The 241149-nt window shown below is 40.8% G+C and overlaps 2 protein-coding genes and 1 long non-coding RNA gene across 21 annotated transcripts; 1 reads left to right on the top strand and 2 right to left on the bottom strand.

Annotated features, from left to right (window-relative positions):
* Positions 1 to 1530: 1530 nt before the first annotated feature.
* On the bottom strand, positions 1531 to 104859 carry CCDC148 (coiled-coil domain containing 148; the record flags this gene model as incomplete). Of its 6 annotated transcripts, none has more annotated exons than XM_083579049.1 (16): positions 1531 to 2661; positions 3840 to 3980; positions 11130 to 11247; positions 20187 to 20305; positions 25208 to 25348; positions 42523 to 42729; positions 46727 to 46865; positions 61515 to 61696; positions 61792 to 61887; positions 62261 to 62415; positions 63479 to 63552; positions 65278 to 65381; positions 71565 to 71686; positions 73004 to 73066; positions 99660 to 99709; positions 103459 to 103514. In XM_083579049.1, 16 exons carry the CDS (start codon positions 103503 to 103505, stop codon positions 2509 to 2511), a joined length of 1911 nt encoding a protein of 636 aa, XP_083435175.1. In that variant the 3' UTR covers positions 1531 to 2508. The 6 variants fall into 6 exon arrangements, with proteins under 6 accessions (XP_083435175.1, XP_083435178.1, XP_083435176.1 ...); XM_083579052.1 differs by lacking the exon at positions 103459 to 103514 and adding an exon at positions 100511 to 101263; XM_083579050.1 differs by lacking the exons at positions 99660 to 99709; positions 103459 to 103514 and adding an exon at positions 104748 to 104859.
* On the top strand, positions 104167 to 197549 carry PKP4 (plakophilin 4). 14 transcript variants are annotated; one of them, XM_083578622.1, is made up of 22 exons: positions 104167 to 104476; positions 128736 to 128866; positions 144565 to 144677; positions 157835 to 157869; positions 161243 to 161368; positions 161478 to 161668; positions 163130 to 163448; positions 168286 to 168477; positions 170189 to 170408; positions 170666 to 170798; positions 171693 to 171906; positions 180305 to 180488; positions 184003 to 184120; positions 184639 to 184830; positions 184969 to 185142; positions 187262 to 187412; positions 190462 to 190657; positions 192221 to 192305; positions 192436 to 192553; positions 193433 to 193531; positions 194275 to 194348; positions 196639 to 197549. In XM_083578622.1, exons 2-22 carry the CDS (start codon positions 128741 to 128743, stop codon positions 196885 to 196887), a joined length of 3309 nt encoding a protein of 1102 aa, XP_083434748.1. In that variant the 5' UTR covers positions 104167 to 104476; positions 128736 to 128740; the 3' UTR covers positions 196888 to 197549. The 14 variants fall into 14 exon arrangements, with proteins under 14 accessions (XP_083434748.1, XP_083434758.1, XP_083434754.1 ...); XM_083578632.1 differs by having other exon boundaries at positions 193433 to 193564; XM_083578628.1 differs by having other exon boundaries at positions 162890 to 163448.
* LOC310746167 lies at positions 136838 to 151405 on the bottom strand. The gene is made up of 5 exons (XR_014540501.1): positions 148705 to 151405; positions 148222 to 148301; positions 143700 to 143804; positions 138320 to 138450; positions 136838 to 137010 (listed from the first exon to the last, which is right to left on the bottom strand). It is a non-coding gene; the product is annotated as an uncharacterized lncRNA (long non-coding RNA).
* Positions 197550 to 241149: the final 43600 nt, after the last annotated feature.

Genomic DNA, 241149 nt, shown 5'->3' with positions numbered 1-241149 from the left:
AAATTATATGCAAATTATGTTAATTGCATGCAGCTCAACCATGCAAATCAGCTCCAGGCCTCCAGATTATGACATATTCAATGTTGTTACCTTCCACCGTCCTAGAAAATCTCTGTGGAAAGGCAGAATCCTTATATACCAAGTGGTTGCCACATTCATTGAAGGGAGAAAAGGAATTCAACAAGATGGGAACAAACCAGAAGGAAAATAGCTGAGGAAGCTATTTTAATTGGACCCAGCAAGCTACCTCTTCCAAACCCCTTTCCTGAGCTCCAGGGACTGTTCTTCTGTCCTACTCAGAATTACAGCAACAGATTCCTGAATGATGGTGACTGGGAACATTCTGTCTGTGTTTATTCACTGCTTCCGGGCATTATCATTGCTATGAGTCACTACCGTTGCCCAGGCCTAACCTAACACAGCAGTTGCTTTAAAATTCACATTCCACCTCAGATAGGATTAACTAGAATAATAGTTAGTAGACCAAATATTTGGGGCTCCTGAAATAGGAAGAGGGCTGTTTACTTCCTCAGAGTTTGCACTGCATGTACTTCAACAGAAATCGACACAAGCAAAACTGGGTATATCACAAGCTCAGCAGTCACCCCTGCTCTGAAATATTCTCTCATCGGATTCATGCACATTTTCCATTTTACATGGACACAAAGCACTGAGAAAGCTTAAGAAGGTTCATGAAATTATACCCAGGACCATAAGAGCTGTGTGTTTATATATAAGAGAGAGAGAGAGAGAGAGAGAGAGAGAGAGAGAGAGAGAGAGAGAGAGAGAGAGAAAGAGAGAGAGTGTAAAATGGGGGTATTTTTCTCTGCAGGCTGGATAACTCTAACAGAGAAGCTTCCTCCTCACGGTAGAGTTCTTCCCAAAATTCCCCGTAGGGCTTTTCTATACAGTGGAGAACTAGCAAGTCAGAAAATGACTGTGAACAACTGAGTTAAATGACATGATGTTGACCAGGACTTGGCTGTCAGCACAAACCAGGACAAATCGTGTTCAGTCATCAAGTCTGTTTAACTATGATTAAGCCCTGCTGGGACCTGCAGGGCTGTGCCTCTCGGCTACAATTGAATCCTCTGAGAAAATGGTAGGGCTGGGACTGACATTTGAAATGTGCCTGCACTGAGCTCTACAATTTATTTTCCCAGTCCCTTAAGTGAGGCTGCAAAATCTAGAAACACTGCATCAAAAAGATAGCTGTCACACAGAGTCTTATAAAATACATTGTTGCATGGCATTTGTGTGAGTGTATACATACACACACAAACACACAACTTGCCAAGACGGAACCTGCATCCAGTTCTTAATCCCAGAAATAAATTGTCTGAACTGTGGCTAATTGGCAGGCTACAGATTTTATGCACCTTGTTTACATATCTTTCATATGCATGCTGCATAAGGTCTGGGAATGCTTTTAGTGTTATAAAATGAAATGAATTATCAAGTTCACTTTCATCTAGCAGAACAAACAGGGTTCTTTGCTGTGCCATAATAAAGACCCCCATAGCTGAAATGTTCTTTCTAATTTTGTAATTTATTCTCAAGGGCTAATTTGCAAAATGAAATTGTTTGGATGATTGGTTTGCAGTAAACATGATGAATCAAATTGTCTGCCACAAGTGGAGTATAAGCTTATATTTCCATTTATAATAATAATCAAGCAAGAATAGTGGATATTAATAAAACTAGAATATTCTCTTTTTGAAAAAATACAAAATCAAGTTATGCAACATGCAATGGAAGTGATGTGGGATACTACTGAGCGGGTGCTGCAAACCATTTTAGATTTTATGTGCAAGGTTTAATAAGCAAGCAAACCCAATCTGGAGGAAATATGCCCCACTAAAGACCTAACTACATTTTGCTTTCCCTGTATTGCGGAATGTTCTACATGCAAGACGAAAAAGGACATGGCATTTGCATCTCCATAGATTCCTCTTGGCTGGAAAGTTACTTCAAGGATAAAGGAGACATATGGGGGAGAAGTCAAAGGCTGCATACAGATGTATAACCCAGACTTTTCTGGTTCAAGTCCAACTCTCTACTCCAGGAGTAGCCAATGTGCTACTCTCCAGATATTGTTGGACTTTCGCTTCCATTGTCCTTGACTGACATATGGTCCATTACCAGGCTCTACGTTGGCTACCCCAATGCAAATAATTCGATGCATTCCTATGTGGATGTGTGTCTCCAGCAGTTTTGCTTTTCAGATTTTCATCTAAAAGAATGATTTCACCTGAAATAATTAGACTTGAAGCTTCAGTAAACTGTGTTGCCAAGAATGTGCTGTTAACAGAGCAGTGCTCAAGATTGTGGGGGAGTGTTAAAACGGTCTAATGAGGACTTCTTGGCAATACATTTTCACCAACATGACTCAGCCACCATAACAGAACCCTTCACAACTTAGTATCCAACTTATTTCCTGAATTAAAATAGTTTATTCAAGGATTCTTAATAGACTATTCCAAAAGATTCTGAATCTTTGATTAGTGCCTAGTTGTACATTTTAAAGACTACGGACTCCATGTCTTTCCTTGGAAGTCTGGGCGGAGGGATTTTAGGCAAAAGCTCCTGAGCGTAAAGTGTTTTATGTAGTCCAGCTTCTCGGAGAGCTAGCTCCACACGAACCCGGGTGTCGGAAATGATCTGTTAAAAAAAAGGAAAAAAAGAGGACGTTTATATATATATGAATCTGTAGGTATAGATTTTGAGCGAGTCATCTTGAAAGGAGCAGAATTGATTGCAATGCCATTTATTAAAAAGGCAACATATAACATACTAGCCTATCTGGTATTAGCCAGATGTGTATGGATAGTTTTGGATTACAGAAACATATACAGTAGAATCTCCACCTGACACATATGCCTAGATACTTCTGGGGAGTAGGACATGCACCTATTAAACAGCTATTGAACACAGAGGTACAGAATACAGTGCATGGTAACATGCATGCAACTGTAGGTGCGAATTCAGGGCACTTAAATCCCAAATCTGCCTTCCAATATCTTAGTACAATATTGTAATGTGCTTGTATAGACAAATGGCCACTGCAGACTAAAAATATTGGCTGCTGCAGACTAAAAATATTGCAGCAGGCAGGCAACAATGGTGGTCAGAAGGAACTGATAACAGGGCAAAAAGTCAGCAAGAGCCGCAGTAGAGAAAGGTAGTACATAAAGAAGTGCCTCCTTGATTTGAATTCAGGTGTTCAGACATCCTTAAACAAACACAAGACTCCAAGCACAGCATAAATGCAGCTCTAGGTAAAAGTAAAGGGACCCATGACCATTAGGTCCAGTCGTGGCCGACTCTGGGGTTGCGGTGCTCATCTCGCTTTATTGGCCGAGGGAGCTGGCGTACAGCTTCCGGGTCATGTGGCCAGCATGACTAAGCCGCTTCTGGCGAACCAGAGTAGCGCACGGAAACGCTGTTTACCTTCCCGCTGGAGCGGTACCTATTTATCTACTTGCACTTTGACGTGCTTTCGAATTGCTAGGTTGGCAGGAGCAGGGACCGAGCAACGGGAGCTCACCCTGTCACGGGGATTCGAACCATTGACCTTCTGATCGGCAAGTCACAGCGCCACCTGCATCCCTAAATGCAACTCTAGGGCTGAGCAAAACTGGCCTCATGCAAAAGGATTGACACTCTACCCTGTAACCCAATGAAGACTCCTAAAAATGGGGGGAAGTTCTTTACGTTTCAGATACCTATATCTCCCACCTCCAGTGGTTTCCCACACAAAGCATAATTACTCCCTGCATTTAACCTTTTTGCTGTTGGTGTGGATGCGCGCACACACATCAGGCAGGATGGGTAACTACCTGGTCGTTAGTGAATGTATGCAACTCAAACAGAGGCTTTAGCAGAACAAATTCTTCTTCTGTTCCAATGCCCATCCGAGCTTTAGATGCCACTGTGTCGGCCATCATTCTTGCAGGGTCAAACTCTGCAACAACAGCAACCTAAGACAGATGTGGAAATTGTCAGCAGTGCAAATATTTTGTGTGACCCAACCTTAAGATCACACCTTCCTGTTTCCATGCAGGAGGTCCAGCAGACAAAGGACGCACCATCTGATCTTTTTCGTCATTCTTTCCACCTAGTTAGGAAGGTCTGAGAGAAAACATGTTAAGGCAGAAAAGGAGGAAGACAGTATGTTTGAAGAATGAGAGTTATGGAATTGATAAGGAAGTTCTTTCTTCTAGAAATGCCATTGCTTGTCAGAATAAATCAACCAATGATTCCATACCTACAATGTTCAAGTGTCCCCAAAGCCACATCCAGTTGGTCCAGAAGAATACCATACTTGAGGGTACTGAAAGCTGCTAAGAGGTCCAGAAAAACAAACAGGAATAAACTCTTCCGGTTCAACTACCTAGTGTAGATAGTCTTCCTGAGTCAACAAGGCTATCTCAGTCCTGAATATGTGCTGGAAACCAAACTGAAATGCATATAAGTAATAAGTATTATCCAGAAGCCTTTGCAGCTGAGGAACCACCACACTCATAAGCACCTTATCCTAAAAAAAAAGACTAGCTGGAAATTATCCAGCACAGTGAGATATAAAGGAATTTAACAAGGGCTTTTATATAGAGGTCTCATCATGACTAGCATCAAACCCACTGAAACTTCATTCTCTTTCAAGGAAGCATTTACCACATATTGTACCTATTAGCCAGGCCTCCTCTGGCTACACCTTTAGGCGCCTGGAGGGGGAAGAATGAAGCACACAAGTGATTGGCTTCACTCCTCCACATCCTCGCACCACACAAATTGCAAATTATAATAAAAAGCAGCTGCCAAAAAAACTATCATCATTGTAGCATCTGTGGGATAACGAGTCTCATATAACCAACATGCTTAAGTGTAATCAATGCATGAAAGGGTTAAGACCATAGAGTAAGCTGTCCTGCCAGGCTTAGCATGGGTTACTCCCCCTCACCTTGGGAGGAACGTATTGTTGTATCTTAGTCTACCTGATGAACTCAGTTGGCGAAGAGGCTACATTGGTCGGTGCAGCTTAGTCACATGGCTCTCACAAGTCATTCTTGTGCTCCTATACCAATAATTTAGGAACCTTCACCACTTTGGAACTAAACAAAGTTTTATTGTGACTTTACTGACTGATGTATGGAAAAGCACATGAACCTGACCTTTGGAGACTTTGCAAATAAATGATTTTTTAACTTACTAAACATGTGGTATTTTCCTACACTGGGGGAAGAGGGAAGTTTTGGGACTCACAAGGGCATATTTTTAAAGGTCTAACAGCCTGTATTTTCACGCTTTACTTTGCTACATATTTTGTGATTTTAAATCTCTGTTGCGGTTCTCTCACCAAAGAGTACTTGCCCCAAGCTTGGATCTTGATATCCAAGGAATTCTCTTTTTATACCTATTTTTTCCTTGAACCAACAGCATCACGGTTGGAATGGATGGAAGCAATATTATATACAAAGTACTATTTTGACCATGAGATAGGGGGACATGGATTGTACCACTTGGTGATATACAATTTTTATGACTTTCTATTGGGGAGGGGTGGGGTTATGATGCTCCCCTCCACAGATTTAAATAACAGAAGAAGGTCACAAGGCTGAGTGTGCTACCTTTGTCACTGCTGAACCCAGTGGCCACAACCTTTCATAATCCATGCACTCAAGAGTGTGTTAGAAGGGGCTCTATGTGCATATTGATGTACTTGCATAGCTTTCCTCCATGTGAGGTGGGATCCTGGACCACTCCTCATGTGTAAGAGAACTATGAACACACATTGGCCAGACACATCAGTGGTTAGAGACCAGAGGCGGATTTAGGGCAGCATGACTAGTTCAGTTACACTGGGCATGGAGCCTCAAGAGTGCCATAACTATTAATTAGAATGGAGCTTGAGAGGCATGGAGCACCAAATTTTGACATCGCACAGGGCACAGCTGAAATGCCCAATGCCCACCAACTGCAGGGCAAGGCTAGTCCACACAGTCCCATGAGCCCATCAAGCCTTATTTCAGTGCACTGAAATAATCTTCTGAACCTTCTCTGTAGTAATGGCCCTTTGGCCATTTCTGGAAAAAGAAGTCTTTGAACTAATTGAACTAATGAAATAATGTAACATAAAGGAAGCCTCATATATCAAACACAAAGAAAAGAAATCCAAAACTACCTAGGCAAGCTTTTAAAAGCCAGCTCTTGCAGATTCAGGCACATAGCCGGGAGTCATCCATCAAAAATGGCGTCCAGCTGCAATTTTTGGAAGTTGATTAAAATTAACTGCACCCACTGGAAAACCCAATCCTTATTTTGGGTCAACCCACATAGCCATTTCAACTGTGGGGTCTACCAAGAACTGATACTAGCTGTTCTTTCTGTGTCCTTGGCATTCCAAAGTAAACATGATGATATAGCAAAACGTAGCTTCCTTTACCTCAGATGGTTCCTCTATTCAGATATTTCAGTTATTCATACAAGACTAAGGGTGAACAGGGACCAGCTTTCTGTAAAAGCCCTTTCATCGAATAAAAGTGAGCAGGAAAGCAGACCGATGGCAGCTGGTAACTTCCCTTTTATGTATGGTTTTATTTGATGAGTCACTTTAGAGGTTCATAGGATTGAGCATTCACCACAGGAAGGCTGGGGGAAAAGCTAACAAGCAGACTGGCTTAACTCTTTAGCTAAGGCAGCCTTTACCAATCTGCTGTCCTCCTTATGTTTTGAGCTACAACTCCTGTCAGCCCCAGCCAGCGTGGTGGCATTGGGTGGGGCTGATGGGAGTTGTAGTTCATAGCATCTGGCGGACACCAAGTTGGCAAAGGCCAAGCTAAGGTTTTTGCCCATTTCATATCCCTTCCTTCCACATTTGTGTTTTTCGATGGTCCTTGGATGCAAAACTAAAGAAATTCTGAATATTAAATGGCAGATAAGCACCTGAAAAAAAAGTACCAGAAGGCTTGCATGATTCTCGCTCAGTGCTGCCATATAAACTCACTTCTCTGCAACAAATGATTGTTTGTTTGTTAGTTTAAAAACGACTTGTTCCCTTCGCATTGTATCCCAAACACTCCTGCAATAATGCCACATCTGAAAGGAGCTACACTGAATATAGAGCAATTTAAAAGATGAGTTGTGTATCTTTTATATGCCTCTGGAACCTGAAAAATAACCTTTTACAAAATCACACCACTTGAGAGGGGTCTTTTATAGGTGCTGTGTGGAGACTACCATCATATAATTTCAACATGCAAACCGACCCTGGATTTGCCAGCCTCAAAACACTGGCTCTGCCTCTCTCCTCATGATGCACTATGTGCCAAGTTGCTGAGACAGTTTTTTAGGCTGCAGAATGTGTTGTCATTCAGTATATGTAGACATAGGCTAATGGTGTTTTGGGGGGAGGGGGACCCAGCAAGAGCCCTGAGTATAAATCAATCTGAAGTAGAGCACAGTTGCTGACATATCTAATCAAGTGACTAATGCAAGAAAAAATACTGAGGAGCAAGTCAGGGAGCAGTTTGGATGTGGCTTTCCCCCCCAGAAACAGATCCTGTTTGTATCAGTTTGAAGTCACAGATAAGAGGATGGCATCATGGGGACCAAACCATAGATCAATACTGTAAAGCCTGCCAATTGCAAGGGGACAAGAGCAGCAAAGGCACAATTCAGTTATGACAAAAACCGCAAGTCAGTTAACTGGTGAGAATAATAACTGCAGGTTTAAAATGTGGGTTCTTATTGAAGTAGTGTCTTGTGAAAGGATGCTTAGCAGGAAAGGAATTCATTTAAAATTGTCTGTGGTGGTTGTTTCTTTTTATCTAAGCCATGCAGTCAAGCTTGAAGCAATTTGTTATGCTTTTGTGAGATAAACTGTAGTTATGTTTGTTAGTTGCCATTTAAAATATCACCTGCAATAAGATACTGCAAATTACCATATTTTTCCGTATATAAGACACCCCCATGTATAAGATTCCCCCTATTTGGGGGGGACTCCAAATTAATAAAACATTCGATGTATAAGAAGAGCCCCAATTTTAAACCTTTTTTGGGGGGGTAAAAAACAACAACCCTAGTCTTATACACAGAAAAATACGGTAATTTTAAAAACAAGGGAATGAACACACAGACAAATGGTTCTGTTGGACCGCTAGCTTATTAACCAGTGCAACCGATCTAGCAGTGGCATAGGAAGACCCTCCCCCTGCCCCTCTGATCTGGCCCTAGAACCCAAGATTCTTCCTAGTACTGCTGCACCTGCAACAGCCATAGTTGCTGCTGTGCCTGCACATATTCCCTGCCCAAGCATAGTTCAGATGTGCCATGCAAAATTTTAATAACATGGTCAGAATGGAGGCTAAGCAGTTATCTATTTGGAGGACAGGACTGCTATCAGTTCTACCCATGGGATCCCACAGGGCCTTAGCCAGGACACTCTTTGCCTCTCAGCAAAAAAATGGCACTCATAAACTACAGGTAGATCAGTATTTAGATAATCAACCACATCCTGCAACTTAAAAAGGCAAACCTCATGGGGGGTGGGGGATCAAAGCCACGCCAATGCTTTTGGCAAATTAACATTTTGACGCAATTTGAGCACTTGGTTAGTTTCCCCCTATGAGTGGGCTAGGGCCTGATGAATAAACACCTTCCAAAACTAAGAAATAGTGTAATATTATAAAAGTGAAAAGCAATTTCAAGCCAAAGCCCATTGATTTCCCACCCTGCCCCACACAAGACATATTGCAGACCTGGGACAATGTGGTGACTCCAGCTGAAAATAGAAATTGAGTCATGATCTGAAAGGAGTAACACCAAGAAACACAATTACACTCCAGCAGATTCATAAAAAGGCTGGAAAAAAACCAAACAAGCTCTACTTTAACTTCTTGTTTGAAAAAAAGATCAGGAAAATACTCCTAACAAATGCAAAAAGAATGCAGTCATCTTAGGTCAGAAAAGAAGAAACTAGGCACTGCATGCAGTTATATACTCATGTGGCTGGAATGAATCTTAAATTCTCCATCCAGCTTTTGAAATATTACAGGGATTTGCCTTTTGTCTGGCTTATTTACAAAAACATTTGTGGTCAAAACAGCATTCAATGAGCCTAGCCCATTCAGCTCAAAGTAATTTAAGCGACCGACACTTTCCCAGGTATAAGTACCCGTGAGTTCACATATAGAAGTGGGATTTATAATAGCTTTGGTACTGATTTCTGCTTGTTGAGTTCAGCCTCCATAACTATCTGGCCCACAGTCATATAAACAGGTATGCTGGACAAAGCCCTTTCCAGGCTCTCTGCATTCCCAGCCGTATGTTATGTTCAACACAGAAATTGTAGCACGTTTTCCTGCATCTTCTCGCTTGGTTCACACAGTCACAAGTGAAGTGGCAGGCAACTTCTGTCTATTCCTAAGCAGTCTCTGACCAATCAGCAACATTATTTTGGCTTCATTTCAATGCACACCTCCTTGAGATTACGTTCCATTGACCACAATGGAACTTACTTCTAAGTAAACATTCATAGTATTGTGCTCTTGGGCATTTAATTCTGACACAGTTCAAGTAACTGGGTTTACTGGAAAAATGAAGGAACATGTTGCAGAGAAGTTAAGCATTCTCCTTTTTCAGAAACTATAAATGCTGCCAACCCAAAATATTAAATTCAAGAACTAACCAAAACTATTAATTGTGTGTTTTAATGCCATTCGCATATCCACACATCATTCAAGCAGTCTGTAGTGACTACAACAAGCTTTCAAACTGTTGGGGTGGAGACTCATTCTGGTTTGCAAACGCTCTAGATTGAAAACCATACCCAAGGAAATCCTGGGGAACATGTCTGAATCATGCTGGTGACAGCTGAGAGCTCGTACCGCAATTTAGTATAAAGGATGTATAAAATCCATGATGTCAGACTTCCATTTTAGGTGAGAAGAGGGGAAGATGCGGAAGTTAATAGGAAATCACAAAATTATTTCCCACCCATGCAAATGGTTCCCTTAAAAATGCATAATGCAAGAATATAGGAAGCTGACCCCTTTCATTGGATCAATCTGTGCTGCTGAAAGTTTATGCACATTTTAAAGTTACCTATCAGCCTTCATTCCTTTTTCCCACTTTCAATGCTGTAAGACTTGGTCCATTAGATGAGATGGATGGATGGATGATCAGGTAGGCACCTGCTATGCTCTCAGACACGACGTCTCCCCGCTATGTGCCCATATGCCCAACCCCAATTCAATTTCAGACTCAGGTGGGGGGAAATGATTAAAGCCCTCTACTCACCCATTCAAGGCTCCCAATCCATTTAAGGGCCCCTTCACTGGCAATTTGTGTAAAAATTCCTGGCACTTAAAGGCATAGATACAGAGATAATCTGGATTGGTTGAAGGTAGAAGAACATGGTACAAAACATTCCCTATCCATTTTATTAAGGTACCGTATTTTTTTGTGTATAACGGCCCCGTGTATAAGACGCCCCCTATTTTTGGGGACTCAACATTTAGAAAATGGGGGGAGATTGCCCCTGTGTATAAGACTACCCCCCTTTTTTAACATTATTTTTAGTAAAAAAAAACCCTAGTCTTATACATGGAAAAGTACGGTGCTTTCCACTTTATGAGTAGATACTTATCTACTGCTGCTCTTTCTCATATTAACAAAATGAAACTGAAAATGTGGGGTGATCATAGTGTGTGGAAATTATCTTCTAGAAAAGCCTATTAGACCCATACACATGGCGGAGGGGGGCACACTATCGGTGGAATTCACCTAGCAAACCTCATCAACAGGCTGCCTGAATGACCTGTGGGAACCCCCAGAACAGTACATGGGGTGAGGGGAAGGGTATCACTCTATCTGGCAAGCTGTTCTGCTTGCACAGATACAGTGTCTGTAATGGCGCGGTGCTGAATTCTACCCCAAGACTATTTTTAGATTTCACTGTTGACAGCGTCTGCTGCATGCATTAATCTAGCAATGATCATGCACAGATACAAACCAAACAGCAAGTGATGAAACAAAGCTAAAAAGATTGAGAAGCCCTTTTTTCATGTCTTGAGGGACTGCTCTCTCAAATTGCACATAAAAAGACTCAGGTTATACAATTAAAAAGATACCTGTTGCCTGAGAGCATCAAGACGTCTCTTCCTTTCTTCTTCCTCATGGGCTTCTTTGAGTATTGCTTCTCTTTTCTCCATCAAGCGCTTTTCCAAAAGCTTTTGTCTAAACTGAACTCTTTGAACAGGAAAACATGAAGTCAATGATCTGTCTTCTAATACTATTTAATAGTTTTATGTAGGGATGGGGGGGAGAAATTCAATTCAGTTCACATTTAAAGGAGAACATATCAAATCTGCACTTTTCAAAAAAATATGAGAACCAAAATATGAGACAGACATCCTTCAAAATTAATTTACTTGAATTTTGCGACGTAGTTCTCCAACTAAATCATGTTCACAAGGGGCAATTGCTTGCAAAAAATTGTACATTAGTCAAAACTGAACACAAAAATATGTGTATTAGGAGAATTTCTATGCTGATTAATTTCTATGACAATTTTAAAAAATTGCCCCAGAAATGGAGAGAAATGAATTTAAGATTTAATAAATGAGAAATTGGAAGAACCAAGGTTGACGGATCCTTCCAGATCCCTAATTAGGAACAATTAAGATCTTATTCAGAAGCAACAATCGAATCAATACTTTTCTTAGATTTGGATGTGTGGAGTGAATGTTCTAAATTTGGTAAAAGGTTCAAAATCACATATGGATGCTGACAATCCCAGATACATTGTGTGAATGTCAAAATAAATAGCTGATTATCCTATTTGGGCAGCTTTCAATAATCACAGATACAGTTCTTAGTTTTTGGAGTGTTTAGTATTCATTGACCTTGCATCACTGTACTAAATTCACTAAATATTTGCAGAAGAGCTGAAAGAATGACGGCTGCATCGTCTCAATATTTTTCACATTCTTAATAGCCATTCTTATTGTTTTCTGTTCTAATCTACTTGGTTAGCAATGTCCTGTTTGGAAATAAATCTTGAGACTGATGGAAGTAATGTCTGAAGGATTTTTTTTTTTAAGATTAACTCTTGACATCTGTAGATCATTACAAAAGCAAGAAACTGACTGTGTACAAATGATTGCTTTTCAGATACATGGCAATATTTGGACACCTATCATAGACTGAGGGCTGGCTCATAGCAATAATGTGGGCCAAGTTGTAATGTGATGAAATGGGAGAGCATCTCTGGGCCACCAGATGTACAGGATTGTGTGACAAAAGTTACCAGAAGTTCATGGTTGCGTAATGGTCCTAAACAAATGCCCTCCACACCAGGGAAGCTGCTTTTTGCATTTAAAAGGAAGCTGTCATTGGTGCTTCATAGCTTTGGGAAGGTGTGTTTTGTTAAAACCATAGCAGGGAAAGAGTAAGTATTCATACAATTAACATCACATCTACTTTGGCTCTGGCTCACTCCAACAGCATCTATATTTAAGGGGGTGGGGGCTGACCAGTGAGCAGCAAAGCCTGGTGTTAATGTAATGAAGTTACCAGAAAACAGGAGGGAAATTAGATGAATATATGAAAATTCTTCTAGGGAGACAAGGCACAAGGGCAATCTGAGGACTGCAAACATGTCAGTTGTGTAGGTGTGCCTTATACACCTGGAGGAACATCATAATGGCATTGCTTAACACACTTTTTCATATGGTCTACAGAGGTTTTCTTATACCTTGAAATAATGTTGTTCCTTCTGCTTCAAAGAAATCTCCTAGTGTGAGAGTGAAGCATAATCAGACCTTTCCTTCCCCCCATGCCAGTTTTAACTAAGTATTGTGGTTAAGTAACATTTAAAAAAAAACAACCAAGTTGAATAATGAGCTTAGTTTACTGGTTTCAGTAATGCCACCTTTTGAAGCACTGTGAATACACATTCATTTAATTTCCGATAAGCATAATTTCATTAAAATGGCTTACAGAATGTGTCTCATACATATTTAACAGGAAATTTTGGGACCATGTTTATTGTAAGAGCTTTAAAAGATCATTATGGACACGTTTATAATATGTACAATATTTCACCAAGAAAGCTCTTCCCTATTTTGACTCAAATAAATATTCATAGAGGTACAGCAAAAGGGAAACTATGATATCAGTCAAAGAGAAAATGAGAGGTTCAAGAAAGCTTTTCCATTGCCATCGCTGATCATTCTGCTTCTGTGGGATGTTCGAGAATTTGGATCAAATGATTAAGACTCCAGTTTTGCATACCTACCTTAATGTATCTCAATCAATTACCGCTGGTTGGGTAACCTTTTCTGTTGAGGGCTGTATTTCTTCAACAGAAATACAGAAATGCATGCTAGTAATAGGTAGTGCTGAAACCAGCAGTGGGCTGGGGCAGAGCCAAAAAGTGGGCAAAGGCAAGAAGAGTCTGCCATCACTGAGCAGAGACTATGTGGAAGCAGTAGAGTCTAGTCCATTAGGGCAAGCTAAACACCTCTCTATCAACCTCAGGCTTGATTCCTCCAAACCCACCCTCTTGCTTTTTAACAGCCCTTGTAGAAATCAGCAGGGAGGAGGTTAGGGACAAAAGTTAGCCCTACCTGCCAATGACTCTAGCTCCACCTACCGTTGACCTCCTTGCCTTTCACTCCACCAGTCCCAATGGGCACCAGCCAGCATTGTGGGGGAAGGAAGATCAGAGACTCTTACTAGCAAGAGACAGAAGGAATGGCGAGGTCAGCAGCTGCTGGAGTTTGCACCACATATATGTGCAGCTGCCAAACTGGGTAAGAATGCCCAGCATGAGCAATGATGTCAGTTTCCACTGCTGCCTCATATCTACTACATATATGAAATCCATTCCACCACTGCTCAATAGCAGTGGTGACTTCTACCTGCCCCTTGCATACCACCTTACCAGCTGCTGCTAAGTTCAGCCTCTGCTCCTACCTATTACGATTCATTGTTTTCGAAACTAGATTTTGAAAAATAACCTATTAGATACGTCTGCAATCTCCCCAAAGCAATACATGGGATTACTTAGAACTGTAGTCAATAGTGCCTATTTATGGTTTTATAGCTTCTAACACTTTCCTATACTCTTCAATTTGTTAAGAATGTTTGGCAAGTGCATACATCAAAAGGCTGGCGCTTGATGTGATACTATAAGCTGCAGCAATGAAAGAGACTTTGATTTTCTTTGCCCGGAGAGCACTCCCCAGACACAAGGAACAGGGCATTTAGCCCTATTCAGCTTCCTAGAGCAACATCAGACGCTTAGCATCTACAACCTTGCTTGGCTAACAATTAACCCATACTCCAAGCTACTTCATACTCCAAATCAATTAAGCCTTTACTCTACAGGAACGATTCTGTGTCAGAGTCATTATAAACAGACCCAGTACATTATTCACACATGTGCATACACTGCATACTACATTACCATTTACCAGCACAGAAATGTTATACCACTATCCCAGATATCATGGCCACCCTACTTACAGAATCAACAGTAACCACTTCCTCTGTGCCGTCAGGTAACATTATGAATGCAAGGATAGGTTGACACAAGCCCATTTTGCGTGGAGGCTACTCTAATTTGTGAACAAACCACATAACTGGATTCAACAACGGATGAGATTAGAAAACCTACTAATGCAACAACCACTTACCATTAGGGTTTTTTTAATGCAGTTTTATTCTGTATATTCGGGTCCTTTACAGTTTGATCATCTATTTGCCATTGGCTCATTACTTTTTTATTAGGTAAAAGTTATCTAGGCCATAGCAACATACTTTATTCAATTTTATAACACTTCTTAGAACTAATACACACACACACACACACACATCCCATAAAAGCAGCAAGGGGGGGGGCTCAAATTATGATTGGAAGAGCAGAGCTGTGGGAGGTCTTTAACTGCTTCTCATATGTATTTCTTCATCTAAATCATACATACCCACAGATGTTGTCCATCCTTCTCAGGGAAATAATTCCCTTGCAGAACTAATAGTAGCTTCTCCACCCCACCCTACCACTGCTTAAGTAAAAACAAAATCACTGGGAAATCTGACTACTGATCTTCCCAACAACATATCTTGCATGATAGGCTGTTGCCATGCATGGCATAATAAATATTTTAAAATATTATGGATTGAATTTTTAACATAATTGATTTGGTAAATTAAAGATTACAGAACCATTTGTGCTCCTGTCGTAGAGAAAAAGAAGATCACAACTGAGATATATCCAAAGCACTGATTCAAACCTTGTAACTTGATTTGTGAATTTATCATTTCTCACCAACACAAACGCTCAGACTCAGTGAGATCAGGCAGCTACTTGTTCCCTGTCTGATTTACAGCCAGCCAGCCAACTAGGGTTGCATAACAATGGAATAATCACTTTAAATCATTGTGCTTTCTACTGGTCCTGAGTCACAGTAACTTCTTGCGCACCTTAGACACAACTGAACATTTAGCTATGGAAAATAAAAGTTACATCTCACTTTCTTATACCTGGCTATTAAATGCTAGCCCAAAAAGGGTATTCTTACAGGTATTTGAGGTAAGACTTTGGGGGGCCCCTTAGGGGAGAAATTATTCTCACAATTGTGGGCAGCCCTTGAGATGACTACTCAAATTGGTGCATGCTTAATACAGCTCAAGCACTCATGGGCAACTTCAAAGTCCATGATGGAACAAAGAAAAGAAAGAAACTTTAGGCTACATCACACTCACACTGGTCTAGGTTTTATGGGTCAAAACTGGCACCTGGAATTGTGTCTAGAAGACAGCATGGAACCACTGAGGCACTAGTGAGATGTTCTCTTTGCATATTATCCAGCTGAGGAAACATTTCACAATGGAAGTGTCAGGGCAAATGTAATGGGTTTATCTAACTCACCACTGCCAATACTAAGTGGAAGAGGTTCTCCAAGGTTTCAGGCAGGAGTCGTCGTCCCCCCCCCCATCTCAAGATCAACCAGGGATTGATCCTGTGATCTTCTGCATGCAAAACACAGTCTCTATGGCAAAGCTATGGCCCTTTCTCAAAGTCCATGGTGCACACACAGAGGGCTTGAAGAGAGCAAGGGTCCTGACTCACTTTTTGTGCAGGGTATCAAGAAGGTAACAAACAATGAGAGCTTCCTCACTGCTTAGGAGGGGAAATGGCAAGGGAAGTTTAACCCGCCCCAAAACTGCTGTGGGAATTAAGAGTGGAATTCAATGCTGTGCTGTTATATATGCTCTTATTTACTGAAGAAGATATATGACTATATGACTAATGGATGCTTGGCCCAGACTGAATAGAATGGGTGAGAGCCAGTTCTCAAAATATGGAAATTTGCTACAATCACACAAACTTACTGATCAAGAAACACTTTAAGGCTGAAAACATGAAAAACTAGCCGTGGTTGAACACCATCTGTTATTATTATTTCTACCCACCACCACTGATTTACTTTTATTTTGCTGTACAGCCAGAAAAAAAGGCTTCCAATAAAGCTTATAGCTGACGTTGATAAGACAGTCCCTGTCCTCAGGGTTATAATCTAAAAAGGAAAGGAAAAAGGACTGGAAGGTGGGAGGGAGGGAAGTAAAAAAAACCCCAAACATAGGCACAATTTGTTATGTTACAGAGTTCCTGTAACAACCAGCTGGAATGGAAAGAATTCAAGAAGAGTAGTAGTCCCAAGTTGATGGTCTTTCAGGAGAGCTAATGGAGAGGACCTATAGTCCCATTTCTTTCCTTTTTCTGAAGCCAGATGGAGTGATTGTTACAAGAGCAAACAACCAGCAGCACCCTCCGTCCTGTCAGGGTGTAACTTCAGTCACTTATCTGCATCTGGTTTCCCACCATGGCCAGAAGCTGCAAGCTAGACCCGTATGAAATAAGGAAGCAGAAGTAGCTGTCACTAGTACATTGATTCCTCCAAAAGAGAAACCTCTGCACAATATTGCCTATTCTGGCAGCTTCAGGGAGAAGGCAAGACTGGACTTGCAGCACTCCATAAGAGCAGTCTTATTAATGCTTGCCAGGTCTTGCAGCTGAGTTGCCAACACTTCATCAGCAGGCCATCGTTGTTCCTATGAATCTAAAGGTGAAGATCATTCCTCAAGGCAACCGGTGCAGTCTCGGTTTCACTGTCAGATCAAAATTCAGATAGGAAAGCCTCTAGAAAACTGATCTGGAGAGTATGAAGCTAGAAGTCCCACTCAATAGCCTTCTCTAAAAATGAAAGGCTTGAAACAGGAAATCATATTAAATATGTATGGTATAGTGTATATGGAGAGAGTTAGTGTGATGGCATGGGTCCCACAATTAACAACATAACCCTGTCCTGGACCCTTCCCACCCAGTGCTAATAAGCTGGGATAACAAGGACCCAGCTGTTCCAAATGGTATCCTGCCAGACCTGAAGAACAAGGGATTCTCTTTATCCAATGGATTCCTCGTTACTTATTTGCATCATTAATGTTATTAACTGCAGACAGGATTTAGTCTTAAGCAACATTAATGTAACTTTGTGATATTAACAATCTTATGAGTGAGTTCAATGGGATTTACTCCCAGATAAGTATGCATAGGATGACAGCCTAGATCTTAGCCCAGAGATAATGCTGACATAGCCTTGCTTTGGCTTATGGGTAGACAGAGAGCAAATCCTTTTAACTGAATCTCACATTCCATTTCCTAACTTATGCGATGGAGTTCCAAAATGGGGAGTTGGCTCTTGGCTTATACTTTCATACATGTACTTTTAAAATGAAATTTGCAGGGTGGGGTGGGAGAGGAGCTTGTTTTCAATACGGCCTGTGTTTCTTTTACAATTCCCAAATAATTAGCTTCTCAAAACTCTGTAGAAAATCTCCTACCAAGGATCTCATTATATCTTCAAGGCTAGGTTTCATTTTGAAGCTGTGTGGATACTGCACATTCCCCCAGAAACCTGACAAAAGCATAGTTCTGGGTTAAATTCACAGAATTTGTTAATTCAGGGTGCCCATGAAGAGCTTATATGGGGATTGTAGGTACCAAGTGCAGAATTCACATCCATCTCTCATCTGACACTTTAAACATGAATATGAACCAAATCCTCAGATCATGGCAATGTGTGCTTTCCATGTCAGGAGGGAAATGCTTTGACAAGTGAATACTTTAAGCAGAACTGATGCCTCAGAGTAAAGGTTATATAATGAATGGAGCTCAAAGGCAGATCAATGAAGATAAGTTGCCCTGAAGATTCAACATACTTCAAATTTGGAGCTGGGAAGAACTGCAGGTGAATTCTGCAGGTGAATTGCTGAGGGGAAAGTGAATCAAATCTGTCACACTTTAAAAAAAAGAAAAGAGAGAGAGAGAAAACAAATGAAAGGAATGAAAAAGACTCAAAGAGAGAGAGGGGGGTAGAGTCTTCAAGAAAAAATAGTTTTAAATAGGTATGAAAGGGGCAAATTGGCATTACAATAATGTACAGAACAGGCCCTTCCCAACATCATTTATATTGTGAAATCCTGATTATTTGTGCTCATTTTGAGGCGGTCATGCTGCTTCATATCCTGCAACTTCCTTTTGAAATCTCAAAGGGCAGCTAGAAGCTGATGGTGTGGAGGCAGCCAGGGGGAGCTGGATGTTGCAACACTCAGGTGTGGTGGACACCAATGAAAATTAATGTAGACTGGCTGCCCTGGGTGTGTGAGGAAAGGGAAGCAGCAAACCTAAGAGTGCCTCCTTATGCATATCTACTCAGAAGTAGATACGAGTTCAGTCACCACATAGGTGGGTAGAGGATTGCAGGCTTCAACACCATTCACAACCCCTAAATGCCTCCTTGTTGTAACCTGCTTAAATTACAGCAATTTAACACATTTATATTAATCAATGACATTAATTCTCAGACACTGATCACAGCCTGAAGCCTTTGAACTCTGGATCATTAGGCAAGTATTTCACTCAATTGAAGGGATTACTGAAGACATCTTTTCCCATTCAACATCTAAGTATGAACTGCTGTCATCGCTGTGGTTCTTAGTTTTTATTTTATTTTATGATCACTACAGAAAACATTTAGGCAGCGTGCCTGACCCTTTATTGGCCTTGGGCAAAACCTGCAGATAAAAGTCTCTCAGTCCCCAAATGGATTGACAGCCGCAATGAAGGGAAAAAAACCACAAGGCATAGTCTAAAGAAAGGGCAAATTATTTCTATAACAAGCAGCTCAGCAACATGCAACAGAGGAAAGAGGTGGGTTACTATCCAGCATTGCCTTCCAAATAGAGACATTTAATGTTCCTTGCTTGCTGTAAGAATTGTAATAATAAAAAAGAGTTTCAGAAAAGGAGCTAGGCCGCCTTATCAGAGCCACAGGGAAGCTGCAGGGTATCCCTTCCTTTGAATGGAAGCTGACAGAATTTGAAAGCTGATCTCTGCATAGCCTACAATCATGTGCATGCTGTGAGCCAAAAGCTATAGGATAGTTATTGCAGAGGGAAAAAAGGTCTCCTGATTCTGAAGAGAGCTACAGCCAGTTTTCATACTTAGAAAAGGCACTAGAACAGAGGTGTGGAACCTGTGGCCACTCCAGATGTCATTGGAACCTGAGAGTCCCCTAACTAGCACATGCAGTGCTTAGAGATCATGAGAGCTGTACTCCAATGATCTCTGGAAAGCGACAGGTTCCCCACCTCTGGGGCAGATGAAGCAATGGTCTAATGCATTCACAGGAGGGCAGGAAAAACAAATCAAAATTTAATCATTGCATGGAAAATATGCATGATGGTTGTTTACTTCACAGGAAACCTGTGAAGGAATGACTGACTTGTCCCAGGTTCATAGCAACAGAAGAAGGGAAAAGTACAAAAGCGAAGAACTACTAACATCACTGCCCTGAGCCCCACTGAATTCAGGAGAGCTTACCCCCAGGTAAATGTATATTGGGCTGAAAACTAAAAGTGTTTATATTGGGGAGCCATGCTAAATAAAAATAATAAACAGTTTTAAAAGAAAAAAAATCAGTAAATAAAACTAAAAAGTACTGCTTTGAGGTTGTTGTTTTATAAATTTTATGAAATAAACAAAATAAAACAAGATTTTTAAAAATTGCTCTCCAACCATGAGTCAATAATATGCATGAGGATTCTGTTTATAACTTTACCTTTTCTTATCTTTAATGACTTGTTGAGCCAATAATTTCTTGAATTCTGCCAAACGCAGAAGATCTTTTGCTTCCAGTTCCTTCCACCTGCGCTGCTTTTCAGCCCAATACCTTTTCACCTAAGGTTTGAAAGAACACAAAAGGAAATTTGAAAAGGAGGCGGCTTCTATCACTGTGAAAAGGCAATTTTGGTTTCAATAATAACAGTTTTATTTGCCCATAGCAAGATAGCAATTTAAGTGTCCATTCCACATTCTCAAACAGAAGAGGGGGGGAAACTGGCTTGAGGAATTGCTAGGTATAGCATTTTGCTCTTCCATCCTTTTTAGGGGCAGGCATTACAGACGGCTTTATCCCTGCAAACATCAAGAAGGAAGCAGGTTATCTTTGATCTAAGAGTTTCATTCCACACATCCAGAAAAGAGCAATATTTAAATAGCAGTAAAACACCCGGAGGTATACATGCTAGATATGAGCATGTGAATGAAAGAGACAAGAAAAGGCAACAAATGCAATGATGGTCCATTGGATTTTTTTTTGCTTTTCTCTTAAGCACACACACACCAGAATAACTGGAAGCACATGTCAAAGGAAGCAGAATAAGAAAAACTGGCAGCATTTGAACTATCCGATCAAAACTAGCACCAATGAAAGCAACAGCCAGTACTATAATATGAGAAGATATATTGAAAACAACTCTACCATATTTCATAGCTGGTAATTTGGCTGTGATGTTTATAGAATGACATTCAACAACTATGGATGTTTGCTCTGAGCAAAGGCTAATTAATAGGACAAGTGCCGCCTCTGCTGTGAAAAAAAAATCAGTCTACACAGAGCTAAACCAAAGCTTAATTAAATTGAAAGAACTGATTTTTCTCTTGAATAAACTCAAAGGGGAGGGGGTGCCCAATTTCCCCTGCTCTTTAAAACTCTTTATTTCTTTGAAGCAAAAAATAGCAATCGCCCCAACTTTATTTCTCCATCTCCGGACTGTCATGGTCTCAATTAAAATACAATTATTAAACAACAATGTGGTGCATTTTCCACATATTTAAATGAAAGCAATACCAAAGTACAGGCCAAATTATAGGATATTAGGTGTTCCTGGGTCAGTGACTAGAAATGGGCATATATTCCTTTGGATTTTAGAGGAGGAATTGGCTTCTCTGAGAAGGCAAGAGGTGGAAAGTATGGGATTCCTGGAAGCAATACTTCTTTTAGTGTACAATGTCCACTTGAATGCCCCACCACATCTGTTCACTAATTCACACGTTTTTCGGTGGGTTGGGAGAAAATGAGGATAGATGAATTTTCTGATTGTAGAATATGAATTGTAAAGGCTGTTCCCAACTGAAGTTCAATGAGCAATTTCAACTGATGTCAAGAGAGTACTGCATCTGTGTGACTCAAGCCTTGGGCAAGTGATAACAGCAGAGCTCAGTGCCTCCTCCAACTGATTTTAGTTTTGTGAAGCCAAGAGGTGCTCAACGCTTGTCGGACAGCTGGTCTACATGACCAAAATATACCGATGTGGTACAGTTTTCCTGGTCATTGTTAAGAGGAGAACTAGTCCTCTACTGATCCAGACCAGACTCTCTGCACATGGAAAATGGCCCAAAACCCTAAAATGTACTTTATATAATTGACTCTTTATTTCGATTCTTTGTATATTGTATTGTTGTTTTATTGCTATGGCTGATGCAAATAAAGATTCATTCATTCATGGAAAATGGGAATGACAAGGTGAATTGTCAGAAAAATGGGGTCTTCTCAAGTAATTGTTACCAGGAAGAAACTGCAACTTTGTCAGAATCCTGGGCACTCACATAAGGTAAAGGTAAAGGACCCCTTTATATACATGCATGCGTTTAATATTCTTAAGAGAAGCAAAACTGTGATTAACTCAAAAAGCATATGATTTACAATATTTACCCTGTAAAAGGAACAGAAGATGCATCATTCACTTAAAATTAAGATGGCAAATATACATCAATAATTTACAGCCAACAAAATTAATAGCTTCATTAAAGAACACACACACACACACACACACACACACACACACACAAATGAATCCAAATGAATGTGTTAAATGTCTAGGGTGAATTTTAAGTACATAAATAATTCCTTGGTTTTCCCTAGTGTTTTACGAGATCCTAAACAACATGAACATTTCTATCACGTCCATTTTACTGTGAGCCCAGTGGTTGGAGGACTAAACTATATATTCTGAGGGTTTTCAAAGTCACTCTGACTTACACTAGATGGCAGTCTCCACTCTAACTGGGTATCTACTAAATCTACTGGGCTGATTAAATAAAAGTAGGATAAAATGCTTGCCTCAGCATTTCCTTGATGTAGAAGTCAGAGTGCCATCTTACACCATTTTTATGGGTTGATAGGTCCTGTGGCAAGCCTCTGGTGCTAACTTACATTTCAGAGCTGCACATCTCACTAGATTTAATACTTATCCAGCACCCCATGAGTTTTGTGGCCACTTTCAAATGAAAGCAGGAGACAGTCAACCTCCTTGCAACCTTTGATCTCCACAAAACTGATGAATCTACAACCTTGTTTAGGAGCTCTGCTTAACACCTTCAGAGTCATGGAGCATCTAAATTACATCTTCATGCCTCTTTAAATCCTTCTAAGACAGCTATCTTCAGTGGATGAATTCCAGTGAAGCCACTGGAACTACCCAGAACTAGTGGCTTGACAAGCAAATTCAGAGACTTTTTTGTACAATTACAGCTCACATAAGAAAACCTAGCTTGGAGCATTGTTTTAGCTTGCCAAAGCGTTTACTGTTATGTGCAATTGCTTCCAAAGCTATCACTTTACATGCACTTATTTCAATAGATCAAGTCAAATCTATCAGGAAAGCATTTCCTGAAATGCTGATAGTTTCAGCGGATTAGCATTTACCAAACAGGGTTGAAATCTAATATAGATTAATTTTAAGTATCGTTTTATTTAAGCTATTTTATAGGCATATTAGGATGATAGCAGCAACTTGGTATCTCTGATTACTACCACAGTTCTGCTAAATATCACTGGACATGTTTATGCCTTATAATAAAATCTGTCCTATTGTATTAATTGCCTTGTTTTATGCTGTATTGTCCAATACATAAATCACACTCTCTCATAAAATGTTGGTAGGGTCAACAGTCTTTTTGGAATAAACCTGAATAATAATAATAATAAAACTCTGGTCAGCATTATATATATTACTACTCCAAACTGTAGCAGCACACCAGCTGTATGGAGCAACATACCCTAATGGTTTTTACTAGATTTTTACGCATTTTTATTGAGCCTACTTAGTTTCCCAAAATGATACATTCTAGACATAATCCGAAAGCATTTTGTGGTAACCTAATATGGTTTGCTGACTTATGGAGTTGTTGCTGTTGACATCCGTTTGTCTCGAAAGACAATGGAGTGTGCTTCCAGAGATGAAGTCAAACCGCTGGAGAATCACAGCACCTGCTGTGGCTGTTGAGACCAGTAACTCATAACTGCTGCCTCTTGTGTTATTTTTCCTTGTGTTAACAGCACTGAAGTGACCTCTATGGGGCACAAGCTGGGGCATTGTGTTTGGAGGTCCTGGGCTGCCCAGACGACAAGATCCCCCCCCTCTTCATTGCTGATGTGGTCCAAAGGAAAGCATAACAATAGATCTGGCGATCTGGCACCAGCTTGGCTGCAGGAATTGCGGAATCTCGTAAAACACTAGTAATAGTAGTAATGGTTGCAGTAGCAGCAGGGTGCGGGTGGGGGGAAGAAATAAAGCAAAACAAGGATATCCCAGAATACACACACAGAAGTGCTTGTCCAATGCCTTTGGATCCTAACCAGGGCGAAATCATATTTCAAGTTCTGTTTGCTAATATACTCTGCCTCTAAAACAGTGGATTTAGAAATGTAAATAAAATAACAGGAGACAGCCCTTGCTAGTCTTCCTCTTGTCACATATTTCAAAATGCCTAAAACAAATGAGCTTTACTGAATGGGGGCAACACTTTCCTGTGAAATAATTAGATTTGCCTTGCTTTTCCTCGATAGCCGAATACATTTGTACAGGAACAAATCATTTGCATGCAGCAAAATGCAGGAGTGATAACATCCATGCAGACCTCGGGAGTAGTGATAAAGGTGCTTCTTGTCTGGATGCAGTTACTCTTTTTATTTGTATAAAACACCCAAATAGTACAAGATTGAGCTCTATGTTTTGCCTACTTATGTTGCTTATGAGGGACTAGGAAAGAAATACATTAAGCTGTACGGTTAAAACCTGGAAAGCCAAGCTAAAGGGCTGCTATTACAAAGTTGTCCCTTTTTAAAAGGTTGCTCCCCCCCCATAATGAACAGGATACTGCTTTGTGAAAATAACTTTTTCTTAGTAGCTACAATGCTGGAAATGGAATCCAGATAAGAAACAGAACATATACTTCCTATGGCACTCCCCCCCTTTTTTTCTCCTTCCCCAGTGTTCAGCAAAATGAATGCTAATTCAGATATATAGAGTAATATCCACTTTTCTTCTCTCCCTTACTACAGGCAATGGGCATCAGGCCCGCTGTTCACTGAAGCTGTCTCTGTGATGCTCCAATTGCAGTGTGCAGACATTACATTGTGATGCTTATTTGGTGCATTGCAGCATACCTTGCTGCAGCACTGGGAACCACAGTGGTCTTTGCCACATTAGCTCCTGACAGCAAAACCTGCCAGACATTATTTCCTCTCTGTGACAGTGTAGGAGACACATGCATATGCCTGGAACTGTGCTATTAATAAGAATGCCAATTAAACAAACTTGGTATGATCACAGTAAAAATGGCATGGAGTTTTCAAGCTACAACAAGCCCTGGCAGATCTCCACTAAGCACTCATTAATCTCTGTAATAATGTTAGGGACTGTTTACAAGGGTATAAAGTATCAAGATCAATTAATGCTTTAAATGTATTTAACCGTTTAACACATGCCACATACACACACCACACACTTTGCATACTTTTTCTTTGTCCTCTGCTCTCTGAAGCATTTCTTTCTCCTTGTGAAACTTCTCTTTTTCATCTTCTTCTTTTTTTCTCCTGGCAGCGATAGCAGCTTCCAGTCGGGAAGCCTCTTCCTGCTGTACACGCCACTGGAGGACCTAAACAAAGATGAAGATTCTGTTCCAGTTCAGTTAACAACAGGTTAAAAAACAGTAACACCAAGGCAGCAGAGTTTACTTTTTTAAAAAAATGGATGGGCTTCAGCAATAGCAAATGGCCAGCACTAGGAAATGAAGAGGAAGAGGAGTAGAGTCAACATTTGTTTATGTATTTGATTGTATCCCATCATTTGATCCAGAAGGATCCCCAAGGTGGCTTACACAAGGTAATACAACAAAGCAGCTTGTGGGCTTCTTCTAACTCCTCTGACACATAACATTGCTCCAAAGTCCTTCTCTGCCTGGGATGGAGGGGAGGATTGGGGCATGATACTTAATGGAGTAAAGGCTTCCTCCTATCAAACCTGACCATTGGCCATGCTGGCTGGGACTGTTGGGAGCTGGAGTTCAAAATCATCTGGAGGACCACAGGTTCTCCATCCCTGGTTTAGGGAAACAAGATAACCTTCAACTGTGGTATGAAGTTGGCTTGTTTCCTGTACAGTGGTACCTCGCAAGACGAATGCCTCGGAAGACGAAAAACTCGCAAGACGAAAGAGTTTTTCGTTTTTTGAGCTGCTTCGCAAGACGATTTTCCCTATGGGCTTGCTTCGCAAGACGAAAACGTCTTGCGAGTTTGTTTCCTTTTTTTCTTAAAGCCGCTTGAAGAGGTGCAGTTGCGACGGACCGTGCTTCGCAAGACGAAAAACCGCGCAAGACGAAAAGACTCGCGGAACGAATTAATTTCGTCTTGCGAGGCACCACTGTACTGTGGTTATGATTAGCTACAGTTTAGGGTTTGGATGTAATGCTAAACTGCGGTTAGTTGAAAACAGGAGCAAAAGTCTGAAATCCCTTCATGACAGATGAGAAGAGGTTTAGTGTTACATCTGAAGCTGGTCAGTGTTGCAGCTTGAAACAATACAAAACCATGCAAAACCAAACAGTGTTGAGAGTACACAACAAGAAAGCCTTCCTTTCAAGCCTCCTTCAGCTGAGCAAACAAGAATCTGTCTCTAGCCCAAGGTCATATTCATATGCAGGGGTTTAAATTGGTACGTGATGCAAATGTAAGACCTTCCTTGAATAGAATACAGTACACATTCCAATTTCTCTACTGCATTCTGTCCTTCCTGTAACATTCACATGCAACACAAATGTGGGGTTGTATTCTCATTCTTTGTAAAGTGCCACAAACGTGGATAGTGCTATATTGTTGGCGTCTGTCTGTCTCAAGAGACTATGGAGTGTGCCTGTGGGGTGAAGTTAAACTGCTGGAGAATCACAGCGCCTGCTGTGGCTGCTGAGACCAGTAACTTGTAACTGCTGCCTCCTAGTGGTGTAGCGTGGTGGGACTGGGGAAGCCGTTGCCCCAGGGTGCATCTTCAGGAGAGGGGGGCAACCAAGTGCCCCCACAACAGGATCCAGTTGGAGCATGGCTCTGGTATGCAAGGGAGCTGGTGAGACAAGCTTCCTTGCATCCAGCTGCAGCTCTGCTCCCAGGTCAGGTCTGACCCGGGGGTGGAGTAGAGAAGAGTTGGCAGAGAGCTACTGCCCTCTCCTTGGCTGGGCTGCGGCATGCACAACTCCGCTGCAGCAGAGAGAGGCTGGGATGCGCGCCATGACCGGCCACAGCTACTACATACCCAGGTCAAGCCTCACCTGGGGGAGGAGAGAGGCTGCAGAAATGCAAGGCGCCCAGCTGTGGCTACTCCATCCTTGGGTCAGGTCTGACCTAGGGTGGAGAGAGGCTGCTACTGCTTCCTCGCGGCCAGCCCAGCAGCTCTGGCGGAGAGAGGAGAGTGGGTGGTAACACTGCCGCCCACTCTCCTGTACTGGGGTGCATGAGTGCGCCCCCACACTGCTTTGCGAAGGTGAAGCGCAGCAGGCTCCTTCCTGCTCTACAATTCAGACATGTAAACAAGACCCAAGACTGAAAAGCCAAGTGTCCTCAGGAAACAACCTACCCATTCAATCAATAAAACTATATTTAATTAAAAGCATGTAGGTATTTAATCCTCCAATTTTGTTTAGCACACCTTTTACTCTAGTCCCCACGACCCTGTTTTAACAATAAAATGCCAACTGAAAACGTAAATAGGCTCATAGACGGTATGAATCTTTCTCTGTGTTTATTTACTGTTTATAGCTCTGAGTAAATAATATGGAAAATAAGCTGAAGGTCATCAGCAGGATCCTTCATGCAGAACCACCTCTCTGCTAACTTGTAAGATTCAGAGGCAAGCTGCCAGAAACCACTGATAGGAATTTTGCATACCACTTCCCTGACCCAAAAAGTTCCTTTGAGGTACACAGAAGCTTAATACTGCATTGTAATAAGCTTCCTGCCTGCCTTCAAGGACTTCCTTAAGCGCTCCAAAAATGTGCACACAGAGCTAACACCTCCATTGAGCTGAATGGGGAAGCCAGGCATGTGCAGGAGGGTTATGCACATACCGCAGGGCACACCATACTCTGGATTGTTGGAGAAATCAGATTCTATATTCTGTCACTGCTCCCAGTGTTTTATGTTTAGATACATGGTAATTATTTTCAAGCATCCTTGGCGGTGATCCTCATGCAGCTCTCTCTGCTGAACCGTTAGACATATATTTAGATCAACTTACAGAAGAGCTGTTGTTGTTTTTTTAAAGTGTTTATAAAAATGAGATACATGTGGCCTTCTGCCTGTGCAAAAGCACTCTGTTAAAAAAAATCTACAATAGTTGCTTAGTTACTGTGCAACAAAAGTGTACCAGAGGCTAAGCTGTATTTTTTGGAATATATTGAGTTCTTAAACAACTTAGGCAGTAATAAGCAATGGCATATTAACATAAATAATCATTAGATGGAATTAGTACACTACTAAAAAAAAAATACCCTTCACCTATTCCAAATAATTTTCGTTTCTAAAATTGGGAAGTATTATTTATTCCATTTGATTACGCACTGCATACTAATCATTCACCAGCAAAATAGATTACTGAATGTAACGCCTGCCAATCACAAACTCCCAGAGGAGTAAAGGAATCGAGGAACGCTACAGCAAGACTGATCTTTATTACAATGCGGAGGTTGTAATGGAAACTACAATATAGACAGTGAAATTGCTGCTAAGGATCAATAATCTTTGAAGTTTATTTATAAAAGTATCTTATCTCTCTCACACACCCATGCAGTGTGCATTTACATTCCACCAATGATATACAAACATAGGCATTGTGCAATGTCCAAAGGTAACTTTTTAAAGGATCAGAGGTTATTTTAAAAGAAAGGGGTTTTTTTATCAGATATGTATACACTAAATCTCCCAGCTTCATTCACAACCCAGTTAAAAATGAACAGAAATGCAGCCCGGTTCTATTCATATTTATTGGGAAGTTAAGTCCCACTGTGTTTAGAATGACAGAGTCCTGCGGTGTGTGTAGAACGACAACCTGGCAACAAGCCCAAGTACACTTACCAAGAAGGAAGTCCCCCTGAATTTAGTGGGAATCATTTTCAAGTAAACATGCTTAGAATCAAGCTCCAAATCAGCTTATGGGCATTATGGATAAGATTACTACTATTGTGTTGTCTCAATAATTCTTCTATGAAAGACTTTGTATTGCAGAATTCAGGCACGTAATACCCAGCAAGGTATGGGCTTGAGCTTAATGCACATACAACCCACTAAGGAAGCCCTTGTGCCATCCTGCATTTCGTATTTCTGAGGTTCATGAGAATACAATAACCTGTATGTAGGAAGCAAAAATCATTAGGAAAATGAAGCCATTGTATAAAGTGTGGAGGCTTTCCATGAGAAATGTCAGCGCAAGGGAATAAGTGGCTAGAAGTAGTTTTGCTGTTTTTTCTGCCAAGGAGATATTGTAATCACCTATTTAAAGCAGATCATCTGCAATGAAGTGTGGAATGATAATAACGAAGGAACCAGGATCAAGTGCTATCATTACAGGGAAACAGCACAAGTTAACAAAATGTGTCAGAATTTCATTACGATATCCTATTTTCAAGGACAGCTATAATACCCTGATGTTTTTCTAAGTCTCTCTCAGTATAGATTTTTAATATAAATCTTTTGCTTTCTGGGTTTCTAAACAGAATTTGATATTAAAGCAGCTAGTTCGGCCATTTGTAACCTTGAAAAAGCTAGCAAACTCTGGCTTCCGTTCAGTCCTGGAATGTATAAGCAAGCATCAATGTACAGTCTTTTTATGCAAACATCTCCAGAACAAACACAATGTGCAGGGCTCTTTAGCTGAACTTTGAGGATGCAGCAACAACAGTCAAAAAAAGGACATGAACGGATCAAAGAGGAACATATACAAGGTGTGACCGGAAAGTTCGGTGAATGGTCACAGAAATCGGACAGTGAGAAATATTCTAACATACATACCTTACGGGCCTTCAAAGTAGGCCCTCTCTGATACAATGCACTGTTGACAATGTTCATAGAACTGTTGGAAACTTCTGGAGAAGTCCTCTTTTCGTACTGCTTTCAGTTCCGTCACAGCAGCTTGGACATGTGAAATGTTGGAAAATCTGTGCCCTTTCAGTGCGTATTTCAGTTTTGGAAAAAGAAAGAAATCTGGTGGGGCCAGAATATGGAAGGTGGGACAACTCGGTAACCTCAGTAATGATTTCACATGGAATATGCAATTCTTCTGCCATCATTCGGACAAATGCCGATCCTGCATCAATAACTCACAAACTCTGTAGACCTGTGCTGCCGTTCTGTTCGTCGACGGTCTGCCAGACCGAGGGTAATCTTCGATGGTTTGCCACCCTTCACGAAAATGCTTAAACCACTCATACACTGTCTTTCGAGTTACAGCTTCATCTCCATACACAACTGTGAGCATTTTGTGGGTTTCCAATGCCGATTTACCCAATTTTAAAAAGAATTTCATATTGACTCTCTGCTCATTTTCAATCACAACACACTGCACTATTAACAGCTACTAAACGCTACCGCATGAATGTCAACAAATGCCAAGACATGTGCGCATATGTTAGCTGAGATATGGACGAACGCCTCCCACGTGTCTCCACAAACCCGGCAGTTCCCATTATCGCATACGGGGGTGATTCACCCTACTTTCCGGTCACACCTTGTACAATCAGCCAATGAGAGCTCTGGATGGCAAGACTGACGCCATGACAAGCTCCAGGGCACCATCAAAGATGAAGTCAAGCTACTGGCCAGACCAAAGGAGGCACCTAGAGATGGAAGGAAATGTTCTACCCAAAAAAGGCTGGCAAAACCATACCCATGCACTTCATGCATTTGTGGGTACCTTTGTATCTACCAGGTTTGACTTTGTGTCATGCCAACCAGCTCACAGCACTGCACTTTTCCTGTTTTTGAAAACATTCCTTTTCAATTTAAGTTATATGCTCCCAAATACATGCAGAATATTGAATCAACTCGACTGCTAAGAAAAACTGAATAGATTGTCTAATAAGTCATTTCCCCAGTCTAAATTCCATGAGTTCCAAATATATTCATTTTCTTTCCCTAGCTTGTGACAAAAATCAAGTTTGCTGCCAAGATTTCTCCCTTTTTCCCCGCCCCAACTGAATAAATTTTTTTTAAAGAAAACTCTTATTGACACAGGTTCTTATCAAAAACAGCATGATTCGTCTTCTAAAAACGCACTTGCTCGTGAAGAATAGAGCCACAATTCTATGGGAACTGAATGTAATCAGAAAACCTGGTGCTGATGATAGCAAAAATGCATCTTACATTTTAAAGCCTTTAGCGTTAAGGGGAACTGGCTGAGGATGTGGAGGTCTTTTAGCATACCTTGCTGCCATTGAACAAAAATGATTTAGTCAAGCCAGAAGACAAAGGGTTGTGGTGGCAAGATAATAAGAGTAATAATGATACAGAGTGTAATTGTAGTGCTAGAATTGTAATATTACATCTCTATAATTACAATTATGCTTCTCAGGGAGGCAAAATATCACAGGCTGGCAGAGGTTATGCAAGAAATGAAAGCCTGGGTGCTTTCTTCTAATTTTGAGGAATGATTAAATAAAGTTTCAAAAGCCGAACTCTTTGGACTTTGCATTCGCAACTGGAGAGGAATTTCACAGTTGAAGTAGAAATATCCCCCTTCAACATACATGACAGGAGGAAGGAATATCAGGAGTCGTGGGCTCAGCAGCACAGATGACCCCCTTGAAAGATGAAACGGCCAGGCTGGAGATGTCACAGCATGACTGGAGCGGCAGAAACCTGACACTAGCCCTAACCCCATGAAAGTGCTGCTGCACAGGCTAGGGCAATGGCAAAAGCAGGCAGGACACTCCCTGGAGTGGCTGAGGAGAGAGCAGAACGTGTATTTGAGCTCCTGCTGGGGAGCGAGAAGACCCCACTTGCCCATGGCTACTCCTCTCCAGCCTGTACCTGACAAGGGCTGGGTGACAGCCACAAACCTCCCAACTGTGACCAGCCAGAAGGTATGCTGTTTGACAGGGGTCAACAGATAATGTCAAAGAAGGCTGGTTTGAGGTTAGTCCAGATTTGGGAGGCAAAAAAGAGCAGTAACTTCTGCATGACACAGACTGACAGAGTGAATGAATGACTGCAGTCAATGGCAAAGCCTCTCATCTCCACCCTTTGGCCTCAGGAGGTGGTACCACTGCCTAGTGGTGATATAATGGGTTCCACTTCCTAGGGCCTATATTTCTACTTCTTACAAGTCCCGTCTAATGTTAGACAAGAAGGCTAATGGGAATAAAATGCAAAACATTTCCTGAAGAAAATAAGCTCTAGAATTAAATATTTGGTGTGGTTTTTTTATATAAAAAAAGAATCATACCTGTGTTTTTATAATAAATGAACCACAATCACTTTAAAACACCAGCAGGACTGGCCCCTCACACTTGTGAAAAAGGAAGATGCACTGGTGGGAGAAACAAACGCCTTTTTTAAAACAACAACACTGTCCCCAAAGCACTCACTATGGCAGCATCTTCAAAGCAGGATTATATTGCAGATAAATAAAAATATCAGATACGGTTTCAGGTCAACCTGGGAAGCATTCAACACTATTTCTACTTAGAGTAGACCCACTGGAGATAATTGACGTGACAACTTAGGTTCATTAATTTCAGTGGGTCTACTGTTAGTTCGACTTAGTTGAACACAACCCCTTGAGAGCATAAACAGGTCAAACAAATAAATGTGCATAGTTGGAATCTTAGTATTAACTTGTTTTATTTACTTTTAAAATATACACCATATACGGACAGAACATTAACGAATTCCAAAAGACACCTCAAAAACTAATGAGTGTGTTTATTGTGATCGCACAATGGTAAGGTGTTTTGTTCTTTCTGTAGAAGCTGTGACTGCTGCTACAATGAAAAAATTGAAATAGTCTCTGGATGTGTGCACAGTTCCCTCTAGCACATCTTTATAGCTCTTTTGAACCATGGGTTCTGTTCTGGATTTTCTTTGGGGGGGGGGGTCTATAATCCAACTAAAAAATGCACCTGCATTTACATAACAAACTGTTTTTGCCATATGTTTCTGCAAAGCTATGTCCACAGTGTAAGTGGCACAGACCTAAGATCAGTGCTATTTTTCTAGAAAAAGAGGTGCTGGAATTCACCAAGAACGCCTCCCTTGTTCTCTTAGAATGGCAATGGCGCCCACCTGAGAAGTTCCAGAACTGAGTTCTGGTGAGTTCCGGCTGGAAAAAAAAAGCTCTGCCTAAGAGTAACATATATTGGCAAACAATGAAGCAACATATTAAAAGGTGGCAACCTATTAAAAGGTAACCCTGCCAGATAACCTGGTGGATCACTATGGGTCAGAAAAGACAATGCTGGGCTGGATGGATGGACAGTCCAACCAGATCTAAGGCACGTTCCTATGTTTCTACGTGCAGGCATCAAAGTTACTCATTGTGGCATGCTACCCATTAAATATAATATAAAGTTACATTAACATATACATGTTATCCGAGGGATAACATTGGTACCTCTCCCTGTACTGTCCTACCTGAGTACTGAGTACTGACATCTTCCACAGCCAATCTCCTTAGTATCCCATCTTTGGGTGTTACTCATTATGCAGTGACGTATGATGATGATCCTAATTATTTTGCACCGCTTGTGCAATGCCAGTCTCTCTGAAATCCACCTGGTGCAACCCTTGTATTCATTTCCTCACCAGATTAAAACCTGGTTATTTACTCAAACTTTTAGTAAATGCTAACCTCTCAAGTTTAGGTTTGTAATGACAGCTGCTCACATTTTAAGTCATTTACTGTGTTATTATTTTATGTGTTTCCAGTTTATAGCTGGACTTGTTACTTTAATTATTGGTGTATCCTGCCCTGAAATCTTTGGGTAGGAGGCGGGTTATAGATATTCTAATAAATTAAAAAACATTTCCATAATCAGTTTTCTGAGAGCTGTTAACCCTACTAGTAAAATGAAAGCTCAAAGTGGAATGTGTATATATACACATACTGTATGTACATATCGCTAAGGTGAACATTCCATTAGTGCAAGGATTTCTTCTTGGACCATGGTGTGTTCTCCCGCTATGCACCCTCTAAATCTGTTCTCTGTCCCACTATGTACATATATGTACATGCACACACCCCTACCATGGTACGGACTGCAAGTTTTTACACTTTCTGATGCAGTATCAGGAAATGGGCTTTACTGTGTAAACATTAAGCGTGCTGTTTCAGTATTAAACAATCCTGATTGTTAAGCTAATATTAAAGCAGTAGGGAAACTGGCTCCCCCACAGCCTGTTTCACAAATGAGATCACATTTTAGCAAGGCGGCGACTGCCAGGAGCAATAAGCTTTGAATGCCAGTTGTAATTAAAAACTTTACTTTCAAATATATTTCACAGTTTATACATGGTGAAAGGAGGATTTGCAGACTGCACACAGATTGCTTTGCTACACAGAGGGGATACTTCTTCATAGTCAGTTAATTATCTGACTAGTGTACACTGCAAGGATGCAAAGTGCACTAAGCATGACTAATTAAGGCAACAAATTGTATGTTATGGCCCAAAATTTTTCATCCCTTTCCAGTTGTGAACAGAAATTCCCCCTATCGTCCATATGCACAATGAAATAAAAATGCTGTTACACCAATGAGGAAAATGAGTTCAGAAAGATTACAGTTTCCTCCTTTGTGCTGTGACTCTGATGAGCAGAGAAAATATGGCAAAACGGTGGAATAACACTACTTCAGAAATGTGACTGCTCACCAACTTTCTCATAGCAGGTGAGGTTAACGTTCCTCTACTCATGGTCCTCTAGATCACAGCCCGAAAGTACGATTTACAGGCCAGTTCACACACCACTTCTGTAATCAATCACTTTCCCCTATGCATTGCAATTGAACCAAAGGCCCCAAGCATAAGATACATTTTTCAAAGTTTCCATTTCACCCATGTTTCACCAAAGCAGAGACTGCTGCCAGTAACCGATGGGGAGAGGACTGAGGCGGCAGGGGGTTGCTGCAGTGTGGGTGCAGCGGCAGAGCCGCAGTTGCCATTGTACCAACACCACACCAACCTTCTTCTCAGTTACCAGCAGTGACTGCAGCATTGGAATACCAGGCAAGCAATGCCACCTCAGCCCACCAGCTGCTAATGTCCTTCAACACTTCCTCTGGCCCTTTCACTACAAAGAAGGATGACCTCCCTTCCCTCACCCATGAACTTAACAGTCTGTTGGTCACCTTTACTCAGCATGCAGGGAATTGCTGGCACTGGGCAAGCTGTGGCGTTGAAGTTCATCTGAAAGTGGACTCAGGGTCACAAGTAGTCCTTGGCTCACCATTAGATAAATGCTAATCTATAGTTGAGGGCAGTTTTTTTAAAAAACTTACTTAAACATTTCATTTTATATTCTACATTTCAACGATAACAATTCTATAAGCCATTCAAAATAATAAAAATGCAGGTGATATTGCCTTCACAAAAGAATCAAAACTATTATTGATGGGATGAAACTAATATACCATTGATTTTAATGGGACTAAAAAGGGACTAATGTCATCTGGATCTATGTCTATAACTCGAAATAAGCTTATTCCACAAACAAGCTCATTTCTTAGTATTGAAGGAACTTAGCACAAGAAAACGCAACACAGGATAATTTTAGACAACAGCCAGATTGTGTCCACTGAAGTGGTCTAGTTTTTGAGTCTTTACATTAACTTTTCCTTACCAAAGAGTAAATATTTGCCTGTTACAAAGATAATTATTTGCCCTTGACATGTTTACAACTCCTCTAAACAGACAACCACAAACCACAAGCCTCTCTCCATATCATAAAAACCAAATGCATCTGCACACAAATGTAAACCTGATAATGGCTTCTCTTATTTACAATGAAAGTTCAGAGCCAAATGCATACTGTACATATTTGTTGAAAGGGGGCAGCCCCAGAGGCTCTTGACATCTAAATATCATATAAATTTTGTCTCATCTGTAAGCCTTAGTCTGTTCTGTGCTTTAACATACGCAGGAAGAAGTGGGTCACAAATCAATCACTATCCATTTAATATTTTTCAAAAGAGTCAAATGAGATTATGTCTGCCTCCAGCAAACACAGTACAGGGACTATGGTCAATATGCTTTAACGCTCATCTGATGGTTAAAGCTAGGGCACAACTAGGTTTTAGAACTAGGATTTTTTAATCCAATGGCAAATGTGGTTTAAAATCCCTCTTACTTTTAGCTTTTCCTTGAACTAATACAAATCAAGCGACTACTGTTGTTCAACATGAGCCTGCCTAGAAGAAGAGACCTTTGTCTGAGATCCCTTATCAAGTCCCTTTGCAACCTAAAGCAAGGTGAGAGGTGATGGGGTACATGCAGAAAAAAGGCCCTTGTCTTTGGAATAACCTCTCCAGGGAAGATTGCCTGGAGCAGACTCCAGTTGCCTTTGACTTGTCTGTTCCAAGAGGTCTTTTAATCTTGCTTGGCTCTGGCTTTAACTGCCCTTATGCTGAAACCTCACCCTCTTTGGTGGCCATGAAACCAGAAGAGTTATTTCTGCAAGTTTTTTTGGGGGGGGGAATGGGGTTCACAAATTGTTTTGAAGGCAGGGTTGCCACACCAGGCAACTCATTTAAAAAAGAAAAAGGAAAGGATGGGGACCCAAGGACATGCTCTTGTCTACTCTTGCATTCTAGGAAAAAGTGCTGCTAGAGATCCCACCCGCTGATGGCAACTACAGCAGGATTTCCCCCGCCCTCCTTCTCATAAAAAATGGCAGCCAGTAGCAGCTTGCAGCACCGAGATAGTGGGTGGGTGTGGGGTCATCTATGTTTGTTCTGCTGCTTTTTATGTTGATATTTGTTCTGGTTTTATCTGTTTGCCTGCTATCTGCTATGGGGATCTTATGGAGGGTAGGATAGAAATGTATAAATACATAAATAAAAAGCAGCTTGTTCTACCTTCAAGAAGATAATTTGCTTTTAATTGGGTTTTAAAAGGTCTGCATATAATTAATCGTATTTTAAAAGTCACCTACTGGATAACAACCAATTAGGGGGGAAATATGCTGCTCATTCTTGGGCTAGTTATATATTCACATGGTGTATGTGGACATTTTGCAATCAGCAACACGTCACAGGTAAACGCCTCCATTATTTCAGAGGTACACCACCGCCTTGCTTGTACTATCTGTGAAGTGTCTGAATCTATTATGTGTAAACTCTAACACAATCAAAATGAAATAAATATGCATTTTGCTATTTCTTAAAGTACCAATAAGATCTGATTCTATGTTAAGCATTACTTACACGTTCCAATTTGCTTGAAATAGAAAGGAAAAATATCTGTCCTTTAGGCATTATCCATCTATGTAATGCAACTATAAGAAATCTGGGTGTCTTTTTTGGCCTTCCAATTTAATTAGAAGCAGAGAACAATAAGAAATAACAAGAAACCACAGGAGAGAACTGAGGAGCAAAAGAACAGAAGCAACAGATAAAAGAAGAGGGAAAGTGGTAATGAGAGATTTCTATAATGAAGCCAGGTCATTTACCATAGTTCTATTTTATTTTTAAAAAATGTAAACTATAACTTGGAACAATAAAAGAGAAGAAAAAGCTGAGACTTAATACAGAAAGTTGGTCTTTGGAACATGCAAGTAGAAAAGGATTTTTCTTGTGAGATGCATATATGGTTCTCCTAGGTATATGCATGTGCAGGCGAATGAACATAACTTTAAAAATATTCCTAAGAAGAAATCACTTGCTAGAAAAATGGATGTAAAAGTTAAGATTTTGCATTTTGCCAAGCAAAGGGTGGGATTCAACTAAGTTGTTGCATTTGTGGAACAAGGATTGCTTGTACAATGGGACTATCCTATCCTTCCCCTGCATGCCCCCTAAATCTGATCTGGAAGGTTGGGGGAGCTCCCAAAGTAGGTTTAAGGGGGAACAGACGAGGGGAACAGAGGCAGAGAGAGAAGAGAGAAAGGGGGGGAGTCCCATTGTGCAAGTCAACTATGTACACCATAGTGCTATCAGGAAATCCTATACATGAGTAGGAGTCCGGCAGAGACACATGCCTGACTGGCATGTTCTCTCCCTCCTGGTCAGTCATTCGGGAGATTTAAAAGCTTTCTCCAGCAACTGATACCAAGAGGGATCACCACACTTCAGAATCAGCAGAGTACAGGCAGGCAGTGTTCAGACTCAGTAGCGCAGCAATTTGGCTAAACTACGTTTATTTACATATATACCCTCGGAGCATCATAACTCAGCTCCTTCCTCTTCAGCATCAGACAGCAAAGAGAAAGAGCAAAGGACAAAAATCCTACATCTCAGAAACACAGTAATAAAAACATCCTGTCTCCATCACTTCCCACAATGTGGAATGAAAACATACACTGTCATGTGATAAAAACAATCCCATGACTGCAAAACGGGGAAAAGAATACTAACAAGTGCTACACTGAATTCCACTCCAAGATTCTACTGCTCTTAACTTTGCCCCCACAGACACTGTCATATTTCAATCTTCATGTATCAGTCATCTCCACCACCCTCGACTATTAACCACACCAGGGTTGCAATTGTAATGTTTGTTTATAAAAGAATAAAATGGTTTAAGGGGGGGGGGGAAGGCTTCTGAGTTTGTGGAAGAAAGCAGCTGTAAGGGAAAGGGGTGACTGGAGAAAATCAACTCCCAGCTTCGACTGTTCCACTAATGGAATGAGCCCTTCCATTTGCAGAAGGGACACTGGATCTTACTCTCAATGCAAGACTTTTAAGTTAAACCATTGGACAATCGGGACAAAAAGGCAAAGTCTGAATTATTAATAGTGCAGAGACAACTCTGACTTTTCCAAGTGCTTTATTACAACTAATTCAAAACTCATGCAGGAGAGGGCTATCAATGGCTACTAGCCATGATTGCCATGCTCTATCTCCATATTTGGAGTCAGCAATGCTTCTGAATACCAGTCACTAGAAACCATGGGAGGGGAGAGTGATCTTGTGCTCAAATCCTGCTCACTGGTTTCTCACAGGCATCTGGTTGGCCACTGTGATAACAGGATACTGGATTAAATGGGGCACTGGCCTAATCCAGCAGGCTGTTCTTAAGAAAGCTGTGGCATCCTGATGGAAATCACAATAGCAGCTCAGAAAAGCCACACTCTCTAGTCTTCAGTGTGTGGTGGTGGATGGTAGTAATTGTGGAAGAAACTTTACTCTTTCCTAAGGCCCAAGCTATGTCTCCCTTACCAAAACCAGCATGAACTAAGTTCTGAGCAGCCCTTCAGATCAGAGGACAGATTGGAGTGTCTACAGCCACTATCTTGTTGGCAGATGAAGTAATGGGATAGGGTTGGCTGCCTCTCACAGATTATCAACTCTGTGGCTGAAGGGGAGAGCAAGGCAATGTTTTTGTTTGCCAGCACTGGAGTGGGGAAGAAAGTTGACTTGCTCCCTAGTTACAGACCCCACAACAACAACAAAAAGGAAGACAGACAGTAACGTCCCAATTTCGTGAAGACTGAATGCGCTTGGGAATGAAAGGGTTACCCAATCCTTACTATGAAGCTGAGCCCAGCTCATTGACAGAACACATCCAGATGTAACAAAATACATTTAAAAAATGTTTCATAGACAAGATTAAAATGGGGGGGGAGAGAGAGATCAAGGATTTTATAAGCAGAAAGGCATCATATGGGCTGAATCAGGAGGTGACTCTGGCAAGGAAGATGTTTTCCAGATCCTGGGAGCAGGAGGCACTATGGGAGAGTTGTGGCGTTTGCCCTCCTAGGTGTGTGACATCATTCTGGGTTCATAAGGAAAGGGTTAACTAAGTGTAAAATGACTAACCTATAGGAACCCAAGGGGAGGAGTTAGAGTTGTTAAGAAGTCAGTCTGGAGTTAGACAAGAGAGAGGGAGGATAAGTCTGATGTGAGAGAGTGAGAGAATCTGTTAAGAGGAGTCAGTCAAACAGTTGAGATAATCGGTCAGAAGGTATTAGGAAGGTATAGGCCGGTAAAGAAACTAAGGTTAAGAAACTGACAAGAAAATTATCTGAGAAACCATAAACTTGTTAATGCTTATAAAATAAACTTGTTTATTTGGTTTAATTTTAACAACTGTCTGGACTCAGTGTGTACTCAAGAGTAATGGGTTGGTGGCAGCGGGGAAGCGAGCACAGTGGTGGCACAGGGATCAATAGACCGTCAAATGTCCGGGGACCCTGTGTGATCGCCACAAGAGTCTTTACAGGAATATCACAATGTTCTCGGGGAGCGAGACAGTTTCTGACAACATGAGTATCTCAACAATTCTATTCTCATTTGCCTTCCTACTTGCCAAATGTGTTGGTTTGGGGAAAACTGCCATGTTGCACAATATAACAGATAGTTTGTTTATAAAGATATCCCAGTTTCCCATTGGTGCAATCCAGAAGAAAGCAGCCATATGGTTCTGTTGATTTACCCTATTCGGCTTCTCAAGATGCTCCAAGGATTTGTCCTTGGAGGAATTCAGTTTCGTTTTAAAGCTCTTGCTGATTTTGATTGAATTAAAAATTCATCCAATAATTTGTTCATGTTTAAAATTAATTAAAATGCTCCTTTTTAAAAATTTATTCACTCTTTCACATTCCATGCTCTGTGGGGCAAAGCATGGGTATTTAGCAATACAATATCTTATTATTCGTCGTTTATTATGAATTGTTCTACAACAATTGTAAGGAATCAGTGGCCCTCCTGATGCTGCTGAACTGCAACTCCCATCATCCCCAGCCAGCATGGCCAATGGACAGGCATGCTGGGAATGGCAGTCCAACAGAATCTGGGAGGCCACAGGTTTCCCATCCCTGTTTTATGAGTTATTGTTCTATCTTGGTCTTTGCCTGCCATCACTTTGCCAATCATCTTCAACCCCTCTAGTGCCGAACTTGTGTGGTAGTGTGCCTGCCAGTTTGGAAACAAAACAGGACTATCCAAAGGCAAGTTAGTGGTTTCTACTTTCTCTGGAGACAAGGTTTTGCCCTCACTGGACCCCCATTCTCTCCAATCAGGTTTTGACCCAATCTGCACAATTGCCTAGAGGAAAAGCACAAGGGAAGTACAATATGCTGCTCCATCTCCTCAATCTCGTCATTGCTAGCAAGTTCAAAGAGGATGCAGAGCTTGGCCAGCCAAGTTCAGGGAACACACATCTCCCTTGCTTCAAAGGGTTGGAAGTTTTCCTGAGCTGCGTCCCATCTTAGCTCATTGGAGACTCTGTTTTGGAGTGGGGTGGGGAGCCATAAGGGCTTTCAAATCGTTCTGATATGAATTAAAAAGAAGGAAATTTTGAGGAGCAGTTGAAAACATACTGATAAATGGAGAGACCAGGAAAGGGAGCAAGGAAATGAAGGGAATGTATTTTTCATCCCTCCCTCTCAATTCCTTGCAGGGGTCCACACCTTCTTGTGTGTAAGATGTATAGGGAAACCAATAAGTTTTCATCACATTTTATTCATTTTTTTCTGCCATGGAATACCAAAGGTAGCGTAAATGTGTTTCTTCCCACGGGGTCTTATCCAGGTACTGGACAGATCCAGACCTGCTTACCTTCAGCCAGGTGAAGTGCCTTCAAACCTTGCCCTGGATCCTTTCATTATCAATTTTATTACAGCAGTAACCAAATTAGTAGACACTTTGATGATGTATTGAAAACACAGCATTCAGATGAATGCAGGCGAAATGTCAATAAATCAGAACAAAAGCACCCAGGAATTTTGGCAGAGCGGAAGATGTTTATTGCTAACTATCGATTCTGGCTAATCGCGCAGTTGGCAATTGCTAGACTCTCCTTCTTCTAGACATAGGTCAGATTTCCAAATTAATGTTTGTGTCTAACATTTTTATATTTCATTTCTCTTTTCATTACTTGTCACCAACTTTACTGCTCTGACTATTTGTTTTCTATGGTTATTTCAGTTCTTCACAGGGAGTCTGGAGGCAGGAACTACCTTTTGTGATGACATCTTTGCTTCTTTTAGAAGACTGCAAGGCAGCCATGGTTTGGCTAAAATTGAGGGTGGGTGGGAAATCCCCCCTATTCTGTCACTGGGCCACTTTTTTCATCTAGAAATTAAACAATTTCTAGGATAGGCACACATCAAATGTAATATCCTTTTCTCTTATTACACCTGATTTTAGCTAAAAGGCAGAGAAACCTTTTCTCCCGTTGAAACCTTCAGGCATGCCTGATACTAGGGGGACTTAGCCAACATGCTGCTATACCAATATACCAACACAGGACATGATAAATGAAATTAGCAAAACGAAAACCCATTTATGCGCATGATTCCATAGGCGTGAGTGCAGCTGAAGCAAAACAGATCCATTAATATAAAGCCTCAAGAGCAGAAAAGAAATTAAAAACAAATTGTACACAAATGTTCTAGGAAAAACAAATCAAGATGCACCCCCACCCCCCAATGCTCAAGAGGGATGCAATAAAAAAGTGCAGCCCTGAAGAATAGCTAGACTAGTAACTATGAGTGTGGAGTAATCTATCTCCATTTTAAGAGGTGGGGGGGAGGAGAGTCCATATTATAGCTGCTGCAACGTTTTTTCCTTAAGCAAATATTGAACAATCCAGGATACAAGGCAACATAAATGTAATTGGCGGTTGTGTAATAGTCTACCTTTTCTTTGAGATCCGCACATATTTCCTGTTGTTTTCTTCTATTATTAGCCAACATAATTTCTGTCTCATGAGCAGCACAAGCTTCTGCAAGAGTCATTACTGCCTTCAGCAAAAAAGCTTTCCTAGCCTCGGCCCAGTTGAACATCAAAGCTCTCCACTGATTCCTAGTAAAACGGTAGTGGTCCCAAGCTCTTTCCTGAGCAACCTAGAAATAATAATAAAGGGAAGTCAGGATTATTTTCACCCATATGATATAAATCTTTATACTGAGGTAACTTCAAACAATCATTACAAATGAAAGTATTAGAAGCAAAAATGAAAATTATCTGCGCCCCCGCCATTGAAAACAGCAGAGTACCCTGTCAGGAGTTTCAAGTACCGTATTTTTTGCCCTATAAGACTCACTTTTTCCCTCCTAAAAAGTAAGGGGAAATGTGTGTGCATCTTAAGTAGCGAATGCAGGCTGTGCAGCTATCCCAGAAGCCAGAACAGCAAGAGGGATTGCTGCTTTCACTGCGCAGTGATCCCTCTTGTTGTTCTGGCTTCTGAGATTCAGAATATTTTTTTTCTTGCTTTCCTGCTCCAAAAACTAGGTGTGTCTTATGGTCTGGTGCGTCTTATAGAGCGAAAAATACGGTACTTGTAGGACTGACTGATTTGGGCTGGCCAGGGCTGTGCTAAGGAAACTAGCAGCCCAAAGATACGTTTAATAAAAGGTTCCATTCTCAAGTTGGCAAAGGGATGAGAACAGAGTTACGCACAGAGAACGGAGAGAAAGAATCACCAAAAGACCTCATAATAAGCACTTCTCTTCCAAAAGGAATCTCAGGGATCAATACAATTAGTGGTAAAAAAAACTATAAACACAAACTGTGTCACTTTGTAAGAGGAAAAAGCTCCGGCAAAATGCAGCAACAATGTAATGTGACAGCAACTGGTTCGGGAGTAAAAGAGGCCTTAGATGGCACTGTAATTCTCTTGGATTGTCTTGAAGGGGAGGCATTACGTGAACATTTCATTGTTCAGAAATGATTTGATGCTGTTGTGATTTGCTATGAGCTCACAGAGAGAGTTAGGATATAAATCAAAGTCCATGCACATAAATTAAGTACCACCTATAATTACAAGGGTCGTAAAATAGCCTTGCTGGTAGAAATGGAGTCTTATTCTACAATTAAGTCATATTATAAATCAGGTCTTAATGAAACAAATGGCTATTATGCTGGGCAATTCATATTTCTAAATTTGCTAAAATCCCACTAGACCTGGGATGGGGAAACTGTGGTTCTTCAGGTGCTGAACTACAAATCCCATCAGCCCTGTCCATTGGCTATGCTGCTTGGGCCTGAAGGAGAGCCACAAGTTCCCTATTCCTGCAACATATGATGGTTAAGCTCTATAGTGCCAGGCAGAGAGCAGGATGTTCAAAGGATTCCTTTCTGATTGCAAGCCCCTATGCTCCTCCTCATCCTGGAAGTTGGGTGATGCAATGCAAGGATCTGCAGATGGACAAGGACATTGTGGAAGTCCCAATGCATATGGGGAAGTTTTATAGCCAGCGTACTAGGAAGGGGATAGCTAGGAGAGCCTGTTTATCCCCTTCCTTGAACAACCGCCTTGCAAGTAGGCAAGTTGCATCTTAGAACTATCCAGTAGTCATTGCCATCACCACCCCTCTCAGCCCCCAGGTGGGAAGGAATCCTGGGCAAGTACTAAAAAAACAGGACCTCAAGATCACACTGGGTTTCCTTGGCCCTCCTGGGGTTGCAAGAAACTTGCTTTTCTCCCCCAAGATTCCTCTCAGTTTACAAGGGCTAGCTAGTTATTATAATCCCACCCCAAGTATCTTCTCATTATCTTAAATATTTCAATTAGTCCATCTTCACATTAATGTACGAATGTGGATGATATTGAAGTAAAAAGAAGAAGTTCTAGTAACAAGAGATAAAAATTGGAAATTATAAATTTGGGAGGTAAAATATTTAAGGACAAAGTAATACGATATGAATTTGCTGAGTTAACTGTTAAAGAGGGATACAAAAAAGGGAGGCGTGAGGAAGTCAGGAAAATAAGTTAATCAAAGATGAATAACTAGAAAAGAGTGATTTGTGTCTGCCTTATGTTATTTATGTCATTTGTGGTGTTACTGATTGTTCTTTTCTTTTTTGTGAAAGATTGCATTGTTGTGTTTTTTACTTTTCTGTGTGTTTATTGTATTATGTTTGGATGTATTTTTTTATTGTTAAACTTAATAAAACATTATTATAAAAAAAACAACAACAAATAGTCCATCTTCACATTAAGCCAGCAGCACTGCCCTGCGTTGGCCCTGTTTCATTAAATGTTACTTCTTTGTCATTTTTAATTCACAGAAAATGTTACATCAATACCTATTCAGCAAAAGGGGTGTGTGAGTGAGTGTACTGAAAACCATGCGTGCAAATTCATCATCTTATATGACAAGGACAAATCATGCCTGCAAATTATATCGCAAAAGTTGTGGGAAAGAGCTACACAAGCAATTAAAATCAAAAGTAAAAGAGATGCAGGGGAAGCTGAAGATGCTTTTAAGATGGGATTTCATCTGGCCTACGGCTGGAAAAGGCAACCAGAACAGGCCCACTGACTCATTGGATCCCAGACTTTGAGTATACAAGCTTCTTCAGATCCTAGTTCAACAAAGAATCTTGAATTCTTGCATCATTACAGTAACCTTGCAACACATTCATTCATTCATTCAATTTCATAAACTTATATACATAGGTTTTCTGTGTGCTCACTATGTTGAAAGATTATGGATGATCACAGTACATGGGAAATTAGGACACCCTATGTAGGTTGCAAAATATTTACAGCAACAATCCAAGATACTAACACAGTTAAATAGCCATTATGTGACTTTGGGTGCCACATTTTCTGCCACCAGAATGGCAGTTGTTGTCTAGTATATAAGTTTACTAGGCTATTTTTATCAGACATATACAAAAATCCACCTCCAGAGAAAACATGCTAAATCAAACACTCATTACAATACTGAACTAAGTTGCTTACCGGGGCAAGACGATTTGAGCATATAATATCAATCTTGGTCTGACTGCGCTGGCTGCCAAATTGGTTCCTGGGCCCTATTCAAAGTGCTGGTTTTGACCTATAAAGCCTTAAATTGTTCAGGACCACAATAACTCAAGGACCACCTCTCCTCATATGAGCCAACCCGGACCCTGAATTTATCATCTGAGGCCCATCTTTGTGTAACTTCTCTACGAGATGTCCGAAGGGTAACAACACGAGAACGGGCCTTTTCTGCAGCGGCTCCCCCACTTGTGGAATGCTCTCCCCAGAGAGGCCCGCTTGGTGCCTTCATTACATATATTTAGGGGCCTGGCAAAAACTTTCCTCTATAAGCAGGTCTTTGGCCTTTAACCCTCTGTGGTCTTTTAGAAGTGAATGGGATGTTTTTAATGTTGTGAACTGCCCTGAGACCTATGGATAAAGGTGTTAGGATATTTCCGTTCCACCTTAAAAAGGGAGCAGGTTGTTGTGTCACAGCCTGCGTATTTCCTGTTCACAGGAAGTTTCTCTTTTGTATATAGCTGTTGTTTTCTCTCTGTGCCTAGACATGCAGGCAGGCAGTCATGTTTTTCTTTGTTCTGACCAACGCTGAATAAAGTTGTAAATAATGCTCTCCTGAGTGCATCTTTCGTTGTGCGAACTCTGCTGAAAGGGCGTGCATGAGCCCTGGAATGTGGCAAGCTATTTCTGAGGCTTGTGTTGCTAATTGATTGATACTGTATCTACGGGAGATCGATGGATCGTCCGGAATCAACGTGGAGGCATGATGGCCTTTGTCTCCCTGGCAGTATCACAACAAAAGGGTGGTATGCAAATTAAATAAATATATATATATTAAACACACATACATATACACACATACATACATACATACATACAAAAATATACACACACACACACACACACACACACACCTCTTTCCTTTTGGTTTTAATGCATCTATGTGGGGTACATTGTATGTTTGTTTGTTTGTTTGTTTGTTTGTTTGTTTGGTTGGTTGCAAGTTGCTATGGGTTGCCCTGGGCAAGATTATGCTACTAACACATTTAATTAATAACAACAACAACAACAACAACAACAACAACAACAACAACAACAACAACAACTAAACAATCAATGCTACCACTTACGAGATCTTGCCTAGATTTGTGAGGTAGATGTTTCTGCAGCATATCCAAGTAAAGAGTTCTTCTGCCTTGCATGTCACTAGGGTATTGACTAATAATCACCTGATACACCCAAAGATCTTCCTCACTCCACTGGAAATTGCTGTGAATGAGAAGAGAACAAAATCAAGCACAATCTTAGCTTTCCGCTGAAAGACAGGTCAAGATTGAAACAACAATGCTTCTTTTATACCCAATGAAGATCCTAATCCTGACATGAACCTGAATGCTATTGTGTTAGTACACTTCAGTGTAAAGTGACTGGTACAAATGCATTCTGGACTGGGACATGGATCTTTGTAAGTGAAACATACTTAACATTTCAAGAGCAGTGGTGAAAATTTGAAAGCAGGTCCCGCTCCACTCAATACAAGCACAACTTTATCTGTTCTGGGGCACGCTCTGGGAGGACAGTTCTGCAAGTATTTCATGTGGTGGTTTGAAAAGCTAGGTGTGGAGAGTGCCTATTGGTTAGTGCCTCTGTTATCACCAACACCCATTCTTCCTCCTCCAACCCTGGTGCAGCTTTATTTTTAAAGGAGATGATGAATAACCCACCTGAAGCCTGCAGGGAGGGACAAGACTTAAGGCTGTGCCAGCGTTACAAAGTTCACCCCACACAGGAGATGGACCCACTATGGCCTCTGCTAAGTAACATCAAAACAAGAGGGGTTCTTTTAGCACTGTGATCTGGGCTTCCTTATTTTTTAAGGATCACAGAAACATAAGCTCTCAACAGTGCTTACTATTCAACCATAAAAGCAGAGTTCAACAACAAAACAAACTTCCATGGCCAAACTGCCCTAACACATACTAGCTCAGAGGAAAACAAGCACTGACATAACAAAGGAAACAGCTTGCAGCCAAACAAAACAAAGAATGCTGTATCTAGGAAGGCCTCTAGATACAGAGAGCATCCGCTTTCCCCTGCCATTCCAGGAATTATTGCAAGAGTTACACCCCTTGCAAGAGTCACATTTTCAAATAAGTCTGTTGCATAAAAGCAAGCAGGAACAGCAAAACAAAATGGAACGCACAGCATGATGAACATTGGCTTTATTTTTATTAAACCTGTCCAAGCTTTAGAGACATTTGCTTTTTTCCCCAATGAACTTTTAATTTTTGAGTCAGTGCACAGAAGCTGATTACCCAGTGAAACTGCCCCACCTCTGGCATCATTCCATACCCTTAGGGGTGACTGGAACTTATAGACAGAATGTAGACCTGATCCATATGGTTTTTAAGTCGATTATAAAAACTAAGGATGTACAAGTTCAGGCCTTGGAGTACTGAACTCTATGTGTAAGTCCTATTTGCATTTTTCGCTTAACATGTGATTTCAAGGAAAGCCCAGAGGCAGAGCCATCTGGGCACAATCCTGCTCATAAACTATGCACAACCTTCACACAATTTGAGGCAGGCTTGATTAAAGTGATCAGGTTTTACTAGAACCTTCCTAGTCTGCTGATGGAAGATGAATGCACATTCCAAGCGGTTTCCCAGAACCTCTTGCTATGACAGTCCATTCTTCAATCCGGAAGAAAACACCAATGGAATGAATGGTTTACTTCCACTAAAAGCCATTTAAGGTCAGGGTGTAAGTTACGCTCCCAGTTTTCACACAGCGTCTCATCTTAGTCCACCCTATTTTTGTGACTGGAGACTACAAAATTCTAGCTTGCGTACTATCTATTGGTGATATCTTCTAACTTCTCATTGGAAGAAGTCTAGATTTGGACCATTTTACAGTGATGGCAGCCCAAACTGCTCTCCCCAAAGCCACTTCCTCTTTTAGTTCCAACTTCTGCTTCTGGAAATCAGTAATCCTTATAATAGTGGGAGCCATCATTTACAGAAAATGAAAAGATTTTCAGTAAGGAAGAAAAAAAAATTGAGCTGGAAAGCTGAAGTAGGCACAAAACGAAGGACTTCAAATCCAGCCACAGCACGCAAATTATGCAGAGCCTGATCCTATGCACGATTGGTCAAAACGAAGTCCAGCTGTGTTCAATGAGGCTTATTTTCAGGCAAGCACAGAGAGGAGTGCAGCCTGAGGGGGTAGAACACAGAAGCATAAAGATGCGAAGACAGCATTCAGATTAAATGTAAAACAATGGAGCAAACATGACACAAGGAAGCAATTATGATGGTAGGGAAGTTGCCAGAACAGTGTTCAGTTTATATGAATCACTTTATATAACAAAAACTTATATATATAAGTTTATATAACAAAAACCGAACAAAAACTTGAGCTTTGTTTCATACTAGGAAAGAAGCACTTAAAAATATATAGGTCCTTATGTAGACCGACAACCTATGTTCAATTAAAGCAACAGCAGCAGGCACATATTCTGCTGATACTGTGCGGTTAATGGGGTCACAGATATCCAAGGGTTATGGATAACTTTCCTCCACTTGCCTTTAATTGTTCTCTACATTAGGGACTTTATGGGCCTTTTCAGGCACTGTGCTAACCTCTTGTTTAGCATTATGTGAACAAGCTTTGGGCTTGCAGGCTCCCCACTCCTCTAATACAGCTGCAAAGGGAGATTGGAACTTTTGACTTCTGCTTTGAAACTAACCAGGCATCTGTATGCACAAGCTCAGGGAACTCTGAAGGTGGGGAGGTGGTAGATTGGGATCTACTGGTAGAAAACAAATTTCTTAGCTCAGAAGCACCTGGGTACTTGATTCTAAGTGTACAGAAGACACACACATACACCCCCCCCACACTTTTCTAGTTCCCGGTTCTGACTGGTGGATCTCAAGATTCTAGTAAAAAACAAAGTATGAAGTCTGGTTTGTGAACAAGATAGTAACATAACTCCTAGCTTGATCCTGGCTTATTTGAACTAACCAGCGTTTCTCAAAGTTCGGATGCAACAGGAACCCCAGGGTTGTTTAAAAGCACAAGTGAAAGCTTCCAATCTCTTCCTTACAGTTGCACAGGGATGGGGAGAGCACATGACCCCAAGGCTCATTTTGTTTACGCATACAGTGTTAAACCATGTGTTAGTGTCTGAACTGGCCTTACATTGTGTACCTCTGGGTCCAGCTGTATTCTTTTTGTGGGCCTGAAGCATCCAGATAATAGAGCATCAAACATCCAAAGAGTCTTATTGAGAGTTGATCAAAAATAGCCTTGTCACCTTTCTAGCATATAGCAGAATACCTAACACAGATTAATTTCTGCAATGTGCAATGATAATTATTCAAAATCTTTTAGGATAATGTGAATTTCTGATCTGTTGGATATTGAATTTGGAGAAGTTACAAACGTAACTTTATAAAGAACATACAGTGGTACCTCGGGTTACAGACGCTTCAGGCTACGCTTCAGGTTACAGACTCCGCTAACCCAGAAATATTACCTCGGGTTAAGAACTTTGCTTCAGGATGAGAACAGAAATCGTGCTCCAGCGGCGCGGCAGCAGCAGCAGGAGGCCCCATTAGCTAAAGTGGTGCTTCAGGTTAAGAACAGTTTCAGGTTAAGAACAGACCTCCAGAACGAATTAAGTTCTTAACCCGAGGTACCACTGTACACCAATGCCTAGATAAGGTAAAAAGTAAAGGATCCCTGGACGGCTAAATGCAGTCAAATGTGACTATGGGGTGCAGTGCTCATCTCGCTTTCAGCCCAAGGGAGCCAGCATTTGTCCACATACAGCTTTCCAAATCATGTGGCCAGCATGACTAAACTGCTACTGGTAAATGGAGGACTGTGACAAATGCCAGAGCGCACAAAAACGCCGTTTACCTTCCTGCCACAGCAGTACCTATTTATCTACTTGCACTGGCATGCTTTTGAACTGCTAGGTTGGCAGAAGCTGGGACAAAGCAACAAGAGCTCACCCTGTCACGTGGATTCGAACTGCTGACCTTCCGATTGGCAAGCTGAAGAGGCTCAGTGGTTTAGACCACAGCGCCACCCGCGTCCCCACCCACCAATGCCTAGACAACCACAGCATTGTAGGACATCATGAGAGGATGATGTAATATAAATGAAAATCAATTATCCCTAGAATCATTTCTATCCTAAGGTACTTTTACAATCCTTTTTTATTTTAAGCTAGGTATTTGATGTCTGGATTTTGTCTGGGAACAAAACAAAAGAAAAAAGAGTAAGGAAAGGCTGTTCATTACTGATCCAGCAAAAAAGATTTGATAACAAATTATCTTCCAAATATTAAGTATCCAAGTATTAAGTATTAGACGGCTCAGACATAAGACAACAACACGTACAATGACTGTACAATGATTGAGAAACTGTATGTCCTTATAGGCTGTTGTCTTAGAATTTGTTTATAGTGACTAGAATGCCTGCTCTGATTAGAACCATTTTTTCTCCAGAGGTTTCCATTAAACAGAAAATGTGCGATCCTCCCTCCCATTTCCAGCATGCACAGCACTTCTATGTCTCTGACCTTATGAGTGCATCATTGTTGGTAAGATGCACAGCTTTCCCTTTGTAAAGGTTTGGCAAGTCATTGCTGCTGTCACCTCGGCCCTCAGTCTACACAGTTGTCTGCTGTGTTTGCTACCAATGGGCAATGTAAGAATCCAGCGGTGGCCTATTTGTTTTCTGCTTTGCAAAAGTAATGCCACGTTGGCGAAGAAGTTCTTTCTTTCTTTCTTTCTTTCTTTCTTTCTTTCTTTCAGAAGCATCAAATGAAACACCAGAGAAAGTTGGGAGGCCGCAAAAGGAGTCAATCAATTAGAACACAAAGGTGACGCCATTGGAGCGGAGCAGCCCTTAAAGAATAAAAATAGAGCTTCTGTTTTCTGTTCAGAGAGCCGTCAAAAGACATACACTTAAGTTCAACTCCCTTCAGTCTAGATTCATTTTCTTCACAAAGTATTCAATACACAGAGAGACCAAATGGAACAGGCCATGGGCCAGGGCTAACTTCAAGACAACAAAATACAATCCATCCAAAAGACAGGCTAAAACCAGTTCCTACAGAACTCAAGACATTTTAAGGACTAGAACCACAGTTCCATGCCCCCATAAGATAGGGGTACATAAGATAGGGGTACATAAATGGAGCACAGTGGTAGACCTCCTGCTTGCATGCAGGAGGACCCTGGCTTAATCTCCAGATAGAGCTGGAAAAGACCTGCCAGAAAGTATTGAGAGGCTCTTCCAGGCAATGTAATTGATAAGAACTAGATGGATCAATGGTCCGACTCAGTTCAAATCAGCTTCTTAAATAGGCTGACATAATAGAGGGCACAGAACATCTAGAAAGTGTATCATTAGCCAAGGAACTAACCAGAGCACACTTATTCAGAAGGAATACAAGGAACCACAACAAAGGCAGGGCACTCAAAAGGGAAGAGAAAGCAAAGTACTTATCTACTATGAAAACTGACTGACAATGACATCCTAACCCCTTATTAGTGCGCTGCTGGAGGTGAGAGGAGTATCCCTCCATTGGACTTCACTGGGCTCCATTCTGAGAAGCCCCTGCTATGCCTACTGAAAGTACATGTGGTTGAGAAGCTACCACCAGGATTTCCACCAGCCGTAGTCTGCACAGGACCCCAAAATGGGTCATTACAGAAGAAGGGTGGAGCAGAGCCAGCCATGGATCTGCTGTATCCAAAGCTGCTCTATTCTGCTTGCGAGAAGCTTGATCTGGGCCCCTTTGCTGAACCAGTTTAAAGAAGGGGGGGTGCCATCTTCCATCTTCCATCTTGGCTGGGCTGAGTGGTAAGGCTTCAGATGCACTAGTGGCCTTGCTCTGCTGTTATCCAGCCCCATTTAGGACTCCCGTCTGTCTGTTTTTGCTCAAAGGCTTTTAATAGTTGGAATGGCTAACTTAACCTGCCAACATGCTTACTCTCTCATTCAAGGGAAAACACACAAGCAAAATAATTACATCTAGCTAGAGCATGGCTAGGTGCGGCATCTTGAGACGATGTAACCAAGTATGACTTGTGCACAGCAAATGAAGAAACAAGTCTGAACTGTACTATCCTGGGCCAGTTCTCCAGGTAGAACTACATGTTACACTTGACATGGAACTCCTGTCAAAACAGCAGCCCTGGATTAGATCCCTCTCCCCATATTATTCTGCTATTTCCATACTTCAGCCAGAGATAGCCAGTGATGCAGAGTAGGGATAGAGAAATGCAAAACATAGTGTCAAGAGACATAGGTTTAAACCTTATGGGTAACACAGGGCTGCAATTTTTAGCAGTAGCCACATGCATCTAACTCTGGAATCACTAGTATTGATGTATTTTCAGTTCAGCCTTCAAAATTTGCACTTCTCCAAATTTTGCAATGTAGTTCTCCACTCATGAAATGTACAGAAAAATGTATATATTAAAGTGTGCATAAAAATGCATATATCTGTGGATATGCATACAAAATGTGTTACGCAGAGAAAACAGAAATATATGGGGAAATATGCTTTGTGCGTGTTATACAAAATTACATACAAAATGTGCATATTAAGAGAAATTTGTCCTAAAATGCTGACAAATTTTCATGAGAACTTTAAAAAATGCTAACATGCAGAAAGGTGGAGGAATGAATTTAAGATTGGAAATTAGAGAAACTGAAATTGAGAAATTGGCCCAAACCTAGTGGTGACAGAACATATTTGACATCCCTAAGTCTAATTTTTAAATAAAAAGTCTAAAAATATTTAAAATAGAATAAACATACAAATGTCAGGTGCACAGCTTTTTAAAATACTTGAAAAATCAAAGCTCACATTCAAGAGTAGCTGAAAGGAATAGGAAAATATTCTGCTATGGCAGTTTTCACATACTGTCACTTTAAAACTGAACATATCAACCTAAAGGGCAGGCCTAATGGCTCTCTAAAGCGAGAGGCTTTACAGGAGCTTCTTTTCAGATCATAATACCAGAAAGCAATATATCTTCCTGGACATAAAGTGCATCGAGAATCATAGAAGTTTCTTTAATTACATTTTAATATATCAAGTGACAGTATTAATTGGGAGCAGATTTAGTGTCAACGTTGAAATGTAATTTGGATCCATACACAATTATAGCTCAACGTAATTTTTTTAAAAGCATGCATCTCAAACCACTGCCAATCCTTTGCTGTACTCATTGGTTTTAGAGCTTTTCTATTCCAAGGAGTCATTTGCATAGCCATTGAATGGTGCAGATTGTTAATCATTTTTTCAGTATTTTTTATCTAGCCTAAAACATAGGTCTACTCTTAATGGTGTTGGAGCAGGCTCAGTATTACACTTCAGAAAAGTGTAATACCCGCTTCTCATCCTTGCTGGAGAGGGGACATGTCAGGGTGAAGGTTGGTGGTGAGAGTGAGAGTGACACCAGGGCTTCCTCAAACCTGGTACAGGCCCCAACAGTGAGGTAAGTAGAGAAACAGTTCAGTCTGAAACTAGGTTCTCCACACCCAACTTAGATCACATTACAAAGCTAAACACAGTACTACCAGACATTTGCTAAAAGAAGACTTGCTATTCTCCTCTACAAAGGCCTTCAAGGCTGCTTTAAACATATGTGCATGGATGCACGCATGCACACACTCCTCCCCCATTGATTTTTCCCTACAAGCGCCCCTCATTCTTTACCATCTTGGCCATGGGTAGGCAAACTAAGGCCCAGGGGCTGGATGCGGCCCAATCACCTTCTAAATCTGGTCCACGAACAATCTGGGAACCAGCGTTTTATTTATTTATTTGCTCGACACACAACAAAAAAGGACAAAATAACCATAGTGAAAATATCATCAGTCGCGCCATACATAGAGAATTAATATAAATTTCAGCGTGTTTTTACATGAGTAGAATGTGCCCTTTTATTTAAAACGCATTTCTGGGTTATTTGTGGGGCATAGGAATTCATTCATTTTTTTCTTCAAAATATAGTCCGGCCCCCCACAAGGTCAGAGGGACAGTGGACCGGCCCCCTGCTGAAAATGTTTGCTGACCCCTGATCTTGGCAAATACAGGTTTGGGAGCTCAGTTTTGCCAAGTAACAAGCAGTTCTGCCTAGGGATAGGTAGATGGGTAAGTCCAGTCCCATGTGTCCATTCCCAAGCCCAATCTGTTCCCTTTTCATATTAATCTGAATTCTTTTTTCTCTCTCTTAAAAACACACATTTAAGTAGGTATTTTCTCACATTTGCTGAATTACAACCAACATCATTCCCGGTCATTGGACATGCCTGCTGGGGTGTATGGGAGTTATCATTCAGCAACATCTGGGAGTTCTCCACTCCCGGCTTATTTGGTAGCCTTGTACAACTTACTGTCTCTCGGTCACTACCCTGAACTGCTTGGCTAAGGGGAAAGATCCAAAAGAAAGAAATGTAGTGTAAAGCTACCATAGAGGTGTTAGTAAGGCATTCTTTTCACATCCATCTTTAGGGAATCTATGCCTTGTTTATAAATGCTGATCTTCTATATGCTGACTGCAAACTGTCCTGAATCAGGCTAATCCCCATTAAGAATCAAAACGAGAAAGTGCTACCTTAAATAACATGATCTATGTACACACATTAGGAGTGAACCAAAACACCACCACACCAAAAATGTGTTTCAAATATGAAACTTGGCACTTACTTAGAACATAGCTCTCATTTTTCCATTACGGAAAAAAATAATCTACCACCATTATTTGGTTTTAGAACTGAAGCTTGGCAGTGCGCCTATACACAAACACCCGCAGGCAGCTGCTTTATATTTCCTCTGAATCAGATTTACCCCAAGCTAATCCCTGGCTTTACACCCTCTAAAGAACATAAAAACCTCCTATGGGAAGTGACCCTCCCCAGACTGTAATCCCCTGCTACCCTCTATAATAGGTAGGACAATGTAAATTTGATGAACCGTTTCAATGAATTTGCAGCCAGACAAACTGCAACAATAACTCCAACTGAGATGTCAGCTTCCCCATATGTCAACCGTGTCATTGTTGATTGCTGTACCAGAAACAGCTAGTTATTGAGCTGGTACAGTAGAATTCCTTGACACAGCCCTGAGTTCAAAGTACTTTAGAAGAGGTATGAATAACTTGGAAGCAGTTTAGATACCAGAGACATCACTTATTACAATGATTTTTTCTCCCCCCCAGAACAGTGATGTCAACAGTGGGCTGATTCAAATGATCGTATCTCAGCTAAATAAGCACTGGTATGAATGTGCCTAATGAGGGGCATGTTGCCCCTTTGCTCCTCCTTTTGTGGTGCAAGTAAACAAACCAGGATTTTTTTCATTAACCATAGTTTCCCATTTCGTTGGAACCAGCTTTGGAACCAGCCAGGATATTAAGCTATGGTTTGAAGTTGACTTAATATTCTGGTTTGTTTGGAAACCATTAACCATAGTTTCCTGGTTTGGGCAAATGGGACACTATAGTTAACGGCAGGCTTCTAGGCTTGTTTGTTTGCATGCTCACACCAAAAGAAGAACAAGAGGCTTTGTGTGCAGCCAAAAGGCTCATTCCTATCTCAGCATATTAAGCCAAGATATGATCATCCAAACACAGCCATCTGTTGACATAGGTTAGTTGCCAACGAAAATTTGGCTTCAGGAGCGTAGTCAGTAGCATACTACAAAAATGTTGGTCTCATCCTATGCTCGGCTGTATCTCATCGTTTTGCCCTGGCGTTATGATCTAGGCCCACTCTGCTTTGGAGGAAGAGTAGCTGCAGCAGCACTATTGCAATAATGCTGTGAAGAAGCCCTAGCAGAAGGTACTTACATGATTTGGGAAACTCATGGGAAGAAGTGGAGGCAGGGCTGGGAAAGGACTTTGTAGAGAACTGTCAATTGCTGCCCCGAAAAACCACATGCCCAGCACTCTTTTGTGTGTGCGCATGTTCCCCACTCCAGAAAAGAGAATTTGTTTCTGTTATCTTTTCTGTCTGCAAGGTTTAATTGTGATGCACTATGTCTATTACTTACATTTGGCTGTAAATGCAGGGTGTGTGATCAAATTGCAAGCCTAGAGGTGCCAGAAGGCAGAACACCTCAGGCAAAAGGTTTTTATCACCCAAAAGGTTTTATTATATTTTTACTACCATGGGGACACCTGTTGCGTTTTCTCCTCCAAGGCATGAAAATGTCTTCAGCCTTCTGTACTGTAGTGTATAAATGACAAGAGCCCTTCATTTTTGCTACTTTTTGTAATCAGCAACACAGTCCACTTTGAAAATCATAGGACATCTCTTGTGGACAGAATGGAGAATCTAAGTAATCACCCATCCTAAGACCTAGATTTTTAAGTCTAACGTGCTATTTAGTTCTACTCAAGCTTTTGTTCTCAGGGTTAAATAATCAAGCTACAGGGGAAAGATATTATGAGTATGTGAACCCTGCCCTGCAACCTGACATTAAAGTAAAGGACCCCTGGATGGTTAAGTCCAGTCAAAGATGACTGTGGGGTGCAGTGCTCATCTCGCTTTTCAGGTCGAGGGAGCCGGCGTTTGTCCACAGACAGCTTTCCAGGTTGTGTGGCCAGCATGACTAAACCGCTTCTGGCACAACGGAACACTGTGATGGAAGCCAGAGAGCATGGAAACGCCGTTTGCCTTCCTGTTGCAGTGGTACCTATTTATCTACTTGCACTGGTATGATTTCAAACTTCTAGGTTGGCAGGAGCTGGGACAGAGCAACGAGAGCTAACCCTGTTGCACGGATTTGAACCGCCAACCTTCTGATTGGCAAGCCCAAGAGGCTCAGTGGTTTTGACCACAGCACCACCCGCTTCATCCCCATCATCACTCACTGAAGTTGGGATGACAACTACCTACAGTGAGCAGCTTGCTCTGGTCTTGTAGGTTTCCACCATGGTGCAGATTCCTGATTTCCTAAATCATGTCTGGAACTTACACAGGGAGAGCAAGCTTCCCTCTGCAGTCACACTCCATCTCATAGAAGGCAACAGAGATAGTGACAGGGGGCAAAGCTAGTAACCCCCACTCTTACCCTCCCTCCCTTAATCCCGGGAGGACTGTGTTGCACATTATAAGAAGCAGCAAAAATGGTGTGTGGGTGTGTGCATGCTGAAGTTTCAACTTTTTGCCTCTTATTGTAATGGGTAAAGCACCTCTGTCTCCTACACAGTTTTATTCCATTAGGATATTTTAAAAATACTAATGAAATCACAGTTGAGTGGCTTTTCCACCAGATTAGACTTGGTGCTTTTTATGTCTGACACAGCTTCTCTCTGATTGCAACAGCATCAATTACTCTAAGTAGAATATCATACTCCTTAGCACTATATACTGCTGGTCTTAATGTTATTATCATTACTATTTTGCATTGATGTCCATGCGAAATGTCTACCAACATTGCCATCCTATTTACTTTGAAATATATCCTGTCAATTTCAGCTGAACTTCCTCTATTTCAGTTGAGGCAGCAATCCTATACTCACTCACTTGGGGGGTAAGCCCCATTGGAATAGACATGTATAGGTTTGCACTGCAAGGCTGTAATCCTAAATATACTTTCCATGGAACAAGCCCCTTCATACAAAGTGAGACTTATTTCCAAGTGATGTACAGGACTGCACTTTTTATATTCTATTATGTGATGCAATACATAACGGTGCTTTTGTTGTTGTTGTTACAGTACTTTAAAAAAAGGAGTACACCCAGTGCTTTTGTCAGGGGGTACTCAATGGTACACAGTACGGCACCTCTTTTGTTGTTGTTAAAAAGTGTGGCACTTGCTTTAACAACTTTATGGTGAGTACCGGCACCTATTTTTCTTTTTTTTAAGCGCTGAATACACCCCCAAAAATCCATCCACTGTATTTGGTAATTTCCCCCCCCCCACACACACACTTCTGAAGAAAAGTACAGAATGTACTGGAAACCCAGCCAGATGGGCAGGGTATAAATAATAAAATTATTATTGTTGTTGTTATTATTATTATTACTATTACTATTACCATTACTATTATTATTATTTAGAAGTTTAGTTTAGAATATAAAAAACCCAAATCAGACTGGAGATCATCAGGAGCTGCTTTTACAAGTTAAGCTAATCTATGACGACTTCATAATCAGATACTGTAGATACGGTTTTAATTTTGTTTGGTGCTTAACAACTTCCTATGCTTGTTCAAAATCTTCTAAGTTTTTTTTTTTAAGGTTTACTCTGGCTTTTACAAGATGTATGGCTGGGAGAAAAAACAGATATGAAACAGTTTTTTCAGGAAAAGGTTTAACATGATAGGTATAAGGCATATTTTTAAAACCCATTAAGTGAACATTGCCCTGTGTCTGGTGTTTCTTTTTCTTTTTCCACAGCTCCTGTTCACTAACATTTGAAGCAATGCTCTCCCCCAATTCCCAAAATATATTTCTTTTTCTTGCGGCAGCTTTCCTTCTGGCAACTTTCAACAGTGACAGAAGTAATGGAATTTCTACATGAAAGCTTTAGTGATGTTTTTTTCCATTGTGTGGATAGCTATATGGCACTGGACTTCATGGCATCTGAGTAGAGTCAAGGAGTTTTCTGTGCCCTTTTGGTTCCTGTTTGAGAGCGACAATATTGGTTTTGTCGAGCTTCTTAACTGGTGCATCCTCTAAGTCAGTGGTGGGAAATCTGTGATCTTCCAGTTGCTGCGGGCCCACTCTTCCTCACCAGGCCTCCAGAACTGCTTCTTCTTATGCAGTGTGTGTGTGTGTGTGTCCGTCACAGAGAGGTAGAGGTGGAACAGAGGGTGATGTGACTGCAATACAGTGAGCCTGGGGGGTTGGGGGACCTAGAAGTGAAGCTCAGTAGGAGAAACCCAGGATGGGGGCATCAGCAGGGGGAGGAAACTGAAATGGATGGAACCAAAAATGAACAGAATTATGAAAAGGGGAAAGAATTTTTTTAAATGAAAAGAGAGGGACAGGCCTCCACAAGTGATCAGATCTAACCTGTGCTGATGGAGGGAGCCAAAACAGAGATGGAGTGAAGTGTGTGTGTGTGTTGTGCAGTTCTGCAATGCTGCGCACTCTGCCAATGTTTAGCTCTGATCCTCTCCACCACTAGCATACAGTCCCTGGCAGATTATTCTGGAGGGAATGGGACCCTTAGCAAAAGAAAGTTTTCCCTGCCCTTGCTCTAAGCCTTCCACGACACCAGGGACATTCACAGCCCAGTCCTCTGCTCCACCGTGCAGTGACAGCAGCACGTGAAGTGACATAATGGTTCCAGCACTTACACAAGGAGACAATGCCTTCCCTTGTTGCGTTTCTGGGATGTGACAGTAACAAGCATGCAGTTTTTTATATCCCGGTTTTGTGTGTGATACAGCCAAGGTTTCGTTTGTAGGAAGAAATTTAAAGTGGAATAAGAGAGGTTAAGGAAGGGATGTGAAAGCATACAAAGAGGGTAAGCACATGAAGCTGTCTTACACAGGCAGACCACTAGTTCATCAGCCTTCCCCAATCTAATGCATTCCAGAGCTTCTGGTCTACAACTCACATCAGGCCAGCCAATGTGGCTAGCAGTCAGGGATTATGGGAACTGTACTCCAAAATATTTAGAGGGCCCCATGTTGGAGAAGTCTAGTTGATTCCAAAGGTCTATGAGTTTTTAAAGTCTGATTACAAACCAGAAGCCATATATATATATGACTTTGAGGTCAAGCATTATGACTGTGGTGAAAGATGTCAAGCATATTACACTGATTATTGAACACACCAAATATTTAGATAGTAAACTGAAAGGGCTTAGACATTTATTGCAATATCATGAAGAAATATTGGAATGTTCTAGGCACTTACATGAAGACTAAGTGTTCTTCTTAGGAGCCTTTTATGGATACAGCCAAGCAGAAATTGTTAATGTCACAATTGCCCTCTTGTCTAAGTGGATATAAAATGCTTTAGTACACAAAAGGCACATGGGCTGCATGACTAGAGGCTTTGGTGATGCTCCTAAGGTAGTATAAAGACTCTTTTTAGGTGCAAGCCAGCATGTTTTAATTGTTCCAGCAGTCAACTGGTATGCATGTAGGCTAAGAAAATAAACATATTAGAAAACAGGATTTCAAGCTGTTAATTCAATTCATTCTTCATGTTGGGGATTAGCAAATGCCACCATTCAAAAGGCCACAGAAGTACTCCTGTTTGTACAACATCAATATAAAAATGTACTCGCAGTTCATATTTGTATTCCAGAAATAGGAGGCTGGGGTATTAGAAATGCCAAACTTGCCTAACATTAAAAAGTCATTTGAACTATTATGGTTCAAGTCCCTGAATTTGTGACAGCAACTAAGTCACACCACATTGGATTAGGCTTTTCCCATCATGCCTTTCTATCTGCATGTAAACACAGGATTGTAAAAACTGAGAAGTCTGCACTTCTTAGTGAAAAGGCGGAAAGGTATAGATTTAATAGTTGTATGAGCAACTGACCCAGATTTCTTCAAGTAAAATAATAATAATAATAATTTCAGTATGAATTAGCATAATTACAAAAGGAGGTGTGGAATGAAAGCATTGCATCCATAGCAAACACAAAGGCATTTATCACAAACCATACTTCTGGTGATTTAACCCTCTTGAATATTTCGCTTATTGCTTGAGACAAGGCACTTTAGAAAGAGACCGTTCTCTCAGCTGTGCAAACAGTTACTGACTATTTAATCCCCTAGAGCTGGGCAGAAAGTCAACTATGCCATTGTGTTGAACAAAAGAGAAGTAATGTAAATCCAACCCCCCTATCAGAAGGCTTCAATACCCAAACGTTTTGCCTAGCCCTTGAAGAAACATGACATCAGATTCTATTACCTTGATATGACTTTTAAGTCTTGATCAATCTCTTGGAACTTCAACCAATATTCATCTGCCAGTTTGTGAAATTCTGTCAACACTGAAGCCTTCAAATCAGGATATGGGCATTCCAAGGCCAATAACTGTGGTGGAATCTCGCAAAAAAGTGCAGGCCTCTCTCCTGAAGAACATGCCAGTACCTACAATAAAAATCAGAAGTTGTTAACCAGTAAATTCAGTAGAGTTCTTGTTCATGCAATTAAATTCAAACAAATGAACGTCTTCATATTCTTACTTCATTGGTGCACTCTTCAAGCTCTCGTTCCAAAGCTTCTTTCTCCAGGTTAAGTTTTTCCAAAACTACTTTCTGTTGTTCCTTCACAAATGCAACCTGATTTTGTGAAATATTGTGATAGAAAAGCATCACTGCGGCTGGCATTTCTCACTACTTCATACATTGCATTTTTATTCTCCCGCCAACCCACTTCAGTAAGCTTCTCCCCACCAGCTTTATCCTCACTGTGAGGATCTGCCTCACTCGCAATGCAGATCAGGCTGTGTGTGACTGGCCCAAGGTCAACCACTGAGCTTTCTGGCAGCGTGGGGATCTGAAGCTGGCCCTCCCAAGGCCCTAGGCCAACATTCTAGCCACCATCCAGACTGGCTCTCCCCAATGGCATAATTCTGTTTAACAGGTTCTGCATTCCTATCTGCAGAACAAGAAAATATGGGTATAGGTGACTGACACAAGCAAACCAACCAACCTGTTCCAACACTGCATCTGGGTTAAACTGATATTCTGGGCATTGGTAGTTGGCCTGCCATTCCAATAGGCGGTACCTCAAATCTTCCCTAAGCTGCCAGATAGGTTGCACTGTGTTTGCTTGGAATGTTTCCAGTTCCTTTGATAACTGATACTCTACAATAAATTAAATACAAATTAGGAATGTTGCTTGGGTTTAAGAAAAGACAATTAATTATTAGTGTGCCTTTTCCAGCAAATTAATTCTCTTAATTAAACAACAACAACAGGCTTGTCAAAGAATAAAACAGAGTGAGAACAGTATTCCTGCCTATCCATCTCCTTTTGGTAATCCTGAGGATGGCCATTGGAGAAGGACTCCATTACTCAAGGCTTGTCCAAGTCTCTGTTTGCCACACTGCTTTTCCCCAGGAAAACCCATGGTTGACTGATGAATTGAACCAAATGACAATTGGGTTTTTCGCGGATCACTGTTTGTTCTGCTTCAGCAGAAAAGAGAGTGTTTTCTAGGGGCATGCTGTGGGGCAAACACAAAACCACTCGGACCCGTGCTTTCTAGGCATGGGATAAGTAGAAGGGTGGACAAGCCCTTAGTTCATTCTTTGGAGCTGTTCCAAAGACTTGCTTATGGGACCTGAACCAATGGCTTCAAGTTACAAGAAAGGAGATTCTGACTAAACATCAGGAAGATCTTTCTGACAGTAAGAGCTGTTTGACGGTGGAACAGATTCCCTTGGAAAGTGGTGGACACTCCATCACTGGAGATTTTTAAGCAGAGATTGGATGGCCACCTGTCATGGATGCTTTAGTGAGATTTCTGGATTGTAGGAGGTTGGACTAGCGAATCCTCAGGATCCCTTCCAACTCTACAATTCTATGAGAAACAGCACTAGATTTCCCTTTTCACCCTCTCAACTCCACAGTTATGAGAAACCCAGCCAGATGAGCGGGGTATAAATAATAATAATAATAATAATAATAATAATAATAATAATAATAATAATAATTGAAAGACACCTCATCACAGCCAGGGTTTGTTTTCTTCTGTCCAAGCAAAAGCACCCAGGATGACAAACTGAATGGGTTTGGAGGTGACAAAACCTTCCATCTCATAATATTAAGTTACATTATTCATGTGCAATTTTACTTTGAATCCATCAGCATATAAATATTTATAAAGACCTAGTTTAATCAAGAAAGAATATGAGAAAGTACTTACTGAAGCCCCACAAGTCCAAAAGCCATTCACTTCCTTCATCAAAGAAGTTTTGTAGTTCAGATTCTAGTTTTTTCCTAAAATGAAGAATTTTGGTTCAGACATACTCATTTCTTTCATATCCACAGACCAAACAGAAGAAAAAAAGCCAAGGCTAGTCATTCACTTAAATGCAACTTCATTTCATAGATCCATGGAATACTGTATGTCTTTCTTAACATCCTTTTCTTGCGGCAACAAAGTGAACTGAAATCTTCACCAATGGATTCCCAGGAACTAGAATAGTATTTCTCAAGTGAAACAGTTCACTTAGTCCACCTAAAATGTTTTCAGTATTTCCAGTGCCAATACCACTTTTTGTACACTGTATCCACCCACAAAGTTCTCTTTCTCCCTTATTCTTCGAATTGCTTTGGGGTGGGGGCTGATTTATATCTAGGCTTTATGCCTTGGCCTGACTGCCCATAATGATTATGCTTCTTCTGTATTCACTCCCCATTTTGCTATGCCTTTCCTACACCAGAATCCTGGTACAAAATGCAACAAACCCATATTTGACTCAATCTGGTCCCCTATTGCCAGGTGCACATCTATATTCCATCCTAGTATATCACTCCTAACTTCTCACATCTAGTATCTTCACTTGTCCTGTTTCAACTACCCAGCATCAACCTCCTGGCTGAAATTGAAGAACATTACCACCTTCTCTGCATCCTCTAACACCTCCTTTCTTGCCTTGGTACTGCATCAGGCCATCCACAGATTCAATCTAGGTTGTGAAAAGCCTTGTCTGTGCTCGAGTTCCCGTACATGACTTCTCAAAAGATGTGTAAGAGCAGTTATAGGGCTGAAATGTCAAGGATCCTCTCTCTTTCCTGAACAATATGTTTCGGGAGGAATACAATCTTCTGGCTTATGATCACTTTCTAGGCTTTTCTGTTCCCCTTCCCACCATGGAAGCCATCATAAATCAGTTTTGTTCTCTAGAAGTCTCTTCAGGTGGGAAATCTTTCTATAGCCTACTACTATGAACTGCAAGAAGTCTCATTTCCTAGTTCTCAGAATTACCTCGGCCAGCCCAATCTGCTGCTGCAATTACCAGCACCAACCTGTGCTCAAGTCCATTCTCATATACTGGTGAACCTGTCCTTCAAAAGCATAACCTGCTACCCAGGTCCCTCCTTCTCCAAAAGTCATTTCCACTCTTCCGGCTCCTCACAACATCACAGGAACATCCCTGTGGTTGCAGCATTCTATTGCTCTCAAGTGTGGTAGACTATTTGCTACAGCAGCCATCCTGTCTCCATACCCCAGTAAGTACAGTGGTACCTCGGGTTAAGTACTTAATTAGTTCTGGAGGTCCGTTCTTAACCTGAAACTGTTCTTAACCTGAGGTACCACTTTAGCTAATGGGGCCTCCCGGTGCCGCTGCGCCACCGCTGCACGATTTCTGTTCTCATCCTGAAGCAAAGTTCTTAACCTGAGGTACTATTTCTGGGTCAGTGGAGTCTGTAACCTGAAGCGTATGTAACCTGAAGCATATGTAACCCGAGGTACCACTGTAGTGTCAATCCATTCACTGTCCAGAAGTGGTATGCAAATCAGATCTTCCATCTCCCCTCCCCGACTAATTCTGACATGACACAGATATTTCCATTTGGTATGTTTTCAGAAGGCTAAAATTCACCAACCATTATACGCTCAATTATCTTTTAACAGATATCTGTTAAGCTATGCCTGCTGCACCTAAGCCTTGTACTATCAATTTCTGAATTGCTTGATCAAACTTTCCCACTTCTTACCAGCTTCTATGCAGTCTTTTGTGCTCTGACCACCACACTTGATTATGCCGCTTCTGCAGCATTTGTTCTTTGTTGATTTTTGAAGCGTGTTCAGTCTTTTTAATCTAGGTAGAAGATTTTTTTTAAAAAAAGTAAGTATAATAAATTTATAATTTTATATAAATATAAGATGAGTTCTGCGGGCCTCTAAAATTGTTTCTTCAAAGACAAGGCTCTGGTTGCTCCTGTAGGTCAATGGCTCATGAATAATCAGAACCACAGTTAAATTAAAAGGAAATTTGTTCTAGAAACAAAGGCCATTTATACACTGCCCCAATCTACCTCATGCTGTACCAGCTGCTGCTCTCAGCTTTGCACATCCAGCCACCAGCTGCCATTCAAGCATAACACAAAACTCGCAAATGTCAGTAATCTAGTCCACTATTTATGTGTAGAAACCAAGAAAGTAAAAATAAGTTACCTGTTCACTCACAACCAATTTATGTCTATTTCAAAGAAAGCCAAATATTATTTTTAATGTGCCTATAAATATACCAACATGGTATATGTCTTCCAACCAAACACTTAGAACAGTGTAACAAAACAAAACCCAGCTATATAAAGCAAGTAACCAATAACTAAGCGGTCGTGGGTTATACCAGCCTTCTCCAACCTTGCGCATTCCAAAGGTTTTGGACTACATCTCCCATCATCCCTGACGATTGGTCGTGATGCCTGGGGCTGATGGGAGTTTTAAGGCCAACATCATCTTTGGGCACCAGGTTGAGGAAAGCTGGCTTAAATATTTCCAGCTTTTCTTTTGACTCAAATCAAAACTATAAATTGGGATCCCATCTATAAACTTTGACATTTACTGCATGGTAATGGTGTATGTGTGATTCTGCTGTTTAAACCAAAGCCACTGCTTATAATTATTATTATTTAGTTATCTATTATTTTCCTCTCTTCCTTGGAAATTTATTTCATGATATTTTATTTTTAAATCAATTAATTACAGTTATATCCCACCTTTCCTCCAAGAAGCTTAAGATGGTACACATGCTTCTCCCTCTCTTAAAGATAGTTCTGGTCCAAGATCACCCAGCAGGCTTCAGGGCTGAGTATTGATTTGAACCCTGGTCTCAAAGGTCCTAGTTCAGCACACTAACCACTGTACCACACTCTGCAGAAACAGGACTTATCTTTCCTCCCCTGCATGCCTCCAAAATCCGAAGGGTTGGGGTGCCCTCTGGAATGAATTCGGATGGAGGGGCAAGAGGAAGAATGGGAATTCTGTCACATCCAGTGGTGCGATATTGGATCTTACCATGGTATTTCATTGTTCAAAGTTTTGTCGAGTGCCCAGAGAACAGTGATATTGAGTGGAATTTATAAAGTTAATAATAAAATATATGAAACCTTTACAGCAATATGTAAAGGTAAAGGTACCCCTGACCATTAGGTCCAGTCGCGGACGACTCTGGGGCTGTGGCGCTCATCTCGCTTTATTGGTCAAGGGAGCTGGCGTACATGTGGCCAGCATGACTAAGCCGCTTCTGGCTAACCAGAGCAGCGCACAGAAATGCTGTTTACCTTCCCGCCGGAGCGGTACCTATTTATCTACTTGCACTTTGACGTGCTTTTGAACTGCTAGGTTGGCAGGAGCAGGGACTGAGCAACGGGAGCTCACACCTTCATGGGGATTCAAACCACCAACCTGCAGGATCTGGAATGATAGGCAAAGCCAAGTCTATAGGTTTTTTGCACTCCTTTTATCGCATACTGATGTAATTACTATCATTACCACATCCATTCCAGAAGAAGCTGACGGTAAAAAGTAACCTTAGTGACACCAGCTCTTTGGAATGGGAGAAAGCAAAACATTATCCAAAACATTAAGTGCACACACACTTGAACATATTATGACAGCAGCTTTCCACTTGGAAACATCATGTGGAAGTGTGTTACTCGGGAAAGATGTGGTAATGCATTTGGAATTCAGACCTGTCTAAGGGGTGGGAAGCACCATGTAGAGATTGTGCAAAGCTCCCCAAACCATTGCCTTCTACCCAGGAACTTCCTGCAGTGCTGATTTGGCAATTCAGCTATAAAGCAGAAACACAACTCCTCTGCTGGGATCTTTGTGTCCATGCTTAAAAGTACGTTCTGCTTTGGCACAAGGATTCTCAGTGTGCTGACGCTGCTGATCTTTCATGCAGACTTTAATGTCTCTGTCTGTAAAGCCGGCAGGGAGGGGATCAGTGACAACTTGCAAGGGAAACAGCGTGAACTGGCATGAGTACTAGAGCTAATTGCAGCAGCCATTGGGAGATGCTTATGGGGACAGTGAAAACACATCCAATCCTGGCAGGATATATGCACTCTACAGCTTAAGCAATAAACAGAGCATCTGCAGAAATGACACATTCCAGTTCCAACAAAAGTACAGTGTGATGTCATTATTTTCCCCATGGGGGGAAATGCTTAGAGCTCTCCATTATCACTGTGACTTGACTACTGCTCTCTCTCGCTTTTCTATTGCTCTCTCCCTCTTTTCTATACTTCCAGTGTTGCTTTAAAAATGACACACTCCTTAAAAAACAACCAGGCACATTCTTTTTCTACAGCACATGATCCTAGGACTAGCATTCTGTCCTCACGCTGGCTGACTAGATGCCTATGGGAAATTCACAAGCAGGATTTGAGCGCAATAGTTCTCTCCCACTCGTGATTCATGGCAACTTGTACTCAGAGGTAAATAATCTTGGGACACAGTCACATGACTAGCAAATGCCAAGAACTATGAATGGAAACAGGAAAATACTGTCTAATTTGAAGTGTGTCCCTCACCATAGCTCATTCTCTCATCCCCTTGGCTAATGCAGAATAAAAACGGAAAAGCCTAGAAATATGGGGATATTCCTAAAAAGCCTTCCTAAAGAACCATATATCTGGACACAAATGTTGCTTCCAGCTCCTTCTCTTTTCTTGCTTGTATGAATCAAAAATAATATGTACTTTGCCCCTACAAGCACAAAACCAACAGAACCAGCAAATTAAAGTTTCCAGGAATAATGGCTTTAGCACACTTACAAAAAAACGAACAGCACTGATGGGGTCAGCGCCGTGAAGCACGGTTGCCCATGATGTGCCAGAGATGTTTTGGGAGAGACACCATGTGTTTGTTTACTTATTTCAAAAAGCTTTTGATAAAGCCCTTCACCAAAAACTCCAGAGTAAGCTTAGCAGCCATATAATAAGAGGACAGTTACTGATTAAAGAACAGAAAGTGGAGAATGGGAATAAATTGTCAGTTCTCACAATGGAAGGATGGAAAGCCTCTGCTTTTTAACTTGTTCATACATTATCTGGAGTTGGGGCAAGAAGTGAGGTGGCCATGTTTGCTGGTGCTAGGGTAGCAAGAACAAAAAAATTGTGAGGATCTCCAAATGGATCTCTCCATACTGAGTGAATGGGTATTATACTCAATCGAAACAAGTGAAAAGTGATTCAGATTGGGGCAAAAAATCCTAACTTCATATACACACTTCTGTGGTCTAAAGTGGCAGTGACTGACCAGGGAAGAGATTTTGGAATCAAGGCAGATCATCCAATGAAAATGTCAGCCAGTGTGCAGCAGCTGTGAAAATGGCACATTCCATAGTAGGGATCAGTAGGAAAGGGATTGAAAATAAAACTGCCAATAGCATAATACTGTTATACAAACATATTGTGCATTTGGAATACTGTTTACAGATCTGGCTGCCACACTTCAGAAAGGCTTTTGCAGATCTAGAAAAAGTTAAGAAATCAGAATGGTTCTGAGGCAGAAACAAATCAGCAACTGGGGCTTAGTTTACAGAAACAGTCAGCAGGTGTAAAAGATTATGCATCATGTGCAGAAAATGGACAGAGAAAGTTTTTCTCCCTCTCTCATAATATGAGAACCAGGGGACAAGTAATGAAGCTGAATGGTGCGAAATTCAGAACAGGCAAAAGAGTACTTTTTCACAAAGCACATGAAATTTCCCCCCACCAGTTGTAGTGATAACCACCAATTTGATGGCTTAAAAATATGATTAGACAAAGTCACAGAAGAGAATGCTATCCATAGCTACTAGCTATGAACAGTGTTCGAAACTCCCATTGTTCCCTGTTTAGGGAAGCTTTTAATGTTTAATAGACTAGTGTATTTTAATATTTTGTTGGAAGCCGCCCAAAGTGGCTGGGGAAACCCAGCCAGAGGGGCGTGGTATAAATAATAATAATAATAATAATAATAATAATAATAATAATAATAATAATATAGGCGCAGCTTGCGACAATGAATTTCATTAGCGTGAGCAGTTTCTGAGCTCTGTGTGCAATACTGTGCCTAAGATTTCAGATTAAAACTGCAGAGTGGAAGGAAAAGAGGACCTTTTGCTGCCTCCCCACTTCCAGATACTGTTTGAAGACTGGAGAAGAGACCCTCTTAAAAATATTAGTGGGGTGGGCAGGGGAAGGACTAGACCATGTGAAAAATGAACATAATGTTTTAGTTGCAGTTCATTCATTTTCAGCTTTGTATTCTTGTTATTTGAAAATCGCGTCTAGACATTCTGTTGTTGCGCCCATAACCTAGGTTTAAGGTGCAATTTAGCTCCTAGCTTTTATATCTCAGTTACTAACACTGGCTATGAAACCTATGTACTGCCTTCAGTATCAGAGTAAGTTTGACTCTATATCCCGCTTGCTGAGGAACACAAGTGAGGAGAGGGCTGTTGCACTCAGGTCCTGTTTGCAGTCTTCCCATAAGTAGCTGGCTGGCCAGTTTGAGAACAGGATGCTGGACTAGATGGGCCTCTTCTTATGTTCATCTTTCTATCAATTATTTTTACTCTACAACTCCAAAAGTCTTTTTCTGCTCAGCTAACACAGCACCCTCTTAGCAAGCGGGAAGAACCACCTAACTGTAACCCACACGATATTTTAAAAACCACAGGCATACTCTTAAAAAAAAAATAGCCACAATTTTGCTGCAGCATATGAAGTCCCTGGGCCAGCCAAACAGCTCCAGTCTGCAGATTCCCTCTTTCCTAAGCCATTTCCAGTACCTACACAGACGTTTGAATGGTATTCCTATGTCGTATTGGGCCCACCAAAGCTGTTGCTATGATGGGATGATCCTAACATTGGAGGTGTGAGAGTATCTGCTGTGCTTGTAAGACTGTCAGACTTACACTGGCAACCTTGAACCACATTTTTATGAGCCCAGATACCCGAGTACTAGAATTGTGACTCACTATTGGGGTAGGGAATGGAAAAACCTGCGAGGGATGGAGAATGGAGCAGTGTACCCTGCAAAAGTTCATGGCCAGCTGACAGAAATCCTGAACAGAAGCACTGCACACTGCAACAACTGGTTGCAGGTCCCACCTGTATGGAAAATACTACAAAATAAAATCAGCTAACAGAGAAATTCTGTACACGTTGACTCAGAAGCAAGCCATTTTGAGTTCAACAGAGCTTCCTCCCAAGTTAAGTGTATATAAGATTGCCATCTAAATCTAATGTTTGTGTTCGAAGCAGCTCACGAGAACACTGTTCATTTTACCTTCAGCTACATGTTCTATCTATAAAAATGATGAATTTTACAGTTATGCACGCCCTAGCCATTATGTTCTGCTGTTGCTACAGTTTAATACAAAGCAGGAAACATAAGACATAAGGATGGGAATGTATCTGGTCTGTCAAGGCCTTTCCACCTGCCCAAAAACCTTGTGAGCTACCACCACATATTAATCGGTTTTGTAAAAACAGTTGAAAAACAGTTTTGCAATTTGCTACTTCCCTGCTCATCCAGGGAGAGTAGCAACTGTTCCCAGGTGAGCTGCTGGATGACAAAATACCCCTCACGCTATTATAGAGTCCCCATAGCATTGGGCTTAGCAGCTCTTTGCTAGTATTAAAAGACAGAAACCCTTTCATCACAGAAGACAACAATGACTAAATCAGTACTATTGCAGCTTTAGGTTTAGCACTAAGCCAAACCACAAACGCAATGTGTGGCTGCTCAAATCATGCCCACCTCACTCCTGTAAACAAGCCATGAGAAGTAAATTTGGCCCCTTCGCAGTTAGTCATTTAACAGTTAATTCTGTTACCCAATATCTAGCCATCATTACTCACTTTATATATTTTTTCAGTACCTTTACTTATGGACAGCAGAATCTCCTTGTGCGTACATCAACCACCAGCTCCTATGACACTTTCACCCTCAACATCTAAAGTTGCATTCTACATCCATCAGAAATCACAACACTTACCTTTAATAGAATGTTAGCAGATTCCAATTTCTTGGCTTCAGTCATTGCAAGTAGCTGCTCGTAGTCAACAGGTTTATACTTGGAACTCTTAAGGCCATTTTTCATACGAACCACCAAGCTTTCTAGTTGAAGCGTGAAACAATTCAAACATGAATAAAGTCTCCAGCCAGTATGTGTTTTGAAACACAATGAGAACAAAAGAACTTTCTCTTTTAAAAACAAAGTTACTCCACTGCAATTATAACAAAACATGAATAGGAAAGACAACACATGACGCTTTTTGGGTTTTTTCCTGAAAAATACAAATAAGTATTACATGCAAGCCACTGTCTCAGCGACCCAACACTTGAACTGAAGAGCCAGGCCTGTGAAGCTAGAGAAATATCAATAGTCACCTAAGCAATGAACTGTTACATATTATAGTGCCTATCAGTTCAAGCTTGCAGGCTCAGTATGGACCTCTGCTTGCAAGAAGGAAAAATGTAACCGCCATTTGGGTCACTGAGACAGTGGCTTGCACGACACTTAACTATCTGCTAATTAGAATGTAAAGAATATAGGCAGCTACCTTATGCTGAATCAGATCATTGATCCATCTAGCTCACTACTGTCTACACTGACTAGTAGGGACGCGGGTGGCGCTGTATTGTAAACCACTGAGCCTCTTGGGCTTGCCGATTGGAAGGTCGGCAGTTCAAATCCCCGCAACGGAGTGAGCTCCCATTGCTCTGTCCCAGCTCCCGCCAACCTAGCAGTTCGAAAGCAGGCCAGTGATAGTAGATAAATAGGTACTGCTCTAGCAGGAAGGTAAACAGTGTTTCTGTGCGTTCTGGCTTTCGTCATGGTGTTCGGTTGAGCCAGAAGCTGTTTAGTCATGCTGGCCACATGACCCAAAAAAGCTGTCTGTGGACAAACACCGTCTGCCTCAGCCTGAAAGCGAGATGAGCAAAGCACCCCATAGTCACCTTTGCCTGGACTTAACCGTCCAGGGTTCCTTTACCTTTACCATTACACTGACTAGCAATGACTTTTCTAGATTTCAGGTATGGTTCTCTCCCAACCCTACTTGTAGATGCTGGGGATGGAACCTGGGACCTTCTGCATGCAAACTATGGTCCTTCCCCTGCTAAATGTTGCAAGAGCAGGACTCCTGCCAAACCCCATGATGCCTCTGTCCATCACAGAGAGAGGCTGACTGCTGCCACTGTGGGAAGCAAATACCCACCCACAAAAGTAGAAACAACTTTATCAAGCAATGTCAGCTAAGTTTCCTAGAAGCCAGAGCATAGAATTATTGGATAAATCTCATAAACCATGGACTCCACATAAACTCTATGTAATAATCTCTGTGTTACTAATACAGCTGGCTAATACTGAGCAAGGCAAGCTGTAACACAAACAGTGGAAATGGAACATTGATATGGATTTTAAAAGTCTACCTATATCGCTACTCCTGGGAGATGTAGTAAATCCTCGAAGATCCCTTCCACTCATCTTAACACCTGTTGAACAAAAAAGCAAATTATTTATAAGACTGGGACAATATTTTAGAAAAAGAGAGTCACATTCATGTGTTTTTTGTATAGGGGCTTCTTTGTCTAGTGTGTACCCTGTTCATAGAATTTCACATTGCTCATCATATGAAACGGATTCTAAGGACAAGTATTACAGCAGCCATGCATATTTTACTGCGATTTTTTTTTTAAGGATAAAGCTTATAAAAGTGCAATCAAAGGTAATGTTATACTTGCATAATTAAGAACTGTTTGTTTTAAAATGACTTTCAGTTTGATTCTACTAATATTTCCTGGGCCACAACTCCCACTGAATCCAGAAAGCCTTACTCCCAAGTACATGTGCATACATTCACAACCCTAGTAACCATGTGGGAATCAAACACTGTGAAGCACAGTAATTTGCACTGACATTACAATCCAATGCTAAATAAAAGCTATAAAGCTACTTGCACTTGCAAGGAAGCAAGAATGTAAACAAAAGTTTCTCATATCCCATGCTCTTAAGGTTATACCACCAACCAGAGACTACTTTCTGTTTGTGGATTTATGAATCTGGGTTTTCTTCAGCTGGATGTGCAGGTGAAACAATGGGTGAAATAATGGTCTGGATGTGGGCTACTAAACTGATCCTTAATCCAGACCAGACAGATACACACCTGGTCAGGAGAGATATTGATTTAACTGAGATTCAGCTGGTTTTGGATGAGGGAGCACTCCTCTTGAAAATCAGTTTGGGAGTGCTCCTGAATCTGGCTTTGCCTCTGGATGTCCAGAGAGTAGCTGTGGCCAAGGGGGTCTATGCAGCTTAGGCTGGTCGTGTACCAGCTATTCCCATTCCTGAGAAGATAGATCTAGACAGAGTAACACATGCATTCACTACGTCTAGATTGCATTACTACACCCTGCCTTTGAAGAGTCTTCAGAACCTTCAGTTTGTACAAAATGCAGCAGCAATGATGCTAGTAGGCATTTGACCATGGGAACATATTGGTCCTCTTCTGTAACAATTTGTTTGCGGATACAATTCTAAGTACTGAAGATTAACCTGTGGAGCCCTATAGGAATTGCATCAGGGCTACCTGGAGACAGTCTTCCTGTCTACCAGCCTATTCACTCCCTGAGTTCTACCAGAGAACCCCATCACTAAGTCCTGCCCAGGGCTTAGGCACAATTGGCTGGAAGAAGAGAGAGGGCATCCTCAGATTGTAGAATACCTTATCCCTTGGGCCCCCTTTCTTACTCCCTCTCAACCTATTACGGTAGTTTAAAATTCCAGGATATGACAAGCATGTAGAAGAGTCAGGCAGACCTTTGTTTTACGTGCCAAGTCCATTTCCATTTTTAAGATCTTTTGTTTTTAATTGTTGTAGCTACGCAAACATAATGGAATGGTGGGGTGTATATTTCCTAAAATAAACCATGCATTCACTTGTCTATGATAAACTGAAATCAGTGGGGCTTACTGCACTATAGGACTGTACTATAAATGCCATACGTTTTGGAATTGAAACTTGAATCAATGCATTTAAAGAGTATGGTCACAATAAACCCCAAACATGTTTTATTTAAATTGCTGGCTTTTGTACATAATATTCTCTAATAACTACCTCTGACCACACCTACCTTAAAAAAAAAAACAATCTCAAGCAGATAGTGCCAATGTAAAACAAAGAGAAAGTGACAACTCTCCCACTTGCTACAAGTAAAACCCTTATTTGCTAACAGCAAGCCTGCCAACTCTCCTAAAAGGAACAAGATCATATCTCATCTGCATTTGCTAATATATTTAAATAAGCTTTATAGCAAATTCCTCATTGCCAAGGATAGAGACCGAACTAAAATTAATTAGCTGGATTTAGAAAAAAAATCTTTGGTTAGGCTGGTTTAAAGCTGTCCAGATGGCAAACGGGAGCCATTATAATTCTGCAAGTTTAAAGGTTGAGCCAATGAAACAGATGTTCTGTGCTGCTCTATAGTAGGTCATCCTTTATATGCTAATAAGAATATTCAAATATAAAATCTGTGCAATAATTAAATCTCAACTCTACTCAAAACCAACTTTAAATCCCATTTGGATGGGAAAGAGCACAAAGCGACCTCAGAATTCCTTAGAAAGATTAGATGTGAAACGTGTCACACACTCGTGTCTTTCTGCTGCTTTGCTAGTTGGCAAGCTCCTCACCCACAATGTAACAATGGATGGCTAGCTGTTGACTTGGGTAGATACATTATCCAGTCCTTAGTTGGCGGCAGAAAGAGGAAATTCCAACAGGAAACCTTAAAGGAGTGCTCCCTCACAGGAGTGTTGACCATATTCAGAGTAATTTAAAAAATACCTTGATTCTCACTAAGCATTGCACAAGTATTTTGTATAAAGAATGTGGGTTTTGCTTTCACAGAGAGCTGTGTCAGAGTAACCTCTATGTTTACAGCAGCATGGGTAGCTGAGTGACAGGCCTGTGATTCAACAATTCAGACAGCAAGAAAAGCGGTTCACATTCTTATTAAGTCATGTGACAAAACCAATGGACAGTATGTAATGAAGTTGTTCCGTTTGCAAAAGGACTTCTGGCTGGTGGCTGCGCAACAGAACTTTCCCTCCCTTGCCTCTCCCAGCACACTCCCTGAAGGTGTCCTAGGGATTTTGCCATGTCTCCAGAGCAGATTTGGGGATGGCATGGGGAAGCGCAGGAAGAGGGAAAGTAGGGGGAAGGTCTATGAGCACAAGGACTTCTGTTTGTGCAATGGAACTACTCTGACGAACAATTTCAATGGTTTTTAAAATTAGAGTCCCTATCAGCAGGGCTTTTTTTCAGCCAGAACTCACCAGAACTCAGTTCTGGCACCTCTCAGAGTGGCACCATTACCATAAGTGAACAAGGGAGGTGTTCATGGTGAGCGCCTCTTTTTCTAGATAAATAGCACTGCCTATTAGGAACAAGTTATCATTATATCAGAGCATCAAGCCAGAACTACATGATATGGTGGATTCATGGATTCTACTAGAAACATTAGCCCCTGTCTACTTCTCTTCCCTTGTAACATCTAATACTGCATAACACATGACATGACAGCACCACTGAGAGTTCACCCACGAAAACCTGCAACCACTGAGAAAGTTGAAAGAGAAACAAGCAGCGTAATGTAACCACGTCGTGCATTTCGGACAGGACAGAGGAAGTAGTACTACAGGGTGTTGTTTCTGGCAGAAGCCAACATAAAAGGAAAATATTGTATGACTAAAACATGGTCTCTCACTGTGAGCTGCAATCATGACACGGTGCTGTAAGATAAATAAAGCTGTTTAAGAGGACCATCACTGAAATGCAGCTGGCCAATTTAATCTGGAATTTTGTAAACATGCGCTTGTGATTCTCTCTGTAGTATATGTCTGTATAATTCTGGCTGGATTAAAGAATAAATATGCAATACAGTGAAACCTCGGTTTTCGAACATAATCTGTTCTGGAAGACGATTTGACTTCCGCAACGTTCGAAAACCGAGGTGCAACGGGCGGTCTGCAAATTTACAGAGAAAATTGAGAAAAATACGGTGGTACCACAGCAGAAGCCATTTGACTTCCGAGGTGCATTCTAAAATGGAAGCATTTACTTCTGGGTTTTTGGCGTTTGAGTTCCGAAACGTTCATCAACGGAGACATTCAAAAACCGAGGTACCACTGTACAGTGGTACCTCAGGTTACATACACTTCAGGTTACATATGCTTCAGGTTACAGACTCCACTAACCCAGAAATAGTGCTTCAGGTTAAGAACTTTTTTTTTTTATAATATTTTTATTTTTTTCCAAATAGACATAACATACATAAACATACAAAGACAAAAACAAAACCAAAAAAAAAAAACCATGTACCATTTCATATCCTAATTTCTTATACCTTTCTTCCCCGACTTCCTCATGCCTCCCATTTCTGTATTCCGATTTCTTATCAATTACTCAGCAAATCTTCCCTTATTTTAATTTAAATTTAAACTAATCTTCCTTATTCTCCTTGTCTTAACCATTGCTAATAGTAACCATTTGCTTTCCAGTCCAACATCATTCTAACTTTCATTAATTTTGTAATATTTCTTTAAATAGTCCTTGAATTTTTTCCATTCTTCTTGCACTGCTTCTCTTCCCTGGTTTCGGATTCTGCTCGTCATTTCTGCCAAGCCCATGTAGTCTATCACCTTCATCTGCCATTCTTCCAGTGTGGGTAGCTCTTGCGTCTTCCAGTACTTCGCGATGAGTATTCTAGCTGCTGTTGTAGCATACATAAAAAAAGTTATATCCGTCTTTAACACCCCTTGGCCGACAATACCCAAGAGAAAGGCCTCTGGTTTCTTGGGGAAAGTATATTTAAATACCTTTTTAAGTTCATTATAGATCATTTCCCAGAATGCCTTAATCTTCGGGCAAGTCCACCAGAGATGAAAAAATGTACCTTCAGTTTCTTTACATTTCCAACTCTGGTTTCTCTTCAGAGCGTATAAATCTTTCGCCTTTTACAGGTTAAGAACTTTGCTTCAGGATGAGAACAGAAATCGTGCTCTGCCGGCGTGGCGGCAGCAGGAGGCCCCATTAGCTAAAGTGGTGCTTCAGGTTAAGAACAGTTTCAGGTTAAGTACGGACCTCCGGAACGAATTAAGTACTTAACCTGAGGTACCACTGTATAGGAAATAGAATACTACAAGTGGGACTTGTAACATAAAGGGACAGTGTGGTGTGGTCCTGCTTATGATTCCAACTGCCAAGCCATGCCCTCTATCAGGATATTTCCTTTTAGTTTCTTCAACCCATTTTTGCCATTTATTTCCCTGTTCCTTCTATAAGAGACACTCAACATTCTGGGGCATACTTAGTTTGCATACTTAGTTTGCACTTATCTATTTTTAGATTTTTGCCCTCATAGAACTCTTCGATTATATCTACTTCTGAAAACCCTGGGTTTCCCCCAGGCATGCTGACACCTCCCTTTTGCTTCTCATTGGTCCCATTTTGGTTACATAGCCATCAAAACTCAGCATCTCTGTTTCCACTTACTGCACAAGGGCTGTCAACTTAGCGCCCACTTCATATGTACACCTAGTGGCCCCAGACTCTGAGCTTTACTTAAAAAAAAAAAGTCTCTAACTCTTTAAAGGTAAAAAAGGTAAAGGACCCCTGGATGGTTAAGTCTAGTCAAAGGTGACTATGGGGTGCGGTGTTGATCTCGCTTTCAGGCCAAGGGAGCCAGTGTTTGTCAACAAACAGCTTTCTGGGTCATGTGGCCAGCATGACTAAAACGCTTTGGGTGCAACACAAAGCCAAAGCGCATGGAAACACCATTTACCTTCCCGCCGCAGCGGTACCCATTTATCTACTTGAACTGGCGTGCTTTCAAACTGTGAGGCTGGCAGGAGCAGGGACCGAGCAACGGGAGCTCACCCCGTTGCAGGGATTCGAACCACTGACCTTCTGATTGGCAAGCCCAAGAGGCTCAGTGGTTTAGACCACGCCGCAACCCGTGTCCCGCATTACTCTATAAAGTTATTCTATGATTCTATGAAGAAAAAGTGCAGATATTCTTCTAAGTAATTTATGTGAAATAAGCCAGTATGGTTGCTCCTTCCTGTCTGTGTTTTTAGCCAAAATCTTAAGTGAGAGCTATGACTGATGAGAGAGTTGTTTGGACATGAGGCAATGGGTCTCCCTCCCCTTTAATGCATTTTTCCTGCTTCTGTCTTATTTTCTAGACAAAAATTAAACAGGTTAAGGCTTTTCTCGCATTGTTATGGGGAAAGCTTCACCATGACTGCCCTCTCTCTCATTTTGCTGTATGCCACACTCCCCCAATGGCAGCCATTTTGTGTCATGTCACACTCCCAGCACTCCCTCAACATTCAAAAGGGCCCTCTGGCATATGTGATCTCTAGAGAGAGAAAAGTTTAATTGTTGGATTTTAATTAGTGCTATCATAATACATTTTGTATTTCAATGATCAGAGAAAACAATTTTGTTTGAAACCTTGGCTGCTGACTTTGAATTTAGTTATTTCAACTCATGTGTGTACGTGCAGCTTTAAACACCGTATGCACACATATTGGAACCCAGATTGGAACAGAGTTCCCAGATGTATGTACATCTGGCTATGCCAATCCTCATTTTACTTATTTGCTAGAGGAAACAGCAGAACAGAACTGGAGTGCATGCAGCAGATATGTTTTTCACAATAAATGTGGAACTGAGCAAATACTTTCAGGAATTCACCTAAAACATTTTCCTTCCACAAAACAGTTCTTGGTACTGGCAGTGAATGGGTTTCCCCCATAAACTTGTGACAGTAATAACATCTATATGAATTTTAGTTTTTCCAATTAAGCAACTTTGAGTGGTTGATGGCAAAGCCAACCAAATACAACAATAATTCACACAGTCTCTCAATATATAACATATAAACCCATTTTTAATAATAAGCCTCCTCACCCTCCACTATAACACGTATAATCTTAATTGTAATTACAGTCATATAAGCATGGGATCATGTTTATAAATGACTTCTGTGCTTTGGGAAATGTCACCTTTTATTTTGTAATTTATCTCAAAGCTTGAAGAGACCTTTCCACACATAATGCTTAACTGAGATGTTTAGAACATAAAGAATCTCCCTAATTTCTTATGAAAGAAACAGAGTTGCAGCACGTTTTACTTCTTTAGGTATTTTAAACCCATTGTAAAGAGTTAATTTATACCCAGTTCACCAACAGGACTGAATTCTCTGTTTTAGTCTCAACATGTTTGGTAATAGCTTTAAAGTACCCTTTGGCCCAGCATTAACATACTTTGTTCTTAAACTGTACTTATCTCTCTTCTTTGCAAGATATACTTGAAAGACCATTTTGCTCATAGTCCTAGTAATTTCTCCATTTATGGTACCAAATGTATTTTGCAATTTAATCCTTAAGCAATTCCTCGTAAAGCCCACACTGGCCACAACTTCATTGCAAAGAGTACTTCAGAGGAATTAACTTTTGGTCTGATACCATCTTAAGTAATGATGATTTCATTTAGAATTCACTAGCCTTAGCAAAGAGGCTATAATCATTATCACCAGAGTTCCATCCTACAGAAAACTCAAAACTGAATGAAATTTCATACTTAGCTTCTTTGGTTAGGTTAATCAGTATTAGAATTATTGGCTCTGGTTTTGTATTTTTAATAGACTACTGAAAATCTCAGTGCTATACAAAAATGGTAGAAATAAAGGTCTGATAACAAAAATCTGATCCATTGTTATTATGATATAAATTTGTACACCAAACTTGTTACCAATGCAATGAGAAAGTGCAATATAGTCTCTTCTGAAATGCTAACAAGTTCTTATCTACCAAATGTATTTGTTAGGCTACCTTTACACATGAAATCTATTGGTATATTCTCATATCACTTTAGTTAGGTACCTCATAATACGCTACCCTGTTCATCTGCAATCAAGAGTGGTAAAAAGATGGATTTTCATTGTATGCTTAGCATGATTTAGAGGTGACTGTAGTTCCTGGGAGAAGCTTTCAGATTCAAATCTAGTGCTGAAGGAGTTCTGAGCCAAATCCCTCTGACTCAAACAGTTGTCATAGGGCAAATAGAGGTTAAGTGAGCACTCCTCCGAAGCCAAGTCCCTTCTCCCTTATAGACACTTAATTTTTTTAATTATTATTATTAAAAATGCAGTAAAATGGCTACATTTTACACTAAGTAAAAATGAATGTAACAGTGGAAATAACTTTAAAATGCATTATACTATAGCAGGATAACGTGCTTGCAAAATGTGTTACATCAGTCAAAACTACATACAAAAATGTGTTTATTAGTACAAATTTACCTCAAAATGCATAAGAATTTTCTTGAGAATTTTTTAAAAAGAAAAATCATTTTTGTAGGAATGTGGAATTTAAGACTGGAAAAATGAGATGACAAGAGAACTGAAATCGGCAGATTCTTCCATCCCTAGAGTAGGCTCAGGATGCTGGGTGAAGGTAAAGGGGCCCCTGGTCCAGTAGTGGCCATCTCTGGGGTTGTGGCGCTCATCTCGCTTTATTGGCCGAGGGAGCCGGCATACAGCTTCTGGGTCATGTGGCCATCATGACTAAGCCGCTTCTGGTGAACCAGAGCAGCGCATGGAAACACTGTTTACTTTCCTGCCAGAGCAGTACCTATTTATCTACTTGCACTTTGATGTGCTTTTGAACTGCTAGGTGGGCAGAAGCAGGGGCCGAGCAACGGGAGCTCACCCCGTCGCGGGGATTTGAACTGCCAACCTTCTGATCGGCAAGCCCTAGGCTCTGTGGTTTAACCCACAGCGCCACTGGGAGTACCACACAAATACTTGAACTGCTGGTGCAGTAGCTTATAAGGCATGAACATGGGGTTTAAAAACAAAAAACCCAGTTTTAAAAAGGAACCTGTCCTATGAATAAGGCATCCAGTTCCCTCACATTCTGTCGTCTTAAAAGCAACAGAGTTCATGCAATCCAGTCGGAACTGTGCAATTAAGCACTCGCAGGTCAGAAAAGAAGCTAAATTTAAAAGACACCAACAATCCACATATGCTTATATGTATAATATATGCATAGCGATGGCATTGTTGTAATTATTACTTTTCCCCTCAGAAATGACAGCCATAAAAGAGCAGGGCAGGACACTGTGCTGCACATTGTCACTCTTGCATAAATTACAGCAACCTCATAAGCATGGTGGGATATTAGACTGACATACTGTACTACACATGAGTAACTTCGCATGCGTGACCAAGTCCAATTAGCTAAAAGAAGATCACCTCTGTTGAAAAAGACAAGCTGAGCAGTGAGTGGGCTACTTCATAGCTTTTGTTGCTTTTTTTTCTTTTTTTTGCTGCAGTCTCTAAGCAATAAAACCCAACATTTAAAGAGTAAGTAAGACTCATTCAAAGCTTTCTCCAGCTACATTTAACAGACGAAAAGGAAGCAAGACCACTTATACAGTGCCCTGTATCAGGAATGAAGTAGGCATAAATGTAACACTTCAGTTAGAGCATATGGCCAATGTTGCTATAAAGTTAAAAAGTAGCTGCAGATGTTTGCCTCCCCAAGGATACTCAAAAACAGGCGAGGTAGGTGGAGGGAAGTAAGGGCGGGAAATGTGACTGTAAATGTGTAGAGATCCCATGCACTGCTCTCAGCTGTGTTGTTGTTCTCTTTATGCTTAGAAACAAGAGGTTTCTACCTCATAGGAAAGCTGCAACCTTAATAAGGACCTTGGGAGTGAGTCGCGTCTTTCCATCAGCTGAGTTTGCAGTAATAACAAACGACACAGAATAAGGGATAAAGCCGGTTTTACTTCCCATTCAGAGATTAAACCCTCCCAATAAAAAGACAGGGTTTTACGCAGGTAAAAGGATGGAGGCGAAAATGGAGGATGCAGGGGAAGGATGGGGAGATTCCTATTTATTGTTTTACTGTGGAATCACCATCTCTGCAATAGAAACAGCTGCTGCTTTCCTTTCTAAGGAAAAGTAGCAGTACTTAAAGCATGCTTTTTAAAAAGGGTGCTCAATGCGCTTTTTAGCTTGACCCACAGTAGACTGGCAATTGTGCGAGAAATAATTCTCCCCCTTTGTCTTAATCTGGGGTGCTATCTCAACAAAAGTTTCCGTGCAGGTGTGGTATTTAGGTATTTAGATCCAGTATAAACTGTAATATTGACCTAACCAGAGAAACCCCTGGAAGCTCCAGAGAAAAAGCTGAACTACATAGTCAGCAAAGTGTAGCATGTAGCTCTTACTGAACTATACCACTTAAGATTCACAGCTGAACACTTCACTTCTGTTTTAATATGATGGGTTTCGTTGTTATATGTGGATTGCTCTAGTGCTATCCTAAGACATTCTGAGAACGGAAACACTGAAAAGGTGGGATGCAAATTCATAAATAAAAAGCACAATATTCTGCACATATTGTATGTGGGAGAAGGTTTCAAGCTAGGGAGGGTTTTTTTTTAAAAAAAAGTATATACAGTGGGATCTTGGTTTAAGAACAGCTTAGTTTATGAACAACTTGGATTAAGAATGCTGCGAATCCGGAAGTAGGTGTTTTGGTTTGTGAACTTTGCCTTGGAATAAGAACATGTTTCGCTTCCTGTTGAGTGTGTTCCATTTGTAAATTGAGTTCCCCGCTGCTATGGGAAAGCACACCTTGGTTTAAGAATGCTTTGGTTTAAGAACGGACTTCCAGAACGGATTAAATTCATAAACCAAGGTACCACTGTATACACAACTCTCCCCCTTCACCTGATGTGTGGAGTGTTACAGCCCAGCAAGATTTGTATTATGTGACTCTGCTGGCTGTTTAGTCGTGCTATTTTCTGAATCACGATTTGCTTACAATTTGCCACTATCATACAATTATTGGGGGGGGGGCAGTCCAGCAGTATGATCATAAGCAATTCTCTTAGTGAGTGATGAATAGATCTGCAGATTGCAAATGCATCCCTACTTCAAAATGTCAAAACACTTTTAATATACTTTTATTCACTTAATCCCAGGCTTCCTTTTTACAAGTTCCAGGGAGAATAGACATTTTAGCTCGCTGGAAGAAAGAAAAAAAGTATAAGCATGTCTCATGGCACTTTAAAGGCTAATATAGTGTGCCATCAGCTTTCATGGGTCAGAGCTTATACTACAATATTGACACTCAATTCATATTTCAGGGCAGTGAAAAGTTTCAAGGGGCAGCACTTCCTGGGTGTGTAATATTTTACTTTTTTTAATTTACAAGCAGAGCATAGTAGAAACAAATATATACTCCTACAAGAGATCACATACAGTATTCACTACCTCTCAATCAGAGTGCCAGAAACAGCTCCAATGCTTAACAGTATCCAACCTAGGGTGATTCACATCTCCAGACTCTGTCCCTCAATTTCATTCCCCCTAAAGTCAAACTTGGCTATAAACTGTTTCTCTGTGTCCCCGACCCACAGCTCTGGTGGCCATCACATTCAAAAGGCTAGAAACACAAAAGAAACATTGAGGTTCTTTTGTCAAATCCCTAATCCCCACCAGACAATATTTTAGCAAAACCAAAGTGACAGACTCATTCATCATAATCAGAGATGGGCTGAGCTCAAAACAAGTTATCTGTTAGTCTTTAAAGAGCTGCAAAACACTTAGTTGTTTTTGCTTGTCAGAACAAACCTGAGGTGGAGACAAAATGGTTGTAAATGCAGCTTAGCAAGCCAATTGTCTTTGGCAATTTTGGGATTATTGTTTAAGATTAAGGTATACCTGCACCCCAGCCCTACCAATTCCTTTGCCTACAGCAAAACTGGTGCTTTGTCACATCTTTTAGCTAAATGCAACATTAAAACTTCACTAAAGTATTAAAGCATTATATGATTCTCCAAAGAAGTGTTAACAAATAGTTTGCCCTTGACTAAGCTCCTAGTTAATCTTCAATAATTAGAAAGTGTAACATAACCAATGGTGAACGAAGCAAAATCAATCTGATTTCTATTTTCAGGTTGATACACATCTAAAAAAAGAATACTGTGATGGTGTTCAGAGTCCCAACCTGAAGGTTTTATTTCAAACTCACGGGGTGGAAGCAACTTATAATAAAAATGTCACCCATTTAAGTAACGAGCCTCCCTGTAACCCAGCATAGTGAACTTCTGGTCCAAGGGGCTCAGGCTTTTTAAAAGGCCCACCAGCCCCCAATTTACTAGTGCCAGCAATGATGGTATCAGCACAGAGGAGCAGATCAGAGCATTCAGGAAACAGCAAGAAGCACCCCAAGCTGCTCTGATGTTTCCTCAAGTGCTGGCAAAAGCCAAATACTTAGGAAGCATGACAGCAGACTTGAATGGTCCTTCCTGTTTCCTGACAACGCCCATTTCCTGAGTTGAGAGGTTTAAACTTCTCTCTATCCAGTCCAATGCCATGATGGGAAGGATACCCAGTACCCAACTCCTGCTCTTCTAGTGATCTACACAAATCAGCAAAGAAGTGGGAGGTGCTTCTGTCTGTCATGTGGTGTGGGTGGGTGGGTGCTGAAATGCATCCCTGAAGCATTCGGACCAATGCACACTAGCTGCTCCTGCTGCAACCCAATGCAGAATCTAGAATTTGAATGCAGATCTGAAAAGAGTCCACCTTCCACATTCTGAAAGGTGGAATTCAGGAGGGTGTGTTCTGAAGAACTTGAGAAAGAGAGTAAAAACGTAAAGGGACAGCTAAAATGATTTGGAATTAACTACTCACTTTCCTCTTAACTAGTCACTCTCCTAATAATTATTTATACACCTGACACTGCCTCTTTTATGTCTTTGGAGTATAAGAATTCTTTCTGGGTACTTGAAGCCGAGGGAGAAAAAGAATCTTGGCAATTGATAGCCACCTGGGACGGACAGCTTACAAGTACAAAGGATAAAAATAAAACCAGACACTGAACAGGAGAGGAGAACACAGAAACGTATGTGCTGCCAAATTAACCATATTGATTCTCATTGTGACCATGTTTTTTCTAGGGACAGTAAGAATATTGCTACCTCACAGCTGAATTTATTTAGGGTGTGTTATTATTTTATTTTCATCTATTTAATGTATGTTTATCCTGCCTTTCTACTGTCTGTGTACAATGTGGCTTACAGCAGAGAAATTTTTAAAACAAAACATTAAAATAATTATAGATTTTTTTAAAGCAACAACCACCTTTAAGTAGCCACAGTTATTTAAAAAGTCATGAAACTAGCAGATGGTAATAACATCAGAGGGAAGCTCAGAAAAATAAAATAGTATTTGCCTGGATAAAAAAGTAGGAAGGTCTGTGAGTATTTCTAGGGAAGGCGTTCCAGAAAAAACATGCTATCACAGGAAAGGCTCTGTCCCACCCAGACTGTTGCCAGCCTAGCTCTGCATGTGGAGGCAGGTGAAAAAACTTCCGAAGAACACATAAGTGACCAGCCAGGTTCGCCTGGAAGAAGATATCCTGGTCCCAGGCCATTTAGAACTTTATAGGGGAAGAAACTCCAACACTTGGAAGCAAATTGGAAGCCAATGCAAATCCTTAAGTGTGCATTGCAGTGCCTCCCTGCTTATAAACTAGTCACCATATCTCATGTCACTTGAAGTTTCCAAACCTTTTCCAGAGACAGTCCCACAGATAATGAATTCATGATTACTGTAACCAGTACATGGATAGTAATGATGAAGTCATCCTTTTCCAAGAAAGGGCAGAGCTCCTGTACCAGGCAAAATTAGTAAGGCGGCACTTTTTGCAACAGGTGCCCCTCAGGCAACCATTATAAAGGCTGAACCTAAAAGTACCTTGAGCATATTGCACCCATAGCATTCTTGAATTAATCTCAGCACCAAGTCTGTGTGTAATAATGTTTCTGTCTGAGTTGGCATGTGTCCTCATCTTTTTTTTATATAGACATTGCCTGCTGGTTATACAAGTGCAAACTTGAACATGTTTTACAGGCTTCCTGAAAGTGTGTGTGCCTGCTGCTAAAACTATGCTAAAATTCCATCGCTATTTTTCATTCTTTAGTCTTTCCAGCTCAATCCTAATCATAGATTATCAGAAAGATGACCCCCTGATTTCAATAGGTCATACTAAGAAGTAGGCCTTAAATGGGTCTTCAGGTGAGGCCATGACACATTTATGGTGACTATGTTTTTAAAAGGTATGGTTTGTTTGTTTTTAATAGCTGGAATCAACAATACTATTTAATACACATAAAGATGCAAAAGGCACATATAACTCAAATACGCAATGAACTGTTTACTTTCAAACTATGGATGGAATTTAACATGACACTATTCGGAATGTTCCATTTGTGCAAGCCTAACAGCTTGCTAGACAGAACGACCCCCGCCTCTGCGTCTTGTTCTGCGGGTCCTCCAAACTCTACCTGTGGTGCAATGGATTAATGCATCAGGTTGGTGATTTGAGCCCACCCAGGGACAGCTGTGGGCAGGATCCCTGCACTGCAGGGGGCTGGATTAAATGGCCCTTGGAGCCCCTTCCAACTCTCTGATTCTATTATTCAAATCTGAGTCAATTTTTTTTTAAGGGGGTGGGGAGGGCTGTATGTAGAAAACCCTGTTGTGCAATAGAATGAACAGGTTGAATTTTGCCCTATAATTTTGGCATATGGGGGTGGTAGAGCCTTATCTATTGCTCTTTGAACATTCCCTACAGGATACTGTTGCCAATACTGAGTTCTTTGGACTAAACCAAGTACAGTGGTACCTCGGGTTAAGTACTGGGTTGAAGGAACTAAAAGGAAATATTCTGATAGAAGGCATGGCTTGGCAGTTGGAATCATAAGCAGGACCACACCACACTGTCCCTTTATGTTACAAGTCCCACAGTTTCCTATACAGTGGTACCTCAGGTTAAGTACTTAATTCGTTCCGGAGGTCCGTTCTTAACCTGAAACTGTTCTTAACCTGAAGACCACTTTAACTAATGGGGCCTCCTGCTGCCGCCGCGCCGCCGGAGCACAATTTCTGTTCTCATCCTGAAGCAAAGTTCTTAACCTGAAGCACTATTTCTGGGTTAGCGGAGTCTGTAACCTGAAGCATATGTAACCTGAAGCGTATGTAACCTGATGTACCACTGTATAAATGAATTCATATCTGTAATCTGAAGTAAGAACTGCTAAAGTGTTTTGCTGTTATCAATCTAAAACTTACTAGACCAACTTGCTGGAAGGTGGTGGAAGAAGAGATAAGGAAAAACAAAAACAGAAGCAGCACAGCTCTTGGTCAAAACTTAAGCACAGCCTTTAACCTTCAGTTCCTTTTGGTTCCAAAGGCAGAAGCCTGAATTGGGCTAAACTGGATAGATTCCTTATGGGGTTTTTAAATTATGCAATACACTTTGCCTGTGAGCATGATCAAGCAATCTCTGAAATAAAAAAGGAATCTTTCACATTAGCTTGTGGGGGTGAGGATGGGATCAGATTACCCAGTTTTCAATCACTATATGCCAGATTTCCATGGCAATACATTAAAGTAAAGAGTGACCTCACTGCAAGTTGTCTCTATGACTGAATAATATGCCATTCTAAAATATCACTTTAGGGCTAAACAGGAATTAAACTGGGGTTGGGAATAGAAGGCAAGTAGTTTTAAATATCCTTTAATATAATGTTTAATTTGATAGCTTATTATACTTAACAGAAAATGAAAAGTGTGTATAATATTAAAAGTGTAATTTGTAAAGGAGGGGTGATACTAATCCTAATATCACATTTATTTAATACTGTGAATCTGTTAAAGTTGCAAGCCACTGCTACTATGAATCTGATCTACGTAATACTGTATGGCCATTATTAGACCACTTGACCAACTACTTAGTAGGTCAGCCCCACATCTTCACCCTATTGTTTACCCACAGGCATTTGATGTTGCATGGTGAGCAGTAACTTTTTCATAGGGCCTGAGTAAAAGTCAGATCCAGTAGATTAAAATGAATTCTCTTGAAGTTGCATGATTCTAAATGCCCCCCATAACAACAATATCAAAATAAAGCTGACTTTGGCAGACTGCGCAAAAAAATCAAAGATCCCATGCATGTAAACACCACAAAAACATTTATCCAAGGCATCAATCCTCACCAACACAGGATGGCCATAAAAAGGATAACAGAACTACCAACAAATTGCAGAGCATCTATGTGGACAAAGAGATGAACTGTGACGTGATTGGGATGTGAGAATCCACAGCAGAAATTATGAGAATTCATACAAATCCGTGTTTTTGTACCATGGCAGGGCTGAAAACACCAGATCTGGAATTTCGACAGTCAAGTCAATGGAGACAGATGTGATTTGATGGTGTGCGTGGGAAAATGAAGAAATTTCCAGAGGATATGTTTTACTGGATCCAAGATGTGTGTGTACATGCAACCCTCACCTCTCTTTCAGACACTCCATTCTTCCTGTCACAAACCACTTCATTTTTCTTCCCCTCCATTCTCTCCAGAGAATCTCTCTTCTCACTTCCTCTTTCACCTCTACATGATTTACAAGGCTCAGAGTGGCAGCTCAGTTGGGTATCGATCATGCCTTGAGAATCTCATAGATCTGAAGGAGGTAATAGGCAGTTGCTCTTTCAATTCCAAAAGGGGAGACGGGAAGTAGTGTATAGTGGTTGGATCTCATGAAGATAAGTGCTCAAAGATGCCAAGAAGCAACCAAGAAGCACCATACCAGCAACCCCAGGGTGATACCATCAGGACCATATACCACTCAACAAGCATCATCTTAACTGGCTACAAGTAGATGTTTGGGCCCAATTCAATGTAAGGTTTTCAACCATTAGACGTAATGGAGTAGATTTCACTGTCTTAGGAAACATCTCTTCCCATTTGAGTTTGTATGCCTATTACGGTCAGCTGGAGAGACTGTGCTGTAAATCACCATACCAAATGAGAGATAACTATGATCAGACATAGCACATAAGAACAGGAACATAAGCACTGCTTCGTAGTTACATACATTCACCAGTCTTTGCCATCTGCAGACCACTGTATTGTCTCTCATTTCATTTAAGCAGAAAACCATTATTAAATCCTTGAATATGAGGCTGTGTCAAAAAGCTCTATTTTCTTTTGATTTTTTTTAATTGGTAGCATTTGCTTAGGTTCTTACTAAATATAGGTTTATGCTCGCTATTAAAATAGAGTATAACTTTGCTATGTAATTAAATGGCAACACTGCTATGCTTATTTTTAATCCTTCAAAGACTAAATATCATATTAGTTGGTCATCTATACAAAATTCAAAAGAAACAAAGCCTACTAGTGTTCTTACTAGTTTAGATGATTAATTAAAAGGTCTGTCGCTTAACATTTCTGCATTACACTTAAGACATCCAATGTTGTCTGTTCCTTTTGTTCTGGTTTAAGGGTCTGTTAATTGGTCTACCCATTCAAAGAATGTAAATGTAAATATATAGATACAGTGCTCTTGCTATGTTAATTTAAAAGATAATAGTACTGTATAAGCACAGGATGCTGTGAGCAAGGACCAAAGCAATATATCACTCATAAGCTGCAAAAATGTACTTCTATCTATTGAACCACTTACACAAGGCCAGCTTTAGGTCCAGAACCATTATACAGTGGTACCTCCGGTTACAAAGGCTTTGGGTTGCACACTCTGCTAACCCGGAAGTTGTTGCTCCGGGTTGCAAACTTTGCCCCAGAATGAGAACGGAAATCACGTGCTGGCAGCAGGAGGCCCCATTAGCAAAAGTGCGCCTCAGGTTAAGAACGGTTTCGAGTTAAGAACAGACCTCTGGAATGAATTAAGTTCGTAACCCGAGGTACCACTGTACACTTCTGCTGAAGCTCAGATACATATTCCAGTATCAAAACATTTATCATAGAAGTCCTTGTGGAGGATAAGGCTTTCCATAGCCACTAGTCATATTCATAACTGCAAGATTATCTCCAGGAGCAGAAGCAGTTGCTGAAGACCATTGCATGGGAACAGGTTATTATACTCATATTCTGCTTGTGGGTTTCCCATAGATTTCAGCTTGTCCACTGTGCAAACAGAATACTGGACTAGATTGGCCTTTGGACTGATCTAACAGAAGTATTTTTTAGGCTCTTATGCCCTGAATCTAGACACTGCATCTGACATTTATAGCCTTCAAATATCGGAAGCTACCCTTTGGTCTCTACGCATCTGTTTACTTTTGAATTCAATAGAATCTAACACAATGTGGAATTATGACATCCAGTCAGCATTTAAATCCAACCAACTTAATATTTATGGAATTCTTTCTGACAGTATGAATAAGAATTAGTTCATCTCTTTTATGAAATAATAGCACATTATTATGAAATTGGGGGTTCTCACAAGGTTTCTCCAGCAAATCCCTGTATGGTTCCTTTAGCAAAAAGGAGCACATTTGGTGCAATGAACTTTGAAACACCCCCCCAAAAAATAAAAAAGTCTAAACGTCTATTGATATGAGGAAAGGTTTGAAAGGGAGTATGTGAAAGCAGGAACTGAAGTCACCCATGTCTGCCAAGCTAACTTGAATCAAGCAATTCAGCTGGGGTTTTGTCTTTTTTACAAAACCCCTATACAAACCATTTCTGCTGACCAAATGCATGCATTTCAGAGTTAGACAGTAGCAGACAGTAAGCTTGTCCTTTTCAAAGGGCTTAATTCAGAAAAAGAGAGAAGGATTTTAAATTTCAGGCTGCAATACAGTGCACCCTTACTTGGGAGAAACCCCCACCGAACATAAATGGCATACAATGTCTTTTCTTTGGTATGTATCATCAGAGAGGAAGAGGCAATCAATAAACAACCCCAGAGCTGCAAGCAGGGTGCTTGATCCTTGCTCTTAATCAGATGGACCAACCATGAAGTCAACCTTCAGGGAATTGATCACACCTCGTAACATACTCCCAAAACAGAGTATAAGTTCCCAACTATCAGTTGCTGGAGCAACACAAGATGCTTTCTCTACTTCTTTGGCCAAGGGACGGTACTGTTACCATCCTATGCACTTTGTGAAGTATGATTGAAATCTGTGCCAAAACTCTGACCACCAATCATGTATTGTGTCCTGTCAGATGCTTGTTTTTGCAATTCCAGACAGGCAGGGGCAGGAATGACATCCTGCTGTACAAGAAGTGTGATGAAACTCTGTAAGCTTGCCATAATGTAATTTGGTGCCTTTCATTCAGTTTGGGGTGGGAGTGGGGGGTCACAACAGGTGTAGTCTTGGTGCAAAGGAGAAGCTCAACAGCAAGACTCAAGTAAACATAAATGGCTTTTTGCCAAGATCTTGAATTTTTACAGTGGTAATTTTCACAGCTTTCTCCACCAATAGAATTCAGTTTGGCCAACCTGTTAGCTCCACTTCCTAGTCAGAAAGCAAAAGCACTGATCCCAGTGACACCTATAATGCTGATCACCCACATGTGGATCTTTCTCACACTCTTTACACCACTGAAATTTTAACTCCCTTTTCAAAAGAAAGCAAACCAAGTTTTGGCTTGTTCCACCCCCCACCCCCCCAATATATGTAACCTGACCTTCAGCTGACTGATTCAAAACATAACTTTCCTTGTTCCCTACTGCAGAGAGGAGGCACTTTCCAATAATGGTAGGGTGAACAACTATCACTCTTCTGCATTGGCATCCATCAGATAAAATGATTAAATCTACATCAGTCACTAAATGTAAAAGAAATAAAGTCACTGTAACAGAAGCCTGCTGTAAAAGTGCAATGCTTCTTGCATGACAAAAGAGTCCCTTGACTGTGCCTCAGAATTTGTTTTTGATAAATGGAAAGCAATGCCAAGCTGTTTATCTAGCAGCAGCAAGACTATTACCCAGTGCCAATATTATATTCTGCTAACATCATCTGTTAAATTCTATTATCTGTTACAGACTCTCATTTTGGCCCTAAGTGCTTTGGCTAAGATTCTAAGCATAAATAAATTCCATCTAAGTCTGTAGGACCAACATCTATGCAGCCAGCAGTGGAAACAGGTTTTCCCATAGTGATCTCCTATAGATCCATAATATCCTGTGCAGCCAAAACCAATACACGGAGAAAGATAAGGGGGTCTTCTCCCTTTTTTTATCTTTCTGTGACAGTGGTGGTGCATCGCCACACACATACACCAGACACTCCATAGTCTGACAGGTGATTTTTGCGTGCATCTTGGGTCTCTGTCCCTGGTAGGAGCTGGTTTCACCAGCCCCGATGTACAGACACTGCTCCACTGTGATAAACTTTGGGGTTTTGACAAATAAAAAATAATAATAATTCAATTCTTCCTAAAACTCAGTGGAGCAGAACCAGGTACATCTGCCCACATTTACTTTATGCAAGATTGGCGGCCATTAATAGAATAGTTGGAAGATGCACATTTTACATACATATAGCCAAGCATATAAAAGAGTGCATACAAACAGGATGTTTTCATCCTGTGATTGTTATGAAAATACTTTACTAGACTGAGCAGTGCAGCAGGAAGGAAGTGGTTTTGTATTTTTGTTAAATATATAGAGAAGCAAAGAAGCATATTGGATGTTGTATTATTTTCAGGGAGATACGGGTGAAGTCTAAATCAGGAAGAGCGATTTGAGGGGGAACTGATCTAAACATTCAGCCTACTATTCAGAGACATCATTCTGCAGAGAGGAAAAAGAATTACAACCATTTTGCCATTCAGTGCAGTAAAGCCAGTGCCTTCAATATTAAGAGAGTGAGCAGAATAGTTCCATTATGAAACACAAAGAAGACATGAATCTAAATTAACACAAAATACTACTGAAGCATCTATGCAATACATTGCTACGAAACAGTTTTATCTAGACACAGGATTATTTATATATATTTGTGTCATAGTCACAATATTATATTTTGTATCATTTATTTTTCCGTACATTTAGTACTAAAAGCCTTCCCCAAATATATTATTTCTTCAGCACAAAAATGCCTGTACTGTATAGGAAGGAGAGGGAGAGATGAGCTGAGGATACATTTAGGAGATGTTAAGATGGAGAAGAGAAAATTAAAAGAGCATAATTGGGAATAGGAACATTATCACACAGAGCCCTTCAGAACAAGACTACCTTGATTCTGCAGTGGTGCTTAATTAGCAACAGTTTGCAACTAGAGGGAAATTAGTACTCGGCATAGTTTAACTCAGTCCTGATTGTGCAAATAGTAGATATTTTGGACGCTCAAGTGGTTTACTTTTCAAAAGAGGTTTCTTCTATAGTGCTGGATTTGATGGGAGGCAGGCAGAGATGCTCTCCCTGTCTCTTTGCAACAGTGAAGCCCACTTTTTGGCTCTGTTCAGGGCCAAACTAGAAGATACAATTAATGTGTGAATGCATTTCAAATATGTTTTAAACAAATAATAGCAGTGTGAGGGGGGCAGGGGGCAAACCTGATTAGGATTGGGAATGGGGCATGTGAAAAGGGGTGGGGTTGGGGGCTAAACATTTCCCCTGCATCATGGTCCCAATCTCCAAGCTGCTATTTGTCACAAGAGGAAAGCTACCATTGTCACCAATGCCAGCTTCATCCCCAAGGCAAATAGTTGTTTGAGGGGCATTTTTTTCATCAGGACCATGATGTGGGAGAAATAGCTAATCCTTCCCCATGTACCAAGGTTCTAATCAGTTTCCTACTGTGCTGCTATTTAATTCTTTTTTAAAGAAACAGACCTGTGGAGAACATCTACACGTCCTTAGACAATCCATGAAACTGTGGTTTGGAAGATCAGAATGACTTGTGGGCTTCTGCACACTCATCTCCCTTCTTGAACACTGGTTTGCAGTGTTCCAATTCTGGTTTGGACAGAAAGCACTAACCATAGTTTTGGGTGCCATAACAAACTGTAGCACAAAATAGCAAACTAAAAGTGTAACTCTATCCAAGAAACACTCATTTCCAATTATCCAAACTATAGGAGCTTTAGTTACTGGTTCTTTTTTCCTTTTACTGATAAATACCACTACTTTGCTCTTTTTTAAAAGTGGGGGGGGGATTGGGGTAGGAACCGACTACGGGATCATTCATCACTAATGCTATGCCATGTCTAAACAAACCAATTAGTGACAGAAGTCCACAAGAAAGCAGCTTTGCAGGGAACCTTTGCTGAAAAGGACTTCCTCATAAGTAAACATTATAGAAGGCTCTGTCGTCATGTAACAAACATTAAGTGCTGCATGGACTCATCATTTTAATTCTACTTCTGGCTGATTACAGAAAAACACTGTCTCAGCAGTGCTAAAAGGTCCTAGTGTAAAAACAACCACTGATTTCAACTGATTTCAAAGCAGATCAGGCTCTATTGGTAGATCTCTCTGGGTGATGACTGACTTTTTTAGCAACAAAATAAATTCTTTACACATACACAATTATTTTGTTGAAATGAAGAAGAAAACCAGTAGTAGTGGTGCCTGGGTGCAGGGGTGGGTAACCAAGAGTGAATTTTTGTATGGAAGAAATGTGAGCCCAGTTCAATTCTGGCACTCAGACTTGTTTAGCTCAGAATTCTTTAATTCTAAGGGGATATTTTGCACCTGGCTCTGGTCAGTGGATCTTGGGGTCCTAGTAAAAAACCAAAGCAAACTTCAAGTCTGCCAAACCCTGAACTAGAGGAAACATATAAAGTTTACATTGCAACGTTCTTTCTGTATGCATGGTGTATACAGATTTGTATCTCCAAGGCATGCAGGATCCCCAGATTTTCAGCTCCTTTCTTATATGGCTCACCTCCTTAGTATTCTATTAATATTCTCAGTGTACCTTTGAGGCACAGCATTAACAGGCAGGTAGGCTGCTTGGTAGGCACATTAATTGCCATCAGAAAGGGTTGCTGTGGACTGTGATTGTTATAATGCTTATCTCCTGCTGCTGATTGAAGCTGGCAATAATGTTAAGTAGGAATTACTTTTCTTGGATCTGAGATGAGAATTAAGAGTTTGATTCCTGCCACCTCCATAAATACACCCACCTTTGGGTGCAGCTGGAACCCTGCATTGTGAAACTGTTGATCTTTAAACTAAAATATGCAACATCACCAAAAACAGCCTCTTTAGTACCGAGCGATTGGCAGGCAGCCAACATAACTTCAAGTTAAAAAAACTAGATCCAGGAAATTATAGACCTGTCAGCCTAAATTCTGTTTCGTCAGAGTTGTGGAAGAGCATTATTAAGGCTAGAAGTGGAATCCTATACATATCTCCTCAAAAATAAATCCCATGGAATTCCATGGAATTTCTCACAGAAAAGGGGGTGCTGGAGCATATTTAAAACAAACCGGGGGGGGGCTCTTATTTCATTCAACGCAATCACTGCAAGGCAGGAAGGATAGTAGATAGCTGATGCAGCCCCAACTTGAGAAATATATCATGTACAATTATACGTGCAGTTGCCTGTGGGTTCCAGGGGTGGAGTACTCAGGCTTCCATACCCCAATAGGTTCAGTTCTTAGGTGAACACTTAGCAGAGGCAAGTTTGTTCATGAATAGCTTCCCTTTTATTAGAAATAAGCTAACACGCACAAAATACAGACATCTCGTAGCAAGGCAGAGCAGCTCATAAACATTTCCTTCCCCTCCAGCGTATGTATACAGAGACATACAACAAATGAGACACACCCAGCAGGACTCAATCACCCCATGCAAGTAGCCGAGGTTACATTACCCTTAAAGCAGGGAGGAGGAACCTGTGGCCTCACAGATGCAGCTGGGCTCCAGCTTCTATCAGCCCCAGCCAGCATGGCCAATGGTCAGGAGCAACGGGAGTTGGGATTCAGCAAAGTCGGGAGCTGCAGACTTCTCACCCCTGCCTTAAAGATAGTGCCATGAAGGTTGCACGCCACCCCAAATCTCTGCCGAGTGGTAGCAGGATTGTAGGGGGTTCCAGGTGGTCACCCAGGGTTATGTTTCTGTTGGGAAAATTGAGGCGTGGAGGAAACTAGTTTCTTTAAGAAATATGGTTTATTTCACACATATTTACACCTAAAGTCTTCAGTGGAGAGGGCACAGAACACTATATGTGAAGTGTGTCTCTCACTGCCCCTCTCATAGTGTCAGCAAGCTCAGATCAAAAGCAATAATCAATCATGGCTCACTGTCTCTCAGTGCAGCCTCCTTCAGCCAGCACTGCATAGAGTTCTGCCTACTTTTTGTTCCCAGAACACTTTTATGTTTCAAAAAGGACATATTTTTCTATGACATCACGCCTCCCTTCCTGCCATCATCCTGGCAACCTCCCAAATCTCTGTCCACTCCTCAGAGCAGGGGATGGATAATTTTTTGCATTGTCAATTGCCCTTAAGGGCCCAGTACCTGGCTCCCCATTATTTCTCAATGGCTCTGCATTTAGCTAGCCCAGTCTGGCTGGTGTGCACAAGCTAACATATGGATTTCTTGTCTGGCACAGGTCTGCAGCTTGCATTTCCCCCTCATATGCCAGATATTATCTACATACTACAGTTTATTAATTTCTACCATTCACTAACAGACTCTGGTACCCTAGATTTATCACATTATTCCTTTCTTATACATTCAGCATACCCCAGTGTGAAGTATTAAACCTCTCATCCTATTTTGACAGGCCTAAAACAGAATTAAATGGCATTGTAGCACTATAGTAGTGAGGTGGCTTGGGGGCTATGGGCAGCCAGCTGCTCAAACAATCCAACCCACCCACAACTGAACAGATTACAGTAGGGGTGGAGAACTCTTATGCATGGCATATATGTTTATTCATAATTGCAAGAACCACCTTTTCCTTTATTTTGCTCCTTTTATCCCGATGATGTAGACACTAGCCCCAGCACCTGTCTCTCCCCAACTGTGCACCCTTTTCTGAATCTGCTTGTCACACACCCCAATACACAACCCATTTTCAATCTTACCCAGATGACAGTATATAGGAAAAGCAGTGAGCCAGTGTGCAGTTAGGTGGCCAGAGCACACATGATGCCCTGATCTTTGTATTCCACAACTTGGAGAACAGTAGGATTGGAGCTGAAAGAGCAGGAAAAGGTTTAAGTGCATAGAGGCTAAGTTTTAAGCAAGTACAAGACAGAGGACATTCATTTGCTGTGTACATGATGCGGAAGTTATAATGGACACTTTAAAGGACAATTTCTATGCTTTTTGCTGCATTAGTCAGTGTAAGTGCCTCAACTCCTCTTAAATGGAAGGCTTTTCTTACCCTACTTAATAACAGCAACTTGGGTGTGTACACGGAAAACGTTAACTTTATTAGAGCTTTAAAACAAAATAGTTTTATATTTCACTTTAATATACATGTGGGGTTTTTTAACCGGTTATCTCAGAAATCAGTTTACATCCGTCCTGCAGAGCAGACTGTTTCTATTGTTATACCTATATTATGCCTGGTTTTAACATTATTAGATTGTCTATGGATCAGGAAGTGTACTAGGCATACAATATAGTCCATTACTGTTACCCCGGCATGTTGCCCAGTGAGAGAATACTAAAGCTGAGACAAAGTTGTGTATAACAACCCCAGAATGCAATCAAATGTTATCACAGGCTTCAAATCAAAAGACCACAGCAGAGATCTCAAAGAGATGAGCAGCAGATCATTAGAGAAAGTGAGCCATACCAAAGTCTACAATTCCAAGTGAAATTGTGGCAGCTCCTCTCTCATAAAAATGTACACATGCACTAGCACATCCCATGCAAGCAACACGTATAGCATCTCTCCCTTCCCACTTACTGCCTTCCACTGCAGCTGTCTTCTAACTCTGGCAACAGCCTTTTTTTTCCTTTTGGGAAGCAGCTTCCATCTGGGAAGTGTCAGTCTGACAATTAGCATGTGCTGAGTAACTTGCTCTTAAATTAAATGACTGACTAAACTGGGAACTTTGAAGCCTCACAACTTCAGGAATACTGAATGGATTTTCATCAAGCCAATGATTCCTGTGTAGTTCTTTAAGTTTAGATATCATCATAATTTCCTGAAGTATGACCAGAGAACAGATTTTCTCTTGCAAATGTAACATACTGATTTGATGATGGAACAGAATTTTATAATGATGCTGGAAAAACCTGGTGCCTCAGTTATGCACCCACTCCCACAGATGTAAGAGAGCTACATGTCATATAGCACCTATGCACATCAGAATTCAAATATTTGTAATGGAAAATGTATGAAGGTAAGGCTACTACGCCAGGATGCACAGGTTATCTTGCTCACATAACACACTTTCCACTGTGTACCCATGTGGATGCCATTATTATTATTATCCATTCTTCACTCTAAGGTCCCAGGATTTCACAGCTGCTTAGTTTTAATTCTGCTGATTGTATTCATTTTATTGTTTGGTTTTTTTGATGCAGTTTTAATTTGTAACTGCTAGGAAATTCTGGATACACATAAGTATATAAATATTTTAAAATAAGTAAATAATAAATAAGTCTGAACAAAGCCTATGAGAACTTAAATAAAGCAGCACCAGTAAAACCAAGCACATCTTTTGCCTTGTTTATTTGTTTTTATTTGTGGGGCAGAACATCTTCCAAAACAGAATTTCCCCCCTAGTGCTTTTTCTTCCCTGTGGAAAATTTTCCTACCCATAAGTTCATTAGTAACAGTGAATGGATGCCAACTGCAAATACAGTACTAAGCAAGTAAAGTAAGCATGCTAAATTAGATCACTCTCTTGGGCACTAGAAAAATTTCTGATGCAAACTGAAAATTATACTATGCAAATTACCCCAGTTCAAAAATTTTCAGGAAACCTACATCACTGACCACCACAGAAAAATTACAAGGGTCGAGAAATGTCCATCTGTTGAACATGCTGAACATTTGGAGCAAGAAACTGTTGCATCAAATATAAATTACAGTCCAAATCTTGCTCTTTATTTGCTCAGAAATACAGTGAAGAAGCAGCCATTTTATCACAACCCACCAACCCAAAACCATTCTGTTCTTATTTTTAAATCAAACTGCAAAATTATGAACAACTTACACACATTTAAACAGAATTTTCACTGATTTAAAACAAACTTACTTCCATGAGGAAATACTGTATGTTCATTCCACGTACAGTATTCAAGGCGCCTTCAAAAGAAATATCTGTTACAATTTAATTTAGAAGTTTAAACATTTTTGAACTTTCCATAAGCTTTGTTGAAACAACTATGGAATATTCTGCAATATGCTGACAGATAACTGCCCACTGCAAATTGGCATAGGATCTTTACAAGTGACTGTATGCTGCCTTGGTTATTATATTCATACTTTTACATAAAAGTTAGCTTAGCTTCACACCCAAAAGAAGATGTTTCTAATCATGTAACAAGCTTTTATTTGTGTGCAATAGCATCAGCCCAGGGCATGAGCACAATAGTGTATTATACAAAAATTGGACTCAATCCAGAAGTGGTTACACATTAAAGCTGTAATTAGGCCTGAAGGTCTTTAGCTGGAAGTTTACGATGAAACATCAGCAGCACTAAATGAAATTATAGCCAACCAACAAAATTGAGGATGGAGACCCAAGGGAGTCGGGAAGTGAGGAATCCTATCACATTAACACTCTTATCCTAAAATCATTACTTGCAAGCTAGCCCAATTTATTTCAATAGGACTTAGTTCCATATAATATGTTTAGGGCTGGGTATTAGACACAGAGTCCACTATAAAAATTTCACTGCAGACGTCTGAGTCACCTACAATAGTTATGAATGGAAAAAGTGATAACCATGTGAAACTTTTCTAAAGTTATCACACTTATACTAGAACATTAATCAGCTATAAAGCCAAGCTCCTTATTCTGAGAACAGGAAACCAATCCATGCTTTTTGTATATTGAATCTCTAAACAAACCCCAATTATAGTTCTTTTTTCTTAATCACCTACAGCACAATATTTCAGATACTCTTGGAAATGGATGTGCCACAGAAAGTGAAGCTTCATAGAGCTTCTACGTTATCAAATTCCATTTTGCTCCTAGATGGTCGTGTGGTATGTAATCTTAAAGACTGTCAGCGATCCAGGAACTGATTTTTTTTGTTCTGTTCTTGCCCTCGGAAACTGTGAGAGAAAAGTTTCACAAGCTGTGTTTAGTGTTAAAGTAGCCATTTGGAATGTCTCCTAAGGAAAATTACAGAGCAGTCCTACACTTCCATTACGCCCGGGGTGGTATATATGCCTCTACGCCTGCAAAACGATGACCACATTCTTATACATGATTAGCCCAGGCATGGAGAGGAACACACATAAAATACAAAAATGTTTTTTTTAAGAAGACCAGCAGGCATCCATCATCACTGGAAACACCACCAGTATCTAACAATCATGCCCACATGCAGAGGGATGCAATGAACTCACCTCTGGGACATGCTCCCAGCACATAAACATCCCACCACAACATACAGAACAATACCAAAGCAAACCCAATCCATCAGCACAGGCAACATTGGCAAAGCTAGGCTCCAGGGATCCCTACAGGTTGCAGCTTGAATCCCCTTGTAGTACTCACAACCACTGTTTTGGAGTACAAAATGCAAAGGGGAAGGGGGAAAAACCCTGCAGTTCAGCACCCACATAGCTCCTAGGATAGGATGCCTCCAGAAAGCACACAGAGCACTCCTGGGACAAAGGTTCAAGGGCCACCCAGGAAAGGGGGGGAAAATATATTTTGCCAACCAGATAAGAGGATGAGCCAGGACATGCTGAAGTCAATGGGGATTTTTGAGTGAGGTCGTGGACTGAAGGATTATAGAATATCATAGCGGCAGTGGTTTGGTCATCCTCCAGTGTGGAAGGACTTTCACCAAATCACACAACCCCAGATCTCAAGTACAGGATTACACCATTATTTAGGGCTGCCATACACCTGGAATGGGATTTCAAAGGCAGAAGTGATGTCCGGGGAGACTATCTGGAAGGCGGTGGTTTGTTCTGGATCGAAAAATTGTTCATCAACTTTGGGGTTTGTCTAAAAAAAGCTCAACAACTTTTGAGGTGTCATGAAATATGGCAACCCTACTCATTGGCAGTTTCTTACAATAGCATCTTACTCCAACTTTTCAGTATCAGTGCTGATCACAGCTGCAACACAAATCTGAAGTTCTTAAGGCACTTTTATCAAATATTTAGGCAAGCAGGTGCCTGGGATTCTTCCAGCCTGGAGTGGTTAGTGCATAACAATTACATTACTGCAGGAGAAAGGCATAAGTGCCAAGTTAAAACCCTGTGCCATAAACACACAGTGTAGCCTCCAACATTCCAGAAATGAGAAGTGGGACATTATTGTATACTTGTAACACACCCTATTCTGACACAAGCTCTCCTCCCTATTGCACATTGCTGAAGGCTCTTTCTTGTCTCCTGCATTTCCGTTTTTAAAGCTTGTGAATGTTTAATGTTTAATCTCACAATGGATGTGGTTCTATTTAGTATAGCATAGCTGTACCTCAATCACAACTAGCAACAGCTAGCATCTCAATAGGATTGAAGGGAAGAATCATCAAGAGGATTGAAAGAAAGCAGTACACTGGCATTTTGTATTTAGACAATCAAGAAAGAATCAGCATTGCTGCAGTCTGGAGGCAATCATATGATTTAAAAACAAAGAGGATGTTATATGAGAATAATAACTGCTCTATAACAACTACTAAATATTTTGGGAAGTTGTTCACGATACATTTAGACATTTCTTAAGATAGATAACTAAGTTTTACACGATGTTTCTTGAGTTCAAGGAGCAGATTTTAGTCTATGTTTTTATACAAATGGATGTCATTTTGAATCAAGATGGCAGACTGAAGCTTTCAAAACTGCACTGATTTTTTGGTTTCTTGGAATTCTCGAGAAACACTGGGTATGAAGCTGCTAGTGTTATCCTAGGCTCCCCTGTTTGGTCAACATGGCCTCAAAGGGAACAGAAGCTATGTCAGTTGTGGTGGAGTGTCGTAATTCCCCTCCCACTGGAGTCAAGGAGAAGGAAAATGAAAAAAAACCTGCCACCCTGCCCCACTGTCACCACAACTATGAAGGCGGTGGTTTCTCCACCATGGAATATTCTGCACCACCAATATTGGTTCTACACGCTACTCACTTATTAGCTTTAGAGATGAGGAGAAGACGGTAACTGTAAAAACAGCATTTCCTCCACTGTATGAATAGGTAAAGGGACCCCTGACCATTAGATCCAGTCGTGACCGACTCTGGGGTTGCGTGCTCATCTCACTCTATAGGCCGAGGGAGCCGGCATTTGTCTGCAGACAGCTTCCGGGTCATGTGGCCAGCATGACTAAGCCGCTTCTGGCGAACCAGAGCAGCACATGGAAACGCCGTTTACCTTCCTGCCGGAGCGGTACCTATTTATCTACTTGCACTTTGACATGCTTTCGAACTGCTAGGTTGGCAGGAGCAGGGACCGAGCAACAGGAGCTCACCCCGTCGCGGGGATTCGAACCGCCGACCTTCTGATCGCTAAGTCCTAGGCTCTGTGGTTTAACCCACAGTGCCACCCGCGTCCCTACTGTATGAATACATTAACATTAACATTATTTAATGGCATTCCCAAACCCTCCACCACAACCCCACCAAAAGTAAAATAAAGACAGCAATTAATCAGGAACAGGAAACACAATAGGAACTGTCTCAAGCAATAGGCACAATATGATGTGGGAATTCTACATAACAAACATTCTTTGTATTATCTCCTCTGGAATAGCTACCCACCCTTTGCTTCCATAGAGAAGAAGCTTCACACAGAAATATAAATGGAGAAGCCCGAGTTTGGGATGGGAAATCCACCATTTTACCACAAGAGTGAAAAAGAGTACCCAATGTGACACCTGATTACAAGTTCGGTATCGGAAGCAAGCACCTCCTCCATTCCCATTAAAAAGCAGCCATGCAAAGGTCACGCAGACAGCTATGGGGAAAGTCCAGAAAATGAACTTTAATTACCACTTTATTTGTCCCCCATCCCCTTCCCCCCCACTCATCCTGCATGCATTGCAAGGGGTTGCCCTAGATGACCCTTGGGGTCCCTACAGTTCTAACAATCGTTCTTTTTTTAAAAAAAACCAAAACACTGAAAAGGTGGAGCCTTTTCTGGCGGGAAATGAGGAGCCCACACGTGCGTGTGCTTGCGCGCCCGCGCAGAAAGAACAGCGCAAGGGTTGCCATACGATGATCATGCGCTGCGTCTTGAGGGCGATCCCCACAGTCACCAGTGGCCACAGGATCCGCCTGCGCGTTTACTCCTTCCTCATCCAGTTTTTATTTTATTTTTATCACGGCTATCTTTCCCTTCCTGGTACCACATAATAATTCCACTTCCACGACCACCACCCCGGGAAGTCCCAACAGTTATACACACCCAACGGCCGCCCCCCCCTGTAAAACGCCCGCCTGGCCTGAAGGAACCGCAGCCTCCCCTTCTTCCACTCCGCCGGGTCTCCTCACAGCATCAGTAACCTTAGCAACCTCAGGCCTCTCCTCCATTGGCCGGTTTGACGCGAGCCGGCGGCCAATGGCGACCCCTCCCGAGGCTGGCTGCTCCAATCGCGGCGAGGCGCAGGGCAGGGCGCCTTGTTGACGTCTAGCTCCGAGAAGGGAGGAGGAGAAGCGAAGGGGCGGGAAGAAGCGGGAGCAGAGAGCCTGCGAGGAGGGAGGAGGAGGAGGAGGAAGAGGAGGAGGAGGAGGACTCCTCTGTGCTGCTCGGCGGTGGCACATTAGCAGCACGATCATGGACACCCCGGGGTAGGGGCCCTTCCCGGCGGGGTGGCTGCGGCCCCTCCGCGCAAGCCGAGACCCAGCGCCGGCGGGGCGCCCCCCTCCCAGCCCAGCCCGCTCTGTCTGAACGCGGTGAGTGGAGGTATCTCAGCCGCTCTGTCTCCGAGGGAAGGAGGGAGGGAGGCAAGGGAGCTCAGCACCCAGCGCTGCGGCGGGTGCAGGAAAAGAGGGGCACAGAAAGGAGCAACCTGTGTTGGGGGGGGGGGCGGAATCTTCCTGGGTTGGATGAAGGGAGCGAGGAAGGAAATCTTCACTCCCCCGGACCTTTCCCCCAGCCACCTTCCCCTTGTTCTTCTTAAGCTTCTTTCAAAACTCTCCCTCCTTCGCCTCTTCCCTGGCTTACCTGCTTCCTCTCCAGCCTGCCTGAGCTCAGATCTCCTGCTCGAAAATGGTTTTTGCTCTGCTCTTTTTTTGCCTCCTGCTCGCCTCTCCTTTCCCATCTTACTCTGTCCCCTTTACGAATATCTGCCTTTTGTTTTTGCTTTTTATCCCCCCCCCCAGCACCCCCTCTCTCACACACACCAGATTTGCCAAGCTCCATAATTAGTCCCTCCCTTGGTAAAAATGTGTTTCCTCTGCTTTGTTTGGCTCTGCTTAAACTGCCTATCCCTTCCTTGCTTATTCAGCCCCTTTAATGTCCTTAAAAACATCGCTGCTGCTCAGTTTTTCTCCTTTCCTTCATCGCCTCCTCCAAAGATCCACTCATTTACCCTCTAAGTAACCTTTCCCGTTGGTTCTCATCCTTTCTCTCTAAACACCTCTGCCCTGCTTGTGGTTCCATCCTAAAACATGAGTCTTTTGATTACTCTTCCCTCCTCTTGTCCCCAGAGTGTCCCTTTCTTTCTCCCCATCAGTTTCCCTTCCTGCTCAACCGACTCCACCTAAATACCTTGCTTTCTCATGTTAACAACTTCCCTTATGGAAATTCCTTCCTCTTTATTACTGATCTCCTTTGCCCTTCCTTGCATAATTAGGCTTCCCATGAATCTACCTTCCTGTATGATTCCACATTAATATCTACCCCCTCAAATACCTATCCCCATCAAGTGTCTTTTGCTTAATCTCAGTTTTAGCCCTTTGCCCTGAGAATGTTTTTCCCCTCCAGTATCGCAAAATATCCCCTAAAAGCACTCTCAGTACATTCTTATTCCTTTTTCTTAACCTCATTTCTTGCTTTCTAAACCTTTGCATTTCCCTCATTAATAGATGATTATTTCCTTAAATAGCTTCCCTTTTTAGTTCTGGCCTCTTCTCAGAGTGAACGTCCTCTGGTTCCTATAAAGCTTTTTATACTCTGTTTTACAAGTAATACTGCTTTTCAGTATTTCCCCCCCTCCCCTGTACTTTTTCATTCACTGAGCCCCAGTAAAACCCCACGCCCTTGTCTGCCAGAGTATAAGCCCCTTCAATCCTCCCCTGCCTTTTGCATGTCCTTTAAACCCTTACAATTCCCTGCCCATTCCCTCATCTTTGCTGGAATTCCCCATGTTCTCTTGGTATAAATTTCTTCCTGCTTCTTCAGCCTCTTGTCTTTAAAAGCGGGGAGGGACAACAACGTCCTATCCCCTTCCTCTTGTTTCCCTGGTTAACCAGCTGCTTCCAACCCCCTTTCTCTTCCTGGCCCTCTAAATCCTTCCCTCTTAACCTGCAGTCTCCCCTCACTCGACCTCGCCCCCATCTTGTATTTTCTCCCATTTGCTTGTTAGAGCCACATGCAACCAGGCTCGAGTAGCGAAGCCAGAAAATGTCTGTGGCTCTCGTGCTTTCTCTTTCTCTCTCTTTCTCTTTGCCCTGGGTTTCCTCAGTAGGGGACCCCCAACTACTGTCCCTCTGCAGTCACCCTGTAGGGAGAGAGAAGGAGGGGGCAGCAGCGGCAGTGACTGCTTGGTTTTGGCTGCATGTTTGAGGAGTGCGACAGACGGTTGTGGTGGTGGTGTGTGGACGGAAGCTGCTGGCGCTCTGGGCGAATGAGAAGGCAGGTGTGTGCCTGTGTGTGGGAGGGGGACACGTTGTTTGTTCCTGGAGCTTTTAGATAGTGCAGGAATGCATGGAATGCCTCGGAAGCCCGCTGCAACAGATCGCTTCTTGCCCAGCTCTCTGAACAGCCAAAGGTCACTGGACCATCTCTTGAACAGCAAAAGGGAAAAAGCCGGTTCCTGCCGCCTTGCTGCAGAGAGAGAAGAAGCAGTAGCCGTGCTGCATGCTTTGAGCATGGCATTACACAGGATCAGAGTCTAGTCAGATTCCTCCCCTTGAAGGCTACTTTCTAATGACTGTTGGTTTGACCTATCCCTGTCGAGCAAGGCAAGCGCTTGCCTTACCACCTCTCTTTCAAACGTATTTTGTGCCAAGTTATGATTCAGACGTCATTCAGTTCAGTACTGTAGCATTTTGGTACATGACTCAAAGCAGAGCTATGGAAACTGAGGGAAGCCCTGCAGAAAACCGGCTGAGGACCAGAGAAAAAAATGTATTAAAGCTGTGTGGCATTATAGGAAGAGTTTTACAACATATTCCACCCCCCACTCCCCATTATATTCAGTGCATGAAACTATAATCTAGAGATGTTTTCATATGGAGCATTAGAGGGATAACTGTTTCCTATAAATAGTGAGCTTCATGTACACCCCTATAATGCCAATCAGATTAAAGAACAGAGAGGCAAGTGTTTTACTAGAGATGGGGCAGAGAGGACTGTCTGGTACTGTTAAATTACTGGGCGTGTCAATTACCATTTGGAACAACACAGAATGGCAGCAGGGCATAACAATTGCCAGCATGTCTTTCCCCAGATTTATGTCTCGTAGTACCATGTATTAGGTCTATTCATCTATTGAAGCTGCCAAAACCGTTTAACTTGATATTTGTGAGGAGGGGGCTTGGAGTGGGGTGGGGGTGGGGAAGGGAGACAAAACAACATGTCGAAAAGTTTGGGGCACAATGGTTCAGCCATAGGTAAAAGGGAATAATGTACGTGTCTGAACACGATCTAAAAGTAGTTGTTTTCTGTTTCATTTTTTCCCCTCTGCCAGATGAAAGGAAATAATTACCATCCTTAGGTTAAGAAGAAATTGTAGTGGTAGCTGCCAAAGCAAGTCCCAGAGCATTTCGCATAGTTGGCTGTTCTGACATGTTTGGGGCAGTTATTCAAAATAAGAGACGGTGGCTTGGCTATTACTTTTAATTGAAAGGTGCCTGCACAACAGCATTTTAAAAACTGTAATATACCTTGCTTCAAAACAGATATTGCTGTTGCCCTGATGAAATGCTTTATCTTCAAAGGCGTCTACCGTCTTGTATGCTGAATGCTATTTTATGAGTGATGATGTGTGCTTTTTTTAACTGTAAAACATACTTTTGAGTTTCAGTGAAATTTAAAACACGCACACACACCCCTAATGTATTTATTGTGAGCAGTATCCTGTGCATCCTTGACTGTCACTTGTTCTGTCCCCACTACTGTTAAATACAGCAATGTGTACAGTCAAAACTGGAGTGCTCTTGGGAGAGTCTTAGGCACCTAATGCTTTATACGTTTTGCATCGACATTGTGCTTCTGAAGGATTGCTTGAATTACCATGTTTGGATGGAGTTTTGTAATCGTTACATAGAATTATTGTGAACCAAATGACTTATCAGACAGCACAGTTTTCCTTTCTGAATAAAGGAAGCTGGGTGATATTAAAATAGGATAAAATGCATTTTGAAGATTTCTTATGCAACAGTAATTACCAGTATACTTAAGCACTGTAACTGCTTGATAAATACCTATATTTGTATCCCTAACTCACTCCCAAATGATATTGGCTCCTCTGAACTTCCTTTACTCATTCTCTGGTGCTTCAGCAATTTCAGAGCCAGCAAATTTCAAGCTCCCTCCCAAACTTGCTCATCTGCAACCATTCCTAGAATCATCAGAACCCGCTATGTCTCCACCCATTCTCACCGTCTGATTTTGGCACTAGAGCAGCCTCAAATTCTTTCCCCCACCCCTTTCACCTCAGTGCTTTGGTGACGCCAGCTGTTTTCTCACAACTACAAGCTTTGCCTTTTTCTAGATATTACTCCTTTTGCCACCAACCTATTTCACAGCTATAGAGGATATTTCACCAGGGTGTTTCATTTTAAGTGGCAATCTCTCTCTTTTGTTTAGGTACTGTGTTTCCGATAATAAAGTGAATTCCTGATCTCATGACATATAAAGTATAGCATCTCCTCAAGAATGATTGAATGAAGTGATTTCATATTGTAAGAGCAATCCAATAAGATATTTTCTGCACTGAGAGGTGAAACACATTCTGAGGGAATTGCTGTAGAAGTCTGTGGTGTGAGAAGCCATTCTCTTTATTTTAAATGTCTTAATTATCATAATAGATCTTCATACTTATAGGCTTAATAAACCCAATAGCCATCACTAAGGTTTTTTGTCCTGCCAGGATATCCTTGTTCGCATATTCTGAGTGTAGTGCAACCAGCTATTGAATCAAAGGGCAAAAGTGTTCATGGGGTGGGGGGGCAGGCGGGGGGTGGGGAGTTAGGAGATTGGAAAGGACAAAACAGAATATAAACAACCTACTTCCCTTTTGTTTGACCTCTTGCCAGTATTACAGAACTTTTAAAAAGATAACTGTGCTACCTGGATTATTTGTAATGCAGTAGGCCTGCGATTTATGCACATTTAACTGTGTGCATTCAGCTTTATGCACTTGGCAAGAAATATATATACCATAGTTTTTGTTCTATAAGACGCACCAGACCACAAGACGCACCTAGTTTTTGGAGGAGGAAAACAAGAAAAAAAATATTCTGAATATTCTGTTCTGGCTTCTGGGATAGCTGCGCAGCCTGCATTCTCTCCATAAGACGCACACACATTTCCCCTTACTTTTTAGGAGGGAAAAAGTGAGTCTTATAGAGCAAAAAATACAGTATATTGGAAAGGGGCAGGCATCTGGGGGGAAAAAGACTTTGGCAGTCCTACCTGCCATTGAACTCATTGAACATTGAACTTGCTTTAGGTGCAATTCCTGGAACGTAACCCCTGTAAATTGCGGAATTGCTGTATTGATTTTTTATGATTATATATACTGAAATATTTTCATATGCAGACAAGTTGACCCAATGCATTTTTACTAGGTGGTCTAGTGCAAGGATAGGGATTCTTACCCATCTCTGCAGAATCTTGACCTCATTTTCAGGAAAAATAAGGCAAATCTTGTCAATAGCTAGATTTGCCCTACATAATACATCTGTAGACTTGCTGCTCCAGAGTGGCCTTTCTGGAGGTACATGCAGTGACGGCTGTTCCTTCAAGACTCTGAGGGATATGATCTACACCTCCAGTTTGGACACTTGGCAACAGGTTACAATAGCTTCCCAAGAACAGTTGTGATGTGGCTAACAACTTCAAACAATTATTAGTAATAAATAAATGTTTATGGCCCTTTCCAGCATATTTGTGGAACCATCTAAGGCCTGCCCAAAAAGCATGAAAGGTGGAAGTGGGGATGGGAGAACACCTGCATTATTTCTCTGCCTTTAGAGGCACAGAGTAGATTCATGCCAGTGTTTCTAGCCCAGTGCAGGCAGCCACAGTATAATGCACATTCCATTCCTGGGAGCTAAGAGCCAAGGAGTGGGCTGTTTCCACTGAATTTGGTGGGGAATAAGGATGGATGGGGCAGAGGGAGACAGAAATGGAACAAAAATAGAGGAAAAAGAAATGGGAGGAAAAAACCCAGTAACAGCTAAGGGTACAGAAAAATATGTACCGGTGCAGAGAGGGAAAGGGGATAAAATTGGATGTTGATAGACTTATAGGGTGGTGAAAGAAGAGAGAAATAAGTGAGAGTTGGTAAATTCAGATAAATCTATGGAATGGGGAAATGGATACAGAGGGAAAAGGAGATACTAGCTTGAGAAGTGGGGATGCAGAGGCACCAGAGAAATGGGGGTATGCAGAGATCTTTAAGTAAGCCCTGGACTTTGGTTTGTGATAGCTTGTGTTACTTTACAAACTGAGACACACACTCTCCCCCCCCCCCCCGTTAGTGTGTCCTCCTTACATGCTGGTTTGTGGCGTGTAATGGACCAAAACTATGCATAGATTAATTTTTAAATTTTGGTTCTTGGCAGGGCAGTTTTCTTCAGAAGCAGTTAAAAATCCAGCCACTGACAAGAGCTTCTCCTCCTGAACTGCATTAATAATATTTATGATTAATAATAATCAATTATTAATAGCACTTTCTATTCAGGGATTGCCTCAGCCAAAATTCTGCACAAGGAGTACTGTTTTCAGTCATTTGAGGCCCTTGGCACGTGCTTGGTTTGTCTGTCAGCAAATGCACTAGCCAGCAGAGGATGGGGATGACAGAAATGAAGGTACACAGGTACCTGGGGTAATACAGGAAGATTGCTATGGAAAAAGAGTAGGTTGCTGAGAAATGGGGCTTTAAGGAACCCTCTGGGTCAGCCTTTCTCAACCGTGGGTCCCCAGGTGTTGTTGAACTACAACTGCCATCATCACTGACCATTGGCCCTGCTAGCTAGGAAGGATGGAAGTTGTAGGCCCAAAACATCTGGGGACCCAAGGTTGAGAAAGGCTGCTCTAGGTAGACAACAGTAAAAAAAACTGGTTGCTGAGAGTGGGGACACAGAACTGGTGGTGAGAGAGAGCATGGAAAGGAGGGTGAGTTCTTAGTTCTTCAGAGAGATGTGCAGCTGTGTAAAGAAAGGAGAAAGCAGGCTGTGAAACACAGAGAAAATTAGGGTGTAAGGGAAAATAGCTTTAAGAAGCTATATGTGTGTTTGTGCATACACGTTGGAATAATAACCTATGCTTTTCAGTGGTTAATGCAGTGATAACAGTCCTCTTAGCAGGGGAAATATAACTTTGCCTTGAAGGTAACATGAATTGTGTACTTCTGTACCAGAGGGATGTTCTAAGGCAGCTATGTTGACAGTGTTAAATTCCTAATGTCTTTTAAAAATAATTACATCTTTTGAGGACTGTGTATAACACATGCATACCACTTTGTTACAATGGAAAGCTTTAGCCACCTAACACAGGGTAAGGAACTTGTTCCCCCCACCCCCAGAAGTTACTGAACTGCAGCTCCCATCATCCCTGAACATTGGCCCTAACGCCTGGTGATGATGGCAGCTGTACCCTCCAGATGGTTTAGCCTACTAGCTTGGGGAAGACTGGTCTAGATCCTGACCAAGAAACGGTCATTTGTTACTGTACCATTGTGGCATGGCAGCCCTAAGGGAAAAATAGGTCAAGAATATGTCTGTTATTCCAGATATTGGCTTGAACTAACCAGCCAATTACTTGGCCACAGGTTTCTAGTCTCTTTTGGATTGTTGCCAGCAAGGTGGAATACCAAACAAGGTGGAATACCAGACAAATATGAGACTATACAGAAGGAACCGAGTAGTTCCTTATGTATACAGTGGTATCTCGGTTGTCAAATTTAATCCATTCCAGAAGACCGTTCGACTTCCGAAACATTCGACAACCGAGGTACCACTGTATATACATAATGTCTGTAACTGACAGTACAGTAATATGCCTACCTCCTTAATAAGTCCCATTGTGTTAAATGGGACTTACTCACAAATAAGAAGGTATCGGATTGTGGCATCTGACTTCTATTTTTGACAATGTTGTAGCTGTTGAGTTGGAAAACCCTTAACAATAGAAACAGTTACTCTAGCCAGCAAATAACCAGCAGACATTTTGGCAATTTCATAGTCCAAATTTTAACTTCTTCCTCTGGTTACACTTGAAGTTGGTTCTTATGCCATCCTGGGGGAGTGTTTGCCACTTTCATGTAGTGAATTTTCACACAGCTTCAATAATGCATGTAATAATAAGATCATTGGGAGGGGGGGAGGGGACGACTTCTCACCACAACAATGCCACTCTTCCCAAGGCTCTGTACAATTTCAGCATTACTGTGGTACCTCAGGTTACATATGCTTCAGGTTACAGACTCCTCTAACCCAGAAATAGTGCTTCAGGTTAAGAACTTTGCTTCAGGATGAGAACAGAAATCGTGCTCCGGCGGCGCAGCAGCAGCGGGAGGCCCCATTAGCTAAAGTGGTGCTTCAGGTTAAGAACAGTTTCAGGTTAAGAACAGACCTCCGGAACGAATTAAGTACTTAACCCGAGGTACCACTGTACCTAAGTTATTGGTGCAGCATGGGAGCTATCTTGCAGGAACAAGCATATCACTTAAGTAACGTAAGAGCCATCCCTATGTCTGCTGTCCTGTGCAGAATGTTTACATTGCAAAGACTGAAGGATCATAAATTCTAGATCAGGTATATTACTCTGATTACATAGCAAAGCATTCGTGACATTCATATATGCACTCATGTGGTTGCTGTACTATCTCAAATTTTCCTTTTTATTGGACAAATTGTGTGTATGCACTACTGAAATAAGATACCGAAGTTTAGAATTGCATAGAAGGCTTTTTCATGTTTGACTAATAAGGGCAGATCCGATATAGTAACCCTTGTAAAATGTAGACTGAAATTGTGTTTACATATAGTTTCAGTATGAGAAAGTTTGTTAGAAAACTTTTTTGGAAATAAGAGGGAAGTGGCTCAGAGGAAGTGTGAATTCCAAGTTCAGTACCCCCTTTTCAGCAACTGGTCCCATTGCCACTGAAATGATCTTCCTTCCAGTCCCAGCTGAAAATTAGAATTTGCATTCTGCTGCTAGGAATATTTTGTAACCATCAGTAGAACTTCTTTCGTTCTCCTCTCCTCTGAATACATAGGGGTTGTGTGGTTATCCAAAGCTTAAAGTAAATGTCTATGCACATGCACGCACACATATAGTAATGAAATAATACTTTTATGGATTAGCTGCACAGTATCTTCTAAAAATATCAAGTAACTTTCCCTCTAAAATTTAAGTGATTTCCTCAGAAAAGCTTTGACAACTTTGAATACTATATGTGGGCCAAACTATACAAGAACCAAGAGATCTAGATCACTGGACATCGTAATTTCCTTTTTTACAGCAGGCTGGGGTGCATGGATCTGATTTTGGTGATGAGAGCAATGGTACTGAGGGATGAGTATTTAACCTTGCTCTGTTTTCCCCTGCACAGTGTTAGCAGTTTCAGGGTAGGAGATGGAAGGAAAAACCCTATGAGCAGAAGGGTTTAGAAACCTCCGTAGTGCTGCTGCTTTGATCAGAACCAGAAACTCCCACAGTTACAAAGTAAAATTGCCATGAGATCCCATCACTGATTTCCTCTATCTTACGAAATTTAGCCATAACAATCCAATTGATTATAATTAGGCTTCAAGTAAATAAGAGTGTGACTGCAGCCTTGCTTTCTTGGTACAGGTTATGAATGTATAATGAACTTTTATGAGCAGCTCTGTGGGATGACTTTTCTGAAATTAAAGAAGAATGTACAGTGGTACCTCAGGTTACATACGCTTCAGGTTACAAACTCCGCTAACCCAGAAATAGTACCTCGGTTTAAGAACTTTGCTTCAGGATGAGAACAGAAATCGTGCTCTGGTGGCACGGCAGCAGCAGGAGGCCCCATTAGCTAAAGTGGTGCTTCAGGTTAAGAACAGTTTCAGGTTAAGAACAGACCTCCGGAACGAATTAAGTACTTAACCTGAGGTGCCTCTGTATTTTGTCAATCCAGTTTTAGGAAAAGCTTTGCTTTTTTTCAGGTTAAAGTTTTGTTTTTTGCTCTTGGAGCAAATACATTTTCCTAGGTTCATTGATTTAGTAAGAAGTTGTTTGCAGATGAAAATATAGAATTCTGCCTGTAGCCAAATTTGGTTAAGCTGACTACAAGTTGAAGAATCTATTTTTATCTAATTCAGCCAAATTTGACTTAAGTGAAAAATGGTTCTGCATCAGTGGTAACATCCCAGGATCACACCGTCTTCACTGGGTAGGACACTCTGGTCTGGTCTGAACAGAACAGTTCAATAGTAGAAAGGAAGGAGAAATAAAATTTGCCAGCCATAAGTGTTGCCAATGGCATACTCTGGGTCAGTCAAGAAATTCACCATGTGGCTTTGCCAGACTAGCATCTCTAATCTCTTAACCATGGTTAAATTACTGGGCATAGGGCACAAGACCATATACTTCCACAATTGCCAATTTCCTTTCTGATGTGAATTTCCTATGCCATTTTAACCATGGTTAAGCATGACACAAGTAGTTAACATTAACTTGGGTTCCCTCTTAACCCAACCCTGGTTTTTAGCCATGGTTAAGATAAAATCCAAAGTAGTGTTAACTACTGTTGCCATGCTTAGCTTTTGTTGACATTGGTGTTAATATCAACCTAGAAATTAGTTAGAACTTAGAACCTGCAGAAGACTTGTGCCATGTAGTAGAGAAACTTGCTTACAATGTCTTAACTGTAGGTAAAACTCACGTGTTACATCCGCACAAGCTGTATGTCTCAAAATACATCTGTTTGAGGTCACTGAGGATTTTCTTTTTTATTGAACTCTCCAAAAGAATGACAGTGCTACAGTACTTATTCCTAACAGTCTAGAACACTTTGCATTTTCATATATGTTCTCTGCAATAATTAATCAATTGCTGCTTTCTTTGTTCAAAAAAGGCAGCAGTTCTTTGAGATGCTGGTAGTATTTGTCCAGATGTCAAGTGAAAAAAGCTGTGACTGAAGCAGTTGACCTTCTGCCTCCACCTCTATGCTCATGCATTAACTAACATTTAAACGTTGTGCTTGACATAAACACTGAATCTTTGCTGCCAATTCCTAGCTCAACTGCCTTACCAAACAGAGCCTCACATTAGAAAATGCTCCAAATGCTACAACCAAGAAGTGGCCTGATTGGCATTGGCTCCTAGCTTTTCCTCAGTTTTTAATATGCATATAATTTTGATGGCTGTGCAAGTTGACAACCTCAGGATAATACTGATAATATGAAAGACTTAAAGTGCTAGGAAACACTTTCTAGACTGCATGTATGCTTTGAGTCTTTTGCAGACATCATATTGCAGACTTTCTAAATATGACTTCAGAACGGTGTTAGAAAGTCAGATATATAAGCTAGGGGCCAAATGGCTCCTTAAACCAAGGTTGCAGTTGACAAAACGGAATGCGTAATTGCCATTTTTGGGCAAGATGGGTCTAAAGTCTTATTTTTCGAATGATGGAATGACTGTGATTGATTATCGGTTAAACCTCTGGCTAGTTCAGATGACAACCTTGAGCTAGGTTAAGAATGTTGGGAACTTAAAGAAGAAAAGTCTCTTGATCCAGGGAAAGTCCACAAATACAGTGGCCTATTCCTGCTTCTTTTTCTTAATGGTGAACGGACCATTCATAACCTAAGAATATTCACAACTGTGAGCAGGGCAGTGCGGTAGGGTAAGTGAAGACAAGCTACAACAGTTGACTGTAATGTTGTTCACTGCCCCTGCTCAGGCTGCACCAAAAAAAAAAAAAAAAAAAAAAAGGGTTCCTGAAATTCATTCTGATTGTGCAGATAAAATATAACTGATAGAATTCTACAGGATGTGGTATCAGTGTGTGAAAACAGTCCAGATCCAATGATCCTCAGGCATGTACCTCCAGTTGGTGAAGATATCAGACGCCATCCTGGCACCCGGGCATCTTTACATGGTCGCAAGTGGCCAATAGCCAGGTGCAAAATATGCCCAGTGCCTGGCTAATTTTGAACACTTCTTCAGAATCAACAAGGCCTAGAAGAGCACTCGGAACAGGTTTGATGAAAGCTGAGATTCCTAGGAATGAGAGAGAGTAACTGTACACCACACTTGCGCTAGTATAGTCCTGGCTCTCAAACTTTGAGTGCTCTATGTTAGAAGACTCACTTTGACTTAAAGCTTAAGTCTCTCATTCTAAGCCTAGTGGCTTGTAAATCCCGCTACATTTCTAGGTAAATATGTCGAAGGTGTATTACAATTCTCAGTGCAAGTAAGAAAACCCATTAAGAGAGCATTGGAGGTAGGTGCTTATGTTGGAAAGGACACACTTCTATGGTTGATTGGTATGAGTCCTCTTACACATTTTCAGAAAAAGACATAGCATTTTAAGTTCCATTGAATCTAATAGTGCAATCTTGTGTGTGCTTGCTCAGCTGTCAGTCTCACCAAGTTGAATGGGACTTGCTATGTAGTGTTCATGGAATTGCAGCCCAAGTAGGTTCTGTCTGTAAATGTATCTTATAAAACTAATAATGCCACTTCAGAGCATTATTGAAGATAGGAACTAAGTATAAGCTCTCTACAATAAGTCTTCCTAGCAGTCATGTTCCCTATAACTGCTTTTTGTTTTCTTTATTATATATATATTATATGTTCGTCTTTTTAGATAATTAAGATTCTTTGGATTAGAATTCTTATGTGGGCTCTGTTTCATACAGAGATTTTGTTTGTACTTAACCTGTATAGATGTGATGCTTAGTAACGGATTTTGCAGTTCTGCTGCTGTATTTAGAGAGAGCCTGGTTGCTTAGTTACCTTTTTTCTTATGTGGAAAGCCGCCCAACAACAAAAATATAGATTCAGTTAAAACTGTAAGTACTCAGTATTTATCTGTATCACAAAAGTAACCTGAGATATCACATGCATTTTTCTAGCACCAGGTATTAGCTAGACATGTACTAAATGGCAGTCTTGTATTGCAATTAGAAAGGTAAGTTTTAGCTGATTGTGGAGAGAGGTTACCAATATCTGTGAGGGTAAGAGTGCCACAGATAGAATGAAACGTTTCAAAGGTGATTAAAAAAACTTGTGAAATTCTTCATTTTGGCTACCTAGCTGCCAGCAATATAGATGTTACAGATCCAATAGAGCCCGTCTATTTGCCAGTTCAGGGAGTATGAGTTGCCAATATAAGCCAATAGTCATTTATCAGTCTAGATTATGTTCTGTATTTGAGCCTTTAATTTTATTGTGTTAAGAGTTTGAATAGCTATTAGAAATCAGAGCATTCCACTCCTGTGATTTAGTGTGTTGTGTAAATTATCTTTTGCATTGTTACCATGATATGAAACATGCCAGACTGGATGTTAATTTTATTAGCAGAATTTCCACACTGAGCTGTAACAAAACTATACTACCATTGAAGGTGTGGCTAAAAGAGCGTATTAAAATGGATTGCCTTTTCAGTATTTTTACATGATAGCTTCTAAAATGTACTTTTCCATATTTTTTACCAACATTGATTAACTTCAATAAATAAATTGCAAATCTTGAATAATGTGTGCTTCAGTTCCATAAATCAGGAGTTGCCAACCTGTGGCCCACGAAGGCCTTCATGGGTACCTTATTTTAAGCCTTTTCCCCTCCTAGAAGGAAGGGTACAAAACAAAATGTGCAGGTACCCTTCTAAGCAATTTCTGTTGGAGCCTTTTACCAGTGTTTTTAGTCAATGAATGAAGCCAGAGCTGTGATTGATGAGTGGAGGGAGTTTTTTGGACACGAGAGGAATCCTCAAGGTTCTGATATCTGCTATTTTGTCCTCCTTTTCCTACCTGAATCATATTTGCTAATCTTTTGAATTTCTGTAGTTTGTCCTTCCTTTTCCTTAGCACTTTTCTTCTGTGGTAGGCTCGTCTGAGATCAGGCAGTTACTAGAATTCACAGAAAATAATTGTGGGCAGATGTTAAAGAATTCCCCACAAAGGGCAAATATCAAAACTTTGCAAAGAGGCATGTCTCCTGATGTTCAGGAGCTAAAGATCAGGCAGTCATTAGGAATTCAGTGTCTAGTTAACTTGCAGTACAATAGTATATTTGTCTACTCAGAAGTAAGTCCCTGTGTTTAATGGGGCTTACTCCCAAGTGGCTGGGGAAACCCAGCCAGATGGGCGGGGTATAAATAATAATATTATTATTATTACTATTGTTGTTGTTGTTGTTGTTGTTGTTGTTGTTGTTGTTGTTAGTGAGTACAAGATTTCACCATAGAGTTGTATTGGGAATGAAAGGGTTGCTGGCTGTATGGCAGGCAGAAATTCAAGAGAATTGCAGAAGCTTTTTCTGTTATGGAAATGAAATTATGGGGAAAGCTTCATCATGACAGAACCCTTCTCTAATTTTGTGTTATGTCATGCCTCTTATGACAGCCATGTTGTGACTGGTGCACACAACACTCTCAAAATTAAAAATGTGCCTACTGGTCCAAAGTGGTTGATGACCCTTGCCGTACGTGGAGACCACTTTTTTAAAACAAGTTTTGTTCTCTTTTTTTGTAGAAAGCTAGTCTATATAAGTAGTCATTTTTAACCACAACAAGTGTGTCCTCGATTTCTGCAAATCAGTGCTAGTTCTGTGAGCATAGACAAGCTCACCTAAGAATATAATGGGAGACTAATTACTAACTTCTGTATAGGTTGAAGTTCTAGTGTTTCCCAAACTCAGTAGACCAGGCATAGCCAACCTGGCCCCCCCAGCTGTTTTGGGACTACAATTCCCATCATCCCTGACCACTGGTCCTGATAGCTAGGGATGATGGGAGTTGTAGTCCCAAAACAGCTGGAGGGGCCAAGTTTGGCCATGCCTGCAGTAGACAGAACTGTCTACTGCCAACCGCTGTTAAACAAAAATCTGGTTGTGTCCCCCCATTCTTACGAGGGTTCACTGAGTAAAAATTTTCAAAGCATCTTTATACTATGCATAGTAAGTGTATTAATTGGAAAAAATAAGATTAAAAAGGACTGTTTATTATTTAGTTCTGTGCCAAACTATCATAGAAAGAAAAGTTGCATTGTTAAACCATATTTATTCCTAAATCTTGTGTGGTGGGAATGAACCTGTTGAATTGGGCTGCAGCCCCCACTTCATCAGAGTGAATTCAGGAAGAAAGGAAAGGACGGTATTTAAGGACACATATTCCTTCCCTCTTAGATTTGATGCTAATGTTTGTTAACTTACACAGCAAGTGAGTTATAAGGGGCTAAATCTTCAGAGGAACAAGGATGTTCTATTTCTAAAACAGATCATAATCAATGTGTAATGAAGCACAATATATCCTTGCTACCCCCCTTCCCTGCCCAAAAGCAAACATTAGGTTGTGAATATCTCGTGTTGTACAAAAGAATTCTAATGGACAACTTAATTTTCCTTGGCTGTAAAAATGAATCTGATACTAAATTAAATCCAAACATCTTGCATGTTTTGCTTCAGTGGTTTAAGATAGAAGTTATTTTGAGTTATTCTTGAGTACCTACTAACACTTGGAAAGTATTATAAATAACACCACTCGGGTATTATAATAAATAACAGTATTAGATTTCAACTGTAGTCTGCAGTTTTAAGATCTCATTCAAGGTTTTGTGTTTTTTCCATTAATATAAAAGTGCAGACTCCTTACTTGTCTGATTGTTCTTATTGTAATAATTCTAATCATAACAGTAAAGAGAGAAAAACAAATCTTTATGCAATTATCACCAGAATTTGTGTCATATATTGCATATTATTTTGCTCAGGCAGGTAGTAGTGATAAGACTACAACTGATCACGATGAAAATGATAATTTTTTTCTCCTTATTACTCCCAACAATAAGGTAGTGTGTCATGTACATTATTTCAGTATGTTGTTTTTTTTAAGTGCTCCATTTTTCACAATTGTCTACCTGTCTTCCTTCTCTGACTCTTTATTATGTTTGTGAGTCTGGTCACATGCCCCAAGTTCTCATAAGCCATTCACTCAATGGAGAAAGTATTATTATTAATTCAATTCATTACCTGCTAGTTTACTTTTGCTGAAAACTGCATAGTGAAACCGCCAGATACACCTCTGTGGGGAGGATGTCCCCACTGAAAACTCTGAATGGAGTGGAATACCCAAGAGGTCTCCCTCTGCTGATCTTGGTACCCACGTTGAAGATCTGTAGGGAAGGAGGCAGTCTTTTGGGTATTTGGGGCTTAAGTTGTTTAGGGTGTTGAACACTAACACGAGCACCTTGAATTGGGCCCAGAAACAAACCGGCAAGCACTGCAGCTGTTCTAACACAAGGGTTATATAAGATCTAAAGGGATCTCCAGCCAGTAATCTGGTCGCTGCATTTTAGACAGTTGAAGTTTCTGAGTCCTCTTCAAGGGCAGCTCCACATAAAGCACATACAATAATACAATCTGGAGGTTTGGATCAGCATGGAGTGCATTGGTTCTGTCCAAAGGGGGCCTTCAATGACGAACCAGCCAGAACTGCGAAAAGGTACTTGGAGCCACCTGGGCCTCTATTGACAGTATTGAATCCAGGCTGATGACCTGCTGTTTCGAGGGGAGTACGGTCTCAACCAGAACAGGCTTTCTTCCCACCTCCTCAACATGGGAACTCGGGACACACAACATAATTAATAGCTTTCCCATCAGAAGCTTATGACCATATAGGCTGCAGTCAGTAAATGAATAATAATTTCAAATTCTCAAACAAAACTGTGTTTGACATAACATAATTAAAAACTGGGTCATGGTGGTATCATATAATCCTACTGAGGACAGCTAGAGTCATAGGCTATAGAGCAATTGAAAAATGCATGTGCATAAAGCCCGCAGATTTTTAATTGGTTTGCTAGCCAGCTTTTGTTTGTGGCTGACCCTTCTACCAAGTCCTATAGCATGTGCAGAGAACTTTGGGGAAGGGGGTGATTTGTGCTACCACTGTGCTAGCCTTACACCTAGAAAAGTGTGGTGGGGCAACCACTCCTTTTTTTTGCCTTTGCGCTAGACTTTTTGAAGAGGGTGCTAGTAGTGCCTGCCGGTGCCTAGCTAAAAAACTAAGTGGAAAGGGATAGTTTTACACACAAAAACACACTCTCACTGTGTTCTGCACATTTCCTGGAGGAAGTATATTTTCCTCTCCCTGAACATGCCTTCCCTAAACTTATTTGCAATTCACATAAAGCAAGTGGAACATAACGTATTTTTTGCACCATAACACTCACTTTTTTCCTCCTAGAAAGTAAGGGGAAATGTCTGTGTGTGTTATGGAGGGAATGCCTACGGGTGGCATGCCTACGGATTTTCCTCCTCTAAAAACTACATGCGTGTTATGGTCGGGTGCGTGTTATAGAGCAAAAAATACGGTATGTTCCAGGAAATACAGTTCTTCTTATAAGAACAAGAGATCTAATATTTTAAACAATACTTTAATATTATAAAGGGGTGGGGAAAGCTGTAGCTTTTAAAAAAGTACATTACAGCTCAAAGGGAAAGACGTGAAAGGAAGGGAGATAGTAACTTCTATAATTTATGAACAGTCTTTTGTGCCTACACTGATAAAATTGCTACCACCTACACAAGAAGACAGGAAATCGCTGATCATATGAAAGCAGCTGTATAGTCTAGTCTTATTGTGACTAAGGCAGTAGAAATGCCCAACCTACATTCTCTTATTACATGAAAGTACAGGAATAGTTTCATCATGCTATCTTCAAGACTCTCTCCTCTTTCTGATTTCTAATGGGAATATTACCATAGAACTTGCTGTCCAGCTTTCTTTCCTTTTTCTCTTCCCTCCCTTCCTTTCTCAAACCTTAAGTACCCATTGCTGGAAGCTTGGGGGCATAGGAAGGCATGAATAAATTTTCATGTTATTTCCCCAAGTTTCTCAGAGTGTACATCACAGTGAAAACCAAGTTGGCCTAATTTCAAGATGGAGGCGGTGGCGTAGGAAGAGGCAGCATTGGACAGAAGTGACAGGGTTTGAAAGGGAAGCTGAAGAGTTCGGTAATCAATTGAAGCTGTATATATGTGGTGAGAAAGCATGTGGATTTTGGATTAGCAGGACAGGGATGCTCAGTTAGGCTTCTATATGAGATAAAGCAATTCAAGAAAGACAGAGGGCCTTCTTGGTAGTGGCGCCCAGCCTGTGGAGTGCCTTCCCATCACATGTCAAGAAGATAAATAGCTATACAACTTTTAGAAGACATCTGAAGGCAGCCCTGTATAGGGATGTTTTAGATGTTTGATGTTTTATTATGCTTTTATATTTGTTGGAAGCCACCCAGAGTGGGTAGGGTATTATTATTATTATTATTATTATTATTATTGGAAATATGACTTCATAAAAAGAAACATTGTACTTTATAGCACAGTATTTGATCCTACAAAGCAGAATCCTGATTTCTTCATCGTAACATCATTACTTTCACCGCTTATGTAAAATGGGTCATCAGCACCTATTCTTTTTTTCAGTTGTTCATCTAGGAGAGGAGTCAGCGGACTTTTTCAGCAGGGGGCCGGTCCACTGTCCCTCAGACCTTGTGGGGGGCTGGACTATATTTTTTGGGGGGGGAATGAACGAATTCCTACGCCCCACAAATAACCAGAGATGCGTTTTAAATAAAAGGACACATTGTACTCATGTAAAAACACGCTGACTCCCAGACCATCCACGGGCTGAATTTAGAAGGCCTTTGGGCCAGATCCAGCCCCCGGGCCTTAGTTTGCCTACCCATGATCTAGGACTCTGGTGTCCAAACATTTTTCAAAGAGGGTCAGATTTGATGAAGTGAAGGGCCGTGAGGGCTGACCAAAGTTTTTAACCTTTTTTTAGGATTGAGATTTTTTTAGAATTTTATCCCAGGAAACTGCCACAGGAGCCGGATTTAAGTTGCTATGTGTCTTTTTCCTAGCATGTTCCTGTGGTTCCTGCGTGTGCCTTAGGAGGAGCAGAGATGTTCTTTCTCAGCTTTAGTTAATGTAGTTACTCAGTATGCTAATAATTGCTTAAGGTATGCTCTTTTAAAAGTGTGTTTTAAACCCTTCTTGCGTACTTGTTCTCCTACCCTGTCATGTGCTTTCTTGCCACTCGTTTACTCTTCAGACCAAAATCCATAAGCCATCAGGCTGTATTATACAGTGGAACAGCGACATTTACTTAGAGCCACAGATGAATGGATGTTTGTCACTGCATAATTTTATCTGTTACTTAGCTTCTATTTAGAGCATGCAGTAGTAAGCGGTAAATCGCATCCACCTGAGCATGAGTCAAAAATATTATATGTGCATTCCAGCTGCAAAAGGCTGTTCCTTCAGTTTAGTATTTGGGCAGAGCTTGTTATCTAAAATCACTTCCTTTAAAAAAAAATTCTCATTTTTAATATGAATCATGAACATCCTGATCCAGAGCTTTTGCACTTGTGTACGGTAATTTATGGTTTGTAGCGATGCACTATTTTTGTTTTTTAAAACAACATTGCAATAGATACATTTATTTTTTTCATAATTTATTGGCACTATAAATCACTTCAGCAATGAATTAGAGAAAGTACAATAATCAGAACAAGCAGGCTATAATTATCACATGTCAACTCAACTACCAATGTTATATGGAACAAATGAAGGTGAAATTTTCTTACTAAAACAAGCCTCAGTAAGCCTTAGGGCATGCAGGGCCTTACATCACCCCTTGCCAGAAAGTGCTCTTTTTCTTCTTCTCTAACTATTCATGCATTGCAGAATGTGAATGTGATAAGCTGAAAGTCACCTTTTCGATTAGTCCATTGGGGCACTTGTAAAAAATTAGTAATGCTACAGGGACGGAAAGACATTTCATGTAGGCTGTACATTTTGGCCTACATCTTAACTTGAAGACATGCTCTCTAGAGCTTGCCAATAGAGAGAAACTTACGTAATAGTAATTCAGCCACTTTGTTATATTTTGTACAAGGGAGTATAATTACCTTAATGCACTTCATGTATGTTGCTGTTTAAAATAAAAATGGTTCTGTTTAAAACAGTGATCTTCTGTGAACAGTTTTAAGCTCTGATAGAATATTATTATTATTTATTGAATTTATAACAGAATGACAGAAATGTAGAGTTGGAAGGGACCACAGGGGTCATTTGGTCCAACCCCCAGTGATGCAGGAGCCTTTTGCCCAGGGGTCAGCAAACTTTTTCAACGGGGCGGGTGGTCCACTGTCCCTTAGACCTTGTGAGCGGCCGGACTATTTTTTGAAGAGAAAAAAAATGAACGAATTCCTATGCCCCACAAATAACCCAGAGATGCATTTTAAATAAAAGGACACATTCTACTAATGTAAAAACACGCTGATTCCCGGACCGTCCGTGGGTCGGATTTAGGAGGCGATTGGGCTGGATCCAGCCCCCAGGCCTTAGTTTGCCCACACATGCTTTTGCCCTTCGTGGGACATGAACCCACAACCCTGAGGTTAACAGTCTCATGCTTTGCTGACTGATGCTTTAAACAAAACACAGCTCACAACATCTAGCACATTTTCCAGCTGCTAGCTTTACGCTGCAGTCTTATTCACACTTGTTAGGGAGTAAGCCTCATTGAACTGCTTCCCAGAACTCCTCCACGCAACCACTTGGCTCACTGGCCATGCTTAAAGTGCAAGTGAGAACACTTTAAAATCGCAGAAGCAGCAAGACAAATTAAGATTTTGAGATAAATATCTTAGAGGGGGGGGGGGATTTGAAAAAGCAATCACCTTTATGACATCAATGGAATCTCTTTAAACATCTGCCATCTGATCTGCATGACAGAAGTAGATCCCTTCCAAATTCAGAGGAAGGTTTGCATGTGGAGTAGGTTCTCCAACAGCAGAAGACAGGACTGAAATGCAGTCCAGATAAACTATTTGCATTTCCTCATTGAGGATATGAATGGATGAACACAAAAATTAAAAACTGAAAAGTAAAGCACATGCTTCCCTTAGTCAAGGCTATTGAGTCACAGATTTGTATTCTGCTGCAACATTTAGTGCTCATGTGGCCTATGAAAGTAGAAATCAATTGCAGTTATTCTGCGTAGGGGGATTAGTCTCCCGTACCCTACTTCTGTATAAGGCATTATGAGGCCCTTTCCTTTCTGAATATCCATTTTTTAATGACTTAAAGTGCATAGACAAAGGATAGCATTTCAAATTAAGCAGTAAGCCGAATTAAGACAGTTTTCAAATGGGTATCTGAAAATGTGAGTCCAAAGCAATGCTTTCTAAAGAATCTATAACGACTGGGATGATATCATGGTCATCTTGTTGTGTCTCAGCTTGTTGTAGCTGTCTGGTGAAAGATTGTTACCAAGATGCTTGTGACGAAGAAGGTTGTTCATGTCTTGCCTGAAAGTCTTGATCAACATCAAATCAAGTTAGTACTTGCTGTGGTTGGGACAATAATAACACCACCACCTTGTTTGGAAAGAAGGTCTCAGCAAAGGTTCTTCTTTCCAGGTTTATTTTTTCAGGGACATAGCTAGCTTCCTCTCATTAGTACTGTGCCTGTGGAAGTACTAGACTAGAGGAGACTACTAGAAGCAGTAGCTTTCCCAGATACTGCTGTGCAGGCCAAAGAGCTGTTGAGATGCTGTTCCTTATTGTTAAATCTGGTTGTTGTTATTGTTTAGTTGTTTAGTCATGTCCGACTCTTCGTGACCCCATGGACCAGAGCACGCCAGGCACTTCTGTTTTCCACTGCCTCCCGCAGTTTGGTCAAATCTGGTTAGTGCTCTCAAATAATTAATCTATAGACAAAGGAAGTGGTCTTCTGACTTGGGTTTGGGAGCTTTGCACCACCAGGTGGGTATTGTATAGGTCCACCTGCTTGAAGAGGCAGCAAATGGCATCCTTTCCCCAGATTTGGGCTTCTAGAGGGCAGCCCCATTTTCTGCCTTGCTTGAACATAATTTTCAACGGCTCCTCTGGCTCAGCAAAATTAAAGTAGGGATAAAACAGCACACTGCATTCAAAGTAGTAGAGTAGAGGGCACTTAGCATGTTTTTTTGTGTGTGGCTAACCACTTAAATAAAATATAGCACTATCTCCTCTCACTGGTTTCATTTAGACATAAAAATAATGCATTAAAACCACTCTGGGATTAGCACATCTGTTGGATCTCCAGATTTTCAGAATGGCTGGGAGGTGTCAGCTCAAGGATGCATAAAGTTATTCCGGTTATGGAAGGGAACACTTTTTCATGGAAATGCATGTTTTTGGCTAGTCCTGTGATTTTAATTTTGGTATTCCAAGTGTGGAAAATCTGTGTTGTGTCCCAAACAGGGAATGATGATTTCAAAAGCACTGAATCAGTTTTCTGCAAAGGGTCTGAACAGCAAAGCGCCAAAGCTTCTGACAAGCTTAGCATCAAAAGATTCACACATGTAGTCCTTAAAATGGCAAGTAAAATTTATTGTTGAGAAGTGCAGAATTTAGTTTGCCCTTCCTGCATTTGGTTCTTAAAGTTAGCTGCTGCTATTCAAGGCATTCTTAGAATACTTTGGTTCCTGAAAATATCCATTCAGTGCTTTATACTCGTCAAAAGGCAAACAAAATTTACGGATCATTAAGAACTACATTTAAACTAATAGGTTTATATAGGAGAAATGATTCAAACATACATTGTGTGCCTTATGCTGGTCGTGTCACTACTTTGCGCAAGCTGCGTGACCTTACTGGGGAAAGTATGAAGAAAGGTAGCAAAGGTTAATTGACTTGTTGAATGCCTTCCATAAAAAGGTATACTAAACAGATGAAGATTGGGAGCTTGGAAAATACATAGCTTGGGGCATATGATAAAAGATGGTATTTAGAAGTAATCCAGATGTTCTTACAGGCTTACAAGTCACCACTCGCCTGGTAGTCTGTGGAAATAAACTCTTATGGGCACTGAAGGGGTTTTTGGGGTGTTTTATTTTTTGTAAATAGTGTGTTGTGATTTTTTTTTGTACTATAGACATGTAAAAGAGGTGCATATGGTTTAGATGTATGGATTACAGTGGTACCTCGGGTTACATACGCTTCAGGTTACAGACTCTGCTAACCCAGAAATAGTGCTTCAGGTTAAGAACTTCGCTTCAGGATGAGAACAGAAATTGTGGTCCAGCAGCGCGGCAGCAGCAGGAGGCCCCATTAGTTAAAGTGGTGCTTCCGGTTAAGAACAGTTTCAGGTTAAGTACGGACCTCCGGAACGAATGAAGTACTTAACCTGAGGTACCACTGTATAGGAAATAGAATACTACAAGTGGGACTTGTAACAAAACATATCTGCATATCTGTATGCAAAACATATCTGCTAGTAATCACATGGTGATCAAATGTGCAAAATGTGAAAAGTGGTTCTTATTTGGAAGGAAGGTATACGTTCCCCCTTTCTGCTTCCTTTCTTCGCCAAACCTTTATCAGGCATTACAAATATAGACCATCATCAAACATCCATATATAAAAATTTAAATATATACAAATAAACAACCTTTTAAGAATATGTAATAACGAGGATTTTCATTGGAATTTCTTCCTGCAAAATAGTGCCATTCTTAAGAGATACTATTGATAACAGCTCAGCCACCCTTGCAGATACTTCCGGGTTAATGTCAGACAAGTAGAATGGCACAATGAAAATATCAGATTCTATTTCTATCTGAGTTTCATTTTATATATATAAAAAAAACTTGTAAAAAAAAACTTTTTCCAAAAGTAAAGCAAGAAGGAATCTTCTTACAGCCATCCCTCATCTCCTGTTTACTTCCCTTTTTTGTGTGGTTCCCCCTGCTCTATGATTTTTACTCATGGTAATCCCCAAACACATTACCAGCTGGCAGTCAACATGTACAAAGACTGCCTGGATATGTCCATACAAAACAGATACTCCTGGTGTAATTAAAAAATGTCACAAGTAGTTGATATAGATGCAGCGGGTTAGCAGAACGGATTCGTAGTCTCAGGTAAGTACTGTACTATCAGCCACTCTAAAATTAGAGGGCAGAGAAAGATCTGACATAGCTGAGATACAGATTTTAATGGGGAAATCATTTTACCGATTATCGCCATGTTATTGATTATTTGGCCAATTGAGTTACAGTCAAAAAAAGCTGCATTTTCTAAAATGTTTTGTTATGTATGTAACTTTCCTGTTTGTCTTTAAAGAAGAGGCATGCTTAAGGGTAGAACATTATTTTCAAGACCACATCTTCCCTGTAAGCTGCTCTCCCTAGTTCTTTGATACTACTTTAGGGGAGAAGTATCTCCCAGAAATTTTAGGTACAGTGGTACCTCGGGTTACATATGCTTCAGGTTACATATGCTTCAGGTTACAGACTACACTAACCCAGAAATATTACCTCGGGTTAAGAACTTTGCTTCAGGATGAGAACAGAAATCATGCAGCGGCGGCGCAGCAGCAGCAGGAGGCCCCATTAGCTAAAGTGGTGCTTCAGGTTAAGAACAGTTTCATGTTAAGAACGGACCTCCAGAACGAATTAAGTTCTTAACCCAAGGTACCACTGTATATGTCATGCTTTAGTGTAGAAGCGGCAATGAGTGAATTGAACAGATAACCATCAAATGTCAAACTGATTTTCCCCCCCAGACAATATGCCAGCTCCTGAGCAGACCTCCTTGGAAGAAGGACTGCAACAGACCACCCAGGAACCTTCTACAAGTCCGGGCATGGAGACAGAGGCTACTGCCACCACTATTCTAGCTTCTGTAAAAGAACAGGTATTGTTTTTTGTTTTTTTTAAAGAAATCTGTATATATATCTGAAGCTTCGTATATGGGTAGATTTGAGTTTCCCAAGCCCAGATATTAAATATTAAGCACACTGGGCTGTCTTGTTGCCACTTCGAGATATAATGGTTGCTTTTTTCCCTCAGGCTGAGCAAGATTTCGCTTTGTCCTATTGCAGGGTCGATTTGATTTAAATCACTAGTCAGCAAGACTTGATTTAAATCATATTTTTTTTACAGAAAGACTCATTCTTGCTGGTATAATCTTAATATTTACAACCAGAGGAAAGTTTTGTTTTTGGAATAATAAATTTTCAGAGTAGTTTTTACAGTTATATAAGAAATTACTGATTTATACTATCAGAAATAGATAATTATGAAATTATGGTGAGGTTTAATAAGTTAACTGTTTATATTTGGACAACTTTTCTGCTGTACTTTATTGGAAGGAGAAAAATAATCATTTCCTTAATAACAATTTTAAACAATTTATTTAACTAAAACAATAACATATGTTATAATAACATATGTATCCATGTTTGTTTGGTTAAACAGTTTTTTTTTTAAAAAAAACACCAAAAACTTAGACTGAGTTTTAGCACACATGAAAAACTTAAAACAAATCCTTATTTCCTGATGAATAGCCTTTGGACTATAATGTAAATTAAATAGAAAACTATATTTAGAAAGATTTTTCCTCCGAAAGCATTTTATTTTAAAAATCCGATTTAAATTTTAAAAAAAATCTGAATTTTAAAAATCCATATTTTTTATTTTTTTAAATCATTGATTTTTATCCACCCTGTCCCATTATAATAAATTCCACTGGAAAATATTTTGTACTGTAGTAGTAGCAGCAGACTGTGCTGGGCATTGACATAGGAGATTCAGGTTGAGACTCCCAATAAAGCTTTTAAGTTTGCTTGATGACCTTGGATGAGACTCTCAGGCCAACTGAAGTGTTGTCATGAAAGATAATTGGAATGTACTTTGCATAATGCAAATTCCTATACAAATGATTTCATAAGATGCTTGAGTGGTACTTGGCAATGCATAGTCAAAAAAAGAAAAAAGGGGGGGCAAGGATAGTGGAGTCCAGGGACAATAAAATCTAGTATTGCTGTTATAATATGAACTAACTCAAGGTTCCGCTCCATTCTTCTGAATGAAACGTCTCTTTCTGAGAATGAACGACTCCACATTGAACCAGCTCAAACATAGTCAGTGTAGTATAGTGGTTATTGTTGGGCTAGTACATAGGTTGGGCTGAAAGGCCTATCTGACAGGGCTGCTGTGAAGATATGATGAAGCAGGAGACCCATGATATGCTACCTTGGAGGAAAAGCAGGATATGAACGTGGTATAGAAATGAAATAATGGACCAGGCATAGGCAAACTCGGCCCTCCAGATGTTTTGGAACTACAACTCCCATCATCCCTAGCTAACAGGACCAGTAGTCAGGGATGATGGGAGTTGTAGTCCTAAAACATCTGGAGGGCCGAGTTTGCCTATGCCTGTAATAGATATCCCTAAGGACCAAGTCAGGATATGAACCTGCAGACTTATTTACATATAAGAGAAAGGACTCAAAGTCTCATTTCTGCTCTGAAAAGTAAACTTTTCAACCTTTTAGGTACATCTGCAAAGCTTTGTTCAGTACAATTTGGTTGTGGGAGCCTCATTTCTTTAAAGGATATTAAAGCTTTTTGAGCTAGAAGTCATCGCTCAAGTGATGTGATTTGCTATCAGAACAAGAGTATTGTTGCCATCTAGTTTCTCAGTCTTTGGCACAGAACAGGCATGAAGCACCTTCAGCCCAGGGGCTGGATGTGGCCTTCCAGGCCTTTGTATCAGGTCCTCAGGACTCTGTCCAGGCTCTGCCCCTCCCCAAGCCACACCTCTTTCCAGTCCTGCTCCACACTCCCCCTGAGAATGCTTTTATGTGCCTGGACTGTTTCCTTGAACTGTGATCATGCCTCTTGCTTGCATGGCTGGAGTGATGAATGGGGTGCTACTCTATGTAGAAAAAGCTGGTTTCTGCATGACTGGACTGTAGTCTACTGAGCAGTTGTATTACCGTATTTTTCGCTCTATAGGGCGCACCTGACCATAGGACGCACCTTGTTTTAGAGGGGGAGAACAAGAAAAAAAAATTCTCCCCCTCTCTTCTCAGCGCCCCTTCAGCGAAGCGGCAGGAGAAACTGAGCCCCTTCCATTTCTCCTCCCGCTTGGCTGAAGAGGTGCTGCGCAGCTCTCCCTCTCTGCTGAAGCCAGGAGAGTCTGGCTCTCCTGGCTTCAGCGAAAGGAACCCGAAGCCTGCGGAGCACAGCGGGAACTCACTCTGTGCTCCGAAGGCTTCAGGGTGCGCACTGACCCCTCTCGCTCTCCAGGCTTCAGCAAAAGCAACGCGAAGCCTCCAGAGCGTGGAGGGAGCGCTCCCTCTGAGCTTTGGAGGCTTCGCGTTGCTATCACTGAAGCCAAAGAGCCTGCATTTGCTCCATAGGACGCACACACATTTCCCCTTAACTTTTGGAGGGGAAAAAGTGTGTCCTATAGAGCAAAAAATACGGTACATTCCTCTGGCCCTGCCTACAATGCTGTATGCTGCCCCCCAAAGGTTGCTGAGCCGGGAATGTGGCCATTTGGCTGAAGAAGGTTCTCCACCCTATGACAGAGCTCTCTCTCTCTCTGTGTTTTCATGTGCTCCTCCTCCCAAAATTAAATATCGTTCAGCATTGCTGCAGTTAATATACCAGAAATTATCTAGTTATATCAAAGCTGCAGTGAGTTTTAACGATGTCATGTAGAACTTGGCTTCATGTAGAACTTGGCTACAGATCCTTACAGGAATGAGTTTGCGTTAGACTAGAGTTTCAGTGCAAAGCATGTTGAAATTCCCATGAGGTGCTAGAAACCACAAGCAGAGATTTAGAAATACTTTATAAAATCAAAAAGAAAACTACAGGATGTTTAGAATAGTTGGACAGGATTGATTTGGAGAAGTCAGAAGGATTCCGTGCCTACTTTGTGTCCTGCCCTTACAACAGAGGAAAGCTGCCAGGGCTTTTGGAAATATTGATGGGGATGGTAAAGCATGTCAGGATGACGCTGGAGCACAATGTGAGGTGGTGTCAGCAGGACTTGACAATCATGCAAGGATCCTGAAGTTTAGAATATCTTCCTCTTACACATGAAAACTTGAGTGAAAAAGCCTTATTTCCTTATCATTCTGAAACAAATCGGCTAGTTAGGCTTCCCTGTCTAAGAAGGTAGTGACACACATAATAGAACCTCCTAGGTGCTTACAGATTAGTTGACAATTGATTTTCAGTCATCAGTAGTTATGTATTAGGGGTAATCATGAGAGAGCAACATGGTTTTCTTTCATGCTAATGCATTCTGGAAGGCAGGAATGCAGTTAATGTATTTATTATCTGCAAGGCTTTTGACCTAGTTGAATATGACGTGGCCATAAGAACGTTTGAGGAATGTGCAGCAGAAAAAAATTCCATATGATGGACATGCAGTTGATTGTAAAAAGGCATTATGGAAGATTGTGATATTTATTAGTTACTATTATACCAAACTCTTCCTCTAAAGAGCTTTGAAGTGGCTTAAATATATGACTCTCAAGATTCCTAATCTGCAGTAAAACTTTACAACATCTGGTGGTTGTAAGGGTGAAAAGTTCAGTAATCATCTTAGTATCTTGAATGGTCTACATGCTACACCAACTATTCTTATTTGTGTTATAATGGCATGGCTGAACATGCCTCTTATGACACTGATTAATGCAGGAATGGTGATCAGCACTACCTTTTCTTACCTGTGTCCCACAATAATGATTTAGATTCATTTCGTGTCTTCCCCTTCCCTTGGTATAATTTCTTTGTATGTCTAGTTATGGCAAGTCTGGTTTTCACTAAATCCTTGCTCTGTAATATTTATTATTTGTATAGAACATAGATGGGCAACTATTTTGCCCTGAAGAACCGAATGGATTGGTGGGTGAATGGTCAGGGCCACATGCTAGAAGCATGACTGGAGGCAGTAGAGCATAGCTTCAGCCTCTTCTCCTCAACTGCTGGATCAGATGAAAGATCGGGGATCAGGGTGGTTGCCTTCCATGCGCATCAGGATGTAAGTTGTGTTGCGTTGCCTTGGTGAGAAAAGCAACCAATGAATTAAATAAATAATGATGATATCAATAATAATAATCAGGCCTAGGACAACAGCAGGTCCCCCTCACCATCCTGACCTGATGGCTCCTAGGTGCTGGCAGTGATGGTTCTCCCAAAGTGCCTCTGACCTTGGCCTCCTCCCGCTGTCTGGCATCACAGCAGCTCCCCGCCATGACTCACTGTTCAGGTAATGCTCTCTTCACTTCCCTCCATCATCATTGCCTCTCCCAGTCTTCAATGTGCAGCCTCCCCCTCTTGTGCAATTCTGGCATCTTGTGAGCGTGCACCCTAGACAGTTGTGACAGCCCCAGCTGCATGCTACCTCTCTACTTACAGAGCCCTTAGTTGCGGGGCAGAGAATCACCGCCTGGTTCTTGGCTTCATTGGTTCCAGGTGCCGACCTGACTTTTGATTGGCTTCAGGTGGTAGTGAGTTATGTTCTTTCAATCCTGAGGAACCCCAGGAGCCGCTGGTGCCCTCCTCGTCCTGCCAGACCTGGCACCCCCTGCCATACCACAACATTCAGTCCCTTATGAAATGGGAGCATACTTTTATACCAGCCAGCAAGCATGTAGCAGTGCTTTCCCCTCTCATGCCCCCTAAGGCCAGCCCTACATTAGAAGACACGAGGTCTTCACCTCCCTGTACTGGGGAAGTGTAACAGATGGAAATTTAGCAGTGGGTTGACACAGGTGTGGTTGGTAAAGAAAGCAGTCTTTCAATGATGGAAAAAATCATCAACTAGGAATATCTGGGACCTGCTGACCTGTGTTGTATTAATTGCCTCTTGGAACAGATTTCACAGTAAAAGCAAGCACCACCACTGCCTGTTGCTGATATCAGAGCGCCATCAGTAAGGAACCTGAAGGTGCAGACTAGATTGGTCTTTTATTCCTAAATGTCACATCCTTGCTGGATATTTTTCCTTGACAATCAAACTATTGATTTTTGACACTCAAATGTACCCCACTTTGGCTATGATCCTAGCTTCACTTATCTGGGAGCAAGTCCCATTGAATCCAATAGGATTGCCTTCAGAGTAGACATAGTTAGGATCGTGCTGTTGGTCATGTTCAGCCTGATCCTATTAATGTTAACTTGGAAGTAAATCACTCCATTCACTCAGTAGGGCTCTTCCCACGTAGGTGTGCAATAATCCACATGTCTATTCAGAAACAAGCCCCACTGAATTCAATATGACTTATTCCCAGGATTGGATTGCAGCCTAAGATGTAAAACAATTGCTTCTTATTAACCTGTTGAGAGGAGCCTATTGGGTTCACCAGGAGCAGTGTAATTGCTTTGAAAAGAGTTTAGGTAATTGAAAGTACTGGTAGATACTGGCTATTATCGAATGCTTCATTTTTTTAAAGATTAGTGTTAAAACCTGTCCTTGGTATAAAGACTATCATCTTGAATAAATGTATTTTAACTGAGTCACTGGGAAGTGGCACTGTTCTCCATTTATAATGCAAGTTTCAAAATAGTAGTCAGCAGTCCCAGATTGTGCACTTGAGGCACATGAGTAAGTAAAAAAGATAAATGGGGACCCTTGTCTCTTCCTTGGAAGGGAAAGAATCAAGGGCATTAAGAAATTGCATGCAGTTTTTGAATATTCAGTCTTCTATTGATATTGCTATGCCAGTGTTGGTAATTAAACACTCTTCCTGTATGGCAGAGAGCCCAGAGCTGAATGTTTTCCAATATAATTATGTACTTTTTATTCAGCTCAAACTGAGGCTTCAGTGTTGTTTGTGCTTGCCTCTTGAACTTCCCTTTACTGCAGTTAATAATTCTTATTTACAGTGGACTTCTATTTGCAAAATAATTAAGGCTGCCACACCTTAACTATTTAAACCAACTTTAAAGGTGTTCATGTCAATATTTTTTTTTAATTCTAAGCACAGTTGTTGTTTTTTGTTTTTTAAATGAGTATGGTGGAGCAGGGAGAATAGAGATGCAAATTGAACCTGAGAATAAAATTCTAAAATAAGACTTGGAATTGCTTCAGGGTAGATATATGAAATCCACCTTTCTCTTGCCACACAATAAGTCTAGCTCTTGTCTTAATCAAAGTGAGCTTATAGGAGAGGGGCTTAAAGCAATATATTTTTCGGTTTGGTTTCTTTGTTTACCTTGAATGTAATAAGGCTGTCAGCCGGCATGCAACAGGATAACTTCAAAATAGTTCCAGGATAAAAGCCAAGTTTAGCCAATGAAAGAAGAAACAAAAGTCCTGTGGCATCATGAAGACTGAGAATGTCATTATGGCATGAATTTTCATGAAGCAGTTGTCTTACTTTATAAGATGCATGAAGACAATGGCGAAGAATATTTATACAACACACCCATGCCCACTACTCGTTCCTAATGGACGTGGATGGCGGTTTAACTATTTTGGCTTTGTATTTAAATTAGTATATTTTTGTATGAAAAACTTGCACCTCTTATGAGCAGGAAAGTTGACACAGCTGCAATAATGACTTTCAGGATTATAATTTTGTTTTTGAAATAGACAGCTAGGAATTGCTGCTGGGAAAGAAATTATAGATCTGTGGGATGACTGCTTCTATGCATATGTAAATACTACGGTATCAGCAAATGAGCTGTTGAATTGGCAAGCTGAAATGAACGATGCCTGTTGGGGCATTGTGTTCCTGTTTATCATAAAGGAAAAGCTTTGCTCTGACTATAGCAGCTTATTCTGAATGCAAAAACAACAAAAAAACCCCAATACATCTTTTTTCAAGGTTTTTTTGGCACTGAAGAAGAATTCCAGCCTCCTCTGATTCATTCTCATTCTCTCTGTGTGGGGGGTAGGGATGCGTATGTAGAAAGGTATTATGAGCGTACTAAGTTGCTAGCTCTGTAGCTTCATGAACAATGACTATCCAGTTTTTTTCTGATGACTTTGGATGTATCTTTACTAGACTACTGTTGATAGGAAAAGGCTGGTTGCTTATTAAATACTTCAGTTGGCGTTGTAGGACAGATTCGCACTCAGGACTGGAGGAGAGAGCCTGCAGAAGGTTCCAGGCTGTGATCTCAAAATAATGGTACCAGACCATTATCATTTCCCATTATGTACCCTATACTACTACCTCTTCGTAAAAAATAATTGTAAATCAAACTTAACCTCATGCACCAATATCAGTGTACAGTGGTACCTCAGGTTACATACGCTTCAGGTTACATAGACTCCGCTAACCCAGAAATAGTGCTTCAGGTTAAGAACTTTGCTTCAGGATGAGAACAGAAATTGTGCTCCGGCGGCACGGCAGCAACAGGAGGCCCCTAGCTAAAGTGGTGCTTCAGGTTAAGGTTTCAGGTTAAGAATGGACCTCCGGAACGAATTAAGTATTTAACCCGAGGTACCACTGTATTAATATTAACACTCTACTATTAATGTATTGATTTGCTTTTGGTTATGCTTGCTATAATTAATGAAAAATAGCTCAATATTGATTGGAGTGCTTGATATAAAGTTCTATAGAATTTTGAATAATTAAAAAAAACCTTTTGCATTATGGCCACCATAATGTGTAAACATGGTCCATGTTTGGTGGGTGTCAACAGCTGGGTCACGGGTTGCTTTGCTTATTTTGCTTAGTTCCGTTGAAAGCACTCTTTTGACTAGGGAGCACTGATACAGAATACTCTGGTACTGGCTGTTTCCCAAGCAAGAGATCCTTTTTGTTTTGGTGCCTCGAGACAGAAATTTCATAGTGTTGTGACGGTGTATATTGGCGTTGTATGTTATCAACTACAGCTAGGAGAAAAGTTGTATATCGAACACTCAGTTATTTAAATATTGATCCAGGTAACAGCTCTGAACAAAATGGCACTTGTAGCCATTCCACAGTTTCAGTAGGAGAGATGAGAAGCAGGGCTCATTCCATCAGCTTTGCCGAAACACCAGCTCCATAAGGCACCTCCATTCCCTGAACTGTCACCCTTAAGAAAAAGAGGTAGGAATAGGTCGATATATATATATATATATATGTGAACTATCCCTGGGTAAAGTGACTTTTCTTCTTTAAGTTCTCAACATTCTTAACCTAGCTCAAGGTTGTCATCTGAACTAGCCAGATGTTTAACTGATAATCAATCTCAGTCAGTCCATCATTTGAAAAATAGGACTTCAGGGCCATCTTGCCCCAAAATGGCAACTAAACATTCTGTTTGGCAACTGCAACTTTGGTTTAAGGAGCCATTTGGTGCCTAGCTTATATATCAGATTTTCTAACGCTGAAACCAGGGCTTCATCGTCAAGCTGTCTCCAGACTAATTATGATAGCAGCACGGCAGTAAAAAAGGACTGGGAAGGAGGAAAATGGCTTCAAGCTCATCTCCTAGGGCCTTCATATTAGCACTAAGCCAAAGTTTGGCTTAGTGTGATGTGCAAAGAACACCATAGTTTTGTAAAACTATTTCAACAAACAATAGTTATAATGAACCATGGTTTGTCTTCGTTAGGGTGTCAAAACAAGCAGTGATTAATTTGAACAAAAGAACAATTGGCAAACTCTGGTAATCCTACCAATTCTAATCCCATCGAATGTGCCCTCGAAGATGTACAAACTGTTTTTAATTTATATAAGGAATCAGTCAAATAAACTTTGTTAGAGAGCCCTTGGTTCCCTCCCCCCATAATAAAACTGATGACTGTCCCTGGGAAATTAAATATTCAGAAAATACTGTACTTTTCCGTGTATAAGACTTGGGGTTTTTTTTACTCTAAAATAATGTTAAAAAATGGGGGTTGTCTTATACACTGAGGTCATCTTCCCCCATTTTCATAAATTTGAGTCCCCCAAAATAGGGGTCGTGTTATACATTGGGGGGGGGTGTTATACACGGAAAAATACGGTATGTTAATAAAAGGATCTGGCAAACCTGCTTAGAGGAATCTGCAGAAAGTTGCCCCTGCCCTTTGTCAGTCTCAGTTAAAAGGAAATAATTCCAAACTATTATTGAAGTTTCCTTCTGTTGGTAAGAGAGATGAATACTCAGTCTATTGATATTTGGAATCATATGAATTAGATTAGCCCCCTTCAAAATTGTAACAAAGATCAGATTATAAGTGTAATTGTACAGGTCAGAAGAACAGTGGAAGGGTATTTTTTAAGACATTGCAGGCTTCCTAGATCAATCTGAGTACTTGGTTATTTCCTCTTGGAGTATAGCAGGATGAGCAAAAAAGAAGAGGCTATCGATCCTGAATTTATTTCCTATGTGAAACCATTTGACTTATTTTGCTTACCAGAAACTTGGCTTATAAATATTTATACTGCCCATCTGTGAGGTTTTAGGATACTGTCTCTCTCAGCTTTTAAAGTATCCCAGTGTAGTTGTGGGAGAGGCTGTTCTCATTTCTGCAGATATTCAGAAATACTGTAGACAAAATACTTTAAAATTAACAAATAATGGGCATAAATAAACTGTTAGGGGAAAATACTTCAAGAATTTATTGATTTCCCTTAAATCAATAAACCTCCAAGTTAATAAGATTTTAAGCAAGTACTATTGTATATTGAGAAAGCATACAAAGACCAGATATTTTGTTGTTTGGGGATTTTAATGTGTAGGGATAATGAATGAATGAGTAACCACAATCCTTTTAGTACAAATGGTGTAAATTTCTTAGGGTAGATTTGTGAATAAATAACTGGTGAATTCTGCATTTCATTACATATAACAGGAGTGGGGAACCTCAACCCTGGGGTCTGAATGTGACCCTCCAGTCCACTGTGTCTGGCCCTTGTGACTCTCTACAGGACACAACTCTTGCTGATCCTGCTCTGTGCCCTCCTTGAGTACTTTTCATGAGTAGAATGTGCCTTTGGACCATGATGATACCTCTTATTTGCCTGGATGGAGACACAGGTGCGAATAGAAACCTATAGGCATCTGTTGCATCACTTAGATGGATTTTTTTTAAAAGCCAATTTTGTATATTTCTCCAACAATGGGAGCGGAGTTGACTACATTCTTGTTTGGTTCAGCGTTGTTTCTGAGGTAAAAAATTTAAGGGTCAAGTTCCTAGTGTTCATCTTTCACAGAGGTGCGGACTTGGGCTTCAGATTGACGTCACTCGCGCCATCATGTGCGCGCAATGTGAGATGATGTCACGCATGCGCCACTTGCCCGCCGCCACCCACTGCTTTGCCTCTATTTGCTCTCTGGCACTGCAACAGAGACTGGGCCGGGGCCTCTATTGGAGCCCGCTGTGGCCGTGGATGTGGAGCTGGTGCTTATGTTGCACCATGTGATGTCACACATGTGACACGTTGGGTCACCTGGCTGGGCACCCACAGTGGAAATTTTGTGGGTGCTGAGAGACACCCGCTCCCCCCCCCCCCGACCGAGATGGTGCCCATTATCTTTCACTAGGATGCACAAGGAGCAGCAACAGGTGAGCTCCCATTGCTGTGTCTCAGCTCCTGCCAACCTAGCAGTTCGAAAGCATGCCAGTGCGAGTCGATAAATAGGTACTGCTGCGGTGGGAAGGTAAATGGCGTTTCCGTGCACTCTGGCTTCTGTCACAGTGTCCTGCTGCTCCAGTAGCAGTTTAATCATGCTGGCCACATGACCCAGAAAACTGTCTGTGGACAAACTCCGGCTCCCTCATCCTGAAAAGCAAGATGAACGCCGCACCCCATAGTCAGATTCTACTGGACTTAACCGTCCAAGGGTCCTTTACCTTTTACCTTTACAGTGGTACCTCTGGTTACATACGCTTCAAGTTACATATGCTTCAGGTTACACACTCCACTAAGCCAGAAATAGTGCTTCAGGATAAGAACAGAAATCGTGCTCCAGCGGCGCGGCGGCAGCAGCAGGAGACCCCATTAGCTAAAGTGGTGCTTCAGGTTAAGAACAGTTTCAGATTAAGAATGGACCAAATTAAGTACTTAACCTGAGGTACCACTATATATTGAGGAAAGCTATACTGCATGGATATTGTCTGTGCAAGGTGATGGGTTTAAGAGATGACTTTATAAATAATGACCCATTTAATCTGGCATATTAAACCATACTTAAAACAACCTGTGATTTAGTGTGAATGAGCAGCATGCTGGTGCGGACTTCTCAAAAGTTTGCACTTCACTCCTTCCCTGTTCCTGCTGCATCTGGGGGGAACCAGACTAGGGAGATTCTGGTTTGTCATTATGTACAAACCTGGGCTTTTGACTTGTTTTTTGGTTTCTGCTTGTGGCTTGTATGGAGAAAAACAAACCATGAGCCCAGGTTTGCATGCAACAACATCCTGCGTGACGTGGGAGAAGTGAGATGTGGTATTTTGAACATTGTGCACCAACACACGAAAGGGGGGGGGGGTTGTGTGGTCAAAAGACTGATGTATATCCAGACTTAATAAACTTGAGATCATCTGAACAACAGCCATACTGGTTACTTGCAGAAAGAGGTGCATCACACTCTTGAATGATATAAGCTTGACCTGTAAATATTTATGCCAACATACTGTAGCAAGCAACGTTTGTCTGAGGATAATTATTGTAAGTGTACATTAGTGAAAAGGCTTTTAAAACCCATTTAACTCTAATTTGCTTGTTATCCTGATTATTCCTAGGGTTCTGATTAGTTAGGGATGTTTTAGTGTGGGATGTCTTTACTGCTGCTTTCAAATTCATGAGATTTGAGTTATGTTCTTATCCTGTTGTCTTATAGGTAAGTTGCTTGATCACTTTCTCCTCCATTAATATGCAACTTTCCTTAGTACACGAGCCACATTTTTGAACAGAGATCTTGAATTCAAGCAGCATCTCTTCGCAGAGTTTTAAAAACGTTTTACTAGTACTGCAACTGCTACTGATTACTTACATGCAACCCAGTGACAACTTTTTTTAAGGATGAGGAATTGAGGCAGAAGCTGATAGAATCACTTTTGATTTGCACAGGCTAATAGAGGCCAATCTGTTCTCTCCGTGTTGTGCACATTCTTATAATCAAATTTTCTGCCATAGTGATAGATGTGAGCTTGTGCATGCCTATCTGGTGTACAGTGTGCCATAGACACATTAGAATATCAGTGGTACAGCAGTGAGGAAAGCATTGCCATGAACACTGAAACAAATACTGGCTTTCAGGCTTCATGAAGTGATAAACACTGCTGTCCTTCCAGCTGGTGCAAATATTAGTTCTGTAAGTAAAGGTAAATTAAGTGTGCTGTAGATTTAGCAATCTTGTTTCGAATTCACAGCTCCTGAAAGACCAAGCTAAGCAATATATAGGGGAAACGAAACATTGGCTTCCTACATTTTAAATGTAGATGCTAGAAAGTTGTGCAGATACCCCTTAAGTATGTATTATTTATTTATTTATTTATTTTTCAGTTTTAAATTTAACAATAATAATCTTTACCTTTACCTTTAATCTTCCTTTAGATTTGTATCCTTCATTTCGACTTCCCTCTACTCCTTCTCTGGTTACATAGAGAAACCGTTTAATTAAACTGCACCTCCCCCCTTGACATCTTTTTTTTTATTATAATTCTATCTACTCCCCCCCCCCCAAAAAAAATCACCTTTTAACTGCTTGGTTTTATATTAATCCTGCTAATGCGTTTAATTGTTTACAATAGTTCTTTAAATCAATGAAACTTGCCCATTCTTCAATGTCTGGAAAAATCTGGACATATGGCAACCCATATCAGAAGTGATTATTTTGGCAATTTTGGGGGGAGGGAGCTCTAAAACTTCTTTTTGTGATTTCGCAAAATAAAATGCTCAGCAGGTTTGGCCAAAAAAAGCTCAACAACTTGAATACATGGCTACTGTATTTTAGAGACCAGGGGCTTATGCACAGTCTTCAAGTAATCATCATTTTAATGGCTGACATTCTAACATCCATTAAATTTATTTTATGGATGGCTGTTACATGATGTATAATGGATGTTTGTTTGTTCTGAAGTCTGACCTTGTCTATAAATACCAGTAAAAAGATTTAAACCCTTCAACACAAATGATATACTCAACACCATTTTATTGTGCGTGTACGAAGCTTATTAGAGGATTAATTGGAACCATTAACATTCATTTTCCTTCTGATGGAAGTTTGCAGCCAGATAACTTTACTGTCATATGTTAATAACACTGAACTTTACTTATGTGAATCTGTCAATTTTCTAAAAAGATAGGAGATGGAGATATTTCATCTGGTTTCATTTAGATGCCTGGGAGAAATGTTTAGAAACCAAAATATTCCTAGAAGCCAACAAAAAATGTCTAGGTGTTTGGGCAATTAGATCTCTTGAAATTTTCTAGCCTTGGGGGCTATTTCTTGTGGAAGAAAAGGGGGTGGGGAGTATTTTACCATTGGATCAAAGAATAATTGTCTGTTCTGTTTGTGTCAAGCAAATAACATATGTAGCTGCATGAACTCTTTTGGTTCAACACACTTTGCTCTAACACAAGGCCAAACAGATCTCATTCTCATAATAATCACCACACCTTTAGGTTGCCCAGGTCTGTGAAGGCTGTTGGGAATTAACCAGCTGTGAAGAGTAAAATTGACTGTCATATTGACTTTTCTAAACTTGGGTGGCTTTTACAGCCTCCTTCTTACACCTCTCCTCAACTTTTGAAATAAAATGATGTGGTTTAAGCTTAATAAACAACCGAGGAGCAAGTGAACTAATAAGCAGATTTATCCTAGAAATCAGAACAGAAACGTGACTGGACTAAAAAGGCAGACGAAAGGACATTCTAACCAATACTGACTTGGCACAGATATTGAATTGCCAGATGGACTTCGCTTTCAAATGTTGATTCTCAGCTGGCATAGACTGTTGGCAACATGCATCCAAGTTGGCCAGTCCAAACAAGACACATACCTCTATTAGGAAAACTTAGGTATAGGCTTTTTAAATACATGGTAATCGATAGCAGAAGGCAAGCTGGGGCAACAGCACTCACCTGACCTCCAGTCAGTTGCGTCACTGCTGCTTACCACTGCAAAAACATTGTGATGACCTCCCCTTCTACCTCCCGGTAAGCAGCAACAGTGAAAGGATGGGAGGTAAGGTGAGCACTTCTGCCACACTTCTGAGGATAGTATTACAGTCCACGTGTGACAGAAGAGCTACCTCTACAACTAGCCTGGGAAACCTGTGGGCCTTAGATGTTGCTGGAATACATACAACTTCCTTAATCCCTGACCTTTGGCCAAGCTGGCTAGAGCTGATGGGAACTGGAGCCCAACATCATCTAGATGACTGCAGGTTAGCACTCCTGCTCCAGAATTTGTTCGAAGTTGTAATTAAAAGCTGATTTGTAGAAAGGGTTCAGTACTGAATGTGATCCAGGGAAGGAAGTTCCATTAGCCATGTTGGCCAGGGAAACATCTGATGGAACTCAAAGCGAAACACATGACGGCAGGGCAGGAGCTATAGAAGAATGGACTCAAAACCTGCTTGCCCATGTGCAAGTTCTCTAATAATTAAGTAACTGGCCTGCAAATTTTTGGGAATCTTCTGCTTTTGATTATGGCCTTTGTTTCCACACTACTCCTATAAAATTTAAAGAGCAAACACCCAAAGCGACAAAACACTTGCGAATGGAGTTCAGTATTATATGAAGAGTTGTTTTTTAAAAAATTGCAATGTCTTTTTCTAATATTACCTCAAAATAGATTTGTAGCAGTAGGAACTGGTGGTGTAATTTTATGGGACAAAAATGTATAGTCGCACAATTTTCGGTTGCATTGAGGTATGTTCTTGATAGCATCTAGGGTAAAGAAAACCCCAAAACATCCTAATTCATTTATTGAGCTCCACAAGAGAGAGAGGGGGAGAGAAAAAGAGGTAGTTGAGTGGCATATGGTAACTGCATTTGCAAACACTGATTCCTGAGATGGATGGATGATGGAAGTCTTCTCATCTTGGGAAACAGGAATGAGCAGCTGATGTACGTATAAGGAGAATGCTTTTTCCAAAACCTCTACGGTTGACACCGTTCAGCAGCCTATGACTTGGCCTGCACAGAGGTGAACAAGTGAAGGCTATTCAGCCCTTGCTTATTATTTCAAAGTATGACCCTTATTTAAGGAACTGTTTGCCAACTTGGCCTGTGAACCTTTTGCACAGAGGCTGCCATATTTCTTCCCTTGTAAAACACCTCACTCCAGTGATGATGGTGGTGAATCATAAACTGCTTTCAAGCCATAAAAACTTGATTGTGTACCTTGGCACATTCAGCTGTATGCTAAAGTGACATTGATCCTACTAGGCCATATTTTCCGGTAACTAAGCACCCTCAAGCTAACTTTTGAGGAGCCTTTAAGGGGTGGTAAGCAAGTCCTTGCTCATGGATATGTACTGATTTTTCAGATGACTTACTAATAGGAAAAGGGGTTTTGTTTCTTATTTTTAGTTCACTTTAATTCCTTTATTTGCTTTGAGATGTGTGGACCAATATATTTCTTTTATCCTACCTGCAGCACTTATATATATATAATTTTAAAATTCTTTTTTTATTATTATTACAGGAGCTCCAGTTTCAAAGGCTCACCAGAGAGCTTGAGGTGGAAAGGCAGATTGTTGCCAGTCAGTTAGAAAGATGCAGGCTTGGAGCAGAATCACCGAGCATTGCAAGCACAAGGTACACATCCTGGAGTCTTTAATTTCCAAACTGTCATTTATCTACTTGTAACAAACATTTATTTCATCGCACTTTGTGCAATCTCAGATTCTCTTTTAATGTGTGAACATCGTATTTGTCACTGATTGATGTTACAGTTATTTTTGCAAATGGCTACTTGAGATTCTTGGATTTTATCAGTGCTTTTTTTTCCCTTAAAAAATGTTTAGGGGTACTCTCATTTTCCTATTCATATTGAAATACTGCCCCTCAATGAGGCCAAACTTAGATTCACAAAATGTTTAGGGGTATGCGATCCTTCCCCCCAGAAAAAAAACAAACAGGATTTTATACTGTAGGACTTTTGGTTGCTTGATTACCCTCCAGATGGTCAACCCAACAAACAATGAATGTATGCCTGGGTGGCTGCAGTTAACCATTTATGGAGAAGTAACTTTCCGCTGTGTGCAGGTTCCCGTTTAGTAAGCTGATCATCAGAATCCTTTTACATGTGAGAATTTTACCATTCTTCTCCTTCCCTAGATTTCTGATTTATAGGATCAGATACATTAGTAAAATACCTTTTGACACTTTTCTGGGTGTCCCTTGGTGAAAAGGACTATGGTACTGGCGCTGTGTTTACACCACAGCAACCTTTCTGTCATCTCACACCTTTCCCTCCTGGTAAGCACCCTGCCCCACTAACAACTATTGCTATTTGCAAATTCCTTACTGCTTTCCTCTGCTTTTCTCCTCCCATCTCCTTTGGAGTAAGGACCCCCAAACTGCAGGCAGTATCCCAGCATGAGCAAGAGGCTTATGAAGTAGAACACTCCTGCCTCAATGACTCCCTGTCCCTTCTCAGATACACTGGGGCTATCACTTACGCGGATTTCATTTATGTGATCATAGCTTTATGTGGACTGCTGAAAAATAAACGAAAAGGAAGAAAGAGGCAGGAGAGCCTTGCTTGCTAGGCTCTGGAGGTTCTCATGAAATCTCACAGGACCATCGGAGATCTCACAGGAACCTCCCAGAACCTGGTAAGCAGGGCAAGGGCTTAAAATATCTTTCCACCTAGAGTTTTCCCAGCACAAAAATAGCTTTTAGGCCCTCCATCTTGCTTGCTGGGCTCTGTGATGTCACATGAGTTTTTGCAAGATCTAGGATGGCAGGGGCAGTTCCAGTTCCGGAAGTTGTTTTGTTTTTGCATGATTTTGCCTTTGCAAGTGATCTTAAGCATTTGCACGTGATCTCGCCTTTGCAAATGATCTTTGCAAGAGATCTTGTGAACTTATGGATCATATGGCTGACAAAATTTGAAAAAAGATTGGGCTGGATCGACCTCTTTTTTTCATCTAGAAGGCAGTTCAAGTTTGGTTTGGCCTGGAATTAAAATGTGTCAGTTGTTATTCTCCTGGAGAACAGAAGCTGTACAGATGCCTCTTAGACTCCACGTACATGGAGAAGGGGCAATGCCTTAAAGTGTTCTGTTCTGTTATATCCACAATTTAAACAATAAGCAAAAAGCCAATTTAAGAGTGGTTTGGGAAACACAGCCAGATTGGCGCGGTACAAATATAATAATAATAATAAGAAGAAGTATTATAATTATTTTTTATTTTATTATTGTTGTTGTTGTTGTTGTTGTTGTTGTTACAAAATGTGTGGCAAATGTGTGAAAAAATAGAGCTAGTTCTCAAAAGCAGTTCTGGATTGCTTAATGAATGGTTGATACAGTATTTTGAAGATGTGCAGGTTCCTTTTCATCCTTGGAAATAATAAATTCCAATGCATGGAAGGTCAATATTGGGTAGCTTAGACAAAGAGAAGGCTTTTTTAGTGGATGTGCTAGTGTTCCTTCTTTGGTATAGCTACTTCTGCTTCAGAGAGGTCCTGCCGGCATTGGTGTTATCTTTCAGGTGTCATATTTTGCCTTCACTACTTGTTTTATTCTGTTGTGTTAAGATCCTTAAAACTGGTGTGTTGGCTTTTTGTTTTTTAATGTGAGCCACCTTGAACAACTTATTTGAGAAGACCAGATAGAAATACGTAGGCAAAATAAAAATAAATAAATAATCAATTATAGAACCATGCTCGGAAGTGCTGGATGGTAATTTCCTCCTGGAGGTCATAGAATCATAGAGTTGGAAAGAACCCTGTGGATCATCTAGTCCACCCCGCTTGCAATGCAGCTGTCCCATACCAGGATCGAACCTGCAACCTTGGCTTTATCAGCACCAACCAAGCTATCCACATGCACCTCTACCTTCAGTCGGCCAAAACATGCTTCACAACTAAAGTGTGGAGTTTACACTAGTTCATACTAGCTTCACACCATCACAAGATTACTGCTAATCAAGTCAGAGAGACAAGTCCACAACAAAGTTTTGTGGAGGTTGTCCTATATAAACTGGAGGGAGGGACAGGGGAGGCACAGCAAAATTGGACCTCAAATAGTCAGAACACAACACTACACTGAAGCTAAAATAGATGGAACAAACAAAAACAACGTGGGTTCTCATGAGTTAGAACGTATTTATTGCTTTCTTGGTGCTTTCCATGTATTCCTGTTATTCCTATCTGGGATTAGCTTGATAACGCTAGCATTTTAGCTATAATGCAATATTACACTTTATACCTATCAACATTTGCAACAAACAAGTGATACTGATTATTCTTCTTTAATAGGTGGCTGTCCAGATAATTAAGGTAATAGAGGCTTAGGAAAAATCATTAGCAGGAAAATTAAATCAATTTTTCATGCATGTATTTTATGTAACCTGTCAAAAATTCAGAAGCAGCTATTTTTCTAGCCAAGCACCTAGCTACTAATGAGTGGCAAGATTTCCATAATCACTGGAAAGAGTGGCACAATGTAGAGGAGTTTAAAGAAGAAATGAAGGGCTGAAATGTTCAGGTTTAGGTTTGATAACTGAGTGGCTGGCATAGAATGAAAATAGCCCAATGTGCACAAGTCCCTGCCCACTACATATTCCTTTCACTACGCATGTGATCTCTTTGAGTTTTCAATCAATGGAGTTACTAAGTGTGCAAGAGATTGAAAAGCATCTTAGAATGATGTCCACACAAACAGGACAGATGATAAATATGCATATACAACACCATATTTTGTTCAGTTGTATTGCATGTGAAATTAGTGGAGATAATGGTGACATTTGGATAATCACTTTGGTGCTTAATAAGCAGAGAAATGAATGAGACTTTTGCCTACACATGCAGTCCCTTCATCCCTCCTTTTCTGTGAGCTGCAGTTATAACAATATGTTTCTAATTGGTTGCAGTTTCCTGCTTCATACAAACTGGGAAACTATGGTTACCAGCTCCAGAATAAGCCAGGATGTCAAATCATGTTCTAAATTTGATTTAATATTAAACCAACTTCAATTAATGGCTTCATATCCTAGCTTGCTCCAGAGCAGATAATTATAGTTTCCTGGTTCAGACAAAAGGCTTCCTGGTTTAATTGCAATTTACATGAATGGTCTGTTGGAATGGGCAAAACACTTGTTTATATCTAGACTTATTAAGCCTAAATAATCACCTGAACTGGGTCACTGTCCATTAATTTTTGTCTCCTTGTTAGCATATTTCATGTCTTCTACACCATTTGACGGCATTAATCTGTAAGAGCGTTTGAAAAATCACATGTCGATTTGTGAATATTTTCCTTTAATACAGTAAGTAATGGAAGGAACGGACTGGAGGGAAACCGTTAAGTGAGATGTATCTTGGAAATTTGTCAGCAGCAATTTGGCTCTAAATCTTGTTGGTCAACATTTCCTCCAGGATGAGTGCTTGCTAGGCTGTATACATCTTAATATATTTTTCTAGCTCTGGCGCATCTTTTGGATTGGGGGGGGGACTCGCTACCACATAGTTTGAGATTTATATTTGGAGGAAGATGAATAAATAAATAACACGAAGGGTTCTTTTACAATTTCAAATGCATACTGTGGATTGGACAGTTCATTAAATGTTCTCATCCCCACCAAATCAGTCCTAAACACTTAGAGCGGTTAAATACAAAAAGAAACAGCCTGTCTTGGTTAGAAGCTTATCCGGGGGCCTTCTGGGCCAGATGTCTCCGGAAGCTGGAATCTGCTGGAGCAAATGCCTCCTTAGTTACAATTTGAAGCTAAACACAGCATCACAATGCAATCAAACGGTACGTCTCATAAACTAGCCTGTAGGAGGTACTACTTCACACTGGTGTAGTGAATGGTGACCAAGATGTATAACTTTAAAAGAGGATTGGACAGATGGAGGATAAGGCTATGTTATTCCTCCAGTGTCCGAGGTAGTATGCTGGAAATCACAAGTGCGGGAGCGTTCTGTTGCACTTATTTCCTACAAATTGTGCTACACGCTCTTGGCAAACTGCTTAACTGATTGGATATTCACAACACCTATTCTGTTTGGTAGGCCTCGCTCTCAATGATGTATATAATTTTTTAAAAAATTAAAATTGTGTACCACCCTTCATCCAAAACACAGAAACATTTTAATTACTCCCATGGAACCTATGTTTAAGACATTCAGTGGTATGCTTGAAATCAAAAGCAGATTTGATGCACAACTAGCAGGGAACTCATTCTTTGCTACATTGCCTTTTAAATATGTTCAAATGACAGTTAGTTTTCTGGGTGTGAGTAGATGCTGTACAGCAGCCTTCCCCAACCTGGTGACCTCCAGATGGTTTGACCGGCAACTCCCATCATCCCTGACCAAGATGGGTGCAGCTGATGGAGGTTGTAGCAACATCTGAAGAACCACTGATTGAGGAAGGCTGCTCTAAATAGTATCATACAGTGGTAGAAACAACATTTGAGATCGGCTGTGTATAAAGGTAATTAGGTAACACAACAGGTTGCAGTGAAGAACCAGAGAATCCGTATTCTTCTTTGCCAGCTAGCATTAAACATCACTTCTGAAATGTCTCAACTTATGGCTCAGACATTTGACTCATTCTTCCATTACAGTCACTCGAGCCTCTAATTCTCGCCCAGTGAATTCAGCAAGTGTTGGCAAGGAAGCAATAGCAGTGTCCAAAGGCACCCTTTGCACCTCATCAGCCACAGGTCTAAATAATTAGGGAGTGTGAGATTGCAGCACTAGTTTTTAAACTCCTATTGTAGCCCTCTTTCAGTCACTAAACATGTTTTTATTTGTAATGCATTTCTAAAATAGATAAAGTCAGGCTTCCTCAAACTCAGCCCTCCAGATGGTTTTGGCCTACAACTCCCATGATCCCTAGCTAGCAGCACCAATGGCCAGGGATAATGGGAACTGTAGTCTCAAAACATCTGGGGGGCTGAGTTTGAGGAAGCCTGGATATAGTCATAAGAGCTTTGGTTATACCTTTGCTCAGTTTCTGATGCACTGCCCCCCCCCCCCGTGCATCTCTCAAATATTGAATTTGGCAACTAAGCAGGTGTCCAGGCATCTGCATACAAAAGGCCAGGTCCTCTGAGGCTCTTCTTGCTAGGACACTTCACAGCTCGCATCCCCTTCCCCTGGCTTTCACTCTGCTGTGGTATGGAGGAGTCAAGAAACAGTAGGCATTTTGCCTTCTTTGAACCTCAGCAGAAACTAGAGACCCTCTTGCGCCTTTTACATGTGCCAGAGGGAAAGGGATGTGCAGCAAGTCCTGGATACTAAGCCAAGCAAATTTCTGTGGACTATTGCTTTTCCTGAGTTGCTTCATATTTTATCAATGTGAATCGTATATGAATCTTATATAAATTAATAATATTTCAGCAGCTGTATTTGAACATCAGCTCCTGAAAGTTACTGTACTTTAACTCTTGAAGATAGTGACCATAGCTATTTGCTGCTGTATGCATCAGGCATACAAAATATGTACAAACAGATACAAAGCAGGCCGCCAGGGACTGTTCTTGTTCATCAGTGCTTATGTTGCATATACACATACTAGGAGTGGGAGAGTCTGAACATAGCAAACTTTTGACTAAAGGCTAGACTTTTGCTTAAAGCCTGAATGCTACCTGTGCTGCAGCCTCTGGGGCTGATAAATAGTAGGCTCACTTCCAAACACCCTGTTACAGCCAGGTTTGAGCATGATGATTGCTCTTCTTATCACCCAGTTACCCTTTCCTTGAAACTAATATCCAGTGTTGTTCTGTATGTGGATGTTCAATTTTTAGTCCTTTAGTCCCACAAAATGTCTCTAATTCCCCTTTACAGCTGTCTATGGTCTGTTGCATGCATCAACAAAGGACCGCTCACTCACAAATAGTGAGGTCTGGAAAAACCCTAGGCGGTTTAGGTCTTAGTGAAGTAGTTTATTATGTGTGTGTGTCCCCCACTATTCTCTTCCACCTCTAAGCGTTCCTCAGAGAAGCCCCTCGTGACCTTTCTTGGACGATGCCATGCTTTATTGAATTCCATCGAGCCCAATGAAGTCATTTCACTTCCCTTTTCTGTATCTTGTGATTTAATGTCGCCCTGTCCTCAGTGCATGCTATCCTTTCCCTGAATTCAAGTCTCCCAGCAACCCCATATTTGTAAAGGAGAAGTTAGATTGGTTTTGGAGCCAGCTTTCAAGCCTTCCATCTCTGAAACTTCTCCATGTTTCATCGATGGTTGGATTGAAATGAAATGTAATGGCCTATATGCTCATTTACACAAAGACACAATAAATGTTCTTAGCTAATATCAGAAAGGGTTGTCTCTTAAGCCAAGTGTGCTGGTCACAGATTGAAATATAAAGTCTTGTATGAAAGCTTATAGGTTTTATTATTATTATTATTATGCTTGCTTTAAAAGAGGAAGAGTACAGTAAACAGCCGGCCAGTTCCAGCCAGTGAATACTGGAGAAGTACATCTCTAGAAGTGCAGTTTATTTGGAGCAGTTCACTGAAGCAGAGCTCTTGAAGCAGCCATTTTTAATTACTTCTACTCATTGCCATTCTGTTCACAAACATTTTATGCCACAAGTCAATTTCCTCTGGGATGTAAAAATCTAAATTGTAATGGTCCCCACCAGCTGGAATTAAAAATGTATATCTAAATCTCCTGTAGAGCATTTATGCTTTAGGTAATTTACCCAGTGTTCCTATTAAACTGAAGCATTCAAGCTGGCTGCAACAAACCTAATACTGTGGCATTATGAAGAATTCAGACTGAATAGCTTCCAAAACTAGTGGGGTAGTTTATTTTGTTATTTGTAGCCGATCATTTCTTGTTCCACACCAATAAAAACAGAACATTATTTTGATTTATATTGGAAGTAAAGAATTCCTGCAGTAGGCCAGTGAAGTGCTAAACTCAATAAATTGAGTACTGTATTTGGAAAGTTCCAAAAACTGAATACCTCAGCTATCTCTGTGTGTATTGGTTGAAGCAGTTCTAGCGAGACATTCAGCATATTAGCTGAATGCTTGACATACCTGAATTTATACCTTAATGTAGTGGGGTTTGATCCAGTGAATATACCCATCATCTGAATATCTTCATCCTGTTGAAAAGCATTTTATTAATGTGTTATGTTATTGGGGAATTGTTGTTGTTTGTTTGTTTGTTTGTTACTGTTATTTATTAAATTTGTATACCACCCTTCATCTCAACATGACAGAGTGGTTCACAACACAAAAATACAAAATGAAAACACAGTCTACAATACAATAAAAAACTAATAACCCTTATGCCCCTAAAACAGATTTAAAAGGCCATAGACAGTTTAATCAGCCAAAGGCCTGGTTATGGACAAATGTTTTTGCCTGGCGCCTAAAGACATGGGGTGAAAAGGCCAAATCATGAAGGCTTTTTAGACAGTCTAATGCATATCACAATATCTAGGTCCTATGCTTCTATAAATCTGCATGAAGAACTTCCCCACACCACAGGGCCTCTATATTGAGCTATGCATCATGGACCAGGGTTGCATAGATTTATTGATTTGAAATGCTTCTAGCCCAGCCTTCATCTACAAAGATTCCAGAGCAGTGTGCATATACTAAAATAAAATTTAAAAATATAATGCAATTAAAGCTAAAATATCATCATTATAAAATAATAATAATAACCTAGATAAACAAAGCAGAACAAATGAAAAAATCTCAAATGTTAAAATGCCTGGGTGAATAAGTAAATTTTGACATAGCACCAAAATGAATATAATGCTTTGCACCAGTTGTACCATTACAGAGAAGGTTGTGCCACCACAGAGGAGGTTGTATCCTTCATTGATGCATAACAAACTTCACCCAGAGACACAGAAAGGTAGTATAGGGCGAGGTGCTCCTTCAAGTATTTGGGTGCCAAGTCATTTAAGGCTTCAAAGGTAAGCTACCAGAAACTTGAATGGACTTGGGAGCAAACAGACTCCTTAGTAAGGAGGAGCATCCTGTACCAGCCCAATGGGGAATCCCCTTAAGGGATCTTAAAGGGCAACACTTTCTGTACAGCAGCCCAGTCAGGGGCTGATAGCCAAAACTTGTAGCTTGGAGTTGTACTGGATTCAGCATTGTCACTGAATGCTTAGGGGAACTCAGTGGCATGGAGTGCCTTTCAACCAGCTTCAGCAGCTACAACCATTTCTGGACAGAGGTAGTGTTGCCACAGTTATCCGCACTCTAGTAACTTCCCAAAGGGATCGCTGTGGGGCTACCCTTGAAGACAACCTGAAAGCTTCAATTAGTGCAAAATGTGGCAGCAGGACATTAAGTGGTATAGTTGGAAGGAATCATAACATCAGTTCTGAAAGATCTACATGACAGCCTCAAGTGAGTTGGAAGGGCACAGGAGCAGACAGAAATGACAACATACACAAACTGGTGTTGGATTAAATTAGGCCACAATTTTATTGATCACAGTGCAAAAGGTTTGGCACAGGCATTGGCCATGACTCCACATGATCAACAACCAGCACACCTGCTGGTTGATGACTGTAGTTTGACAGCCGGGGTTGACCATTGTTGAGGTTCACCATGGCGTGAACTGCTTGTGGCAGTGCTTATCCAGTCACTGGTGAGAGGCATTGTGGTTTGATGCCCAAGCATACCTTCCTTTTCACCAGACACATTGAACCATCCAAACGATTCCAGCCCCTCCTTTCCATACAGTGGTACCTCTGGTTATGAACTTAATTCGTTCCGTAGGTCCGTTCTTAACCTGAGGCACCCTTTCGCAAATGGGGCCTCCCGCTGCCGCCACATGATTTCTGTTCTCATCCTGAGGTAAAGTTCTTAACCCGAGGTACTACTTCCGGGTTAGCGGAGTCTGTAACCTGAAGTGTTTGTAACCCAAGGTGTTTGTAACCCAAGGTACCACTGTATTTCTTTTCTGACTGAGTCATTGTTCCGTGGCTACTGAACATGCTCAACCCTCTCTGGGCTGTTTCGGGATTTCCCCCCCTTAGGGATTTTTGGGGCCATTTTTTTATTTCTATTTCTGCAAACCTTTGCCCTCCCCCGCAGGCTGCAGTGCCTTTCTCTTGGTTGTGAATTGTGCCATTTTAGACAGCACTTACCCTTGAACTTTGCAAATAGATGAAGTGATATTCATTCATACTCCATTGTGTAATAACAATAAAAATTACTTTCCCTATCAATTCAGCAATCTAGACACCATGTAAGTGAGTATTAAGGTAATTTCAAAAAGCAGTGTGTATACATCCTTTGGAAATTCTCTTTTTAATATGTCTATTAAAATATTTTTGCCGATTTTCAGAATTAATTGGTTGTGTCTTTAGTATTAAATGGGATATGTTTGGCTAAGAAATTTTGTTCATTTTCTAAAGGTTAATGAGGTGTTCTTTATTATATATGCCTTCCCCACTGTCATTCCAGCCCCGAAGCCTGCCATTGTACTATAATCCATCTAAATGTATTTTAGCATACACATCCCATTTGTTTTATACAGTATTCATTAAGTGACTGTTGCATTTATTACATTTTTATATGAATTACATAAGCTGTTTTTTCCAATCTGTGAGTTTTATGGGGCGGAAGAGGAAGAAAGGGGCAGCTGTTAGCCTTCAAAATAGGCTTGTTTTTATCGTCAGGGACAAGCATCTGATGGGCTGCCTAAGCAAACATTACAGCTTTGGTTCTCAGTTTATGGGTCAGGACCTACAAGGGGTTGTGGCATGACCTAAGATTGTACCATTCCACTAGTTCTGAAGCGGAGTTGGAAAGCGTGTAGTGTGTGGCCCCCCCCATGTTGGTAGAATCCAGCTACATTGGTCACAGTCCAACATGGCCAATGATAAGTTCCCCATCCCCTTTTTAAAAGGGTCTTTTTTCAGAGAAGAATGAAGGTGAGGTTAAAGGAGACAACGTGAAAAACAATGAACACATTATTATTATTTTAAATAAAGAGGATCTCATGTTGTAATTGGGGGTGAACTGTGTTCCTGGATTTGAAAATGACTGTTCTATATAGCAAATGAGTCAGCAAATGAAATGACCTGGTCCATCTTCCCTTTGCCCCTGTATTTAACATGGCAACCTTTCAGAAATAAATCTTATAGGAACACTTTTTGTGATGCAACTGCTAGAAATTCTGTCACACTGTGCAATGATAGAAGGTCATGCTTTACTCAGTTAACAAGACCCATCTGGAGTGTAGGTGTTGATGGGCTTAGAGCAGAATTACACAGTTAAAAGGAAAAAAAACCTTGAATATTCCCACAGTACAAAATCAAAACTAGCAGTCCCATGCTTGCCTACTATATAGGTAATAAACTGATTATTTTCACTTTAGCTGGGCATAGCTTGGGTTGGCTGGCACTCTTGTCTGCTGAATCGGTTAGTAAATATACCAGCGAATAAATGCTTGCACACCTTCTAATACAAACCATGCCAATCCATGCCTGTTGAGTTGCACAGAGTCTCAGACCTTTTGATGCATCACTGCCTCCTTATGTGGCAGTCATACTCCATGCACATAATGAGTGAAAAATACTGTTATGACACATGGCAATCAATTTCTGATATCTGGTTGCCTTTCCTTAGGGATACCTGTGGACTTGCTAGTCATAGTGGTAGTAGGAGATGTGCACCTTTCTCCCACCCACCCCCAGTTTATGCTGGAAACATATCACCGTGCATCAAATTTTAAGATACATCTTCTCTTGTGTAAACAAGATGACACCACTTCAGATATGGCAGTGGTCCTTCTTTCTCACATTCTCCCCCACTCTCATATTTGTGCATATGCAACTTCCCAATTTATTTATAAATGAAGAGCAAGAAAACAGGAAATCTGAGAGGAAGGAGAGGGTGATAAGCCATCAGAGGGACATCTCTGCTGGAAATGTAACAGTTTAGCATAGCTTTGGCCCATTCCTTGCATACCTGAAATCCTTTGGCTGCTCCTTCAGACACCACACATCTTCCTGAATTTGATCCGTAACTATACAGGGTAATTTGTTCAGCACCAATGGCTATGTTTGAAAGACAAAAGGCCTCAGTTAATGAGAGTTTTTTTTGTTCGTTCGTTTTGGGTGCATGTAATTAAGCTACAGGTGCCACATTTCAGTTAGCAGCTAGTATTGCAATTGTAATAGCATTCTTATTCAGAAATGCATCTTCTCATGAGATCATTAGATCTCTCAGATATTGGTTAAGTCCATCAAAAATATTTGAGTAGGGAGTGATGAAGATTCATATCTATGGGTATTATTGATCTGCTGGAGAGGCTGTGACCATTCTTTCTCGTTAGTTGCCTTGACAATTCCAGAAATGCCCTGGGTGGAAGTGATAATTTAGACTGAAAGTGCTGAAATGCTGTGCCAAAGAATTCTCCCAGTAAATGTTACCAAGGCATTTATATGAGGCACAGTTAAGTTTTATATTGGAGATTTGCCTCCTAATCTTAATGCAGTTAACAGAAGTGAGCAGAAACTCTCCACATTGCCTTTCATTCTGTTCTTATTAGTGCCTTCCTTGTGGAAAGTTTGGTATTGAATGTATATAAAAGGGGAGCACATTTGTATGGATTTATGCATGAGAAAGTGCGGCACCAAAATATTTTCTTGCACTGACTGCCAGTCTGTAAATAAAGTCAAAATAAATTAAGCGGTTTTCTTTCTAATTTTACTTTGACATGTAAATAGATCTAAACATTTAATGTGATTATTTTCTTCTGTGTATGTTATGTATGTAGTTTGATACATATTGTCATCTGAGCGAAACTGATTTTGAAATTGGATTCTTTAAAAGCATAATTGTAGTAACGAAAGGTTCTAGTATAAAGAGTAAACACATTTACATAAATGAATCACGTTCGTGCAGTGAAAATTTTTATTACATAAATTGTTTTAAATTATTCAGCATGCCAGAGAGAAGGAATACTGCTTTTTAAATAAAAAATTTAAAAAAAGCTGATGAAAACTATGGTTGTAATCTGCCTTAAATTGAAACTGAAAGAACTTTAAATGTACTTAACTTTAGAATGATGGTTTATAATTTATTACTGCATTCCTAACACTGTGTTAATTTCACACAAACAATTAATATAAGTGATACAGCTGACGACACACCAGTCCTGTTGTTCTGCACATGTTTGAGTGTGCATCTAGAGCTGTGGGAGAGCAGGTGTCTTCATTTGCTTCACTGGAGATTGCTTCACCATATGCACAATAAGATGCACATGATTTTGTCATCCGCTCTTCTTAATGGAGAATCCCTTTCAACCAAGGTTGCGTCTTCTACATTTCCCTTGATTGCAAAGGATTGCAGGTTTGAGTGACTGGCTGTGTGGCAGCAGCTCTGTTTCGTATTATGCACCCATGTGGAGAGGCATCCCCCAAAGCCCTGTAAGGTTCAACGTATGCAGGCAATGTAGTGGATAATTTTGGAGATGGAATGGGAGGTCATTGTGGGCCTGTCATACATACATCCAGTCATCTCACTTATTGGTTACTGTGTGTAGGGGGTGTCTCACAATATGACTGAGTGAAAGAGAAGAACTGAATGCAGATATGGGAGGTGCCATTCCCCAGCCGCCCTGAAGCACTTATCAGTGAGCATATACCAAGGACGTAGAAGGGAGAAATTGTACTCTATTGAACTCTAGTGGAAGCCATCCACCAATACGTTGCTGATTGTGCTATGTGTTTATAAAACAAAAGGGGCGGGGGAAATATTTGAAAGGAATTGAAGATATTGTGTTTCTTTTCTTTCCTATAGCTCTACTGAAAAGTCGTTTCCCTGGAGATCTGCAGGTACAGTTGTCTTGTATGTTTGGTGTACCCTGTACAAATGCTACATATTTCATGAGTTTCCCTTCAAACTTGGCAGTTGTTCCAAAGCAAACTGATCTATGTTGTGCTAAATGCAAAAAAAAATGATATATATATATATATATATATATATATATATATATATATATATTCATTTATTCATTCATTCATCCATATCGGAATTTTTTTTAGAATATAAACTACTTTTAAAAATTCAAAACTACCTTTTGCCAAAAATGGTGTTCTTCTGATATATCTTACAGTGACATACTTGCAAGGCTTACTTTTTCCAGATTTTCTTGCAGTGTATATTCATTAAAGTGATCACAGTCTATTGTTCCGCTCACAGTTTGCTAACGTGTGGGCCATTTCATGTGACTTCTTATTCTTACAGTTGTATTGTGTAGAGGGGAGAAAAACCCATTCACCCAGTAAACACCATCATCTGCGATGACTGCTTAGGTGTCTGTTTCATTGTTTGTATATAGCATCACAATTTGTAAATGTGAACGCAAGAATATACGATAGCCTTAGCATTTTTGTTGCTACGTCAGTTAAATTAAATGGTGTTCTTCTTGTATGGTACATCTGCCTGCAAACGTTCTATTACTGAACTATCATTCTAAGTATAATTATAATGCAGTGATTTTCAAACTGTATTCCTAGAAAATCAGTAATGGAAGATAAGCTACATGAAAAGCATTATGCCAATATTGAATATTCTGCAATGTGTTTCATATTCATGGTTTCATAGCGCACTCTTAGCTTGTGGGGCTAAGAGCGTGATTGGTACCACTCAACAACTTAGTGTGTGCAACAGAATGTGCCCCAGAATCCTGTGAAACATGCAGGAGTTCCTTTGTAGCCACACTAGTGCAGAAATGATACCTTGTGGGGTAGGATGCTTAAAAGCCACAGTTGTAACATTATAGATCAGTAGCCTGGGCTACCTTATTGTCTTACTCTGTTTCTGATATTTTTTTACTTCTGATGTTTTTCATTTGTCCCTTACTACTTTTTGTTCATTTTTCTTACATTTAATTGGTTTTCCTTGCACTTTTATTATTTCTGTTTTTAGCCACCTTAAACTGCGCAAAGAAATGTAGGATATAAGTGTTTTTGATAAATAAAAACAAGTGCTGTAATAAAACTCTTTGCTAGTATGTGGAAAGGATTTATCTGGCTTCACCAAAACCCTTATACAGTACAATGTTTTCCCGCTAAACAAAATTGTGGTTACTGTAGCACACCTAAGACTTCTGATTGTTTTTCTCCCTTTAAAATAGTCATGTCCTATGAGAAATACCGTAGTTGTTGAAAGACACTTCACAAAAGGTTTTCTATGCAGTGTAGGGGATTGCTGACCTGGAAAACACAAGTGGAAAGTTTACTTACAATGGGTCTTTAAAATTAGTTATATGGTACTTTTATTTGGCAGGCACATTTTGAGCTAATTCACAGGGTGAGCATGCTTTATTTTAAAATGTATTAAATTAAAATGCTCTTCCTTCATGGATCTAAATGTTATTGGCTCTTCCTCCTTAGTAGCTGGACTTATTAGGTCAAAACTATAATCCTAGTGCACAATCTTCAGGATTATTTGACATTGACGTACAACTGAGATGTCCCTAACTTTGCATTCTCCATTCGTTGTAAGGAATATTTGCTGGCTATCTTGCCCCCTTTTCATGTTTTTAAACTCCAAAACTAATTAAAATTAGTTGCACCAAGCTGTGCAATTATGGGAACTCTCTAGCAACAACAAAGAAGCCCACCCCAAAACTCTAATCCACTTTAACTCCATTCTCATTCATTTTCATGGCTCCCTGGTGCAGAAGTCTTCAAATGCCTTTCATGTAAGAGACCTGGAAGGCTTCCAGTTCTTGGTTTCTTCCTCCAGCCCTGATAAATTACCTTCAGAATTAGGCTTTTAAGGAACTGAAAGGTTATTATTTCTTTAGTTCAGAGATAGGCAGGAAGCATGTTGGGATCTGTTGGAAGATCACAGTTATTTGCAGTAGGCCAGCAAGAACTTCTGCCTCCCAGTTGTATGCATATATGTATTCACCTTGTTTAATAATCACAACAACCTTGTATGGCAGGTTAGGTTGAGAGACCGTGACTGGCCCAAGGCTGCCCAGTGAATATTTGAACCATAAGTGGAAGTTTGAGGATCTTGTCCTTCTTGCCAAGCTGCAGATTTAATATTAAATTTCTGAGTCGCAGCTGCCCCATCTCAGATTCCTTAAATCATCCATCAATTGTGAATAAAGTGAAGAGAAGCCCTCATGTGAAGATGTAGCAAGTAGGAAGGATTTCTCAGTGGTTTCATGTTCCTCAGATTTTTGTTTAAAAGAACTGCGCAAATTCTGTTTTGAAAAGGCCTGACTTGAAAAGGCAATTCACCCTGAAACCCTTTAAGTAAATTACAGCTGTACCTTGGATCTCAAACGTCTTGGTTCCCGAACAAATCAGCTCCCAAACGATTGAAACCCAGAAGTGAGTGTTCTGGTTTTCGAACAATTTTCAGAAGCCAAAAATCTGGCGCAGCTTCCGCGACTTCTGTCTGGCTGCAGAATGCTCCTGCAGCTAATCGGAAGCTGCGCCTTGGTTTTCAGCTGGTTCCAGGAGTCGAACGGACTCCCGGAATGCATTCTGTTCGAGAATCAAGGTACGACTGTAAAAGAAATTAGGGGCTATATAGCCTTGTGCATCAGCCTTGCCTACAGGATGTCTCAGATTCAATCTCCAGCATCTCCATGCAGGGCTGGGAGAAACCTCTGCCTAAAATTCTGGAGAGCTGGTGTTTCATCAGGGAAGACAGTACTAAACTAGATGGACCAATTGTCTGAGTCCTTATAGGGAAGCTTCCTATGTTCCTAAGTTACTGGATGGGATTTGGCAGCAAGATAAGCTAATTCATATAGGAATCAGTTCCTGAATGTAAATTTGAGCCCTTCTGGTATCTTTTCAATCATGCTTTGTCTTTCAAGCCAGAGATTTCTTTTTTTTTTAAAAAAAGTATATTTGTTTTATGCTTAAAGTTCAAGAATGAATATCACAGCTGACAATATGTTCTTCAGTTAACAGCTTCAGAATTTTCCTCCTTTGGAAGTGTGTACTGTTGAGCTTTCAAAACTGACAAGAAAACACCACCTCCACAAATGGTCTTTTCTTTTATGTCTTTCTCAGAATTGAATGTTCATATACAAAGCTATTGCTCTTGCACAATTGTCTAAAATTGCTCTGCAGATGGTATGTAGAATAGAACTGAGCAGAAATGGTGAAGCTGTACCAGGTTGCAGATGCGTATAGATGTAGATATTATTATTGACTAACAAAACTCTGCTTTCAGATTTGCCAAACACAGGTGTAAATAAACTCAGAGCATCTGAGAGTGTTCATATTGCTTCTTATCATGTTGGAACAGAGCCAGAACAAGGGAATCTCTACTCCCCAGAGCAAACATCGCTCCATGAAAGTGAGGGTCTGTTATATACATTTTAAATAAACTGAGATTTGTCAATCTGGTCTTGTTTTTATTCATAACCGTGTAATAACTTCAGGTTTGTTGTGCTTTTTATCTTTAGGATCAGTGGGTAACTCTAGGAGTTCGACACAAATGAATTCTTATTCTGACAGTGGATACCAGGAAGTAAGCAGTTTTCACAACAGCCAGAACCTGATAAAGGGAGAGAACAGACAGCAACATTCCTTTATCGGAGCAAATAATAACCATTTGGTGAGAAGCTCAAGGGCTGAAGGACAGGCTTTGGTTCAGGTACATGTAGCTCCAAAAATATAATCAAGAAAAGCTGATGAAATAAATAAATATACTAATATAGATATGGTGTAAAAGTAATATAAATATGAATGTAATACCCAATACAATAATTTACTTACCTTGATAAATCATTTGTATTCTACATTTTCAACCACAACAGTCCTCTGACTGGCTTAAAATTATATAAGAATAAATAAAACACTATTTATTTCATTTCGTTTCATTTCTATATCACCTTTATCTTCCAAGGATCTCATCAAAACAGTGGGGGGGGGGAGTAAAAGAAAACACCAATTAAAAGCAAACAGCGCTTCCATAAATGGCGTAAGACAATATAACACTAAATAATGGAGCAAAGCTTCAAGGTCATACTTCCCTTCTAAACATTTGTGGTTGAGGGATGGGTCACCGGCATTTAGTTCCACTTTCCAGGAATCCTTGGTTGCCATTACATGTCATTACTGGTTCATATGCCAGGATTTTTAGAAAGGTGAACTAAATGCTCGCAAGGTTCTCTCAGTTACACAGGAGGAGAGAATGGGAGGGCATGGAAGCCCAAGACTTTGTTCAGCCTAATTCCAGATTTTGTAGAATGACATTTGGCTGTGCAGTGTTCATGGTAACTTATTTATTAGGCTTATTAATAAGACATGAAAAGGGCAAAGACTAAATGGAGAAAATAGTTCTATAGGATTTTGGTGACACATTTGCTGCAAAAAAAAAAAAGAAAGAAAGGAAAGTGGAACATTAAGATTAAAGCTACATCTGTACTACAACATTTAAGCCAAAGGATGTTACTCTTTTGGCCCCTCTCAAGGAACTCTGGAAATTAATAGTTTCGCTTGGCTGCGGATGCCAAAGAGGATTCTTGTTGTTCTTTAAGAATGCATCCTTGACAGAAGTTACAATAGATAAACTTACTTTAAAACATTTTAGGCTCAATCCAGCAAACATTTACGTGCTTTAAGTCCCGCTGATTTCAGTGCAGAGACTGAGAAGTGCAATTCTGTGCATATCTGTTCAACGAGTCTAACTCCCAGATGAATGTGTAGAGAATTGAAACCTTTAAAACATGAGCTTAACTCTCCGTTTTAAAACCAAAGGGACTGAACTCTAGTGCAAATGCGCCCGCAAAGGAATTTTCAAGCGAAAATGTTGATCTTTTACACTGGCTGATGGCTTTGTGCACCAAAATGATACGTGGTTCCTTTTGAACAGGCATCCTCAAACATAGCTGCCAACCGAGCCATGAGACGCGTAAGTTCTGTTCCATCGAGGGCCCAGTCTCCCTCATATGTGACCACCGCAGGCATTTCTCCTTCAAGGGGATCACTCAGAACTTCTTTAGGGAGTGGCTATGGCTCACCATCCGTTACTGAGTCGCGATCTCTTAATTCTAATGTGTTTTCATCTACAACATTGCCTGTACAACGAGCAGCATCTCCGTTTACCACACAGAGGCCAGCTTCGCCTATCGCAGTGCGCAGAGTTGGCTCGGTAACATCCAGGCAGTCGACCAACCCCAATGGAGGAACTCCCCAGTACCAGCCCGCTGTCAGAGTTGGGTCACCTCTTACGCTCAGTGACACACAGACAAGAGTGGCCTCTCCACCCCAAACCCAAGTTGGCTCTTCATCACCAAAACGTTCTGGGATGACCGCCGTTCCACAACATCTGGGGACGACGTTACAGCGGACACTTCATGATATCGAGCAATACGCACAGCAGTACGATATATATGAAAAAATGGTCCCACCCCGTCCAGATAGCCTTACAGGTTAGTAAAAAGGTAAAGACACAACTTAAAACTTTGCGCGAACCTGTAAATACAATGAATTGCACTGTTGGCAAGAGGAGCTGTAATATGCCATTACTGATGCTTGAAATGCTGTTATAGGCACAGTGCCTGCACACGAGGAATCTGCACAGGACCAACAACACAATGCAGGATTCTATGACCTCATTTTAAATTGGGATATTTTTTCAAAGGGTAGGAATCAGATGTTAGGTGTCGCTGAAAAGCTTATTGATTTCACTGAAAGGAAGACTGAAGTTGCTGCTTTGAATGTGTTTGTAGTTCCAAAGGCTTGTTTCAGTAGATATTTTCGGAATTAATCGCTTCATTTCTCATCACAAAGAATGAAATGTTATACTGTGGAGGCTTAGCAGTTTTATTTTATTTTTAATTTGTTTCTGTTGAAAGATTTTCATGGATAAACAAACGAACCTATAGGGTCTCTGTTTTCAATTCATAGAGTACTTTCTACAGGTCAGCTACATTTGGTGTGAAACGCTGCTGTCATGGGCATTTTGAGGTAGTGGGGGAAAGTGAAGTGTGGAGAGGGGGGAAGAAAGAAGGGGGGATAATGATCTTTCATTCTTTTGCATAGTGTATGTGCAGAGTTTTGTGTCAGCGTCAGGTGGGTAGGTTCTTTGTTTGCTTTTGCTGGCAATGCGAGAGGTTAGAGAACCCAGAATAAGGTTGGTTGCATTCAGTTGATTGCCGTGAGCTTGGTTTGTGTGTGAGAGGGGGAGGGACATTCTTCAAATGAAAACAATGAGCTTCAGTTATTCCGTATTTTCTACAAACAGTTTTTAAATGCACAGAAAAAATATACTTAATGCCTTAATAAAATGATTGCTTATGGGCACAAGTGCTCTACTGTATACACGATAATTTCAGCTGCCTGCAAGATCTTCATTTGGATGGAGGGATCCAGTTCATCCCCATAGGAGTGGGTGAGCACCCAGATGACTGATGAAGACAGGATGTACAAGTGCATTATGCGTATCTGAGCACATGCAGATCGTTGGGTGGGGATTTAGGAAGTATTCACCACTTTGTTTAGCCTGCAGGGGTCTAAACATGCACAACTTGCATTAGATTGTGACCTATAAATAATAAGTCAGAAGGTCGGCGGTTCGAATCCCCGTGACAGGGTGAGCTCCCATTGCTCGGTCCCTGCTCCTGCCAACCTAGCAGTTCGAAAGCACATCAAAGTGCAAGTAGATAAATAGGCACCACTCCAGCGGGAAGGTAAACGGCGTTTCCATGCACTCCTCTGGTTTCACCAGAAGCGGCTTAGTCATGCTGGCCACATGACCCGGAAGCTGTACGCCAGCTTCCTCGGTCAATAAAGCGAGATGAGCGCCGCAACCCCAGAGTCGGTCATGACTGGACCAAATGGTCAGGGGTCCCTTTACCTTTTTATAAATAATATGTACAAATAAAATACCACCATGGATTGCCATTCTTTCATTTTAAAATTTGTTCCCAGGTGCATATGAATGAATTTAAGCTACCTCTATTCAGCTTGGAGACAAACAGTGCCATGAATATCCCTGTCAAAAATGTTCTTGCATTTTAAAAAAGCAGGTATCGGGCCTGAAATATATGAAAACTACCTATACTGTTGATATGCACTGCATAATTAACTGCAATTTATGTGTTCCTGACTCCCTCTGTGCAATACTTGAAGGGATTTGTATTTCCTTATTACTTCTGGGCACACAAGCAATGAATCATTAATCAATCCGGAGGCAGACCTCAGTATAGGTATCAGGTTTTCATATACCACGTAATCTGTGACTGACCACATATAATATGGAAAAAAATAGGAAGCAAGCAAGAGAAACACATTTTGTTTAATGACAGGAAGTGCAAACAACGACTTCTTGCTTGAAATTTAGTTCTCACTTTTGTCAAATGTAGCTAGTGCATTTCAAAATATGAAAAAAGACCTCATGCATTGTGCCAATGATTTTGAAGTAGAACAATGCTGTCTGTATATTACTCATATAGCAAAGTCCTAATGCCCTGATTAAAAGTGCCTTAACAGCAAATATTTAGATGCCAATCTACTTGAAAGGGTGCTGAAAGCCTTGACTTAATATGTTTAAGAATGCTGTGCCAAGCAGCTAAATATGAATGACTTTTTAATCAGTCTTTTGATATCACAGTCCTGAATCTTCTAGTTATTTCATAGTGAAGATGTAGTAGTGTAATTTTTCAAGCCTTTCAAAACACAAAGCCTTTTAAATTATTCTTAGAAAGATTTTGCTAGATTCAGTTTCTTAAATACTGTTAATCTTCACACAATAGCCATAACCTCAGTGGTTGCCACTGTAGTCCTAAACCCTTGCACCAGCGTAATGACTTGTGAATCTGGCATATGGTGTTTTTATGACATTGCACTGGTGTTGAAATCAGTCCTGACAAAACCAGGAGCAAGCAAGCAAGAAAGAAAAAATAATTGTATTACTTAATAGGACCAACAGATGGAAGGCTGAAGGTTTAACAACACATCTGAACCAGTTGTTACCACATTAAGATTCAGCAAAGAACAAATATTGACATTTGCAGATATCATGGCTAGTAGCTCAATCAGGTTGTCTTCTCAAACATTGCCTTAGTGTTGTTGTTGTTTTTTTAAAAAAACCCTCTTTCATCTGTCTATACAGTGGTACCTTGGGTTAAGTACTTAATTCGTTCCGGAGGTCCGTCTTAACCTGAAACTGTTCTTAACCTGAAGCACCACTTTAGCTAATGGGGCCTCTTGCTGCTGCCACCGCGCCGCCGGAGCACGATTTCTGTTCTCATCCTGAAGCAAAGTTCTTAACCTGAAGCACTATTTCTGGGTTAGCGGAGTCTGTCACCTGAAGCGTATGTAACCTGAGGTACCACTGTACAGTGGTACGTCTGGTTATGAACTTAATTCGTTCCGGAGGTCCATTCTTAACCTGAAACCATTCTTAACCTAAGGTACCATTTTAGCTAATGGGGCCTCCTGCTGCCACTGCACCACCAGTGTGCGATTTCTGTTCTCATCCTGAGATAAAGTTCTTAACCCAAGGTACTACTTCCGGGTTAGCAGAGTCTGTAACCCGAAGTGTTTGCAACCTGAGGTACCACTGTATAGCAAATTTAACTAGAATAGATTCTTCGCTATAATGACTGTTGTGATTTTTAAGAGCCAATGCAGCTTTGTATTTTATAATAGAAAGAATGAAATCCTTAAAAATAGGTTTTGCATAGCCTCAGACCAGATGGACAGCAAATCAGGTTCTTATGTCATAGGGTTGATATGTTGTACAGTTGCTGATATTTCGTGAAACACGCACTGACAGAATACTTGAATCACTGGACATCCCCACTAAATCCTCATTTTTAATTAGCAGCAGGTTACCAATCACTGTGTTATTTGGAAGCTGAAGGCTAGTGTGTGTGTGCATATAAGCTGACTTGTACATGATCTTGCCTTTTGGATAGTTCAGATCTATAGGACAGGGTGCATACCACTTCTGTAGGTTCCCTGTACCGCCATCATTTTGGATTAGAAGAGAGGATTGATGACACTGTGAATCTCTTGATCTCTCCCAGTACTTTCAGGTGTCTTCAATATAAGTGATTTTAGCCCCTAAAAGGCACGTGTCCCTTTAGTTCAGTTCCTCCTACGCCATAGGGTCGCTTAAGCTGCAAGGTAGTTTCATCACACGATAAAGAAAGGAAGATTTTGTTGCTGGAGGCTAAGCTAGTACAACCCCCTCACAGTTTAAATAATTGGCAGCTGACTGACAGGCTGTACTCTTGCCAGATGAATCTATGTGGATCTACATTAAATGAAATAAAAAATCAAGAATATTAAGGCTTTTCAATTGTTCACGGGTGGTACAAAATGACCATTATGGGCCTGACCCAAAACTTTTGCAGCATCCACAACATTCCCCAGAGCACAGTAAATAAGGTGTAAGAGACCCAGGCCTTCTGCAAATTCTCTTCCATTGTCGCATGTTTTTAAAATGGTTGTTGCCATTATACAAACTATAGCACAGAGGCTTTAAAATACCATAATCTTCTGTCACCTTGAACAATGTGTGCAGTTCTAGCTGCCACTTTTTAACAAAGAAACTATAGAGCTGGTAAAAGGCAAGAAATAAGAGCACAAAAATCATTAGGCTTGTAGATAAGCTACAAGGAGAGGTTTAAATTGGAATTTTTCACTTTAGATGGAAAATAAAAGATAGGATAACTGAAAGAGGAAGATAAGATCCTAAAACATGCATAAAAACGGAACAGGAAACGTGGATGCTCTGTTCAAAAACATGTGACTGAGTGGGCCTGGAGTGAAATTATTGTAAGACTTACAAAGGCATCTTGAAGCACATTTTGATTTTCCCCACTCACTTTCTTATGCACAAAATAATTTCTTTGGAGGCCTTGTTAGGAACAGGTGAGACCAGGCCTGAACTAGCCATCTGGCAGAGGGACCAATGCGCTTAAAAGTCGAAGGGATGATCTTTGTGAAAACAAAACACAAACCAATAACCCTGTCCCTGCCTACTCCCCCCCCCCCTTTGCTCTTGCACGGGACAGGGAGAACGGCAAAAGATATAGGTGCCACCTATCTCTGAAGAGATCTGTTTTGAAATACAGATTAACATATATATTAATTTCTTCCTTGATAGAATTTTAGGCTGCGATTAGAAGATGAGATATGCATATGCGTGGGAGAGTCACATGCGTAGTTGGAGCCTAAAAGATTGCAATACGAAAATGGGGATTTGTTTGTGAAGATTGCAGTTGCCACATACTCACATTTCCCTTTTCCGTCTAGGCTTGAGGAGTTCATATGCTAGTCAGCACAGCCAACTTGGTCAAGAGCTGCGTTCGACGGTGTCTCCTGATCTGCACATCACCCCTATATATGAAGGTAGAACTTATTACAGTCCAGTGTACCACAGTCCAAATCATGGAACTGCTGATGTACCCCAAGGATCCCAAACAGCGTTATATCGAACTGGATCTGGTAAGTGTGAAATCCCTGTTGTCCCCAAATCTAAATTGGCTACAAGAGTATGGGGAACTATTTTATCACCCCATGTTCGTTGGAGAATAATACTGAAATAATATGACAGCGTGTACTTGAAACCATAAAGTTTAGAAAAAGGAAACCCCAATTCATAAACTTTCCTTCCCCCACAGATTTGGTGGGGAGGGGTGCTAAAGGACACAGATATCTTCCTGCCTTCTCTATCTGGAAGGAAGTTGGGTAGGTCCAGAAGTGCATAGATGCTTGAAGGAGCATCTGGCTAGAAGGGAATGTTGCACTCATAGAGGGAGCAATCAGCGCACACACCACCTGCCACTGTAAAGGGGCCATAAGACTTACCTCTGCTATAGGCAATCTTTTAAAAATAGCCTTGAACATCACATACCATCCAATTCGGCCTACCCTCCCTTAGAGGAGGTTACAGGACTATTAATTTTCAAGATCCTTAGTTTTGGCAGCATTAAAAAAGCATTAAAAACAATATTTTAAAAAAATACTTTTAAATGTGCAATCCATTTAGCTGCTCTATATTATTTGTCACCTTTATAACTGACCCCATCAGTTCAGAATTGAATAATAACGCATTGAAATAAGAAATTGAAAATCCCATCACCATTCAAATCATGGCCAAATTCCATCAGCATTCAAATTAAGCTATCAAAGTAACGTACAGTGAAATTGCTAAAATTAAAACACTAGGGTTTGGATCCTAGCTAACTTAATTCAAGGAAGGGAAAATTCCCCAGTCCCTCTTTGCCCCTGCGGCCACTTGCACTGCTTAAAAGGCCTCTCTGGAGGGTAGCCCCCCCCCAATAGACAGTATGCAATGGGACATGGCTAGCTGCTGCGGGGAGGGGAACTAGCCCAAATGACTTAAGCCCAGAATGGGACTCCTAGAAGTTTTGTGTGCCGCATCCCACCCCCAAGATATAGACTCTTAAAGGGCACAAGTGGCTGCCATTATGGAAGAAGCGATGTGCAGCTTCACTTCTTTGAACTTCCTTAAGTAATGGTATCTTAGAGCCAAACCAATCTAAACCCCAGTCCATCTGTCCCTCACCATGCCAGCTTAAAGAAAAGCATATTCCATTGCTTCCAAAAGGTTTTGTTGAGTTTCAGAAGGAAGGAGATCAGATAATAAATCTCTGTGTCTGTGTGTGTGTGTGTGTGTGTGTGTGTGTGTGTGTGTCTGTCTGCATACTTCTTCTCTGGCGATCATTCGTAGCCGAGTAAGATTGTTTTCCATAAACACAGTTTTAACAATGAGTTCGTAAGTGACTGTGGAGGCCAATTCTGGATCCACACGTCCTTCCACAGTGGGGACATTGGTTTCCTGGCAGGAGTTGATCATGGTGTGGAATTGCCAAGCGTGCCTTCCTCTTAGCACGTTTCTCCCTTGCGTCCTGAGTTCTAGTGTCTTCAAAGCCCATGACACCTTTGGTAAAGGCTGTTCTCCAACTGGAGCACTCGCAGGCCAGTGTTTCCCAGTTGGCAGTGTTCATACTACATTTTTTTAGATTTGCCTTGAGGCAGTCTTTAAACCTCTTTTGCTGACCACCAGCATTGTGCGTTCCATTTTTAAGTTTGGATTAGAGTAGTTCCTTTGGAAGACGATCATCATACAGACACACAACAACACATACGGACACACAACAACAACAATCTTGATATTTGTTTTATGTTCCAGGTGTTGGAAATCTACAAAGGTCATCCAGTCAGCGTAGCACTCTTACATACCAAAGAAATAATTATGCTCTGAACACAACAGCTACCTACGCAGAACCCTACAGGTCGCTTCATTATCGGCTCTCTGAGTCCAGCTACAACAGGATGCAGCAGCATGCGCCTCCTGCTGATGATGGTACCACAAGATCTCCATCCATAGACAGCATCCAGAAAGATCCCAGGCAAGCATACCTCATACTTGTAACGAATTGCCCACAGTTGCCATAGCGAAATAATTCTAAATCGATTCCTGTTACTTAGACTTTCCATTGCTAATCTTTGAGACTGTGTTTAGTTCACCATTGGAAATTTAGTTATACACAAATCTTTGTAAAATGTTGTCAGCGGGTGGACTGGGTTAACTCATTGCAGGCTGAAAATGTTATATATAACACACACGAATTCACACTTTGCTTTGAACTCTGCTTATCCAATGAAGAGAATTTGCATGGCGGGATCCAGAATTACCTGAGGTCATCCACATGCTTCAGCATCAGTTCCCATCAGTTCAAGCCAACGCTGCGGCCTACCTACAGCACCTGTGTTTTGGAGATAACAAAATAAAAACCGAGGTACGATATAGATGCCTTATTGGAAAAACCCCCAGTGAAGAACATTTTAGAGCAATGTTTAATTTTGAAGTTTCCGTCAAATTGGTACCTATTGATAAACTTACACTGCAAATGCAGGTTCATGCTTCTAAGGTTTTACTGTACTGACAGTGGAAATGCTGGGCCATCTTTTTGACTGCTTCCTTTAAATTTTGATTTCTGTGCACACTTGCTTGGAAGCAAGGCCCTTTGAACTCAGCGGGACTTAATTCTGAGTAAATATCTGGATATGTGGGACAATAAACAGAAGCTGAATCCTGAAAATACAAAGGTGTAATTGTGACCCAAGTTCTCATGTCTTGGAGGTGGGGGCCCCTTTTTGACAGAGACGTTATGTTTCAATTGTTGTAAACCACCCTGGGATCTTGGAGAAGGAGGAGAAATTATAACATAAGGCCTAGCTAATGGCTTTTTAAAAATCATTTTATTCTGCAGCTATTTAAAAAAACAATGTTTCTGTCTAACAAGCAATTAGCAGAAAAATCGCTACCTGAATATATATTATGTTTTCCAATAAACTTTGCATATTTGAAACGGAGGGGAACAGTGCTTTATGACTTGAATTTTGGGGAGTGTGCTTCCCTGTATTACTGGTCACCTTATTGTTGTCTTCACAGAGTAGTTATGTTTTCCATTGTTACTGAGTAGATCTATCACTTTGTTCACATTTCTCCTCTAGTCAATTATATTCTGTACTTTAAGAACCTAAGGGTCATATCCAACATTTCGGCTAGCCCATCAGACTCTCTCCTGCACAACAGAACTTTATCCTTTCCTCTCCCCTGAAGCCCACCGCACACCCTCAGAATCTGCTCTCTTTGTGTATTAATGGAATCCGTTCCACATATTTTCTAGGTATGTAGGTTAGGAGGAATCAAACATCTGGTTGACCTGTTGGACCACAGAGTCATTGAAGTTCAAAAAAATGCTTGCGGTGCATTGCGGAATCTGGTGTACGGAAAGTCGACAGATGAAAATAAAATAGCAATGAAAAACGTCGGAGGGATCCCTGCACTTTTACGATTGCTAAGAAAATCCATTGATGCAGAAGTAAGAGAACTTGTCACAGGTAAAGTTTCAATAGATAGGAAATAAATGGCATTTAGTCAGGTGAAATGTTTCTGTGTGCAAGAAGAGGTTTTACTTTGAAATAACTTAGTTGAAAAGGTATCTAGTTGCATGAACCTTTGCATGTCTGTTCAGAAGGATGTCACATTTATTTATGTGAGACCTACTGTGGTAAATGTGTCTAGGACAGGAGCCTTAGAACCTTCATGCAGGCATTTGGGGTTGCAGCTACACACACACACACACACACACACACACACACACACACACTCCAATAGACTTTTGTTACAGAATTTATTTTGTAACCTGCAGAGTAGTCCTGTCTCATGGCTTTTTTCAAACAACAACTGGTCCTGGGCAGAATATTTGGTTTGGTTTGGGGACATTTTACTACTTCAAGGTACATTGAAATTCAGCTTGAGATGGAAAAACGTAGTCCTCCAAAATCGTTTTTGTGAGGGCTTTTAAAAAATGTGTCTGGGTAAGTGCATCCTCCCTACACACACACACACACACACACAGAGAGAGAGAGAGAGAGAGAGAGAGAGAGAGAGAGAGAGAGAGAAAGAACAACTTATATTGCCATATATTGCCACATTGGCAATATAAGTTGTTCAGTACATCTGACAATCCACAGTTGTTCTGAGAAATTTCTTTGAATGTCTTCTGCAAGAGTGGATAAATTAATCTGTAGTACTCTTAGCTCCCATAGTTTGTTTTACAGATTATTTTGGACCCTCAGGCAGTTAATACTTTCACATTTAGAACTCTCATTCATAAGGATTCATTATATTATTGAGTCTCACAGTAGCAGTGTAATATTAGGATTCTATTGTGAATGACTTTATAATTCGTTTCATGGTGATATAACAGTTTTCATAATTAGATTTTTTAAAATTTTCATCAAATGATTTCCTGAAGAATGTAGTCACCTTGACTAAAAAGAAAAAGAAAACTACAGTTCCGTAGTGTTGCACATGTCCGTAGGGGGAAGGCCAGCTCCCTGAATTCAGCAGTATATTTCTGCTAATTGAATTTTGCTAAATTTGAGAAAGCTGTGTGCTTGAGTCCGGCGATATTCCACATTCCAGAGGCACATCTTTCTCGACTCACTTTAGATGCCGCTGTTGCTCAAAGACCATCTTGACTATGACTTTATATAAATATGATCCCCTCTGAATTGGAAAAAAAATCTCCTTGACTTCTAATACACACACACAAGTATGTCATTGGATAATGTTGCGATCAGCTGAAGTTTCAGAAAACTGCAACTGTTCCAAGTGTTAGAAAGTATTCAGCACATAAGACAAAGTGTGAATCACACATTAGGCATTTAGCCAAATTAACTGCTGGGATGTTTCAGTAACTAAATTGTAAGGAGCGGGGGCTGTGAACGCCAGTAGTAAATAAGACCAGACTTTCCTCCCTTTGTCTCTACTCCACCCACATCACTGCAAAATACCTCTGCCTGCTGCCTCTGTGGAGACAGCTCCTAGTTCAGTGGGTACTGGTACTTCAAGTCTCATCAACATGGAGACAAGCTTGTGAAAGGATCCAGCAAGTTCTTCCGCAGCTCCCAGGCTTGGTGGGCTGGCGGCTGCTGTGGCTCAGCAGACTAGCAGCTTTCTTCTCTGAATAGAAGGCAGAGACCAAGATCAAGACAGCTTTGCTTAGGGTAGGAAGCACGCTAAAAGTCATCTGTGCCTGGCAGGTAGTCCTGAATACTTTTTTAGGGCTGTGATGAAAGCCAAGCCGATGCTGTTTGCATCTTTCATCCCAGCCTAACGTATCTGGCCTGTCAGCTGCAGTCATCTCAGAGGTTGCTCATTCATGCTTAGCCTCTAAAGTTCGACAATGTGCCCACCAACCCTCCATATTTCTTGCAAGGCTCAAGCACTCTAGAGGTTTCTGCCTGGGCAACCTGTTACCTTAGGGCAGGGTTTCCCAAACTTGGGTCTCCAGCTGTTTTTGGACTACAATTCCCATCATCTCTGACCACTGGTCCTACTAGCTAGGGGTGATGGGAGTTGTAGTCCAAAAACAGCTGAAGACCCAAGTTTGGGAAACCGTGCCTTAGGGCACAGTGCTGCTTATTTCTTCCCAGGCCTTTTTCCTTTTTCTTTTTTGTGAAAGTACACAAGCATTCTTTTCAGTCAGCCCAGCAAGATCATCAAATCACAGCTTATACTGATAAATAAGTGCCATGTTGGTTATTTGCTTAAAATGCTGTGATTTAAACCCAGTTCAGATATTTCAAGCGTAGCATAGGGCCGTTGGACCTGTGTGGCTGGCAGTTTATTATGTATGGCGTGCAAACTTCACAGGGAAAAAAGCTTTATTTGCTCACCTCGTGGGGTGTGCGCTGTTTTATTACCATTTCCCCTTTTCATTTATATCCCACCTTTCTGTTGTTATGCAACACCAGATGGCATACATGTAGTTCCCAGGTGATGGCCCAGCCACACAATGACCAAACTGAGGCCTCTGTAGCTTCAGCTACATGTGCCTACATATCATATCCTGGGATCGCCAGTGCTTCTGCACTTTATGTGTACCACCAAACGAAAGGTTACAGCTGCTAACTCTAAGAGCCCAAATCACATGGGGGGTGGTTCTAGATACTACCACCTCTTAAGGGTGTTTCTTTCACTATGCACATAAAATAAAAACAACAACTGCACCATTGTGCAGGCTATAGTGAAGGTCCTCAGGGTTTTTTTGCCCATGTCATTTCCTGTTAGGGAAGTTCTCACTCAACTTGCTTTGGTATCTGAAACAATCATGAGGGGGAAATAGATACACAATACTAGTTCCAAGGAAGAGACGGCCATTGCCTTGCTACTAAGAGTCTTGCAATACTCAGGTGTTTCTCAAAGCTGCTTATCTGTAATTGTCACTTTCACATTACTTTTAGCTGTGAGTGCTCTTTGTGTCAGAAATCCATACTGCAGAAAGATGGTATTTGACTAAACGTTTTAATATTTTAGGTCTTGCCTGTAATCTCTGCTGCAGAATCACAAAGTTAGTGCATGGTCTTGGTTTCTGTGTTGCTGACATGGAAGAATAACTCGTACATTTCATTTCTCCACTTCCTCAAACAGCTTTATTCTGCCTAAGGGTGTTTTGTGTTTATTTCTTTGGAATCTCATTTTTCATGAGTTATACTCTCCATCACTAAAACCTGGTGTGATTTATTACTTTTGAAATTACAGAGGCGGTTAACAGACCTTATCTTAGAGTATGTTGGACACAAACACTTTATATTCATTCTTAGTACTTCTACATACATTTAAATTCTTAATACCCCATACCTTACATTTGGGGTGGTGCAATCTAAAGCAAGTTATGCATGCCTAGGGCATGGAATCAGTTCTTAGCTGTGCTTGGGTAACACTGATTTCACAGAGAATTAGGTATGCTTCACTTTTCTCTGGATTGCACCCATGGCCCGTTCCCCCCCTTCATGTAATATAAGCCAAGCACCGTTGTTGGAGAATATCAAGAAAGCACACAGCATGCATGCAACAATTATGCATAGGGAGAGTAAGCAGAGGAGGAACCGCTGATTCAAATTCTGATGCCACCGCTAAATGGCTTGTTAAAATGGCTCCAGGATACTTTGGGCCTTTGGTAACTTGGTAAAATAGTCTCTGACAAACATGCTAAAATTGCTGCCAGGAATCTTTTTGTATTGTGCCATTTGTTTCACCAGGGAGTTTTTGAAGTAGCAAGAAAAAGAAAAAAGAAAAGAAAGCATCTAATTTTATATCGATATCATTGTGTTTAACTGAACATACAGGGAGGAGTATTATGAGTATTCCGCCTTTGCAAGCATTTCTGCTTGAAAGATGGAATGATTCCCCACTTTCCTCCTGTCCCTACATCCCAAGTGCAATCAGGGAATGCATGTGGAAGGGGAGAAAGCCCCATTGTGCTAGTAGGAGCCTGTACACAGGCTTTCACTAGCTCACTGGATTTGCTGAATTTGGCCCACAGTTACAGCTAAGCATCAATTTGCCGCCCTGGGCTCCTTCAGGGGGAAAGAGCCAGGATATAAACTAAACAAATATATATATGAAAAGAGAGCCTAGAGAGTGTTCTAAATAATTTTTGTATATAATTACTGTATTGATTCTCAACTTCGTAATAGCACCTAAGACACATACCTTATCCAGAGAAGGAGATCTAGCACAACTGTCTGGTCCCACAGTATTAGTTGATAAATGACATAATTGCAACTTCTGTCACTGATGTTTTGGTCTGTGTTGATGGTTCTGAGCCAGTTGTGAATGGGATAAGAAGATCTTCCTCATCCAATAAAATGCTCAAAGTGCAGATATTTTGGTCAACCCATTCTAGCCACATTACTGGTTTGTGTTAAATGCACAGTAATAAATTGCCGCAGTAGAGAGATCACTCACAAGTAAATGGGTCAAACATTCACCTTTGTGTAATTATTCATCATCCATGGTCAGTAGTGAGTACCGTAAGTGACACCCTAGTTACTATTGTCAGAGGCCGATAAGTAGTTGTAACTATGCCTTCTCAAATCTGATAAGGCAACTTTTCCTGTCCGTAAGTCAGCTCAGCTGCTGATCAGTTGACAAAAACACCTTTTAAATAATAAACATTCTAAAACTAATGTTTATTTGGCTACCAGGAGTGGTGTAGAGGGACTCGCAAACAACTTCTGAGTAACATTGTGAAGTAGATTTGTTGCCACGCCTAGCATTGTTTAAATACAGCATTGCTTTGAGGGAAGAACAACTTTATATAAAAGCGAACACTTCATTACTATGTTCAAAACTGAAGTGCAATATTTGTGGATTCCCCCCACCAAAAATCTGTATTCAAAATGACTAGTGGCCAATAAATGCCTGCACTTAATTGTGGAGAAAAGATATATGATGTTCTCAAGCATTACCTTCAGATCTTGGAAATTAATTTTTCATCTTCTGGAGTTGCAATTACACAATATTACTGACAGGGGTTTTTTGTGGGGGGGGGGGAGGTTATATCCTACATGCTTTTATTTTATCTGGTTTTTGTGCTGCTTTTGCTTTGTTACCTAAACTGAGTCCTAGAGATGGACTAGAATGCTATATGTTAAACAGCACAATGCCAAATCTTGGAAGAGATGCTATAGAGCATTTACTATAACATAGAGAGATGAATGAGGTGTCAAATTAGAAACCAGAATAGCGGCTTTACTAGTTCACCAAAAATAAAATATTTATAGAAACTGAAACAGTTAAAAAGAAATAAGGTATGTCTATAAGTGTCCATCTTTTAAACTGCTCTTGCTGTCGGCTGTAAGCGCTCTTGTTTCTTCATTGAAATGAACCCCATTCTTCTCCCTGGCAGCTATTGGCTGAATTGTAATGTTGTGAAATGCTTCTAAACTTTCTAATGCAAAGATGGTAAATCTATGTCCCTCCATCAGCCCCAGCCAATGTGGCCAACGGTCAAAGGTTCCCCATCCCTGTTCTACTGATAAGAAATTAAACTGTCAGTACATGAAAAGTTACAGTTTTGGAGCACTTAATATAACATCTTACTGATGAAATTGGGTGCAGTTCTCATCTCAAGCCACGTGTACTCACTTTGGATGTGTTTTTTCACAACTCCAGATGATAGATGCTTGGTTGCTGAATGCAAGATCTGTATCTGGTGTGTAATCTGTCATTTAAAGCTGGACGAGAGGTACCCAGCGAGTCTTTGCTGTTTGCATTTTAAAGGGGGAAAAATATGTTCGCATTATTGATTGTTTCTATGCTAATACATCCATTGTTGCAATCCCAAATAGTATTTTCTGTGTGCACAAGAATTGCATGTGGCACACCGTGTATTGTGGTGTGGAAATCTGGTAGTTGTATTTCTTGTTTCCTAGTAGTACTAATTGAAACGAAGTCTCCAGATTCCTGTGTTTTGAATGTGCAGGAGTTGATTGGGTAGACCGTGTATGCCTGTCATTAGCAAATTGTTTGGGACTCATTTTCTTAACTTCTAGGTGATGAAAGGGCTTTTGTTTCCCTAGCAAACACCTTGCCCTTCAGCATATTATTAGTTTCCCTCAAGTAGACAACATTTGGCAGATAACAAGATACAAAGCTTATTCTTTCAAGCAAGCAATCAGCTCTTATTGAAACTGAGCTAGGCAAATCAGGCGACCTTACAGTGTGGGCTGATCAATCATACATTCCTATACAATCAGCAGAGCACACAATATTTATATTCTGTAACCACTGACCTGTATATAGTTGCATGTCATAAAAGTCTGTTCCCTCAAAATAGTAACAAAAATATAATGCCAGTATTTTAGTAGGTAAATAAGCAAATTGGGAGAGACTGGACTGGAATGAATTTGTACATACTGAATTTCCCATGCAGAGGTAGCATGGTTTGAAGCAGGCATAGGCAAACTCGGCCCTCCAGATGTTTTGGGACTACAACTCCCATCACCCCTAGCTAATAGGACCAGTGGTCAGAGATGATGGGAATTGTAATCCCAAAACATCTGGAGGGTCGAGTTTGCCTATGCCTGGCTTGGAGGATCAGAAGCAACCCATGTGCTTCCAAGCACCTTCATTGCTCTAAAATACAGCTCACCTCTCTATTGCCTTTTTAGCGTTAAACATAGGTTGCCATGACATCTAAATAGTCAATGCCGTGTTCAGCCATAAATGAAGGTCTTGTTTTTGCTCGGTTTTTGTTTCTGTTCTGTTCTATTCATTTGTATTTTGAGTGGTCCCCTACTCAGGTCTAAGGAGGGGTTAACATGCAGGTGAAAGTGATGGTTAGTTGATGAAGGACCCTGTGGGAGAGGCAGGGAAGGGAAGATCTCCTAGGGTGGGAGAAGAAAGGGAAGCTCCCAGGTGAGAGCTGGAAGGGATCACCTTCCTCTGTGTGGGACAAGTTAATATTTACCTGTGAAAGAGGACTTCATATGCTTTCTCTTCTCTCTCTCCTTCTTCTCTTTGTATTTGTTTAGCTTAGTTTTTTTATTATTATTATAATGTATTATGAAAACTCTTAATAAAATCTTATTCAAAAGAAGAACCACAAGCCGAGTTCCACTTACAGAACTGGGCTTTTCCAGTTCCTCCTTCACTCTGTGTTCACTAAAACATGCTTCTGAGAATTGGAATCATCCAGACATCCAATGATACAGTGTGCCGCTTCAGGGGAGAAATCAACTGTGGGAAACATCTCTTGCATAAGCTTTAAATGCATTACATAGGAACTGCAGGAAGTGTTCACCTAACTAGCTGCTCCTTTCTTTTCCTTACCAGGGAAGAGTTGTTCATTCTTTCTCTTCTTGATGAGTTGAGGGACATAATTTCAGTGTACTCTTTTTTTCTTTTTTTTTGCAACAGTAGTTCTGTAACCTCATGCAAGATGAATCCGTTATGATTATTATTTTATACGCCCAATTATTTGGAAGGCAGCAAGTTCAACACAACCCAGAATCTTTTGCTAATAAAATATTCGGAATCAGAAATGCCTCATAGTTTGTGAGCCACTCTATATGTATTCTGTATTTCAGTTATGGTGGCAAGTTACTGCTGATCTCACACACTTTGGAATGTAAATACAACATTGTAGAATAAACCATCCTAGCTTGTCTCGATATGTATAATGTAGACTTCATTTTGCTTGAATTTTAAGGTGCCTAGTACATTGGGATCTGGTTGGATCCCAATTGAGCTCCCGTTGCTCGGTCCCTGCTCCTGCCAACCTAGCAGTTTGAAAGCACGTCAAAGTGCAAGTAGATAAATAGGTACCACTCTGGCGGGAAGGTAAATGGTGTTTCCATGCGCTGCTCTGGTTCGCCAGAAGCGGCTTAGTCATGCTGGCCACATGACCCGGAAGCTGTACGCCGGCTCCCTCGGCCAATAAAGCGAGATGAGCGCCGCAACCCCAGAGTCGGTCACGACTGGACCTTATGGTCAGGAGTCCCTTTACCTTTACTAGGTTAAATGGAGCTTTCTCTCAGGTCAGTGGGAATAGGATTGCAGCTGAAGTTTCATCAGACAAATGGTCTGGTCTGCTGTCTGTCTGCTACCTTTCAGAGTACTGCTTTTGTTTTATAAACGTGTCAGTGACTTTGCCCCTTCCTACTAGGGATACTTATTCCTCCCTTAAGTTCTGTCATGATAACTTAAGATCCATGTGCTAAGCTGAAAAATGAGAGAGAGAGAGAGAGAGAGAGAGAGAGAGAGAGAGATGTTGCTTCTCATACTGTTGTCTTTTATGCTATGGAGTATTTGGTTTTTATTTCTTTTAAATGTGCTGTGTTTTAACTTGCTGTTACCACAACTATATGGTAAAGTTTGCAAGTTGAACCTAATGGTTCTAGCCATAAAATAATACTTGATGGATCTTTTCCCCCTCCACAGGCGTTCTCTGGAACTTGTCTTCATGCGATGCAGTAAAGATGACAATCATTCGAGATGCGCTTTCAACGCTAACAAACACTGTGATAGTTCCTCATTCTGGTTGGAATAATTCTTCCTTTGATGATGATCATAAAATTAAATTCCAGACTTCTCTAGTTCTACGCAATACAACAGGATGCCTGAGGTAAATTGCTGTGTTTGTAGTAGTAATCTTAAAACAGCATAATGAATATGCTTTTGCATAATGAAAAGAAGCAGACATGCAGATTTATATCCAAGGGCATGTTGTTTTATGATTGTGTGCTCTCTGTGTTTGTATTAAATACTAATTATAGGGTTAAGTTGCGAGTTGCTTTGATGCCAAGTCATTTCTAGCAATTTAATCTTTACGTTATTAACTGGTCACTACTGTGGTTCAGGCCATTCTATTAGTGTAAGCTTGAAAGAATTATTGCAGACTACACACATCAAAATCATCTAATGATAATTGCTGGTATTGAAGGAGCTACCAAAGGCCCAATTGGGTTGCTTCCCTTTTTCTTTAATCAGCAGAATCTTCCTCCTGTGCCCTATCCTGAGATGCTTTTTATAAGTCCCATCAGTTTCAGGTGTAATTTGTCACATGGTGTTAAGGGCTGCTTCTTCAAGAAGCACAATTCTAAAGCCCTCTTAGGCACCAGAACTAGTTGATTGGTTCTTTGATTTTGGCCACTCTGATTGAAGTCCAAATGAAGTTCAACAAATGACCAGAGCAACTCACTTAAAAACAAAAGACCAAGCTGAAACAGCCCATTCCATTTCACTGCTCAATCTTTGGGAGAGTTCTCGCAAGTTTGTTGAGGAAGGGGTTGTGTGTTAAGGGTTGTGACACACTTCTGCCCTATTGTACAGCTCTTTTCAGTGGTCATTTCCCCTCATGAGATGTCCTAGAGAGGGCACTGCTCCAGTGAGTGCTGGCCTCCATTCTTTCCACCAAGAGTGCCTTACAGTAATGTAACATTGGGGCATTCTGGAGGAGAAATTTGTGACTGCCAGGTAAGAGGAGCTCCACTGCTTTAAACAAACAAAAAAATAGTATCCTCCTCTCACAATTAAGAGTTCCACCACAACCTTCCATCTAATCTCCTCCAAACATATGTGCCTTTTTCCATTAAACCATGGCTAAGGAAGCTTAACAGTGATGTTGTAATTGACAATTTGCCAACAAACCAGTATCAGAAATCATGATTTGGAGCAACCATAATTGGTGTGATCACAAAACCATGGTTATTGCTCTGTCCCCAGAAGCCACTGTTTCAAGAGATTAGAGTGCTGAGCAGACATAAAAATGAAAGCAGAGAAGCAGCTTTCAACTAGGGTTTGCCTCTAATTTTGGAAGGTAATACCATGGTTTGGTTCTAAACAATGATTAGCACAAACTTTGATTTGGTGTGGTGTCCAAATTGAATCATAGATTTATTGAAATGATCCTTGAAATTAGTTTTTAAAGTACCTCATGATTTCAAAAGGGCTCTGTCTCGGTTCAGTTCTGCTTTTGGTCAGACTTGGCTTGCAGGCATTCAAAGTTAGGGTCAGCAGTAAGGAACTCAGCAAAGCAGTATGATCCATGAATGACCAATATAGCCAGCTGATGAAGTCATTGGCTCAGTAAGGGAAATGTCAAAAAGGATATTGTGGCCAGGATGCAAGCCAGGATCATCCTTAGCCATGTAAACCATGAAGCCTTGTTTAAGTCATAGTAGAATCAGTGGCTAGAAAGGAACGCAGAGCATCACCAGGTCATGTCACATTTCTGACAACATCTGGAGCTGCAGGGTGCATATATTAAGTTATGTAATAGGACAATTGTTGAAAATGGGGATGAACTGGAAGAGCGTTTGATGGATTGCACCTTTTAATGGATACATTTAGATCTTTTTCAATCTTTATGCAGAGGCAAACCTGGATTTGTCACCACGTTTACTCAGGAGCCCATCATGGCTCTGTGAGAAATGCATCTGTATAATGTACAGGCTGGCAAACGTGCATTTCTCACATTCACATCTTATTTAAGTGTCCATTTATAACATGTCGGCAAAAAATGTAGTGACCTTTTAAACCACAATATGCAACCAGGAATATGTTGGTTGGCAAGTGTGAAGAATAAGCAGACTAGTCAGGGATTGAAAGGATAGAAGGCAGGATTTGAATTAAAAATGGCTATGTTAGATTAGGTCTGAAAACAAGATATATTCATAAAGATGTGGAGGTAGATCCAGAACAGCCTTCCCCAGCCTGGTGCCCTCCACAACATTCGGACGGCAGTCTTATCATCAGTCACAGCAAGTCTGTGGGAGTTGTATTCCAAATCATCTGGTGGTCACCAAATTGGGGAGGCAAACCTAGATTATGATAAATCACTCCACCAGAAAGCAAGATAAATCGAAGAGCAGCCAAGGGCTCATAAAAGCACTGTTTAATTAAAAAAATAGCACTTGGTCTTAGGAATACAAAATATACATTCTCTTGTGTATACATTGGGTTGTTTCATACAATGATGTCTCTTTCGTTCAAGGACATCTGCATAACTAACAGGACCACTGCATAACATGACCATATAATCCAATGCCTTTTCAGATGTGCCTCCTTCAACAACTACTTGCTTCAACCTGCATCCTAGTCTGTGCTTCTTCACCATGCTTCCCGCTATATTTCTTCACAAACCCCATTGCCTTGTCCAAGATATTCACACAGTCTGTGAGCCAATTAGAGCAACAAAAAATAAACATCACCCAAAGAATACCATGTCTAGTTTTGCATACATTTTAAAAACATAGACAACAAAAGGGGTGTGTTTTGATTGATTTATTTTCAGGTGGTGGAATCGGGGAGAACTTGCTCAATGTTAGTGTTTTAGCTTCCTTGGCCTTGGGAGGGTTATAAAGATACAAGAATCTTTTTGGCAGCAGCCGTTCAGTGTGGCCTGGACCCATCCCAGATTAGACCACACTATGCAGACATTGCCAAATGGATTGGCGTTAAGCAGCAACAAGTAGTTTTTTTGCAGGCTTTAGTGCAGCATGTGGATCATTTATTGCCAACCACATATCTGGGTAAGAAATTTTGCTGAGCAATAAGGATTGACTGAGAACTGATATAGGCAGTGCTTTTTCCCCCTTTTTCTTTAACCCAGGGTTATTTTTTAGTCACTGAGTGGTCTGGGGAAATGAATCATTGAGGACTCCACTCAGATTTCTGTCTTTAGCCCTAACAAGTACACATAAAGGTATATATTTAATCTGCAGAGAAAACTGGCCACATTTTTTAAAGCAAGCAGTAGGTTATAGATAGTATTAGAGTGGGAAAAATAGATTTCTCTATCATAATCCTGATATCTTTTGGATCCTCTCTGTCAACAATCTATTCTTTATAGCAACGAATACACAGTAATGAGGGGCATTCTGCTCCAACACTGTCTTCATAGCTGCCCTGTTAACTGAAAATGTCATTATAAAACACACGCACACAGTATTATCTGGAATACACTGAGCTGAACTCTGACATGTGTTTGCACTTCATCAGAAAATGATATCATCGTCATATCTAAGCAACTTTCTGTATGCAGATAATTGGCTGCATGTCTCTGATAACAAGAGTACTAAAATACATAGTGTTTATTAATATGCATCACCATTCTGATTCTGGTTTTTATGCCTTAGGAATCTAAGCTCTGCAGGAGAAGAGGCACGGAAACAAATGAGATCTTGTGAAGGGCTGGTTGATTCATTGTTATATGTGATCCATACATGTGTGAATACTTCAGATTATGACAGCAAGGTGTGTAGATCTTTTAACAACATTTTCTCTTTGTTATCAGCAGAGTTGTCTGGTTTGGGCTGTAATTTGTTTATACCATTGCAGTCACAGAGTTGTTACGCTTTTGTGCCACTGAATCCTGAAGCATGCAAATTAATGCTGCCTGTCTAAGCAGAACCTGGAACTGTGAAATGATGAAAACAAGGATGGGTTTTATCTTCCAGATCTTTCTAGTTTCTTCCCCCTCCCTTGTAGTATTTCTGAAGGTTCAGTGTTTAAATTGTTGCTCTCTTACTCAATCTTGGGTGGGCACAATTCTCGTTGACTTGGAGAGGTTCACTGTGACAAAGTTTGATAACCTTTACACTGGATTAACATATAGAGGGATTACTAAAAGACTCATCATGGTTAAAATTTAGCTGATCCCTATTTCCCCTGATATCCCTTCAAAAGTTTAATTCATCCTTTAAATGTATATTCCCAAATCACTTCTGCACTATGTATTTCACTACAGAATCTCTCCTGTGTTTGGCTTACAGACAGTGGAAAACTGTGTGTGCACACTAAGAAACCTTTCCTACCGTCTTGAGCTTGAAGTGCCTCAGGCCCGCCTTCTGGGTATTAATGAGTTGGATGACTTTTTGGGGAAGGAATCGCCTAGCAAAGATTCAGAGCCAAGCTGCTGGGGGAAAAAGAAGAAGAAGAAGAAGAAAACTTCGCAGGAGGACCAGGTTGGTTCCTCCTCATTCCCCATGGCTTATGAACCAATATGTTAGAGGATACCACGTAACAGGATGTTTTAAACAATCCTGTTTGGATTTGGCTTAAAAGACAGAGCTCACATATAATAAGTGCATTATCTTTCACAGTGGGATGGAGTTGGCCCAATACCAGGATTGTCAAAGTCTCCTAAAGGTGTGGAAATGCTGTGGCATCCTTCTGTAGTGAAACCGTATCTAACTCTTCTAGCTGAAAGCTCCAACCCGGCTACTTTGGAAGGTTCTGCAGGATCTCTCCAGAATCTTTCTGCAGGCAACTGGAAGGTATTGTATGAAACTTGAAGCTGTTGCTACTTCACCCTTGCAGTGTTTTTTGCAACAACACTGATGCTCTAGTGGAGAGCCAGTGGCAACATCCAACATTTTGCAGGCTGTTTTATCCAGGAAATGTACTTCAGGTTACAGGATCTCATATGAACTATATGTAAAGTTGACCAATTTAAAAAAAAAAAAAAGTAAGATGGTATTCAACCATAGTTTAGACGTATTGAAATTAATGGACAAAAGTTGGCCATGTTCATTCATTTCAGCAGTGGTACTTCGAGTAAAACTTAGTGGAATACTGCCCATAATTCATGCGTATGGACAAGTGGATATTACTCTGCCCATCAAACAGAAGATAAAGTGCATTTGGTCCTGACTCATTACATGCGCAGACATCTCAACAATACCTTAGAATTATGTGGCACAAGTATTCTTTTATGTATGGAGTCTAGGAACAGTATGTCCAGGCCATCCTTGCTGATAGTGGTGTGTGCAAGGGAGGTGGAACATAATTCTTCATAGTATTCTACCTGATGCAGCTATACAAATATATTTTCCCATTCTATTTGAAGACGATGACTGCATTTGGACACAATGTTAAGTCATGTTTCAGTGTTATACAAGAACGAGCCGTCTCAAGCCAGCAAGCTCCATTGTTCTTTGTCCATCTCTGGCACAGAAGCCAGTTTCACAGACTATGAGGTTTGAAACCGGTCTGCTTCAACAAACTACACTTGAGGCTACTAATCACAATTTGTCCAGGATTAGCTATCATGACAAGCTAATCTGAAATGTTAGGATGGTGCTAACATTACTTTGTGTTGTTTGCTGTAATGTTAGCTTCTCTGTGCTAAAAGAGCAAGACATAAAGAAGAGTAAAATAAGAAATAAAATGGAAGGAAAAGCTTCCATACTGCACAAGGGTGAGAGGGCAGACAATCAAATTGTATTTTTTTATTGAAGAAGAATATTTTTTTCTACCTTGAACGTGGAATAAAAAATTTCATGAAAAACGTAGGGGAAAGTTAAGAACGTTAAGGGTGGGAATCAATTAAATAGTCTTGCTAACTGAAGGACTTCTGCTAGGGCAGTGGGGCTCCCCCCCCCCAAGCATCCTCTCCCCAATTGGCGGGGTGTCATGAAAACCCTCATAACAGCATGTGGGGAGAGGAGATGGAGGGTTTTTCCATCTGGCAAACAGAAAAGCTTGTACTAACAGAATGATTGTCATAGCCCTACATTGAATTCCTCCCTTGCTATTGTATGAAGTAATGGCATTTTTAATATTTAACTTGAGCTCTGCTCCCCCAGTTCATACATCTATTCACCTTACAGTCAGAGTAGTACAAAGTGGAATGCTTTTGGGGAAGAACATTACCAACATGCTACTGTTAAAAGCACTGAGGGTTTCTTACCAGTGCATAACTGGAGTGGGGTAAGGAGCAAAATTCTTAGCCTCACTTTTTAAAAAAAGATATTGTTCGGTACAAAGTCTCCAAATATTCTGAATCCAGCATTTTCCGCAAGCCGTGCAAAGAAAGGTCACAGCTTAATTAAATTAGCTGAAGCACAGATAGGTTTATCAGCAAATAGGAGATTAATTGCTGTTCACAAATAGGTTTTATCGCTATACACTCCTGCTTACTATATGCACAGCTGGTATACTGTAAAAGCACCAACCTGCATACCTTAAATCGCTTTTGTTTATTCACCAAAGGGATAATAATAATAAAAACCTCAAATTTCTTAAAGTGACATACTGCCTTAGAACTTCCAGCAGGTAATTTCCTTTTAAAGGAACCAAAAATTTTGTCGTTCCCCACCATAAAATGCTACTGCATATTTAATAGCTATTAAAGCAGTTATAATACCATTTAACATATTTAGTTGAATTCATCTCTTTCTGTGGCCCATAATGAAAACTCTTCACATGTGAGGTTGATTCCAAACCCACACTTAAGTTAATGCGAGTAGGGTACATAGCTCCATTTTGTGGTTTGGACAGCTCCCACTAATTTGTATTAAAATTCATACATGGTGAAAGAAAAGGTTGGCTATGTTGGTTTTTTAAAATAAAAAAAGTACATGTTTTAAAGTAATTTTGCATTTTTGTCGGTAGTTTGCGGCCTATATTCGAGCTGCTGTCAGAAAAGAGAAAGGGCTTCCGATTCTCGTGGAACTGCTGAGAATGGACAATGACAGAGTTGTTTCTTCTGTGGCAACAGCTTTGAGAAATATGGCATTAGATGTCCGCAACAAGGAGCTTATTGGTAAGTAATGAGGGACACCTAACTATGCAGGATGTCCATATGAGAAACACTGTATATTTTAAAAAATTAGTTTTGGAGTTTCCTGTAGCCATATCCAGCCCTGCAGCTCAGCCATCACAGGGGATCTCAGTGAGAGAAAGACCTCTAGTCAGGGGTGCGTGGAGGGCAGGGGGTGGAAGTAGAAGTCCCATTGCACCAGCGTAACACCACTGGTAATGCCCTGAGAACAACCCTCTGTCTCAATAGCAAGCAGTCGCTGGAAAATGGAACTGTTTCGGACAGGAAGTTATATCTGCAAAGCTTGATTGAAAATGAAATTCTTCATCTTTGGTGTAAAGTCATAACCTTCTCAAGATTCATTATGCTGGTGATGAGTTCTGACAGCCTCCAAACATATTCTTCCCTTGGAGATCAAGAGTGTTTTCAAATTTATTTTTAGAACCTTTTTCCCCCTCCTGCCATAATGTATGTTTCTGTCAAAATGTTGATATGGATAGGTAGGTGTTTATATAGATGACATGGCCAATTTCCTGCAGATGATTAATTCGGCAGCCCTCTTTCCTCCATCTGGGGTTTCTGTTGTAAAAGTCAGAGTAATATTGATGGGTGTAGCCTAGACCATTGGTTCTAAAACTCTGTGCACAGGCACCAGGAAAAGAGCTGTAATAGTCACTCAGAACAACTCCCTGTTTGAGCACCTTGTGGCAAACCGTTACCAGATCTGCTATCAGAAAGCAGTTCCCAAGCATTAAAAGTATAAGGCTTGAGCCTTTCTGAAGTTCACTTTCATGGGCCAACACAGCAGTATAATATGCCAAGGAAACAAAAAGTTGTAAGAGGCATTCATCATACCACTTAAGGATTGAAAGCAATGATTATTTGGGGTTTATGTATAAACCCAGACCCACTTGCACAGACTTCAGGACCCACATGATTGAAAATACTGTCCTAGCGTATGCTATCAGGGCCAAGCTACACGTGATCTGAATTGGATTGGATCAGTGTTATCCCTGTTGTGAAGGCACCCCTGCTCCAATCAAAATTCTCTGTGAGCGTTTTTTAAAGTATTTTAAAAATTCCATCAGGAGACCATCTATATCATGTGTGATTCAGTCCTCTGTTCAACCAGGACTACACTGCAGTAAAAGAAAGAAAAAAGGGCTTGATTAACATCTAGGTGAATTTTGCAAACTCACAAACCAGCTACAGAATTCTCTGCAATCTCCAGGGGTTCCTCAGCAGACAAATGAAAGGGGAAATGGTTCCCCAAAGATGCCTTTGTGTTTCCTGTGTTTTATCATCTGGCCTCAGCTACATATCTGTTTCTAAGAGTCTAGAGAGGTGTTGAAGTTATTGAGATTATTTTAATCTAACAAAATCAGTGCGTTCAGAGATCTATGTCTCAGAAGCCGATGGTCCAAAACCAAAGTTATTACACAACGTTTTGCAAAGGGGAGTTGCAATCCATGTCAAAAACTGGGAGAGAAATGAATATTCCTGACTGCAGAAGTGAATGGGCCATTTCCTTGCTTATGCACCGTTCCACTTGTATTTACACAAAATGTTTTTAAATTGTACATTGCTACAAGTTTGCAATGGAGTAGCATTTCTTCTTTGGTTATGAATCAGAATTTGTCTGCAGGTGCTCAGCTAGAGCAGAGAACAGCTAGAGCAGAGAACAGAGCCAGTGTGGTGTAGTGGTTAAGAGCAGTGGACTTGTAATCTGGGGAACCGGGTTCGCTTCCCCGCTCCTCCACATGCAGCTGCTGGGTGACCTTGGGCCAGTCACACTTCTCTGAAGTCTCTCAGCCCCACTCACCTCACAGAGTGTTTGTTGTGGGGGAGGAAGGGAAAGGAGAATGTTAGCCGCTTTGAGACTCCTTAAAGGGAGTGAAAGGCGGGATATCAAATCCAAACTCTTCTTCTAATGCCTTCCTCATATTACTTACCTGCTAGCTATCATTTATATACAAATACACTTCCAGTTTTTGTGTTACGGGGCCACTGAATTATCACCATAGCCCAAACCAGGGCATTTAGTGTACCTTAGCTTTAGGATACTTTTTCTTTGTTTTACTGTGCAGTTTGTTAAATTTCACTGGACACCAATCCCACAATCTTGGGAACTGATTTTTCTCTCCTATAACAATTATACTTCATATGCATATTTCCTGCTTCTGTACATACTAGATACTGGTCACATTCTCATACAATGCTAAACCATGATTTAGCTCTACCTAAATGGCTCTGCTTAGTTCAACAAGACAACTTCATGACCCACCAGTTTGAAGCCGGCTGGTAATTAAAGCTACCACAGTCAGGCTTTTAACACAGCAAGGTAGAATTCTCTGAAAGTAAAAGATTGACTCTGCTGGTTCTTCTTCCACCCCTATGGGAGGAAAAGGAAAGAAGCATTTATGCCCAACTCTTCACTTGTGCTCATTCATGTAGCCCTAAATTATGGCTTAGCATCTTACGCAAATACAGCATCTAACTTCTCACATTCCATTGGTTCAAAGTTCTGCAAGAAAGAAAGAAAGAAAGAAAGAAAGAAAGAGGGGGATCTGTGTGCCTTGGTGAAATATTTATTGTGTTTTTATAAACCACAGATTGCTAAAAACCAGAGCAATTAATTTGATTGTGTTCTCTCTCTCTCTCTCTCTCTCTCTCTCTCTCTCTTACTATAAAATGGCTCAGCTAAAACAAGCTTATCTAAAATAAATACATAGATTTGTGTATGTCTGTGTACTTTGGCATGTTGCCACAATCATTTTAATCACTTTTTGTTCTAATCCAGCAAAAGAAGGCAATATATTTTTAATTTGAAAAATGACACTGCAGTACCTTGCTGCCACTCTGCATAGCAAAGGGATTTCTTTTTTTTATGAAGTTGTATTAAATAATAATAATAATCCTCCCCACACACCCAGAGTGCTTCTGGATTTGTAAGTCTCCTTGTTGTGTTTCTATGCAGTGTGTTTTTCTATGTGATGCTAAAAATACCTTAGAACAGTGCAAAGTTCCTGTATGGGCTTCTTTTCCTCCCCAGGTAAATACGCTATGCGAGACCTGGTAAATCGCCTTCCCGGAGGCAATGGGCCAAACATTCTCTCTGATGAAACTGTGGCAGCAATCTGTTGTGCTTTGCATGAGGTCACCAGCAAAAACATGGAGAATGCCAAAGCCCTGGCTGACACAGGAGGAATAGAAAAACTGGTGAACATAACAAAAGGAAGAGGTGACAGGCAAGTAGAACATTAGAAAGTCTCAAGTGAAAAATATTTTGATAAGAGGAACTTAAGAAAATTTGTAGTCTACACAAAGAGTATTTATTTATGCATTCTTGTCTTACTTAATAAGCTGACCAGCCTCATAGAGTTGCAATCTGTTCAGCACGGGAGGAGAGACCTTGGCATTTATTCTGTGTGATTTTTCTAAAATCCACGCTGTGCCTGCCAGTTTCCTTATTGTGTATAATTTGTGTGTGTGTGCAAATTTCTGCAAACTATTCCTAGACCAAAATCTTGGTGAATTTAGAGGAAATGTCATAAAACTAAGGTGTCCTTATAGATTAGATCAGGCTTAGGCAAACTCCGGCCCTCCAGATGTTTGGTACTGCAATTCCCACCATCCCTGACCACTGGTCCTGGAGGGCCGGAGTTTGCCTATGCCTGGATTAGATCTACCTACACAGATGCTGCTGGACTAGATAGACCTTTGGCCTGATGTATCAATTTTTTTAAAATGTTATTAACAATTACAAGAATAAGGAAAACAGCAGATAAATTAATGGTGCCATGTCCAAGCTCCAAGGAATTTAGGTAAAACCAAACAAAATGAAATGAATAGGTCTTTACAAATGGAAAATATTACATCAAGGGAAGAAATTTCACAGTTTAAGGTGGTCACTTACCCCCCCCCCCCAAAAAAAGCCCTGTGCCTCATATATAACAATCTAATCTCAAGTTTATCAGGATCGACTCTGCTTTTCAACATTTTAATGTTCAGTGGGCTCATAGAAAAGGAAGTGCTTCCCTTAAGATTCTTAGAATGTAGTGAGTGCCTTGAATTTGGGCACATATACAAACTGGTAAAACTATAGAGGTTTTAAAGCAGGTATAAAATGTAATCAGAAGTGTACTTCTGCTAACAAATGTTCACTCACACTTTGTACCATTTTACATTTCCGAGCCAGCTTTCAAGGGCAGCTCCACAATAAAGAGCATTTCAGTAATCTAATATAGAAAAATACCCAAAGTATGAATGTCTTTTAGCAGCAGGCCCATTTCACATGGCTATCTGTTGTTAAAAAGCATTCCAGGCCACAGCCGCTGCTTCCTCAACATCTAGGAATGGTGCTGAGTTCACGGGTACTCCCAGACTGTGAACCTAATCCTTAGGGGGGAATGCAAAGCCAGCCCCCTCCAAACGCTTATTTTCATCCATCTGGGCAACTAAATGAGCCACCATCATCACATATTTCTTTGCCTGCAATGAATTTGCTAAATCGTCCTAATCCAGTACATCACTGATTTTGAGCACTCATTCAGAGAGATCACCATCACACCTGGATCCAAGAAAAAGAACAAACAAAACTGGGTGTCATCAATATATCAGTGACACCAGGCTCCAAATACCCAGATTACTTCACCCAGTAGTTTAATGTAAATGTTAAATAGCATGGTAAATAATACTCAAAGCTGTGGAACCCTACAAAATAATTCTCATGAGAAGAAGCAATTCTATTTGTGTAGTATGTGCATGTCTAGTAATATTGTACACTAAATGTAAACTTTTTTACTTCTCAGGTCATCACTGAAGGTTGTCAAGGCAGCAGCCCAGGTGCTGAACACATTATGGCAATATCGTGATCTCCGCAGCATTTACAAGAAGGTAACACATAAAAGCTGTTCATACAAAAATTAGTATTCATCAAGATGCAATTCCACAATGAAATCTAAACTAGTTCTTCTAATGAAATGTCATTCATTTTTCATATGACCTCCTTTTTCTTGTTCCACAGGATGGTTGGAATCAAAATCATTTTATTACCCCAGTGTCAACACTTGAGCGTGACAGATTCAAGTCACATCCCTCCTTGTCTACAACAAATCAACAAATGTCGCCTATCATTCAGTCCGGTCAGTTAATAAACCTTTCCCTTTGTATGTGGCCAGATTAGATGTTAATTTCCCCGATCAGCTCTTGTTCACTCCTTTTAAAAACCTTTGGAGGCTCATTCTCAGTTTTTTACTTCAAGCATATTCTTCTCATATATAGTTGAAGCCATCAGACTGGTTTTTGATATGACAGAGTTCAACGAACAGTCTATACATTTTTAACCAGATATTCCACCCTCCACAGCACTTAGGCACCCTGCCTCTGTGATGTACAAAGAGACGATATTTACAAACAGGCCTAAACAGTATTAATTTAAGAAGATAGGGTCTTCCATGGAAAGCTGTGGTACTGTAGTTCATGGTGAGGAAAAAGGTTCCCTGCGCGTTAGCTGAGCAAACCCCTTTGCCCCTCTGGCTCTCTTGGGGGAAGATCCTCTTCTGGCTCTGGGGTAGGTCTCCTCCTGAACCAGGAGGACTCTCCAGAGTACTCCCAATTTACACGATTTCGTGTATGTGCATTTGAGCCCGGAACCTCAGTGTAAACGGGAAGCTACCTGCATATCAGGGGTAGGGGGTGGGAAGAGAATAGTAGGCCCATATAGCTACTGTATCCTAAAAACATAGATTTATACACATTGCCTGACTCTCCACAATCTTGGCCAAACACTCTAATGAACATTAACTCTCAACTTTAAGGTGTTGCAGCTCTTCTAGAGATTCTATATGAATGTTTTAAGGAATTACATTTATTGCTGCTTTTCCTACATATCCGAAAGCCTATTATTACAAAGCAGTTCCGAAGAACCCTCTACTTTTTCCTAACCCTTTTGTCTGGCACTGATTTTCTCTCTCCCTGTCTCTTTCCCTCTCCTTTCTTCTCTTTCACCTTCTTTTCCCCAGTTGGAAGCACATCTTCATCACCAGCGCTATTAGGAATTAGAGACCCTCGTTCCGAATATGATAGGACCCAAACTTCTATGCAGTATTACAATAGCCAAGGTGATGGGATTGCACATAAAGATATGTATACTGGTAAGGGACCAGTGAGATGGAAAATGAAAGCTTGGTACATAATTTTTAAACTTCTTGCTTACAAAAAAAAAAAAAGCATGTTCTGAATGAGAAAAAAACATGTCATGCAGCGAAAGCAAAGAGGGTCAGATCATATTCATAGTAACAATAGAATAACATCAAAAAGTAATGAGTGTTATTCAAGCACATATTTAAACCTGTCTGTAAAATACTTTATTGCATACTACTTTTCAAGAAACACACGCTTATCTTATGAATGCTGGCAAAAACATTTCGCCGCATCACAGGTTATAACCCAAATTCAGCAGCAAGCAATTCTCGCTAAGGGACTCTCTGCCTCCTTCCTTTCGTCTTCCTTCTGTCATGAAGCATAGCATCATTATACAGCCGAGATGTCTGAGGAGGGGGTGGAACCTGCAAGTCAGGTTTCAGCAGAGAGAAGCACAAATTATATGCATCCAAATAAACCACTGAAGTCAAATGTGCTCCATAAGGCTGGATATCCAGGTGTCTGTTTCTAGAGGTGGTTGTTGTGGTCAGAACCTGACCTTGCTCTTGTAGCCTTCCCCCAAGGTGGGAATATTGGGATCCTTTATTGATATGTATCATACAGTTCTGTTCCTCTTTCACCGAAGTGTGAAAATCAGCCCAGCATGACACCTGAGCAAATCAAACATTGCTTTTAATACTCTGTTGCCGTTTTCCCACAGGGTCCAGCAAGCCTTCGCCAATTTATATCAGTTCCTATTCTTCACCAGCAAGAGACCAAAATAGGCGTCTGCAGGTAAAAGCTGAAATCTTAATTTAAAAAATGACCATATTGATCACCAGGAGAGAGTGCATTTTCCTTTAACCTAATGGCTTTTAAACCATTTTCATTGATGGATTCCTGCTGCCTAAAGTAACTTTCTAACTTCAGGCAATCAACTCAGAATGCTATGGTGCCTGGATTATGGTTCTCAACACTGCAACTGCAGTGCAGTAGTAAACAAGGCTCCATCCTATCCCATTCCATACAAATCTTATTTTGGAATATTATTTTTTCTTATTTTCTATGAAATAAAACTGCAGTGTACTACACAGCCTTCCGCATTTCCCTTTTAATATACCCTTTTGGATCACACTTTCTCCACCACAGGCCTGTACAACTTGTAACCTATTAAGCTGCTGAACCCGGCAGCCCACCACCAGATTCAATAAACTTCCTATTTTGCTGCATGAACAACTGGGGGGATGTCAGATACCTGTCAAATGTGGCTAGTGAGCTCTGTTCATCTTGGTGGGTCACCAGTTGTGCAGCCCTGCTGTCTCCCACTTGTCTTCAGTGTCTAGTGGCCACGTGGGCATTGCTGGTTTGTTTGCACAAAATTCTTTGACATACCCAAACTCAGCAGATTTACGGTAGATTCCAATCTGGTCCTCTTGCACTTGCAGAAGAGCTTTTCATCCTACAGAGGCAACTGCTAACAGAAGAGGAAGTTTTCCCTCTCCCCTGCATCCCCTAGCAGTCCCCGAAAATCAGCTCTAGAAAGTTGGGGATTCACTAGAACAAAGTGAAAAGTGGCAATAGGGAAGGGGAACTTGGCAAATATAGAGATAGATACATAGAGATAGAGAGATAGATTAGATATATCTCCCCTCCTCTTCTGTTAGCAGGCACCTCTACTGGATCAAAAGCATTTCAAAAAGTGCAAAGACCCCAGTTGGATTCTTCCCTGAGATTCCAGACTGCTCACCAGTTTATGGCTTTATTGATTTCAGTACAGTGGTACCTCAGGTTAAGAACTTAATTTGTTCTGCAGGTCCGTTCTTAACCTGAAACTGTTCTTAACCTGAGGTACCACTTTAGCTAATGGGGCCTTCCGCCGCCGCCACACGATTTCTGTTCTCATCCTGAAGCAAAGTTCTTAACTTGAGGTACTATTTCTGGGTTAGCGGAGTCTGTAACCTGAAGTGTCTGTAACCCGAGGTACCACTGTACTAGGATTTTTAAGAGATAAACACAAAGGATTGGGCAACTAATGCAAGAAAACATGGAGAAGTCAAAGTTATATTCCTGAAGTTTTTTGTTTGTTTGTTTGTTTGTTTAAAGAACTATACAGCAAAATGAAAAATGTTAAGTGAACATTTGTGTCAAGGATCTATAACAAGTTTTAGACAGGAACTGAACAAAGGACACAAGGTTACACCATAGTGGCATGCAAAACGTCTTCAGACTGTAAATCTATAAGCAACATTTGCAAATTATATGCTGTGATAAATGCAAATGAATCGTTTCCTCACCCAGGAATAACTAATTATGCATTCTTAAAGAAGTGCAAGTGTTTAGGGGTGTAAAATTAGAAAGTCAACAGCACAACAAGAATTGCAATTAGGGAAGAATGAAAAAAGGCCAAAAAAATAAACAACAGTATAAGTATCTTCTACCAAGAGGAGGCTGATGAAGTGCCACAGCAGCAAGGGCCCCTGATGTAAGAGCTGGGGAAACAACAGATCAGCTTGATTGGGAGTCCTTTACTTTACACCTGTCTTCACTCCTAAAAGTTTGTTCAGATGTTGACATAATATTTGTAAGAATTGGGAAGACTCAGAGGACAGAATAGGAAAAGAACAAGTCAGATTCTTAAAGATACCTTGGGCATAATCAGAATTGCCGAAAGATAAAATTGTACCAAGAAATAGAAATTCATCCTCTTACACATGCAACATAGGCCATACTAGTTGTAGAACAATTGGTGATTATACAATGGAGCCTGCAACAAAACGTTGCAGTGTGGTATATTCCTTTCCTTGAGGCCAGAAACCTAGATAGCCATGTCCTTTTCCAGACTACTACATTTATTTCCTGTCCTCCCCCACTCACATACACATCCCCATTCCCCCCCCCCCCTCATGGAAATATGGGTCTGAAAGAAACTAAAGAACTTTGAGAATGGTTTTACAAAAGGCTTTCTTTCTATGTGCAAAAATGTTGCCGCACACCTCACGTTCATGTGAATGGATAAATTGCTACTACAACTATACATAGATCAACTGAGGTATTTTTCCTTCCCTTCTTTTTGCTTTTTCAACAGCATCAGCAGTTGTACTACAGTCAAGATGATTCCAACAGAAAGAACTATGATGCATACAGGTTATATTTGCAGTCTCCACATAGCTATGAGGACCCATATTTTGATGACCGAGTTCACTTCCCATCTGCTACAGATTACACAACACAGTATGGACTGAAATCAGCCACAAACTATGTAGACTTTTATTCCACCAGACGACCTTCCTATAGAGCAGAACAATACCCTGGGTCACCTGACTCATGGGTGTAGCATTAGAAAATCACGAACAGAAACATATCTTTCTAACTTTTTTTGAAAAGCGATTGAGTTATGGGTTTGCTGTTTTGAGGGGAAAATGTGGAAGTGAATTGCAAAGAAGGAAACAAGGAAGAGGTTGTTTTTTCCCCCCCTAAAGGGGATTATCTTTGAAGATGGGAGAAAATTTGGAAGAGGAAATTGGAAAGGGAGAACTTTTGCTCTGTTTAGATGTTAGATCTAATTACTTGTAGTTCCTATAGTCTGGTGAAGGTGTGGGCAATGTGACGAAAGGTTTGAGAATTGAGGGGAAACGGCTTTGGGAAATGTGTAGGTCAGAACAAATTACAGATATAATTTTTTTTTAAAAAAAAGAAAATGTGAATAAAAGTCTTGTTCTCATAGTTTGTACAGAAAAAAAAATATGGATGCCCTTCTTGTTTTACTGCTGTTACTAAATGTCAAGATTATATGCTATCATGTCTTGTAAATTTCTTTTCAGTTGGTGTAAATATGGAAACGCCACATTGGTTGGAAGTGCCATCATTTGTAATGCCGTGCGTCATTTTAAAACTGATTTCAAAAGCTGACATCTTTTAAAGAGAGAGAGGAGGGGGGAAAGGAAGAGAGATCATACAAGGAAATGTTATAAATAAATATCATTTTGTTTTTAAAAATGAACGGTGTAATTTTGAAGCACAAACCTCTGGTCTAGTATATCTGCACTTTTCTTATCCCCTGCCTCATTCACAGAGTACTTCACTGCCATTTTTTATGCCTATGGGGGGAGGGGAAATAAATGTGGACGTCTCATCCATGGAAAGTAGATCCCTGCTCATTCTTCGTTTTCTGTGTTTACTGTTAAGGAACAAATACAACAGATGTGTATGCTCATTGTGAGTTGTAGAATCAGGTTAAATATATATCTATACATATATATATATATATTTCCAGGCATTTATATATATATTTCCAGGCATTTCTACCATTTTCTTATTTTTGTGAAGTTCATCTATTTCTTATTTGTCAAGCTGGCATACCAAAACATAAAATTATGCACTTTCTTGTCTTCTTTTCATTTCCACAGTACTCATGAAGCCAGTACCTTTCACGGTTTATATTCCCTTTGGGGGGGAAAATGAAAAGACGCAGAATAAAGTAGATATAAATTCCTTTTACAGAATATTTTTGTAAGTAATCTGTCCAGCTGGCTCACATCCCTCTTGATTTATTGTGCTTTCATAACTGAGCGTTAATTAATTGCATTCAGTTTCCTCCTGGCCTGTTGATAATTGCTAAATATTTAGACCACAATACTCATTAACTTGGGCGTATTTATATTGCTTTGTCTGCATCTGTTTGTTAGTGTTATTCCATAGGTGGAACCCATTAAAGCCTTTAAAAGCGCAGAGGGGGTGCACCAAGAGATAAAACGTATCTTATTTTCAGGCTTGCAAGGGGTAATTATCAGCTCTCCACCTATTCTTATTTATTTATTAACAATACTTGTATTCTTCCCCATAATCTCTGAGACATTATTGTTGTAGAGCACACCAATCTTTGAGACAAGTAGAAAACAGCAAATTCCTTTTATATTACACCTTAATTTCATGGGAACTCAAAGTGGCATACATAGGTGGCACTGGCAATTTTCCACCCAAATACTGACCACACCTAGACCTCCAATAGCATCAGCAGGTTGCCTCACCCTGTGTCTTCAGGCCAAGCCTTTTGTATCCGTTTTTGGCATGACAAAGGCACCTTTCTGCGGAATGCTTTGCTCCAAAGGTTGATTATTTCAGAGGATAATCTACATATACATCAGTGCTGGTTTTTTCTGGATGCTAGCTTCTTGAATTGCTGCCTTCCGTATGAAGGTCCAAGATAAAACCTCTGGCTCTGCCCCATGTCTTGCTTCGCCTCCAAAAGATGCACCTCCTATATTGCTAGACAGCTGTTTCATTTTTTGACCTGGCCAACAATAACAGATTCTCAGTGTTAATGCCATTTACCGGAGAGCAGCCAGAGGTATTGTATGTGCTTGCAGACTGGGGCATTATGGAACATAGGAAACTGCCTTACACTGAATCATACCAGTAGTCCATCTAGGTCAGTATTTTCTGCACTTCCTGGCAAGGTCCCTCAGGTTCCCCCAGCCCTACCTGAAGATGCCAGAGGTTGAACCTGAGACCTGAAGTGTACAAAGCAGCGCTCTCCCTCTGCATCTGATACTCTGAGCTAGTGTTTCTTAAACTTTGGTCCCCAGCTGTTGCTGGACCACAACTCCCATCATCCATAGCTAGCAGGTCAGGGCTGATGGGAGTTGTAGTCCAACAACAGCTAGGGACCAAAGTTTGAGAAACACTGCATTGAGCTATGCTCCTTCCTGAGTTCAGAATATGAGAATCTCTGAGACACTTCAAGGTTTGAGAAAAACATGGTAAATTACTAATTCTAGGAGAATGTTTTGGGGGAAATTGAATTCTGGCTGGGGCTGATGGGGGTTGCAGTTGAAAACATCTGGATGATGTCAGGTTGCTAATAAGAAATGAGCTGAAGGGTGCTAGGGCATTTCATTCATTTATAATATAGTAGTATTAAATATCCTTACGCTTTTGGTCACAAATCTAATGTTTACACTTATTCATTTAAGATGAGGGTTTTACAAGTGTCAAGAACATGGAACCAACATCTCTTAACACCTATAAGCCATGTGGAGGCTGCCAATTACCATTTTGATCACACTAGGCTAGCATCATCAGCAAAAGTGATGCTGCCAAAATCAATGAGTTGCTTGTAACCCCCATATAGCTTGATTGGTGGGGGGAGGGGAAACAGCCTTATAGATTCGGCATGCTGTTCCATCAGGGAGCCTCTCCAGAGATTTCTCCTTTTTTGGTGCAAAAACTGCTTGGCCTGTTGCCCTCAAGCTGTTCTGTCGTGTTTCAGCGTTTGCTTACTTTGTGTGCGTCTGTCTTCTCTTTTTTTCCGCTTGGTCTCATAATTTATGCACTTTCTAGATTATGGAGCTTTAATTATGCAAATGAAATGTAATGGCGAGTTTCCATTTATTCCTGTTTGGCATGTTTTATCCCCCCTCTTTTCTTTCTTTTTAATTAATGCAGGATTAATGTCAGGTCAGCAAGTTAAGCTTGCAAGTGTAAGTTGACCTCGCCAGTGGGAACAATTACACTGATGAAAAGGAGTTGCTTGAGCTTGACAGCCTTTGGAGTGGGGAGACGCTTCTCTGGAAATTAGGATGTTAGGATGGTAAAAGGGAAGCAATTTTGTGCATTCACAGTGAAATTATGTGGTGGAAATATGGTGCAGGGGTGTGTGAATTAGCCAACATTTGGAGGCTTCCAGAGGAAGGGGCTTTCACAGCTGCAAGAAGACCTTTCTCTGTAACCTCATGACGTAGACTTAATAGACAAAGTGTTATAGACAAATGTTCTCTCTTACACAACTCTCTCTCTGCTGTAAGCCATAGCCACTCTGAATTAAAATAATGTATTTGCCTGCCCTGAATTGCACTGAAAAGATTTGATTGCATAATCCTCTGTTGCTATGGAAGGTCAGAACTACACATCGTTGGAGAAACGTGGTTGTTTCCAAGAAACATAGGCTCCATGTTTCCTCCCCTTTCCCTTGCTAATACTTATTTGTAAAATATATACTCCACCCATCATTAAACAATCATAGGACAGGTCACAATGATCAAAGCTACAAGAACCCAAACAATAAACATTAAAACAAAACAAAAATACAATTCCATCTGCCACCACAGTATAGACCAGGGGTCACCGTCTTGGCACCTATGGGTGCCATGGTGTCTGTGAAGGCTTTCATTGGTCCCCCACGCAGGGCTCCCAGACTCAAATCAATCTTTCTTTCTTTCTTTCTTTCTTTCTTTCTTTCTTTCTTTCTTTCTTTCTTGTAAGCATCTCTGGTCCTCCTAGGAGAAAAGTCATGAAGCAAAATTTGTACCCTTCTAAACCATTTATGTGAAATGAAAAAGCCTGGCTGCTCCTGCCTATCATTGTTTTTAAACCAATGAATGACGTTGGAGCTGTGATTGATAAGTTTGGATACTGGCAACAGGAATCTCGGGAGTCCTGAAGAGCTACTGTTTCTCCCTCCCCTTTTCCTGCTTCTGTCTTATTAGACCTTGGATACACCCATTTTCTGCTTGGTGTGTGTGTGTGTGTGTGTGTAGCTACTTGAGAGGCTTTAAAAAAAAGTGTGTTGGTGTGGGGAGAAATTCAAGCAGGTATCACATTCTGCTGAAGCAGCACAACATATCTAGCTAGACTTTATGTTGTGCTCTAGATATCCTTCCTCCTTTGGTCTGGGCGGAAGCTATTCTTGCTTCTCTAAATATGTTGGGTGATACCCAGTGGTGGTTTCCCACTTGTACCAGTCATACTTCCCCTTCTGCTCTTTCCCTCCGGGAGCCCCATGCACACCCCCAAAATCTGCTCTGGGGGGTGCTGCAGCGGGGCGGAACAAAAGGGCAAATCCCATTGTGTGAACATTGAGATGACCTTAGATCCTGCCCATTGCATTTACCTTGCACTAACTTTATTTGTATGGCTCATCTAGATATGCTCAGTAATTGTACATTTTTGTTTTGATGGGGAGCACCTACAGTTCAAAGATCTAGAGGACACTTTTTAGAGCCAGCGGTATAAAAGCTGAAGGATTTTTCCATGTAACGTAATCTCGCTCTCTCAGTTTTAATACATCTCTGGTTTGTTAGCAGGAGTCTGTAGCAGCCAGCTAAATGTAAACACCTGCCAAGTCATGAATACTTTCAAATAATGTTAAAAGTATCTTCTGTATTTTTATCTGAGCAAAACCTATTCAGTTTCATTAAAGTCCCTGGAAGTTTTCCAAGCCTGCCAAGCTCAGTAGGTTTTCTGTACTAGGTTGTTTGGGACATGTTTTAAAAAGAAATAGTAGAAAGAAAAGAGGCTGCTGTTTCACTGAAATAAATGAAGGTTGCACTATTACTAATATAATGGAGAACGCCGAACTAATAAAAAGAACAACATTCTTATATAAAATGTAGGCCTTGATCAGCAAACTACTTTTTCATTATGGCCAGCATTTAAAGGTTTTACAACATCAACAAGTAATCACTTGTTCTTCAGGAAAACATCACAAACTGAATAGAGAGAATTGGCAAAGGTCTCAAACTTTGCATTACACTGCAGTTATTATGTGAGCTTTCATGCAGTCTTGAGAATTGGCCTAGGTCTTTTGACCTGGGTGTTAAAAATGGAAGAGTGGGCATTTTGTGCATTGTAATAGTGTACAACACATAGAGGCTGGGTCTGAAGAGTTGACAAAGGACCAAAGTTAACATACTGTACATAGGGACAACAGCAACTAGAAGTAATTGTGAGATATTGGAGTCAAGTGGGAAGATCAGAGGCTGCAACTCAAAGTGAGAATGAGCAGGTGTGTCTGTAAGGTGGAGCTATGTTATGTGCTGATTTTATCAGCTTGCTGTTTGTTTGCAGTGAAGGCTGCTTCGCACAAACTTGCACCTCACATCTACATGCATGAAGTCAGAGGGCATTAGCAAAACTACTCACCTTGTCATTACCTGACAAAGGGAGCAATTATGAGAGCCAAAATCTGTCCACATAAAGCTGATAACATTCCTATTGTTGGCACAGAATCAAAGGCCACTTCAGGCAGATAGAAGTTATTGCTTTCCCTGTCTACCCACAAACCATATCCCTCCCCCCCCCCCGCAATTAAAAAAAAAGGAAATTTGATCAGTCTAATTTATATTAAATAGGATGTGTTCTACAGTGCAAGAATATAAAGAAACTCTCGCCAAAATTGTATGGAATAAGCTTTTATTTTAAAAATAAAATCCATCTAGCCCAGTGTGGTCTACTCTGGCAGCAGCTCTCCAGAACTTCCAGCAGGCTATTCTGCTTTGGTCTGATCCTAGAGACTGGATCTAGACCTTCTGCATGCAAGGCTTGTACATTGTCTAACCTGCTTGTGGAAACATGTTTCAGCACAAAGAAACCAAAAACATTGGGGACTGAAAGCATTGGTACATGGGGGGTACACATTGCATTCAGTAATGCATGCAAAACAAAAACAAAACCACCCTATGATACCAGTGCTTTTTTCTGGGGGTACTCAAGGGTACATAATACCAACACACACACACCCCAAATTTTAAAAGCATGGCACTTAAATGTAACATCTTGAGGGTGAGTACGAATGCCTTTTTTCTTTTCTTTTTTAAAGCACTGATGGTACTCTTAAGACTTTACCTATTGTGTACAAAATGGTCAGTTTTCTTTAGGATTCTTGTAGCAAGCCGGTAAGAATTTTCACTCTTCAGCTATTATATTGGTAAGTGTTCTCTAACGTATTATAAAGTAGAAATATGTGAATGTAAGAATAAATCAAGTTGATTTCTTTCCCAATAACTACAAAAACCAGATGAGAGTAGATTTATCTAGGGGACATTCAGGCTTCTGACAGTGCTTTAATTACAGATTCTATGTCCATTAATCAGGGATTGACTGAAAGACTCTGGAAGTATATACACCGTTAAGAATGTCCTTCTACAAAATATCTAAACTTACTACTTAAATCAAGCAAATCCCTTGTGGGCAGATAAGAATGAAACAAGTTCAGGATAAAGATTTCCCTGCCAAAGCTACTAAACGTATTTTGATTTATCTCTTATGTTCACAGGGGTCAACTTCAAGGGCTTTGTTGTTCTGTATTTTAAGCTGAAAGAGAACCACCATGGATTTGTAGTAGAAAGTTTAAGCCGAAGGGGTGGGATGTATATACACACACATAAATATACAGTGTAAGTTCTATTGTGAGTTAGGACTCTGCTAAAGAAAAAGCTATTTATATGCGTTGTATATGCGATATAACACTGTGCCACTAGATGGCGATGTGGAGTCTAATTTTTCGCCTACTGGATTTCCCTGTTTAAATTTACAACACGTTTAACTGAATCGTTTCTTCGGTGTGTCTAGATCCAGCCTCAGTGAGAGATCAGAGATTAGACTCTGCACATATATAAATTCCACCATGATCGCTTGTGTATAATGACACAAACTAATACTTAAGCCTAAAATTCTGATGAAAACATTAGTACTATCCTGCTCCTTCACTTCCTGTCTATGTTGCCCAAAAGTTGGCAGGGACAGGTGAATGCAGCACAGGTAGGATGAAGAAGGGAGCTTAAGATTCTGTCTTGTGGAAGCCTAAGAGGATGGTGATTCCCTGGGCCATTCCGTATCAAGTGACCCAATTTTGTTTACCTCATGTCATCCAATTGTCTTAATATTTTATACACCAGATGAATGATAAAAACTAAGTTTATATCTAAAAAAAAAATTTTTTTTTATCTCATCCCGTTTGTGAGTTATGAGGGTTTGAAATTTCAAAAAACAGACCATTTTGGCCTTGCAGATGACACAAAAACCTTAAAAGCTCAGCCAAGAATGGAGATACGTCAAAACTAAAACATTGATCTCTTCAGAACTTCATGGGCTTTAATATGATGGGCGTCCTTTAAATTGAAGCTACAAAACTGATTTTTTTTAAGTGTGATTAAAAAATTTAACATGATTAAAAAATCCCCCCCAAATATGTATTGATCATTTAGAAAGCTACCTGCAAATTTGCATCTTAGGAGCTCAATGGAATAACCTTTTTTAATGTAGATACATGTCTGCCTTATTGGGTTCTATTTAGCATAAATGGGTCTTCTTGGGAGTAAAATATAAGACTTCAAACTGTAATATCAGTTACTTCAGGCATTTCTTTAGAAAGTTGTTCAGTTGAAAGGTATCTGAAGAGCTAGTTGGGCTTTTCTTTTAAAAATGTGTTCCATAGCCGAGTGATAAATTAAACTTAAGTTCTGATCATTCAACAAGTGTGCCACATATTAAGAAAAATTGGATGACATGAGGTAAAAAAAAGCTGGATCACTTAATATATGGAACAACACTCCTCCCTCCCCTTTCTTTAGCCCCAGATTTCCTCAGGCGCCATGTGGGGGATGCTCTCATTTCCGCGTTATGTAATCAGTTCCTAGGTCAAGAGGAAGTCCCAGAAAAGGGAACTTCCTGTAGGGGTGAGAGGGAAGAGGAAGCCAGATTGTGGCAAAACCACAATCCCTGTTTACAAGGACAATGAGGCAGAAGTGGGAGATGCCATAGTAAGTCTGCTCAAGATTCTTGTGCACCCATTTTCAAAATATAGCTGCTTACGTAAAGAACTGCTTGGCTAGGGTGGGTTGTATTTTTCACGACACGTGTTGGGTTCCACACACACACACAGTGGGACCCCACACATTATTTTATGCTGTGAACCGCCCTGGGATCCACTGGTAAAGGCATGCAAATTTAATCAATAACGGCAACAGTGCTCTCAAAAATGTGTTCTGGTCTCCCAAGCCTCTGGGAGCAAATTTTGCAGGTGTGCTCTCCCAAAGACTTCTCCTATGCTTTTAACAGCAGCATGACACCCAGAAATTTAACAGAAAATTTGTGACTGGTGGTAGCTTTTCTTGCTTAATTTTATTCTGCTTTTGGTGCTCCTGTGCTCTGAAGGAGAGGCCTTCAAGAGAAGGGGGGGCACTTCTCTAGAGCTGGTGCTCCAGTACTAGAGGTTTCCCCCCAGAGAATTTTCCTGGGCGTCTCCCCATATTGTCTTTCTGATATCAAGCAAAATACCTTTTTTATTTTCCCTGCTGACTGTTTTATGCTGCATCTGTAATGGTGCCGCTTTTAGCTTCCCTCTCTCCCCTTCACCAATATTTACATTTGATTTCTTTTATTCTTTTAGTCAGTTGTTCTGAGAATATAATTAAAAAGCAATGCAAGCATATTTATAGTAAGTAAATGCAAATTAATGAATAGTACATAAATGTCAGACTGCTGAGAAAAGGCCCAGAAGCAGGGCCATTTTTTTTTAATAACAAAAAACATGGCCGCCTCACTTGTTGCAGACAGTCTTGTTTTTCTCCCTTTGCCCTTTGACAAGATTGGTTCTGCTGTTCTTTTGACTGTTTCCAGAGATAGTTGAAGTTGGCGAGGGAGCAGTTGCACTGTTGCTGGTGGCTGAGCCATTTACATTAGCTAATTGCACACAATCAAATGATGAAACCTCAGCAGAATAAAACGAGCTTTCATTTTAAAGTAGCAGCAGCTTTGGTTAAGCTGTCGGGAGGGGAGGAAGGGGGGAGCCTCTCTAATTGTGCCTTTGCTCTATTTAGTGATGGTTGCTAATTGGGAGACCGAGTGACCAGGTAGAGCTTTGGAACGACAATCTTGCTGTTTTTCCTTAGGCAAAATATGGATATTATACTGTTTTTATTAAGCCTCACTCGGCATCTGGAAAAGCAGTACAAGCAGGAGTAAAGTTCTTTATATGCTTTCTTGGGAGAAAGTGCCACTGAAACAGATGGGGCTGCTTCTGAGTATGGCTGGTGGGGGGATTCAGTTTCCAGTTATAGGACAGCCTACCTAATTCACACTTTCTGAAAAAATATATGAACTGAAATACACAGACATGCTTTGAAATCCACACTCCTCCCAGTTTTGCAATATGCCTTGTCAGCTAAGTAAAAAATGTTATCAGTGAAAGTAGCAAATTATATTAGGGAAAATTGCTTTGTAAAATGTGCTTATTAGAGGAAATTTCATACCAAAATGCGTTTATTAGGGTAAATTTGCGCTGAAATATTTTTTATTGTTATTGCAAACTGATGTGAAAATGTGGATAACTGAACTTAAGAGTGGAAAAATGAGAAACTCTGAGAAACCAGAACTGACGGATCAACTCACCGCTACTTTTGAGCAAATGTTCATGTGATTGAGCTGTCAGTCCCTCTCACAACTCCAATGAAGGCAAGTGGGGAAGGCCTTTAGGTCTGTGGTAGAGCACATGCTTTGCATGCAAATCGTAGAATTGGAGGGATCCTGAGGGTCATCTAGTCCAACCCCCACAGTGCAAGAATCCTGCCCACAGCCATCCCTGGGTGAGCTCAAACCACCAAACCTCTGGTTAACAACCAGGTGCACTTTCCCATTGCTCTACCTTAGCATCTCCAGATAGGGCTGAGAAAAAAGGCTCCCAGCCCCACTTAAATAAATCCTAGAAAGCCCCTGTCAGTCAGTGTAGCCCAGGGGTGGGGAACACATGGCCCTCCAGATATTGTTGAATTCCATCTCCAATGTTGCAGCCAACATGGCCATGAATCATGAATGCTGAGATCAACATCTGGAAAGCTACACATTCCCCATCATTTAGACATCAATAAGACAGTGTAGTACCAATGCGTTAATGTTGTCAACAAAGCAATAAAACATTATTAATCAGTTTATTATATATTCACAAAGATGGTTGATTAAGACTTATGGTGTTATGTAATCTCTCACAAAAGAGAACTCTGAGGGTACATCAGTACCACAAACATAAAATGGTTTTCTAGTCATTCCCTCTGGCCATATGGACAGTAACTCTGTCAGCATCCTCAACTATAATTCCAAGGATTCTTTGGGGAAAATCATGCCAGTTAGACAAATAGAAAATCAATATAAGTTTGTTGCCTATATACCTCCTAAGAGGTCATGTTTATGTCAGACTCAATAAATATTGCTCATGACATTAATAGTACATTAACACTGAGATCACCATCATTCAGCCACAGGGCTTTGGAGATTTCAAGTTCCTCTGGTGCTGCTAAAGGTAAAGGGACCCCGGACCATTAGATCCAGTCGTGACCAACTCTGGGGTTGCGGCGCTCATCTCACTTTATTGGCCGAGGGAGCCGGCGTACAGCTTCTGGGTCATGTGGCCAGCATGACTAAGCTGCTTCTGGCGAAACCAGAGCAGCGCACAGAAACGCCGTTTACCTTCCTGCCGGAGCGGTACCTACTTATCTACTTGCACTTTGACGTACTTTTGAACTGCTAGGTTGGCAGGAGCAGGGACCGAGCAAAGGGAGCTCACCCCGTCGCGGGGATTCGAACTGCCGACCTTCTGATCGGCAAGTCCTAGGCTCTGTGGTTTAACCCACAATGCTTTCTCTCAGACCTCTGAGGCAGAGCTGGGAACATGTAAGTCCTTGGTCTAGAATAGATTTTTGTTGGACTACATCTCCCAGCTACCCCAGCCATCATGCCAGTGGACGGGAATGATGGGAGCTGTTGTCCAACTTTCTTTGGCGGGCCAGAGTTTGCCCACTCTGTCTTAAGGGCTCTGAATCTTCTGCATGGATGCAACAGTGTGCCAGCATGTGGAAGAATAAGAGGAGTGCATCCTTTTTTCTTAACCACCATGAGGCAGTTATTTGTTTGCACTACAGCAGCTAAAAACAGCCCTTTTCAGCTCCAAATGCCAATAAGTCTGACTCATTTGGCCTTTTTCCTGGCTACAACCATTTCAAGAAGTGGGTTTTTCAAACAACCACAGACTTGGGCTTACATAGTTACTATGGCCAAGATCCAGAGAAAAGATGGGCAGGAAGGAAAAGAGAATGGAATGCACAGCTGAAAGTTTGCTTGCGGCTTTCACTGCAACAAGCCACTTACTAAACTGTACTAAGAGTGTGTCTTCGGCATAAGAACCCATGTAGAGATGTCAGAAAGCAAAACCCCAGCAAAACAAAACACACAAACAGAGAAAGAGGAGAAACCTGTTATCTTGTTTAGGTGTGATAAATGTTTTAATAAAGAATTACAAACCTTTGAAGAGAATTTTACACAGAACGCACATGAAAGGGGAGGGAAGCTGGAAATCAAATAAAAATATTGAAAAAATAAAGTAAGACACAAGCTATGCAACCTGGTAAACTTAACAGAACGCAAATGCAGCATAATTACTAAGAAATTTAATCACATATGGTGAAAGATGGGAAGTAGTTCATTTGTCTCTCGAACTATGAAGCAGAACATAATAAAATTAGAGGGAATTGGCAAATCAAGAAGCTGTAATAAAACAATTACAGGAAACAGGAAGAATTATCTGGCTTCCAATGATGCCTAACTGCACTCAAGAATGAGAGTAGTCCTATTTGCTCGGGGGGCGGGCAGGGAGGGCACTGTATTTCAGTCCACAGAATGCTTGTGGCTTTCAATGGTCCCAGCTCAAAAGGTGGTGAGAGCAATCCTTATTTTTTTCTTCAGCAAAATTTATATACCGCTTGACTGTACGGAAACCCCTAAGCAGTTTACAAAAATGTAAAATTAAACACATTTAAAAAACAACAGGTATTTAAGATGATCGAAATCAACAGTAGCTGAAATATACTTGGAGTCGAGAGTGGATTTCATGCTCTTTATTCATAGTGGTGAGGAGGAATGAAATTTTCCTCAAAATATCTCCTTTATATACATTATTTACACAATGGGCTGCATGTGATTGGCTAATTCCGGGATTCTCCTGTAGGCCAATCAGGTTGTGGATTCACTTCCACCTGGAGCTGGATTGTTCTAGGACCAATCAGACTGCTGCATTCTGAATCCTATTGTTCTAGGACCAATTGGACTGCAGCAGACAGTAGCTAAAATGAAAAACAAAAACACATATAACTTCTGAATCTGTGGATAGACTTTCCTGGGCAAAAATGTTTTAAGCAAGCATTGAAAAGAGTACAGCAAAAGTGCCTGCCTGGCATCAGTAAGAAGGGTGTTCTAAAGTATAGGTGCTGCCACACTAAAAGATTTACAAATGCAGAATGGGTATTATGTGGCACCTATAACAGTACGAGTCCTCCAAATGGAAGCGGACCTTGGTAGCTCAGTCAGTAGAGCATGAGACTCTTCATCTTAGGGTCATAGGTTCAAGCCCCACGTTGGGCAAAAGATTCTTTCATTGCAGGTGGTTGGACTAATTGGCCCTTGTGATATGATTCTATAAGTGGGCCAATGTGGAATAAGGTGATCTCACAAATAAACTGGTCTCAAGTTGTCATTTCTCCCTCTTTTATTGTTGTTGATGGGGAGGAAATGACTTAGCACCAGTGCCCGACCTAGTGTTTGAGACCATGTCTGTAAAATGAGAGGAGTTAAGATCTGACATAAGAACAAAGGGAGCTGCCTTTATATTGAGTTAGATATTATATTGAGTTATGTATTGTCTACATTGACCAGAAGCAGCTTTCCAGGGTTTTAGAGAGGGATTTTTTTTCTAGCTCTACCTGGAAATGCCTGTTAGCATATGGAGTTTATGTGCAACTGCGGACATTAATTTTATTGGAGCACACCTCTAATTAGAAAGGATTCAGACTGAGTCCTGGTGTAAAATAAGAAGGCTGGTGTTTATTAAGGAAGGAGTTTTATAGTCCTGACTAAGTAGCTGGGGAATCAAAGTAGCCATGCTTGCCCCTTTGTTCTCAGAAGATAAATTCAAGATGGCCTCACGATTTGAGGTCCAGAAAAAGTGTGAGGAGAAAGTTGTAAACAGGATGCACTCTAAGATCTATCAGTCTAAACTTTGAAGGATAGGGAAATCAACATACATAGAGGTGAAAAGTACAAGGATAATCTCTGGGAATCTGCAGGTCTTACACTTATCTGTTTATACCTCGTGCAAACACCCTTTTGTATTTTCAGTAGTGGTGGCGGATCTGCAGTCATTGGTGTAAGAAGCCTTATATTTCAACCTAATTCTCATTTTATTATTGTTTATTATATACCACTTAATCCCAACATAGACTTCTAAACTAAAACCAATCAGACAAGGTTTAAAATATACACATTAAGAATTACAACACCCAATAAAACAATCCCTTTAAATATAAATATAAAATATAAATAGCCATAATTAAAATATGAAATAAAACGATCCCTAATGCACCTCAGTCAGAAAAATTGTGAGTATACATTTGCACTGGCAATAAATGAATATTCTGTTAACAGGAGTTCTGGAGAAATAATGTGATCAAGACTTGGTTCTTTATTTTAAAAGAAAATGATAATATTTTTGTAGACAAGTAAAGAATTGTTTACTAGGGAGATGAAACAACCCTATAATGTCATTATTGTCTACGTCTGAAGGAAGACTCTTTATAGAGATCACTTTGTACATTTTATATGTACCAGAGTATAGTAACTAGCATGCTACCATACAGAGAACTGGGACAAAATTTGGAATCAGAAGGGAAGGGACTCCAAAGTGATGTTATACTCGCAGAAATAGTGTGTAAAATATATTATGTAAATGTCATCCTATTTACATAAGAGAGAAGAAAATTAAATAAAAATGGGGAATGCCTTTTAAATTTAATGTATTTATAATGGGTCATTGTGCATAATAATGGCTCATCTTGCCCAGCATTCTGTTCTCACAGTGGCTGAACAGGTTCCTGTGGAAAACCAGCAAGCAGGATTCCACACATGCACAGAAGGAGCCAATAAACTTGTGATAAACTTGTGATAACCTCCAGCACACATCCGTACATCATACACACATGACATAGAAAATGATGCCACCACTTCCCTGCTCCATTAACCCCAGTAGCACAGGCAGCGACTAATCTGACAGATTAGCTCAAAACCGTCAGCTAAAATCTCATTTACACTTTGTAAGGCTGAAAACTAATGTGCAAAGCCTTTTGGCAATTGGTTAGCAAGAGTTTCATTTACAGCAGTTGCTAGAAATCTTTTCAAAATAAAAGGGGCCCCCTAAGGCTGCAATTATAAGCAAACTGATGCTCCAGTCTTAATCATTCTTTCACTTTAGAGTGGGACTTGCTTCTGAGAAGGCCTGCACATAGAGTGGGACTTATTATTTCGGAGTATACCTGCCTATGAATTAAAGGAGCCTAAAGCAGAAAAATATTGCCATAAAGAGTTATGAGAGCTAAGATCTGCAAGAGAATAATTGTGTGCTCCTTTCGCTTCAATTCAATAGAAAGGGAATACCAAGAGGCAGCTACCTGATCAGAACACAGAGATACTTCAGCATTGATATTAACTTTGCAGTAAATACTACTGGAGAAGCATCTACACTAGCCAATATTAAAGGTAAAGGGACCCCTGACCATTAGGTCCAGTCGTGACCAACTCTGGGGTTGCGGCGCTCATCTCGCTTTATTGGCCGAGGGAGCCGGCGTACAGCTTCCAGGTCATGTGGCTAGCATGACTAAGCCGCTTCTGGCAAACCAGAGCAGTGCACGGAAATGCCGTTTACCTTCCCGCCGGAGCAGTACCTATTTATCTACTTGCACTTTGACGTGCTTTCAAACTGCTAGGTTCGCAGGAGCTGGGACCGAACAACGGGAGCTCACCCCATCGCGGGGATTCAAACCACCAACCTTCTGATCGGCAAGTCCTAGGCTCTGTGGTTTAACCCACAACGCCACCTGCTTTGTTAAAAATATGTATTTAAAAAACACATGGATAGTTGCTTTTGAACTTGACCTAAAATATGTTGACCTTTATCCCAATCCTGTTGTTTAACCCAGTATGTCTCGAAATATGATATATGGCTACTGCTTCTTATCTTCTGCAACATAAAGTCAACAACTGGTTAAAGCTATTGAGTTGGTGCATCTCTTGCCATGGCACTGTAGCAGCTGTATTATTTGAGCTGTATTATTTCTGATTCCTCAAAAGCACAAATGTGTTAAGGGATTACCTCCTCCCCACATTCCCCGTAGCTACCAGAATTTATGATTAACATTTTATTTTTGTGTGCAACACATTTGGAGTTGAGAGTGCAGTCACATATTTCAGCACAGTGAAATTCCCACATTTTGACTGTTGGTTGAATGCTAATTTAGATAATATTTTCATAATCCTTGTCTTATGATTTACTACTTTCCATCAAGCCGTTTGCTTATTATAAAACAACCTCCAAAATAGTAACGAATAGTCTGGGAATATCAACATACCAAGTGCATACCTTCTGGGAGACATTTGTTTAACTTCTTAGCAATGTAAACATGTGTTTGTTTATAATATTAATAGGGAGCTATTCCGTTACTTTACATTTTATACTTAGGAGAAAATGATTGGTTTGCAGTTTTCTTCCCCCAAGCATTAAGATATTTATTTTTGCAATACTGAAACACCTTTTGTCACTAAAGAAAACATTATTCCGGATATGTCATATATACCCAGTGCTCCAGAGCGCAGTTCCAGCACCTCTCAGGTGGGCACCATTGCAGGCTAATGCTTTCCCCTCCCGCTTCTTGCCTTTATGTACTTCTGAGAAACCCAAAACGAACTTTTCTCAAAACGAAAGCTAGCCAATGTGTGTGTGAGAGTCTACTCTGTTTTTGTTTTTTTTTAGAACTATGACTCCACCTAGCTCCTAGCCACTCCTAGCCGCAATTGGTTAAAGGTACAGGGCAGGGCCAATTCGTATTTCCTTTTCTTCGATTTGTCTCCTGTAAAGCGGCAGCAGGCTTTAAGCTGTCCACCCAGGTATAAGGGCCCTTCCGAGCTGCCCTAGCCACATGCCAAAATCTAATAGAACAAGGGAGGTGGGGGCGTATTTATTTGACCTGCACCAGAACCAGGGGCGGCCCCCAAACCAGCTAGGGAGACATCTTGTGGCGGTTTTTAGCACCTCTGTGGGTGGTGAACGTGGCTGTTGTCAGGGGGGAATTTTGCAAAATGTCAGGGAAAACCCGGATGTATGGCAGCGCGATGGAAAAAGCAGTGGGAGCAGCTTTTTGAAATTTACTTTTTACTTTTTTACAGCAACTCTAGAAAACAACAATTGTTGGGGGAAGAAGCTTGATATTATTGTCTATTTTAGCAGGATGAAAATTTTTCAGTCTGTTCCTACATTCCCTACAAAGGGTTCTTAATTAAGTTTTTAAATAGCTTGCATGATTTTGATTGATCTCATTTTTACCCCCATAAGAGGATTCAAGAATTTCCAGCAACCATTAATTTGTTCTCAAGGTGCTTCCGGAGGCGGCGCGACCGGTAATGGCTGCCTTCTCCGAGTAAGGAGAAGGGAGCTCCGCTGTAAACGGGTCGTCCGCTACGGCGAAGCGGAGACCCATTCAGGAAAACCACAGGTGGCAGAAGCCTGTGGTCTCGGGACCCGGCGGGCGCCAGAAGCAGCCCCCAAAACGCTGAAGGGACCCCGTAAGGGGCTCCGGATCGCGGAGGGGGTAGCGGCGCTGTGGGTCGTTGCGCAAACAGCGAAGTGAAGCCGCGTTGCTGTTGCCGGTCAGCGCTGTCCTTTCTTCCTGCAACTTTTCTGAACTTTGGAAACTACAACCCGTGAGTAAATTTGGACATTGAAAACTTTCTGAAACTTTTGTCAACTTTCTGAAACTTTTTGAGAACTTTATGAAACTTTTAAAACTTTTTTAAAAAGTTGAAATCTGGCTGAAAACGGAGTGAGGATAAGCAGGAAGCCCATCTCCCGCTATACTGAACTTTAAGCAAAGAGCAGGAGGAGTGGAGACAAAAAGTTATGCGTTAACTAAATGCTGGCACCCTGTTAAAGCAGTTTTCTGAGTGAAAGACTTTGAGCTATTGACTTTTGCTGGTCATATTCGGGGTGCATTGATATCCTTCTTCTGTGGCACCAGTGGATTATAAAATAAATAAGAATCTCTGGTGCTGGAGCTGCCTGGATGAGCACCAGTTTGCAACTTTGGATACATTGAATTCAGGTTTTGAAACATTCTGAGTTGGAACTGGATACTTTGAAACTGTTGCAGTCAAGGCACTGTAAGAAACACTGTTTTGTTTTAAGTTTTACTCTGCTAAAAATAATACATTGTGGAGGCGATAGACATGGATTTAAATTTATAAGTCTAACTTGGATTTGATCTTTTCCCTGAAGACGTATTAAGCTCCCTCTAGAGGATTTTGGACTTACAGCAGTGACTTTGTTTTACTTTCCCTTTCCCGGCCTCTGTTTGACTATTGTATCTGGGACTCTGCTTTCTCATGGGAACAACTTGGATTGACCTTGGATTACAGATAACTTTGGAATGAGTGGCGCAAGGAGAAGAGGAAGGACTAAACAAACAACTCTAACTTTATCTGCAGCCTCACAGCGTAGATCTTCTGTGCCGGCCTTGCCTTCCACTTTGCCTCCAGACATAGAGGCGGCCTCCCTAATACAGGTAGGGGAGGGTGAGACAGAGGAGCTGCACCTGGGAGATATGGCTTCAGGGACAAGTAGCTCTGTCTTGGAGAAAATTTTGGAGAAACTGGAGGCTTTGGACAAGAAGGCTGATTTGCATACAGCTAAAATTGAACAGAACACAGAAAGCTTGAATAAGCTGACTGGACAAGTTGCACAGAATGCCCAGTCTATTGGAGAATTAAAGGAGGCTGTAGGTGAAAATCGTAAATTGGCTGAAGATACTAGTCAAAGATTGGAAGAACTTGAGAAAGAAGTAAGACCACTCAGCAAACAAGTTGGAGAACATCAGATTTACTTTTTGATGACAGAACTGCGAAACAGGGAGACCAACTTGAGGATACGGTCAATACCAGAGGTGGAAGAAGATAATTTTATTGAATTTCTAACTAAGGAATTTGCCAAGTTTTGGAAGTTAGAGGAAAAAGACTTTAAAATTGTATCTGCTTTTAGGCTTGGCAGAGTCAGAAGGACAGAGAAGCCCAGAGATTGTTTGATAACACTGAGATCAAAGGAGGAAAGGGACAAGATTTTGGGCCTGCACTACGAAAAGTCACTAGACATTTTGGGCAAGAGAATTGAAATCTACAAGGACATTCCTAAGCAGTTGCTGGACCTTAGATCTAACTACACGGAATTGGCAAGACTGTTGAGAAGCAACGCAATTATCTTCAGGTGGGAGTTTCCACAAGGATTATCCTTTACCTACAGAGGGAGAAAGATCAAAATCAAAACAGTGGAAGATAGAGACAAGTTTTTGGGAGCACACGGAGAAGACCTCCACAAAGGACTTGGATTGCTAGCGCCAGAACTTCCAGGGGAGCCCGCCCCCTCGGATCCTCAAGGATCGGAGAACAAGGTACCACCCCAGAAAGAATAACCAGATCTATCCAGGATGTCTCTGCAGCTTTTGAGCTGGAACATAAATGGCTGTAACAGTCCCGAAAAAAGGTCTAAAATTTTTCATATTTTAAAAAAGGAACAATTGGACATTATATGCTTACAAGAAACACATGTGATTAGGCTCCATAGAAAGGTGTTAATAAATAAAAGGCTTGGTCAAGAATTTATATCATCGGATACAGTTAAAAAGAGAGGTGTAGTGATCTATGCAAAAGAGAGCCTTTCACCAAAATTTCTCTTTAAAGATGAAAGTGGAAGAATCCTCGCAATAGAAGTACAGTATCAAGGAGAAAAAATTTTGATATTAGGAATTTATGCTCCAAATGAAGGAAAATCGGATTTTTATAAGAAGTTGCACGAGACCATGCTGGATTATCTGGATTACAACAACGTCATCATGATGGGGGACATGAACGGGGTCGTATCAACAAATATGGATAAGTCACAGAACCAGAACATTACTAAAGAGGGAAGACTACCTAAGACCTTTTTTGAAATGACTGACAATATGGACTGGGTTGACATCTGGAGAGTTAGAAACCCCCTGGGAAGAGAAGGAACATTCTTTTCTGAAGCTCAACTGACTTGGACACGAATCGACCAAATATGGATAACTAGAAGTCTGGCACCTAAGGTGAGGAAGGTGGAAATCTGCCCCAAAACATGCTCCGACCATAACGCCTTGAGAATGGATATGACATTGATCCCAATCGGCTCCTTTAGATGGAAGATGAATGATGGCCTGTTTAGAGACCAAAGAATTGTAAAGAAGGCCCAAAAAACCTTAAAGGACTATTTTGAGATTAATTTGAACACTACGGTGGAAAAAAGAACTATCTGGGATGCAAGTAAAGCTGTGATGAGAGGGTTCTTGATTCAACAGAATTCCTTAAAGAAAAGACTGCAAAATGAAAAGAAAGATAAAATTCTGGAAAGTATCAAAGAGTTGGAGAAGAAGTTAAGATCTAACCCGAAGTCCCAACCGATTCTGAGAGAAATTAAACTTTATCAGGCGCAATATTCCAAGCTGATAAATCAGGAAATAGAATGGAAGATTAAAACAATGAAACAAAAAACTTTTGAATCGGCAAATAAATGTGGGAAACTGCTAGCTTGGCAGTTGAAAAGGAGACAAAGATTAAATACAGTAACAAACTTAGAGGTTGAAGGAAGGAACATTCAGAACCCGGGAGAGATTAGAAAGTGCTTCCAGAGGTATTTTAAAAAGTTATATACTCAAGGGCCACAAGATGAAATAGAGATTACACAATTTTTGGAGAGAAATGGATTAGCAAAGCTGTCAGAAGAAAATAGAACAATTTTAAATGGCAAAATAACACGACAAGAGATTGAACAGGCCATCCTGAGTCTGAAACAGGGCAAATCACCAGGGCCAGATGGACTGACCTCTAACTACTATAAGACATTGAAGGATTATTTGATACAACCTTTGTTGGAGGTCAGTAATGAAATAATGGAGGGGAAGAAGGCGCCTGAATCGTGGAAAGAAGCATTTATCACATTGATTCCAAAGTCAGAAACTGAAAAGACACAACTCAAGAATTACCGTCCCATCTCCCTTTTAAATGTGGATTACAAAATATTTGCAGATGTTTTGGCACGAAGATTTAAGAAAGTTTTAAGTGAGATAATCCATAAAGACCAGGCAGGCTTTCTCCCGGGCAGACATATGTTTACTAACACAAGGAACATCATAGACATATTGGAACTTTTACAAACAAACATAAACACTAAAGCAGTTTTAATTTTTATAGACGCGGAGAAAGCCTTTGACAACATATCTTGGAAATTTATGAAGGGGAATTTAAAAGAAATGGGAGTGGGACGGGGGTTTGAGAACGGGATTGAGGCAATATATTCAGAACAAAAGGCTAAACTGATAGTTAACAATGTGGTTACAGAAGAGTTTAAAATTGAAAAAGGTACACGACAAGGCTGCCCGATTTCCCCATTACTGTTTATTTCGGTTCTGGAAGTGCTCCTGAATATGATTAGGGGGGACCGGTTGGTGGAAGGGATTCAGGTCGGAGCGAAACAATATAAACTTAAAGCTTTTGCAGATGACCTAGTTCTGACATTACAGGAGCCGGAGTCTAGTTTGAAAAGAGTACTACAACTGATTCAAAACTTTGGTCGAGTGGCAGGATTTAAGTTAAATAAGCAAAAAACTAAAGTTTTGGGGAAAAACGTGACAGATATTGAGTTGGAACAGCTTCAGAAAGAGACAGAACTAAATGTGGTTAAAAAAGTTAAATACCTAGGGGTAAACATAACAGCAAAAAATCTGAGTTTATTTAAAGATAATTATGAAAAATGTTGGTCAGAGATTAAGAGAGACTTGGATAGTTGGTCAAGACTAAAACTTTCTTTGTTAGGCCGAATAGCTGCCATCAAGATGAATGTATTGCCAAAAATGTTATTTTTGTTTCAGACACTGCAGATTGTAGACAAGACAGAGTGCTTCCGGAAGTGGCAGAAAGATATTTCTAAATTTGTCTGGCAGGGCAAAAAGCCCAGAATCAAATTTAAAATATTAACAGATGCGAAAGAAAGAGGGGGCTTTGCCCTGCCAGATTTAAAGTTGTATTATGAAGCTGCAGCTTTCTGCTGGTTAAAAGATTGGTTACTTCTTGAAGATACGGATGTCTTGGATTTGGAAGGTTTTAATAATGCGTTTGGATGGCATGCATATTTATGGTATGATAAAGCTAAGATAAATAAGGCCTTCAAGAATCATATTGTCAGAAAATCAGTTTTTAATGTCTGGACAAAATATAAAGACTTACTGGAGAATAAAACTCCGAGGTGGCTGTCACCCCTGGAGGCTAAGGCTCGGAAAAGAGCCAATATGGAGGCCAACTGGCCAAAATATTGGGAGATAATAGAAAAGGATGGTGACAACTGGAAATTGCAGAGTTTAGAAAAGATGAGAGACAAAGTGCGAGACTGGTTACACTATGCTCAGATTAAAGAAGTGTTTAAAAATGACAAAAAGCTAGGATTCCAAATGGAAAAGTCAAAGTTAGAAACTGAACTGTTAGAACCTAAGACTAAGGTACTTTCAAGAATGTATAACTTGCTGCTGAAATGGAACACACATGACGAAATGGTAAAATCAACAATGATAAAATGGGCGCAGGATATTGGGTATAATATTATGTTTGAAGATTGGGAAAGGTTGTGGACCTCTGGGCTGAACTTCACTGCATGTAATGCGTTGAAGGAAAATGTGATGAAAATGATGTATAGATGGTACATGACCCCTGTTAAACTGGCTAAAATATACCATTCGTCTGATAGCAAATGTTGGAAATGTAAGGAAAATGAAGGAACATTTTTTCACCTCTGGTGGACCTGCCCTAGAGTGAAGGCCTTTTGGGAGAAGATATATAATGAATTAAAAAAGGTGTTTAAATACACCTTTACTAAGAAATCAGAGGCCTTTCTCCTGGGTATTGTCGGCCAGAGTGTGTTAAAAAAGGACAGAACATTCTTTTTGTACGCAACAACAGCAGCAAGAATATTAATTGCCAAGAATTGGAAAACTCAGGAGCTACCCACTGTGGAAGAATGGCAGATGCAACTGATGGACTATATGCAATTAGCCGAGATGACCGGCAGAATTCGAGACCAGGGAGAAGAAAGGATGGAAGAAGACTGGAGGAAATTTAAGATTTATTTACAAAAATATTGTAATTTGGCTGAGTGCTGAATTGGATGCCAGTGCAGACAATTGTCTACCATTAAATTAGATTTAAGGCTGAATTATATGTCAAACCAAATTAAGATTATTAATTAAGATGAGTTAAATGATAATTTGTTTGAAATTAATTTAATAATGATGTAAGTGTATGCGGGAGGTGTGGGGGAGTCCCATGTAACAATTGAGAGATGTTAAATGGACAATGATAAGTGGTGCTTATCTAATATATGCTTTATTTGAAAACTTCAATAAATATATTATAAAAAAAAAAAAATAATTTGTTCTCAAGGTAAGCTTAGCATTTGGCTTTGTCTTTCCACCGGTTGCTTGGAATATTATGTGCACGGATTTGCTTATCTCTGCGCGATTAGATAAATACATATGTTCTCTATGGCAATGGGCCAGCGGAGAGGGAGTAACTGCTTAGCTGACCACTTCAGCAATGGGGAATGGAACAAAATGTGTGTTCTTTAGAGCTGTCTGTGTGGAGGGCATGCCTGGTTTTCATCAGAGAAGTGAAAAGGGGGGAGAAGCATTTGCTGCTCTTAAAACCACAGTGAAAGGAACTTCAGTGGAGCTACTGTAGTGTGCTCTGTGAGCAAGGTGAGGAGATGACTCTTGGAATCACTATTCCATCACTGGGCCATCTTGTCTGTGAGTTCTGGAAGACCTGCTCCCTGCCTTGCAGGCCTTTCCCCACCTGGCTGAGGCTTCTAAAGAGAATATTGGGCTGGGGTATTAGGGGGTTTTGTTGCTGCTGTTGTTTTTTTGTATTTTGTATTTTGGATCTTATGATCTACGTGGAAATTGTTCCTTTGGTTCTGTATTTTTTGATGTTTTGTTTATTGTTTATGACTGCATTTGTTATGTTTGCAGTTAAGGTTTTTTAATATATTGTAAGGCGTCTTTAGCATGGTTTCAGCCTTGGAAAGGCAGCATGCAAATAAAATGATTTATTAATTGATTGACTGCTCCATGGAAAGGAAGCCATTTTCACACAACAACTATCCTATCTCTGTGGTGCTGAGCATGATACGCTTGGGAGGGGAGGGGGTTGGAAGTCTTTAAAGGTTTCTGAGCAGGACACAAACGTACCTGTCAAATGTCTGAGAAGCCGTGAAGAAGAGGAAACAAAGAAGGCGGAATGTGACAACAGTGATAGAAATATGTGGAAGTCTGGGTTTTATTCAATCCAGACAAGTTCCTGGATATTTTCACACAAGTGAAAATTGTGGGGGCAGGACTCAAGCCTTCTGCATTGCTAGAAGCCCTACGACTCCAGCCAGCTAGACAATTGTTTTCTTTCTGCTTGAACGTATGAAGCTCCTGATTTCCTTTCGTACAACAATACTTCCTTACCCCAGTGTTCAACCAGCACCCTACCCAAATCGTAGAATCCTAGAGTTGGACCCCAAGGATCATCTAGTCCCAATCTCCTCTTAAAGAGTTGGGGAAAGTTGAAATTTAAGATGTGCACAGGCGGGGGGGGGGGGGGGAGAGAGAGAGACCTGTTGAGCAAGGGGAAATCCTTGCAGTGACCGGACCATGGTTTTGCTCTGCTTAGCAGATACAACACGACAGATGCAAAGCACACTTAAACCATTTTAATATTCCCCCAAAGAATCCTAGGAGCTGTCATTTATTAATGGGAGTTGTTAGGAGACTCTTAAACTATAGTCCTCAGGATTATTTGGGGGAAGCCATCATGGTTAATGTGTTAAAAGAGTGCTTTAAATGTACATTGTGGATGTGACACCAGAGCTACACCAGTGGGAAAAATCTTCCCAGTGGCATTGTTCCACAGCATCTTCATTATTATGCAAAATATTGTGCAGACCTTAAGCTAGCTTAAGGATCTTGAGAGGCTTTTGCGAACAGAAGCGCCTCTGAATTTCAGTTCTCTTTTTCTCCACACACGAAGGTAAAGTCAGAATACATGAGGGATGCATGAAGAAAAGGTCTTCCACTCACCGAAGGGCATCTCTGTCTCCAATCCTGTTATGTTTCATTTGAATCTTAGTCTTTTCACTGCCTGCTGTTCTGTGTACTTCTGGATGCAGAAAGTGTTCTTCCATTGATCTTTATCTGTATGTTAAAACAAGGAAGGTTAATTAACACCTTCCATTATCTGTGTTACTTTTTAATTGCCCAATTAATCAGTGATGTATCAAACACAATACAACAGAGATTTTCAAGTGCCACAAGACTCTTAACACATTGATTGTGCCATAAGCTTTCTTGGGATTAAAGTCAACTTCATCAGATACACAACAAAGGTGTGAGGAACCTTTTTCAGTCTGGGGAGCACATTCCCTTCTAGGCAGTTTTCCCAGGGCCAAATGCCAGGGGTGGGCAGGGCCAGAGGCAAATGTGGACAGAGAAAATAATTTTACCTCTGTACAGTAGGCTCTTTTCTACAGAGGATAGACAGGGGTGTGTGAGCCTAAGTCAAAGTTATCATCAGAGTTCAAAGACACATTCCACTGGAGGAGGGGAAACAGTCAATGAGTGTGTGAAGATGGACTAGTGAGGTGTGGACTTGGGAGGCGATATGGCCTGGGGAAAGGCCTGAGGGCCAGATGAAGAGACCTGAAGGGCCATTTACGTGCAGATGGTGTTATGGCGGGATTGTCAGCATTGAAATCCTAAAGATATGCAATGCAGAGAGTTATCAACAGGGACAACTACTTTAAAGTTTAATGGTAGCCATTCACAAAACAGTGTGGGCCAAAGCCAAGGTTTTTGTGTTAATCCCCAGCGCTGCTTGGCTGATGATCACCGCTGAGCTGTAATGTAAATGCCACCGTCTCCTCTACATTTTTTGCATTCAATTTCCCTCTGACCTCACTGTTTCTTGCACCGACTATAGCTCACAAAAACTTGTGCCGCAGTAAATTTGTTACAGTCTTTTAAGATGCCACAAGACTCTTTGATGGTTTTGCTGCATCTAACATGACCATAATGCAAGTCTCTTGGCAAAGCTTTGCAAAACAAAACAACGGTTTCAACAAGGTCCAGAGAAGCTATTTTTAAAATTCCCTTACAACAGCCATGATACATTCTGGTGCCTGGGGGAGTGGCAAGACCATGTCATTACTTGCCTTTATTTTTCTGACTCCATGGAATACAGGCAACTAACTGCTGTTACACCAAATGAGGCATTGAACCTAAAAAAGCGTTGGGCACCAGACACTGAGTATTCTAAAGATAAACAAAACACTTGAAATTGCCAGGGGACTTGTTGTTAAGTGTCATTCTTTATTCCAATCACCATCACCACATAATTAGTATCAGTTTGTGAAGAGGTGCCAAACTGCATTGAGCAAGTACTATTTGTGTGTTACTGTGTGCATTATAAGAATGCATGAACCTATATTAAAAGTATGGTATGTGATTTTTTTTAAAAAAGGTCCAGCAAAACACTTGGAAGCAGTTCCATAGCTGCCCTCCATCAGTGCTGGATATATGTATAAGCTAAACAAGCTATAGCTTAGAGCCCCACTCTCTTGGGGGCCCCCCAAAAATTTAAAGAAAAAAACTGGATGTACATTTCCAAAATATAAAACACAAATAAAATAAAACCTACATACAGCAACAGTGTTTAGTGTTGTGTAGGCTCCTGTGATGTAAGTAATGGGCCCTGCCTGCTAGCCTGCTCCCTAAAATATCACTGGTTTGTTCATTTCTATGTATAGGGTGCAAATGGCTTTAGATACCTATTAGGTCCATAAATTACCATATTGGATATATTCAACACAAAAAAACAGCGACAATTTGTTGTTGACAAAGGACAGCTGGACTTATAAAGGGCTTCATTACCTTCAGTAGCTTAGGGCCTCATCAAACCTAAATCCGGCCCTGCCCTCCATACATCTAGGAGTTGGAGGAACAGACTGGAGGTTTAATCACTCTCTCTGCTTTTATTTATATTGAGATTTCTATCCTGTCTTTCTAGTACCTGTGTGCTATGATGCAGCTCTTCCTTTCACTGCTGACCCAGAACGTAAAAGCCATGTCGTGGCAAGGAGACAGCTGCCCATTATTCAGAAAAGGGCTGAGAGCAACTGAACTTTCGCACACAGGCCAACAAGCAGACCCCCAGCCAGTGACAGCCAGTTTTTGAACACTACCCACCTTGCCTAGTCCAAGGTGAATTTATAATCTTCTTTGCCATCTGTATTCAAGATGCTTTTCATTGTGAGGAGCTAAATCTTTTTTTTTTTTTGCTGTACAGCTTTCGTGTGTGTTTGCTTTTGGCAAAACGGATCCTTGCTTCCTTTCAACATCCAGAGTTTAGAAAGCAACAGGACACTAAATTAAATATATGCTTAAAGCTTCGTCCTATGCATGTTTACTCGGAAGCAAGTCCCATTGTGTTCAGTAGAGCTTATTCTCCAGTATTTTTTTTTTTAAGATTGCAGCCTTTAAAACAGTTTTTAAAAATCATAAAATTATACATATGCTACCTTTGGGCACCCAAGGTGATTCACAATGTCATAAAAACCAAATAGATGCAAACAAAGGCAGCACATTAACAGCTATGAAAAAGGTAAGCTAAAAACAGTTATTAAAAAGGTAAGCTAAAAACCAGGTTGGGGAAGGACTTATTTAACAAAAAAGTGGATTTTTAAAAGCTGTTTAAATATTATACCCTCTTCTGAGACGAGGGTGTTAGACATTTTGGGAGCCACCACAAAAAAGTCTCTTCCTTGAACCTGCCAATCAGTTTGACCACATAGGTGGGCACATGAGCAAGGTCTTCATGCCTGGGCAGATTCTTAAAAGTGCAGGTAATCATTTAAGTAACCCTTTTAGTTTCTGTGTTCCCTGGAATACACTTATTTTTTGTCCCTATGAGCTGCAGTACAGGAAATTATCTTTTACATTGATAACCCTTCCATGCAGAAAAACTCTCTGTACTCCCAGCATTCGCTTCTGTCTGTGACAACTGTACACGTGTCAATTTTGTTCTGTATATATGTAAGGTGACACCGTGCTAGGAGCCAGATTCTTGTTACATGTACATATTTTGAAACAGACAATACATACATTAGATGCATGCTAGAGTTATTCCAGAGGAAACCAAATTTCTGTGTTAAAAAATCCTTGGTCGCACAAAGCAGGCCAGTTTATCACTTGGCCTTCTCATGTTAACAACGCTCTAGATCACATTTTTATTTATTGGGGGTCATTACCAGAGAGGTAACAAGGCAGAGGTTTATCTAACATTAATTTATATGTGCTTCCATTTACTGAGAAGCTGATTTCTTTAAATATAATGTTCCTGGCATAGTTTGCCAGAAGGGGTGGCAGTGAAGGGGATAATAGAAACAGAGACAGATTACTCCTAATTAAATGTAAAGACCTTGCTGGCAGCTACCTTTCCTGCGCTTCTTTTTTTATCCTGTGCATGAGGCAAAACATAATATATTGCATAAGAGAGAGAGAGGTGGTACTGTACAGTGGTACCTCAGGTTAAGTACTTAATTCATTCCAGAGGTCCGTACTTAACCTGAAACTGTTCTTAACCTGAAGCACCACTTTAGCTAATGGGGCCTCCTGCTGCCACCGTGCCGCCAGAGCACAATTTCTGTTCTCATCCTGAAGCAAAGTTCTTAACCTGAAGCACTATTTCTGGGTTAGCGGAGTCTGTAACCTGAAGCGTATGTAACCTGAAGCACCACTGTAGTATTGTTCTTATTCCTGCCCCTTATACCTTCATTGTGATATGTGTGCTACCCAGGGGAAACTTACCGTTCTGATTCTGCTGGCTCCTACTGTTCCCACATAGCCATGGTCTCTTGTGAAAACGCTGCAAAATATTCCATGAGTACATGAAGGGAAACATGTTTCTAGGGAAGATCAACAGAGAATCAAACTACTGTAGAGATAATAGCCATTTTGACATCAGTTGAGAGGTGCACAGTGCTAAGATTGTTCATTAAAAAATAGTTTGATTTCAATAGCTCACATTCAATAGCTTAAGCACATTATTTCATACTTGATATATTGCAGAGCACTGTTCCATCAGATCTAAATTCGTTCCGATACAAAATAAGCAATATCCAAGTTGCTGAAAAGCCCATACTGACTGGGTTCTTCCCACAGCTCTTATACCTCATAATTTTTAATCACCAAAATATTCCACTTTCATTGATCAGTGGTTGGAACATATTGGTCTTCCTGTTCTTAACATGTTCTTAACATGTGTCATCCCAAAATATTCATGTCTCTTCTTATTTGGTACTTTACCTGTCCCAAAAGCATTGTGATGGGATTTGTTTCTAGTTCAGCTCCCATAACTTCTTTAATAATTCGATTAATCTTTTTTCCAAAATTCTTTAATCAGACTATAGTCCCACCATATAGAAACATAATACATTTAGAGCTGTTGCTTGTTCAATATCTTCTCCAATATTTTAGGAAACATTTTTTAACCACTTGACTGTTGTATAATACTTCCTTTGAATTATTTTATAGAAACTCTCCTTCAGATTTATACTTATTACATTGCTTGTCCCTGGTACACATAAAGAATTCCAAGTTTCATATTCCAAGTCTCATACGGTGAGATTGAATTTCTTATCTCAGTTATGTTTTGTAAAGCAAATACAGTGCTGACATTATCTGCGTCTAAGCTCTTGTAAAACTTAAGAGAACAGACCTTTTAGTTATCCAAAGGATAATAATTTTTCAACCATGTAGGATTCTTACTTATAGCTACCCCACTGATGCAGAAGCCTCACCTGGAAGGAGCACTTCAGTGCACCTGTTAAACTGCCAGAAGTGGCGGTCGCCAACATAAACACCCAGAATGGGGGTTATACTCCCCACCACCTTTCTCATCTTTTAATAGGCAGACCGTCCCACCCCTTCCAGTGTCCAGTTCAGATTTACCAGGTCTCAGAACAGGAGTCTGTTTTCAAAACCAAAGCCCATGTCCTGGACTATGCAAGCTAAAGTAACTCTAAATATATATGCAGGGTGCCTTTCCTTACTCACTTACCAGCTGCATTTCCCCAGAGTTAGAATTCAGATGCAGTTTGCATCCAATCTCATCCTTGACACAGGGTTTTCAAGGTAACCAGTCAGTCCACAGACCTTTCTCTCCATAAATAATCCATTCCTGCTTCCTCTCCCCTTCCTTGTTCTAACAAGCCAATTGACAAAATAAAGATACCCCACAATTTAAATAACTACTGCAACTTAGCAGCCCACTAGGAAACTTTCAGTTTTCAATATTCATCTTTTCATTGGACCTGTTAAGTCCCTTGAAAGAGAGCTTATTCAATTCTTAGTATAATCTGGGGCCCAAATGCAACCCTCCAAAGGTTTCTCTATTTGGCCTTAGGGACTGTCTCCTAGCCACACACCTCACCAGCCCTGCTTCTCTGATGCTTTTGCCTGGCTAGAAAAGGTCCTTGAATTATAATGCTTCTTGCTTACCTTGATGTGGGTATGTTTGTGTGAACGTGTATATGTAAATTTCGGGGTTTTGCATGGCTGGAATGTAGCATATTGTACAGAGATCAGAGTCGCCTCAGTTGCCCTGCACACACTTGGGCCTTGCCCATCACTGGCATTGGCCACTGGAAAGTTGTTCATGAGAGAATTCGCCCCTTGGGCTGAATAAGTTTCCCCAACCCTGAACCCACAGAATCATAGAATTGTAGAGTTGGGAGGGACCACAAGGGTCATCTAGTCCAACCCCCTGCAATTCAGGAATCTTCTGCCTTATGTGGGGCTCAAACCCATGACCCCAAGAAAATGCATCCTTGTTTTTGTTGCCTCCCAGCTGCCTGCATGACACTTGCATGCTTAAGGGAGCACGAAACCTGGGTGTGCAGCTGCTTCCTGTACGCCAGAGAGAGCCTGAAGCTCAGTCACAAGGCAAACTAAACAGAAGCGGCCCTAGCCCTGAGGGCTTCAGAGCACAGGAGAATGATGAGAGGACAACCTGAGGCTTTCTTTTATCTTCTCACAGAGAAGATTATGGGTTAGCTGTTTAACTCAACCGTATAGGAAGATTGGCAGTGAAACCTCAACAGGCTGCAACAGGCCACCCACCCAGCAGTTGTTTAAAAAAGCATTTTGACGTTTAGAGGCGATGTAATCGAGAGGGTAGCGAGAAAGTGCAACATAATGTTCTCTGCAGTGCTGGCAGTTTAATAGCAGAAGAAGGAAGGAGAATGCATTTGTCTTTGTGTTGGTTTATCTTCCTGCTTGATCTATTCAGCGATGCTGCCCTTTCACTGAAAATTGCTTAAATAAGATCCCTTTGAAAGGAGAGGTTAAAAGCAATGCAAGCAGAAAGGTAGAAAGGTGCTGCCCTTTCCTTTGCCATTTGAATACCTAATTCTCCCTGCACGGTTTTTCCCCCCTCAAGCGTTCAGTGCATCCCTATATGTGTCTACTCAGACGTAAGGGAAAAGTGGGTATAACAGGGATAGGGAACCTCTGGCTCTGCGGATGTTGAACTCCAACTCCCATCCACCGGGTCTAGCACAAGGGATGAGGGATAATGGGAGTTTTAGCCTAGCAAAATATATTTTGTACATTTCTTTTTTCCAATACGGCATTTTTCAAAGCACCATTTTCCCTAATCTAGAAGACTGTCCAGAAGAGGTGATGAGGGAATCGCCTCATTTAGAACATTTTTCAAAGCCCAGGCAAATGCCTAGCAAGTGAGCTCCCAGCAGGTATGCTGTTGTTATAAGTATTTCAGTTAATTATATGCTCCTTTTATCTTACTCTTGCATATTGGAACAGTTGCTGGACTGAAGGCACATTTCAGATTCTTCTCTTCTTCCATTTAGACAGGCACCGAAGACACGTCTATTTCAGCAGGGTGTTTTGGCTCTTTAATTGTTGCCGCATTTAATCATTCAGTTTTATAAATGTTGTTACTATGAGTACTATTATGTACACTTTAATTGTGATACTTTGTTGCTTTGGATGTTTATGGCTTTTTGCCATGCTTATAGCTGCTGTAAGTTATAAATTGTTGTAAATAGGAACACAGAAATCTGCCTTATAACAGATGTGACTTTTTGTTCATACATACATACATATATTTTTTTGTATGCCGCTTTTCCACAGTTCAAAACATGCTCAAAGTAGCTTACCACATGAAAAAAATACAGCGTAACTATAGTCATAAACAATAAATAAAACAATAAAAACACACAACCAAACTGAACAATTTTCACATAAATAGCAAGAAGATCTAAAATAAAGATACAAAAACACAATAGCAGCAACAGCAGCAACAATCCCCAAATAACAGCTCAGGCCAAGAGTCTGTTCCACAGCCTCAGCTTTTGCAGCTGGAGTCAGTCAGGGTCCCAGGGTCAAGTGGGAAAAACCTGCAAGGCAGGGAGCAGGTCTTCCACAACTCACAGCCAAGATGGGCTCTGGCACCATCAACTTTGACTGGCAGCAGTTCTCCAGCAACTTAGACTGAAGCCTTTTCTGGCACTAAGCATGGAGGAAGACTCAGTTTTAAATGGGTTTAGCCATGGCCTTTGGTGGTTCTGATCCAATCAAGCGTCACTAACATCAGAATGCCTCCTATAGCAAGCACCCACTTATGTCAGCACCACTTTTGCACTGGCAGTATATTATTGTTTTCAAAAAGCATGACTAATTATATACAAACATATGTGGAAAAGGTATATAATACATAAGGGCCAAGCCCCATGCTGAACTCTATTTTTGCAAAATAATTTTGTAAGTATCCTATTTTATATAGTGGTACCTTGGCTTACAAACACCTCAGGTTACAAACACTTCGGGTTACAGACTCTGCTAACCTGGAAGTAGTACCTTGGGTTAAGAACTTTGCTCCAGGATGAGAGCAGAAATCGTGTGCCGGCAGCACGGCAGCAGTGGGAGGCCCCATTAGCTAAAGTGGTACCTTAGATTAAGAACAGTTTCAGGTTAAGAATGGACCTCCGGAACGAATTAAGTTCGTAACCAGAGGTACCACTGTACTGTTATATGCAGTGTTGTATATCTTTTTATATGCTGGTTGCTTTAGGAAACAGGAGTGTATATGCATATCACATGTTATGTCTAATAATGAATATAATAATGAATATAATGTTATTAGCAGAAATGGGTGCAGGGGACTTCCTTGTCAACATTAGGGAGTGAGACAGGAATTGGGGGGGGGGGAATCTGTGTGTGTTTCAGCTCAACACTGAGATATGCAGGAAATTATATCCCTGTACATCAAATTTTTCAGGAATTGAACCCAGGATCTTCTGCTTGCACAGCATGAGCTGTACCATTGAACGGTGGCCTCCAGTATATGTGTTTTGAATACAATCTACAGAAAAAGAGAATACAAATTCACTGAAACAAACTTTCTCATTTCTTTTTACTGTTTTGAGTTGTGAGCTGTTCGCTTGGGTTTTTAGCATTGTTGTGAGCTGTGAATCCTTCCCATTCACATGGAACTTTCTTCAGCATAAATATACATAGGCCTGGGCAGATGGTCAGCAAAAAATGCCTCCTAAAATGTTGACAAATCATTATCAGACACCATTCTAGCTGACAGCATAGAGCTGGGCTTTCCTTTCAAACTGCTGGCCGGCCCAATACTGTGGCTCACTAGAAATGATCACAAACCATAACTAACTTTCACAGGCTTTCCCTGTTCCAAAAAGCAGTATTTCTTCCTTTTATGCAAACACTGGCTGCTGACATGATTGATTGTGCACTGTAAATGCCAGAGGCCTTGGTCACAGGGAAAGCAAAGCCGCAGGACGCTCTTTAGACCTTAGTGTAATAAAGAGAAAAAGACAGTAAGTCAAAAGGTCTGCAAAACTACTGTGAGTTTCATCAGAGCTTTAATGGATGTTTTAAAAAGTGTTCAAATTGCTTCCGAGCAGAACATGACCAAGTGTGAAGAAGAACACCCTGGGAATGGATTGTGTCTGTGAGCAAGTGGCGGAAGTTGTTTGACTTGCACCATTATGGAGGAAGCTATTGGTTGTTGTGTCAGTTGTTTTGTATGACACCTGTGGATGTTGGAAGGTGAGTAGGGCAGGGATGGGGAACCTTGGGCCCAGGGACCACATGCAGCCCTCCAGGCCTCATAATTTCCTTTTGCCGGCCCTGCTTCACACCCTAAGTGTTCTTGCCTGACTGAAATGTTTCCTTGAGCTCTGCTAATGATTCTTGCTTGTCTGGATGAAGGGGAGAGAGTGGAGGTGAGTGCATGTAGAAACTAGCCTACTGTACGGAGGTAGAATTCACACTCATTGCTCCTCCCACTTTGGCCTTGAGCACACATGAGTGCACACACGCTGGGTAGCCTACGCATTTATGATTAATTGCCATAGTAGTCCTTTGTCATTATGTTGAGTCTGATTGTGAATATGGGCTAGGGAAGTGCCATTACCAAGGAAAAAACTCTAGCAGTGCGTTGTTGTTGTTGTTGTTTTAAAAAAAGAAATTTTAAAGACTCATGGAGAACAATGAAAACCTGCCAGTTCCCAGCAGAAACCTTTCCCCAGGAAATTAAATACCAGATCTCTCAAGGAAGCTGTCAGCAAGATAACCTCCAGTGCATGTGGAGCGGAAAAGTCAAATGTTTGCTTTTCAGCTAGGAGGTTCTGGAAATGTTTTAAATGGTCCCCCCTTCTCCTAAAGCAAAGAGAGATTTAGAAAGTATTTTTTTAAAGGCAATGCAAGCATGTTCTCAGGGCGGTGAGTATTTGAAGAACAGTCTCGGAAAGATTGCTTGTTGAGTGGTCCAGTTGACAGCAGACCAGTTCCTCTGTTGCTTGATCTTGATCATCTTCCCAGTCTTCTCCCTCTTCTCCCAGTGACCACTCATTGTTGTCCTACCATCACTCCCCGGGCTCTGAGCTTTCTTCCCTTGGTGGTTTCCCAGCTGATTCCTCCCACCATCCCTCTGTGTCCAACCAGCTCATGACAGCCACAGAGCTCACTGGTGCTACTCCAGCCTCTCCCCGAGTTCTTTTGCCTGGCTGGATCAGTGCTTATGCAGACTAGATTCAAACACCATGTTGGAAACGTAGGGAGCTGTCTTCCACAAGGTCAAGCCAAGTTAGGCATGGTTTCTTCTGGGTCTCAGGCAGCAGTCTTTCCCAGCCTAACCTGGAGAGAACAGGGCTTGAACCTGGGATCTTTTGCATGCAAAGTCATGTACTCTACCACTGAGCTATGGCCTTTCCCCCATAGTCTTTTCTAATCCATGTTTTATCGAAGCAGTGAAACATATGTTTGAAAGATAGTATTGGGCTGAGAAAGCTACACATCTACATCTATTGCTTCAGCAAGGTTGAAGAGCCCATGAAGAGCTCCCGAGAGATTCAGTGGTAAAAGTCAACTGCAACCATGTGGCACAGCTTTGTGCCAATGTAGCACTGTGTGGGTGGCATGCAGTTCGCCCCAGCAGCCTATTTGAATGTTTCTCTTGCTGTTCTAGCAGCTAGTCACATAAATTGAGACTGTAATTGCATTGTTAACCCAAATGAGACCACCACAAACGAGAATGTGGAGAGAGGAAAAACAGTGTCGCCTCCTTGGGGGGGTGAGGCTATAGCCAACGCTGGATGAGACATTCCAAGGAAAGGGATGTCATTGCACAATTACTATAATAAGAGCGAGAATTAAGTGCTTCATTTAAAGATCATGCTGTGCTGAAATGTCCTGCCTCTGCTTCATTAGTAAGGCATCAAAGCTCTCATTTCCCAAGTGATAGATTTTAGTTTACCCCAACATGTGTAGATATATAGCCATTTCCCTGCCCTTTTCATTTTCACAGGAGTTGAAGGCAGCAATGGCATGATACATTTGGAAGAATGGTAGCTGTATACTTAATTTCATCCCTCAACAGTGCCTTTTCTGCCCACGGTCTGGTTGCAGTTGATGAATCCATTAATTGCTAGATGAAGCTACTTAAGTCAGTTTCCAGATACAGTACTTTGTTTTATCTAGTACACTACCTAAAATGAATCTCCAGCTTTGCTAATGTAAAAATTGCTGTGTTTCTATTTTACTGCTGTTCCACAAGGAACCTGTGTGTTTCACTTAAGGCTACAGACAAATGTAGGGAACTGCTGCATGGCTTTATAAAATATATATTTAAAAATAGGGAATCAGTCTATGACCTGGTTCGCAGATAACACTAAGCCAGTGTATGAGTTTGAAGTTTTCCAGAGAGCCTATTATGACTGCTTTGCTCCCTCTCTGGTCCTGCTGCTGTTGTTCTGCTGTGAGCTAAGCCATGGTTTGGTTTAGCATGTTGTCCACTTCAGACTCATGGTTTGTTTCTGTCCAGGTAAACAATGAATTGTAATCAAGGTTTGTTCTATGTGGTTTGTCTGGAGGAAATAAACCATAAGCCTAGATTCAGACAACCATGCTGAACTATTGCTTAGCTCAAAGCAGAAGGAGCAGAGGAGGAGCAAAGCAGCAATAATCTTTTCTCCAACAGCCCACATGCTTGTGTGTTTGCACTGCCATGATTTGGCTTAGCGTTATGTGCAAACTGAGCTACTGTGTATTTCTTCATCCCCTCATCCTGGTGACTAACTTGAAACCTGCACAATGCTAACCTGAAACCTGCTCCTTCTTCCCAGACTTTGTCTTTAGACTGAAACCTAAGCAAAGTTTAAAGCTTTAACCACCAGTTACACCCCCTCCCCAACTTCCCCCATGCTTGTTTAACATTCAGCCTGATAAAGAGTTCTGGAGGGCTCAAAAGCTTGCTCACGCCCTTGTAACATTTTGGCTGGCCTAATAATGGAACTGCCTAACCATAGATAGTGAAGTGAAATGTTTGTGATTATAAATTAGACTATGAACTCTCAGAGAAGGCATAATAGCTGGGTAGGGCTTGAACTGTTGGAACCAACCAGCTGAATCCAAGAGGAATCTTCACTTTCTTTTAGGTAGCATTCCTTCTCTTTTATCCTGATGGTTTCCTATGGGGACAAAATGGGAAGTTGTAGCCTGTAGGCACTTGATTTGCTAAGGGAGTTCCAGAAGTATATGCTTCCTATATTTGAGGATGCCTTCTCTTTGTTACATGTGTGGGTGTGGGTTGCTGGAAGATGCTGAAATTCTAGTCTCTTACATTGCTTGGACCTGACTTGTAATTGTGATTAAAGATCTGTGTGTGCAAGCTGAGGTTTTACTCGTAGGTCCAATTCATAATGGGAGAGAGATGCTGTCTTTGTCAGCAAGGGGGTGACAGTTTCAGTCACTTGTGCCATCAGCTTTGGGGCTGCATTCGGATGTGAAGGTATTGAAAAATGTTCATTGACTTATTAGTAAACTTTATGCTCACTTTCCCCTTCATGGATCACTGCCTTGCCGTGGCGAAGGGGCTTGAAGAACTCAAAGAAGCTATGAACTATGCCGAGCAGGGCACCCAAGATGAACAGGTCATAGTGGAGAGTTTTGACCAAACGTGATCCACCTGGAGGAGGAACCGGCAAGCCACTCCAGTATCCCTGCCAAGAAAACTCCATGGACAAAGACAACAGGCATATAAAAGTTATGACGCTGGAAGATGAGCCCCTCAGGTCGGAAGGCGTCCAACATGCTACTGGGGAAGAGCGGAGGACAAGTACAAGTAGATCCAGAGCTGATGAAGCGGCTGGGCTAAAGCCGAAAGGACGTTCAGTTGCGGATATGCCTGGAAGCGAAAGGAAAGTCCAATGCTGTAAAGAAAAATATTTCATAGGAACCTGGAATGTAAGAACCATGAACCTGGGTAAGTTGGAGGTGGTCAAAAATGAGATGGCAAGAATAAATATTGACATCCTGGGCATCAGTGAACTAAAATGGACGGGAATGGGCGAATTCAGTTCGGATGACCATCATATCTACTACTGTGGGCAAGAAACCCGCAAAAGAAATGGAGTGGCCCTCATAGTCAACAAAAGAGTGGCGAAAGCAGTACTGGGATGCAATCTCAAAAATGATAGAATGATCTCGATACGAATCCAAGGCAGACCTTTTAACATAACAGTAATCCAAGTTTATGCACCAACTACTGGTGCTGAAGAAACTGAAATTGACCAATTCTATGAGGATTTACAAGACCTTATAGAAGTGACACCAAAGAAGGATGTTCTTCTCATTATAGGGGATTGGAATGCTAAAGTAGGGAATCAAGAGATAAAAGGAACAACTGGCAAGTTTGGCCTTGGAGAGCAAAATGAAGCAGGGCAAAGGCTAATAGAGTTCTGTCAAGAGAACAAGCTGGTCATCACAAACACGCTTTTCCAACAACACAAGAGACGACTCTACACGTGGACATCACCAGATGGGCAGCATCGAAATCAGATTGATTATATTCTCTGCAGCCAAAGATGGAGAAGCTCAATACAGTCAGCAAAAACAAGACCTGGAGCTGACTGTGGCTCAGATCATCAGCTTCTTATAGCAAAATTCAAGCTTAAACTGAAGAAAGTAGGAAAAACCACTGGGCCGGTAAGATACAATCTAAATCAAATCCCTTATGAATACACAGTGGAAGTGAGGAACAGGTTTAAGGATTTAGATTTCCTAGACAGAGTGCCTGAAGAACTATGGATGGAGGCTCGCAATATTATACAGGAGGCAGCAACGAAAACCATCCCAATGAAAAGGAAATGCAAGAAAGCAAAGTGGCTGTCCAATGAGGCCTTACAAATAGCGGGGGAGAGAAGGCAAGCAAAATGCGATGGAGATAGAGAAAGATACAGGAAATTGAATGCAGATTTCCAAAAAATAGCAAGGAGAGACAAGAAGGCCTACTTAAACGAGCAATGCAAAGAAATAGAGGAAAACAACAGAATGGGAAGAACCAGAGATCTGTTCAAGAAAATTGGAGATATGAAAGGAACATTTCGTTCAAAGATTGCCATAATAAAGGACAAAAGTGGTAAGGACCTAACAGAAGCAGAAGACATCAAGAAGAGGTGGCAACAATACACAGAGGAATTATACCAGAAAGATATGGATGTCTCGTACACCCCAGGTAGTGGGGTTGCTGAGCTTGAGCCAGACATTCTGGAGAGTGAAGTCAAATGGGCCTTAGAAAGCACTGCAAATAACAAGGCCAGTGGAAGTGATGGTATTCCAGCTGAACTATTTAAAATTTTAAAAGATGATGCTGTTAAGGTGCTACACTCAATATGCCAGCAAGTTTGGAAAACTCAGCAGTGGCCAGAGGATTGGAGAAGATCAGTCTACATCCCAATCCCAAAGAAGGGCAGTGCTAAAGAATGCTCCAACTACCGCACAATTGCACTCATTTCACATGCTAGCAAGGTTATGCTTAAAATTCTACAAGGAAGGCTCAAGCAGTATGTGGATCGAGAACTCCCAGAAGTACAAGCTGGATTTAGAAGAGGCAGAGGAACCAGAGACCAAATTGCAAACATGCGCTGGATTATGGAGAAAGCTAGAGAGTTCCAGAAAGACATCTACTTCTGCTTCATTGACTATGCAAAAGCCTTTGACTGTGTCGACCACAGCAAACTATGGCAAGTTCTTAAAGAAATGGGAGTGCCTGATCACCTCATCTGTCTCCTGAGAAATCTCTATGTGGAACAAGAAGCTACAGTTAGAACTGGATATGGAACAACTGATTGGTTCAAAATTGGGAAAGGAGTACGACAAGGCTGTATATTGTCTCCCTGGTTATTTAACTTATATGCAGAATTCATCATGCGAAAGGCTGGGCTGGATGAATCCCTAGCCGGAATTAAGATTGCTGGAAGAAATATCAACAACCTCAGATATGCAGATGACACAACCTTGATGGCAGAAAGTGAGGAGGAATTAAAGAACCTTTTATTGAGGGTGAAAGAGGAGAGCGCAAAATATGGTCTGAAGCTCAACATCAAAAAAACGAAGATCATGGCCACTGGTCCCATCACCTCCTGGCAAATAGAAGGAGAAGAAATGGAGGCAGTGAGAGATTTTACTTTCTTGGGCTCCATGATCACTGCAGATGGTGACAGCAGCCACGAAATTAAGAGACGCCTGCTTCTTGGGAGGAAAGCAATGACCAACCTAGACAGCATCTTAAAAAGTAGAGACATCACCTTGCCAACAAAGGTCCGTATAGTAAAAGCTATGGTTTTCCCAGTAGTGATGTATGGAAGTGAGAGCTGGACCATAAAGAAGGCTGATCGCCGAAGAATTGATGCTTTTGAATTATGGTGCTGGAGGAGACTCTTGAGAGTCCCATGGACTGCAAGAAGATCAAACCTATCCATTCTGAAGGAAATCAGCCCTGAGTGCTCACTGGAAGGACAGATCGTGAAGCTGAGGCTTCAATACTTTGGCCACCTCATGAGAAGAGAAGACTCCCTGGAAAAGACCCTGATGTTGGGAAAGATGGAGGGCACAAGGAGAAGGGGACGACAGAGGACGAGATGGTTGGATAGTGTCTTCGAAGCTACAAACATGAGTCTGACCAAACTGCGGGAGGCAGTGGAAGACAGAAGTGCCTGGCGTGCTCTGGTCCATGGGGTCACGAAGAGTCGGACACGACTAAACGACTAAACAACAACAACAAATGCTCACTTTTGGTGTATTTTAAGTAACATGGGGAGACGCGTGTGGTGCTGTGATCTGAACCACTGAACCTCTTGGGCTTGCTGTTCAGAATGTTGGCAGTTCAAATCTGCATGATGGGGTGAGCTCCTGTTGCTCCTTGGCCAGAAGCGAGATGATTGCCGCACCTCATTGTAGCCTTTGGCTGGACTTAACCTTTAGTATTTCCTATTTTAAGTGAATTGCTAATCGTGTGTTATATTATAATGTACAGCAATTACAGTGATATTGTAATGTCTTTCATATATTATAATTATGTACTGTTATTGTAGGCTGATTCTTTGCTTTGAACTGTTTTGAGCACAGATGTTTTTGTGGAAAATGTGGTGTATAAATAAATTAACTATGACTATTGTTTTAGTCATTGATAGAATCTACATGGTATCTAAATTCTAGAAACTACCAGAGCCATGCAAGACTGCCCCCTCCATCATGGCACTGTGGGATAGATAAGGAGTGGTATATTCAACCTTGGACTGAGGAGGGTCTTCAGATCTTTCAGTAGCAACCACTATGACTGGCTTTGGTGTTGACAGACCTTATTAATCAACAGGAGCAAGTGGGGTCTTAAAGACAGGAGAGTTGCACTGATTATGGGAAACCTAATGGCTGTAAATTTCAAAAGCATGTAAACATATTGGAGCCCATAGAGTACAGTATGGATAAATAGACTATCGGGAGGAACCACACTGATAGAATGAATGTCTAGTGTAACCTATATAGTTTTGATGATCAGCGATGACTCCTCTGTATCATTGGAAGATAACCCTTTTTATCTCTCTTTCAAGAACTGATAACAAACAAACAAGAGGCTTGTGTTCATCCCCTCCCCATTGATATACCTGCTCTGAGAGTTGAGCATGAGCACTCTTAGCTAAGCCATCTCTGTTTTATTTATCTCAGTTGCACTTGCTCAACCCATTTCCCCTCCTTGAACTTGCAAAGGCTCACTATGACAGAACTAATTTCCCTTGTACACAGGCTATTTGCACACATGAGAAAAGGGGATTGATCTCAATTAGACTGAAGTGCAAAGACATCACACTACTTCTAAAAGGCTTATAATCAGGTTGTTTGAGAAGAGTGCAATTATTCATTGACTGGTCTCCCGAAATGATTCAGAAAATAAACGAGCACCAGAATTGGCCCCTGTGTGGTCCCAGAGACACAGGCAGGATTAAGATAATCTTCTAGTGTGAGAGTCTGAATTATTCTTAACATAAAGGGGGGAGGAAATCAATCCTATCATGAGTGGTTGACATAGGAGCAAAATGCATATTCCTCTTTATTCAGCTGTAAATCCACTCCCCCTGGTAGTCTTATTGATCCTGAGCCTATTTGAAACTGTCAATCACTTTCAGATAGGTAACTGAGTTGTCCTAGCAGGTGAGGATTTATTTAATTCCAGATTTTGCAGTTATAATTGCCTGCAATGAAATAACCACTGAGTCATTTATCTGCTGTCAGAAATTCACATAGGACTGAATCTGTCTAGTTTTCTAATGACACAGAAAAACAGTGCATTGTTAATTTATTTTGGCAGCTGTCCTGGGTATACTTACCTGGGAGTAAGCTCCATTAAACTCAGTGACTCAATAGACCAGCATAGGACTCTGCTATCATTCACTGATACATTCATTCTATCTTTGTCCCACCTTTCATAAGCATTAGAAATTCCAATTTGCCACATATTGTATTTCACCCTTAGTTTGAAGATAGCCAAACTCAGCCTTTCTCTAAAAGTAAGAACAGTTAGAAAATTTGAAGAAACTGAATCCATCTATTTTGAGAAGTGAAAGATTGGTATGATTTTTTAATTTTATTTTTAAAGAATGCTCTAAAGGTGCAAGAAGATTGTAAGAGCATTTTGTCCCAGGGTAGAATGTTGAAAGTAAAAACAAAAGTCTGGATTGAAATTAGAAGATTCTTTTTCCAGCTTGGTACAACACATCGCTTATAAGCATGTTCACTTATAATCATGATCTAGTTTTTCAGTTAAAGCTGGCCACTTGCTATATTGTTTTGAGCTTTCTCTCTGATATCTGTGACTCAGTTTGTGGTTTTCCTGAAAATGTTGCCCAATTGCAGTCCAGAATCTGATGCTGGATCAAGAAAATTAATGTCCTCCTTAATGACTTCGCCCTGTCCCTTAGTGAGGTTTGAGCAAATGCTTGTCAGGTGTGTGTGAAAGTTGAGATAGCAGTTTTTGCCATTTTGAATCCAGAAATACAGAGATAGAAAGAGCTGTTTGCCTCCAGTTAACATGCCACTTGTTTGCAAATAAAGCGAATACTACAAAAACACTTTGAAACTCCAGTGCTCACTCGTCCAAAGAGAACCGAGCCCGGTGGTGCTGCCCTGGGGACTTCTCATGAAAGTGGTGAGAGTGTAATAGTATTTTTTTGTCGTGACATTTCTTTATAATTGGCTTATAATTAGTGTAAGATGCTCTTCCTTTCTTTAAATGTAGAGATGTTCTGTCCTCCGAAAATAGAAATAAATGAACTTGTTAATTGGGGAGGGGGGGAGAAGTGTTACAGTATTTCCATTATTCCCAAGATTTATCACAGCACACGTTGATTAGTATCTAACGTTTGTAAATAGCTTCCCCTAAAAATTAGGGGAAGAAGAAGAAGAGGAGTTTGGATTTGATATCCCGCTTTATCACTACCCTAAGGAGTCTCAAAGCGGCTAACATTCTCCTTTCCCTTCCTCCCCCACAACAAACACTCTGTGAGGTGAGTGGGGCTGAGAGACTTCAAAGAAGTGTGACTGGCCCAAGGTCACCCAGCAGCTGCATGTGGAAGAGCAGGGAATCGAACCCGGTTCCCCAGATTACGAGTCTACCGCTCTTAACCACTACACCACACAGGCTTCATTGGTAGAGCATCTGCTTTGCATACAGAAGGTCCCAAATTCAATCCCTGTTATCTATTTATTCCTATACCTATTTATTCCTGCATTGCAGGGGGCTTGGACCAGATGACCCTTGGGGTCCTTTCCAACTCTACAATTCTATGATCTTCAGGTATGACTGGGGGAAAGCTCCCATCAAACATCCCAGAGAGCCTTTCCCAGTCATTGCAGACACTAGTGAGCTTGATGAATCAATGGCCTGGCAGACTATAAGGCAGCTTTCTATGTTCCTAAACATTTTGCAGCATCTAAAGGGGAAAATGTTTATCCTTTTTTTTCTATTTGAGGATTATGTATGAATTCAAGCCATCTGAAATCTTCTCCCCGTTTAGTAGAGGGAGGTGGTATTACATTCCTCCCTTGAAGGGGTTTTCTGGGGAATATTCAGTCTGGCCATATAATGTGCTGCATTTTTTTATCTGCAAAAAGTTGGCACAGAAACATCAGACTTCAGTTTTCATTGGCGAAAAGCTTCACTGTGTAACAGTGAGTCTCTTTGGAGAGAATATTAATGCTCAGTCAGGTATGGGATAGTGTTAATACTATATAAAATATACATAAACATATCATTTGCCTAAGAAGGATTAATACAGTTGAAATGCAGAGATCCGCTGGGCGTCAAAGGGCACAGCTCACCTAATAGTTCTGACTTGGTTGAATAGTCCGATGTGTTCGGTGGATTTGTCCCCAAAACCAGAAGAAATAGTGGAGTGTCTTTTGTCATTTGCAGCCCCTTGGGAACCACTTGTACCTATCACAAATGATTACTCTGTCGTGCATGTTATTTCTCTCCAAGGCTCATGATTAAGCACTGTCGTTGAGTTGTAGGCGATCCCATGCCCTCTAGTGGCAAACCACAGTTTAGAAAAATCAGCTGTTCAGTTGTTGTCTTTAATGAGGCAAGGCATTAACCCTCAGCATAATTATTACAGCACCCAAGTCTCACATCTGGGAGTTTCATCGTGGTGCTTTTCACCGCTCTCACTCCATCCCATGCTTACTCATGAATGCATGTA

The sequence above is a fragment of the Podarcis filfolensis genome (assembly GCF_964270895.1).
Source record: "Podarcis filfolensis genome assembly, chromosome: 1".
NCBI lineage: Eukaryota > Metazoa > Chordata > Lepidosauria > Squamata > Lacertidae > Podarcis > Podarcis filfolensis.
Note: the sequence above shows the minus strand (reverse complement) of the source record. Positions and strands in the feature narration are given on the sequence as shown.

Coding starts and splice junctions, on each gene's coding strand:
- PKP4 (XM_083578619.1), top strand. CDS start 128,741: ATGCCAGCTCCTGAGCAGACCTCCTTGGAAGAAGGACTGCAACAGACC. Junction 161,375..161,477: donor ATCGCTCCATGAAAGTGAGG/GTCTGTTATATA, acceptor TTTTATCTTTAG/GATCAGTGGGTAACTCTAGG. Junction 170,409..170,665: donor AGCATCCAGAAAGATCCCAG/GCAAGCATACCT, acceptor TATCCAATGAAG/AGAATTTGCATGGCGGGATC.